This window comes from Macaca fascicularis, chromosome 18 (genome assembly GCF_037993035.2).
Source record: "Macaca fascicularis isolate 582-1 chromosome 18, T2T-MFA8v1.1".
Taxonomy (NCBI): Eukaryota; Metazoa; Chordata; class Mammalia; order Primates; family Cercopithecidae; genus Macaca; species Macaca fascicularis.
In genome coordinates, this window is record NC_088392.1 from 28,819,282 (window position 1) to 29,107,639 (window position 288,358).

Consider the following 288,358-nt stretch of genomic DNA (forward strand, 5'->3'; position numbering starts at 1 on the left):
TCTTTGTTATCAGAGGATATTTCCTTTGGCCCTATAGTCTTCTAAGGGTTCCGAAATATCTGCTCTCAGATTCCGCAGAAATATGGCTAGCAAAGAGATCCACGAAATACAGATGTAACTCTGTGAGATGAATTAACAGGACACTAAGCAGTTTCTCAGAAAGCTTCTTTTCAGATTTCCTCTGAGAATATTTCCTTTTTCACCATAGCCCTCTAAGGGCTTTCAAATATCTCTTTGCCAATTCCACAAGAACTGTCTTAGCGAAAGGCTTCTTGAGGAGAAAGCTGTAACTCTGTGAGATGATTTCATGGAACACAAAGAAGTTTCTCAGAAAGCTTCTTTCTCTTTGTTATCGGAGGATATTTCCTTTGGCCATATAGTCTTCTAAGGGATCCGAAATATCTGTTCTCAGATTCCACAGAAATAAGTCTAGCAAAGAGATCCACGAAATACAGATGTAACTCTGTGAGATGAATTTACAGAACAATAAGCAGTTTCTCAGAAAGCTTCTTTCCAGATTTCATCAGAGGATATTTCCTTTTTCACCATAGCCCTCTTTGGGCTTCCAAATATCACTTTGCCAATTCCACAAGAACTGTCTTAGCGAAAGGCTTCTTGAGGGGAATGCTGTAACTCGGTGAGATGATTTCGCAGAACACAAAGAAGTTTCTCAGAAAGCCTCTTTCTCTTTGTTATCGGAGGATATTTCCTTTGGCCCTATAGTCTTCAAAGGGATACGAAATATCGGTTCTCAGATTCCACAGAAATAAGGCTAGCAAGGAGGTCCACGAAATACAGATGTAACTCTGTGAGATGAATTAACAGAACACTAAGCAGTTTCTCAGAAAGCTTCTTTCCAGATTTCATCTGAGGATATTTCCTTTTTCATCGTAGCCCTCTAGGTGCTTCCAAATATCACTTTGCCAATTCCACAAGAACTGTCTTAGCGAAAGGCTTCTTGAGGGAAAGCTGTAACTCTCAGATATGATTTCACAGAACACAAAGAAGTTTCTCAGAAAGCTTCTTTCTCTTTCTTATCGGAGGATATTCCTTTTGGCCTTAGAGTCTTCATAGGGATCCTAAATATCAGTTCTCAGATTCCACAGAAATAAGGCTAGCAAAGAGATCCACGAAATACAGATGTAACTGTGTGAGATGAATTAACAGAACACTAAGCAGTTTCTCAGAAAGCTACTTTCCAGATTTCATCAGAGGATATTTCCTTTTTCACCGTAGCCCTCTATGGGCTTCCAAATATCACTTTGTCAATTCCACAAGAACTATCTTAGCGAAAGGCTTCTTGAGGGGAAAGCTGTAACTCTGTGAGATGATTTCACAGAACACAAAGAAGTTTCTCAGAAAGCTTCTTTCTCTTTGTTATCGGAGGATATTTCCTTTGGCCCTATAGTCTTCAAAAGGAAAGGAAATATCTGTTCTCAAATTCCACAGAAATAAGGCTAGCAAAGAGATCCACGAAATACAAATGTAACTCTGGGAGATGAATTAACAGAACACTAAGCAGTTTCTCAGAAAGCTTATTTCCAGATTTCATCGGAGGATATTTCCTTTTTCACCATAGCCCTCTATGGGCTTCCAAATATCACTGCCAATTCCACAAGAACTGTCTTAGCGAAAGGCTTCTTGAGGAGAAAGCTGTAACTCTGTGAGTAGAATTCACAGGACACAAAGAAGTTTCTCAGAAAGCTTCTTTCTCTTTGTTATCGGAGGATATTTCCTTTGGCCGTCTAGTCTTCTAAGGGATCTGAAATATCTATTCTCAGATTCCACAGAAATAAGTTTAGCAAAGAGATCCACGAAATACAGATGTAACTCTGTGAGATGAATTAACAGAACACAAAGAAGTTTCTCAGAAAGCTTCTTTCTCTTTGTTATCGGACGATATTTCATTAGGCCCTATAGTCTAAGGAATCCGAAATATCTATTCTCAGATTCCACAGAAATATGGCTAGCAAAGATATAAAGGAAATACAGATGTAACTCTGTGAGATGAACTAACAGAACACTAAGCAGTTTCTCTGAAAGCTTCATTCCAGATTTCATCTGAGGATATTTCCTTTTTCACCATAGACCTCTAGGGGTTCCAAATATCACTTTGCCAATTCCACAAGAACTGTCTTAGTGAAAGGCTTCTTGAGGGGAAAGCTGTAACTCTGTGAGATGATTTCACAGAACACAAAGAAGTTTCTCAGAAACCTTCTTTGTCTTTGTTATCGGAGGATATTTCCTTTGGCCGTATAGTCTTCTAAGGGATGCGAAATATCTGTTCTCAGATTCCACAGAAATAAGGCTAGCAAAGAGATCCACGAAATACAGATGTAACTCTGTGAGATGAATTAACAGAACACTAAGCAGTTTCTCAGAAAGCTTCTTTCCAGATTTCATCTGAGGATATTTCCTTTTTCACCATAGCCCTCTATGGGCTTCCAAATATCACTTTGCCAATTCCAGAAGAACTGTCTTAGCGAAAGGCTTCTTGAAGGGTAAGCTGTAACTCTGTGAGATGATTTCACAGAACACAAAGAAGTTTCTCAGAAAGCTTCTTTCTCTTTCTTATCGGAGGATATTTCCTTTGGCACTATAGTCTTATAAGGGATCAGAAATATCTGTTCTCAGATTCCACAGAAATATGGCTAGCAAAGAGATCCACGAAATACAGATGTAACACTGTGAGATGAATTAACAGAACACTAAGCAGTTTCTCAGAAAGCTTCTCTCCAGATTTCATCTGAGGATATTTACTTTTTCACCATAGCCCTCTAGGCGCTTCCAAATATCACTTTGCCAATTCCAGAAGAACTGTCTTAGCGAAAGGCTTCTTGAGGGGAAAGCTGTAACTCTGAGAGATGATTTCACAGAACACAAAGAAGTTTCTCAGAAAGCTTCTTTCTCTTTGTTATCGGAGGATATTTCCTTTGGCCCTATAGTCTTCTAAGGGATGCGAAATATCTGTTCTCAGATTCCACAGAAATAAGGCTAGCAAAGAGATCCACGAAATACAGATGTAACTCTGTGAGATGAATTAACAGAACACTAAGCAGTTTCTCAGAAAGCTTCTTTCCAGATTTCATCTGAGGATATTTCCTTTTTCACCATAGCCCTCTATGGGTTTCCAAATATCACTTTGCCAATTCCAGAAGAACTGTCTTAGCGAAAGGCTACTTGAGGGGTAAGCTGTAACTCTGTGAGATGATTTCACAGAACACAAAGAAGTTTCTCAGAAAGCTTCTTTCTCTTTCTTATCGGAGGATATTTCCTTTGGCCCTATAGTCTTATAAGGGATCGGAAATATCTGTTCTCAGATTCCACAGAAATATGGCTAGCAAAGAGATCCACCAAATAGAGATGTAACTCTGTGAGATGAATTAACAGAACACTAATCAGTTTCTCAGAAAGATTCTTTCCAGTTTTCATCTGAGGATATTTCCTTTTTCACCATAGCCTTCTAAGGGCTTCCAAATATCACTTTGCCAATTCCACAAGAACTATCTTAGCGAAAGGCTTCTTCAGGGGAAAGCTGTAACTCTGTGAAATGAATTCACAGGACACAAAGAAGTTTCTCAGAAAGCTTCTTTCTCTTTGTTATCGGAGGATATTTCCGTTTACCCTATAGTCTTCAAAGGGATCCAATATATCTGTTCTCAGACTCTACAGAAATAAGGCTAGCAAAGAGATCCACGAAATACAGATGTAACTCTGTGAGATGAATTAAGAGAACACTAAGCAGTTTCTCAGAAAGCTTCCTTCCAGATTTCATTTGAGGATATTTCCTTTTTCACCATGGCCCTCTATGGGCTTCAAAATATCACTTTGCCAATTCCACAAGAACTGTCTTAGCGAAAGGCTTCTTGAGGGGAAAGCTGTAACTCTGTGAGATGAATTCACAGGACACAAAGAAGTTTCTCAGAAAGCTTCTTTCTCTTTGTTATCAAAGGATATTTCCTTTGGTCCTATAGTGTTCTAAGGGTTCCGAAATATCTGTTCTCAGATTCTACAGAAATAAGGCTAGCAAAGAGATCCAAGAAATACAAATGTAACTCTGTGAGATGAATTAACAGAACACTAAGAAGTTTCTCAGAAAGCTTCTTTCCAGATTTCATCTGAGGATATTTCCTTTTTCACCGTAGCCCTCTATGGGCTACCAAATATCACTTTGCCTATTCCACAAGAACTGTCTTAGGGAAAGGCTTCTTGAGGGGAAAGCTGTAACTCTGTGAGATGATTTCACAGAACGCAAAGAAGTTTCTCAGAAAGCTTCTTTCTCTTTGTTATCGGAGGATATTTTCTTTGGCCCTATAGTCTTCAAAGGGATCCGAAATATCTGTTCTCAGATTCCAGAGAAATAAGGCTAGCAAAGAGATCCATGAAATACAGATGTAACTCTGTGAGATGAATTAACAGAACACTAAGCAGTTTCTCAGAAAGCTTCTTTCCGGATTTCATCTAAGGATATTTCCGTTTTCAACGTAGCCCTCTATGGGCTTCCAAATATCACTTTTCCAATTCCACAAGAACTTTCTTAGCGAAAGGCTTCTTGAGGGGAAAGCTGTAACTCTGTGAGATGATTTCACAGAACACAAAGAAGTTTCTCAGAAAGCTTCTTTCTCTTTGTTATCGGAGTTTATTTCCTTTGGCCCTAGAGTCTTCTAAGGGATCCGAAATATCTGTTCTCAGATTCCACAGAAATAAGGCTAACAAAGAGATCTACGAAATACAGATGTAACTCTGTGAGGTCAATTAACAGAACACTAAGCACTTTCTCAGAAAGCTTCTTTCCAGATTTCATCTGAGGATATTTTCTTTTTCACCATAGCCCTGTATTGGCTTCCAAATATCACTTTGCCAAGTCCACAAGAACTGTCTTAGTGAAAGGCTTCTTGAGGGGAAAGCTGTAACTCCGTGAGATGATTTCACAGAACACAAAGAAGTTTCTCAGAAAGCTTCTTTCTCTTTGTTATCAGAGGATATTTCCTTTGGCCCTATAGTCTTCTAAGGGTTCCGAAATATCTGCTCTCAGATTCCGCAGAAATATGGCTAGCAAAGAGATCCACGAAATACAGATGTAACTCTGTGAGATGAATTAACAGGACACTAAGCAGTTTCTCAGAAAGCTTCTTTTCAGATTTCCTCTGAGAATATTTCCTTTTTCACCATAGCCCTCTAAGGGCTTTTAAATATCTCTTTGCCAATTCCACAAGAACTGTCTTAGCGAAAGGCTTCTTGATGGGAATGCTGTAACTCGGTGAGATGATTTCGCAGAACACAAAGAAGTTTCTCAGAAAGCCTCTTTCTCTTTGTTATCGGAGGATATTTCCTTTGGCCCTATAGTCTTCAAAGGGATACGAAATATCGGTTCTCAGATTCCACAGAAATAAGGCTAGCAAGGAGGTCCACGAAATACAGATGTAACTCTGTGAGATGAATTAACAGAACACTAAGCAGTTTCTCAGAAAGCTTCTTTCCAGATTTCATCTGAGGATATTTCCTTTTTCACCGTAGCCCTCTAGGTGCTTCCAAATATCACTTTGCCAATTCCACAAGAACTGTCTTAGCGAAAGGCTTCTTGAGGGGAAAGCTGTAACTCTCAGATATGATTTCACAGAACACAAAGAAGTTTCTCAGAAAGCTTCTTTCTCTTTGTTATCGGAGGATATTTCCTTTGGCCCTAGAGTCTTCAAAGGGATCCGAAATATCTGTTCTCAGATTCCACAGAAATAAGGCTAGCAAAGAGATCCACGAAAAACAGATGTAACTCTGGGAGACGAATTAACAGAACACTAAGCAGTTTCTCAGAAAGCTTCTTTCCATATTTCATCTGACGATATTTCCTTATTCACCATAGCCCTCTATGGGCTTCCAAATATCACTTTGCCAATTCCACAAGAACTGTCTTAGCGAAAGGCTTCTTCAGGAGAAAGCTGTAACTCTGTGAAATGATTTCACAGAACACAAAGAAGTTTCTCAGAAAGCTTCTTTCTCTTTGTTATCGCAGGATATTTCCTTTGACACTATAGTCTTCTAAGGGATCCGAAATATCTGTTCTCAGATTCCACAGAAATAAGGCTAGCAAAGAGGTCCACGAAATTCAGATGTAACGCTATGAGATGAATTAACAGAACACTAAGCAATTTCTCAGAAAGCTTCTTTCCAGATTTCATCTGAGGATATTTCCTTTTTCACCGTAGCCCACAATGGGCTTCCAAATATCAATTTGCCATTTCCACAAGAACTTTCTTAGCGAAAGGTTTCTTGAGGGGAAAGCTGTAACTCGGTGAGTTGATTTCACAGAACACAAAGAAGTTTCTCAGAAAGCTTCTTTCCCTTTGTTATCCTAGGATATTTCCTTTGGCCCTATAGTCTTCAAAGGGATCCGCAATGTGTGTTCTCAGATTCCACAGAAATAAGGCTAGCAAAGAGATTAACGAAATACAGATATAACTCTATGAGACGAATTAACAGAACACTAAGCAGTTTCTCAGAAAGCTATTTTCCAGATTTCATCTGAGGATATTTCCTTTTTCACCGTAGACGTCAGTGGGCTTCCAAATATCACGTTGCCAATTCAACAAGAACTGTCTTTGCGAAAGGCTTCTTGAGGGGAAAGCTCTAATTCTGTGAGATGATTTCACAGAACACAAAGAAGTTTCTCAGAAAGCTTCTTTCTCTTTGTTATCGGAGGATATTACCTTTGGCCCTATAGTCTTCAAAGGGATCCGAAATATCTGTTCTCAGATTCCACAGAAATAAGAGGGGCAAAGAGATCCACGAAATAAAGACGTAACTCTGTGAGATGAACTAACAGAACACTAAGCAGTTTCTCAGAAAGCTTCTTTCCAGATTTCATCTCAGGATATTTCCTTTTTCACCATAGCCCTCTATGCGCTTCCAAATATCACTTTGCCAGTTCCACAAGAACTGTCTTAGCGAAAGGCTTCTTGAGGGGAAAGCTGTATCTCTGTGAGATGATTTCACAGTACACAAAGATGTTTATCAGAAAGCTTCTTTCTCTTTGTTATCGGAGCATATTTCCTTTGTCCGTATAGTCTTCAAGGGGATCCGAAATATCTGTTCTCAGATTCCACAGATATAAGGCTGGCAAAGAGATCCACGAAATAAAGATGTAACTCTGTGAGATGAAATAACAGAACACTAAGCGGTTTCTCAGAAGGCTTCTTTCCAGATTTCATCTGAGGATATTTCCTTTTTCACCATAGCCCTCTATGGGCTTCCAAATATCACTTTGCCAATTCCACAAGAACTGTCTTAGCGAAAGGCTTCTTGAGGGGAAAGCTGTAACTCTGTGAAAAGATTTCAAAGAACACAGAGAAGTTTCTCAGAATGCTTCTTTCTCTTTGTTATCGGAGGATATTTCCTTAGGCCCTATAGTCTTCAAAGGGATCCGAAATATCTGTTCTCAGATTCCACAGAAATAGGGCTAGCAAAGAGATCCACGAAATACAGATGTAACTCTCTGAGTGGAAGTCACGCATCACAGAGCAGTTTCTCAGAAATCTTCTTCCCAGATTTTGTCTGAGGATATTTCCTTTTTCACCGTAGCCCTCTATGGGCTTCCAAATATCACTTTGCCAATTCCACAAGAACTGTCTTAGCGAAAGGCTTCTTGAGGGGAAAGCTGTAACTCTGTGAGATGATTTCGAAGAACACAAAGATGTTTCTCAGAAAGCTTCTTTCTCTTTGTTATCGGAGGATTTTTACTTTGGCCCTATAGTCTTCAAAGGGATCCGAAATATCTGTTCTCAGAATCCACAGAAATAAGGCTAACAAAGAGATCCTCGAAATACAGATGTAACTCTGTGAGTGGAATTCACGCATCACAGAGCAGTTTCTCAGAAAGCTTGTTTCCAGATTTCATCTGAGGATATTTCCCTTTTCCCCATAGCCCTCTATGGGCTTCCAAATATCTCTTTGCCAATTCCACAAGAACTTTCTTGGCGAAAGGCTTCTTGAGGGGAAAGCTGTAACTCTGTGAGATGATTTCACAGAACACAAAGAAGTTTCTCAGAAAGCTTCTTTCTCTTTGTTATCGGAGGATATTCCCTTTGGCCCTGTAGTCTTCTAAGTGATCCGAAATATCGGTTCTCAGATTCCACAGAAATAAGGCTAGCAAAGAGATCCACGAAATGCAGATGTAACTCTGTGAGATGAATTAACAGAGCACTAAGCAGTTTCTCAGAAAGCTTCTTTCCAGATTTCATCTGAGGATATTTCCTTTTTCACCATAGCCCTGTATGGGCTTCCAAATATCACTTTGCCAATTCCACAAGAACTGTCTTAGCGAAAGGCTTCTTGAGGGGAAAGCTGTAACTCTGTGAGGTGATTTCAGAGAACACAAAGAAATTTCTCAGAAAGCTTCTTTCTCTTTGTTATCGGAGGATATTCCTTGGGCCCTATAGTCTTCTAAGGGATCCGAAATATCTGTTCTCAGATTCCACAGAAATAAGGCTAGCAAAGAGATCCCCGAAATACAGATGTAACTCTGTGAGTCTACGTCACACATCACAGAGCAGTTTCTCAGAAAGCTTCTTTCCATATTTCATCTGAGGATATTTCCTTTTTCACCATAGCCCTGTAAGGTCTTCCAAGTATCACTTTGCCAATTCCACAAGAACTGTCTTAGCGAAAGACTTCTTGAGGGGAAAGCTGTAACTCTCTCAGATGATTTCACAGAACACTAAGAAGTTTCTCAGAAAGCTTCTTTCTCTTTGTTATCGGAGGATATTTCCTTCGGCCCGATAGACTTCAAAGGGATCTGAAATATGGGTTCTCAGATTCCAGAGAAAAAAGGCTAGCAAAGAGATCCACGAAATACAGATGTAACTCTGTGAGATGAATTACCAGAACACCAAGCAGTTTCTCAGAAAGCCTATTTCCAAATTTCATCTGACGATATTTCCTTTTTCATCATAGCCCTCTATGGACTTCCAAAAACCACTTTGCCAATTCCACAAGAACTGTCTTAGCGAAAGGCTTCTTGAGGTGAAAGCTGTAACTCTGTGAGATGATTTCACAGAACACAAAGAAGTTTCTCAGAAAGCTTCTTTCTCTTTGTTATCAGAGGATATTTCTTTTGGCCCTATAGTCTTCAAAGGGATCCGAAATATCTGTTCTCAGATTCCACAGAAATAAGGCTAGCAAAGAGATCCACGAAATACAGAGGTAACTCTGTGAGATGAATTAACAGAACACTAAGCAGTTTCTCAGAAAGCTTCTTTCCAGATTTCATCTGAGGATATTTCCTTTTTCACCATAGCCCTCTATGGGCTTCCAAATATCACTTTGCCAATTTGACAAGAACTGTCTTGGCGAAAGGTTTCTTGAGGGGAAAGCTGTAACTCTGTGAGATGATTTCACAGAACAAAAAGAAGTTTCTCAGAAAGCTTCTTTCTCTTTCTTATCGGAGGATACTTTCTTAAGTCCTATACTCTTCAAAGGAATGCGAAATATCAGTTCTCAGATTCCACAGAAATAAGGCTAGCAAAGAGATCCACGAAATACAGATGTAACTCCGTGAGTGGAAGTCACACATCACAGAGTAGTTTCTCAGAAAGCTTCCTTCCAGATTTCATATGAGGATATTTCCTTTTTCACCATAGCCCTCTATGGGCTTCCAAATATCACTTTACCAATTCCACAAGAACCGTCTTAACGAAAGGCTTCTTGAGGGGAAAGCTGTAACTGTGTGAGATGATTTCACAGAATACAAAGAAGTTTCTCAGAAAGCTTCTTTCTCTTTGTTATCGGAGGATATTTCCTTTGGCCCTATAGTCTTCAAAGGGATCCGAAATATCTGTTCTCAGATTCCACAGAAATAAGGCTAGCAAAGAGATCCATGAATTACAGATCTAACTCTGTGAGTCTAAGTCACACATCACGGAGCAGTTTCTCAGAAAGCTTCTTTCCAGATTTCATCTGAGTATATTTCCCTTTACACCATAGCCATCTATGGGCTTCCAAATATCACTTTACCAATTCCACAAGAACCGTCTTAACGAAAGGCTTCTTGAGGGGAAAGCTGTAACTGTGTGAGATGATTTCACAGAATACAAAGAAGTTTCTCAAAAAGCTTCTTTCTCTTTGTTATCGGAGGATATTTCCTTTGGCCCTATAGTCTTCAAAGGGATGCGAAATATCTCTTCTCAGATTCCACAGAAATGAGGCTACCAAAGAGATCCATGAATTACAGATCTAACTCTGTGAGTCTAAGTCACACATCACAGAGCAGTTTCTCACAAAGCTTCTTTCCAGATTTCATCTGAGTATATTTCCTTTTACACCATAGCCATCTATGGGCTTCCAAATATCACTTTGCCAATTCCACAAGAACTGTCTTAGCACAAGGCTACTTGAGGGGAAAGCTGTGACTCTGTGAGATGATTTCACAGAACACAAAGAAGTTTCTCAAAAAGCTTCTTTCTCTTTGTTATCGGAGGATATTTCCTTGGACCCTATAGTCTTCAAAGCTATCCGAAATATCTGTTCTCAGATTCCACAGAAATAAGGCTAGCAAAGATATCCACGAAATACCGTTGTAAATCTGTGAGATGATTTAACAGACACTAAGCAGTTTCTCAGAAAGCTTCTTTCCAGATTTCATCTGAGGAAACGGCCTGTTTCACCTTAGCCCTCTATGGGCTTCCAAATATCAGTTTGCCAATTCCACAAGATCAGTCTTAGCGAAAGGCTTCTTGAGGGGAAAGCTGTAACTCTGTGAGATGATTTCACAGAACACAAAGAAGTTCCTCTGAAAGCATCTTTTTCTTTGTTATCGGAGGATATTTCCTTTGGCCCTAGAGTTTTCAAAGGGATCCGAAATATCTGTTCTCAGATTCCACAGAAATAAGGCTAGCAAAGGGATCCATGAAATACAGATGTAACTCTGGGAGTGGAAGTCGCACATCACAGAGCAGTTTCTCTGAAATCTTCTTTCCAGATTTCATCTGAGGATATTTCCTTTTTCACCGTAGCCCTCTAAGGGCTTCCAAATATCACTTTTCGAATTCCACAAGAACTGTCTTAGCGAAAGGATTCTTGAGGGGAAAGCTGTAACTCTGTGAGATGATTTTACAGAACACAAAGATGTTTCCCAGAAAGCTTCTTTCTCTTTCTTATCGGAGGATATTTCCTTTGGCCCTATACTCTTCAAAGGGATCCGAAATAGCTGTTCTCAGATTCCACAGAAATAAGGCTAGCAAAGAGATCCATGAAATAGAGATGTAACTCTGTGAGATGAATTAACAGAACACTAAGCAGTTTCTCAGAATGCTTCCTTCCAGATTTCATCTGAGGATATTTCCTTTTTCAACATGGCCCTCTATGGGCTTCCAAATATCACTTTGCTAATTCCACAATAATTGTCTTAGCGAAAGGCTTCTTGAGAGGAAAGCTGTAACACTGTGAGATGATTTCACAGAACACAAAGAAGTTTCTCAGAAAGCTTCTTTTTCTTTGTTATCGGAGGATCTTTCCTTTGGCCCTATAGTCTTCAAAGGGATCCGAAATATCTGTTCTCAGATTCCACAGAAATAAGGCTAGCAAAGAGATCCACGAAATACAGATGTAACTCTGTGAGTGGAAGTCACAGATCACAGAACAGTTTCTCAGGAAGATTCTTTCCAGATTTCATCTGAAGATATTTCCTTTTTCACTGTATACATATATGGGCTTCCAAATATCACTTTGCCCATTCCCCAATAACTGTCTAAACGAAAGGCTTCTTGAGGGGAAAGCTGTAACTCTGTGAGATGATTTCACAGAACACAAAGAAGTTTCTCAGAAAGCTTCTGTCTCTTTGTTATTGGAGGATATTTCCTTTGGCCCTGTAGTCTTCAGAGGGATCCGAAATATCTGGTCTCAGATTCCACAGAAATAAGGCTAGCAAAGAGATCCACGAAATACAGATGTAACTCTGTGAGATGAATTAACAGAACAGTAAGCAGTTTCTCAGAAAGCTTCCTTTCAGATTTCATCTGCGGATATTTCCTTTTTCACCGTAACCCTATATGGGCTTCCAAATATCACTTTGCTAATTCCACAAAAACTGTCTTAGCCAAAGGCTTCTTGAGGGGAAAGCTGTAACTCTGTGAGATGATTTCACAGAACACAAAGAAGTTTCTCAGAAAGCTTCTATCTCTTTGTTATCGGAGGATATTTCCTTAGGCCCTATACACTTCAAAGGGATGCGAAATATCTGTTCTCAGATTCCACAGAAATAAGGCTAGCAAAGAAATCCACGAAATACACATGCAATTCCGTGAGTGGAAGTCACCCATCACAGAGCAGTTTCTCAGAAAGCTTCTTTCCAGATTTCATCTGAGGATATTTCCTTTCTCACCATAGCCCTCTATGGGCTTCTAAATATCACTTTGCCTTTTCCACAAGTACTGTCTTAGCAAAAGGCTTCTTGAGGGGAAAGCTGTAACTCTGTTAGATGATTTCACAGAACACAAAGAAGTTTCTCAGAAAGCTTCTTTCTCATTCTTATCGGACGATATTTTCTTAGGCCCTATACTCTTCAAAGGAATGCGAAATATCTGTTCTCAGACTCCACAGAAAAAAGGCTAGCAAAGAGATCCACGAAATACACATGTAACTACGTGAGTGGAAGTCACACATCACAGAGTAGTTTCTCAGAAAGTTTCTTTCCAGATTTCATATGAGGATATTTCCTTTTTCACCATAGCCCTCTATTGGCTTCCAAATATCACTTTACCAATTCCACAAGAACCGTCTTAACGAAAGGCTTCTTGAGGCTAAAGCTGTAACTGTGTGAGATGATTTCACAGAATACAAAGAAGTTTCTCACAAAGCTTCTTTCTCTTTGTTATCAGAGGATATTTCCTTTGGCCCTATAGTCTTCAAAGGGATGCGAAATATCTGTTCTCAGATTCCACAGAAATAAGGCTAGCAAAGAGATCCATGAATTACAGATCTAACCATGTGAGTCTAAGTCACACATCACAGAGCAGTTTCTCAGAAAGCTTCTTTCCAGATTTCATCTGAGTATATTTCCTTTTACAACATAGCCGTCTACGGGCTTCCAAATATCACTTTGCCAATTCCACAAGAACTGTCTTAGCACAAGGCTACTTGAGGGGAAAGCTGTAACTCTGGGAGATGATTTCACAGAACACAAAGAAGTTACTCAAAAAGCATCTTTCTCTTTGTTATCGGAGGATATTTCCTTTGACCCTATAGTCTTCAAAGGGATCCGAAATATCTGTTCTCAGATTCCACAGACATAAGGCTAGCAAAGATATCCACGAAATACAGTTGTAAATCTGTGAGATGAATTAACAGACACTAAGCAGTTTCTCAGAAAGCTTCTTTCCAGAATTCATCTGAGGAAACGTCCTGTTTCACCTTAGCCCTCTATGGGCTTCCAAATATCACTTTGCCAATTCCACAAGATCTGTCTTAGCGAAAGGCTTCTTGAGGGGAAAGCTGTAACTCTGTGAGATGATTTCACGGAACACAAAGAAGTTCCTCTGAAAGCATCTTTTTCTTTGTTATCGGAGGATATTTCCTAAGGCCCTATAGTTTTCAAAGGGATCCGAAATATCTGTTCTCAGATTCCACAGAAATAAGGCTAGCAAAGAGATCCATGAAATACAGATGTAACTCTGGGAGTGGAAGTCGCACATCACGGAGCAGATTCTCAGAAAGCTTCTTTCCAGATTTCATCTGAGGATGTTTCCTTTTTCACCGTAGCCCTCTAAGAGCTTCCAAATATCACTTTTCGAATTCCACAAGAACTGTCTTATCGAAAGGCTTCTTGAGGGGAAAGCTGTAACTCTGTGAGATGATTTTACAGAACACAAAGATGTTTCCCAGAAAGCTTCTTTCTCTTTCTTATCAGAGGATATTTCCTTTGGCCCTATACTCTTCAAAGAATTGCGAAATATCAGTTCTCAGATTCCACAGAAATAAGGCTAGCAAAGAGATCCACGAAATACAGATGTAACTCCGTGAGTGGAAGTCACACATCACAGAGTAGTTTCTCAGAAATCTTCTTTCCAGATTTCATATGAGGATATTTCCTTTTTCACCATAGCCCTCTATGGGCTTCCAAATATCACTTTACCAATTCCACAAGAACCGTCTTAACGAAAGACTTCTTGAGGGGAAAGCTGTAACTGTGTGAGATGATTTCACAGAATACAAAGAAGTTTCTCACAAAGCTTCTTTCTCTTTGTTATCGGAGGATATTTCCTTTGGCCCTATAGTCTTCAAAGGGATGCGAAATATCTGTTCTCAGATTCCACAGAAATAAGGCTAGCAAAGAGATCCATGAATTACAGATCTAACTCTGTGAGTCTATGTCACACATCACGGAGCAGTTTCTCAGAAAGCTTCTTTCCAGATTTCATCTGAGTATATTTCCTTTTACACCATAGCCATCTATGGGCTTCCAAATATCACTTAACCAATTCCACAAGAACCGTCTTAACGAAAGGCTTCTTGAGGGGAAAGCTGTAACTGTGTGAGATGATTTCACAGAATACAAAGAAGTTTCTCACAAAGCTTCTTTCTCTTTGTTATCGGAGGATATTTCCTTTGGCCCTATAGTCTTCAAAGGGATGCGAAATATCTCTTCTCAGATTCCACAGAAATGAGGCTAGCAAAGAGATCCATGAATTACAGATCTAACTCTGTGAGTCTAAGTCACACATCACAGAGCAGTTTCTCAGAAAGCTTCTTTCCAGATTTCATCTGAGTATATTTCCTTTTACACCATAGCCATCTATGGGCTTCCAAATATCACTTTGCCAATTCCACAAGAACTGTCTTAGCACAAGGCTACTTGTGGGGAAAGCTGTAACTCTGTGAGATGATTTCACAGAACACAAAGAAGTTTCTCAAAAAGCTTCTTTCTCTTTGTTATCGGAGGATATTTCCTTGGACCCTATAGTCTTCAAAGCTATCCGAAATATGTGTTCTCAGATTCCACAGAAATAAGGCTAGCAAAGAGATCCAGTAAATACAGATGTAACTCCGTGAGACGAAATAACAGAACACTAAGCAGTTTCTCAGAAAGCTTCTTTCCAGATTTCATCTGAGGATATTTCCTTTTTCACCATAGCCCTCTATGGGCTTCCAAATATCACTTTGCCAATTCCACAAGAACTGTCTTGGCGAAAGGCTTCTGGAGGGGAAAGCTGTAACTCTGTGAGATGATTTCACAGAACACAAAGAAGTTTCTCAGAAAGCTTCTTTCTCTTTGTTACCGGAGGATATTTCCTTTGGCCCTATAGTCTTCAAAGGGATCAGAAATATCTGTTCTCAGATTCCACAGAAATAAGGCTAGCAAAGAGATCCACGAAATACAGATGTAACTCTGTGAGATGAATTAACAGAACTCTAAGAAGTTTCTCAGAAAGCTTCTTTCCATATTACATCTGAGGATATTTCCTTTTTCACCACAGGCCTCTATGGGGTTCCAAATATCGCTTTGCCAATTCCACAAGAACTGACGTAGCGAAAGGCTTCTTGAGGGGAAAGGTGTAACTCTGTGAGATGATTTCACAGAACACTAAGAAGTTTCTCAGAAAGCTTCTTTCTCTTTGTTATCGGAGGATATTCCCTTTGGCCCTGTAGTCTTCTAAGGGATCCGAAATATCTGTTCTCAGATTCCACAGAAATAAGGCTAGCAAAGAGATCCACGAAATACAGATGTAACTCTGTGAGATGAATTAACACAGCACTAAGCAGTTTCTCAGAAAGCTTCTTTCCCGATTTCATCTGAGGATATTTCCTTTTTCACCATAGTCCTCTATGGGCTTCCAAATATCACTTTGCCAATTCCACAAGAAGTGTCTTAGCGAAAGGCTTCTTGAGGGGAAAGCTGTAACTCTGTGAGTTGATTTCAGAGAACACAAAGAAATTTCTCAGAAAGCTTCTTTCTCTTTGTTATCGGAGGAGATTTCCTTTGGCCCTATAGTCTTCTAAGGGATCCGAAATATCTGTTCTCAGATTCCACAGAAATAAGGCTAGCAAAGAGATCCCCGATATACAGATGTAACTCTGTGAGTCTAAGTCACACATCACAGAGCAGTTTCTCAGAAAGCTTCTTTCCAGATTTCATCTGAGGATATTTCCTTTTTCACCATAGCCCTCTATGGACTTCTAAATATCACTTTGCCAATTCCACAAGAACTGTCTCAGCGAAAGGCTTCTTGAGGGGAATGCTGTAACTCTCTGAGATGATTTTACAGAACACAAAGAAGTTTCTCAGAAAGCTTCTTCCTCTTTGTTATCGGAGGATATTTCCTTTGGCCCTATAGTCTTCAAAGGGATCCGAAATATCTGTTCTCAGATTCCACAGAAATAAGGCTGGCAAAGAGATCCACGAAATACAGATGTAACTCTGTGAGACGAAATAACAGAACAGGAAGCAGTCTCTCAGAAAGCTTCTTTCCAGATTTCATCTGAGGATATTTCCTTTTTCACCATAGCCCTGTAAGGGCTTCCAAGTATCACTTTGCCAATTCCACAAGAACTGTCTTAGCGAAAGACTTCTTGAGGGGAAAGCTGTAACTCTCTCAGATGATTTCACAGAACACTAAGAAGTTTCTCAGAAAGCTTCTTTCTCTTTGTTATCGGAGGATATTTCCTTCGGCCCGATAGACTTCAAAGGGATCTGAAATATGGGTTCTCAGATTCCAGAGAAAAAAGGCTAGCAAAGAGATCCACGAAATACAGATGTAACTCTGTGAGATGAATTACCAGAACACCAAGCAGTTTCTCAGAAAGCCTATTTCCAAATTTCATCTGACGATATTTCCTTTTTCATCATAGCCCTCTATGGACTTCCAAAAACCACTTTGCCAATTCCACAAGAACTGTCCTAGCGAAAGGCTTCTTGAGGTGAAAGCTGTAACTCTGTGAGATGATTTCACAGAACACAAAGAAGTTTCTCAGAAAGCTTCTTTCTCTTTGTTATCGGAAGATATTTCCTTTGGCCCTATAGTCTTCAAAGGGATGCGAAATATCTGTTCTCAGATTCCACAGAAATAAGGCTAGCAAAGAGATCCATGAATTACAGATCTAACTCTGTGAGTCTAAGTCACACATCACAGAGCAGTTTCTCAGAAAGCTTCTTTCCAGATTTCATCTGAGTATATTTCCTTTTACACCATAGCCATCTATGGGCTTCCAAATATCACTTTACCAATTCCACAAGAACCGTCTTAACGAAAGGCTTCTTGAGGGGAAAGCTGTAACTGTGTGAGATGATTTCACAGAATACAAAGAAGTTTCTCACAAAGCTTCTTTCTCTTTGTTATCGGAGGATATTTCCTTTGGCCCTATAGTCTTCAAAGGGATGCGAAATATCTGTTCTCAGATTCCACAGAAATAAGGCTAGCAAAGAGATCCATGAATTACAGATCTAACTCTGTGAGTCTAAGTCACACATCACAGAGCAGTTTCTCAGAAAGCTTCTTTCCAGATTTCATCTAGTATATTTCCTTTTACACCATAGCCATCTATGGGCTTCCAAATATCACTTTGCCAATTCCACAAGATCTGTCTTATCACAAGGCTACTTGAGGGGAAAGCTGTAACTCTGTGAGATGATTTCACAGAACACAAAGAAGTTTCTCAAAAAGCTTCTTTCTCTTTGTTATCGGAGGATATTTCCTTGGACCCTATAGTCTTCAAAGCTATCCGAAATATCTGTTCTCAGATTCCACAGAAATAAGGCTAGCAAAGATATCCACGAAATACCGTTGTAAATCTGTGAGATGATTTAACAGACACTAAGCAGTTTCTCAGAAAGCTTCTTTCCAGATTTCATCTGAGGAAACGTCCTGTTTCACCTTAGCCCTCTATGGGCTTCCAAATATCACTTTGCCAATTCCACAAGATCTGTCTTAGCGAAAGGCTTCTTGAGGGGAAAGCTGTAACTCTGTGAGATGATTTCACAGAACACAAAGAGGTTCCTCTGAAAGCATCTTTTTCTTAGTTATCGGAGGATATTTCCTTTGGCCCTCTAGTCTTCAAAGGCATCCGAATTATCTGTTCTCAGATTCCACAGAAATAAGGCTAGCAAAGAGATCCACGAAATACAGATGTAACTCTGTGAGATGAATTAACAGAACAGTAAGCAGTTTCTCAGAAAGCTTCCTTCCAGATTTCATCTGAGGATATTTCCTTTTTCACCGTAACCCTATATGGGCTTCCAAATATCACTTTGCTAATTCCACAAAAATTGTCTTAGCCAAAGGCTTCTTGAGGGGAAAGCTGTAACTCTTTGAGATGATTTCACAGAATTCAAAGAAGTTTCTCAGTAAGCTTCTATCTCTTTGTTATCGGAGGATATTTCCTTAGGCCCTATACACTTCAAAGGGATGCGAAATATCTGTTCTCAGATTCCACAGAATTAAGGCTAGCAAAGAAATCCACGAAATACAGATGCAATTCCGTGTGTGGAAGTCACCCATCACAGAGCAGTTTCTCAGAAAGCTTCTTTCCAGATTTCATCTGAGGATGTTTCCTTTTTCACCGTAGCCCTCTAAGAGCTTCCAAATATCACTTTTCGAATTCCACAAGAACTGTCTTAGGGAAAGGCTTCTTGAGGGGAAAGCTGTAACTCTGTGAGATGATTTTACAGAACACAAAGATGTTTCCCGGAAAGTTTCTTTCTCTTTCTTATCAGAGGATATTTCCTTTGGCCCTATACTCTTCAAAGGGATCCGAAATAGCTGTTCTCAGATTCCACAGAAATAAGGCTAGCAAAGAGATCCACCAAATACAGATGAAACTCTCTGAGATGAATTAACAGAATACTAAGCAGTTTGTCAGAAAGCTTCTTTCCAGATTTCATCTGAGGATAATTCCTCTTTCACCATAGCCCCCTAAGGGCTTCCAAATATCACTTTGACAATTCCACAAGAACTCTCTTAGCGAAAGTCTTCTTGAGGAGAAAGCTATAACTCTGTCAGATGATTTCACAGAACACATAGAAGTTTCGCAGAAAGCTTCTTTCTCTTTGTTCTCGGAGGATATTTCCTTTGTCCCTATAGTCTTCAAAGTAATCCCAAATATCTGTTCTCAGATTCCACAAAATAAGGCTAGGAAAGAGATCCACGAAATACAGGTGTAACTCTGTGAGTGGGAGTCACAGATCACAGAGCAGTTTCTCAGGAAGCTTCTTTCCGGATTTCATCTGAAGATATTTCCTTTTTCACTGTAGACCTTTATGGTCTTCCAAATATCACTTTGCCCATTCCACAAGAACTGTTTAAATGAAAGGCTTCTTGAGGGGAAAGTTGTAACTCTGTGAGATGATTTCACAGACACAAAGAAGTTTCTCAGAAAGATTCTTTCTCTTTGTTATCGGAGGATATTTCCTTTGGCCCTATAGTCTTCAAAGGGATCCGAAATATCTGTTCTCATATTTCACAGAAATAAGGCGTGCAAAGCATACCACGAAATACAGATGTAACTCTTTGAGTGGAAGTCACACATCACAGAGCAGTTTCCAGAAAACTTCTTTCCAGATTTCATCTGAGGATATTTCCTTTTTCACCATAGCCATCTATGGGCTTCCAAACATCACTTTGCCAATTCCACAAGAACTGTCTTAGCGAAAGGCTTCTTGAGGGGAAAGCTGTAACTCTGTGAGATGATTTCACAGAACACAAAGAAGTTTCTCAGAAAGCTTCTTTCTTTTTGTTATCAGAGGAGATTTCCTTTGGCCCTATAGTCTTCAAAGGGATCCGAAATATCTGTTCTCATATTCCACAGAAATAAGGCTAGCAAAGAGATCCACGAAATACAGATGTAACTCTGTGAAATGAAATAACAGAACACTAAGCAGTTTCTCAGAAATATACTTTCCAGATTTCATCTGAGGATATTTCCTTTTTCACCATAGCCCTCTAAGGGCTTCCAAATATCACTTTGCCAATTCCAAAAGAACTGTCTTAGCGAAAGGCTTCTTGAGGGGAAAGTTGTAACTCTGTGAGATGATTTCACAGAACACAAAGAAGTTTCTCAGAAAGCTTCTTTCTCTTTGTTATCGGAGGATATTTCCTTTGGCCCTAGAGTCTTCAAAGGTATCCGAAATATCTGTTCTCAGATTCCACAGAAATAAGGCTAGCAAAGAGATCCACGAAATACAGATGTAACTCTGTGAGATGAATTAACAGAACACTAAGCAGTTTCTCAGAAAGCTACTTTCCAGATTTCATCTGAGGATATTTCCTTTTTCACCATAGCCCTCTATGGGCTTCCAAATACCACTTTTCCAATTCCCCTGGAACTGTCTTAGCGAAAGGCTTCTTCAGGGGAAAGCTGTAACTGTGTGAGATGATTTCACAGAACACAAAGAAGGTTCTCTGAAAGTTTCTTTCTCTTTGTTATCGGAGGATATATCCTTTGGCCCTATAGTCTTCAAAGGATTCGAAATATCTATTCTCAGATTCCACAGAAATAAGGCGAGAAAGTGATCCACGAAACACAGATGTAACTCTGTGAGTGGAAATCACACTTCACAGAGCAGTTTCTCAGAAATATTCTTTCCAGATTTCATCTGAGGATATTTCCTTTTTCACCTTAGCCCTCTCTGGGCTTCCAAATATCACTTTGCCAATTCCATAAGAACTGTCTTAGTGAAAGGTTTCTTGAGGGTAAAGCTGTAACTCTTTCAGATGATTTCGTAGAACACAAAGAAGTTTCTCAGAAAGCTTCTTTCTCTTTATTATCGGAGGATATTTCCTTTGGCCCTATAGTCTTCAACGGGATCCGAAATATCGGTTCTCAGCTCCTTCAGAAATAAGGCTAGCAAAGAGATCCACGAAATACAGATGTAACTCTGTGAGATGAATTAACAGTACACTAAGCAGTTTCTCAGAAAGCTTTTTTCCAGATTTCATCTGAGGATATTTCCTTTTTTACCATAGCACTCTATGGGCTTCCAAATATCACTTTTCCAATTCCACAAGAACTGTCTACGCGAAAGGCATCTTGAGGGGAAAGCTGCAACTCTCTGAGATGATTTCACAGAACACAAAGAAATTTCTCAGAAAGTTCTTTCTCTATGTTATCGGAGGATATTTCCTTTTGCCCTACTGTATTCAAAAGGATCCGAAATATCTGTTCTCAGATTCCAAAGAAATAAGGCTAGCAAAGAGATCCAGGAAAAACAGATGTAACTCTGTGAGTGGAAGACACACATCACAGAGTAGTTTCTCAGAAAGCTTCTCTCCAGATTTCGTCTGAGGATATTTCCCTTTTCACCGTAACCCTCTATGGCTCCCAAATATCACTTTACCAATTCCAAAAGAACTGTCTTAGCGAAAGGCTTCTTGAGGGGAAAGCTGTAACTCTGTGAGATGATTTCACAGAACACAAAGAAGTTTCTCAGAAAGCTTCTTTCTCTTTGTTATCGGAGGATATTTCCTTCGGCCCTATAGTCTTCCAAGGGATCCGAAATACCTGTTCTCATATTCCACAGAAATAAGGTTAGCAAACAGATGCACGAAATACAAATGTAAATCTGTGAGATGAATTAACAGAACTCGAAGCAGTTTCTCAGAAAGCTTCTTTCCAGATTTCATCTGAGGATATTTCCTTTTCACAGAAACCCTCTATGGGCATGGAAATATCACTTTGCCAGTTCCACAAAAAGAGGCTTAGCGAAAGTTTTCTTAAGGGGAAAGCTGTAACTCTGTGAGATGATTTCACAGAACACCAAGAAGTTTCTCAGAAACCTTCTTTCTCTTTGTTATCGGAGGATATTTCCTTTGGCCCTATAGTCTTCAAAGGGATCCGAAATATCTGTTCTCAGATTCCACAGTCACACATCACAAAAGCACACAAAACAGAAGCAGTTTCTCAGAAAGCTTCTTTCCAGATTTCATGAGAATATTTCCTTTTTCACCGTAGCCCTCTATGGGCTTCGAAATATCACTTTGCCAATTCCACACCAACAGGCTTAGCGAACGGCTTCTTGAGGCGAAAGGTGTAACTCTGTGAGATGAATTAACAGAACACGAAGCAGTTTCTCAGAAAGCTTCTTTCTCTTTGTTATCGGAGGATATTCTTTTGGCCCTAGAGTCTTCAAAGGGATCCGAAATATAAGTTCTCAGATTCCACAGAAATAAGGTTAGCAAACAGTGCCACGAAATACAGATGTAACTCTGTGAGTGGAAGTCACACATCACAAAGAAGTTTCTCAGAAAGCTTCTTCCTGTTATTCTTGAAGGATAATTTCTTTTTCGCCATAGCCCTCCATGGGCTTCCAAATATCACTTTGCCAATTCCACAAGAAGAGGCTTAGCAAACGTCTTCTTGAGGGGAATGCTGTAACTCTGTGAGATGAATTAACAGAACACTAAACACTTTCTCAGAAAGCTTCTTTCTCTTTGTTATTAGAGGATATTTCCTATGGCCGTAGGGTCTTCAACGGGGTCCGAAATATGAGTTATCAGATACCACAGAAATAAGGCTAGCAAACAGATCCACGAAATACAGATGTAAATCTGTGAGTGGAAGTCACCCATCACAAAGCTGTTAATCAGAAATTTTCTTTCAAGGTTTTCTCGGAGGATATTTTCTTTTTCACCATAGCCCTCTATCGGCTTCCAAATGTCACTTTGCCAATTCCACAAGAAGAGGCTTAGCGAACTGCTTCTTAAGGGAAAGCTGTAACTCTGTGAGATGAATTAACAGAACACTAAGCAGTTTCTCAGAAAGCTTCTTTCTCTCTGTTATCGGAGGATATTTCCTTTGGCCCTAGCGTCTTCAAAGGGATCCGAAATATGAGTTCTCAGATTCCACAGAAATAAGGCTAGCAAACAGAGCCACGAAATACAGATATAACTCTGTGAGTGGAAGTCACACGTCACCAAGCAGTTTCTCAGAAACCTTCTTTCCAGTTTTTCTGGGAGGATATTTTGTTTTTCACCATAGCCCTCTGTGGGCTTCCATATATCACTTTGCCAATTCCAGAAGAACAGTCTTAGCGAACGGCTTCTTGAGGGGAAAGCTGTAACTCTGTGAGATGAATTAAGAGAACACGAAGCAGTTTCTCAGAAAACTTCTTTCCAGATTTCATCTGAGGATATTTACTTCTCACAGAAGCCATTTATGGGCATCGAAATATCACTTTGCCAATTCCACAAGAACAGGCTTAGCGAACAGCTTCTTAAGGGAAAGCTGTAACTCTGTGAGATGAATTAACAGAACACTAAGCAGTTTCTCAGAAAGATTCTTTCTCCTTGTTATCGGAGGATATATCCTTGGGCCCTAGAGTCTTCAAAGGGATCCGGAATATCAGTTCTCAGATTCCACAGAAAAAAGGCTAGCAAACAGAGCCACGAAACACAGATGTAACTCTGTGGGTGGAAGTCAGACATCACAAAGCAGTTTCTCAGAAAGCTTCTTTCCAGTTTTTCTGGGAGGATATTTTGTTTTTCACCAGAGCCCTCCGTGGGCTTCCAAACATCACTTTGTCAATTCCACAAGAACAAGCTTAGTGAACGTCTTCTTGAGGGGAAAGCTGTAACTCTGTGAGATGAATTAACAGAACACTAAGCAGCTTCTCAGAAAGCTTCTTTCCAGATTTCATTTGAGGATATTTCCTTCTTCACCGTAGCCCTCTACGGGCATCGAAATATCACTTTGCCAATTCCACAAGAACAGGCTTAGCAAAAGGCTTCTTGAGGGGATAGCTGTAAGTCTGTGAGATGATTTCACAGAACACAAAGAAGTTTCTCAGAAAGCTTCTTTCTCTTTGTTATCGGAGGATATTTCCTTTCGCCCTAGAGTCTTCAAAGGGATCAGAAATATGAGTTCTCAGATTCCACAGAAATAAGGCTAGCAAAGAGATCCACGAAACACAGATGTAACTCTGTGAGTGGAAGTAACACTTCACAAAGCAGTTTCCCAGAAAGCTTCTTTCCAGTTTTTCTCGGAGGATATTTTCTTTTTCACCATACCCCTCTATAGGCTTCCAAATATCACTTTGCCAATTCCACAAGAACAAGCTTAGCGAATGGCTTCTTCAGGGGAAAGCTGTAACTCTGTGAGATGAATTAACAGAACACGAAGCAGTTTCTCAGAAAGCTTCTTTCTCTTTGTTATCGGAGGATATTTCCTTTGGCCCTAGAGTCTTCACAGGGATCCGAAATATGAGTTCTCAGATTCCACAGAAATAAGGCTAGCAAACAGATCCACGAAATAAAGATGTAACCCTGTGAGTGGAAGTCACACATCACAAAGCAGTTTCTCGGAGAGCTTCTTTCCAGTTTTTCTCGGAGGATATTTTCTTTTTCACCATAGGCCTCCATAGGCTTCCAAATATCATTTTGCCAATTCCACAAGAACATGCTTAGCGAATGGCTTCTTGAGGGGAAAGCTGTAACTCTGTGAGATGAATTAACAGAACACTAAGCAGCTTCTCAGAAAGCTTCTTTCCAGATTTCAACTGGGGATATTTACTTCTTCACCGTAGCCCTCTACGGGCATCGAAATATCACTTTGCCAATTCCACAAGAACAGGCTTAGCGAAAGGCTTCTTGAGGGGAGAGCTGGAATTCTGTGAGATGATTTCACAGAACACAAAGAAGTTTCTCAGTAAGCTTCTTTCTCTTTGATATCAGAGGATATTTCCTTTGGCCCTAGAGTCCACAAAGGGATCCGAAATATGAGTTCTCAGATTCCACAGAAATAAGGCTACCAAACAGATGCAAAAATACAGATGTTACTCTGTGAGTGGAAGTCACACATCACAAAGAAGTTTCTCAGAGAGCTTCTTTCCAGTTTTTCTCGGAGGATAATTTCTTTTTCCCCATAGCCCTCCATGGGCTTCCAAATATCACTTTGCCAATTTCACAAGAAGAGGATTAGCCAACGTCTTTTTGAGGGGAAAGCTGTAACGCTGTGAGATGAATTAACAGAACAAAAAACAGTTTCTCAGAAAGCTTCTTTCTCTTTGTTATCAGAGGATATTTCCTATGGCCGTAGGGTCTTCAAAGGGATCAGATTATGAGTTCTCAGATTCCACAGAAATAAGGCTAGCAAACAGATCCACGAAATACAGATGTAAATCGGTGAGTGGAAGTCACCCATCACAAAGCTGTTAATCAGAAATTTTTTTTCCAAGATTTCTCGGAGGATATATCACTTTGCCAATTCCACAAGAAGAGGCTTAGCCAACGTCTTTTTGAGGGGAAAGCTGTAACTCTGTGAGATGAATTAACGGAACACTAAGCAGTTTCTCAGAAACCTTCTTTCCAGATTTCATCTGAGGATATTTCCTTTTTCACCGTAGCCTTCTATGGGCATCTAAATATCACTTTGCCAATTCCACAAGAACAGGTTTAGCGAAAGGCTTCTTGAGGGGGAAGCTGTAAGTCTGTGATATGACAACACAGAACACAAAGAAGTTTCTCAGAAAGCTTCTTTCTCTTTGTTATCGCAGGATATTTCCTTTGGCCCTAGATTCTACAAAGGGTTCCGAAATATGACTTCTCAGATTGCAAAGAAATAAGGCTAGCAAAAGGATCCACGAAAAACAGATGTAACTCTTTGAGTGGAAGTCACACATATCAAAGCAGTTTCTCAGAAAGCTTCTTTCCAGTTTTTCTCGGAGGATATTTTCTTTTTCACCATAGCCCTATATGGGCTTCCAAATATCACTTTGCCAATTCCACAAGAACAGGCTTAGCGAATGGCTTCTTGAGGGGAAAGCTGTAACTCTATGAGATGAATTAACAGAACACTAAGTAGTCTCTCAGAAAGGTTCTTTCCATATTTCATCTGAGGATATTTCCTTTTTCAACGTAGCCCTCTATGGGTTACAAATATCACTTTGCCAATTCCACAAGAACAGGCTTAGTGAAAGGCTTCTTGAGGTCAAAGCTGTAACTCTGTGAGATGATTTCACAGAACACGAAGAAGTTTCTCAGACAGCCTCTTTCTGTTTTTTATCGGAGGATATTTCCTTTGGCCCTATAGTCTTCAAAGGGATCCGAAATATCAGTTCTCAGATTCCACAGAAATAAGGCTAGCAAACGGATTCACGAAATAGAGATGTAACTCTGTGAGTGGAAGTCACTCATCACAAGGCACTTTCTCAGAAAGCTTCTTTCCAGTTTTTTTCGGAGGATATTTTCTTTTTCAGCATAGCCCTCTATGGGCTTCCAAATATCCCTTTGTGAATTCCACAAAAAGAGGCTTAGCGAACGACTTCTTGTGGGGAGAGCTGTAACTTTCTGAGATGAACTAACAGAACACTAAGCAGTTTCTCAGAAAGTTTCTTCCCAGATTTCATCTGAGGATATTGCCTTTTTCACCATAGCCCTCTTTTGGCTTCCAAATACCACTTTGCCTATTCCACAAGAACAAGCTTAGCGAACGGCTTCTTGAGGGGAAAGCTGTAACTCTGTGAGATGAATTAACAGAACACGAAGCAGTTTCTCAGAAAGCTTCTTTCTCTTTGTTATCGGACGATATTTCCTTTGGCCCTAGAGTCTTCAATGGGATCCGAATTATGAGTTCTCAGATTCCACAGAAATAAGATTAGCAAACAGATCCACGAAATACAGATGTAACTCTGTGGGTGGAAGTCACACTTCACAAAGCAGTTTCACAGAAACCTTCTTTCCAGTTTTTCTAGGAGGATATTTTCTTATTCACCATAGCCCTCTATGGGCTTCCAAATATCACTTTGCCAATTCCACAAAAACAGGCTTATCGAATGCCTTCTTAAGGGGAAAGCTGTAACTCTGTCAGATGAATTGACGGAACACGAAGCAGTTTCTCAGAAAGATTCTTTCTCTTTGTTATCGGAGGATATTTCCATTGGCCGTAGAGTCTTCAAAGGGATCCGAAATATGAGTTCTCAGATTCCACAGAAATAAGGTAAGCAAACAGATCCACGAAATACAGATGTAAATCTGTGAGTGGAAGTCACACATCACAAAGCAGTTTCTCAGAAAGCTTCTTTCTAGTTTTTCTCGGAGGATATTATCTTTTTCACCATAGCCCTCTATGGGCTTCCAAATATCACTTTGCCAATTCCACAAGAACAGGCTTAGCGAATGGCTTCCTGAGGGGAAAGCCGTAACTCTGTGAGATGAATTAACAGAACACTAAGCAGCTGCTCAGAAAGCTTCTTTCCAGATTTCATCTGAGGATATTTCCTTCTTCACCGTAGCCCTCTACGGGCATCGAAATACCATCTGCCAATTCCACAAGAACAGGTTTTGCGAAAGGCTTCTTGGGGGCAAAGCTGTAACTCTGTGAGACGATTTCACAGAACAGAAAGAAGTTTCTCACAAAACTTCTTTCTCCTTGTTATCGGAGGATATTTCCTTTGGCCCCATAATCTTCAAAGGGATCCGAATTATCAGTTCTCAGATTCCACAGAAATAAGTCTAGTAAACAGATCCACGAAATACAGATGTAACTCTGTAAATTGAAGTCACACATCACAGAGCAATTTGTCAGAAAGCTTCTTTCCAGTTGTCCTCGGAAGATACTTTCTTTTTCACCACAGCCTTCTATGGGCTTCCAAATATCACTTTGCAAATTCCACAAGAACAGGCTTAGCCAACGCCTTCTTGAGCGGAAGGCTGTAACTCTGTGGGATGAACTAACAGAACACTAAGCAGTTTCTCAGAAAGCTTCTTCCCAGATTTCATCTGAGGATATTTCCTTTTTCACCGTAGCCCTCTATGGGCATCGAAATATCACTTTCCCAATTCCACAAGAACAGGCGTAGCGAAAGGATTTTTGAGGCGAAAGATGTAACTCTGTGAGATGATTTCACAGTACACAAAGAAGTTTCTCATAAATCTTCTTCCTCTTTGTTATCGGAGGATATTTCCTTTGGCTCTAAAGTCTACAAAGGGATCTGAAATATGAGTACTCAGATTCCACAGAAATAAGGCTAGCAAAGAGATCCACCAAATACAGATGTCAATCTGTGAGTGGAAGCAACACTTCACAAAGCAGTTTCACAGAAAGCTTCTTTCCAGTTTTTCTCGGAGGATATTTTCTTTTTAACCATAGCCCTCTATAGGCTTCGAAATATCACTTTGCTAATTCCACAAGAACAGGCTTAGCGAACGGCTTCTTGAGCAGAAAGCTGTAACTCTGTGAGATAAATTATCAGAACAGTAAGCAGTTTCTCAGAAAGCTTCTTTCCAGATTTCATCTTAGGATATTTCCTTTTTCACCATATCCCTCTATGGGCATCGAAATATCACTTTGCCAATTCCACAAGAACAGGCTTAGCGAAAGGCTTCTTGAGGGGAAAGCTGTAACTCTGTGAGATGATTTCACAGAACACAAAGAGGTTTCTCAGAAAGCTTCTTTCTCTTTGTTATCGGAGGATATTTACTTTGGCCCTATAGTCTTCAAAGGGATCCGAGATATCAGTTCTCAGATTCCACAGAAAGAAGGCTAGCAAACAGATCCACGAAATACAGATGTAACTTTGTGAATGGAAGTCACACATCACAAAGCAGTTTCTCAGAAAGCTTCTTTCCAGTTTTTTTCGGAGGATATTTTCTTTTTCACCATAGCCCTCTATGGGATTCCAAATATCCCTTTCCAATTCCACACGAACTGGCTTAACGAACGGTTTCTTGAGGGGAAAGCTAAAACTTTGTGAGATGAATTAACAGAACACTAAGCAGTTTCTCAGTAATCTTCCCTCCAGATTTCATCTGAGGATATTTCCTTTTTCACCATAGCCCTCTACGGGCATCGAAATATCACTTTGCCAATTCCACAAGAACAGGCTTAGCGAAAGGCTTCTTGAGGGCAAAGCTGTAACTCCGTGAGACGATTTCACAGAACACAAAGGAGTTTCTCAGAGAGCTTCTTTCTCCTTGTTATCAGAGGATATTTCCTTTGGCCCTGTAGTCTAGAAAGGGATCCGAATTATCAGTTCTCACATTCCACAGAAATAAGTCCAGCAAACAGATCCACGAAATACAGATGTAACTCTGTGAGTGGAAGTCACACATCGCAGAGCAATTTGTCAGAAAGCTTCTTTCCAGTTTTCCTCGGAGGATACTTGCTTTTTCACCATAGCCCTCTATGGGCTTCCAAATATCACTTTTCCAATTCCACAAGAACAGGCTTAGCGAAAGGCTTCTTGAGGGGATAATTGTAAGTCTGTGAGATGATTTCACAGAACACAAAGAAGTTTCTCAGAAATCTTCTTCCTCTTTGTAATCGGAGGATATTTCCTTTGGCCCTAGAGTCTACAAAGGGATCTGAAATATGAGTATTCAGATTCCACAGAAATAAGGCTAGCAAAGAGATCCACCAAATACAGATGTCAATCTGTGAGTGGAAGTAACACTTCACAAAGCAGTTTCACAGAAAGCTTCTTTCCAGTTTTTCTCGGAGGATATTTTCTTTTTCACCATAGCCCTCTATAGGCTTCGAAATATCACTTTGCCAATTCCATAAGAACAAGATTAGCGAATGGCTTCTTGAGGGGAAAGCTGTAACTCTGTGAGATGAATTAACGGAACACTAAGCAGTTTCTCAGAAACCTTCTTTCCAGATTTCATCTCAGGATATTTCCTTTTTCACCGTAGCCTTCTATGGGCATCTAAATATCACTTTGCCAATTCCACAGGAACAGGTTTAGCTAAAGGCTTCTTGAGGGGGAAGCTGTAAGTCTGTGATATGACTACACAGAACACAAGGAAGTTTCTCAGAAAGCTTCTTTCTCTTTGTTATCGGAGGATATTTCCTTAGGCCCTAGATTCTACAAAGGGTTCCGAAATATGACTTCTCAGATTCCAAAGAAATAAGACTAGCAAAAGCATCCACGAAATACAGATGTAACTCTGTGAGTGGAAGTCACACATCACAAAGCAGTTTCTCAGAAAGCTTCTTTCCAGTTTTTCTCAGAGGATATTTTCTTTTTCACCACAGCCCTATATGGGCTTCCAAATATCACTTTGCCAATTCCACAAGAACTGTCTTAGCGAAAGGCTTCTTGAGGGGAAAACTGTAACTCTGTGACATGATTTCACAGAACACCAAGAAGTTTCTAAGAAAGCTTCTTTCTCTTTGTTATTGGAGGATATTTCCTTTGGCCCTATAGTCTTCAAAGGGATCCGAAATATCAGTTCTCAGATTCCACAGAAATAAGGCTAGCAAACGGATTCACGAAATAGAGATGTAACTCTGTGAGTGGAAGTCACACATCACAAGGCACTTTCTCAGAAAGCTTCTTTCCAGTTTTTCTCGGAGGATATTTTCTTTTTCAGCATAGCCCTCTATGGGCTTCCAAATATCCCTTTGTGAATTCCACAAAAAGATTCTTAGCGAACGACTTCTTGTGGGGAAAGCTGTAACTCTCTGAGATCAACTAACAGAACACTAAGCAGTTTCTCAGAAAGCTTCTTTCTGATTTCATCTGAGGATATTTCCTTTTTCTCCGTAGCCCTCCACGGCTTCCAAATATCACTAGGCCAATTCCACAAGAACAGGCTTAGCAAACGGCTCCTTGAGGGGAAAGGTGTAACTCTGTGAGATGAATTAACAGAACGAAGCAGTTTCTTAGAAAGCTTCTGCCTCTTTGTTATCGGAGGATATTTCCTTTGGCCCCAGAGTTTTCAAAGGGATCCGAAATATGAGTTCTCAGATTCCACAGAAATAAGACTAGCAAACATATTCAAGAAATACAGATGTAATTCTGTGAGTGGAAGTCACACGTCACAAAGCAGATTCTCAGAAAGCTTCTTTCCAGTTTTTCTCGGAGGATATTTTCTTTTTCACGATAGCCCTTTATGGGCTTCAAAATATCACTTTGCCAATTCCACAAGAACAGGCTTAGCGAACGGCTTCTTCAGGGTTAAGCTGTAACTCTGTCAGATGAAAAAACAGCCCACTAAGCAGTTTCTCAAAAAGCTTCTACCCAGATTTCATCTGAGGATATTGCCTTTTTCACCATAGCCCTCTATGGGCTTCCAAATACCACTTTGCCTATTCCACAAGAACAAGCTTAGCGAAAGACTTCTTGAGGGGAAAGCTGTAACTCTGTGAGATAAATTAACAGAACACGAAGCAGTTTCTCAAAAAACTTCTTTCTCTTTGTTATCGGACGATATTTCCTTTGCCCCTAGAGTCTTCAATGAGATCCGAAATATGAGTTCTCAGATTCCATAGAAATAAGATTAGCAAACAGATCCACGAAATACAGATGTAACTCTGTGATTGGAAGTCACACTTCACAAAGCAGTTTCACAGAAAGCTTCTTTCTAGTTTTTCTCGGAGGATATTATCTTTTTCCCCATAGCCCTCCATGGGCTTCCAAATATCACTTTGCCAATTCCACAAGAACAGGCTTATTGAATGGCTTCCTGAGGGGAAAGCTGTAACTCTGTGAGATGAATTAACAGAACACTAAGCAGCTGCTCAGAAAGCTTCTTTCCCGATTTCATCTGAGGATATTTCCTTCTTCACCGTAGCCCTCTACGGGCATCGAAATATCATTTTGCCAATTCCACAAGAAGAGGTTTTGCGAAAGGCTTCTTGAGGGGATAGCTGTAAATCTGTGAGATGATTTCACCGAACGCAAAGAAGTTGCTCAGAAAGCTTCTTTCTCTTTGTTATCGGAGGATATTTCCTTTGGCCCTAGAGTCTCCAAAGGGATCCGAAATATGAGTTCTCAGACTCCACAGAAATAAGGCTACTAAAGTAATCAAAGAAATACACATGTTACTCTGTGTGTGGAAGTAACATTTCACAAAGCTGTTTCACAGAAAGCTTCTTTCCAGTTTTTCTCAGAGGATATTTTCTTTTTCACCTTAGCCCTCTTTGGGATTCCAAATATCACTTTGCCAATTCCAAAAGAACAGGCTTAGTGAACGGCTTCTTGAGGGGAAAGCTGTAAGTATGTGAGATGAATTAACAGAACACTAAGCAGTTTCTCAGAAAGCTTCTTTCCAGATTTCATCTGCGGATAATTCCTTTTTCACCGTAGCCTGCTATGGGCAACGAAATATCAGTTTGCCAATTCCACAAGAACAGGTTTAGCGAAAGGCTTCTTGAAGGGGAAGCTGTAAGTCTGTGATATGACTACACAGAACACAAAGAAGTTTCTCAGAAAGCTTCTTTCTCTTTGTTATAGGAGGATATTTCCTTTCGCCCTAGATTCTTCCAAGGGTTCCGAAATATGAGTTCTCAGATACCAAAGAAATAAGCCTAGCAAAAGGATCCACGAAATACAGATGTAACTCTGTGAGTGGAATTCACACATCACAAAGCAGTTTCTCAGAAAGCTTCTTTCCAGTTTTTCTCGGAGGATATTTTCTTTTTCACCATAGCCCTCTATGGGCTTCCAAATATCACTTTGCCAATTACACAAGAACAGGGTTAGCGAATGGGTTCTTGAGGGGAAAGTTGTAACTCTTTGAGATGATTTCACAGAACACAAAGAAGTTTATCAGAAAGCTTCTTTCTCTTTGTTATCGGAGGATATTTCCTTGGTCAATATAGTCTTCAAAGGGATCCGAAATATCAGTTCTCAGATTCCACAGAAATAAGGCTAGCAAAGAGATCCACGAAATACAGATGCAACTCTGTGAGTAGAAGTCACACATCACAAAGTAGTTTCTCAGAAAGCTTCTTTCCAGTTTTTCTCGGAGGATATTTTCTTTTTCACCTTAGTCCTCTATGGGCTTCCAAATATCACTTTGCCAATTCCACAAGAACAGTCTTAGCGAACGGCTTCTTGATGGGAAAGCTGTATCTGTGTGAGATAAATTAACAGAACAGGAAGCAGTTTCTGGGAAAGCTTCTTTCCCGATTTCATCTTAGGATATTTCCTTTTCCTCCGTAGCCCTCTATGGGCATCGAAATATCACTTTGCCAATTCCACAAGAACAGGCTTAGCGAAGGGCATCTTGAGGGCAAAGCTGTAACTCCGTGAGACGATTTCACAGAACACAAAGAAGTTACTCAGAAAGCTTCTTTCTCCTTGTTATCGGAGGATATTTCCTTTGGCACTGTAGTCTAGAAAGGGATTCGAATTATCAGTTCTCAGATTCCACAGAAATAAGTCCAGCAAACAGATCCACGAAATACAGATGTAACTCTGTGAGTGGAAGTCACACATCACAGAGCAATTTGTCAGAAAGCTTCTTTCCAGTTTTCCTCGGAGGATACTTTCTTTTTCACCATAGCCCTCTATGGGCTTCCAAATATCACTTTTCCAATTCCACAAGAACAGGCTTAGCGAACGGCTTCTTGACGGGAAAGCTGTAACTCCGTGAGATGAATTAACAGAACACTAAGCAGTTTCTCAGAAAGCTTCTATCCACATTTCATCTGAGGATATTTCCTTTTTCACCATATCCCTGTATGGGCATCGAAATATCACTTCGCCAATTCCACAAGAACAGGCTTAGCGAAAGGCTTTTTGAGGAGAAAGCTGTAACTCTGTGAGAAGATTTCACCGTACACAAAGAAGTTTCTCAGAAAGCTTCTTTCTCTTTATTATCGGAGGATATTTCCTTTGGCCCTATAGTCTTCAAAGGGATCTGAAATATCAGTTCTGAGATTCCACAGAAATAAGGCTGGCAAACAGATCCACGAAATACAGACGTAACTCTGTGAGTGGAAGTCACACATCACAAAGCAGTTTCTCAGAAAGGTTCTCTCTAGTTTTTCTTGAGATTATTTACTTTTTCACCTTAGCCCTCTATGGGCTTCCAAATATCACTTTGCCAATTCCGCAAGAACAGGCTTAGCGAACGGCTTCTTGAGGGGAAAGCTGTGACTCTGTGAGATAAATTAACAGAACAATAAGCAGTTTCTCAGAAAGCTTCTTTCCAGATTTCATCTGAGGATATTTCCTTTTTCACCATAGCCATCTATGGGCATCGAAATACCACTTTGCCAATTCCACAAGAACAGGCTTATCGAAAGGCTTCTTGAGGGGAAAGCTGTAACTCTGTTAGATGAATTAACAGAACACTAAGCAGTTTCTCAGAGAGCTTCTTTCCATGTTCATCTGAGGATATTTCCTTTTTCACCGTAGCCCTCTATGGGAATCGAAATATCACTTTGCCAATTCCAGAAGAACAGGCTTAGCGAAAGGCTTCATGAGGGGAAAGCTGTATCTCTGTGAGATGAATTAATGGAACACGAAGTAATTTCTCAGAAAGCTTATTTCTATTTGTTATCAGAGGATATTGGCCCTAGAGTCTTCAAAGGGATCCGAAATATGAATTCTTAGATACCACAGAAATAAGGCTAGCAAACAGATCCATGAAATACAGATGTAACTCTGAGTGGAAGTCACACATCACAAAGTACATTCTCAGAAAGCTTCCTTCCAGTTTTTCTCGGAGGATATTTCCTTTTTCACCATAGCCCTGTATGGGCTCCCAAATATCACTTTGCCAATTCCACAAGAACAGGCTTAGAGAACGGCTTCTTGAAGGGAAAGCTGTAACTCTGCGAGATGAATTAACAGAACACTAAGCAGTTTCTCAGAAGGCTTCTTTCCAGATTTCATCTGCGGATATTTCCTTTTTCACCGTAGCCCTCTATGGGCATCGAAATATCACTTTGCCAATTCCACAAGAACAGGCTTAGCGATAGGCTTCTTGAGGGGAAACCTGTAACTCTGTGAGATGATTTCACAGAACACAAAGAAGTTGCTCAGAAAGCTTCTTTCTCTTTGTTATCGACGGATATTTCCTTTGGCCGTATAGTCTTCAAAGGGTTCCGAAATATGAGTTCTCAGATTCCTCAGAAATAAGGCTAGCATACAGATCCACGAAATACAGATGTTACTCTGTGAGTGGAAGTCACACATCACAAAGCAGTTTCTCAGAAATCTTCTTTCCAGTTTTTCTCGGAGGATATTTTCTTTTTCACCATAGCCCTCCATGGGCTTCCAAATATCACTTTGCCAATTACACAAGAACAGGCTTAGCGAACGGCTTATTGAAGGGAAACCTGTAATCCTGTGAGACGAATTAACAGAACACTAAGCAGTTTCTCAAAAAGCTTCTTTCCAGATTTCATCTGAGGATATTTCCTTTTTCACCGTAGCCCTCTATGGGCTTCCAAATATCACTTTGCCAATTCCACAAGAACTGTCCTAGTGAAAGGCTGCTTGAGGGGAAAGCTGTAACTCAGAGAGATGATTTCACAGAACACAAAGAAGTTTCTCGAAACCTTCTTTCTCTTCATTATCGGATGATATTTCCTTTGGCCCTATAGTCTTCAAAGGGATCCGAAATATCTGTTCTCAGATTCCACAGAAATAAGGCTAGCAAAGACATCCACTAAATACAGATGTAACTCTGTGAGATGAATTAACAGAACACTAAGCAGTTTCTCAGAAAGCTTCTTTCCAGATTTCATCTGAGGATATTTCCTTTTTCACCTTAGCCCACTATGCGCTTCCAAATATCACTTTGACAATTCCACAAGAACTGTCTTGGCGAAAGACTTCTTGAGGGGAAAGCTGTAACTCTGTGAGATGATTTCACAGAACACAAAGAAGTTTCTGAGAAAGCTTCTTTCTCTTTCTTTTCGGAGGATATTTCCTTTGGCCCTATAGTCTTCAAAGGGATCCGAAATCTCTGTTCTCATATTCCACAGAAATAAGGCTAGCAAAGAGATCCACGAAATACAGATATAACTCTGTGAGATGAATTAACAGAACACTAAGCAGTTTCTCAGAAAGCTTCTTTCCAGATTTCATCTGAGGATATTTCCTTTTTCACCATAGCCCTCTATGGGCTTCCAAATATCACTTTGCCAATTCCACTAGAACTGTCTTAGCGAAAGGGTTCTTGAGGGGAAAGTTGTAACTCTGTGAGATGATTTCACAGAACACAAATAAGTTTCTCAGACAGATTCTTTCTCTTTTTTATCAGAGGATATTTCCTTTGGCCCTAAAGTCTTCTAAGGTATCCGAAATATCTGCTCGCAGATTTCACAGAAATAAGGCTAGCAAAGAGATCCACGAAATACAGATGTAACTCTGTGAGACGAATTATCAGAACGCTAAGCAGTTTCTCAGAAAGCTTCTTTCCAGATTTCATCTGTAGATATTTCCTTTTTCAACATAGCCTTCTATGCGCTTCCAAATATCACTTTGCCAATTCCACAAGAACTGTCTTAGCGAAAGTCTTCTTGAGGGGAAAGCTGTACCTCGGTGAGGTGATTTCAAAGAACACAAAGATGTTTCTCAGAAAGCTTCTTTCTCTTTGTTATCGGAGTTTATTTCCTTTGGCCCTATAATCTTCAAAGGGATCCGAAATATCTGTTCTCATATTCCGCAGAAATAAGGCGTGCAAAGAGATCCACGAAATACAGATGTAACTCTGTGAGATGAATTAACGGAACACTAAGCAGTTTCTCAGAAAGCTTCTTTCCAAATTTCATCTGAGGATATTTCCTTTTTCACCATAGCCCTCTATGGGCTTCCAAATATCACTTTGGCAATTCCACAAGAACTCTCTTAGTGAAAGGCTTCTTGAGGGGAAAGCTGTAACTCTGTGAGATGATTTCACAGAACACAAGGAAGTTTCTCAGAAAGCTTCTTTCTCTTTGTTATCGGAGGATATTACCTTTGGCCCTATAGTCTTCAAAGGAATCCGAAATCTCTGTTCTCAGATTCCACAGAAATAAGGCTAGCAAAGAGATCCACGAAATACAGATGTAACTCTGTGAGATGAATTAACAGAACACTAGGCAGTTTCTCAGAAAGCTTATTTCCGTTTTCATCTGAGGATATTTCCTTTTTCACCATAGCCCTCTATGCGCTTCCAAATATCACTTTGCCAATTCCACTAGAACTGACTTAGCGAAAGGCTTCTTGAGGGGAAAGCTGTAACTCTGTGAGATGATTAACAGAGAACACTAATAAGTTTCTCAGAAAGCTTCTTTCTCTTTGTTATCGGAGGATATTTCCTTTGGCCCTATAGTCTTCTAAGGTATCCGAAATATCTGTTCGCAGATTTCACAGATATAAGGCTAGCAAAGAGATCCACGAAATACAGATGTAACTCTGTGAGATGAATTAACAGAACACTAAGCAGTTTCTCAGAAAGCATCTTTCCAGATTTCATCTGAGGATATTTCCTTTTTCACCATAGCCCTCTATGGGCTTCCAAATATCACTTTGCCAATTCCACAAGAACTGTCTTAGCGAAAGTCTTCTTGACGGGAAATCTGTAACTCTGTGAGATGATCTCAAAGAACACAAAGAAGTTTCTCAGAAAGCTTCTTTCTTTTTGTTATCAGAGATTATTTCCTTTGGCCCTAGAGTCTTCAAAGGGATCCGAAATATCTGTTCTGAGATTCCACAGATATAAGACTAGCAAACAGATCCACGAAATACAGATGTAACTCTGTGAGATGAATTAACAGAACACTAAGCAGTTTCTCAGAAAGCTTCTTTCCAGATTTCATCTGAGGATATTTCCTTTTTCACCATAGCCCTCTATGGGCTTCCAAATATCACTTTGCCAATTCCACAAGAACTGTCTTAGCGAAAGGCTTCTTGAGGGGAAAGCTGTAAATCTGTGAGATGATTTCACAGAACACAAAGAAGTTTCTCAGAAAGCTTCTTTCTCTTTGTTATCTGAGATTATTTCCTTTGGCCCTATACTCTTCAAAGGGATCCGAAATATCTGTTCTCAGATTCCACAGAAATGAGGCTAGCAAAGTGATCCACGAAATACAGATGTAACTCTGTGAGATGAATTAACAGAACACTAAGCAGTTTCTCAGAAAGCTTCTTTCCAAATTTCATCTGAGGATATTTCCTTTTTCAACATAGCCCTTTATGGGTTTCCAAATATCACCTTGCCAATTCCACAAGAACTGTCTTAGCGAAAGGCTTCTTGAGGGGAAAGCTGTAATTCTGTGAGATGATTTCACAGAACACCAAGAAGTTTCTCACAAACCTTCTTTCTGTTTGTTATCAGAGGATATTTCCTTTGGCCCTATAGTCTTCTAAGGGATCCGAAATATCTGTTCTCAGATTCCACAGAAATAAGGCTAGCAAAGAGATCCACGAAATACAGATGTAACTCTGGGAGATGAAATAACAGAACACTAAGCAGTTTCTAGAAAGCTACTTTCCAGATTTCCTCTGAAGATATATCCTATTTCACCATAGCCCTCTATGGGCTTCCAAATATCACTTTGCCAATTCCACAAGAACTGTCTTAGAGAAAGTCTTCTTGAGGGGAAAGCAGTAACTCTGTGAGATGATTTCACACAACACAAAGAAGTTTCTCAGAAAGCTTCTTTCTCTTTGTTATCGGAGGAAATTTCCTTTGGCCCTTTAGTCTTCTAAGGGAACCGAAATATCTGTTCTCAGATTCCACAGAAATAAGGGTAAAAAAGAGATCCACGAAATACAGATATAACTCTGTGAGATGAATTAACAGAACACTAAGCAGTTTCTCTGAAAGCTTCTTTCCAGATTTCATCTCAGGATATTTCCTTTTTCACCATAGCCCTCTATGGGCTTCCAAATATCACTTTGCCAATTCCACTAGAACTGTCTTAGCGAAAGGCTTCTTGAGGGGAAAGCTGTAACTCTGTGAGATTATTTCACAGAACACAAAGAAGTTTCTCACAAACCTCCTCTCTCTTTGTTATCGGAGGATATTTCCTTTGGCCCTATAGTCTTCTAAGGGATCCGAAATATCTGTTCTCAGATTCCACAGAAATAAGACTAGCAAAGAGATCCACCAAATACAGATGTAACTCTGTGAGATGAATTAACAGAACACTAAGCAGTTTCTCAGAAAGCTTCTTTCCAAATTTCATCTGAGGATATTTCCTTTTTCACCATAGCCCTCTATGGGCTTCCAAATATCACTTTGCCAATTCCACAAGAACTGTCTTAGCGAAAGGCTTCTTGAGGGGAAAGCTGTAAATCTGTGAGATGATTTCACAGAACCCAAGAAGTTTCTCAGAAAGCTTCTTTCTCTTTGTTATCGGAGATTATTTCCTTTGGCCCTATAGTCTTCAAAGGGATCCGAAATATCTGTTCTCAGATTCCACAGAAATAAGGCTAGCAAAGTCATCCACGAAATACAGATGTAACTCTGTGAGATGAATTAACAGAACACTAAGCAGTTTCTCAGAAAGCTTCTTTCCAGATTTCATCTGAGGATATTTCCTTTTTCACCATAGCCCTCTATGGGCTTCCAAATATCACTTTGCCAATTCCACAAGAACTGTCTTAGCGAAAGTCTTCTTGAGGGGAAAGCTGTAACTCTGTGAGATGATTTCACAGAACACAAACAAGTTTCTCAGAAAGCTTCTTTCTCTTTGTTATCGGAGGATATTTCCTTTGGCCCTATAGTCTTCTAAGGGATCCGAAATATCTGTTCTCAGAATCCACAGAAATAAGGCTAGCAAGGAGATCCACGAAATACAGATGTAACTCTGTGAGATGAATTAACAGAACACTAAGCAGTTTCTAGAAAGGTACTTTCCAGATTTCGCTGAAGATATTTCCTATTTCACCATAGCCCTCTATGGGCTTCCAAATATCACTTTGCCAATTCCACAAGAACTGTCTTAGCGAAAGTCTTCTTGAGGGGAAAGCTGTAACTCTGTGAGATGATTTCACACAACACAAAGAAGTTTCTCAGAAAGCTTCTTTCTCTTTGTTATCGGAGGAGATTTCCTTTGGCCCTATAGTCTTCTAAGGGATCCGAAATACCTGTTCTCAGATTCCACAGAAATAAGGCTAAAAAAGTGATCCACGAAATACAGATATAACTCTGTGAGATGAATTAACAGAACACTAAGCAGTTTCTCTGAAAGCTTCTTTCCAGATTTCATCTCAGGATATTTCCTTTTTCACCGTAGCCCTCTATGGGCTTCCAAATATCACTTTGCCAATTCCACTAGAGCTTTCTTAGCGAAAGGCTTCTTGAGGGGAAAGCTGTAACTCTGTGAGATGATTTCACAGAACCCAAAGAAGTTTCTCAGAAAGCTTCTTTCTCTTTGTTATCGGAGGATATTTCCATTGGCCCTGGAGTCTTCAAAGGGATCCGAAATATGAGTTCTCAGATTCCACAGAAATAAGGCTAGCAAACAGATCCACGAAATACAGATGTAAATCTTTGAGTGGAAGTCACACATCACAAAGCAGTTTCTCAGAAAGCTTCTTTCTCTTTGTTATCGGAGGATATTTCCTTTGGACCTAGAGTCTCCAAAGAGATCCGAAATATGAGTTCTCAGACTCCACAGAAATAAGGCTACTAAAGAGATCCACGAAATACAGATGTAACTCTGTGTGTGGAAGTAACATTTCACAAAGCAGATTCACAGAAAGCTTCCTTCCAGTTTTTCTCGGAGGATATTTTCTTTTTCACCATAGCCCTCTATGGGATTCCAAATATCACTTTGCCAATTCCACAAGAACTGTCTTAGCGAAAGGCTTCTAGAGGGGAAAGCTGTAACTCTGTGACATGATTTCACAGAAAACAAAGAAGTTTCTCAGAAAGCTTCTTTCTCTTTATTATCGGAGGATATTTCCTTTGGCCCTATAGTGTTCTAAGGGATCCGAAATATCTGTTCTCAGATTACACAGAAATAAGTCTAGCAAAGAGATCCAGGAAATACAGATGTAACTCTGTGAGATGAATTAACAGAACATTAAGCAGTTTGTCAGAAAGGTTCTTTCCAGATTCCATCTGAGGATATTTCCTTTTTCACCATAGCCCTCTATGGGCTTCCAAATATCACTTTGCCAATTCCACAAGAACTGTCTTAGCGAAAGGCTTCTTGAGGGGAAAGCTGTAACTCTGTGAGATGATTTCACAGAACACAAAGAAGTTTCTCAGAAAGCTTCTTTCTCTTTGTTATCGGAGGATATTTCCTTTGCCCCTATAGTCTTGAAAGGGATCCGAAATATCTGTTTTCAGATTCCACAGAAATAAGGCTATCAAAGAGATCCACCAAATACAGATGTAACTCTGTGAGATGAATTAACAGAACACAAAGCAGTTTCTCAGAAAGCTTCTTTCCAGATTTCATCTGAGAATATTTCCCATTTCACCATAGCCCTCTATGCGCTTCCAAATATCACTTTGCCAAATCCACAAGAACTGTCTTAGCGAAAGGCGTCTTGAGGGGAAAGCTTTAACTCTGTGAGATGATTTCACAGAACACAAAGAAGTTTCTCAGAAAGCTTCTTTCTCTTTTATATCGGAGGATATTTCCTTTGGCCCTGTAGTCTTCAAAGGGATCCGAATTATCTGTTCTCAGATTCCACAGAAATAAGGCTGGCAAAGAGATCCACGAAATACAGATATATCTCGGGGAGATGAAGTAACAGAACACTAAGCAGTTTCTAGAAAGCTACTTTCCAGATTTCCTCTGAGAATATTTTCTTTTTCACCATAGCCCTTTATGGGCTTCCAAATATCACTTTTCCAATTCCACAAGAACTGTCTTAGCGAAAGGCTTCTTGAGGGGAAAGCTGTAACTCTGTGAGATGATTTCACAGAACAGAGAGAAGTTTCTCACAAACCTCCTTTCTCTTTGTTATCGGAGGATATTTCCTTTGGCCCTATAGTCTTCTAAGGGATCCGAAATATCTGTTCTCAGATTCCACAGAAATAAGGCTAGCAAAGAGATACCCGAAATACAGTTGTAACTCTGTGAGATGAATTAACAGAACACTAAGCAGTTTCTCAGAAAGCTTATTTCTAAATTTCATCTGACGATATTTCCTTTTTCACCGTAGCCCTCTATGGGTTTCCAAATATCACTTTGCCAATTCCACAAGAACTGTCTTAGCGAAAGGCTTCTTGAGGGGAAAGCTGTAACTCTGTGAGATGATTTCACAGAAAACAAAGAAGTTTCTCAGAAAGCTTCTTTCTCTTTGTTATCGGAGGATATTTCCTTTGGCCCTATAGTGTTCTAAGGGATCCGAAATATCTGTTCTCAGATTCCACAGAAATAAGGCTAGCAAAGAGATCCACGAAATACAGATGTAACTCTGTGAGATGAATTAAGAGAACATTAAGCAGTTTCTCAGAAAGCTTCTTTCCAGATTCCATCTGAGGATATTTCCTTTTTCACCATAGCCCTCTATGGGCTTCCAAATATCACTTTGCCAATTCCACAAGAACTGTCTTAGCGAAAGGCTTCTTGAGGGGAAAGCTGTAACTCTGTGAGATGATTTCACAGAACACAAAGAAGTTTCTCAGAAAGCTTCTTTCTCTTTGTTATCGGAGGATATTTCCTTTGGCCCTATAGTCTTCAAAGGGATCCGAAATATCAGTTCTCAAATTCCAGAGAAATAAGGCTAGCAAAGAGATCCACGAAATACAGATGCAACTCTGTGAGTGGAAGTCACACATCACAAAGCTGTTTCTCAGAAAGCTTCTTTCCAGTTTTTCTCGGAGGATATTTTCTTTTTCACCTTAGTCCTCTATGGGCTTCCAAATATCACTTTGCCAATTCCACAAGAACAGGCTTAGCGAACGGCTTCTTGAGGGGAAAGCTGTATCTCTGTGAGATAAATTAACAAAACTGGAAGCAGTTTCTCAGAAAGCTTCTTTCCAGATTTCATCTTAGGATATTTCCTTTTTCACCATATCCCTCTATGGGCATCGAAATATAACTTTGCCAATTCCACAAGTACAGGCTTAGCGAAAGGCTTCTTGAGGGGAAAGCTGTAACTCTGTGAGGTGATTTCACAGAACACAAAGAAGTTTCTCAGAAAGCTTCTTTCTCTTTGTTATCGGAGGATATTTCTTTGGCCCTATATTCTTCAAAGGGATCCGAAAGATGAGTTCTCAGATTCCACAGAAATAAGACTAGCAAACATATTCACGAAATACAGATGTAATTCTGTGAGTGGAAGTCACACATCACAAAGCAGATTCTCAGAAAGCTTCTTTCCAGTTTTTCTCGCAGGATATTTTCTTTTTCACCATAGTCCTTTATGGGCTTCAAAATATCACTTTGCCAATTCCACAAGAACAGGCTTAGCAAACGGTTTCTTCAGGGGAAAGCTGTAACTCTGTGAGATGAAATAACAGCCCACTAAGCAGTTTCTCAGAAAGCTTCTTCCCAGATTTCATCTGAGGATATTGCCTTTTTCACCATAGCCCTCTATGGCCTTCCAAATACCACTTTGCCTATTCCACAAGAACAAGCTTAGCGAACGGCTTCTTGAGGGGAAAGCTGTAACTCTGTGAGATGAATTAACAGAACACTAAGCAGTTTCTCAGAAAGCTTCTTTCTCTTTGTTATTGGATGATATTTCCTTTGGCCTTAGAGTCTTCAATGGGATCCGAAATATGAGTTCTCAGATTCCATAGAAATAAGATTAGCAAACAGATCCACGAAATACAGATGTAACTCTGTGAGTGGAAGTCACACTTCACAAAGCAGTTTCACAGATACCTTCTTTCCAGTTTTTCTAGTAGGATATTTTCTTATTCACCATAGTCCTCTATGGGCTTCAAAATATCACTTTGCCAATTCCACAAGAACAGGCTTAGCGAATGCCTTCTTAAGGGGAAAGCTGTAACTCTGTCAGATGAATTGACGGAACATGAAGCAGTTTCTCAGAAAGCTTCTTTCTCTTTGTTATCGGAGGATGTTTCCATTGTCCCTGGAGTCTTCAAAGGGATCCGAAATATGAGTTCTCAGATTCCACAGAAATAAGGCTAGCAAACAGATCCACGAAATACAGATGTAAATCTGTGAGTGGAAGTCACACATCACAAAGAGGTTTCTCAGAAAGCTTCTTTCTAGTTTTTCTCGGAGGATATTTTCTTTTTCACCATAGCCCTCTATGGGCTTCCAAATATCACTTTGCCAATTCCACAAGAACAGGCTTAGCGAATGGCTTCCTGAGGGGAAAGCTGTAACTCTGTGAGATGATTTAACAGAACACAAAGCAGCTGCTCAGAAAGCTTCTTTCCAGATTTCATCTGAGGATATTTCCTTCTTCACCGTAGCCCTCTACGGGCATCGAAATATCATTTTGCCAATTCCACAGGAACAGGTTTTGCGAAAGGCTTCTTGAGGGGATAGCTGTAAATCTGTGAGATGATTTCACAGAACACAAAGAAGTTTCTCAGAAAGCTTCTTTCTCTTTGTTATCGGAGGATATTTCCTTTGGCCCTAGAGTCTCCAAAGGGATCCGAAATATCAGTTCTCAGACTCCACAGAAATAAGGCTACTAAAGAGATCCACGAAATACAGATGTAACTCTGTGTGTGGAAGTAACATTTCACAAAGCAGTTTCACAGAAAGTTTCTTTCCAGTTTTTCTCGGAGGATATTTTCTTTTTCACCATAGCCCTCTATGGGATTCCAAATATCAATTTGCAAATTCCACAAGAACAGGCTTAGCGAACGGCTTCTTGAGTGGAAAGCTGTATCTCTGTGAGATAAATTAACAGAACAGGAAGAGCTTCTCAGAAAGCTTCTTTCCAGATTTCATCTTAGGATATTTCCTTTTTCACCGTAACCCTCTATGGGCATCGAAATATCACTTTGCCAATTCCACAAGAACAGGCTTAGAGAAAGGCTTCTTGAGGGGAAAGCAGTAACTCTGTGAGGTGATTTCACAGAACACAAAGAAGTTTCTCAGAAAGCTTCTTTCTCTTTGTTATCGGAGGATATTTCCTTTGGCCCTATAGTCTTCAAAGGGATCCGAGATATCAGTTCTCAGATTCGACAGAAATAAGGCTAGCAAACAGATCCACGAAATACAGATGTAACTCTGTGAGTGGAAGTCACACATCACAAAGCAGTTCCTCAGAAAGCTTCTTTCCAGTTTTTTTCGGAAGATATTTTCTTTTTCACCATAGCCCTGTAATTGATTCCAAATATCACTTTCCAATTCCACACGAACTGGCTTAGCGAACGGTTTCCTGAGGGGAAAGCTAAAACTTTGTGAGATGAGTTAACAGAACACTAAGCAGTTTCTCAGTAAGCTTCCTTCTAGATTTCATCTGAGGATATTTCCTTTTTCTCCATAGCCCTCTACGGGCATCGAAATATCACTTTACCAATTCCACAAGAACAGGCTTAGCGAAAGGCTTCTTGAGGGGATAGTTGTAAGTCTGTGACATGATTTCACAGAAAACAAGGAAGTTTCTCAGAAATCTTCTTCCTCTTTGTTATCGGATGTTATTTCCTTTGGCCCTAGAGTCTACAAAGGGATCCGAAATATGAGTTCTCAGATTCCACAGAAATAAGGCTAGCAAAGAGATCCACCAAATACAGATGTCACTCTGTGAGTGGAAGTAACACTTCACAAAGCAGTTTCACAGAAAGCTTCTTTCCAGTTTTTCTCGGAGCATATTTTCTTTTTCACCATAGCCCTCTATAGGCTTCGAAATATCACTTTGCCAATTCCACAAGAACAGGCTTAGCGAATGGCTTCTTGATTGGAAAGTTGTAACTCTGTGAGATGAATTAACGGAACACTCAGCAGTTTCTCAGAAACCTTCTTTCCAGATTTCATCTGAGGATATTTCCTTTTTCACCGTAGCCTTCTATGGGCATCGAAATATCAGTTTGCCAATTCCACAAGAACAGGTTTAGCGAAAGACTTCTTAAGGGGGAAGCTGTAAGTCTGTGATATGACTACACAGAACACAAAGAAGTTTCTCAGAAAGCTTCTTTCTCTTTGTTATCGGAGGATATTTCCTTTCGCCCTACATTCTTCAAAGGGTTCCGAAATACGAGTTCTCAGATACCAAAGAAATAAGCCTAGCAAAAGGATCCACGAAATACAGATGTAACTCTGTGAGTGGAAGTCACACATCACAAAGGAGTTTCTCAGAAAGCTTCTTTCCAGTTTTTCTCTGAGGATATTGTCTTTTTCACCATAGCCCTCTGTGGGCTTGCAAATATCACTTTGCCAATTCCACAAGAACAGGCTTAGCGAATGGGTTCTTGAGGGGAAAGCTGTAACTCTGTGAGATGATTTCACAGAACACAAAGCAGTTTCTCAGAAATCTTCTTTCTCTTTGTTATCGGAGGATATTTCCTTTGGCCCTATTGTCTTCAAAGGGATCCGAAATATCAGTTCTCAGATTCCACAGAAATAAGGCTAGCCAAGAGATCCACGAAATACAGATGCAACTCTGTGAGTGGAAGTCACAAATCACAAAGCTGTTTCTCAGAAAGCTTCTTTCCAGTTTTTCTCGGAGGATATTTTCTTTTTCACCTTAGCCCTCTATGGGCTTCCAAATATCACTTTGCCAATTCCACAAGAACAGGCTTAGCGCACGGCTTCTTGAGGGGAAAGCTGTATCTCTCTGAGATAAATTAACAGAACAGGAAGCAGTTTCTCAGAAAGCTTCTTTCCACATTTCATCTTAGGATATTTCCTTTTTCACCATAGCCCTCTATGGGCTTCCAAATATCACTTTGCCAACTCCACAAGAACTGTCTTATCGAAAGGCTTCTTGAGGGGAAAGCTGTAACTCTGTGAGAAGATTTCACAGAACACAAAGAAGTTTCTCAGAAAGCTTCTTTCTCTTTGTTATCGGAGGATATTTCCTTTGGCCCTATAGTCTTCTAAGGGATGCGAAATATCTGTTCTCAGATTCCACAGAAATAAGGCTAAAAAAGAGATCCACGAATTACAGATATAACTCTGTGAGATGAATTAACAGAACACTAAGCAGTTTCTCTGAAAGCTTCTTTCCAGATTTCATCACAGGATATTTCCTTTTTCACCATAGCCCTCTATGCGCTTCCAAATATCACTTTGCCAATTCCACTAGAACTGTCTTAGCGGAAGGCTTCTTGAGGGGAAAGCTGTAACTCTGTGAGATGATTTCAAAGAACACAAAGAAGTTTCTCAGAAAGCTTCTTTCTCTTTGTTATCGGAGGATATTTCCTTTGGCCCTATAGTGTTCTAAGGGATCTGAAATATCTGTTCTCAGATTCCACAGAAATAAGGCTAGCAAAGAGATCCACGAAATACAGATGTAACTCTGTGAGATGAATTAACAGAACATTAAGCAGTTTGTCAGAAAGCTTCTTTCCAGATTCCATCTGAGGATATTTCCTTTTTCACCATAGCCCTCTATGGGCTTCCAAATATCACTTTGCCAATTCCACAAGAACTGTCTTAGCGAAAGGCTTCTTGAGAGGAAAGCTGTAACTCTGTGAGATGAATTGACGGAACATGAAGCAGTTTCTCAGAAAGCTTCTTTCTCTTTGTTATCGGAGGATATTTCCTTTGGCCCTATAGTCTTCAAGGGTATCCGAAATATCAGTTCTCAGATTCCACAGAAATACGGCTAGCAAAGAGATCCACGAACTACAGATGCAACTCTGTGAATGGAAGTCACACATCACAAAGCAGTTCCTCAGAAAGCTTCTTTCCAGTTTTTCTCGGAGGATATTTTCTTTTTCACCTTAGTCTTCTATGACCTTCCAAATATCACTTTGCCAATTCCACAAGAACAGGCTTAGCGAACGGCTTCTTGAGTGGAAAGCTGTATCTCTGTGAGATAAATTAACAGAACAGGAAGAGCTTCTCAGAAACCTTCTTTCCAGATTTCATCTTAGGATATTTCCTTTTTCACCGTAACCCTCTATGGGCATCGAAATATCACTTTGCCAATTCCACAAGAACAGGCTTAGAGAAAGGCTTCTTGAGGGGAAAGCAGTAACTCTGTGAGGTGATTTCACAGAACACAAAGAAGTTTCTCAGAAAGCTTCTTTCTCTTTGTTATCGGAGGATATTTCCTTTGGCCCTATAGTCTTCAAAGCGATCCGAGATATCAGTTCTCAGATTCCACAGAAATAAGGCTAGCAAACAGATCCACGAAATACAGATGTAACTCTGTGAGTGGAAGTCACACATCACAAAGCAGTTCCTCAGAAAGCTTCTTTCCAGTTTTTTTCGGAGGATATTTTCTTTTTCACCATAGCCCTGTAATTGATTCCAAATATCACTTTCCAATTCCACACGAACCGGCTTAGCGAACGGTTTCTTGAGGGGAAAGCTAAAACTTTGTGAGATGAGTTAACAGAACACTAAGCAGTTTCTCAGTAAGCTTCCTTCCAGATTTCATCTGAGGATATTTCCTTTTTCTCCATAGCCCTCTACGGGCATCGAAATATCACTTTGCCAATTCCACAAGAACAGGCTTAGCGAAAGGCTTCTTGAGGGGATAGTTGTAAGTCTGTGACATGATTTCACAGAAAACAAAGAAGTTTCTCAGAAATCTTCTTCCTCTTTGTTATCGGAGGTTATTTCCTTTGGCACTAGAGTCTACAAAGGGATCCGAAATATGAGTTCTCAGATTCCACAGAAATAAGGCTAGCAAAGAGATCCACCAAATACAGATGTCACTCTCTGAGTGGAAGTAACACTTCACAAAGCAGTTTCACAGAAAGCTTCTTTCCAGTTTTTCTCGGAGGATATTTTCTTTTTCACCATAGCCCTCTATAGGCTTCGAAATATCACTTTGCCAATTCCACAAGAACAGGCTTAGCGAATGGCTTCTTGATTGGAAAGTTGTAACTCTGTGAGATGAATTAACAGAACACGAAGCAGTTTCTCAGAAAGCTTCTTTCCAGATTTCATCTTAGGATATTTCCTTTTTCACCATAGCCCTCTAAGGGCATCGAAATATCACTTTGCCAATTCCACAAGAACAGGCTTAGCGAAAGGTTTCTTAAGGGGAAAGCTGTAACTCTGTGAGGTGATTTCACAGAACACAAAGAAGTTTCTCAGAAAGATTCTTTCTCTTTGTTATTGGAGGATATTTCCTTTGGCCCTATAGTCTTCAAATGGATCCGAAGTATCAGTTCTCAGATGCCACAGAAAGAAGGCTAGCAAAGAGATCCACCAAATACATTTGTAACTCTGTGAGTGGAAGTCACACATCACAAAGCAGTTTCTCAGAAAGCTTCTTTCCAGTTTTTTTCGGAGGATATTTTCTTTTTCACCATAGCCCTCTATGGGATTCCAAATATCACTTTCCAATTCCACACGAACTGGCTTAGCGAACGGTTTCTTGAGGGGAAATCTAAAACTTTGTGAGATGAATTAACAGAACACTAAGCAGTTTCTCAGTAAGCTTCCTTCCAGATTTCATCTGAGGATATTTCCTTTTTCTCCATAGCCCTCTACGGGCATCGAAATATCACTTTGCCAATTCCACAAGAACAGGCTTAGCAAAGGGCATCTTTAGGGCAAAGCTGTATTTCCGTGAGACGATTTCACAGAACACAAAGAAGTTTCTCAGAAAGCTTCTTTCGCCTTGTTATCGGAGGATATTTCCTTTGGCCCTGTAGTCTTCAAAGGGATCCGAATTATCAGTTCTCAGATTCCACAGAAATAAGTCCAGCAAACAGATCCACGAAATACAGATGTAACTCTGTGAGTGGAAGTCAAACATAACAGAGCAATTTGTCAGAAAGCTTCTTTCCAGTTTTCCTCGGAGGAGACTTTCTTTCTCACCATAGCCCTCTATGGGCTTCCAAATATCACTTTGCCAATTCCACAAGAACAGGCTTAGCGAATGGCTTCTTGAAGGGAAAGTTGTAACTCTGTGAGATGAATTAACAGAACACGAAGCAGTTTCTAAGAAAGCTTCTTTCTCTTTGTTTTCGGAGGATATTTCCTTCGGCCCTAGAGTCTACAAAGGGATCCGAAATATGAGTTCTCAGATTCCACAGAAATAAGGCGAACAAACAGATCCACGAAATAAAGATGTAACTCTGTGAGTGGAAGTCACAAATCACAAAGCAGTTTCTCAGAGAGCTACTTTCCAGTTTTTCTCGGAGGATATTTTCTTTTTCAGCATAGACCTCCATAGGCTTCCAAATATCACTTTGCCAATTCCTCATGAACAGGCTTAGCGAATGGCTTCCTGAGGGGTAAGCTGTAACTCTGTGAGATGAATTAACGGAACACTAAGCAGTTTCTCAGTAACCTTCTTTCCAGATTTCATCTGAGGATATTTCCTTTTTCACCGTAGCCTTCTGTGGGCATCTAAATATCACTTTGCCAATTCCACAAGAACAGGTTTAGTGAAAGGCTTCTTGAGGGGGAAGTTGTAAGTCTGTGATATGACTACACAGAACACAAGGAAGTTTCTCAGAAAGCTTCTTTCTCTTTGTTATCAGAGGATATTTCCTTTGGCCCTAGATTCTTCAAAGCGTTCCGAAATATGACTTCTCAGATTCCAAAGAAATAAGGCGAACAAAAGGATCCACGAAATACAGATGTAACTCTGTGAGTGGAAGTCACACATATCAAAGCAGTTTCTCAGAAAGCTTCTTTCCAGTTTTTCTCGGAGGATATTTTCTTTTTCACCATAGCCCTATATGGGCTTCCAAATATCACTTTGCCAATTCCACAAGAACAGGCTTAGCGAAAGGCTTCTTGAGGGCAAAGCTGTAACTCTGTGAGATGATATCACAGAAGACGAAGAAGTTTCTCAGAGAGCTTCTTTCTGTTTTTTCTCGGAGGATATTTCCTTTGGCCCTATAATCTTCAAAGGGATCCGAATTATCAGTTCTCAGATTCCACAGAAATAAGTCTAGCAAACAGAACCACGAAATACAGATGTAACGCTGTAAATTGAAGTCACACATCACAGAGCAATTTGTCAGAAAGCTTCTTTCCAGTTGTCCTTGGAGGATACTTTCTTTTTCACCATAGCCCTCTATGGGCTTCCAAATATCACTTTGCGAATTCCACAAGAACAGCCTTCGAACGCCTTCTTGAGCGGAAAGCTGTAACTCTGTGTGTTGAATTAACACAACAGTAAGCAGTTTCTCAGAAAGCTTCTTTGCAGATTTCATCTGAGGATATTTCTTTTTCACCGTAGCCCTCTATGGGCATCGAAATATCACCTTCCCAATTCCACAAGAACAGGCTTAGCGAAAGGCTTTTTGAAGTGAAAGCTGTAACTCTTTGAGATGATTTCACAGTACACAAAGAAGTTTCTCAGAAAGCTTCTTTCTCTTTGTTATCGAAGGATATTTCCTTTGGCCCTATAGTCTTCAAAGGGATCCGAAATATCAGTTCTCAGATTCCACAGAAATAAGGCTAGCAAAGAGATCCATGAAATACAGATGCAACTCTTTGAGTGGAAGTCACAAATCACAAAGCAGTTTCTCAGAGAGCTACTTTCCAGTTTTTCTCGGAGGATATTTTCTTTTTCACCATAGACCTCCATAGGCTTCCAAATATCACTTTGCCTATTCCACAAGAACAGGCTTAGCGAAAGGCTTCTTGAGGGGATAGCTGTAAGTCTGTGAGATGATTTCACAGAACACAAAGAAGTTTCTCAGAAATCTTCTTCCTCTTTGTTATCGGTGGATATTTCCTTTGGCCCTAGATTCTACAAAGGGATCCGAAATATGAGTTCTCAGATTCCACAGAAATAAGGTTAGCAAAGTTATCCACCAAATAGAGATGTAACTCTGTGAGTGGAAGTAACACTTCACAAAACAGTTTCACAGAAAGCTTCTTTCCAGTTTTTCTCGGAGGATATTTTCTTTTTCACCATAGCCCTCTATAGGCTTCGAAATATCACTTTGCCAATTCCACAAGAACAGGCTTAACGAATGGCTTCTTGAGGGGAAAGCTGTAAATCTGTGAGATGAACTAACAGAACACTAAGCAGTTTCTCAGAAAGCTTGTTTCTGATTTCATCTGAGGATATTTCCTTTTTCTCCGTAGCCCTCTATGGGCTTCCAAATATCACTATGCTGATTCCACAAGAACAGGCTTAGCAAAAGGCTTCTTGAGGGGGAAGATGTAAGTCTGTGATATGACTACACAGAACACAAAGAAGTTTCTCAGAAGGCTTCTTTCTCTTTGTTATCGGAGGATATTTCCTTTGGCCTCAGAGTTTTCAAAGGGATCCGAAATATGAGTTCTCAGATTCAACAGAAATAAGACTAGCAAACAGATTCACGAAATACAGATGTAATTCTGTGAGTGGAAGTGACACATCACAAAGCAGATTCTCAGAAAGCTTCTTTCCAGTTTTTCTCGGAGGATATTTTCTTTTTCACCTTAGCCCTCTATGGGTTTCCAAATATCACTTTGCCAATTCCACAAGAACAGGCTTAGCGAATGCCTTCTTAAGGGGAAAGCTGTTGGCCGGGCGCAGTGGCTCAAGCCTGTAATCCCAGCACTTTGGGAGGCCGAGGCGGGCGGATCACAAGGTCAGGAGATCGAGACCACAGTGAAACCCCGTCTCTACTAAAAATACAAAAAATTAGCCGGGCGCGGTGGCGGGCGCCTGTAGTCCCAGCTACTCAGGAGGCTGAGGCAGGAGAATGGCGGGAACCCGGGAGGCGGAGCTTGCAGTGAGCCAGATCGCGCCACTGCACTCCAGCCTGGGCAACAGCGTGAGACTCCGTCTCAAAAAAAAAAAAAAAAAAAAAAAAAAGGGGAAAGCTGTAACGCTGTGAGATGAATTGATGGAACACGAAGCAGTTTCTCAGAAAGCTTCTTTCTCTTTGTTATCGGAGGATATTTCCATTGGCCCTATAGTCTTCAAAGGGATCCGAAATATGAGTTCTCAGATTCCACAGAAATAAGGCTAGCAAACAGATCCAAGAAATACAGATGTAAACCTGTGAGTGGAAGTGACTCATCACAAAGCAGTTTCTCAGAAAGCTTCTTTCTAGTTTTTCTCGGAGGATATTTTCTTTTTCACCATAGACCTCTATGGGCTTCCAAATATCACTTTGCCAATTCCACAAGAACAGGCTTAGCGAATGGCTTCCTGAGGGGAAAGCTGTAACTCTGTGAGATGAATTAACAGAACACTAAGCAGCTGCTCAGAAAGCTTCTTTCCAGATTTCACCTGAGGATATTTCCTTCATCAACATAGCCCTCTACAGGCATCGAAATATCATTTTTCCAATTCCACAAGAACAAGCTTAGCGAAAGGCTTTTTGAGGCGAAAGCTGTAACTCTTTGAGATGATTTCACAGTACACAAAGAAGTTTCTCAGAAAGCTTCTTTCTCTTTGTTATCGGAGGATATTTCCTTTGGCCCTAGAGTCTCCAAAGGGATCCGAAATATGAGTTCTCAGACTCCACAGAAATAAGGCTACTGAACAGATCCACGAAATACAGATGTAACTCTGTGTGTGGAAGTAACATTTCACAAAGCAGTTTCACAGAAAGTTTCTTTCCAGTTTTTTTCGGAGGATATTTTCTTTTTCACCATAGCCCTCTATGGGATTCCAAATATCTCTTTGCCAATTCCACAACAACAGGCTAAGCGAACGGCTTCTTGAGGGGAAAGCTGTAAGTCTGTGAGATGAATTAACTGAACACTAAGCAGTTTCTCAGAAAGCTTCTTTCCAGATTTCATCTTAGGATATTTCCTTTTTCACCGTAGCCTTCTATGGGCATCGAAATATCAGTTTGCCAATTACACAAGAACAGGTTTAGCGAAAGGCTTCTTGAAGGGGAAGCTGTAAGTCTGTGATATGACTACAGATAACACAAAGAAGTTTCTCAGAAAGCTTCTTTCTCTTTGTTATAGGAGGATATTTCCTTTCGCCCTAGATTCTTCAAAGGGTTCCGAAATATGAGTTCTCAGATACCAAAGAAATAAGCCTAGCAAAAGAATCCACGAAATACAGATGTAACTCTGTGAGTGGAAGTCACAAATCACAAAGCAGTTTCTCAGAAAGCTTCTATCCAGTTTTTCTCGGAGGATATTTTCTTTTTCACCATAGCCCTCTAAGGGCTTCCAAATATCACTTTGCCAATTCCAATAGAACTGTCTTAGCGTAAGGCCTCCTGAGGCGAAAGCTGTAACTCTGTGAGATGATTTCACAGAACACAAAGAAGTTTCTCTGAAAGCTTCTTTCTCTTTGTTATCGGAGGATATTAGCTTTGGCCCTATACTCTTCTAAGGGATCTGAAATATCTGTTCTCAGATTCCACAGAAATAAGGCTAGCAAAGAGATCCACGAAATACAGATGTAACTGTGTGAGATGAATTAACAGAACACTAAGCAGTTTCTCAGAAAGCTACTTTCCAGATTTCATCTGAGGTTAAGTCCTTTTTCACCATAGCCCTCTATGCGCCTCCAAATATCACTTTGCCAATTCCACAAGAACTGTCTTAGCGAAAGGCTTCTTAAGGGGAAAGCTGTAACTCTGTGAGATGATTTCACAAAACACAAAGAAGTTTCTCAGAAGGCTTCTTTCTCTTTTTTATCGGAGGATATTTCCTTTGGCCCCATAGCCTTCAAAGGGTCCGAAATATCTGTCCTCAGATTCCACAGAAATAAGGCTAGCAAAGAGATCCACGAAATACAGATGTAACTCTGTGAGATGAATTAACAGAACACTAAGCAGTTTCTCAGAAAGCTTCTTTCCAGATTTCATCTGAGGACGTTTCGTTTTTCACCATAGCCTTCAATGCGCTTCCAAATGTCACTTTGCCAATTCTACAAGAAATGTCTTAGCGAAAGGCTTCTTGAGGGGAAAGCTGTAACACTGTGAGGTGATTTCAAAGAAAAAAAAAAGTTTCACAGAAAGCTTCTTTCTCTTTTTTATCGGAGTTTATTTCCTTTGGCCCTATAATCTTCAAAGTGATCCGAAATATCTGTTCTCAGATTCCACAGAAATAAGGCTAGCAAAGAGATTCACGAAATACAGATGTAACTCTTTGAGATGAATTAACGGAACACTAAGCAGTTTCTCAAAAAGCTTTTTTCCAGATTTCATATGAGGATATTTCCTTTTTCACCATAGCCCTCTATGGGCTTCCAAATACGACTTTGCCAATTCCACAAGAACTGTCTTAGCGAAAGGCTTCTTGAGGGGAAAGCTGTAACTCTGTGTGATGATTTCACACAACACAAAGAAGTTTCTCAGAAAGCTTCTTTCTCTTTGTTATCGGAGGATATTTCCTTTGGCCCTATAGTCTTCTAAGGGATCCGAAATATCTGTTCTCAGATTACAGAGAAATAAGGCTAGCAAAGAGATCCACGAAATACAGATGTAACTGTGTGAGATGAATTAACAGAACACTAAGCAGTTTCTCAGAAAGCTTTTTCCAGATTTCATCTGTGGACATTTCGTTTTTCACCATAGCCTTCTATGCGCTTCCAAATGTCACTTTGCAAATTCCACAGGAAATGTCTTAGCGAAAGGCTTCTTGAGGGGAAAGCTGTAACTCTGTGAGGTGATTTCCAAGAAAACAAAGAAGTTTCTCAGAAAGCTTCTTTCTCTTTGTTATCGGAGTTTATTTCCTTTGGCCCTATAATCTTCAAAGTGATCCGAAATATCTGTTCTCAGATTCCACAGAAATAAGGCTAGCAAAGAGATCCCCGAAATACAGATGTAACTCTGTGAGATGAATTAACACAACACCAAGCAGTTTCTCAGAAACCTTCTTTCCAGATTTCATCTGAGGATATTTCCTTTTTCACCATAGCCCTCTATTGGCTTCCAAATATCAATTTGCCAATTACACAAGAACTGTCTTAGCGAAAGGCTTCTTGACGGGTAAGCTGTAACTCTGTGAGATGATTTCACAGAACACAAAGAAGTTTCTCACAAACCTTCTTTCTGTTTGTTATCGGAGGATATTTCCTTTGGCCCTATAGTCTTCTAAGGGATCCGAAATATCTGTTCTCAGATTCCACAGAAATAAGGCTAGCAAAGAGATCCACGAAATACACATGTAACTCTGTGAGATTAATTAACAGAATTCTAAGCAGTTTCTCAGAAAACTTCTTTCCAGATTTCATCTGAGGATATTTCCTTTTTCACCATAGCCCTCTATGCACCTCCAAATATCACTTTGCCATTTCATCAAGAACTGTCTTAGCGAAAGGCTTCTTGAGGGGAAAGCTGTAACTCTGTGAGATGATTTCAAAGAACACAAAGAAGTTTCTCAGAAACCGTCTTTCTCTTTGTTATCGGAGGATATTTCCTTGGGCCCTATAGTCTTCTAAGGGATCCGAAATATCTGTTCTCAGATTCCACAGAAATAAAGCTAGCAAAGAGATCCACGAAATACAGATGTAACTCTGTGAGATGAATTAACAGAACACTAAGCAGTTTCTCAGAAAGCTTTTTTCCAGATTTCATCTGAGGATATTTCCTTTTTCACCGTACCCCTCTATGGGCTTCCAAATATCACTTTGCCAATTCCACAAGAAGTGTCTTTGCGAAAGGCTTCTTGAGGGGTAAGCTGTAACTCTCTCAGATGATTTCACAGAAAACAAAGAAGTTTCTCAGAAAGCATCTTTCTCTTTGTTATCGGAGGATATTTCCTTTGGCCCTATAGTCTTCAAAGGGATCCGAAATATCTGTTCTCAGATTCCACAGAAATAAGGCTAGCAAAGAGATCCACGAAATACAGATGTAACTCTGTGAGATGAATTAACAGAAAACTAAGCAGTTTCTCAGAAAGCTTCTTTCCAGATTTCATCTGAGGATATTTCCTTTTTCACCATAGCACTCGAGGCGCTTCCAAATATCACTTTGCCAATTCCACTAGAACTGTCTTAGCGAAAGGTTTCTTGAGGGGAAAGCTGTAACTCTGTGAGATGATTTCACAGAACACAAAGAAGTTGCTCAGAAAGCTTCTTTCTCTTTTTTATCGGAGGATATTTCCTTTGGCCCTATAGTCTTCACAGGGATCCGAAATATCTGTTCTCAGATTCCACAGAAATAAGGCTAGCAAAGAGATCCACGAAATACAGATGTAACTCTGTGAGATGAACTAACAAAACCCTAAGCAGTTTCTCAGAAAGCTTCTTTCCGGATTTCATCTGAGGATATTTCCTTTTTCTCCATAGCCCTCTATGCGCTTCCAAATATCACTTTGCCAATTCCACAAGAACTGTCTTAGCGCAAGGCTTCTTGAGGGGAAAGCTGTAACTCTCTGAGATGATTTCACAGAACACAAAGAAGTTTCTCAGAAAGCTTCTTTCTCTTTGTTATCGGAGGATATTTCCTTTGGCCCTATAGTCTTCTAAGGGATCCGAAAGATCTGTTCTCAGATTCCACAGAAATAAGCCTAGCAAAGAGATCCATGAAACACAGATGTAACTCTGTGAGATGAATTAACAGAACACTAAGCAGTTTCTCAGAAAGCTTCTTTCCAGATTTCATCTTAGGATATTTCCTTTTTCACCATAGCCCTCTATGTGCTTCGAAATATCACTTTGCCAATTCCACTAGAACTGTCTTAGCGAAAGACTTCTTTAGGGGAAAGCTGTAACTCTCTCAGATGATTTCACAGAACACAAAGAAGTTTCTCAGAAAGCTTCTTTCTCTTTGTTAGCGGAGGATATTTCCTTTGGCCCTATAGTGTTCTTAGAGATCTGAAATATCTGTTCTCAGATTCCACAGAAATAAAGCTAGCAAAGAGATCCACGAAATACAGATGTAACTCTGTGAGATGAATTAACAGATCATTAAGCAGTTTCTTAGAAAGCTTCTTTCCGGATTTCATCAAAGGATATTTCCTTTTTCACCATAGCCCTCCATGGGCTTCCAAATATCACATTGCCAAATCCACAAGAACTGTCTTAGCGAAAGGCTTCTTGATGGGAAAGCTGTAACTCTGTGAGATGATTTCGCAGAACACAAAGAAGTTTCTCAGAAAGCTTCTTTCTCTTTGTTATCGGAGGATATTTCCTTTGGCCCTATAGTCTTCCAAGGGATCCGAAAGATCTGTTCTCAGATTCCACAGAAATAAGGCTAGCAAAGAGATCCTCGAAATACAGATGTAACTTTGTGAGATGAACTAACAAAACCCTAAGAAGTTTCTCTGAAAGCTTCTTTCCCGATTGCATCTGAGGATATTTCCTTTTTCACCATAGCCCTCTATGGGCTTCCAAATATCACTTTGCCAATTCCACAAGAACTGTCTTAGCGAAAGGCTTCTTGAGGGGAAAGCTGTAACTCGGTGAGGTGATTTCAAAGAACACAAGGAAGTTTCTCAGAAAGCTTCTTTCTCTTTATTATCGGAGTTTTTATACTTTGGACCTAAAATCTTCAAAGGGATCGGAAATATCTGTTCTCAGATTCCACAGAAATAAGGCAACAAAGAGATCCACGAAATACAGATGTAACTCTATGAGATTAATTAACAGAACACTAAGGAGTTTCTCAGAAAGCTACTTTCCAGATTTCATCTGAGGATATTTCCTTTTTCACCATAGCCGACTATGGACTTCCAAATATCACTTTGCCAATTCCACAAGAAGTGTCTTAGCGAAAGGCTTCTTGAGGGGAAAGCTGTAACTTTCTCGGATGATTTCACAGAACACAAAGAAGTTTCTCAGAAAGCATCGTTCTCTTTGTTATTGGAGGATATTTCCTTTGGGCCTATAGTCTTTAAAGGGATCCGAAATATCTGTTCTCAGATTCCACAGAAATAAGGCTAGCAAAGAGATCCACGAAATACAGATGTAACTCTGTGAGATGAATTAACAGAACACTAAGCAGTTTCTCAGAAAGCTTCTTTCCCGATTTCATCTGAGGATATTTCCTTTTTCAATATAGCCCTCGATGCGCTTCCAAATATCACTTTGCCAATTCCACTAGACCTGTCTTAGCGAAAGGCTTCTTTAGGGGAAAGCAGTAACTCTGTGAGATGATTTCACAGAACACAAAGAAGTTTTACAGAAAGCTTCCTTATCTTTGTTATCGGAGGATATTTCCTTTGGCCCTGTAGTCTTCTAAGGGATGCGAAATATCTGTTCTCAGATTCCACAGAAATAAGGTTAGCAAAGAGATCCACCAAATACAGATGTAACTCTGTGAGATGTATTAACAGAACACTAAGCAGTTTCTCAGATAGCTTCTTTCCAGATTTCATTTGAGGATATTTCCTTTTTCACCATAGCCCTCCATGTGCTTAGAAATATCACTTTGCCAATTCCACACAAACGTCTTAGCGAAAGGCTTCTTGAGGGGAAAGCTGTAACTCTGTGAGATGTTTTCACAGAACACAAAGAAGTTTCTCAAAAAGCTTCTTTCTCTTTGTTATCGGAGGATATTTCCTTTGGCCCTATAGTCTTCAAAGGGATTCGAAATATCTGTTCTCAGATTCCACAGAAATAAGGCTAGCAAAGAGATCCACCAAATACAGATGTAACTCTGTGAGATGAATTAACAGAACACTAAGCAGTTTCTCAGAAAGCTTCTTTCCAGATTTCATCTGAGGATATTTCCTTTTTCACCATAGCCTTCTATGCGCTTCCATATATCACTTTGCCAATTCCACAAGAACTGTCTTAGCGAAAGGCTTCTTGAGGGGAAAGCTGTAACTCGGTGAGGTGATTTCAAAGAACACAAGGAAGTTTCTCAGAAAGCTTCTTTCTTTTTGTTATCGGAGGATATTTCCTTTGGCCCTATAGTCTTCTAAGGGATCCGAAATATCTGTTCTCAAATTCCACAGAAATAAGGCTAGCAAAGAGATCTACGAAATACAGATGTAACTCTGGGAGATGATTTAGGAGAACACTAAGCAGTTTCTAGAAAGCTACTTTCCAGATTTCATCTGAGGATATTTCCTTTTTCACCATAGTCCTCAATGGGCTTCCAAATATCACTTTGCCAATTCCACAAGAACTGTCTTAGCGAAAGGCTTCTTGAGGGGAAAGCTGTAACTCGGTGAGGTGATTTCAAAGAACACAAGGAAGTTTCTCAGAAAGCTTCTTTCTCTTTGTTATCGGAGTTTTTATACTTTGGCCCTAAAATCTTCAAAGGGATCCGAAATATCTGTTCTCAGATTCCACAGAAATAAGGCAACAAAGAGATCCACGAAATACAGATGTAACTCTATGAGATTAATTAACAGAACACTAAGGAGTTTCTCAGAAAGCTACTTTCCAGATTTCATCTGAGGATATTTCCTTTTATACCATAGCCCTCTATGGGCTTCCAAATATCACTTTGCCAATTTCACAAGAAGTGTCTTAGCAAAAGGCTTCTTGAGGGGAAAGCTGTAACTCTCTCAGATGATTTCACAGAACACAAAGAAGTTTCTCAGAAAGCATCTTTCTCTTTGTTATCGGAGGATATTTCCTTTGGCCCTATGGTCTTTAAAGGGATGCGAAATATCTGTTCTCAGATTCCACAGAAAAAAGGCTAGCAAAGAGATCCACGAAATACAGATGTAACTCTCTGAGATGAATTAATAGAACACTAAGCAGTTTCTCAGAAAGCTTCTTTCAAGATTTCATCTGAGAATATTTCCTTTTTCACAATAGCCCTATACGGGCTTCCAAATATCACTTTGCCTATTCCACAAAAAAGGTCTTAGCAAAAGGCTTCTTGAGGGGAAAGCTGTAATTCTGTGAGATGATTTCACAGAACACAAAGAAGTTTCTCAGAAAGCTTCTTTCTCTTTGTTATCGGAGGATATTTCCTTTGGCCCTATAGTCTTCAAAGGATCCGAAATAACTGTTCTCAGATTCCACAGAAATAAGGCTAGTAAAGAGATCCACCAAATACAGAAGTAACTCTGTGAGATGAATTAACAGAACACTAAGCAGTTTCTCAGAAAATGTCTTTGCAGATTTCATCTGAGGATATTTCCTTTTTCACCATAGCCCTCAATGGGCTTCCAAATACAACTTGGCCTATTCCCCAAGAACTGTCTTAGCGAAAGGCTTCTTCAGGGGAATGCTGTATCTGTGTGAGACGATTTCACAGAACACAGAGAAGTTTCTCAGAAAGCTTCTTTCTCTTTGTTATCGGAGGATATTTCCGTTGGCCCTATAGTCTTCTAAGGGATCTGAAATATCTGTTCTCAGATACCACAGAAATAAGGCTAGCAAAGAGATCCACGAAATACAGACGTACTCTGTGAGATGAATTAACAGAACACTAAGCAGTTTCTCAGAAAGCTTCTTTCCAGATTTCATCTGAGGATATTTCCTTTTTCACCATAGCCCTCTATGGGCTTCCAAATATCACTTTGCCAATTCCACAAGAACTGTCTTAACGAAAGGCTTCTGTGGGGAATGCTGTACCTCTGTGGGATGGTTTCACAGCACACAAAGAAGTTTCTCAGAAAGCTTCTTTCTCTTTGTTATCGGAGTTTATTTCCTTTGACCCTATAGTCTTCAAAGGGATCCGAAATATCTCTTCTCAGTTTCCGCAGAAATAAGGCTAGCAAAGAGATCCAAGAAATACGCATGTAACACTGGGAGATGAATTAACAGAACACTAAGCAGTTTCTCAGAAAGCTTCTTTCCAGATTTCACCTGAGTATATTTGCTTTTCACCATAGCCCTCTATGCGCTTCTAAATATCACTTTGCCAATTCCACAAGAACTGTGTTAGCGAAAGGCTTCTTGAAGGGAAAGCTGTAACTCTGTGAGATGATTTCACAGAACACAAAGAAGTTTCTCAGAAAGCCTCTTTCTCTTTGTTATCGGAGGATATTTCCTTTGGCCCTATAGTGTTCAACGGGATCCGAAATATCTGTTCTCAGATTCCACAGAAATAAGGCTAGCAAAGAGATCCACGAAATATAGATGTAACTCTGTGAGATGAATTAACAGAACACTAAGCAGTTTCTCAGAAAGCTTCTTTCCAGATTTCATCTGAGGATATTTCCTTTTTCACCATAGCCCTCTAAGGGCTTCCAAATATCACTTTGCCAATTCCACAAGAACTGTCTTAGCGAAAGGCTTCTTGAGGGGAAAGCTGTAACTCTGTGATATGATTTCACAGAAAACAAAGAAGTTTCTCAGAAAGCTTCTTTCTCTTTGTTATCGGAGATTATTTCCTTTTGCCCTATAGTCTTCAAAGGGATCCGAAATATCTGTTCTCAGATTCCACAGAAATAAGGCTAGCAAAGAGATCCACGAAATACTGATGTAACTCTGTGAGATGAATTAACAGAACACTAAGCAGTTTCTCAGAAAGCTTCTTTCCAGATTTCATCTGAGGATATTTTCTATTTCACCGTATCCCTCTATGGGCTTCCAAATATCACTTTGCCTATTCCATAAGAAAGGTCTTAGCGAAAGGCTTCTTCAGGGGAAAGCTGTATGTCTGTGAGATGATTTCACAAAACACAACGGAGTTTCTCAGAAAGCTTCTTTCTCTTTGTTATCGGAGGATATTTCCTTTGGCCCAATAGTCTTCTAAGGGATCAAAAATATCTGTTCTCAGATTGCACAGAAATAAGGCTAGGAAAGAGATCCACGAAATACGGATGTACTCTGGGAGAAGAATTAACAAAACACTAAGCAGTTTCTCAGGAAGCTTCTTTCCAGATTTCATCTGAGGATATTTCCTTTTTCACCATAGCCCTCTATTGGATTCCAAATATCACTTTTCCAATTACACAAGAACTGTCTTAACGAAAGGCTTCTGAGAGGAAAGCTGTAACTCTGTGAGATGATTTCACAGAACACAAAGTAGTTTCTCAGAAAGCTTCTTTCTCTTTGTTATCGGAGTTTATTTCCTTTGGCACTATAGTCTTCAAAGGGATCCGAAATATCTGTTCTCACATTCCACAGAAATAAGGCTAGCAAAGAGATCCACGAAATACATATGTAACTCTGTGAGATGAATTAACAGAACACTAAGCAGTTTCTCAGAAAGCTTCTTTCCATATTTCATCTGAGGATATTTCCTTTTTCACCATAGCCTTCTATGCTCTTCCCAATATCACTTTGCCAATTCCATAAGAACTGTCTTTGCGAAAGACTTTTTGAGGGGAAAGCTGTAACTCTGTGAGGTGATTTCACAGAACACAAAGAAGTTTCTCAGAAAGCTTTTTTCTTTTTTTTATCTTAGTTTATTTCCTTTAGCCCTATAATCTTCAAAGGGATCCGGAATATCAATTCTCAGATTCCGCAGAAATAAGTCCAGAAAAGAGATTCACGAAATACAGATATAACTCTGTGAGATGAAAAACAGAACACTAAGCAGTTTCTCAGAAAGCTTCTTTCCAGATTTCATCTGAGGATATTTGCTTTTTCACCATAGCCCTCTATGCGCTTCCAAATATCACTTTGCCAATTCCACAAGAACTGTGTTAGCGAAAGGCTTCTTGAGGGGAAAGCTGTAACTCTGTGAGATGATTTCTCAGAACACAAAGAAGATTCTCAGAAAGCTTCTTTCTCTTTGTTATCGGAGGATATTTCCTTTGGCCCTATATTCTTCTCAGGGATCCGAAATATCTGTTCTCAGATTCCACAGAAATAAGGCTAGCAAAGAAATCAACCAAATACAGCTGTAACTCCGCGAGATCAATTAACAGAAGACTAAGCAGTTTCTCAGAAAGCTACTTTCCAGATTTCATCTGAGGATATTTCCTTTTTCACCATAGCCCTCTATGGGCTTCCAAATATCACTTTGCCAATTCACAACAATTGTCTTAGCGAAAGGCTGCTTGAGGGGAAGGCTGTAACTTTGTGAGATGATTTCACAGAACACAAAGAAGTTTCTCAGAAAGCTTCTTTCTCTTTGTTATCGGAGTATATTTCCTTTGGACCTATAATCTTCAATGGGATCCGAAATATCTGTTCTCAGATTCCACAGAAATAAGGCTAGCAAAGACATCCACGAAATACAGATGTAACTCTGGGAGATGAATTAACAGAACACTAAGCAGTTTCTCAGAAAGCTTCATTACAGATTTCATCTGAGGACATTTCCTTTTTCACCGAAGCCTTCTATGCGCTTCCAAATATCACTTTGAAAATTCCACAAGAACTGTCTTAGCGAAAGGCTTCTTGAGGGGAAAGCTGTAAATCTCTGAGGTGATTTCAAAGAACACAAAAAAGTTTCTCAGAAACCTTCTTTCTCTTTGTTATCGGAGTTTATTTCCTTTGGCCGTATAATCTTCAAAGGGATCTGAAATATCGGTTCTCAGATTCCACAGAAATAAGGCTAGCAAAGAGATCCAAGAAATACAGATGTAACTCTGTGATATGAATTAACAGAACACTAAGCAGTTTCTCAGAAAGCTATTTTCCAGATTTCATCCTTGGATATTTCCTTTTTCACCATAGCCCTCTAAGGGCTTCCAAATATCACTTTGCCAATTCCACAAGAACTGTCTTAGCGAAAGGCTTACTGAGGGGAAAGCTGTAACTCTGTGAGATGATTTCACAAAACACAAAGAAGTTTCTCAGAAAGCTTCTTTCTCTTTGTTATCGGAGGATATTTCCTTTGGCCCTATAGTCCTCAAAGGGATCCGAAATAGCTGTTCTCAGATTCCACAGAAATAAGGCTAGCAAAGAGATCCAAGAAATACAGATGTAACTCTGTGAGATGAATTAACAGAACACTAAGCAGTTTCTCAGAAAGCTTCTTTCCAGATTTCATCTGAGGATATTTCCTTTTTCACCATAGCCCTCTATGGGCTTCCAAATATCACTTTGCCAATTCCGCAAGCACTGTCTTAGCGAAAGGCTTCTTGAGGGGAAAGCTGTAACTCTGTGAGATGATTTCACAGAACAAAAAGAAGTTTCTCAGAAACTTTCTTTCTCTTTGTTATCGGAGGATATTTCCTTTGGCCCTATAGTCTTCAAGGGGATCTGAAATATCTGTTCTCAGATTCCACAGAAATAAGGCTAGCAAATAGATCCACGAAATACAGATGTAACTCTGTGAGATGAATTAACAGAACACTAAGCAGTTTCTCAGAAAGCTTCTTTCCAGATTTCATCTGAGGATAAGTCCTTTTTCACCATAGCCCTCTATGGGCTTCCAAATATCACTTTGCCAATTCCACAAGAACTGTCTTAGCGAAAGGCTTCTTGAGGGGAAAGCTGTAACTCTGTGAGATGATTCCACAGAACACAAAGAAGTTTTTCAGAATGCTTCTTTCTCTTTCTTATCGGAGGATATTTCCTTTGGCCCTATAGTCTTCTAAGGGATGCAAAATATCTGTTCTCAGATTCCACCGAAATAAGGGTAGGAAAGAGATCCATGAAATACAGATGTAACTCTGTGAGATGAATTAACAGAACACTAAGCAGTTTCTCAGAAAGCTTCTTTCCAGATTTCATCTGAAGATATTTCCTTTTTCACCATAGCCCTCTATGGGCTTCCAAATATCACTTTGCCAATTCCACAAAAACGTCTTAGCGAAAGGCTTCTTGAGGGGAAAGCTGTAACTCTGTGAGATGATTTCACAGAACACAAAGAAGTTTCTCAGAAAGCTTCTTTCTCTTTGTTATCGGAGGATATTTCCGTTGGCCCTATAGTCTTCTAAGGGATCCGAAATATCTCTTCTCAGAATCCACAGAAATAAGGCAAGCAAAGAGATCCACGAAATACAGATGTAATTCAGTGAGATGAATTAACAGAACACTAAGCAGTTTCTCAGAAAGCTTCTTTCCAGATTTCATCTAAGGATATTTCCTTTCTCACCATCGCCCTCTATGGGCTTCCAAATATCACTTTGCCAATTCCACAAGAACAGTCTTAGCGATAGGCTTCTTGAGGGGAAAGCTGTAACTCTCTGAGATGATTTCACAGAACACAAGGAAGTTTCTCAGAATGCTTCTTTCTCTTTGTTATCGGAGGATATTTCCTATGTCCCTATAGTCTTCAAAGGGATCTGAAATATCTGTTCTGAGATTCCACAGAAATAAGGCTAGCAAAGAGATCCACGAAATACAGATGTAACTCTGTGAGATGAACTAACAAAACCCTAAGCAGTTTCTCAGAAAGCTTCTTTCCAGATTTCATCTGAGGATCATTCCTTTTTCACCATAGCCCTCTATGGGCTTCCAAATATCACTTTGCCAATTCCACAAGAACTACCTTAGCGAAAGATTTCTGGAGGTGAAAGCTGTAACTCTGTGAGATGATGTCACAGAACACAAAGAAGATTCTCAGAAAGCTTCTTTCTCTTTGTTATCGGAGGATATTTCCGTTGGCCCTATAGTCTTCAAAGGGATGCGAAATATCTGTTCTCAGATTCCACAGAAATAAGATTAGCAAAGAGATCCAAAAAATACAGATGTAACTCTGTGAGATGAATTAACAGAACACTAAGCAGTTTCTCAGAGAGCTTCTTTCCAGATTTCATCTGAGGATATTTCCTTTTTCACCATAGCCCTCTATGGGCTTCCAAATATCACTTTGCCAATTGCACAAGAACTGTCTTAGCGAAAGGCTTCTTGATGGGAAAGCTGTAACTCTGTGAGATGATGTCTCAGAACACAACGAAGTTTCTCAGAAAGCTTCTTTCTCTTTGTTATTGGTGGAGATTTCCTTTGGCCCTATAGTCTTCAAATGGATCCGAAATATCTGTTCTCAGATTCCACAGAAATAAGGCTAGCAAAGAGATCCACGAAATACAGATGTAACTCTGTGAGATGAATTAACCGAACACTAATCAGTTTCTCAGAAAGCTTCTTTCCAAATTTCATCTGAGGATATTTCCTTTTTCACCCTAGCCTTCTATGCGCTTCCAAATATCACTTTGCCAATTCCACAAGAACTGTCTTAGCGAAAGGCTTCTTGAGGGGAAAGCTGTAACTCTGTGAGATGATTTCAAAGAACACAAAGAAGTTTCTCAGAAAGCTTCTTTCTATTTGTTATCGGAGGAGATTTCCTTTGGCCCTATAGTCTTCTAAGTGATCCGAAATATCTGTTCTCAGATTGAACAGAAATAAGGCTAGCAAGAGATCCCCGAAATACAGATGTAACTCTGTGAAATGAATCAACAGAACACTAAGCAGTTTCTCAGAAAGCATCTTTCCAGATTTCATCTGAGGATATTTCCTTTTTCACCTTAGCCTTCTATGGGCTTCCAAATATCACTTTGCCAATTCCACAAGAACTGTCATAGCGAAAGGCTTCTTGAGGGGAATGCTGTAACTCTCTGAGATGATTTCACAGAACACAAAGAAGTTTCTCAGAAAGCTTCTTTCACTTTGTTATCGGAGGATATTTCCTTTGGCCCTATAGCCTTCAAAGGGATCTGAAATATCTGTTCTCAGTCTCCACATAAATAACGCTAGCAAAGAGATCCACGAAATACAGATGTAACTCTGTGAGAGGAATTAACAGAACACTAAGCAGTTTCTAAGAAACCTTCTTTCCAGATTTCATCTGAGGATATTTCCTTTTTCACCATAGCCCTCTAAGGGCTTCCAAATATCACTTTGCCAATTCCACAAGAACTGTCTTAACGAAAGGCTTCTTGAGGGGAAAGCTGTAACTCTGTGAGATGATTTCACAGAACACAAAGAAGTTTCTCAGAAACCTTCTTTCTCTTTGTTATCGGAGGATATTTCCTTTGGCCCTATAGTCTTCAAGGGGATCTGAAATATCTGTTCTCAGATTCCACAGAAATAAGGCTAGCAAAGAGATCCACGAAATACAGATGTAACTCTGTGAGATGAATTAACAGAACACTAAGCAGTTTCTCAGAAAGCTTCTTTCCATATTTCATCTGAGGATATTCCCTTTTTCACCATAGCCTTCTATGCTCTTCCCAATATCACTTTGCCAATTCCATAAGAACTGTCTTTGCGAAAGACTTTTTGAGGGGAAAGCTGTAACTCTGTGAGGTGATTTCACAGAACACAAAGAAGTTTCTCAGAAAGCTTTTTTCTTTTTTTTATCTTAGTTTATTTCCTTTAGCCCTATAATCTTCAAAGGGATCCGGAATATCAATTCTCAGATTCCGCAGAAATAAGTCCAGAAAAGAGATTCACGAAATACAGATATAACTCTGTGAGATGAAAAACAGAACACTAAGCAGTTTCTCAGAAAGCTTCTTTCCAGATTTCATCTGAGGATATTTGCTTTTTCACCATAGCCCTCTATGCGCTTCCAAATATCACTTTGCCAATTCCACAAGAACTGTGTTAGCGAAAGGCTTCTTGAGGGGAAAGCTGTAACTCTGTGAGATGATTTCTCAGAACACAAAGAAGATTCTCAGAAAGCTTCTTTCTCTTTGTTATCGGAGGATATTTCCTTTGGCCCCATATTCTTCTCAGGGATCCGAAATATCTGTTCTCAGATTCCACAGAAATAAGGCTAGCAAAGAAATCAACCAAATACAGCTGTAACTCCGCGAGATCAATTAACAGAAGACTAAGCAGTTTCTCAGAAAGCTACTTTCCAGATTTCATCTGAGGATATTTCCTTTTTCACCATAGCCCTCTATGGGCTTCCAAATATCACTTTGCCAATTCACAACAATTGTCTTAGCGAAAGGCTGCTTGAGGGGAAGGCTGTAACTTTGTGAGATGATTTCACAGAACACAAAGAAGTTTCTCAGAAAGCTTCTTTCTCTTTGTTATCGGAGTATATTTCCTTTGGACCTATAATCTTCAATGGGATCCGAAATATCTGTTCTCAGATTCCACAGAAATAAGGCTAGCAAAGACATCCACGAAATACAGATGTAACTCTGGGAGATGAATTAACAGAACACTAAGCAGTTTCTCAGAAAGCTTCATTACAGATTTCATCTGAGGACATTTCCTTTTTCACCGAAGCCTTCTATGCGCTTCCAAATATCACTTTGCCAATTCCACAAGAACTGTCTTAGCGAAAGGCTTCTTGAGGGGAAAGCTGTAAATCTCTGAGGTGATTTCAAAGAACACAAAAAAGTTTCTCAGAAACCTTCTTTCTCTTTGTTATCGGAGTTTATTTCCTTTGGCCGTATAATCTTCAAAGGGATCTGAAATATCGGTTCTCAGATTCCACAGAAATAAGGCTAGCAAAGAGATCCAAGAAATACAGATGTAACTCTGTGATATGAATTAACAGAACACTAAGCAGTTTCTCAGAAAGCTATTTTCCAGATTTCATCCTTGGATATTTCCTTTTTCACCATAGCCCTCTAAGGGCTTCCAAATATCACTTTGCCAATTCCACAAGAACTGTCTTAGCGAAAGGCTTACTGAGGGGAAAGCTGTAACTCTGTGAGATGATTTCACAAAACACAAAGAAGTTTCTCAGAAAGCTTCTTTCTCTTTGTTATCGGAGGATATTTCCTTTGGCCCTATAGTCCTCAAAGGGATCCGAAATAGCTGTTCTCAGATTCCACAGAAATAAGGCTAGCAAAGAGATCCAAGAAATACAGATGTAACTCTGTGAGATGAATTAACAGAACACTAAGCAGTTTCTCAGAAAGCTTCTTTCCAGATTTCATCTGAGGATATTTCCTTTTTCACCATAGCCCTCTATGGGCTTCCAAATATCACTTTGCCAATTCCGCAAGCACTGTCTTAGCGAAAGGCTTCTTGAGGGGAAAGCTGTAACTCTGTGAGATGATTTCACAGAACAAAAAGAAGTTTCTCAGAAACTTTCTTTCTCTTTGTTATCGGAGGATATTTCCTTTGGCCCTATAGTCTTCAAGGGGATCTGAAATATCTGTTCTCAGATTCCACAGAAATAAGGCTAGCAAATAGATCCACGAAATACAGATGTAACTCTGTGAGATGAATTAACAGAACACTAAGCAGTTTCTCAGAAAGCTTCTTTCCAGATTTCATCTGAGATTAAGTCCTTTTTCACCATAGCCCTCTATGGGCTTCCAAATATCACTTTGCCAATTCCACAAGAACTGTCTTAGCGAAAGGCTTCTTGAGGGGAAAGCTGTAACTCTGTGAGATGATTCCACAGAACACAAAGAAGTTTTTCAGAATGCTTCTTTCTCTTTCTTATCGGAGGATATTTCCTTTGGCCCTATAGTCTTCTAAGGGATGCAAAATATCTGTTCTCAGATTCCACCGAAATAAGGGTAGGAAAGAGATCCATGAAATACAGATGTAACTCTGTGAGATGAATTAACAGAACACTAAGCAGTTTCTCAGAAAGCTTCTTTCCAGATTTCATCTGAAGATATTTCCTTTTTCACCATAGCCCTCTATGGGCTTCCAAATATCACTTTGCCAATTCCACAAAAACGTCTTAGCGAAAGGCTTCTTGAGGGGAAAGCTGTAACTCTGTGAGATGATTTCACAGAACACAAAGAAGTTTCTCAGAAAGCTTCTTTCTCTTTGTTATCGGAGGATATTTCCGTTGGCCCTATAGTCTTCTAAGGGATCCGAAATATCTCTTCTCAGAATCCACAGAAATAAGGCAAGCAAAGAGATCCACGAAATACAGATGTAATTCAGTGAGATGAATTAACAGAACACTAAGCAGTTTCTCAGAAAGCTTCTTTCCAGATTTCATCTAAGGATATTTCCTTTCTCACCATCGCCCTCTATGGGCTTCCAAATATCACTTTGCCAATTCCACAAGAACAGTCTTAGCGATAGGCTTCTTGAGGGGAAAGCTGTAACTCTCTGAGATGATTTCACAGAACACAAGGAAGTTTCTCAGAATGCTTCTTTCTCTTTGTTATCGGAGGATATTTCCTATGTCCCTATAGTCTTCAAAGGGATCTGAAATATCTGTTCTGAGATTCCACAGAAATAAGGCTAGCAAAGAGATCCACGAAATACAGATGTAACTCTGTGAGATGAACTAACAAAACCCTAAGCAGTTTCTCAGAAAGCTTCTTTCCAGATTTCATCTGAGGATCATTCCTTTTTCACCATAGCCCTCTATGGGCTTCCAAATATCACTTTGCCAATTCCACAAGAACTACCTTAGCGAAAGATTTCTGGAGGTGAAAGCTGTAACTCTGTGAGATGATGTCACAGAACACAAAGAAGATTCTCAGAAAGCTTCTTTCTCTTTGTTATCGGAGGATATTTCCGTTGGCCCTATAGTCTTCAAAGGGATGCGAAATATCTGTTCTCAGATTCCACAGCAATAAGATTAGCAAAGAGATCCAAAAAATACAGATGTAACTCTGTGAGATGAATTAACAGAACACTAAGCAGTTTCTCAGAGAGCTTCTTTCCAGATTTCATCTGAGGATATTTCCTTTTTCACCATAGCCCTCTATGGGCTTCCAAATATCACTTTGCCAATTGCACAAGAACTGTCTTAGCGAAAGGCTTCTTGATGGGAAAGCTGTAACTCTGTGAGATGATGTCTCAGAACACAACGAAGTTTCTCAGAAAGCTTCTTTCTCTTTGTTATTGGTGGAGATTTCCTTTGGCCCTATAGTCTTCAAATGGATCCGAAATATCTGTTCTCAGATTCCACAGAAATAAGGCTAGCAAAGAGATCCACGAAATACAGATGTAACTCTGTGAGATGAATTAACCGAACACTAATCAGTTTCTCAGAAAGCTTCTTTCCAAATTTCATCTGAGGATATTTCCTTTTTCACCCTAGCCTTCTATGCGCTTCCAAATATCACTTTGCCAATTCCACAAGAACTGTCTTAGCGAAAGGCTTCTTGAGGGGAAAGCTGTAACTCTGTGAGATGATTTCAAAGAACACAAAGAAGTTTCTCAGAAAGCTTCTTTCTATTTGTTATCGGAGGAGATTTCCTTTGGCCCTATAGTCTTCTAAGTGATCCGAAATATCTGTTCTCAGATTGAACAGAAATAAGGCTAGCAAGAGATCCCCGAAATACAGATGTAACTCTGTGAAATGAATCAACAGAACACTAAGCAGTTTCTCAGAAAGCATCTTTCCAGATTTCATCTGAGGATATTTCCTTTTTCACCTTAGCCTTCTATGGGCTTCCAAATATCACTTTGCCAATTCCACAAGAACTGTCATAGCGAAAGGCTTCTTGAGGGGAATGCTGTAACTCTCTGAGATGATTTCACAGAACACAAAGAAGTTTCTCAGAAAGCTTCTTTCACTTTGTTATCGGAGGATATTTCCTTTGGCCCTATAGCCTTCAAAGGGATCTGAAATATCTGTTCTCAGTCTCCACATAAATAACGCTAGCAAAGAGATCCACGAAATACAGATGTAACTCTGTGAGAGGAATTAACAGAACACTAAGCAGTTTCTAAGAAACCTTCTTTCCAGATTTCATCTGAGGATATTTCCTTTTTCACCATAGCCCTCTAAGGGCTTCCAAATATCACTTTGCCAATTCCACAAGAACTGTCTTAACGAAAGGCTTCTTGAGGGGAAAGCTGTAACTCTGTGAGATGATTTCACAGAACACAAAGAAGTTTCTCAGAAACCTTCTTTCTCTTTGTTATCGGAGGATATTTCCTTTGGCCCTATAGTCTTCAAGGGGATCTGAAATATCTGTTCTCAGATTCCACAGAAATAAGGCTAGCAAAGAGATCCACGAAATACAGATGTAACTCTGTGAGATGAATTAACAGAACACTAAGCAGTTTCTCAGAAAGCTTCTTTCCAGATTTCATCTGAGGATAAGTCCTTTTTCACCATAGCCCTCTATGGGCTTCCAAATATCACTTTGCCAATTCCACAAGAACTGTCTTAGCGAAAGGCTTTTTGAGGGGAAAGCTGTAACTCTGTGAGATGATTCCACAGAACACAAAGAAGTTTTTCAGAATGCTTCTTTCTCTTTCTTATCGGAGGATATTTCCTTTGGCCCTATAGTCTTCTAAGGGATGCAAAATATCTGTTCTCAGATTCCACCGAAATAAGGGTAGGAAAGAGATCCATGAAATACAGATGTAACTCTGTGAGATGAATTAACAGAACACTAAGCAGTTTCTCAGAAAGCTTCTTTCCAGATTTCATCTGAGGATATTTCCTTTTTCACCATAGCCCTCTATGGGCTTCCAAATATCACTTTGCCAATTCCACAAAAACGTCTTAGCGAAAGGCTTCTTGAGGGGAAAGCTGTAACTCTGTGAGATGATTTCACAGAACACAAAGAAGTTTCTCAGAAAGCTTCTTTCTCTTTGTTATCGGAGGATATTTCCTTTGGCCCTATAGTCTTCTAAGGGATCCGAAATATCTCTTCTCAGAATCCACAGAAATAAGGCAAGCAAAGAGATCCACGAAATACAGATGTAATTCAGTGAGATGAATTAACAGAACACTAAGCAGTTTCTCAGAAAGCTTCTTTCCAGATTTCATCTAAGGATATTTCCTTTCTCACCATCGCCCTCTATGGGCTTCCAAATATCACTTTGCCAATTCCACAAGAACAGTCTTAGCGATAGGCTTCTTGAGGGGAAAGCTGTAACTCTCTGAGATGATTTCACAGAACACAAGGAAGTTTCTCAGAATGCTTCTTTCTCTTTGTTATCGGAGGATATTTCCTATGTCCCTATAGTCTTCAAAGGGATCTGAAATATCTGTTCTGAGATTCCACAGAAATAAGGCTAGCAAAGAGATCCACGAAATACAGATGTAACTCTGTGAGATGAACTAACAAAACCCTAAGCAGTTTCTCAGAAAGCTTCTTTCCAGATTTCATCTGAGGATAATTCCGTTTTCACCATAGCCCTCTATGGGCTTCCAAATATCACTTTGCCAATTCCACAAGAACTACCTTAGCGAAAGATTTCTGGAGGTGAAAGCTGTAACTCTGTGAGATGATGTCACAGAACACAAAGAAGATTCTCAGAAAGCTTTTTTCTCTTTGTTATCGGAGGATATTTCCGTTGGCCCTATAGTCTTCAAAGGGATGCGAAATATCTGTTCTCAGATTCCACAGAAATAAGATTAGCAAAGAGATCCAAAAAATACAGATGTAACTCTGTGAGATGAATTAACAGAACACTAAGCAGTTTCTCAGAGAGCTTCTTTCCAGATTTCATCTGAGGATATTTCCTTTTTCACCATAGCCCTCTATGGGCTTCCAAATATCACTTTGCCAATTGCACAAGAACTGTCTTAGCGAAAGGCTTCTTGATGGGAAAGCTGTAACTCTGTGAGATGATGTCTCAGAACACAACGAAGTTTCTCAGAAAGCTTCTTTCTCTTTGTTATTGGTGGAGATTTCCTTTGGCCCTATAGTCTTCAAATGGATCCGAAATATCTGATCTCAGATTCCACAGAAATAAGGCTAGCAAAGAGATCCACGAAATACAGATGTAACTCTGTGAGATGAATTAACCGAACACTAATCAGTTTCTCAGAAAGCTTCTTTCCAAATTTCATCTGAGGATATTTCCTTTTTCACCCTAGCCTTCTATGCGCTTCCAAATATCACTTTGCCAATTCCACAAGAACTGTCTTAGCGAAAGGCTTCTTGAGGGGAAAGCTGTAACTCTGTGAGATGATTTCAAAGAACACAAAGAAGTTTCTCAGAAAGCTTCTTTCTATTTGTTATCGGAGGAGATTTCCTTTGGCCCTATAGTCTTCTAAGTGATCCGAAATATCTGTTCTCAGATTGAACAGAAATAAGGCTAGCAAGAGATCCCCGAAATACAGATGTAACTCTGTGAGATGAATCAACAGAACACTAAGCAGTTTCTCAGAAAGCATCTTTCCAGATTTCATCTGAGGATATTTCCTTTTTCACCTTAGCCTTCTATGGGCTTCCAAATATCACTTTGCCAATTCCACAAGAACTGTCATAGCGAAAGGCTTCTTGAGGGGAATGCTGTAACTCTCTGAGATGATTTCACAGAACACAAAGAAGTTTCTCAGAAAGCTTCTTTCACTTTGTTATCGGAGGATATTTCCTTTGGCCCTATAGCCTTCAAAGGGATCTCAAATATCTGTTCTCAGTCTCCACATAAATAACGCTAGCAAAGAGATCCACGAAATACAGATGTAACTCTGTGAGAGGAATTAACAGAACACTAAGCAGTTTCTAAGAAACCTTCTTTCCAGATTTCATCTGAGGATATTTCCTTTTTCACCATAGCCCTCTAAGGGCTTCCAAATATCACTTTGCCAATTCCACAAGAACTGTCTTAACGAAAGGCTTCTTGAGGGGAAAGCTGTAACTCTGTGAGATGATTTCACAGAACACAAAGAAGTTTCTCAGAAAGCTTCTTTCTCTTTGTTATCGGAGGATATTTCATTTGGCCGTATAGTCTTCTAAGGGATCCGAAATATCTGTTCTCAGATTCCACAGAAATAAGGCTAGCAAGGAGATCCACGAAATACAGATGTAACTCTGTGAGATGAATTAACAGAAAACTAAGCAGTTTCTCAGGAAGCTTCTTTCCAGATTTCTTCTGAGGATATTTCCTTTTTCACCATAGCCCTCTATGGGCTTCCAAATATCACTTTGCCAATTCCACAAGAACTGTCTTAGCGAAAGGCTTCTTGAGGGGAAAGCTGTAACTCTGTGAGGTGATTTCACAGAACTCAAAGAAATTTCTCAGAAAGCTTCTTTCTCTTTGTTATCGGAGGATATTCCTTTGGCCCTATAGTCTTCAAAGGGATCCGAAATATCTGTTCTCAGATTCCACAGAAATAAGCCTAGGAAAGAGATCCACGAAATACAGATGTAACTCTGTGAGATGAATTAACAGAACACTAAGCAGTTTCTCAGAAAGCTTCTTTCCAGATTTCATCAGAGGATATTTCCTTTTTCACCATTACCCTCTATGGGCTCCCAAATATCACTTTGCCAATTCCACAAGAACTGTCTTAGCGAATGGCTTCTTGAGGGGAAAACTGTAACTCTGGGAAATGATTTCACAGAATACAAAGAAGTTTCTCAGAAAGCTTCTTTCTCTTTGTTATCGGAGGATATTTCCTTTGGCCCTATAGACTTCAAGGGGATCCGAAATATCTGTTCTCAGATTCCACAGAAATAAGGCTAGCAAAGAGATTCACCAAATACAGATGGAACTCTGTGAGATGAATTAACAGAACACTGAGCAGTTTCTCAGAAAGCTTCTTTCCAGATTTCATCTGAGGATATTTCATTTTTCACCATAGCCCTCTATGCGCTTCCAAATATCACTTTGCCAATTCCACAAGAACTGTCTTAGCGAAAGGCTTCTTGAGGGGAAAGCTGTGACACTGTGACATGATTTCAAAGAACCCAAAGAAGATTCTTAGAAAGTTTCTTTCTATTTGTTATCGGAGGATATTTCCTTTGGCTCTAGAGTCTTCAAAGGGATCCGAAATATCTGTTCTCAGATTCCACAGAAATAAGGCTAGCAAAGAGATCCACGAAATACAGATGTAACTCTGTGAGATGAATTAACAGAACACTAAGCAGTTTGTCAAAAAGCTTCTTTCCAGATTACATCTGAGGACATTTCCTTTTTCACCATAACTCTCTATGGGCTCCCAAATATCAGTTTGCCACTTCCACAAGAACTGTCTTAGCGAAAGGCTTCTTGAGGGGAAAGCTGTAACTCTGTTAGATGATTTCACAGAACACAAAGAAGTTTCTCAGAAAGCTTCTTTCTCTTTGTTATCGGAAGATATTTCCTTTGGCCCTATACTCTTCAAGGGGATCCGAATTATCTGTTCTCAGATTCCAGAGAAATAAGGCTAACAAAGAGATCCACGAAATACAGATGTAACTCTGTGAGATGAATTAACAGAAGACTAAGCAGTTTCTCAGAAAGCTTCTTTCCAGATTTCATCTGAGGATATTTCCTTTTTCACGTTAGACCTCTATGCGCTTCCAAATATCACTTTGCCAATTCCACAAGAACTGTCTTAGCGAAAGGCTTCTTTAAGGGAAAGCTGTGACTCTGTGACATGATTTCAAAGAACACAAAGAAGTTTCTCAGAAATTTTTTTTCTATTTGTTATCGGGGGATATTTCCTTTGGCTCTAGAGTTTTCAAAGGGATCCAAAATATCTGTTCTCAGATTCCACAGAAATAAGGCTAGCAAAGAGATGCACGAAATACAGATGTAACTCTGTGAGATGAATTAACAGAACACTAAGCAGATTGTCAGAAAGCTTCTTTACAGATTTCATCTGAGGATATTTCCTTTTTCACCATAGCCCTCTATGGGCTTCCAAAAATCACCTTGCCAATTCCACAAGAACTGTCTTAGCGAAAGGCTTGTTGAGGGGAAAGCTGTAACTCTGTGAGATGATTTCACAGAACACAAAGAAGTTTCTCAGAAATCTTCTTTCTCTTTGTTATCGGAGGATATTTCCTTCGGCCCTATAGTCTTCAAAATGATCCGGAATATCTGTTCTCAGATTCCACAGAAATAAGACTGGCAAAGAGATCCACCAAATACAGATGTAACCCTGTGAGATGAATTAACAGAACACTAAGCAGTGTCTCAGAAAGCTTCTTTCCAGATTTCATCTGAGGATATTTCCTTTTTCACCATAGCCCTCTATGGGCTTCCAAATATCACTTTGCCAATTCCACAAGAACTGTCTTAGCGAAAGGCTTCTTAAGGGGAAAGCTGTAACTCTGTGAGATGATTTCACAGAACACAAAGAAGTTTCTCAGAAATTTTCTTTCTATTTTTTCTCGGAGGATATTTCCTTTGGCTCTAGAGTTTTCAAAGGGATCCGAAATATCTGTTCTCAGATTCCACAGAAATAAGGCTAGCAAAGAGATCCACGAAATACAGATGTAACTCTGTGAGATGAATTAACAGAACACTAAGCAGTTTGTCAAAAAGCTTCTTTCCATATTTCATCTGAGGATATTTCCTTTTCCACCTTAGCCCTCTATGGGCTTCCAAATATCACTTTGCCAATTCCCAAGAACTGTCTTAGCGAAAGGCTTCTTGAGGTGAACGCTGTAACTCTGTGAGATGATTTCACAGAACACAAAGAAGTTTCTCATAAAGCTTCTTTCTCTTTGTTATCGGAGGATATTTCCTTTGGCCCTATAGTCTTCTAAGGGATCCGAAATATCTGTTCTCAGATTCCACAGAAATAAGGCTAGGAAAGAGATCCAGGAAATGCAGATGTAACTCTGTGAGATGAATTAACAGAACAATAAGCAGTTTCTCAGAAAGCTTCTTTCCAGATTTCATCTGAGGATATTTCCCCTTTCAGCATAGCCCACTATGGTTTTCCAATTATCAGTTTGGCAATTCCACAAGAACTGTCTTAGCGAAAGGCTTCTTGAGGGGAATGCTGGAACTCTGTGAGATGATTTCAAAGAACACAAAGAAGTTTCTCAGAAAGCTTCTTTCTCTTTGTTATCGGAGGATATTTCCTTTGGCCCTATAGTCTTCAAAGGGATTCGAAATATCTGTTCTCAGATTCCACAGAAATAAGGCTAGCAAAGAGATCCACGAAATACAGATGTAACTCTGTGAGATGAATGAACAGAACACTAAGCAGTTTCTCAGAAAGTTTCTTTCCAGATTTCATCTAAGGATATTTGCTTTTTCACCATTACCCTCTATGGGCTCCCAAATATCACTTTGCGAATACCACAAGAGCTGTCTTAGCCCAAGGCTTCTTCAGAGGAAAGCTGTAACTCTGGGAGATGATTTCACAGAACACAAAGAAGTTTCTCAGAAAGCTTCTTTCTCTTTGTTATCGGAGGATATTTCCTTTGGCCCTACAGCCTTCAAAGGGATCCGAAATATCTGTTCTCAGACTCCACAGAAATAACGCTAGCAAAGGGATCCACGAAATACAGATGTAACTCTCTGAGATGAATTAACAGAACACTAAGCAGTTTCTACGAAAGCTTCTATCCAGATTTCATCTGAGGATATTTCCTTTTTCAGCATAGCCCTCTATGGGCTTCCAAATATCACTTTGCCAATTCCACAAGAACTGTCTTATCGAAAGGCTTCTTGAGGGGAAAGCTGTAACTCTGTGAGGTGATTTCCAAGAACACGAAAAAGTTTCTCAGAAAGCTTCTTTCTCTTTGTTATCGGAGGATATTTCCTTCGGCCCTATAGTCTTCAAACGGATCCGAAATACCTGTTCTCAGATTCCACAGAAATAAAGCTAGCAAATAGATCCACGAAATACAGATGTAACCCTTTGAGATGAATTAACAGAACACTAAGCAGTTTCTCAGAAATGTTCTTTCCAGATTTCATCTGAGGATATTTCCTTTTTCACCATAGCCCTCTATGGGCTTCCAAATATCACTTTGCCAATTCCACAAGAACTGTCTTAGCGATCGGCTTCTTGAGGGGAAATCTATAACTCTGTGAGATGATTTCACAGAACAAAAGGAAGTTTCTCAGAAAGCTTCATTTCTTTCTTATCGGAGGATATTTCCTTTGGCCCTATAGTCTTCAAAGGGATCCGAAATATCTGTTCTTAGAATCCACAGAAATAAGGCTAGCAAAAAGATCCAGGAAATACAGATGTAACTCTGTGAGATGACTTAACGGAACACTAAGTAGTTTCTCAGAAAGTTTCTGTCCAGATTTCATCTGAGGATATTTCCTTTTTCACCATAGCCCTCCAGGCGCTTCCAAATATCACTTTGCCAATTCCACAAGAACTGTCTTAGCGAGAGGCTTTTTGAGGGGCAAGATGTAACTCCTTGAAATAATTTCACAGAACACAAAGAATTTTCTCAGAAAGCTTCTTTCTCTTTGTTATCGGAGGATATTTACTTTGGCCGTATAGTCTTCAAAGGGATCCGAAATATCTGTTCTCAGATTCCACAGAAATAAGGCTAGCAAAGAGATCCAGGAAATACAGATGTAAATCGGTGAGATGAATTTACAGAACACTAAGCAGTTTCTCGAAAAGGTTCTTTCCAGATTTCATCTCAGGATATTTCCTTTTTCACCATAGCCCTCTATGCGCTTCGAAATATCACCTTTCCAATTCCACAAGAACTGTCTTAGCGAAAGACTTCCTGAGGGGAAAGCTGTAACTCTGTGAAATGATTTCACAGAACACAAAGAAGTTCCTCAGAAAGCTTCTTTGTTTTTGTTATCGGAGGATATTTCCTTTGGCCTTATAGTCTTCTAAGGGATTCGAAATATCTGTTCTCAGATTCCACAAAAATAAGGCTAGCAAAGAGATCCACGCAATACAGATGTAACTCTGTGAGATGAATTAACAGAACACTAAGCAGTTTCTCAGAAAGCTTCTTTCCAGATTTCATCTGAGGATATTTCCTTTTTCACCGTAGCCCTCTATGTGCTTCCAAATATCACTTTTCCAATTCCACAAGAACTGTCTTAGTGAAAGGCTTCTTGAGGGGAAAGCTGTAACTCTGTGAGATGATTTCACAGAACACAAAGAAGTTTCTCAGAAAGCTTCTTTCTCTTTGTTATCGGAGCATATTTCCTTTGGCCCTATTGTCTTCAAAGGGATCCGAATTATCTCTTCTCAGATTCCACAGAAATAAGGCTGGCAAACAGATCCACGAAATACAGATGTAACTCTGTGAGATGAATTAACAGAACACTAAGCAGTTTCTCAGAAAGCTTCTTTCCAGATTTCATCTGAGGATATTTCCTTTTTCACCATAGCCCTCAATGCGCTTCCAAATATCACTTAGCCAATTCCACAAGAACTGTCTTAGAGAACGGCTTCTTGAGGGGAAAGCTGTGACTCTGTGACATGATTTCAAAGAACAAAAAGAAGATTCTCAGAAAGTTTCTTTCTATTTGTTATCGGAGGATATTTCCTTTGGCTCTAGAGTTTTCAAAGGGATCCGAAATATCTGTTCTCAGATTCCACAGAAATAAGGCTAGCAAAGAGATCCACCAAATACAGATGTAACTCTGTGAGATGAATTAACAGAACACTAAGCAGTTTGTCAGAAAGATTCTTTCCAGATTTCATCTGAGGATATTTCCTTTTTCACCCTAGCCCTCTATGGGCTTCCGAATATCACTTTTCCAATTTCACAAGAACTGTCTTAGCAAATGGCTTCTTGTGGGGAAAGATTTAACTCTGTGAGATGATTTCAAAGAACACAAAGACGTTTCTCAGAAAGCTTCTTTCTCTTTGTTATCGGAGGATATTTCCTTTGGCCCTATAGTCTTCAAAGGGATGAGAAATATCTCTTCTCAGATTCCACAGAAATAAGGCTACCAAAGAGATCCACGAAACACTGATGTAACTCTTTGAGATGAATTAACAGAACACTAAGCAGTTTCTCAGAAAGCTTCTTTCCAGATTTCATCTGAGGATATTTCCTTTTTCACCATAGCCCTCTATGGGCTTCCATATATCACTTTGCCAATTCCAAAAGAACTGTCTTAGCGAAAGGCTTCTTGAGATGAAAGCTGTAACTCTGTGAGATGATTTCACAGAACACAAAGAACTTTCTCAGAAAGCTTCTTTCTCTTTGTTATAGGAGGATATTTCCTTTGGCCCTATAGTCTTCAAAGGGATCCGAAATATCTGTTCTCAGATTCCACAGAAATAAGGCTAGCAAAGAGATCCACGAAATACAGATGTAACTCTGTGATATGAATTCACAGAACACTAAGCAGTTTCTCAGAAAGCTTCTTTCCTGATTTCATCTGAGGATATTTCCTTTTTCACCATTGCCCTCTATGGGCTTCCAAATATCACTTTGCCAATTCCACAAGAACTGTCTTAGCGAAAGGCTTCTTGAGGGTAAAGCTGTGACACTGTGATATGATTTCAAAGAACACAAAGAAGATTCTCAGAAAGTTTCTTTCTATTTGTTATCGGAGGATATTTCCTTTGGCTCTAGAGTTTTCAAAGGGATCCCAAATATCTGTTCTCAGATTCCACAGAAATAAGGCTAGCAAAGAGATCCACGAAACACAGATAACTGTGTGAGATGAATTAACAGAACACTAAGCAGTTTCTAAGAAAGTTTCTTTCCAGATTTCATGTGAGGATATTTCCCCTTTCAGCATAGCCCTCTATGGGCTTCCAAATATCACTTTGCCAATTCCACAAGAACTGTCTTAGCGAAAGGCTTCTTGAGGGTAAAGCTGTGACACTGTGATATGATTTCAAAGAACACAAAGAAGATTCTCAGAAAGTTTCTTTCTATTTGTTATCGGAGGATATTTCCTTTGGCTCTAGAGTTTTCAAAGGGATCCGAAATATCTGTTCTCAGATTCCACAGAAATAAGGCTAGCAAAGAGATCCACGAAATACAGAAGTAACTCTGTGAGATGAATTGACAGAACTCTAAGCAGTTTGTCAAAAAGCTTCTTTCCATATTTCATCTGAGGATATTTCCTTTTTCACCATAGCCCTCTATGGGCTTCCAAATATCACTTTGACAATTCCACAAGAACTGTCTTAGCGAAAGGCTTCTTGAGGGGAAAGCTGTAACTCTGTGAGATGATTTCACAGAACACAACGAAGTTTCTCAGAAAGCCTCATTCTCTTTGTTATCGGAGGATATTTCCTTTGGCCCTATAATCTTCAAAGGGATCCGAAATATCTGTTCTTAGAATCCACAGAAATAAAGCTAGCAAATAGATCCACGAAATACAGAGGTAACCCTTTGAGATGAATTAACAGAACACTAAGCAGTTTCTCAGAAATCTTCTTTCCAGATTTCATCTGAGGATATTTCCTTTTTCACCATAGCCCTCTATGGGCTTCCAAATATCACTTTGCCAATTCCAGAAGAACTGTCTTAGCGAACGGCTTCTTGAGGGGAAATCTATAACTCTGTGAGATGATTTCACAGAACAGAACGAAGTTTCTCAGAAAGCCTCATTCTCTTTGTTATTGGAGGATATTTCCTTTGGCCCTATAATCTTCAAAGGGATCCGAAATATCTGTTCTTAGAATCCACAGAAATAAGGCTAGCAAAAAGATCCAGGAAATACAGATGTAAATCTGTGAGATGAATTAACAGAACACTAAGCAGTTTCTCAGAAAGTTTCATTCCAGATTTCATCTGAGGATATTTCCTTTTTCACGAGAGCCCTCCAGGCGCTTAAAAATATCACTTTGCCAATTCCAGAGGAACTGTCTTAGCGAAAGGCTTTTTGAGGGGCAAGCTGTAACTCTTTGAGATGATTTCACAGAACACAAAGAATTTTCTCAGAAAGCTTCTTTCTCTTTGTTATTGGAGTTTATTTCCTTTGGCGCTATAGTCTTCAAAGGGATCCGAAATATCTCTTCTCAGATTCCACAGAAATAAGGCTAGCAAAAAGATCCAGGAAATACAGATGTAAATCGGTGAGATGAATTTACAGAACACTAAGCAGTTTCTCGGAAAGCTCCTTTCCAGATTTCATCTGAGGATATTTCCTTTTTCACCATAGCCCTCTATGCGCTTCCAAATATCACCTTGCCAATTCCACAAGAACTGTCTTAGCGAAAGACTTCTTGAGGGGAAAGCTGTAACTCTGTGAGAAGATATCAAAGAACACAAAGAAGTTTCTCAGAAAGCTTCTTTCTCTTTGTTGTCGGAGTTTATTTCCTTTGGCGCTATAGTCTTCAAAGGGATCCGAAATATCTGTTCTCAGATACCACAGAAATAAGGCTAGCATAGAGATCTACGAAATACAGATGTAACTCTGTGAGATGAATTAACAGAACACTAAGCCGTTTCTCAGAAAGCTTCTTTCCAGATTTCATCTGAGGATATTTCCTTTTTCACCATAGCCCTCTATGGACTTCCAAATATCACTTTGCCAATTCCACAAAAACTGTCTTAGCGAAAGACTTCCTGAGGGGAAAGCTGTAACTCTGTGAGATGATTTCACAGAACACAAAGAAGTTCCTCAGAAAGCTTCTTTGTCTTTGTTATCGGAGGATATTTCCTTTGGCCCTATAGTCTTCAAAGGGATCCGAAATATCTGTTCTCAGATTCCACAAAAATAAGGCTAGCAAAGAGATCCACGCAATACAGATGTAACTCTGTGAGATGAATTAACAGAACACTAAGCAGTTTCTCAGAAAGCTTCTTTCCAGATTTCATCTGAGGATATTTCCTTTTTCACCGTAGCCCTCTATGGGCTTCCAAATATCACTTTGCCAATTCCACAAGAACTGTCTTAGTGAAAGGCTTCTTGAGGGGAAAGCTGTAACTCGGTGAGATGATTTCACACAACACAAAGAAGTTTCTCAGAAAGAGTCTTTCTCTTTGTTATCGGAGGATATTTCCTTTGGCCCTATAGTCTTCAAAGGGATTCGAATTATCTGTTCTCAGATTCCACAGAAATAAGGCTAGCAAAGACGTCCACGAAATACATATGTAACTCTATGAGATGAATTAACAGAACACTAGGCAGTTTTTCAGAAAGCTTCTTTCCAGATTAGATCTGAGGATATTTCCTTTTTCACCATAGCCCTCTATGGGCTTCCAAATATCACTTTGCCAATTCCACAAAAACTGTCTTAGAGAAAGGCTTCTTGAGGGGAAAGCTGTGACTCTGTGACATGATTTCGAAGAACACAAAGAAGATTCTCAGAAAGTTTCTTTCTATTTGTTATCGTAGGATATTTCCTTTGGCTCTAGAGTTTTCAAAGGGATCCGAAATATCTGTTCTCAGATTCCACAGAAATAAGGCTAGCAAAGAGATCCACCAAATACAGATGTAACTCTGTGAGATGAATTAACAGAACACTAAGAAGTTTGTCAGAAAGCTTCTTTCCAGATTTCATCTGAGGATATTTCCTTTTTCACCACAGCCCTCTATGGGTTTCCAAATATCACTTTGCCAATTCCCAAGAACTGTCTTAGCGAAAGGCTTCTTGAGGTGAACACTGTAACTCTGTGAGATGATTTCTCAGAACACAAAGAAGTTTCTCAGAAAGCTTCTTTCTCTTTGTTATCGGAGGATATTTCCTTTGGCCCTATAGACTTCTAAGGGATCCGAAATATCCGTTCTCAGATTCCACAGATATAAGGCTAGCAAAGAGATACACGAAATAGAGATGTAACTCTGTGAGGTGAATTAACAGAACACTAAGCAGTTTCTCAGGAAGCTTCTTTCCAGATTTCATCTGAGGATATTTCCTTTTTCACCCTAGCCCTCTATGGGCTTCCGAATATCACTTTGACAATTCCACAAGAACTGTCTTAGCGAAAGGCTTCTTGTGGGGAAAGCTTTACCTCTGTGAGATGATTTCACAGAACACAAAGAAGTTTCTCAGAAAGCTTCTTTCTCTTTGTTATCGGAGGATATTTCCTTTGGCCCTATAGTCTTCTAAGGGATCCGAAATATCTGTTCTCAGATTCCACAGAAATAAGGCTAGCAAAGAGAACCATGAAATACAGATGTAACTCTGTGAGATGAATTAACAGAACACTAAGCAGTTTCTCAGAAAGCTTCTTTCCAGATTTAATCTGAGAATATTTCCTTTTTCACCATAGCCCTCTAGGCGCTTCCAAATATCACTTTGCCAATTCCACCAGAACTGTCTTAGCGAAAGGCTTCTTGAGGAGAAAGTTGTAACTCTGTGAAATGGTTTCACAGAACACGAAGAAGTTTCTCAGAAAGATTCTTTCTCTTTGTTATCTGAGGATATTTCCTTTGTCACCATAGACCTCTATAGGCCTCCAAATTTCACTTTGCCAATTCCACAAGAACTGTCTTAGCGAAAGGCTTCTTGAGGGGAAAGTTGTAACTCTCGAAATGGTTTCACAGAACACAAGTAAGTTTCTCAGAAAGCTTCTTTCTCTTTTTTATCAGAGGATATTTCCTTAGGCCCTATAGTCTTCCAAGGGATCCGAAATATCTGTTCTCAGATTCCACAGAAATAAGGCTAGCAAAGAGATCCCCGAAATACATATGTAACTCTGTGAGATGAATTAACAGAACACTAAGCAGTTTCTAAGAAAGCTTCTTTCCAGATTTCATCTGAGGATATTTCCTTTTTCACCTTAGCCTTCTATGGGCTTCCAAATATCACCTTGCCAATTCCACAAGAACTGTCTTAGTGAAAAGCTTCTTGAGGGGAAAGCTGTAACTCTGTGAGATGATTTCACAGAACACAAAGAAGTTTCTCAGAAAGCTTCCTTCTCTTTGTTATCGGAGGATATTTCCTTTGGTCCTATAGTCTTCAAAGGGATCCGAAATATCTGTTCTCAGATTCCACAGAAATAAGGCTAGCAAAGAGATCCACGAAATACAGATGTAACTCTGTGAGATGAATTAACAGAACACTAAGCAGTTTCTCAGAAAGCTTCTTTCCAGATTTCATCTGAAGATATTTCCTTTTTCATCGTAGCCCTCTATGGGCTTCCAAATATCACTTAGCCAATTCCACAGGAACTTTCTTAGCGAAAGGCTTGTTGAGGGGAAAGCTGTAACTCTTTGAGGTGATTTCACAGAACACAAAGAAGTTTCTCAAAAGCTTATTTCTCTTTGTTATCGGAGGCTATTTCCTTTGGCCCTATAGTCTTCAAGGGGATCCGAAATATCTGTTCTCAGATTCCACAGAAATAAGGCTAGCAAAAAGACCCACGAAATACAGATGTAACTCTGTGAGATGAATTAACAGAACACTAAGCAGTTTCTCAGAAAGCTTCTTTCCAGATTTCATCTGAGGATATTTCCTTTTTCACCGTAGCGCTCTATGGGCTTCCAAATAACACTTTGACCATTCCACAAGAACTGCCTTAGCAAAAGGCTTCTTGAGGGGAAAGCTGTAACTCTGTGAGATGATTTCACAGAACACAAAGAAGTTTCTCAGAAAGCATCTTTCTCTTTGTTATCGGAGGATATTTCATTAGGCCGTATAGTCTTCAAAGGGATCCGAAATATCTGTTCTCAGATTACACAGAAATAAGGCTAGCAAAGAGATCCGCGAAATACAGATGTAACTCTGTGAGATGAATTAAGAGAACAGTAAGCAGTTTCTCAGAAAGCTTCTTTCCAGATTTCATCTGAGGATACTTCCTATTTCACCGTAAACCCCTATGCGCTTCCAAATATCACTTTGCCAAATCCACAAGAACTGTCTTAGCGAAAGGCTTCTTGAGGGGAAAGCTGTGACTCTGTGACATGATTTCAAAGAACACAAAGAAGTTTCTCAGAAAACTTCTTTCTCTTTGTTATCGGAGGACATTTCCTTTCGCTCTAGAGTTTTCAAAGGGATCCGAAATATCTGTTCTCATATTCCACAGAAATAAGGCTAGCAAAGAGATCCACGAAATACAGATGTAACTCTTTGAGTTGAGTTAACAGAACACTAAGCAGTTTGTCAGAAAGCTTCTTTCCAGATTTCATCTGAGGATACTTCCTTTTTCACCGTAGCCCTCTAGGGGCTTCCAAATATCACTTTGCCAATTCCACAAGAACTGTCTTATCGAAAGGCTTCTTGAGGGGAAAGCTGTAACTCTGTGAGATGATTTCACAGAACACAAAGAAGTTTCTCAGAAAGCTTCTTTCTCTTTGTTATCGGAGATTATTTCCTTTTGCCCTATAGTCTTCAAAGGGATACGAAATATCTGTTCTCAGATTCAGCATAAATAAGGCTAGCAAAGAGATCCACGAAATACAGATGTAACTCTGTGAGATGAATTAACAGAACACTAAGCAGTTTCTCAGAAAGCTTCTTTCTAGATTTCATCTAAGGATATTTCCTTTTTTAACAAAGCCCTCTAGGGGCTTCATTTATCACTTTGCCAATTCCACAAGAGTTGTCTTAGCGAAAGGCTTCTTGAGGGGAAAGCTGTAACTCTGTGAGATGATTTCACAGAACACAGAGAAGTTTCTCAGAAAGTTTCTTACTCTTTGTATTCGGAGGATATTTCCTTTGACCCTATACTCTTCTAAGGCATCCGAAATATCTGTTCTCAGATTCCACAGAAATAAGGCTAGCAAAGAGATCCACGAAATACAGATGTAACTCTGTGAGATGAATTAACAGAACACTAATCAGTTTCTCAGAAAGCTTCTTTCCAGATTTCATCTGAGGATATTTCCTTTTTCACCATAGCCCTCTATGGGCTTGCAAATATCACTTTGCCAATTCCACAAGAACTGTCTTACCGAACGGCTTCTTGAGGGGAAAGCTGTAACTCTGTGTGGTGACTTCAAAGAACTCGAAGAAGTTTCTCAGAAGCTTCTAGCTCTTTCTTTTCGGAGGATATTTCCTTTGGCCCTATAGTCTTCAAAGGGATCCAAAATATCTGTTTTCAGATTCCACAGAAATAAGGCTAGCAAAGAGATCCACGAAATACAGATGTACTCTGTGAGATGAATTAAAAAAACACTGAGCAGTTTCTCGGAAAGCTTCTTTCCAGATTTCATCTGAGGATATTCCCTTTTTCACCATAGACCTCTACGGGCTTCCAAATATCACTTTGCCAATTCCACAAGAACTGTCTTATCAAAATGTTTCTGAGGGGAAAGCTGTAACTCTGTGAGATGATTTCACAGAACACAAAGAATTTTCTCAGAAAGCTTCTTTCTCTTTGTTATCGGAGTTAATTTCCTTTGGCCCTATAGTCTTCAAAGGGATCCGAAATATCTGTTCTCAGATTCCACAGAAATAAGGCTAGCAAAGAGATCCAGGAAATACAGATGTACCCCTGTGAGATGAATTAACAGAACACTAAGCAGTTTCTCAGAAAGCTTCCTTCCAGATTTCATCTGAGGATATTTCCTTTTTCACCATAGCCCTCTATGGGCTTCCAAATATCGCTTTGGCAATTCCAGAAGAACTGTCTTAGCGTAAGGCTTCTTGAGGGGAAAGCTGTAACTCTTTGAGATGATTTCATAGAACACAAAGAAGTTCCTCAGAAAGCTTCTTTCTCTTTGTTATCGGAGGATATTTCCTTTGGCCCTATAGTCTTCTACGGGATCCGAAATATCTGTTCTCAGGTACCACAGAAATAAGGCTAAAAAAGAGATCCACGAAATACAGATATAACTCTGTGAGAAGAATTAACAGAACACTAAGCAGTTTCTCTGAAAGCTTCTTTCCGGACTTCATCTCAGGATATTTCCTTTTTCACCATAGCCCTCTATGGCCTTCAAAATATCACTTTGCCAATTCCACTAGAACTGTCTTAGCGAAAGGCTTCTTGAGGGGAAAGCGGTAACTCTGTGAGATTATTTCACAGAACACAAAGAAGTTTCTCGCAAACATCCTTTCTCTTTGTTATCGGAGGATATTTCCTTTGGCCCTATAGTCTTCTAAGGGATCCGAAATATCTGTTCTCAGATTCCACAGAAAAAACGCTAGCAAACAGATCCACGAAATACAGATGCAACTCTGTGAGATGAATTATCAGAACACTATGCAGTTTCTCAGAAAGCTTCTTTCCAGATTTAATCTGAGGATATTTCCTTTTTCACCCTAGCCTGCTATGCGCTTCCAAATATCACTTTGCCAATTCCAAAAGAACTGTCTTAGCGAATGGCTTCTTGAGGGGAAAGCTGTAACTCGGTGAGATGATTTCACAGAACACAAAGAAGTTTCTCACAAAGCTTCTTTCTCTTTGTTATCGGAGGATATTTCCTTTGGCCCTATAGTCTTCTAAGGGAAACACAATATCTGTTCTCAGATTCCACAGAAATAAGGCTAGCAAAGAGATCCACGAACCACAGATGTAACTCTGTGAGATGTATTAACAGAACACTAAGCAGTTTCTCAGAAAACTTCTTTCCAGATTTCATCTGAGGATATTTCCTTTTTCACTATAGCCCTCTATGGGCTTTAAAATATCACTTTGCCAATTCCACAAGAACTGTCTTAGCGAAAGGCTTCTTGAGGGGAAAGCTGTAACTCTGTGAGATGATTTCACGGAACACAGAGAAGTTTCTCACAAACCTTCTTTCTCCTTGTTATCGGAGGATATTTCCTTTGGCCCTATAGTCTTCGAAGGGATGCCCAATATCTGTTCTCAGATTCCACAGAAATAAGGCTAGCAAAGAGATCCACGAAATACATATGTATCTCTGGGAGATGAATTAACCGAACACTAAGCAGTTTCTAGAAATCTACTTTCCAGATTTCATCTGAGGATATTTCCTTTTTCACCATAGCCCTCTATGCCCTTCCAAATATCACTTTGCCAATTCCACAAGAACTGTCTTAGCGAAAGGCTTCTTGAGGGGAAAGCTGTAACTCTGTGAGAAGATTTCACAGAACACAAAGAAGTTTCTCAGAAATCTTCTTTCTCTTTGTTATTGGAGGATATTTCCTTTGGCCCTATAGTCTTCAAAGGGATCCGAAATATCTGTTCTCAGATTCCACAGAAATAAGGCTAACAAAGAGATCCACGAAATACAGATATTACTCTGTGAGATGAGTTAACAGAACACTTAGCAGTTTCTCTGAAAGCTTATTTCCAGGTTTCATCTGAGGATATTTCCTTTTTCACCATAGCCCTCTTTGGGCTTCCAAATATCACTTTGCCAATTCCACTAGAACTGTCTTAGCGAAAGGCTTCTTGAGGGGAAAGCTGTAACTCTGTGAGATGATTTCACAGAGCACAAAGAAGTTTCTCAGAATGCTTCTTTCTCTTTGTTATCGGAGAATATCTCCTTTGGTGCTCTAGTCTTCTAAGGGATCCGAAATATCTGTTCTCAGATTCCACAGAAATAAGGCTAGCAAAGAGACCCACGAAGTAGAGATGTATGTCTGTGATATGAATTAACAGAACACTAAGCAGTTTCTCAGAAAGCTTCTTTGCAGATTTCATCTGAGAATATTTCCTTTTTCACCATAGCCCTCTATGGGCTTCCAAATATCACTTTGCCAATTCCACTAGAACTGTCTTAGCGAAAGGCTTCTTGAGGGGAAAGCTGTAACTCTGTGAGATGATTTCAGAGAACACAAAGAAGTTTCTCAGAAAGCTTCTTTCTCTTTGTTATCGGAGGATATTCCCTTTGGCCCTATAGTCTTCTACGGGATCCGAAATATCTGTTCCCAGATTCCAAAGAAATAAGGCTAGCAAAGAGATCCACGAAATACAGATGTAACTCTGTGAGATGAATTAACAGAACACTAAGCAGTTTCTCAGAAAGCTTCTTTCCAGATTTCATCTGAGGATATTTCCTTTTTCACCCTTGCCTTCCATGTGCTTCCAAATATCACTTTGCCAATTTCATAAGAACTCTCTTAGTGAAAGGCTTCTTGAGGGGAAAGCTGTAACTCGGTGAGGTGATTTCGAAGAACACAAGGAAGTTTCTTAGAAAGCTTCTTTTTCTTTGTTACCGGAGTTTATATCCTTTGGCCCTATAATCTTCAAAGGGATCTGAAATATCTGTTCTCAGATTCCACAGAAATAAGGCAACAAAGAGATCCACGAAATACAGATGTAACTCTGTGAGGTGAATTAACCGAACACTAAGGAGGCTCTCAGAAAGCTACTTTCCAGATTTCATCTGAGGATATTTCCTTTTTCACCATAGCCCTCTATGGGCTTCCAAATATCACTTTGCCAATTTCACAAGAACTGTCTTAGCGAAACGCTTCTTCAGCGGAAAGCTGTAACTCTCTTAGATGATTTCACAGAACACAAAGAAGTTTCTCAGCAAGCTTCTTTCTCTTTGTTATCGGAGGATATTTCCTTTGGCCCTATAGTCTTCTAAGGGATCCGAAATATCTGTTCTCAGATTCCACAGAAATAAGGCTAGCAAAGACATCCACCAAATACAGATGTAACTCTGTGAGATGAATTAACAGATCACTAAGCAGTTTCTAGAAAACTTCTTTCCAGATTTCATCTGAGGATATTTCTTTGTTCACCATAGCACTCTATGGGCTGCCAAATATCACTTTGCCAATTCCACAAGAACTGTCTTAGCGAAAGGCTTCTTGAGGGGAAAGCTGTAACTCTGTTAGATGATTTCACAGAACACAAAGAAGTTTCTCACAAACCTTCTTTCTGTTTCTTATCGGAGGATATTTCCTTTGGCTCTATAGTCTTCAAAGGGATCCGAAATATCTGTTCTCAGATTCCACAGAAATAAGGCTAGCAAAGAGATCCACGAAATACAGATGTAACTCTGTGAGATGAACTAACAAAACCCTAGGCAGTTTCTCAGAATGCTATTTTCCAGATTTCATCTGAGGATATTTACTTTTTCACCATAGCCCTCTATGGGATTCCAAATACCACTTTTCCAATTCCACAAGAACTGTCTTAGCGAAAGTCTTCTTGAGGGGAAAGCTGTAACTCTCTTAGATGATTTCACAGAACACAAATAAGTTTCTCAGAAAGCTTCTTTCTCTTTGTTATCGGAGGATATTTCTTTTGCCCCTATAGGATTCTAAGGGATCCGAAATATCTGTTCTCAGATTCCGCAGAAATAAGGCTAAAAAAGAGATCCACGAAATACAGATATAACTCTGTGAGATGAATTAACAGAACACTAAGCAGTTTCTCTGAAAGCTTCTTTCCAGATTTCATCTCAGGATATTTCCTTTTTCACCAAAGCCCTCTATGGGCTTCCAAATATCACTTTGCCAATTCCACTACAACTGTTTTAGCGAAAGGCTTCTTGAGGGGAAAGCTGTAACTCTGTGAGATTATTTCACAGAACTCAAAGAAGTTTCTCACAAACCTCCTTTCTCTTTGTTATCGGAGGATATTTCCTTTGGCCATATTGTCTTCTAAGGGATCCGAAATATCTGTTCTGAGATTCCACAGAAATAAGGCTAGCAAAGAGATCCACCAAATACAGATGTAACTCTATGAGATGAATTAACAGAACACTAAGCAGTTTCTCAGAAAGCTTCTTTCCAAATTTCATCTGAGGATATTTCCTTTTTCACCATAGCCCTCTATGGGTTTCCAAATATCACTTTGCCAATTTCACAAGAACTGTCTTAGCGAAAGGCTTTTTGAGGGGAAAGCTGTAACTCTGTGAGATGATTTCACAGAACACAAAGAAGTTTCTCAGAAAGCTTCTTTCTCTTGGTTATCGGAGGATATTTCCTTTGGCCCTATAGTCTTCTAAGGGATCCGAAATATCTGTTCTCAGGTTCCTCAGAAACAAGTCTAAAAAAGAGATCCACCAAATACAGATGTAACTCTGTGAGATGAACTAACAGAACACTAAGCAGTTTCTCAGAAAGCTTCTTTGCAGATTTCATCTGAGGATATTTCCTTTTTCTCCATAGCCCTCTATGGGCTTCCAAATATCACTTTGCCAATTCCACAAGAACTGTCTTAACGAAAGGCTTCTTGAATGGAAAGCTGTAACTCTGTGAGATGATTTCACAGAACACAAGGAAGTTTCCTAGAAAGCTTCTTTCTCTTTTTTATCGGAGGATATTTCCTTTGGCCCTATAGTCTTCCAAGGGATCCGAAATATCTGTTCTCAGATTCCACAGAAATAAGGCAAGCAAAGAGATCCACCAAATACAGATGTAACTCTGTGAGATGAATTAACAGAACACCAAGCAGTTTCTCAGAAAGCTTCTTTCCAGATTTCATCTGAGGATATTTCCTTTTTCACCATAGTCCTCTAAGGGTTTCCAAATATCACTTTTCCAATTCCACAAGAACTGTCTTAGCGAAAGTCTTCTTGAGGGGAAAGCTGTAACTCTGTGAGATGATTTCAGAGAACACAAATAAGTTTCTCAGAAAGCTTCTTTCTCTTTGTTATAAGAGGATATTTCCTTTGGCCCTATTGTCTTCTAATTGATCCGAAATATCTGTTCTCAGATTCCACAGAAATAAGGCTAAAAAAGAGATCCACGAAATACAGATATAACTCTGTGAGATGAATTAACAGAACACTAAGCAGTTTCTCTGAAAGCTTCTTTCCAGATTCCATCTCAATATATTTCCTTTTTCACCATAGCCCTCTATGGGCTTCCAAATATCACTTTGCCAATTCCACTACAACTGTCTTAGCGAAAGGCTTTTTGAGGGGAAAGCTGTAACTCTGTGAGATTAAATCACAGAACACAAAGAAGTTTCTCAGAAACCTCCTTTCTCATTGTTATCGGAGGATATTTCCTTTGGCCCTATTGACTTCTAAGGGATCCGAAATATCTGTTCTCAGATTCCACAGAAATAAGGCTAGCAAAGAGATCCACCAAATACAGATGTAACTCTGTGAGATGAATTAACAGAACACTAAGCAGTTTCTCAGAAAGCTTCTTTCCAAATTTCATCTGAGGATATTTCCTTTTTCACCATAGCCCTCTATGGGTTTCCAAATATCACTTTGCCAATTCCATAATAACTGTCTTAGCGAAAGGCTTTTTCAGGGGAAAGCTGTAACTTTGTGAGATGATTTCACAGAACACAAAGAAGTTTCTCACAACCCTTCTTTCTCCTTGTTATCGGAGGATATTTCCTTTGCCCTTTAGTCTTCTAAGGGATCCGAATTATCTGTTCTCAGATTCCACAGAAATAAGGCTAGCAAAGATATCCACCAAATACAGATGTAACTCTGTGAGATGAATTAACAGAACACTAAGCAGTTTCTCAGAAAGCTTCTTTGCAGATTTCATCTGAGGATATTTCCTTTTTCTCCATAGCCCTCTATGGGCTTCCAAATATCACTTTGCCAATTCCACTAGAACTGTCTTAGCGAAAGGCTTCTTGAGGGGAAAGCTGTAACTTTGTGAGAAGATTTCGCAGAACACAAAGAAGTTTCTCAGAAAGCTTCTTTCTCTTTGTTATCGGAGGATATTTACTTTGGCCCTATAGTCGTCTATGGGATCCGAAATATCTGTTCTCAGATTCCACAGAAATAAGGCTAGCAAAGAGATCCACGAAATACAGATGTAACACTGTGAGATGAATTAACAGAACACTAAGCAGTTTCTCAGAAAGCTTCTTTCCAGATTTCATCTGAGGATATTTCCTTTTTCACCATAGCCCTCTATGGGCTTCCAAATATCACTTTGCCAATTCCACAAGAACTGTCTTAGCGAAAGGCTTCTGGAGGGGAAAGCTGTAACTCTGTGAGATGATTTCACAGAACCCAAAGAAGTTTCTAAGAAACCTTCTTTCTCTTTGTTATCAGGGATTATTTCCTTTGGCCCTATAATCTTCAAATGGATCCGAAATATCTGTTCTCAGATTCCCCAGAAATAAGGCTAGCAAAGTGTTCCACGAAATACAGATGTAACTCTGTGAGATGAATTAACAGAACACTAAGCAGTTTCTCAGAAAGCTACTTTCCAGATTTCATCTGAGGATATTTCCTTTCTCACCTTAGCCCTCTATGGGCTTCCAAATATCACTTTGCCAATTCCACAAGAACTGTCTTAGCGAAAGGCTTCTTGAGGTGAAAGCTGTAACTCTGTGAGAAGATTTCACAGAACACAAAGAAGTTTCTCAGAAAGCTTCTTTCTCTTTGTTATCGGAGGATATTTCCTGTGGCCCTAGAGTCTACAAAGGGATCCGAAATATGGGTTCTCAGATTCCACAGAAATAAGGCTACCAAAGATATCCTCCAAATACAGATATCACTCTGTGAGTGGAAGTAACACTTCACAAAGCAGTTTCACAGAAAGCTTCTTTCCAGTTTTTCTCGGAGGATATTTTCTTTTTCACCATAGTCCTCTATAGGCTTCGAAATATCACTTTGCCTTTTCCACAAGAACAGGCTTAGCTAATGGCTTCTTGAGGGGAAAGCTGTAACTCTGTGAGATGAATTAACGGAACACTAAGGAGTTTCTCAGAAACCTTCTTTCCAGATTTCATCTGAGGATATTTCCTTTTTCACCGTAGCCTTCTATGGGCATCTGTTTATCACTTTGCCAATTCCACAAGAACAGGTTTATCGAAAGGCTTCTTGAGGGGGAAGCTGTAAGTCTGTGATATGACTACACAGAACACAAGGAAGTTTCTCAGAAAGCTTCTTTCTCTTTGTTATCGGAGGATATTTCCTTTGGCCCAGATTCTACAAAGGGTTCAGAAATATGACTTCTCAGATTCCAAAGAAAAAAGGCTAGCAAAAGGATCCACGAAATACAGATGTAACTCTGTGAGTGGAAGTCACACATATCAAAGCAGTTTCTCAGAAAGCTTCTTTCCAGTTTTTCTCGTAGGATATTTTCTTTTTCACCACAGCCCTAAATGGGCTTCCAAATATCACTCTGCCAATTCCACAAGAACAGGCTTAGCGAATGGCTTCTTGAGGGGAAAGCTGTAACTCTGTGAGATGAATTAACAGAACACTAAGCAGTTTCTCAGAAAGGTTCTTTCCATATTTCATCTGAGGATATTTCCTTTTTCAAAGTAGCCCTCTATGGGCTTCCAAATATCACTTTGCCAATTCCTCAAGAACAGGCTTAGTGAAAGGCTTCTTGAGGGCAAAGCTGTAACTCTGTGAGATGATTTCACAGAACACGAAGAAGTTTCTCAGAGAGCTTCTTTCTGTTTTTTATCAGAGGATATTTCCTTTGGCCCTATAGTCTTCAAAGGGATCCGAAATATCAGTTCTCAGATTCCACAGAAATAAGGCTAGCAAACGGATTCACGAAATAGAGATGTAACTCTGTGAGTGGAAGTCACACATCACAAGGCAGTTTCTCAGAAAGCTTCTTTCCAGTTTTTCTCGGAGGATATTTTCTTTTTCACCATAGCCCTTTATGGGCTTCAAAATATCACTTTGCCAATTCCACAAGAACTGGCTTAGCGGACGGCTTTTTCAGGGGAAAGCTATATCTCTGTGAGATGAAATAACAGCCACCTAAGCAGTTTCTCAGAAAGCTTCTTCCCAGATTTCATCTGAGGATATTGCCTTTTTCACCATAGCCCTCTATGGGCTTCCAAATACCACTGTGCCTATTCCACAAGAACAAGCTTAGCGAACGGCTTCTTGAGGGGAAAGCTGTAACTCTGTCAGATGAATTGACGGAACACGAAGCAGTTTCTCAGAAAGCTTCTTTCTCTTTGTTATCGGAGGATATTTCCATTGGCCCTAGAGTCTTCAAAGGGATCCGAAATATGAGTTCTCAGATTCCACAGAAATAAGGCTAGCAAACAGATCCACGAAATACAGATGTAAATCTGTGAGTGGAAGTCACACATCACAAAGCAGTTTCTCAGAAAGCTTCTTTCTAGTTTTTCTCAGAGGATATTTTCTTTTTCACCATAGCCCTCTATTGGCTTCCAAATATCACTTTGCCAATTCCACAAGAACAGGCTTAGCGAATGGCTTCCTGAGGGGAAAGCTGTAACTCTGTGAGATGATTTAACAGAACACTAAGCAGCTGCTCAGAAAGCTTCTTTCTAGATTTCATCTGACGATATTTCCTTCTTCACCGTAGCCCTCTACGGGCATCGAAATATCATTTTGCGAATTCCACAAGAACAGGTTTTGCCAAAGGCTTCTTGAGGGGATAGCTGTAAATCTGTGAGATGATTTCACAGAACACAAAGAAGTTTCTCAGAAAGCTTCTTTCTCTTTGTTATCGGAGGATATTTCCTTTGGCCCTAGAGTCTCCAAAGGGATCCGAAATATGAGTTCTCAGACTCCACAGAAATAAGGCTACGAAAGAGATCCACGAAATACAGATGTAACTCTGTGTGTGGAAGTAACATTTCACAAAGCAGTTTCACAGAAAGCTTCTTTCCAGTTTTTCTCGGAGGATATTTTCTTTTTCACCATAGCCCTCTATGGGATTCCAAATATCACTTTGCCAATTCCACAAGAACAGGCTTAGCGAACGGCTTCTTGAGGGGAAAGCTGTAAGTCTGTGAGATGAATTAACAGAACACTAAGCAGTTTCTCAGAAAGCTTCTTTCCAGATTTCATCTGCGAATATTTCCTTTTTAACCGTAGCCTTCTATGGGCATCGAAATATCAGTTTGCCAATTCCACAAGAACAGGTTTAGCGAAAGGCTTCTTGAAGGGGAAGCTGTAAGTCTGTGATATGACTACACAGAACACAAAGAAGTTTCTCAGAAAGCTTCTTTCTCTTTGTTATCGGAGGATATTTCCTTTCGCCCTAGATTCTTCAAAGGGTTCCGAAATACGAGTTCTCAGATACCAAAGAAATAAGCCTAGCAAAATGATCCACGAAATACAGATGTAACTCTGTGAGTGGAAGTGACACATCACAAAGCAGTTTCTCAGAAAGATTCTTTCCAGTTTTTCTCGGAGGATATTTTCTTTTTCACCATAGCCCTCTGTGGGCTTCCAAATATCACTTTGCCAATTCCACAAGAACAGGCTTAGCGAATGGGTTCTTGAGTGGAAAGCTGTAACTCTGTGAGCTGATTTCACAGAACACAAAGAAGTTTCTCAGAAATCTTCTTTCTCTTTGTTATCGGAGGATATTTCCTTTGGCACTATAGTCTTCAAAGGTATCCGAAACATCAGTTCTCAGACTCCACAGAAATAAGGCTAGCCAAGAGATCCACGAAATACAGATGCAACTCTGTGAGTGGAAGTCACACATCACAAAGCTGTTTCTCAGAAAGCTTCTTTCCAGTTTTTCTCGGAGGATATTTTCTTTTTCACCTTAGTCCTCTATGGGCTTCCAAATATCACTTTGCCAATTCCACAAGAACAGGCTTAGCGAACGGCTTCTTGAGGGGGAAAGCTGTATCTCTGTGAGATAAATTAAGAGAACAGGAAGAAGCTTCTCAGAAAGCTTCTTTCCAGATTTCATCATAGGATATTTCCTTTTTCACCATATCCCTCTATGGGCATCGAAATAACACTTTGCCAATTCCACAAGAACAGGCTTAGCGAAAGGCTTCTTAAGGGGAAAGCTGTAACTCTGTGAGGTGATTTCAGCGAACACAGAGAGGTTTCTCAGAAAGCTTCTGCCTCTTTGTTATCGGAGGATATTTCCTTTGGCCCCAGAGTTTTCAAAGGGATCCGAAATATGAGTTCTCAGATTCCACAGAAATAAGACTAGCAAACAGATTCACGAAATACAGATGTAATTCTGTGAGTGGAAGTCACACATCACAAAGCAGTTCCTCAGAAAGCTTCTTTCCAGTTTTTCTCAGAGGATATTTTCTTTTTCACCATAGCCCTCTATGGGCTTCCAAATAACACTTTGCCAATTCCACAAGAACAGGCTTAGCGAACGGCTTCTTCAGGGGAAAGCTGTAACTCTGTGAGATGAAATAACAGCCCACTAAGCAGTTTCTCAGAAAGCTTCTTCCCAGATTTCATCAGAGGATATCGCCTTTTTCACCATAGCCCTCTATGGGCTTCCAAATACCACTGTGCCTATTCCAAAAGAACAAGCTTAGCGAAAGGCTTCTTGAGGGGAAAGCTGTAACTCTGTGAGATGAATTAACAGAACACGAAGCAGTTTCTCAGAAAGCTTCTTTCTCTTTGTTATCGGACGATATTTCCTTTGGCCCTAGAGTCTTCAATGGGATCCGAAATATGAGTTCTCAGATTCCACAGAAATAAGATTAGCAAACAGATCCACGAAATACAGATGTAACTCTGTGAGTGGAAGTCACACTTCACAAAGCAGTTTCACAGAAACCTTCTTTCCATTTTTTCTAGGAGGATATTTTCTTATTCACCATAGCCCTCTATGGGCTTCCAAATATCACTTTGCCAATTCCACAAGAACAGGTTTAGCGAATGCCTTCTTAACAGGAAAACTGTAACTCTGTCAGATGAATTGACGGAACACGAAGCAGTTTCTCAGAAAGCTTCTTTCTCTTTGTTATCGGAGGATATTTCCATTGGCCCTAGAGTCTTCAAAGGGATCCGAAATATGAGTTCTCAGATTCCACAGAAATAAGGCTAGCAAACAGATCCACGAAATACAGATGTAAATCTGTGAGTGGAAGTCACACATCACAAAGCAGTTTCTCAGAAAGCTTCTTTCTAGTTTTTCTCGGAGGTTATTATCTTTTTCACAATAGCCCTCTATGGGCTTCCAAATATCACTTTGCCAATTCCACAAGAACAAGCTTAGCGAATGGCTTCCTGAGGGGAAAGCTGTAACTCTGTGATATGAATTAACAGAACACTAAGCAGCTGCTCATAAAGCTTCTTTCCAGATTTCATCTGAGGATATTTCCTTCTTCACCGTAGCCCTCTACGGGCATCGAAATATCATTTTGCCAATTCCACAAGAACAGGTTTTACCAAAGGCTTCTTGAGGGGATAGCTGTAAGTCTGTGAGATGATTTCACAGAACACAAAGAAGTTTCTCAGAAAGCTTCTTTCTCTTTGTTATCGGAGGATATTTCCTTTGGCCCTAGAGTCTCCAAAGGGATCCGAAATATGAGTTCTCAGACTCCACAGAAATAAGGCTACTAAAGAGATCCACGAAATACAGATGTAACTCTGTGTGTGGAAGTAACATTTCACAAAGCAGTTTCACAGAAAGCTTCTTTCCAGTTTTTCTCGGAGGATATTTTCTTTTTCACCATAGCCCTCTATGGGATTCCAAATATCACTTTGCCAATTCCACAAGAACAGTCTTAGCGAACGGCTTCTTGAAGGGAAAGCTGTAACTCTGTGAGATGAATTAACAGAACACTAAGCAGTTTCTCAGAAAGCTTCTTTCCAGATTTCATCTGCGGATAATTCCTTTTTCACCGTAGCCTTCTATGGGCATCGAAATATCAGTTTGCCAATTCCACAAGAACAGGTTTAGCGAAAGGCTTCTTGAAGGGGAAGCTGTAAGTCTGTGATATGACTACACAGAACACAAAGAAGTTTCTCAGAAAGCTTCTTTCTCTTTGTTATAGGAGGATATTTCCTTTCGCCCTAGATTCTTCAAAGGGTTCCGAAATATGAGTTCTCAGATACCAAAGAAATAAGCCTAGCAAAAGGATCCACGAAATACAGATGTAACTCTGTGAGTGGAATTCACAATTCACAAAGCAGTTTCTCAGAAAGATTCTTTCCAGTTTTTCTCGGAGGATATTTTCTTTTTCACCATAGCCCTCTATGGGCTTCCAAATATCACTTTGCCAATTCCACAAGAACAGGCTTAGTGAATGGGTTCTTGAGCGGAAAGCTGTAACACTGTGGGATGAATTAACACAACAGTAAGCAGTTTCTCAGAAAGCTTCTTCCGAGATTTCATCTGAGGATATTTGCTTTTTCACCGTAGCCCTCTATGGGCATCGAAATATCACTTTCCCAATTCCAAAAGAACAGGCGTAGTGAAAGGCTTTTTGAGGCGAAAGCTGTATCTCTTCGAGATGATTTCACAGTACACAAAGAAGTTTCTCAGAAAGCTTCTTTCTCTTTGTTATCGGAGGATATTTCCTTTGGCCCTATAGTCTTCAAAGGGATCCGAAATATCAGTTCTCAGATTCCACAGAAATAAGGCTAGCAAAGAGATCCACGAAATACAGATGCAACTCTGTGAGTGGAAGTCACACATCACAAAGTAGTTTCTCAGAAAGCTTCTTTCCAGTTTTTCTCGGAGGATATTTTCTTTTTCACCTTAGTCCTCTATGGGCTTCCAAATATCACTTTGCCAATTCCACAAGAACAGGCTTAACGAACGGCTTCTTCAGGGGAAAGCTGTAACTCTGTGAGAGGAAATAACAGCCCACTAAGCAGTTTCTCAGAAAGCTTCTTTCTCCTTGTTATCAGAGGATGTTTCCTTTGGCCCTGTAGTCTAGAAAGGGATCCGAATTATCAGTTCTCAGATTCCACAGAAATAAGTCCAGGAAACAGATCCACGAAATACAGATGTAACTCTGTGAGTGAAAGTCACACATCACAGAGCAATTTGTCAGAAAACTTCTTTCTAGTTTTCCTCGGAGGATACTTTCTTTTTCACCATAGCCCGCTATGGGATTCCAAATATCACTTTTCCAATTCCACAAGAACAGGCTTAACGAAAGGTTTCTTGAGGGGATAATTGTAAGTCTGTGAGATGATTTCACAGAACACAAAGAAGTTTCTCAGAAATCTTCTTCCTCTTTGTTATCGGAGGATATTTCCTTTGGCCCTAGAGTCTACAAAGGGATCTGAAATATGAGTACTCAGATTACACAGAAATAAGGCTAGCAAAGAGATCCACCAAATACAGATGTCAATCTGTGAGTGGAAGTAACACTTCACAAAGCAGTTTCACAGAAAGCTTCTTTCCAGTTTTTCTCGGAGGATATTTTCTTTTTCACCATAGCGCTCTATAGGCTTCGAAATATCACTTTGCCAATTCCACAAGAACAGGCTTAGAGAACGCCTTCTTGGGCGGAAAGCTGTAACTCTGTGGGATGAATTAACACAACAGTAAGCAGTTTCTCAGAAAACTTCTTTCCAGATTTCATCTGAGGATATTTCCTTTTTCTCCGTAGCCCTCTATGGGCATCGAAATATCACTTTGCCAATTCCACAAGAACAGGCTTAGCGAAGGGCATCTTGAGGGCAAAGCTGTAACTCCGTGAGACGATTTCACAGAACACAAAGAAGTTTCTCAGAAAGCTTCTTTCTCCTTGTTATCGGAGGATATTTCCTTTGGCCCTGTAGTCTAGAAAGGGATCCGAATTATCAGTTCTCAGATTCCACTGAAATAAGTTCAGCAAACAGATCCACGAAATACAGATGTAACTCTGTAAGTGGAAGTCACACATCACAGAGCAATTTGTCAGAAAGCTTCTTTCCAGTTTTCCTCGGGGGATACTTTCTTTTTCACCATAGCCCTCTATGGGCTTCCAAATATCACTTTTCCAATTCCACAAGAACAGGCTTAGCGAATGGCTTCTTGACGGGAAAGCTGTAACTCCGTGAAATGAATTAACAGAACACTAAGCAGTTTCTCAGAAAGCTTCTTTCCACATTTCATCTGAGGATATTTCCTTTTTCACCGTAGCCCTCTATGGTCATCGAAATATCACTTCGCCAATTCCATAAGAACAGGCTTAGCGAAAGGCTTTTTGAGGAGAAAGCTGTAACTCTGTGATATGATTTCACCGTACACAAAGAAGTTTCTCAGAAAGCTTCTTTCTCTTTATTATCGGAGGATATTTCCTTTGGCCCTATAGTCTTCAAAGGGATCTGAAATATCAGTTCTGAGATTCCACAGAAATAAGGCTAGCAAACTGATCCACCAAATACAGATGTAACTCTGTGAGTGGAAGTCACACATCACAAAGCAGTTTCTCAGAAAGCTTCTTTCTAGTTTTTCTCGAGATTATTTACTTTTTCACCTTAGCCCTCTATGGGCTTCCAAATATCACTTTGCCAATTCCGCAAGAACAGGCTTTGCAAACGGCTTCTTGAGGGGAGAGCTGTAACCCTGTGAGATGAATTAGCAGAACACCAAGCAGTTTCTAAGAAAGCTTCTTTCCAGATTTCATCTGAGGATACTTCCTTTTTCACCGGAGCCCTCTATGGGCTTCCAAATATCACTTTGCCAATTCCACAAGAACAGGCATAGCGAAAGGCTTCCAGAGGGCAATCCTGAAACTTTGTGAGATGATTTCACAGAACTCAAAGAAGTTTCTCAGAAAACTTCTTTCTCTTTGTTATCGGAGGATAATTCCTTTGGCCCTCTAGTCTTCTAAGGGATCCGAAATAGTTGTTCTCAGATTCCACAGAAATAAGGCTAGCAAAGAGATCCACGAAATACAGATGTATCTCTGTGAGATGAATTAACAGAACACTAAGCAGTTTCTCAGAAAGCTTCTTTCCAGATTCCTTCTGAGGATATTTCCTTTTTCACCGTTGCCCTCTATGGGCATCGAAATAACACTCTGCCAATTCCAGAAGAACAGGCGTAGCGAATGGCTTCTTGAGGGGAAAGCTATAACTCTGTGAGATAAATTAACAGAACATGAAGAAGTTTCTCAGAAAGCATCTTTCTTTTTGTTATCGGCCGATGTTTCCTTTGGCCCTAGTGTCTTCAATGGAATCCCAAATATCAGTTCTCAGATTCCACAGAAATAAGGCTAGCAAAGAGATCCTCGAAACACAGATGTAACTCTGTGAGTGGAAGTCACTCATTACCAAGCAATTTCTAAGGAAGCTTCTTTCCATTTTTTCCCTCAGGATATTTTCCTTTTCACCATAGCCCTCTATGGGCTTCCAAATATCACATTGCCAATTCCACAAGAACAGGCTTAGTGAAAGGCTTCTAGAGGGGAAAACTGTAACTCTGTGACATGATTTCACACAACACAAAGAATTTTCTCAGAAAGCTTCTTTCTCTTTGTTTCGGAGGATATTTCCTTTGGCCCTATAGTCTTCAAAGGGATCCGAAATACCAGTTCTCAGATTCCACAGAAATAAGGCTAGGAAACAGAACCACGAACTACTGATGTAACTCTGTGACTGGAAGTCAAACATCACAAAGCAGCTCCTCAGAAACCTTCTTTCCAGGTTTTCTCAGAGGATATTTTGTTTTTCACCATAGCCCTCTATGGGCTTCCAAATATCACTTTGGCAATTCACAAGAACAGGCTTAGCGAACGGCCTCTTGGAGGGAAGGCTGTAACTCTGTGAGGTGAATTAACAGAACAGAAAGCAGTTTCTCAGAAAGCTTCTTTCCAGATTTCATCTGAGGATATTTCCTTTTTCACCATAGCCCTCTATGGGCTTCCACATATCACTTTGCCAATTCCACAGAACAGGTTTAGCGAAACGCTTCTTGAGGAGAAAGCTGTAACTCTGTGAGATGAATTAACAGAACACAAAGAAGTTTTTCAAAAAGCTTCTTTCTCTTTATTATTGGAGGATATTCCCTTTGGCCCTATAGTCTTCAAAGGGATCCGAAATATCTGTTCTCAGATTCCACAGAAATAAGGCTGGCAAAGAGATCCACGAAATACAGATGTATCTCTCTGAGTGGAATTCACATATCACAGAGCAGTTTCTCTAAAGCTTCTTTCCAGATTTCATCTGAGGATATTTCCTTTTTCACCATAGCCCTCTATGGGCTTCCAAATTTCACTTTGCCAATTCCAGAAGAACTGTCTTAGCGAAAGGCTTCTTTAGGGGAAAGCTGTAACTCTGTGAGATGATTTCACAGAACACAAAGAATTTCTCAGAAAGCTTCTCTCTCCTTGTTATCGGAGGATATTTCCTTTGGTCCTATAGTCTTCAAAGGGATCTGAAATATCTGTTCGCAGATTCCACAGAAATAAGGCTAGCAAAGAGATCCACGAAATACAGATGTAACTCTGTGAGTGGAAGTCACACATCACAGAGCAGTTTCTCAGAAGGCTTCTTTCTCATTGTTATCGGAGGATATTTCTTTTGGCCCTCTAGACTTCAAAGCTATCCGAAACATCTGTTCTCAGATTCCACAGAAATAAGGCTACCAAAGAGATCCACGAAATACAGATGTAACTCTGTGAGATGAATTGAGAGAACAGTAAGTAGTTTCTCAGAAAGCTTCTTTCCAGATTTCATCTGAGGATATTTCCTTTTTCACCATAGCCCTCTATGGGCTTCCAAATTTCACTTTGCCAATTCTACAAGAACTGTCTTAGCGAAAGGGTTCTTGAGGGGAAAGCTGTAACTCTGTGAGATGATTTCACAGAACACAAATAGGTTTCTCAGAAAGCTTCTTTCTCTTTGTTATCGGAGGATATTTCCTTTGGCCCTATAGTCTTCTAAGGGATCCGAAATATCTATTCTCAGAATCCACAGAAATAAGGCTAGCAAAGAGATCCACGAAATACAGAGGTAACACTGTGAGATGATTTAAGAGAACACTAAGCAGTTTCTCAGAAAGCTTCTTTCCAGATTTCATCTGAGGATATTTCCTTTTTCACCATAGCCCTCTATGGGTTTCCAAATATCACTTTGCCAATTCCACAAGAACTTTCTTAGCGAAAGGCTTCTTGAGGGAAAAGCTGTAACTCTGTGAGATGATTTCACAGAACACAAAGAAGTTTCTCAGAAACCTTTCTCTTTGTTATCGGAGGATATTTCCTTTGGCCCTATAGTCTTCTACAAGATCCGAAATATCTGTTCTCATATTCCAGAGAAATAAGGCTAGCAAAGAGATCTACCAAATACAGATGTAACTCTGTGAGATCAATTAACAGAACACTAAGCAGTTTCTCAGAAAGCTTCTTTCCAGATTTCATCTGAGGATATTTCCTTTTTCAACATAGCCCTCTATGGGCTTCCAAATATCACTTTGCCATTTCCACAAGAACTGTCTTAGCGAAAGGCTTCTTGAGGGGATAGCTGTAACTCTTTGACATGATTTCACAGAATACAAAGAAGTTTCTCAAAATCTTCTTTCTGTATGTTATCGGAGGATATTTCTTTTGGCCCTATAGTCTTCAAAGGGATCCGAAATATCTTTTCTCAGATTCCACAGAAATAAGGCTAGCAAAGAGATCCACGAAATACAGATGTAACACTGTGAGATGAATTAACAGAACACTAAGCAGTTTCTCAGATAGCTTGTTTCCAGATTTCATCTGAGGATATTTCCTTTTTCACCATAGCCTTCTAGGCGCTTCCAAATATCACTTTGCCAATTCCACAAGTAACTGTCTTAGCGAAAGACTTCTTGAGGGGAAAGCTCTAACTCTGTGAGGTGATTTCAAAGAACACAAAGAAGTTTCTCAGAAAGCTTCTTTCTCTTTGTTTTCGGAGCTTATTTCCTTTGGCCCTATATTCTTCAAAGGGATCCGAAATATTTATTCTCAGATTCCACAGAAATACGGCTAGCAAAGAGATCCACGAAATACAGATGTAACTCTGTGAGGTGAATTAACCGAACACTAAGGAGTTTCTCAGAGAGCTACTTTTCAGATTTCATCTGAGGATATTTCCTTTTTCACAATATCCCTCTATGGGCTTCAAAATATCACTTTGCCAATTCACAAGAACAGTCTTAGCGAAACGCTTCTTGAGTGGAAAGCTGTAACTTTGTGAGGTGATATCAAAGACCACAAAGGAGTTTCTCACAAAGCTTCTTTCTCTTCGTTATCGGAGTTTATTTCCTTTGGCCCTATAATCTTCAAAGGGATCCGAAATATCTGTTCTCAATTCCACAAAAATAAGGCTAGCAAAGAGATCCACCAAATACAGATGTAACTCTGTGAGATGAATTAACAGAACACTAAGGAGTTTCTCAGAAAGCTACTTTCCAGATTTCATCTGAGGATATTTCCTTTTTCACCTTAGCCCTCTATGTGTTTCCAAATATCACTTTGCCAATTCCACAAGAACTGTCACAGCGAAAGGCTTCTTGAGGGGAAAGCTGTAACTCTGTGCCATGATTTCACAGAACACAAAGAAGTTAATCAGGAAGCTTCTTTCTCTTTGTTATCGGAGTTTATTTCCTTTTGCCCTATAATCTTAAAAGGGATCCGAAATATCTGTTCTCAGATTAAACAGAAATAAGGCTAGCAAAGAGATCCACGAAATAGAGATGTAACTCTATGAGATGAATTAACAGAACACTAAGCAGTTTCTCAGAAAGCTTCTTTCCACTTTTCATCTGAGGATATTTCCTTATTCACCATAGCCCTCTATGGGTTTCCAAATATCACTTTGCCAATTCCACAAGAACTGTCTTAGCGAAAGGCTTCTTGAGGGGAAAGTTGTAACTCTGTGTGATGATTTCACAGAACACAAAGAAATTTCTCAGAAAGCTTCTTTCTCTTTGTTATCGGAGGATATTTCCTTTGGCCCTATAGTCTTCAAGGGATCTGAAATATCTGTTCTCAGATTCCACAGAAATAAGTCTAGCAAAGAGATTCACGAAATACAGATGTAACTCTGTGAGATGAATTAACAGAATACTAAGCAGTTTCTCAGAAAGCTTCTTTCCAGATTTCATCTGAGGTTATTTCCTTTTTCACCATAGCCCTCTATGCCCTTCGAAATATCACTTTGCAAATTCCACAAGAACTGTCTTAGCGAAAGGCTTCTTTAGGGGAAAGCTGTAACTCTGTGAGATGAATTCAAAGAACACAAAGAAGTTTCTCAGAAAGCTTCTTTCTCTTTTTTTATCAGAGAATATTTCCTTTGGCCCTATAGTCATCTAAGGGATCCGAAATATCTGTTCTCAGATTCCACAGAAATAAGGCTAGCAAAGAGATCCACCAAATACAGATGTAACTCAGAGAGATGAATTAACAGAACACTAAGGAGTTTCTCAGAAAGCTACTTTCCAGATTTCATCTGAGAATATTTCCTTTTTCACCTTAGCCCTCTATGGGCTTCCAAATATCATTTTGCCAATTCCACAAGAACTGTCTTAGCGAAAGGTTTCTTGAGGGGAAAGCTATAACTCTGTGCCATGATTTCACAGAACACAATGAAGTTAATCAGAAAGCTTCTTTCTCTTTGTTATCGGAGTTTATTTCCTTTGGCCCTATAATCTTCAAAGGGATCTGAAATATCTGTTCTCAGATTCCAAAGAAATAAGGCTAGCAAAGAGATCCAAGAAATTCAGATGTAACTCTCTGAGATGAATTAACAGAACACTGAGGAGTTTCTCAGAAAGCTACTTTCCAGATTTCATCGGTGGATATTTCCTTTTTCACCATAGCCCTCTAAGGGCTTCCCAATATCACTTTGCCAATTCCACAAGAAGTTTCTTAGCCAAAGGCTTCTTGAGGGGAAAGCTGTAACTCTGTGAGATGATTTCACAGAACACAAAGAAGTTTCTCAGAAAGCTTCTTTCTCTTTGTTATTGGAGGATATTTCCTTTGGCCCTATAGTCTTCTAAGGGATCCGAAATATCTGTTCGCAGATTCCACAGAAATAAGGCTAGCAAAGAGATCCACGAAATACAGATGTAACTCTGTGAGATGCATTAACAGAACATTAAGCAGTTTCTCAGAAAGCTGCTTTCCAGATTTCATCTGAGGATATCTCCTTTTTCCCCATAGCCCTCTAGGGGCTTCCAAATATCACTTTGAAAATTCCACATGAACTGTCTTAGCGAAAGGCTTCTTGAGGGGAAAGCTGTAACTCTGTGAGGTGATTTCACAGAACACAAAGAAGTTTCTCAGAAAGCTTCTTTCTCTTCGTTATCGGAGGATAATTCCTTTGGCCCTATAGTCTTCTAAGGGATCCGAAATATTTGTTCTCAGAATCCACAGAAATAAGGCTAGCAAAGAGATCCACGAAATACAGATGTAACTCTGTGAGATGAATTAACAGACCACTAAGCAGTTTCTCAGAAAGCTTCTTTCCACATTTCATCTGAGGATACTTCCTTTTTCACCCTAGTCTTCTATGGTCTTCCAAATATCACTTTGCCAATTCCACAAGAACTGTCTTAGCGAAAGGCTTCTTGAGGGGAAAGCTGTAACTCTGTGAGGTGATTTCACAGAACACAAAGAAGTTTCTCAGAAACCTTCTTTCTCTTTGTTATCGGAGGATATTTCCTTTGGCCCTATAGTCTTAAAAGGGATCCGAAATATAGTTCTCAGATTCCACAGAAATAAGGCTAGCAAAGAGATCCACCAAATACAGATGTAACTCTGTGAGATGAATTAAGAGAACATTAGGCAGTTTCTCATAAAGCTTCTTTCCGGATTTCATCTAAGGATATTTCCTTTTTCACCATAGCCCTCTATGGGCTTCCAAACATCACTTTGCCAATTCCACAAGAACTGTCTTAGCAAAAGGCTTTTTGAGGGGAAAGCTGTAACTCTGTGAGAGTATTTCACAGAACACAAAGAAGTTTCTCAGAAAGCTTCTTTCTCTTTTTTATCGGAGGATATTTCCTTTGGCCCTATAGTCTTCTAAGGGATCCGAAATATCTGTTCTCAGATTCCACAGAAATAAGGCTCGCAAAGAGATCCACGATATACAGATGTAACTCTGTGAGATGAATTAACAGAATCCTAAACAGTTTCTCAGAAAGCTTCTTTCCAGACTTCATCTGAGGATATTTCCTTTTTCACCATAGCCCTCTATGGGCTTCCAAATATCACTTTGCCAATTCCACAAGAACTGTCTTAGCGAAAGGCTTAATGAGGGGAAAGCTGTAACTCTGTGAGATGATGTCACAGAACACAAAGAAGTTTCTCAGAAACCTTCTTTCTCTTTGTTATCGGAGGATATTTCCTTTGGTCCTATAGTCTTCAAAGGGATCCGAAATATCTGTTCTCAGATTCCACAGAAATAAGACTAGCAAAGCGATCCACCAAATACAGTTGTAACTCTGTGAGATGAATTAACAGAACACTAACAAGTTCTCAGAAAGCTTCTTTCCAGATTTCATCTGAGGATATTTCCTTTTTCACCATAGCCCTCTAGGGGCTTCCAAATATCACTTTGCCTATTCCAGAAGAACTGTCTTAGCGAAAGGCTTCTACAGGGGAAAGCTGTATCTCTGTGAGCTGATTTCACAGAACACAAAGAAGTTTCTCAGAACGCTTCTGTCTCTTTGTTATCGGAGGATATTTCTTTTGGCACTATAGTCTTCAAAGGGATCCGAAATATCTGCTCTCAGATTCCACAGAAATAAAGCTAGCGAACAGATCCACGAAATACAGATGTAACTCTGAGAGATGAATTAACAGAACACTAAGCAGTTTCTCAGAAAGCTTCTTTCCAGATTTCATCAGAGGATATTTCCTTTTTCACCATAGGCCTCTATGCGCTTCCAAATATCAGTTTGCCAATTCCACAAAAACTGTCTTAGCAAAAGGCTTCTTGAGGGGAAAGCTGTAACTCTGTGAAATGATTTCACAGAACACAAAGAAGTTTCTCAGAAAGCTTCGTTCTCTTTGTGATTGGAGGATATTTCCTTTGGCCCTATAGTCTTCTAAGGGTTCCGAAATATCTGTTCTCAGATTCCACAGAAATAAGGCTAGCAAAGAGATCCACGAAATACAGATGTAACTCTGTGAGATGAACTATCAAAACCCTAAGCAGTTTCTCAGAAAGCTTCTTTCCAGATTTCATCTGAGGAGATTTCCTTTTTCATCGTAGCTCTCTATGGGCTTCCAAATATCACTTTGCCAATTCCACAAGAACTGTCTTAGCGAAAGGCTTCTTGAGGGGAAAGCTGTAACTCTGTGAGATGATTTCACAGAACACAAAGAAGTTTCTCAGAAAGCTTCTTTCTCTTTTTTATCTGAGGATATTTCCTTTGGCCCTATAGTCTTCAAAGGTATCCGAAATATCTGTTCTCAGATTCCACAGAAATAAGGCTCGCAAAGAGATCCACGATATACAGATGTAACTCTGTGAGATGAATTAACAGAATCCTAAACAGTTTCTCAGAAAGCTTCTTTCCAGACTTCATCTGAGGATATTTCCTTTTTCACCATAGCCCTCTATGGGCTTCCAAATATCACTTTGCCAACTCCACAAGAACTGTCTTAGCGAAAGGCTTAATGAGGGGAAAGCTGTAAGTCTGTGAGATGATGTCACAGAACACAAAGAAGTTTCTCAGAAACCTTCTTTCTCTTTGTTATCGGAGGATATTTCCTTTGGTCCTATAGTCTTCAAAGGGATCCGAAATATCTGTTCTCAGATTCCACAGAAATAAGACTAGCAAAGTGATCCACCAAATACAGTTGTAACTCTGTGAGATGAATTAACAGAACACTAAGCAGTTTCTCAGAAAGCTTCTTTCCAGATTTCATCTGAGGATATTTCCTTTTTCACCATAGCCCTCTATGGGCTTCCAAATATCACTTGGCCAATTCCACAAGAACTGTCTTAGCGAAAGGCTTCTTGAGGGGAAAGCTGTAACTCTGTGAGATGATTTCACAGAACACAAAGAAGTTTCTCACAAACCTTCTTTCTCTATGTTATCGGATGATATTTCCTTTGGCACTATAGTCTTCTAAGCGATCCGAAATATCTGTTCGCAGATTCCACAGAAATAAGGCTAGCAAAGAGATCCACGAAATACAGATGTAACTCTGTGAGATGAATTATCAGAACACTAAGCAGTTATTCAGAAATCTTCTTTCCAGATTTCATGTGAGGATATTTCGCTTTTCACCATAGCCCTCTATGGGCTTCCAAATATCACTCGGCCAATTCCACAAGAACTGTCTTAGCAAAAGGCTTCTTGAGGGGAAAGCTGTAACTCTGTGAGATGATTTCACAGAACAAAAAGAAGTTTCTCACAAACCTTCTTTCTCTTTGTTATCGGAGGATATTTCCTTTGGCCCTCTGTTCTTCTAACGGATCCGAAATATCTGTTCTCACATTCCACAGAAATAAGGCTAGCAAAGAGATCCACCAAATATAGATGTAACTCTGTGAGATCAATGAACAGAACACTTAGGAGTTTCTCAGAAAGCTTTTTTCCAGATTTCATCTAAGGATAATTCCTTTTTCACCATAGCCCTCTACGGGTTTCCAAATATCACTTTGACAATTCCACAAGAACTGTCTTAGCGAAAGGCTTCTTGAGGGGAAAGCTGTAACTCTGTGAGATGATTTCACAGAACACAAAGAAGTTTCTCAGAAAGCTTCTTTCTCTTTGTTATCAGAGGATATTTCCTTTGGCCCTGTAGTTTTCAAAGGGATCCGAAATATCTCTTCTCAGATTCCACAGAAATAAGGGTCGCAAAGAGTTCCACCAAATACAGATGTAACTCTGTGAGATGAATTAAAAGAACACTAAGCAGTTTCTCAGAAAGCTTCTTTCCAGAATTCATCTGAGGATATTTCCTTTTTCAACATAGCCCTCTATGCGCTTCCAAATATCACTTTGCCAATTCCACAAGAACTGTCTTAGCGAAAGGCTTCTTCGGGGGAAAGCTGTATCTCTGTGAGATGATTTCACAGAACACAAAGAAGTTTCTCAGAATGCTTCTTTCTCTTTGTTATCGGAGGATATTTCCTTTATCCCTATAGTCTTCTAAGGGATCCGAAATATCTGTTCTCAGATTCCACAAAAATAAGGCTACTAAAGAGATCCACGAAATACAGATGTAACTCTGTGAGATGAATTAACAGAACACTAAGCAGTTTCTCAGAAAGCTTCTTTCCAGATTTCATCTAAGGATATTTCCTTTTTCACCATAGCCCTCTATGGCCTTCCAAATATCACTTTGCCAATTCCACAAGAACTGTCTTAGCGAAAGGCTTCTGAGGGGAAAGATGTAACTCTATGAGATGATTTCATAGAAGAAAAAGAAGTTTCTCAGAAGCCTTCTTTCTCTTTGTTATCGGAAGATATTTCCTTTGGCCCTGTAGTCTTCAAAGGGATCCGACATATCTGTTCTCATATTCCACAGAAATAAGGTTAGCAAAGAGATCCACCAAATACAGATGTAACTCTGTGAGGTGAATTAAGAAAACACTAAGCAGTTTCTCAGAAAGCTTCTTTCCAGATTTCATCTGAGGATATTTCCTCTTTCACCAAATCCCTCTATGGGCTTCCAAATATCACTTTGCCAATTCCACAAGAACTGTCTAAGCGAAAGGCTTCTCTAGGGGAAAGCTGTATCTCTGTGAGATGATTTCACAGAACACAAAGAAGTTTCTCAGAAAGCTTCTTTCTCTTTGTTATCGGAGGATATTTCCTTTGGCCCTATAGTCTTCAAAGGGATCCGAAATATCTGTTCTGAGATTCCACAGAAATAACGCTAGCAAAGAGATTACGAAATACAGATGTAACTCTGTGAGATGAATTAACAGAACACTAAGCAGTTTCTCAGAAAGCTACTTTCCAGATTTCATCTGAGGATATTTCCTTTTTCACTAAAGCCCTCTATGGGCTTCCAAATATCACTTTGCCAATTCCACTAGAACTGTCTTAGCGAAAGTCTTCTTGAAGGGAAAGCTGTAACTCTGTGAGATGATTTCACAGAACACAAAGAAGTTTCTCAGAAAGCTTCGTTCTCTTTGTGATTGGAGGATATTTCCTTTGGCCCTATAGTCTTATAAGGGATCCGAATATCTGTTCTCAGATTCCACAGAAATAAGGCTAGCAAAGAGATCCACGAAATACAGATGTAACTCTGTGAGATGAATTAACAGAACACTAAGCAGTTTCTCAGAAAGCTACTTTCCAGATTTCATCTGAGGATATTTCCTTTTTCACCATAGCCCTCTATGGGCATCCAAATATCACTCTGCCAATTCCACAAGAACTGTCTTAGGGAAAGGCTTCTTGAGGGGAAAGCTGTAACTCTGTGAGATGATTTCACAGAACACAAAGAAGTTTCTCAGAATGCTTCTTTCCCTTTTTTATCGGAGGATATTTCCTTTGGCCCTGTAGACTTCAAAGGGATCCGGAATATCTGTTCTCAGATTCCACAGAAATAAGGCTAGCAAAGAGATCCACGAAATACAGATGTAACACTGTGAGATGAATTAACAGAACACTAAGCACGTTCTCAGAAAGCTTCTTTCCAGATTTCATCTGAGGATATTTCCTTTTTCACCATAGCCCTCTATGCGCTTCCAAATATCACTTTGCCAATTCCACAAGAACTGTCTTAGCGAAAGGCTTCTTGAGGGGAAATCTGTAACTCTGTGAGATGGTTTCCAAGAACACAAAGAAGTTTCTCAGAAAGCTTCTTTCTTTTTGTTATCGGAGATTATTTCCTTTGGCCCTAGAGTCTTCAAAGGGATCCGAAATATCTGATCTCAGATTCCACAGAAATAAGACTAGCAAAGAGATCCACGAAATACAGATGTAACTCTGTGAGATGAATTAAGAGAACACTAAGCAGTTTCTCAGAAAGCTTCTTTCCAGATTTCATCTGAGGATATTTCCTTTTTCACCATAGCCCTCTTAGGGCTTCCACATATCACTTTGCCAATTCCACAAGAACTTTCTTAGCGAAAGGGTTCTTGAGGGGAAAGCTGTAACTCTGTGAGATGATTTCACAGAACACAAAGAAGTTTCTCAGAATGCTTCTTTCCCTTTTTTATCGGAGGATATTTCCTTTGGCACTATAGACTTCAAAGGGATCCGAAATATCTGTTCTCAGATTCCACAGAAATAAGGCTAGCAAATAGATCCACGAAATACAGATGTAACTCTGTGAGGTGAATTAACAGAACACTAAGCAGTTTCTCAGAAAACTTCTTTCCAGATTTCATCAGAGGATATTTCCTCTTTCACCATAGCCCTCTAAGGGCTTCCAAATATCACTTTGCCAATTCCACAAGAACTGTCTTAGCGAAAGCCTTCTTGAGGGGAAAGCTGTAATTCTGTGAGATGATTTCACAGACCACAAGGAAGTTTCTCAGAAAGCTTCTTTCTCTTTGTTATCGGAGGATATTTCCTTTGGCCCTATAGTCTTCAAAGGGATCCGAAATATCTGTTCTGAGATTCCACAGAAATAAGGCTAGCAAAGAGATCCACGAAATACAGATGTAACTCTGTGAGATGAAATAACAGAACACTAAGCAGTTTCTCAGAAAGCTACTTTCCAGATTTCATCTGAGGATATTTCCTTTTTCACCATAGCCCTCTAAGGGCTTCCAAATATCACTTTGCCAACTCCACAAATCTGTCTTAGAGAAAGGCTTCTTGAGGGGAAAGCTGTAACTCTGCGAGATGATTTCACAGAACACAAAGAAGTTTCTTAGAAAGCTTCTTTCTCTTTGTTATCGGAGGATATTTCCTTTGGCTCTATAGTCTTCAAAGGTATCCGAAATATCTGTTCTCAGATTCCACAGAAATAAGGCTAGCAAAGAGATCCACGACAAACAGATGTAACTCTGTGAGATGAATTAACAGAACACTAAGCAGTTTCTCAGAATGCTACTTTCCAGATTTCATCTGAGGATATTTCCTTTTTCACCATAGCCCTCTATGGGCTTCCAATTTTCACTTTGCCAATTCCACAAGAACTGTCTTAGCGAAAGTCTTCTTGAGGGGAAAGCTGTAACTCTGTGAGATGATTTCACAGAACACAAAGAAGTTTCTCAGAAACCTTCTTTCTCTTTGTTATCGGAGTATATTTCCTTTGGCTCTATAGTCTTCAAATGGATCCGAAATATCTGTTCTCAGATTCCACAGAAATAAGGCTGGCAAAGAGATCCACGAAATACAGATGTAACTCTGTGAGATGAATTAACAGAACACTAAACAGTTTCTCAGAAAGCTAATTTGCAGATTTCATCTGAGGATATTTCCTTTTTCTCCATAGCCCTCTATGGGCTTCCAAATATCACTTTGCCAATTCCACAAGAACTGTCTTAGGGAAAGGCTTCTTGAGGGGAATGAAGTACCTCTGTGAGATGATTTCAGAGAACACAAAGAAGTTTCTCAGAAAGCTTCTTTCTCTGTGTTATCGGAGAATATTTCCTTGGACCCTATGGTCTTTTAAGGGATCTGAAATATCTGTTCTCAGATTCCACATAAATAAGGCTAGCAAAGAGATCCACGAAATAGAGATGTAACTCTTTGAGATGAATTAACAGAACACTAAGCAGTTTCTCAGAAAGCTTCTTTCCAGATTTCATCAGAGGATATTTCTTCTTTCACCATAGCCCTCTATGGGCTTCCAAATATCACTTTGACAATTCCACAAGAACTGTCTAAGCGAAAGGCTTCTTGAGGGGAAAGCTGTAACTCTGTGAGATGATTTCACAGAACACAAAGAAGTTTCTCAGAAAGCTTCTTTCTCTGTGTTATCGGAGGATATTTCCTTGGGCCCTAAAGTCTTCTAAGGGATCCGAAATATCTGTTCTCAGATTCCACAGAAATATGGCTAGCAAAGAGATCCACGAAATAGAGATGTAACCCTTTGAGAGGAATTAACAGAATACTAAGCAGTTTCTCAGAAATCTTCTTTCCAGATTTCATCAGAGGATATTTCCTCTTTCACCATAGCCCTCTATGGGCTTCCAAATATCACTCTGTCAATTCCACAAGAACTGTCTTTGCGAAAAGCTTCTCTAGGGGAAAGGTGTATCTCTGTGAGACGATTTCACAGAACACAAAGAAGTTTCTCAGAAAGCTTCTTTCTCTTTGTTATCGGAGGATATTTCCTTTGGCCCTATAGTCTTCAAAGGGATCTGAAATATCTGTTCTCAGATTCCCCAGAAATAAGGCTAGCAAAGAGATCCACGAAATACAGATGTAACTCTGTGAGATGAATTAACAGAAAACTAAGCAGTTTCTCAGAAAGCTTTTTTCCAGATTTCATCTGAGGATATTTCCTTTTTCACCATAGCCTTTTATGCGCTTCCTAATATCACTTTGCCAATTCCATAAGAACTGTCTTAGCGAAAGACTTCTTCAGGGGAAAGCTGTAACTCTGTGAGGTGATTTCACAGAACACAAAGAAGATTCTCAGAATACTTCTTTCCCTTTTTTATCGGTTGATATTTCCTATGGCCCTATAGTCTTCAAAGGGATCCGAAATATCTGTTCTCAGATTCCACAGAAATAAAGCTAGCAAAGAGATCCACGAAATACAGATGTAACTCTGTGAGATGAATTAACAGAACACTAAGCAGTTTCTCAGAACGCTTCTTTCCAGATTTCATCAGAGGATATTTCCTCTTTAACCATAGCCCTCTATGGGCTTCCAAATATCACTTTGCCAATTCCGCAAGAACTGTCTAAGCGAAAGGCTTCTTGAGGGGAAAGCTGTAACTCTGTGAGGTGATACCACAGAACACAAAGAAGTTTCTCAGAAAGCTTCTTTCTCTTTGTTTTCGGAGTTTATTTCCTTTGGCCCTATAATCCTCAAAGGTATCCGGAATATCTGTTCTCAGATTCCACAGAAATAAGGCTAGCAAAGAGATCCACGAAATACAGATGAAACTCTGTGAGATAAATTAACAGAACACTAAGCAGGTTCTCAGAAAGCTTCTTTCCAGATTTCATCTGAGGATATTTCCTTTTTCACCATAGCCCTCTATGCGCTTCCAAATATCACTTTGCCAATTCCCCAAGAACTGTCTTAGCGAAAGGCTTCTTGAGGGGAAATCTGTAACTCTGTGAGATGGTTTCAAAGAACACAAAGAAGTTTCTCAGAAAGCTTCTTTCTTTTTGTTATCGGAGATTATTTCCTTTGGCCCTAGAGTCTTCAAAGGGATCCGAAATATCTGTTCTCAGATTCCACAGAAATAAGACTAGCAAAGAGATCCACGAAATACAGATGTAACTCTGTGAGATGAATTAACAGAACACTAAGCAGTTTCTCAGAAAGCTTCTTTCCAGATTTCATCTGAGGATATTTCCTTTTTCACCATAGCCCTCTTAGGGCTTCCAAATATCACTTTGCCAATTCCACAAGAACTGTCTTAGCGAAAGGGTTCTTGAGGGGAAAGCTGTAACTCTGTGAGATGATTTCACAGAACACAAAGAAGTTTCTAAGAAAGATTCTTTCTCTTTGTTATCGGAAGATATTTCCTTTGTCCTATAGTCTTCAAAGGTATCCGAAATATCTGTTCTCAGATTCCACAGAAATAAGGCTAGCAAAGAGATCCACGAAATACAGATGTAACACTGTGAGATGAATTAACAGAACACTAAGCAGTTTCTCAGAATGCTACTTTCCATATTTCATCTGAGGATATTTCCTTTTTCCCCATAGTCCTCTATGGGCTTCCAAATATCACTTTGCCAATTCCACAAGAACTGTCTTAGTGAAAGTCTTCTTGAGGGGAAAGCTGTAACTCTGTGAGATGATTTCCCAGAACACAAAGAAGTTTCTCAGACCGCTTCTTTCTCTTTGTTATCGGAGGATATTTCCTTTGGCCCTATAGTCTAATAAGGGATCCGAAATATCTGTTCGCAGATTCCACAGAAATAATTCTAGCAAAGAGATCCACGAAATACAGATGTAACTCTGTGAGATGAATTAACAGAACACTAAGCAGTTTCTCAGAAATCTTCTTTCCAGATTTCATCTGAGGATATTTCCTTTTTCACCATAGCCCTCTATGGGCTTCCAAATATCACTTTGCCAATTCCACAAAAACGTCTTAGCGAAAGGCTTCTTGAGGGGAAAGCTGTAACTCTGTGAGATGATTTCACAGAACACAAAGAAGTTTCTCAGAGAGCTTCTATCTCTTTGTTATCGGAGGATATTTCCTTTGGCCCTATAGTCTTCTAAGGGATCCAAAATATCTGTTCTCACATTCCACAGAAATAAGGCTAGCAAAGAGATCCACGAAATACAGATGTAACTCTGTGAGATGAATTATCAGAACACTAAGCAGTTATTCAGAAAGCTTCTTTCCAGATTTCATCTGAGGATATTTCCTTTTTCACCATAGCCCTCTATGGGCTTCCAAATATCACTTGGCCAATTCCACAAGAACTGTCTTAGCGAAAGACTTCTTGAGGGGAAAGCTGTAACTCTGTGAGATGATTTCACAGAACACAAAGAAGTTTCTCAGAAAGCTTCTTCCTCTTTGTTATCGGAGGATATTTCCTTTGGCCCTATAGACTTCAAAGGGATCCGAAATATCTGTTCTCAGATTCCACAGAAATAAGGCTAGCAAATAGATGCACGAGATACAGATGTAACTCTGTGAGGTGAATTAACAGAACACTAAGCAGTTTTTCAGAAATCTTCTTTCCCGATTTCATCAGAGGATATTTCCTCTTTCACCATAGCCCTCTAAGGGCTTCCAAATATCACTTTGCCAATTCCACAAGAACTGTCTTAGCGAAAGGCTTCTTGAGGGGAAAGCTGTAATTCTGTGAGATGATTTCACAGAACACAAAGAAGTTTCTCACAAAGCTCCTTTCTCTTTGTTATCGGAGGATATTTCCTTTATCCCTATAGTCTTCAAAGGGATCCGAAATATCTGTTCTGAGATTCCACAGAAATAAGGCTAGCAAAGAGATTATGAAATACAGATGTAACTCTGTGAGATGAATTAACAGAACACTAAGCAGTTTCTCAGAAAGCTACTTTTCAGATTTCATCTGAGGATAATTCCTTTTTCACTATAGCCCTCTATGGGCTTCCAAATATCACTTTGCCAATTCCACTAGAACTGTCTTAGCGAAAGTCTTCTTGAGGGGAAAGCTGTAACTCTGTGTGATAATTTCACAGAACACAAAGAAGTTTCTCAGAAAACTTCGTTCTCTTTGTGATTGGAGGATATTTCCTTTGGCCCTATAGTCTTATAAGGGATCCGAAATATCTGTTCTCAGATTCCACAGAAATAAGGCTAGCAAAGAGATCCACGAAATACAGATGTAACTCTGTGAGATGAATTAACAGAACACTAAGCAGTTTCTCAGAAAGCTACTTTCCAGATTTCATCTGAGGATATTTCCTTTTTCACCATAGCCCTCTATGGGCATCCAAATATCACTCTGCCAATCCACAAGAACTGTCTTAGGGAAAGGCTTCTTGAGGGGAAAGCTGTAACTCTGTGAGATGATTTCACAGAACACAAAAAAGTTTCTCAGAATGCTTCTTTCCCTTTTTTATCGGAGGATATTTCCTTTGGCCCTGTAGACTTCAAAGGGATCCGGAATATCTGTTCTCAGATTCCACAGAAATAAGGCTAGCAAAGAGATCCACGAAATACAGATGAAACTCTGTGAGATGAATTAAGAGAACACTAAGCACTTTCTCAGAAAACTTCTTTCCAGATTTCATCTGAGGATATTTCCTTTTTCACCATAGCCCTCTATGCGCTTCCAAATATCACTTTGCCAATTCCACAAGAACTGTCTTAGCGAAAGGCTTCTTGAGGGGAAATCTGTAACACTGTGAGATGGTTTCAAAGAACACAAAGAAGTTTCTCTGAAAGCTTCTTTCTTTTTGTTATCGGAGATTATTTCCTTTGGCCCTAGAGTCTTCAAAGGGATCCGAAATATCAGATCTCAGATTCCACAGAAATAAGACTAGCAAAGAGATCCACGAAATACAGATGTAACTCTGTGAGATGAATTAAGAGAACACTAGGCAGTTTCTCAGAAAGCTTCTTTCCAGATTTCATCTGAGGATATTTCCTTTTTCACCATAGCCCTCTTAGGGCTTCCAAATATCACTTTGCCAATTCCACAAGAACTGTCTTAGCGAAAGGGTTCTTGAGGGGAAAGCTGTAACTCTGTGAGATGATTTCACAGAACACAAAGAAGTTTCTCAGAATGCTTCTTTCCCTTTTTTATCGGAGGATATTTCCTTTGGCCCTATAGACTTCAAAGGGATCCGAAATATCTGTTCTCAGATTCCACAGAAATAAGGCTAGCAAATAGATCCACGAAATACAGATGTAACTCTGTGAGGTGAATTAACAGAACACTAAGCAGATTCTCAGAAAGCTTCTTTCCAGAATTCATCTGAGGATATTTCCTTTTTCAACATAGCCCTCTATGCGCTTCCAAATATCACTTTGCCAATTCCACAAGAACTGTCTTAGCGAAAGGCTTCTTCGGGGGAAAGCTGTATCTCTGTGAGATGATTTCACAGAACACAAAGAAGTTTCTCAGAATGCTTCTTTCTCTTTGTTATCGGAGGATATTTCCTTTATCCCTATAGTCTTCTAAGGGATCCGAAATATCTGTTCTCAGATTCCACAAAAATAAGGCTACTAAAGAGATCCACGAAATACAGATGTAACTCTGTGAGATGAATTAACAGAACACTAAGCAGTTTCTCAGAAAGCTTCTTTCCAGATTTCATCTAAGGATATTTCCTTTTTCACCATAGCCCTCTATGGCCTTCCTAATATCACTTTGCCAATTCCACAAGAACTGTCTTAGCGAAAGGCTTCTGAGGGGAAAGATGTAACTCTATGAGATGATTTCATAGAAGAAAAAGAAGTTTCTCAGAAGCCTTCTTTCTCTTTGTTATCGGAAGATATTTCCTTTGGCCCTGTAGTCTTCAAAGGGATCCGACATATCTGTTCTCATATTCCACAGAAATAAGGTTAGCAAAGAGATCCACCAAATACAGATGTAACTCTGTGAGGTGAATTAAGAAAACACTAAGCAGTTTCTCAGAAAGCTTCTTTCCAGATTTCATCTGAGGATATTTCCTCTTTCACCAAATCCCTCTATGGGCTTCCAAATATCACTTTGCCAATTCCACAAGAACTGTCTAAGCGAAAGGCTTCTCTAGGGGAAAGCTGTATCTCTGTGAGATGATTTCACAGAACACAAAGAAGTTTCTCAGAAAGCTTCTTTCTCTTTGTTATCGGAGGATATTTCCTTTGGCCCTATAGTCTTCAAAGGGATCCGAAATATCTGTTCTGAGATTCCACAGAAATAACGCTAGCAAAGAGATTACGAAATACAGATGTAACTCTGTGAGATGAATTAACAGAACACTAAGCAGTTTCTCAGAAAGCTACTTTCCAGATTTCATCTGAGGATATTTCCTTTTTCACTAAAGCCCTCTATGGGCTTCCAAATATCACTTTGCCAATTCCACTAGAACTGCCTTAGCGAAAGTCTTCTTGAAGGGAAAGCTGTAACTCTGTGAGATGATTTCACAGAACACAAAGAAGTTTCTCAGAAAGCTTCGTTCTCTTTGTGATTGGAGGATATTTCCTTTGGCCCTATAGTCTTATAAGGGATCCGAAATATCTGTTCTCAGATTCCACAGAAATAAGGCTAGCAAAGAGATCCACGAAATACAGATGTAACTCTGTGAGATGAATTAACAGAACACTAAGCAGTTTCTCAGAAAGCTACTTTCCAGATTTCATTTGAGGATATTTCCTTTTTCACCATAGCCCTCTATGGGCATCCAAATATCACTCTGCCAATTCCACAAGAACTGTCTTAGGGAAAGGCTTCTTGAGGGGAAAGCTGTAACTCTGTGAGATGATTTCACAGAACACAAAGAAGTTTCTCAGAATGCTTCTTTCCCTTTTTTATCGGAGGATATTTCCTTTGGCCCTGTAGACTTCAAAGGGATCCGGAATATCTGTTCTCAGATTCCACAGAAATAAGGCTAGCAAAGAGATCCACGAAATACAGATGTAACACTGTGAGATGAATTAACAGAACACTAAGCACGTTCTCAGAAAGCTTCTTTCCAGATTTCATCTGAGGATATTTCCTTTTTCACCATAGCCCTCTATGCGCTTCCAAATATCACTTTGCCAATTCCACAAGAACTGTCTTAGCGAAAGGCTTCTTGAGGGGAAATCTGTAACTCTGTGAGATGGTTTCCAAGAACACAAAGAAGTTTCTCAGAAAGCTTCTTTCTTTTTGTTATCGGAGATTATTTCCTTTCGCCCTAGAGTCTTCAAAGGGATCCGAAATATCTGATCTCAGATTCCACAGAAATAAGACTAGCAAAGAGATCCACGAAATACAGATGTAACTCTGTGAGATGAATTAAGAGAACACTAAGCAGTTTCTCAGAAAGCTTCTTTCCAGATTTCATCTGAGGATATTTCCTTTTTCACCATAGCCCTCTTAGGGCTTCCACATATCACTTTGCAATTCCACAAGAACTGTCTTAGCGAAAGGGTTCTTGAGGGGAAAGCTGTAACTCTGTGAGATGATTTCACAGAACACAAAGAAGTTTCTCAGAATGCTTCTTTCCCTTTTTTATCGGAGGATATTTCCTTTGGCCCTATAGACTTCAAAGGGATCCGAAATATCTGTTCTCAGATTCCACAGAAATAAGGCTAGCAAATAGATCCACGAAATACAGATGTAACTCTGTGAGGTGAATTAACAGAACACTAAGCAGTTTCTCAGAAAACTTCTTTCCAGATTTCATCAGAGGATATTTCCTCTTTCACCATAGCCCTCTAAGGGCTTCCAAATATCACTTTGCCAATTCCACAAGAACTGTCTTAGCGAAAGCCTTCTTGAGGGGAAAGCTGTAATTCTGTGAGATGATTTCACAGACCACAAGGAAGTTTCTCAGAAAGCTTCTTTCTCTTTGTTATCGGAGGATATTTCCTTTGGCCCTATAGTCTTCAAAGGGATCCGAAATATCTGTTCTGAGATTCCACAGAAATAAGGCTAGCAAAGAGATCCACGAAATACAGATGTAACTCTGTGAGATGAAATAACAGAACACTAAGCAGTTTCTCAGAAAGCTACTTTCCAGATTTCATCTGAGGATATTTCCTTTTTCACCATAGCCCTCTAAGGGCTTCCAAATATCACTTTGCCAACTCCACAAATCTGTCTTAGAGAAAGGCTTCTTGAGGGGAATGAAGTACCTCTGTGAGATGATTTCAGAGAACACAAAGAAGTTTCTCAGAAAGCTTCTTTCTCTGTGTTATCGGAGAATATTTCCTTGGACCCTATGGTCTTTTAAGGGATCTGAAATATCTGTTCTCAGATTCCACATAAATAAGGCTAGCAAAGAGATCCACGAAATAGAGATGTAACTCTTTGAGATGAATTAACAGAACACTAAGCAGTTTCTCAGAAAGCTTCTTTCCAGATTTCATCAGAGGATATTTCTTCTTTCACCATAGCCCTCTATGGGCTTCCAAATATCACTTTGACAATTCCACAAGAACTGTCTAAGCGAAAGGCTTCTTGAGGGGAAAGCTGTAACTCTGTGAGATGATTTCACAGAACACAAAGAAGTTTCTCAGAAAGCTTCTTTCTCTGTGTTATCGGAGGATATTTCCTTGGGCCCTAAAGTCTTCTAAGGGATCCGAAATATCTGTTCTCAGATTCCACAGAAATATGGCTAGCAAAGAGATCCACGAAATAGAGATGTAACCCTTTGAGAGGAATTAACAGAATACTAAGCAGTTTCTCAGAAAGCTTCTTTCCAGATTTCATCAGAGGATATTTCCTCTTTCACCATAGCCCTCTATGGGCTTCCAAATATCACTCTGTCAATTCCACAAGAACTGTCTTTGCGAAAAGCTTCTCTAGGGGAAAGGTGTATCTCTGTGAGACGATTTCACAGAACACAAAGAAGTTTCTCAGAAAGCTTCTTTCTCTTTGTTATCGGAGGATATTTCCTTTGGCCCTATAGTCTTCAAAGGGATCTGAAATATCTGTTCTCAGATTCCCCAGAAATAAGGCTAGCAAAGAGATCCACGAAATACAGATGTAACTCTGTGAGATGAATTAACAGAAAACTAAGCAGTTTCTCAGAAAGCTTTTTTCCAGATTTCATCTGAGGATATTTCCTTTTTCACCATAGCCTTTTATGCGCTTCCTAATATCACTTTGCCAATTCCATAAGAACTGTCTTAGCGAAAGACTTCTTCAGGGGAAAGCTGTAACTCTGTGAGGTGATTTCACAGAACACAAAGAAGATTCTCAGAATACTTCTTTCCCTTTTTTATCGGTTGATATTTCCTATGGCCCTATAGTCTTCAAAGGGATCCGAAATATCTGTTCTCAGATTCCACAGAAATAAAGCTAGCAAAGAGATCCACGAAATACAGATGTAACTCTGTGAGATGAATTAACAGAACACTAAGCAGTTTCTCAGAACGCTTCTTTCCAGATTTCATCAGAGGATATTTCCTCTTTAACCATAGCCCTCTATGGGCTTCCAAATATCACTTTGCCAATTCCGCAAGAACTGTCTAAGCGAAAGGCTTCTTGAGGGGAAAGCTGTAACTCTGTGAGATGATACCACAGAACACAAAGAAGTTTCTCAGAAAGCTTCTTTCTCTTTGTTATCGGAGTTTATTTCCTTTGGCCCTATAATCCTCAAAGATATCCGGAATATCTGTTCTCAGATTCCACAGAAATAAGGCTAGCAAAGAGATCCACGAAATACAGATGAAACTCTGTGAGATAAATTAACAGAACACTAAGCAGGTTCTCAGAAAGCTTCTTTCCAGATTTCATCTGAGGATATTTCCTTTTTCACCATAGCCCTCTATGCGCTTCCAAATATCACTTTGCCAATTCCCCAAGAACTGTCTTAGCGAAAGGCTTCTTGAGGGGAAATCTGTAACTCTGTGAGATGGTTTCAAAGAACACAAAGAAGTTTCTCAGAAAGCTTCTTTCTTTTTGTTATCGGAGATTATTTCCTTTGGCCCTAGAGTCTTCAAAGGGATCCGAAATATCTGTTCTCAGATTCCACAGAAATAAGACTAGCAAAGAGATCCACGAAATACAGATGTAACTCTGTGAGATGAATTAACAGAACACTAAGCAGTTTCTCAGAAAGCTTCTTTCCAGATTTCATCTGAGGATATTTCCTTTTTCACCATAGCCCTCTTAGGGCTTCCAAATATCACTTTGCCAATTCCACAAGAACTGTCTTAGCGAAAGGGTTCTTGAGGGGAAAGCTGTAACTCTGTGAGATGATTTCACAGAACACAAAGAAGTTTCTAAGAAAGATTCTTTCTCTTTGTTATCGGAAGATATTTCCTTTGTCCTATAGTCTTCAAAGGTATCCGAAATATCTGTTCTCAGATTCCACAGAAATAAGGCTAGCAAAGAGATCCACGAAATACAGATGTAACACTGTGAGATGAATTAACAGAACACTAAGCAGTTTCTCAGAATGCTACTTTCCATATTTCATCTGAGGATATTTCCTTTTTCCCCATAGTCCTCTATGGGCTTCCAAATATCACTTTGCCAATTCCACAAGAACTGTCTTAGTGAAAGTCTTCTTGAGGGGAAAGCTGTAACTCTGTGAGATGATTTCCCAGAACACAAAGAAGTTTCTCAGACCGCTTCTTTCTCTTTGTTATCGGAGGATATTTCCTTTGGCCCTATAGTCTAATAAGGGATCCGAAATATCTGTTCGCAGATTCCACAGAAATAATTCTAGCAAAGAGATCCACGAAATACAGATGTAACTCTGTGAGATGAATTAACAGAACACTAAGCAGTTTCTCAGAAATCTTCTTTCCAGATTTCATCTGAGGATATTTCCTTTTTCACCATAGCCCTCTATGGGCTTCCAAATATCACTTTGCCAATTCCACAAAAACGTCTTAGCGAAAGGCTTCTTGAGGGGAAAGCTGTAACTCTGTGAGATGATTTCACAGAACACAAAGAAGTTTCTCAGAGAGCTTCTATCTCTTTGTTATCGGAGGATATTTCCTTTGGCCCTATAGTCTTCTAAGGGATCCAAAATATCTGTTCTCACATTCCACAGAAATAAGGCTAGCAAAGAGATCCACGAAATACAGATGTAACTCTGTGAGATGAATTATCAGAACACTAAGCAGTTATTCAGAAAGCTTCTTTCCAGATTTCATCTGAGGATATTTCCTTTTTCACCATAGCCCTCTATGGGCTTCCAAATATCACTTGGCCAATTCCACAAGAACTGTCTTAGCGAAAGACTTCTTGAGGGGAAAGCTGTAACTCTGTGAGATGATTTCACAGAACACAAAGAAGTTTCTCAGAAAGCTTCTTCCTCTTTGTTATCGGAGGATATTTCCTTTGGCCCTATAGACTTCAAAGGGATCCGAAATATCTGTTCTCAGATTCCACAGAAATAAGGCTAGCAAATAGATCCACGAGATACAGATGTAACTCTGTGAGGTGAATTAACAGAACACTAAGCAGTTTTTCAGAAATCTTCTTTCCCGATTTCATCAGAGGATATTTCCTCTTTCACCATAGCCCTCTAAGGGCTTCCAAATATCACTTTGCCAATTCCACAAGAACTGTCTTAGCGAAAGGCTTCTTGAGGGGAAAGCTGTAATTCTGTGAGATGATTTCACAGAACACAAAGAAGTTTCTCACAAAGCTCCTTTCTCTTTGTTATCGGAGGATATTTCCTTTATCCCTATAGTCTTCAAAGGGATCCGAAATATCTGTTCTGAGATTCCACAGAAATAAGGCTAGCAAAGAGATTATGAAATACAGATGTAACTCTGTGAGATGAATTAACAGAACACTAAGCAGTTTCTCAGAAAGCTACTTTTCAGATTTCATCTGAGGATAATTCCTTTTTCACTATAGCCCTCTATGGGCTTCCAAATATCACTTTGCCAATTCCACTAGAACTGTCTTAGCGAAAGTCTTCTTGAGGGGAAAGCTGTAACTCTGTGTGATAATTTCACAGAACACAAAGAAGTTTCTCAGAAAACTTCGTTCTCTTTGTGATTGGAGGATATTTCCTTTGGCCCTATAGTCTTATAAGGGATCCGAAATATCTGTTCTCAGATTCCACAGAAATAAGGCTAGCAAAGAGATCCACGAAATACAGATGTAACTCTGTGAGATGAATTAACAGAACACTAAGCAGTTTCTCAGAAAGCTACTTTCCAGATTTCATCTGAGGATATTTCCTTTTTCACCATAGCCCTCTATGGGCATCCAAATATCACTCTGCCAATCCACAAGAACTGTCTTAGGGAAAGGCTTCTTGAGGGGAAAGCTGTAACTCTGTGAGATGATTTCACAGAACACAAAAAAGTTTCTCAGAATGCTTCTTTCCCTTTTTTATCGGAGGATATTTCCTTTGGCCCTGTAGACTTCAAAGGGATCCGGAATATCTGTTCTCAGATTCCACAGAAATAAGGCTAGCAAAGAGATCCACGAAATACAGATGAAACTCTGTGAGATGAATTAAGAGAACACTAAGCACTTTCTCAGAAAACTTCTTTCCAGATTTCATCTGAGGATATTTCCTTTTTCACCATAGCCCTCTATGCGCTTCCAAATATCACTTTGCCAATTCCACAAGAACTGTCTTAGCGAAAGGCTTCTTGAGGGGAAATCTGTAACACTGTGAGATGGTTTCAAAGAACACAAAGAAGTTTCTCAGAAAGCTTCTTTCTTTTTGTTATCGGAGATTATTTCCTTTGGCCCTAGAGTCTTCAAAGGGATCCGAAATATCAGATCTCAGATTCCACAGAAATAAGACTAGCAAAGAGATCCACGAAATACAGATGTAACTCTGTGAGATGAATTAAGAGAACACTAGGCAGTTTCTCAGAAAGCTTCTTTCCAGATTTCATCTGAGGATATTTCCTTTTTCACCATAGCCCTCTTAGGGCTTCCAAATATCACTTTGCCAATTCCACAAGAACTGTCTTAGCGAAAGGGTTCTTGAGGGGAAAGCTGTAACTCTGTGAGATGATTTCACAGAACACAAAGAAGTTTCTCAGAATGCTTCTTTCCCTTTTTTATCGGAGGATATTTCCTTTGGCCCTATAGACTTCAAAGGGATCCGAAATATCTGTTCTCAGATTCCACAGAAATAAGGCTAGCAAATAGATCCACGAAATACAGATGTAACTCTGTGAGGTGAATTAACAGAACACTAAGCAGATTCTCAGAAAGCTTCTTTCCAGATTTCATCAGAGGATATTTCCTCTTTCACCATAGCCCTCTAAGGGCTTCCAAATATCACTTTGCCAATTCCACAAGAACTGTCTTAGCGAAACCCTTCTTGAGGGGAAAGTTGTAATTCTGTGAGATGATTTCACAGAACACAAGGACGTTTCTCAGAAAGCTTCTTTCTCTTTGTTATCGGAGGATATTTCCTTTGCCCTATAGTCTTCAAAGGGATCCGAAATATCTGTTCTGAGATTCCACAGAAATAAGGCTAGCAAAGAGATCCACGAAATACAGATGTAACTCTGTGAGATGATATAACAGAACACTAAGCAGTTTCTCAGAAAGCTACTTTCCAGATTTCATCTGAGGATATTTCCTTTTTCACCATAGCCCTCTAAGGGCTTCCAAATATCACTTTGCCAATTCCACAAATCTGTCTTAGAGAAAGGCTTCTTGAGGGGAAAGCTGTAACTCTGCGAGATGATTTCACAGAACACAAAGAAGTTTCTTAGAAAGCTTCTTTCTCTTTGTTATCGGAGGATATTTCCTTTGGCTCTATAGCCTTCAAAGGTATCCGAAATATCTGTTCTCAGATTCCACAGAAATAAGGCTAGCAAAGAGATCCACGACATACAGATGTAACTCTGTGAGATGAATTAACAGAACACTAAGCAGTTTCTCAGAATGCTACTTTCCAGATTTCATCTGAGGATATTTCCTTTTTCACCATAGCCCTCTATGGGCTTCCAATTTTCACTTTGCCAATTCCACAAGAACTGTCTTAGCGAAAGTCTTCTTGAGGGGAAAGCTGTAACTCTGTGAGATGATTTCACAGAACACAAAGAAGTTTCTCAGAAACCTTCTTTCTCTTTGTTATCGGAGTATATTTCCTTTGGCTCTATAGTCTTCAAAGGGATCCGAAATATCTGTTCTCAGATTCCACAGAAATAAGGCTAGCAAAGAGATCCACGAAATACAGATGTAACTCTGTGAGATGAATTAACAGAACACTAAACAGTTTCTCAGAAAGCTAATTTGCAGATTTCATCTGAGGATATTTCCTTTTTCTCCATAGCCCTCTATGGGCTTCCAAATATCACTTTGCCAATTCCACAAGAACTGTCTTAGGGAAAGGCTTCTTGAGGGGAATGAAGTACCTCTGTGAGATGATTTCAGAGAACACAAAGAAGTTTCTCAGAAAGCTTCTTTCTCTGTGTTATCGGAGGATATTTCCTTGGACCCTATGGTCTTCTAAGGGATCTGAAATATCTGTTCTCAGATTCCACATAAATAAGGCTAGCAAAGAGATCCACGAAATAGAGATGTAACTCTTTGAGATGAATTAACAGAACACTAAGCAGTTTCTCAGAAAGCTTCTTTCCAGATTTCATCAGAGGATATTTCTTCTTTCACCATAGCCCTCTATGGGCTTCCAAATATCACTTTGACAATTCCACAAGAACTGACTAAGCGAAAGGCTTCTTGAGGGGAAAGCTGTAACTCTGTGAGATGATTTCACAGAACACAAAGAAGTTTCTCAGAAAGCTTCTTTCTCTGTGTTATCGGAGGATATTTCCTTGCGCCCTACAGTCTTCTAAGGGATCCGAAATATCTGTTCTCAGATTCCACAGAAATATGGCTAGCAAAGAGATCCACGAAATAGAGATGTAACTCTTTGAGAGGAATTAACAGAATACTAAGCAGTTTCTCAGAAAGCTTCTTTCCAGATTTCATCAGAGGATATTTCCTCTTTCACCATAGCCCTCTATGGGCTTCCAAATATCACTCTGTCAATTCCACAAGAACTGTCTTTGCGAAAAGCTTCTCTAGGGGAAAGGTGTATCTCTGTGAGATGAATTAACAGAACACTAAACAGTTTCTCAGAAAGCTAATTTGCAGATTTCATCTGAGGATATTTCCTTTTTCTCCATAGCCCTCTATGGGCTTCCAAATATCACTTTGCCAATTCCACAAGAACTGTCTTAGGGAAAGGCTTCTTGAGGGGAATGAAGTACCTCTGTGAGATGATTTCACAGAACACAAAGAAGTTTCTAAGAAAGCTTCTTTCTCTTTGTTATCGGAAGATATTTCCTTTGTCCTATAGTCTTCAAAGGTATCCGAAATATCTGTTCTGAGATTCCACAGAAATAAGGCTAGCAAAGAGATCCACGAAATACAGATGTAACTCTGTGAGATGAATTAACAGAACACTAAGCAGTTTCTCAGAATGCTACTTTCCATATTTCATCTGAGGATATTTCCTTTTTCCCCATAGTCCTCTATGGGCTTCCAAATATCACTTTGCCAATTCCACAAGAACTGTCTTAGTGAAAGTCTTCTTGAGGGGAAAGCTGTAACTCTGTGAGATGATTTCCCAGAACACAAAGAAGTTTCTCAGACCGCTTCTTTCTCTTTGTTATCGGAGGATATTTCCTTTGGCCCTATAGTCTAATAAGGGATCCGAAATATCTGTTCTCAGATTCCACAGAAATAATTCTAGCAAAGAGATCCACGAAATACAGATGTAACTCTGTGAGATGAATTAACAGAACACTAAGCAGTTTCTCAGAAATCTTCTTTCCAGATTTCATCTGAGGATATTTCCTTTTTCACCATAGCCCACTATGGGCTTCCAAATATCACTTTGCCAATTCCAAAAAAAGGTCTTAGCGAAAGGCTTCTTGAGGGGAAAGCTGTAACTCTGTGAGATGATTTCACAGAACACAAAGAAGTTTCTCAGAGAGCTTCTATCTCTTTGTTATCGGAGGATATTTCCTTTGGCCCTATAGTCTTCTAAGGGATCCAAAATATCTGTTCTCACATTCCACAGAAATAAGGCTAGCAAAGAGATCCACGAAATACAGATGTAACTCTGTGAGATGAATTATCAGAACACTAAGCAGTTATTCAGAAAGCTTCTTTCCAGATTTCATCTGAGGATATTTCCTTTTTCACCATAGCCCTCTATGGGCTTCCAAATATCACTTGGCCAATTCCACAAGAACTGTCTTAGCGAAAGACTTCTTGAGGGGAAAGCTGTAACTCTGTGAGATGATTTCACAGAACACAAGGAAGTTTCTCAGAAAGCTTCTTCCTCTTTGTTATCGGAGGATATTTCCTTTGGCCCTATAGACTTCAAAGGGATCCGAAATATCTGTTCTCAGATTCCACAGAAATAAGGCTAGCAAATAGATCCACGAGATACAGATGTAACTCTGTGAGGTGAATTAACAGAACACTAAGCAGTTTTTCAGAAAGCTTCTTTCCCGATTTCATCAGAGGATATTTCCTCTTTCACCATAGCCCTCTAAGGGCTTCCAAATATCACTTTGCCAATTCCACAAGAACTGTCTTAGCGAAAGGCTTCTTGAGGGGAAAGCTGTAATTCTGTGAGATGATTTCACAGAACACAAAGAAGTTTCTCACAAAGCTTCTTTCTCTTTGTTATCGGAGGATATTTCCTTTGGCCCTATAGTCTTCAAAGGGATCCGAAATATCTGTTCTGAGATTCCACAGAAATAAGGCTAGCAAAGAGATTACGAAATACAGATGTAACTCTGTGAGATGAATTAACAGAACACTAAGCAGTTTCTCAGAAAGCTACTTTCCAGATTTCATCTGAGGATAATTCCTTTTTCACTATATCCCTCTATGGGCTTCCAAATATCACTTTGCCAATTCCACTAGAACTGTCTTAGCGAAAGTCTTCTTGAGGGGAAAGCTGTAACTCTGTGAGATAATTTCACAGAACACAAAGAAGTTTCTCAGAAAGCTTCGTTCTCTTTGTGATTGGAGGATATTTCCTTTGGCCCTATAGTCTTATAAGGGATCCGAAATATCTGTTCTCAGATTCCACAGAAATAAGGCTAGCAAAGAGATCCACGAAATACAGATGTAACTCTGTGAGATGAATTAACAGAACACTAAGCAGTTTCTCAGAAAGCTACTTTCCAGATTTCATCTGAGGATATTTCCTTTTTCACCATAGCCCTCTATGGGCATCCAAATATCACTCTGCCAATTCCACAAGAACTGTCTTAGGGAAAGGCTTCTTGAGGGGAAAGCTGTAACTCTGTGAGATGATTTCACAGAACACAAAAAAGTTTCTCAGAATGCTTCTTTCCCTTTTTTATCGGAGGATATTTCCTTTGGCCCTGTAGACTTCAAAGGGATCCGGAATATCTGTTCTCAGATTCCACAGAAATAAGGCTAGCAAAGAGATCCACGAAATACAGATGAAACTCTGTGAGATGAATTAAGAGAACACTAAGCACTTTCTCAGAAAGCTTCTTTCCAGATTTCATCTGAGGATATTTCCTTTTTCACCATAGCCCTCTATGCGCTTCCAAATATCACTTTGCCAATTCCACAAGAACTGTCTTAGCGAAAGGCTTCTTGAGGGGAAATCTGTAACTCTGTGAGATGGTTTCAAAGAACACAAAGAAGTTTCTCAGAAAGCTTCTTTCTTTTTGTTATCGGAGATTATTTCCTTTGGCCCTATAGTCTTCAAAGGGATCCGAAATATCTGATCTCAGATTCCACAGAAATAAGACTAGCAAAGAGATCCACGAAATACAGATGTAACTCTGTGAGATGAATTAAGAGAACACTAGGCAGTTTCTCAGAACGCTTCTTTCCAGATTTCATCAGAGGATATTTCCTCTTTCACCATAGCCCTCTAAGGGCTTCCAAATATCACTGTGCCAATTCCACAAGAACTGTCTAAGCGAAAGGCTTCTTGAGGGGAAAGCTGTAACTCTGTGAGGTGATATCACAGAACACAAAGAAGTTTCTCAGAAAGCTTCTTTCTCTTTGTTATCGGAATTTATTTCCTTTGGCCCTATAATCTTCAAAGGGATCCGGAATATCTGTTCTCAGATTCCACAGAAATAAGGCTAGCAATGAGATACACGAAATACAGATGAAACTCTGTGAGATGAATTAACAGAGCACTAAGCAGGTTCTTAGAAAGCTTCTTTCCAGATTTCATCTGAGGATATTTCCTTTTTCACCATAGCCCTCTATGCGCTTCCATGTATCACATTGCCAATTGCACAAGAACTATCTTAGCGATAGGCTTCTTGAGAAGAAAGCTGTAACTCTGTGAGATGATTTCACAGAACACAAAGAAGTGTCTCAGAAAGCCACTTTCTCTTTGTTAACGGAGTATATTTCCTTTGGCCCTACAGTCTTCTAAGGGATCCGAAATATCTGTTCTCAAATTCCACAGAAATAAGGCTAGCAAAGAGATCCACGAAACATAGATGTATCTCTGTGAGATGAATTAACAGAACACTAAGCAGTTTCTCAGAAAGCTTCTTTCCAGATTTCATCTGAGGATATTTAATTTTTCACCATAGCCCTCTATGGGCTTCCAAATATCACTTTGCCAATTCCACAAGAACTGTCTTAGCGAAAGGCTTCTTGAGAGGAAAGCTGTAACTCTGTGAGATGATTTCACAGACCACAAAGAAGTTTCTCTGAAAGCTTCTTTCTCTTTGTTATCTCAGGATATTTCCTTGGCCCTATAGTCTTCTAAGGGATCCGAAATATCTGTTCTCAGATTGCACAGAAATAAGGCTAGCAAAGAGATCCACGTAATACAATTGTAATTCTGTGAGATGAATTAACAGAACACTAAGCAGTTTCTCTGAAAGCTTCTTTCCAGATTTCATCTGAGGATATTTCCTTTTTCACCATAGCCCTCTATGGGCTTCCAAATATCACTTTGCCAATTCCACAAGAACTGTCTTAGCGAAAGGGTTCTTGAGGGGAAAGCTGTAACTCTGTGAGATGATTTCACAGTACACAAAGAAGTTTCTCAAAAAGCTTCGTTCTCTTTGTGATCGGAGGATATTTCCTTTGGACCTATAGTCTTCTAAGGGATCCAAAATATCTGTTCTCAGATTCCACAGAAATAAGGCTAGCAAAGAGATCCACGAAATACAATTGTAATTCTGTGAGATGAATTAACAGAACACTAAACAGTTTCTCAGAAAGCTAATTTGCAGATTTCATCTGAGGATATTTCCTTTTTCTCCATAGCCCTCTATGGGCTTCCAAATATCACTTTGCCAATTCCACAAGAACTGTCTTAGGGAAAGGCTTCTTGAGGGGAATGAAGTACCTCTGTGAGATGATTTCAGAGAACACAAAGAAGTTTCTCAGAAAGCTTCTTTCTCTGTGTTATCGGAGGATATTTCCTTGGACCCTATGGTCTTCTAAGGGATCTGAAATATCTGTTCTCAGATTCCACATAAATAAGGCTAGCAAAGAGATCCACGAAATAGAGATGTAACTCTTTGAGATGAATTAACAGAACACTAAGCAGTTTCTCAGAAAGCTTCTTTCCAGATTTCATCAGAGGATATTTCTTCTTTCACCATTGCCCTCTATGGGCTTCCAAATATCACTTTGACAATTCCACAAGAACTGACTAAGCGAAAGGCTTCTTGAGGGGAAAGCTGTAACTCTGTGAGATGATTTCACAGAACACAAAGAAGTTTCTCAGAAAGCTTCTTTCTCTGTGTTATCGGAGGATATTTCCTTGCGCCCTACAGTCTTCTAAGGGATCCGAAATATCTGTTCTCAGATTCCACAGAAATATGGCTAGCAAAGAGATCCACGAAATAGAGATGTAACTCTTTGAGAGGAATTAACAGAATACTAAGCAGTTTCTCAGAAAGCTTCTTTCCAGATTTCATCAGAGGATATTTCCTCTTTCACCATAGCCCTCTATGGGCTTCCAAATATCACTCTGTCAATTCCACAAGAACTGTCTTTGCGAAAAGCTTCTCTAGGGGAAAGGTGTATCTCTGTGAGATGAATTAACAGAACACTAAACAGTTTCTCAGAAAGCTAATTTGCAGATTTCATCTGAGGATATTTCCTTTTTCTCCATAGCCCTCTATGGGCTTCCAAATATCACTTTGCCAATTCCACAAGAACTGTCTTAGGGAAAGGCTTCTTGAGGGGAATGAAGTACCTCTGTGAGATGATTTCACAGAACACAAAGAAGTTTCTAAGAAAGCTTCTTTCTCTTTGTTATCGGAAGATATTTCCTTTGTCCTATAGTCTTCAAAGGTATCCGAAATATCTGTTCTGAGATTCCACAGAAATAAGGCTAGCAAAGAGATCCACGAAATACAGATGTAACTCTGTGAGATGAATTAACAGAACACTAAGCAGTTTCTCAGAATGCTACTTTCCATATTTCATCTGAGGATATTTCCTTTTTCCCCATAGTCCTCTATGGGCTTCCAAATATCACTTTGCCAATTCCACAAGAACTGTCTTAGTGAAAGTCTTCTTGAGGGGAAAGCTGTAACTCTGTGAGATGATTTCCCAGAACACAAAGAAGTTTCTCAGACCGCTTCTTTCTCTTTGTTATCGGAGGATATTTCCTTTGGCCCTATAGTCTAATAAGGGATCCGAAATATCTGTTCTCAGATTCCACAGAAATAATTCTAGCAAAGAGATCCACGAAATACAGATGTAACTCTGTGAGATGAATTAACAGAACACTAAGCAGTTTCTCAGAAATCTTCTTTCCAGATTTCATCTGAGGATATTTCCTTTTTCACCATAGCCCTCTATGGGCTTCCAAATATCACTTTGCCAATTCCAAAAAAAGGTCTTAGCGAAAGGCTTCTTGAGGGGAAAGCTGTAACTCTGTGAGATGATTTCACAGAACACAAAGAAGTTTCTCAGAGAGCTTCTATCTCTTTGTTATCGGAGGATATTTCCTTTGGCCCTATAGTCTTCTAAGGGATCCAAAATATCTGTTCTCACATTCCACAGAAATAAGGCTAGCAAAGAGATCCACGAAATACAGATGTAACTCTGTGAGATGAATTATCAGAACCCTAAGCAGTTATTCAGAAAGCTTCTTTCCAGATTTCATCTGAGGATATTTCCTTTTTCACCATAGCCCTCTATGGGCTTCCAAATATCACTTGGCCAATTCCACAAGAACTGTCTTAGCGAAAGACTTCTTGAGGGGAAAGCTGTAACTCTGTGAGATGATTTCACAGAACACAAGGAAGTTTCTCAGAAAGCTTCTTCCTCTTTGTTATCGGAGGATATTTCCTTTGGCCCTATAGACTTCAAAGGGATCCGAAATATCTGTTCTCAGATTCCACAGAAATAAGGCTAGCAAATAGATCCACGAGATACAGATGTAACTCTGTGAGGTGAATTAACAGAACACTAAGCAGTTTTTCAGAAAGCTTCTTTCCCGATTTCATCAGAGCATATTTCCTCTTTCACCATAGCCCTCTAAGGGCTTCCAAATATCACTTTGCCAATTCCACAAGAACTGTCTTAGCGAAAGGCTTCTTGAGGGGAAAGCTGTAATTCTGTGAGATGATTTCACAGAACACAAAGAAGTTTCTCACAAAGCTTCTTTCTCTTTGTTATCGGAGGATATTTCCTTTGGCCCTATAGTCTTCAAAGGGATCCGAAATATCTGTTCTGAGATTCCACAGAAATAAGGCTAGCAAAGAGATTACGAAATACAGATGTAACTCTGTGAGATGAATTAACAGAACACTAAGCAGTTTCTCAGAAAGCTACTTTCCAGATTTCATCTGAGGATAATTCCTTTTTCACTATATCCCTCTATGGGCTTCCAAATATCACTTTGCCAATTCCACTAGAACTGTCTTAGCGAAAGTCTTCTTGAGGGGAAAGCTGTAACTCTGTGAGATAATTTCACAGAACACAAAGAAGTTTCTCAGAAAGCTTCGTTCTCTTTGTGATTGGAGGATATTTCCTTTGGCCCTATAGTCTTATAAGGGATCCGAAATATCTGTTCTCAGATTCCACAGAAATAAGGCTAGCAAAGAGATCCACGAAATACAGATGTAACTCTGTGAGATGAATTAACAGAACACTAAGCAGTTTCTCAGAAAGCTACTTTCCAGATTTCATCTGAGGATATTTCCTTTTTCACCATAGCCCTCTATGGGCATCCAAATATCACTCTGCCAATTCCACAAGAACTGTCTTAGGGAAAGGCTTCTTGAGGGGAAAGCTGTAACTCTGTGAGATGATTTCACAGAACACAAAAAAGTTTCTCAGAATGCTTCTTTCCCTTTTTTATCGGAGGATATTTACTTTGGCCCTGTAGACTTCAAAGGGATCCGGAATATCTGTTCTCAGATTCCACAGAAATAAGGCTAGCAAAGAGATCCACGAAATACAGATGAAACTCTGTGAGATGAATTAAGAGAACACTAAGCACTTTCTCAGAAAGCTTCTTTCCAGATTTCATCTGAGGATATTTCCTTTTTCACCATAGCCCTCTATGCGCTTCCAAATATCACTTTGCCAATTCCACAAGAACTGTCTTAGCGAAAGGCTTCTTGAGGGGAAATCTGTAACTCTGTGAGATGGTTTCAAAGAACACAAAGAAGTTTCTCAGAAAGCTTCTTTCTTTTTGTTATCGGAGATTATTTCCTTTGGCCCTATAGTCTTCAAAGGGATCCGAAATATCTGATCTCAGATTCCACAGAAATAAGACTAGCAAAGAGATCCACGAAATACAGATGTAACTCTGTGAGATGAATTAAGAGAACACTAGGCAGTTTCTCAGAACGCTTCTTTCCAGATTTCATCAGAGGATATTTCCTCTTTCACCATAGCCCTCTAAGGGCTTCCAAATATCACTGTGCCAATTCCACAAGAACTGTCTAAGCGAAAGGCTTCTTGAGGGGAAAGCTGTAACTCTGTGAGGTGATATCACAGAACACAAAGAAGTTTCTCAGAAAGCTTCTTTCTCTTTGTTATCGGAATTTATTTCCTTTGGCCCTATAATCTTCAAAGGGATCCGGAATATCTGTTCTCAGATTCCACAGAAATAAGGCTAGCAATGAGATACACGAAATACAGATGAAACTCTGTGAGATGAATTAACAGAGCACTAAGCAGGTTCTTAGAAAGCTTCTTTCCAGATTTCATCTGAGGATATTTCCTTTTTCACCATAGCCCTCTATGCGCTTCCATGTATCACATTGCCAATTGCACAAGAACTATCTTAGCGATAGGCTTCTTGAGAAGAAAGCTGTAACTCTGTGAGATGATTTCACAGAACACAAAGAAGTGTCTCAGAAAGCCACTTTCTCTTTGTTAACGGAGGATATTTCCTTTGGCCCTACAGTCTTCTAAGGGATCCGAAATATCTGTTCTCAAATTCCACAGAAATAAGGCTAGCAAAGAGATCCACGAAACATAGATGTATCTCTGTGAGATGAATTAACAGAACACTAAGCAGTTTCTCAGAAAGCTTCTTTCCAGATTTCATCTGAGGATATTTCCTTTTTCACCATAGCCCTCTATGGGCTTCCAAATATCACTTTGCCAATTCCACAAGAACTGTCTTAGCGAAAGGCTTCTTGAGAGGAAAGCTGTAACTCTGTGAGATGATTTCACAGACCACAAAGAAGTTTCTCTGAAAGCTTCTTTCTCTTTGTTATCTCAGGATATTTCCTTGGCCCTATAGTCTTCTAAGGGATCCGAAATATCTGTTCTCAGATTGCACAGAAATAAGGCTAGCAAAGAGATCCACGTAATACAATTGTAATTCTGTGAGATGAATTAACAGAACACTAAGCAGTTTCTCAGAAAGCTTCTTTCCAGATTTCATCTGAGGATATTTCCTTTTTCACCATAACCCTCTATGGGCTTCCAAATATCATTTTGCCAATTCCACAAGAACTGTCTTAGCGAAAGGCTTCTTGAGGGGAAATCTGTAACTCTGTGAGATGATTTCAAAGAACACAAAGAAGTTTCTCTGAAAGCTTCCTTCTTTTTGTTATCGGAGATTATTTCCTTTGGCCCTAGAGTCTTCAAAGGGATCGGAAATATCTGTTCTCAGATTAAACAGAAATAAGACTAGCAAAGAGATCCACGAAATACAGATGTAACTCTGTGAGATGAATTAAGAGAACACTAAGCAGTTTCTCAGAAAGCTTCTTTCTAGATTTCATCTGACGATATTTCCTTTTTCACCATAGCCCTCTAAGGGCTTCCAAATATCACTTTGCCAATTCCACAAGAACTGTCTTAGCGAGAGGCTTCTTGAGGGGAAAGCTCTAACTCTGTGAGATGATTTCACAGAACACAAAGAAGTTTCTAAGATAGCTTCTTTCTCTTTGTTATCGGAAGATAATTCCTTTGGCCCTATAGTCTTCTAAGGGATCCGAAATATCTGTTCTCAGATTCCACAGAAATAAGGCTAGCAAATAGATCCACGAAATACAGATGTAACTCTGTGAGATGAATTAACAAAACACTAAGCAGTTTCTCTGAAAGCTTCTTTCCAGATTTCATCTGAGGATATTTCCTTTTTCACCGTAGCCCTCTATGGGCTTCCAAATATCACTTTGCCAATTCCACAAGAACTGTCTTAGCGAAAGGGTTCTTGAGGGGAAAGCTGTAACTCTGTGAGATGATTTCACAGTACACAAAGAAGTTTCTCAAAAAGCTTCGTTCTCTTTGTGATCGGAGGATATTTCCTTTGGACCTATAGTCTTCTAAGGGATCCAAAATATCTGTTCTCAGATTCCACAGAAATAAGGCTAGCAAAGAGATCCACCAAATACAGATGTAACTCTGTGAGATGAATTAACAGAACACTAATCAGTTTCTCAGAAAGCTACTTTCCAGATTTCATCTGAGGATATTTCCTTTTTCACCATAGCCCTCTATGGGCTTCCAAATATCACTTTGCCAATTCCACAAGAACTCTCTTAGCGAAAGGCTTCTTGAGGGGAAAGCTGTAACTCTGTTAGATGATTTCACAGAACACAAAGAAGTTTCTCAGAATGCTTCTTTCCCTTTTTTATCGGAAGATATTTCCTTCGGCCCTATAGACTTCAAAGGGATCCGAAATATCTATTCTCAGATTCCACAGAAATAAGGCTAGCAAGGATATCCACGAAATACAGATGTAACTCTGTGAGATGAATTAACAGAACACTAAGCAGTTTCTCAGAAAGCTTCTTTCCAGATTTCATCAGAGGATATTTCCTCTTTCACCATAGCCCTCTATGGGCTTCCAAATATCACTTTGCCAATTCCACAAGAACTGTCTAAGCGAAAGGCTTCTTGAGGGGAATGCTGTAATTCTGTGAGGTGATTTCACAGAACACAAAGAAGTTTCTCAGAAAGCTTCTTTCTCTTTGTTATCGGAGGCTATTTCCTTTGGCCCTATAATCTTCAAAGGGATCCGAAATATCTGTTCTCAGATTCCACAGAAATAAGGCTAGCAAAGAGATCCACGAAATACAGATGTAACTCTGTGAGATGAATTGAAAGAACACTAAGCAGTTTCTCAGAAAGCTACTTTCCAGATTTCATCTGAGGATATTTCGATTTTCACCATAGCCCTCTAAGGGCTTCCAAATATCCTTTTGACAATTCCACAAGAACCGTCTTAGCGAAAGGCTTCTTGAGGGGAAAGCTGTAACTCTGTGAGATGATTTCACAGAACACAAAGAAGTTTCTCACAAAGCTTCTTTCTCTTTGTTATCGGAGGATAATTTCTTTGGCCCTATAGTCTTCAAAAGGATCCGAAATATCTGTTCTGAGATTCCACAGAAATAAGGCTAGCAAAGAGATCCACGAAATACAGATGTATCTCTATGAGATGAAATAACAGAACACTAAGCAGTTTCTCAGAAAGCTACTTTCCAGATTTCATCTGAGGATACTTCCTTTTTCAACATAGCCCTCTAAGGGCTTCCAAATATCACTTTGCCAATTTCACAAATCTGTCTTAGCGAAAGGCTTCTTGAGTGGAAAGCTGTAATTCTGTGAGATGATTTCACAGAACACAAAGAAGTTTCTCACAAAGCTTCTTTCTCTTTGTTATCAGAGGATATTTCCTTTGGCCCTATAGTCTTCAAAGGTTTCCGAAATATCTATTCTGAGATTCCACAGAAATAAGGCTAGCAAAGAGATTACGAAATACAGATGTAACTCTGTGAGATGAATTAACAGAACACTAAGCAGTTTCTCAGAAAGCTACTTTCCAGATTTCATCTGAGGATATTTCCTTTTTCACTATAGCCCTCTATGGGCTTCCAAATATCACTTTGCCAATTCCACTAGAACTGTCTTAGCGAAAGTCTTCTTGAGTGGAAAGCTGTAACTCTGTGAGATGATTTCACAGAACACAAAGAAGTTTCTCAGAGCTTCTTTCTCTTTGTTATCGGAGGATATTTCATTTGGCTCTATAGTCTTCAAAGGGATCCGAAATATCTGTTCTCAGATTCCAGAGAAATAAGGCTAGCAAAGAGATCCACGAAATACAGATGTAACTCAGTGAGATGAATTAACAGAACACTAAGCAGTTTCTCAGAAAGCTTCTTTCCAGATTTCATATGAGGATATTTCCTTTTTCACCATAGCCCTCTATGGACTTCCAAATATCACTTTGCCAATTCCACGAGAACTGTCTTAGCGAAAGGGTTCTTGACGGGAAAGCTGTAACTCTGTGAGATGATTTCACAGACCACAAAGAAGTTTCTCTGAAAGCTTCTTTCTCTTTGTTATCTCAGGATATTTCCTTGGCCCTATAGTCTTCTAAGGGATCCGAAATATCTGTTCTCAGATTCCACAGAAATAAGGCTAGCAAAGAGATCCACGTAATACAAATGTAACTCTGTGAGATGAATTAACAGAACACTAAGCAGTTTCTCAGAAAGCTTCTTTCCAGATTTCATCTGAGGATATTTCCTTTTTCACCATAGCCCTCTATGTGCTTCCAAATATCACTTTGCCAATTCCACAAGAACTGTCTTAGCGAAAGGCTTCTTGAGGGGAAATCTGTAACTCTGTGAGATGATTTCAAAGAACACAAAGAAGTTTCTCTGAAAGCTTCTTTCTTTTTGTTATCGGAGATTATTTCCTTTGGCCCTAGAGTCTTCAAAGGGATCCGAAATATCTGTTCTCAGATTCCACAGAAATAAGACTAGCAAAGAGATCCACGAAATACAGAAGTAACTCTGTGAGATGAATTAAGAGAACACTAAGCAGTTTCTCTGAAAGCTTCTTTCCAGATTTCATCTGGGGATATTTCCTTTTTCATCATAGCCCTCTAAGGGCTTCCAAATATCACTTTGCCTATTCCACAAGAACTGTCTTAGCGAAAGGCTTTTTGAGGGGAAAGCTGTAACTCTGTGAGATGATTTCACAGAACACAAAGAAGTTTCTAAGATAGCTTCTTTCTCTTTGTTATCGGAAGATAATTCCTTTGGCCCTATAGTCTTCTAAGGGATCCGAAATATCTGTTCTCAGATTCCACAGAAATATGGCTAGCAAATAGATCCACGAAATACAGATGTAACTTTGTGAGATGAATTAACAAAACACTAAGCAGTTTCTCTGAAAGCTTCTTTCCAGATTTCATCTGAGGATATTTCCTTTTTCACCATAGCCCTCTATGGGCTTCCAAATATCACTTTGCCAATTCCACAAGAACTGTCTTAGCGAAAGGGTTCTTGAGGGGAAAGCTGTAACTCTGTGAGATGATTTCACAAAACACAAAGAAGTTTCTCAAAAAGCTTCGTTCTCTTTGTGATCGGAGGATATTTCCTTTGGACCTATAGTCTTCTAAGGGATCCAAAATATCTGTTCTCAGATTCCACAGAAATAAGGCTAGCAAAGAGATCCACGAAATACAGATGTAACTCTGTGAGATGAATTAACAGAACACTAAGCAGTTTCTCAGAAAGCTACTTTCCAGATTTCATCTGAGGATATTTCCATTTTCACCATAGCCCTCTAAGGGCTTCCAAATATCCTTTTGCCAATTCCACAAGAACCGTCTTAGCGAAAGGCTTCTTGAGGGGAAAGCTGTAACTCTGTGAGATGATTTCACAGAACACAAAGAAGTTTCTCACAAAGTTTCTTTCTCTTTGTTATCGGAGGATAATTCCTTTGGCCCTATAGTCTTCAAAAGGATCCGAAATATCTGTTCTGAGATTCCACAGAAATAAGGCTAGCAATGAGATCCACGAAATACAGATGTAACTCTGTGAGTTGAATTAACGGAACACTAAGCAGTTTCTCAGAAAGCTTCTTTCCAGATTTCATCAGAGGATATTTCCTTTTTCACCATAGCCCTCTATGGGCTTCCAAATATCACTTTTGCAATTCCACAAGAACTGTCTTAGTGAAAGTCTTCTTGAGGGGAAAGCTGTAACTCTGTGAGATGATTTCACAGAACACAAAGAAGTTTCTCAGAAACTTTCTTTCTCTTTGTTATCAGAGGATATTTCCTTTGGCTCTATAGTCTTCAAAGGGATCCGAAATATCTGTTCTCAGATTCCACAGAAATAAGGCTAGCCAAGAGATCCACGAAATACAGATGTAACTCTGTGAGATGAATTAACAGAACACTAAGCAGTTTCTCAGAAAGCTACTTTGCAGATTTTATCTGAGGATATTTCCTTTTTCACCATAGCCCTCTATGGGCTTCCAAATATCACTTTGCCAATTCCACAAGAACTGTCTTAGCGAAAGGGTTCTTGAGGGGAAAGCTGTAACTCTGTGAGATGATTTCAGAGAACACAAAGATGTTTCTAAGAAAGCTTGTTTCTCTTTGTTATCGGAAGATATTTCCTTTGGACCTATAGTCTTCTAAGGGATGCGAAATATCTGTTCTCAGATTCCACAGAAATAAGGCTAGCAAAGAGATCCACGAAATACAGATGTAACTCTGTGAGATGAATTAACAGAACACTAAGCAGTTTATCAGAAAGCTTCTTTCCAGATTTCACCTGAGGATATTTCCTTTTTCACCATAGCCCTCTAAGGGCTTCCAAATATCACTTTGCCAATTCCACAAATGTGTCTTAGCGAAAGGCTTCTTGAGGGGAAAGCTGTAATTCAGTGAGATGATTTCACAGAACACAAAGAAGTTTCTCACAAAGCTTCTTTCTCTTTGTTATCAGAGGATATTTCCTTTGGCCCTATAGTCTTCAAAGGTATCCGAAATATCTGTTCTGAGATTCCACAGAAATAAGGCTAGCAAAGAGATTACGAAATACAGATGTAACTCTGTGAGATGAATTAACAGAACACTAAGCAGTTTCTCAGAAAGCTACTTTCCAGATTTCCTCTGAGGATATTTCCTTTTTCACTATAGCCCTCTATGGGCTTCCAAATATCACTTTACGAATTCCACTAGAACTGTCTTAGCGAAAGTCTTCTTGAGGGGGAAGCTGTAACTCTGTGAGATGATTTCACAGAACACAAAGAAGTTTCTCAGAGCTTCTTTCTCTTTGTTATCGGAGGATATTTCCTTTGGCTCTATAGCCTTCAAAGGGATCCGAAATATCTGTTCTCAGATTCCAGAGAAATAGGCTAGCAAAGAGATCCACGAAATACAGATGTAACTCAGTGAGATGAATTAACAGAACACTAAGCAGTTTCTCAGAAAGCTTCTTTCCAGATTTCATCTGAGGATATTTCCTTTTTCACCATAGCCCTCTATGGACTTCCAAATATCACTTTTCCAATTCCACAAGAACTGTCTTAGCGAAAGGGTTCTTGACGGGAAAGCTGTAACTCTCTGAGATGATTTCACAAAACACAAAGAAGTTTCTCAGAAAGCTTCGTTCTCTTTGTGATCGGAGGATATTTCCTTTGGCCCTATAGTCTTCTAAGGAATCTGAAATATCTGTTCTCAGATTCCACAGAAATAAGGCTAGCAAAGAGATCCACGAAATACAGATGTAACTCTGTGAGATGAATTAACAGAACACTAAGCAGTTTCTCAGAAAGCTACTTTCCAGATTTCATCTGAGGATATTTCCTTTTTCACCATAACCCTCTATGGGCATCAAAATATCACTTTGCCAATTCCACAAGAACTGTCTTAGCGAAAGGCTTCTTGAGGGGAAAGCTGTAACTCTGTGAGATGATTTCACAGAACACAAAGAAGTTTCTCAGAATGCTTCTTTCCCTTTTTTATTGGAGGATATTTCCTTTGGCCCTATAGACTTCAAAAGGGATCCGAAATATCTGTTCTGAGATTCCACAGAAATAATGCTAGCAAAGAGATCCACGAAATAGAGATGTAACTCTGTGAGATGAAATAAGAGAACACTAAGCAGTTTCTCAGAAAGTTACTTTCCAGATTTCATCTGAGGATATTTCCTTTTTCACCATAGCCCTCTAAGGGCTTCCAAATATCACTTTGCCAATTCCACAAATCTGTCTTAGCGAAAGGCTTCTTGAGGGGAAAGCTGTAACTCTGTGAGATGATTTCACAGAACACAAAGAAGTTTCTCAGAAAGCTTCTTTCTCTTTGTGATCGGAGGATATTTCCTTTGGCCCTATAGTCTTCTAAGGAATCTGAAATATCTGTTCTCAGATTCCACAGAAATAAGGCTAGCAAAGAGATCCACGAAATACAGATGTAACTCTGTGAGATGAATTAACAGAACACTAAGCAGTTTCTCAGAAAGCTACTTTCCAGATTTCATCTGAGGATATTTCCTTTTTCACCATAACCCTCTATGGGCATCCAAATATCACTTTGCCAATTCCACAAGAACTGTCTTAGCGAAAGGCTTCTTGAGGGGAAAGCTGTAACTCTGTGAGATGATTTCACAGAACACAAAGAAGTTTCTCAGAATGCTTCTTTCCCTTTTTTATTGGAGGATATTTCCTTTGGCCCTATAGACTTCAAAAGGGATCCGAAATATCTGTTCTGAGATTCCACAGAAATAATGCTAGCAAAGAGATCCACGAAATAGAGATGTAACTCTGTGAGATGAAATAACAGAACACTAAGCAGTTTCTCAGAAAGTTACTTTCCAGATTTCATCTGAGGATATTTCCTTTTTCACCATAGCCCTCTAAGGGCTTCCAAATATCACTTTGCCAATTCCACAAATCTGTCTTAGCGAAAGGCTTCTTGAGGGGAAAGCTGTAACTCTGTGAGATGATTTCACAGAACACAAAGAAGTTTCTCAGAAAGCTTCTTTCTCTTTGTTATCGGAGGATATTTCCTTTGGCCCTAGAGTCTTCAAAGGTATCCGAAATATCTGTTCTCAGATTCCACAGAAATAAGGCTAGCAAAGAGATTACGAAATACAGATGTAACTCTGTGAGAAGAATTAAGAGAACACTAAGCAGTTTCTCAGAAAGCTACTTTCCAGATTTCATCTGAGGATATTTCCTTTTTCACCATAGACCTCTATGGGCTTCCAAATATCACTTTGCCAATTCCACTAGAACTGTCATAACGAAAGTCTTCTTGAGGGGAAAACTGTAACTTTGTGAGATGATTTCACAGAACACAAAGAAGTTTCTCAGAAAGCTTCTTTCTCTTTGTTATCGGAGAATATTTCTTTTGGCTCTATAGTCTTCAAAGGGATCCGAAATATCTGTTCTCAGATTCCACAGAAATAAGGCTAGCAAAGAGGTCCTCGAAATACAGATGTAACTCTGTGAGATGAATTAACAGAACACTAAGCAGTTTCTCAGAAAGCTACTTTCCATATTTCATCTGAGGATATTTCCTTTTTCACCATAGCCCTCTATGGGCTTCCAAATATCACTTTGCCAATTCCACAAGAATTGTCATAGTGAAATGCTTCTTGACGGGAAAGCTGTAACTCTGTGAGATGATTTCACAGAACACAAAGAAGTTTCTCAGAAAGCTTCGTTCTCTTTGTGATCGGAGGATATTTCCTTTGGCCCTATAGTCTTCTAAGGGATCCGAAATATCTGTTCTCAGATTCCACAGAAATAAGGCTAGCAAAGACATCCATGAAATACAGATGTAACTCTGCGAGATGAATTAACAGAACACTAAGCAGTTTCTCAGAAAGCTTCTTTCCAGATTTCATCTGAGGATATTTCCTTTTTCACCATAGCCCTCTATGGGCTTCCAAATATCACTTTGCCAATTCCACAAGAACTGTCTTAGCGAAAGGGTTCTTGAGGGGAAAGCTGTAACTCTGTGAGATGATTTCACAGAACACAAAGAAGTTTCTCCGAAAGCTTCGTTCTCTTTGTGATCGGAGGATATTTCCTTTGGCCCTATAGTCTTCTAAGTGATCCGAAATATCTGTTCTCAGATTCCACAGAAATAAGGCTAGCAAAGAGATCCACGAAATACAGATGTAACTCTGTGAGATGAATTAACAGAACACTAAGCAGTTTCTCAGAAAGCTGCTTTCCAGATTTCATCTGAGGATATTTCCTTTTTCACCATAGCCCTCTATGGGCATCCAAATATTACTTAGCCAATTCCACAAGAACTGTCTTAGCGAAAGGCTTCTCTAGGGGAAAGCTGTATCTCTGTGAGACGATTTCACAGAACACAAAGAAGTTTCTCAGAAAGCTTCTTTCTCTTTGTTATCGGAGGATATTTCCTTTGGCCCTATAGTCTTCAAAGGGATCCGGAATATCTGTTCTCAGATTCTACAGAAATAAGGCTAGCAAAGAGATCCACGAAATACAGATGTAACTCTGTGAGATGAATTAACAGAACACTAAGCAGTTTCTCAGAAAGCTTCTTTCCAGATTTCATCTGAGGATATTTCCTTTTTCACCATAGCCTTTTATGCGCTTCCTAATATCACTTTGCCAATTCCATAAGAACTGTCTTAGCGAAAGACTTCTTAAGAGGAAAGCTGTAACTCTGTGAGGTGATTTCACAGAACACAAAGAAGTTTCTCAGAAAGCTTCTTTCTCTTTGTTATCGGAGTTTATTTCCTTTGGCCCTATAATCTTCAAAGGGATGCGGAATATCTGTTCTCAGATTCCACAGAAATAAGGCCAGCAAGAGATCCACGAAATACAGATGTAACTCTGTGAGATGAATTAACAGAACACTAAGCAGTTTCTCAGAAAGCTTCTTTCCCGATTTCATCTGAGGATATTTCCTTTTTCAATATAGCCCTCTATGCGCTTCCAAATATCACTTTGCCAATTCCACAAGAACTGTCTTAGGGAAAGGCTTCATGAGGGGAAAGCTGTAACTTTGTGAGATGATTTAACAGAACCCAAAGAAGTTCTGCATAAAGCTTCTTTCTCTTTGTTATCGGAGGATATTTCCTTTGGCCCTATATTCTTCTAAGGGATCCGAAATATCTGTTCTCAGATTCCACAGAAATAAGGCTAGCAAAGAGATCCACGAAACACAGATGTAACTCTGTGAGATGAAATAACAGAACACTACGTAGTTTCTCAGAAAGCTTCTTTCCAGATTTCATCTGAGGATATTTACTTTTTCACGATAGCCCTCTATGCGCTTCCAAATATCACTTTGCCAATTCCACAAGAACTGTCTTAGCGAAAGGCTTCTTGAGGGGAAAGCTGTAACTCTGTGAGATGATTTCACAGAACACAAAGAAGTTTCTCAGAAAGCTTCTTTGTCTTTGTTATCGGAGTTTATTTCCTTTGGCCCTTTAATATTCAACAGGTTCCGAAATATCTGTTCTCAGATTCCACAGAAATAAGGCTAGCAAAGAGATCCACGAAATACAGATGTAACTCTGTGAGATGAATTAACAGAACACTAAGCAGTTTCTCAGAAAGCTACTTTCCAGATTTCATCTGAGGATATTTCCTTTTTCAATATAGCCCTCTATGCGCTTCCAAATATCACTTTGCCAATTCCACAAGAACTGTCTTAGCGAAAGGCTTCTTGAGGGGAAAGCTGTAACTCTGTGAGATGATTTCTCAGAACACAAAGAAGTTTCTCAGAAAGCTTCTTTCTCTTTGTAATCGGAGGATATTTCCTTTGGCCCTATAGTCTTCAAAGGGATCCGAAATATCTGTTCTGAGATTCCACAGAAATAAGGCTAGCAAAGAGATCCACGAAATACAGATGTAACTCTGTTAGATGAATTAACAGAACACTAAGCAGTTTCTGAGAAAGCTACTTTCCAGATTTCATCTGAGGATATTTCCTTTTTCACCATAGCCCTGTAAGGGCTTCCAAATATCACTTTGCCAATTCCACAAGAGCTGTCTTAGCGAAAGGCTTCTTGAGGGGAAAGCTGTAACTCTGTGAGATGATTTCACAGAACACAAAGAAGTTTCTCAGAAAGCTTCATTCTCTTTTTTATCGGAGGATATTTCCTTTGGCCCTATAGTCTTCAAAGGTATCCGAAATATCTGTTCTCAGATTCCACAGAAATAAGGCTAGCAAAGGGATTATGAAATACAGATGTAACTCTATGAGATGAATTAACAGAACTCTAAGCAGTTTCTCAGAAAGCTTCCTTCCAGATTTCATCTGAGTATATTTCCTTTTCCACCGTAGCCCTCTATGGGCTTCCAAATATCACTTTGCCAATTCCACTAGAACTGTCTTAGCAAAAGGCTTCTTGGGGGGAAAGCTGTAACTCTGTGAGATGATTTCATAGAACACAAAGAAGTTTCCCAGAATGCTTCCTTCCCTTTTTTATCGGAGGATATTTCCTTTGGCCCTATAGTCTTCTGAGGGATCCGAAATATCTGTTCTCAGATTCCACAGAAATAAGGCTAGCAAGGAGATCCACGAAATACAGATGTAACTCTGTGAGATGAATTAACAGAACACTAAGCAGTTTCTCAGAAAACTTCTTTCCAGATTTCATCAGAGGATATTTCCTCTTACACCATATCCCTCTATGGGCTTCCAAATATCACTTTGCCAATTCGACAAGAACGGTCTTAGAGAAAGACTTCTTGAGGGGAAAGCTGTAACTCTGTGAGGTGATTTCACAGAACACAAAGAAGTTTCTCAGAAATCTTCTTTGTCTTTGTTATCGGAGTTTATTTCCTTAGGCCCTATAATCTTCAAAGGGTTCCGAAATATCTGTTCTCAGATTCCACAGAAATAAGGCTGGCAAAGACATCCACGAAATACAGATGTAACTCTGTGAGATGAATTAACAGAACACTAAGCAGTTTCTCAGAATGCAACTTTCCAGATTTCATCTGAGGATATTTCCTTTTTCTCCATAGACCTCTATGGGCTTCCAAATATCACTTTGCCAATTCCACAAGAACTGTCATAGGGAAAGGCTTCTTGAGGGGAAAGAAGTACCTCTGTGAGATGATTTCACAGAACACAAAGAAGTTTCTCAGAAAGCTTCTTTCTCTTTGTTATCGGAGGATATTTCCTTTGGCCCTATAGTCTTCAAAGGTATCCGAAATATCTGTGCTTGGATTCCACAGAAATAAGGCTAGCAAAGAGATCCACGAAATACAGATGTAACTCTGTGAGATGAATTAACAGAACACTAAGCAGTTTCTCAGAATGCTACTTTCCAGATTTCATCTGATGATATTTCCTTTTTCACCGTAGCCCTCTAAGGGCTTCCAAATATCACTTTGCCAATTCCACAAGAACTGTCTTAGCGAAAGTCTTCTTGAGGGGAAAGCTGTAACTCTGTGAGATGATTTCACAGAACACAAAGAAATTTCTCAGAAACCTTCTTTCTCTTTGTTATCGGAGGATATTTCCTTTGGCTCTATATTCTTCAAAGGGATCCGAAATATCTGTTCTCAGATTCCACAGAAATAAGGCTAGCAAAGAGATCCACGAAATACAGATGTAACTCTGTGAGATGAATTAAGAGAACACTAAGCAGTTTCTCAGAAAGCTACTTTGCAGATTTCATCTGAGGATATTTCCTTTTTCACCATAGCCCTCTATGGGCTTCCAAATATCACTTTGCCAAATCCACAAGAACTGTCTTAGGGAAAGTCTTCTTGAGGGGAAAGCTGTAACTCTGTGAGATGTTTACACAGAACACAAAGAAGTGTCTCAGAAAGCTTCTTTCTCTGTGTTATCGGAGGATATTTCCTTGGACCCTATGGCCTTCTAAGGGATCCGAAATATCTGTTCTCAGATTCCACAGAAATAAGGCTAGCAAAGAGTTCCACGAAATAGAGATGTAAGTCTTTGAGATGAATTAACAGAATTCTAAGCAGTTTCTGAGAAACTTCTATCCAGATTTCATCAGAGGATATTTCCTCTTTCACCATAGCCCTCTACGGGCTTCCAAATATCACTCTGTCAATTCCACAAGAACTGTCTTAGCGAAAGGCTTCTCTAGGGGAAAGGTGTATCTCTGTGAGACCATTTCACAGAACACAAAGAAGTTTCTCAGAAAGCTTCTTTCTCTTTGTTATCGGAGGATATTTCCTTTGGCCCTATAGTCTTCTAAGGGATCCGAAATATCTGTTCTCAGATTCCACAGAAATAAGGCTAGCAAAGAGATCCACGAAATACAGATGTAACTCTGTGAGATGAATTAACAGAACACTAAGCAGTTTCTCAGAAAGCTTCTTTCCAGATTTCATCTGAGGATATTTCCTTTTTCACCATAGCCTTTTATGCGCTTCCTAATATTACTTTGCCAATTCCATCAGAACTGTCTTAGCGAAAGACTTCTTGAGGGGAAAGCTGTAACTCTGTGAGGTGATTTCACAGAACACAAAGAAGTTTCTCAGAAAGCTTCTTTCTCTTTGTTATCGGAGGATATTTCCTTTGGCCCTATAGTCTTCTAAGGGATCCCAAATATCTGTTCTCAGATTCCACAGAAATAAGGCTAGCAAAGAGATCCACGAAATACAGATGTAACTCTGTGAGATGAATTAACAGAACACTAAGCAGTTTCTCAGAAATCTTCTTTCCAGATTTCATCTCAGGATATTTCCTTTTTCACCATAGATCTCTATGCGCTTCCAAATATCACTTTGTCAATTCCACAAGAACTGTCTTAGCGAATGGCTTCTTGAGGGGAAAGCTGTAACTCTGTGAGATGATTTCAAAGAACACAAAGAAGTTTCTCAGAACGCTTCTTTCTTTTTGTTATCCGTGATTATTTTCTTTGGCCCTAGAGTCTTCAAAGGGATCCGAAATATCTGTTCTCAGATTCCACAGAAATAAGGCTAGCAAGGAGATCCACGAAATGCACATGTAACTCTGTGAGATGAATTAACAGAACACTAAGCAGTTTCTCAGAAAGCTTCTTTCCAGATTTCATCTGAGGTTATTTCCTTTTTCAACATAGCCCTCTATGGGCTTCCAAATATCACTTTGCCAATTACACAAGAACTGTCTTAGCGAAAGACTTCTTGAGGGGAAAGCTGTAACTCTGTGAGATGATTTCACAGAACACAAAGAAGATTCTCAGAATACTTCTTTCCCTGTTTTATCGTTGGATATTTCCTTTGGCCCTATAGACTTCGAAGGGATCCGAAATATCTGTTCTCAGATTCCACAGAAATAAGGCTAGCAAAGAGATCCACGAAACACAGATGTAACTCTGTGAGGTGAATTAACAGAACACTAAGCAGTTTCTCAGAACGCTTCTTTCCAGATTTCATCAGAGGATATTTCCTTTTTCACCATAGCCCTCTATGGGCATCCAAATATTACTAAGCCAATTCCACAAGAACTGTATTAGCGAAAGGCTTCTCTAGGGGAATGCTGTATCTGTGTGAGACGATTTCACAGAACACAAAGAAGTTTCTCAGAAAGCTTCTTTCTCTTTGTTATCGGAGGATATTTCCTTTGGCCCTATAGTCTTCAAAGGGATCCGAAATATCTGTTCTCAGATTCCACAGAAGTAAGGCTAGCAAAGAGGTCCACGAAATACAGATGTAACTCTGTGAGATGAATTAACAGAACACTAAGCAGTTTCTCAGAAAGCTTCTTTCCAGATTTCATCTCAGGATATTTCCTTTTTCACCAAAGCCCTCTATACGCTTCGAAATATCACTTTGCCAATTCCACAAGAACTGTCTTAGCGAAAGGCTTCTTGAGGGGAAAGCTGTAACTCTGTGAGATGATTTCAAAGAACACAAAGAAGTTTCCCAGAAACCTTCTTTCTTTTTGTTATCCGGATTATTTCCTTTGCTCCTAGAGTCTTCAAAGGGATCCGAAATATCTGTTCTCAGATTCCACAGAAATAAGGCTAGCAAAGAGATCCACGAAATACACATGTAACTCTGTGAGATGAATTAAGAGAACACTAAGCAGTTTCTCAGAGCGCTTCTTTCCAGATTTCATCTGAGGATATTTCCTTTTTCACCATAGCCCTCTATGGGCTTCCAAATATCACCTTGCCAATTCCACAAGAACGGTTTAGCGAAAGGCTTCTTGAGGGGAAAGCTGTAACTCTGTGAGATGATTTCACAGAACACAAAGAAGTTTCTCAGAAAGCTTCTTTCTCTTTGTTATCGGAGGATATTTCCTTTGGCCCTATAGTCTTCAAAGGGATACGAAATATCTGTTCTCAGATTCCACATAAATAAGGCTAGCAAAGAGATCCACGAAATACAGATGTAACTCTGTGAGTGGAAGTCACACATCACAGAGCAGTTTCTCAGAATGCTTCTTTCCAGATTTCATCTGAGGATATTTCCTTTTTCACCGTAGCCCTCTATGGGCTTCCAAATATCACTTTGCCAATTCCACAAGAAGTGTCTTAGCGAAAGGCTTCTTGAGGGGAAAGCTGTAACTCTGTGAGTTGATTTCACCGAATACAAAGAAGTTTTTCAGAAAGCTTCTTTCTCTTTGTTATCGGAGGATATTTCCTTTGGCCCTATAGTCTTCAAAGGGATCCGAAATATCTGTTCACAGATTGCACAGAAATAAGGCTAGCAAAGAGATCCACGAAATACACATGTAACTCTGTGAGGTGAATTAAAAGAACAATAAGCAGTTTCTCAGAAAGCTTCTTTCCAGATTTCATCTGAGGATATTTCCTTTTTCACCATAGCCCTCTATGGGCTTCCAAATATCACTTTGCCAATTTCTCAAGAACTGTCTTAGCGAAAGGCTTCTTGAGGGGAAAGCTGTAACTCTGTGAGAAGATTTCACAGAACACAAAGAAGTTTCTCAGAAAGCTTCTTTCTCTTTGTTATCGGAGGATATTTCCTTTGGCCCTATAGTTTTCAAAGGGATCCGAAATATCTGTTCTCAGGTTCCACAGAAATAAGGCTAGCAAAGAGATCCACGAAATACAGATTTAACTCTGTGAGTGGAAGTCAAACATCACAGAGTAGTTTCTCAGAAAGCTTCTTTCCAGAATTCATCTGAGGATATTTCCTTTTTCACCAAAGTCCTCTATGGGCTTCCAAATATCACTTTGCCAATTCCGCAAGAACTGTCTTAGCGAAAGGCTTCTTGAGGTGAAAGCTGTAACTCTGTGAGATGATTTCACAGAACACAAAGAAGTTTCTCAGAAAGCTTCTTTCTCTTTGTTATCGGAGGATATTTCCTTTGGCCCTATAGTCTTCAAAGGGATCCGAAATATCTGTTCTCAGATTCCACAGTAATAAGGCTAGCAAAGAGATCCACGAAATACAGATGTAACTCTGTGAGATGAATTAACAGAACACTAAGCAGTTTCTCAAAAAGCTTTTTTCCAGATTTCATCTGAGGATATTTCCTTTTTCACAAGAGCCCTCTATGGGCTTCCAAATATCACTTTGCCAATTCCACAAGAACGGTTTAGCGAAAGGCTTCTTTAGGGGAAAGCTGTAACTCTGTGAGATGATTTCACAGAACACAAAGAAGTTTCTCAGAAACCTTCTTTCTCTTTGTTATCGGAGGATATTTCCTCTGGCCCTATAGTCTTCAAAGGGATCCGAAATATCTGTTCTCAGATTCCACAGAAATAAGGCTAGCAAAGAGATCCACGAAATACAGATGCAACTCTGTGAGATGAATTAACAGAAAGCTAATCAGTTTCTCAGAAACCTTCTTTCCAGATTTCATCTGAGGATATTTCCTTTTTCACCATAGCCCTCTATGGGCTTCCAAATATCACATTGCCATTTCCAAAAGAACTGTCTTACCGAAAGACTCCTTGAGGGGAAAGCTGTAACTCTGTGAGATGATTTCACAGAACACAAAGAAGTTTCTCAGAAAGCTTCTTTCTCTTTGTTATCGGAGGATATTTCCTTTGGCCCATTATTCTTCAAAGGGATCCGAAATATCTGTTCTCAGATTCCACAGAAATAAGGCTAGCAAAGAGTTCCACGAAATACACATGTAACTCTGTGAGGTGAATTAAAAGTACAATAAGCAGTATCTCAGAAAGCTTCTTTACAGATTTCATCTGAGGATATTTCCTTTATCACCATAGCCCTCTAGGGGTTCCAAATATCACTTTGCCAATTCCACAAGAACTGTCTTACCGAAAGGCTTCTTGAGGGGAAAGCTGTAACTCTGTGAGATGATTTCACATAACACAAAGAAGTTTCTCAGAAAGCTTCTTTCTCTTTGTTATCGGAGGATATTTCCTTTGGCCCTATAGTCTTCAAAGGGATCCGAAATATCTGTTCTCAGATTCCACAGAAATAAGGCTAGCAAAGAGATCCACGAGATACAGATGTAACTCTGTGAGTGGAAGTCACACATCACAGAGCAGTTTCTCAGAAAGCTTCTTTCCAGATTTCATCTGAGGATATCTCCTTTGTCACCATAGCCCTCTATGGGCTTCCAAATATCACTTTGCCAATTCCACAAGAACTGTCTTACCGAATGGCTTCTTGAGGGGAAAGCAGTAAATCTGTGAGATGATTTCACAGAACACAAAGAAGTTTCTCAGAAAGCTTCTTTCTCTTTGTTATCGGAGGATATTTTCTTTGGCCCTATAGTCTTCATAGGGATACGAAATATCTGTTCTCAGATTCCACAGAAATAAGGCTAGCAAAGAGATCCACGAAACACAGATGTAACTCTGTGAGATGAATTAACAGAACACTAAGTAGTTTCTCAGAAAGCTTCTTTCCAGATTTCATCTGAGCATATTTCCTTTTTCACCTTAGCCCTCTATGGGCTTCCAAATATCACTTTGCCAATTCCACAAGAACTGTCTTAGCGAAAGGCTTCTTGAGGGGAAAGCTGTAACTCTGTGAGATGATTTCAAAGAACACAAAGAAGTTTCTCAGAAAGCTTCTTTCTTTTTGTTATCGGAGATTATTTCCTTTGGCCCTATAGTCTTCAAAGGGATCCGAAATATCTGTTCTCAGATTCTACAGAAATAAGGCTAGCAAAGAGATCCACGAAATACAGATGTAATTCTGTGAGTGGAAGTCACACATCACAGAGCAGTTTCTCAGAAAACTTCTTTCCAGATTTCATCTGAGGATATTTTCTTTTACACCATATCCCTCTATGGGCTTCCAAATATCACTTTGCCAATTCCACAAGAACTGTCTTAGCGAAAGCTTCTTGAAGGGAAAGCTGTAAATCTGTGAGATGATTTCACAGAACACAAAGAAGTTTCTCAGAAAGCTTCTTTCTCTTTGTTATCGGAGGATATTTCCTTTGGCCCTATAGTCTTCAAAGGGATCCGAAATATCTGTTCTCAGATTCCACAGTAATAAGGCTAGCAAAGAGATCCACGAAATACAGATGTAACTCTGTGAGATGAATTTACAGAACACTAAGCAGTTTCTCAAAAAGCTTTTTTCCAGATTTCATCTGAGGATATTTCCTTTTTCACAAGAGCCCTCTATGGGCTTCCAAATATCACTTTGCCAATTCCACAAGAACGGTTTAGCGAAAGGCTTCTTTAGGTGAAAGCTGTAACTCTGTGAGATGATTTCACAGAACACAAAGAAGTTTCTCAGAAAGCTTCTTTCTCTTTGTTATCGAAGGATATTTCCTCTGGCCCTATAGTCTTCAAAGGGATCCGAAATATCTGTTCTCAGATTCCACAGAAATAAGGCTAGCAAAGAGATCCACGAAATACAGATGCAACTCTGTGAGATGAATTAACAGAAAGCTAATCAGTTTCTCAGAAACCTTCTTTCCAGATTTCATCTGAGGATATTTCCTTTTTCACCATAGCCCTCTATGGGCTTCCAAATATCACTTTGCCATTTCCAAAAGAACTGTCTTACCGAAAGACTTCTTGAGGGGAAAGCTGTAACTCTGTGAGATGATTTCACAGAACACAAAGAAGTTTCTCAGAAAGCTTCTTTCTCTTTGTTATCGAAGGATATTTCCTTTGGCCCTATATTCTTCAAAGGGATCCGAAATATCTGTTCTCAGATTCCACAGAAATAAGGCTAGCAAAGAGTTCCACGAAATACACATGTAACTCTGTGAGGTGAATTAAAAGTACAATAAGCAGTATCTCAGAAAGCTTCTTTACAGATTTCATCTGAGGATATTTCCTTTATCACCATAGCCCTCTAGGGGTTCCAAATATCACTTTGCCAATTCCACAAGAACTGTCTTACCGAAAGGCTTCTTGAGGGGAAAGCTGTAACTCTGTGAGATGATTTCACAGAACACAAAGAAGTTTCTCAGAAAGCTTCTTTCTCTTTGTTATCGGAGGATATTTCCTTTGGCCCTATAGTCTTCAAAGGGATACGAAATATCTGTTCTCAGATTCCACAGAAATAAGGCTAGCAAAGAGATCCACGAAATACAGATGTAACTCTGTGAGTGGAAGTCACACATCACAGAGCAGTTTCTCAGAATGCTTCTTTCCAGATTTCATCTGAGGATATTTCCTTTTTCACCGTAGCCCTCTATGGGCTTCCAAATATCACTTTGCCAATTCCACAAGAAGTGTCTTAGCGAAAGGCTTCTTGAGGGGAAAGCTGTAACTCTGTGAGTTGATTTCACCGAATACAAAGAAGTTTTTCAGAAAGCTTCTTTCTCTTTGTTATCGGAGGATATTTCCTTTGGCCCTATACTCTTCAAAGGGATCCGAAATATCTGTTCTCAGATTGCACAGAAATAAGGCTAGCAAAGAGATCCACGAAATACACATGTAACTCTGTGAGGTGAATTAAAAGAACAATAAGCAGTTTCTCAGAAAGCTTCTTTCCAGATTTCATCTGAGGATATTTCCTTTTTCACCATAGCCCTCTATGGGCTTCCAAATATCACTTTGCCAATTTCTCAAGAACTGTCTTAGCGAAAGGCTTCTTGAGGGGAAAGCTGTAACTCTGTGAGAAGATTTCACAGAACACAAAGAAGTTTCTCAGAAAGCTTCTTTCTCTTTGTTATCGGAGGATATTTATTTTGGCCCTATAGTTTTCAAAGGGATCCGAAATATCTGTTCTCAGGTTCCACAGAAATAAGGCTAGCAAAGAGATCCACGAAATACAGATTTAACTCTGTGAGTGGAAGTCAAACATCACAGAGCAGTTTCTCAGAAAGCTTCTTTCCAGAATTCATCTGAGGATATTTCCTTTTTCACCAAAGTCCTCTATGGGCTTCCAAATATCACTTTGCCAATTCAGCAAGAACTGTCTTAGCGAAAGGCTTCTTGAGGTGAAAGCTGTAACTCTGTGAGTTGATTTCACAGAACACAAAGAAGTTTCTACGAAAGCTTCTTTCTCTTTATTATCGGAGGATATTTCCTTTGGCCCTAGAGTCTTCAAAGGGATCCGAAATATCTGTTCTCAGATTCCACAGAAATAAGGCTAGCAAAGAGATCCACGAGATACAGATGTAACTCTGTGAGTGGAAGTCACACATCACAGAGCAGTTTCTCAGAAAGCTTCTTTCCAGATTTCAACTGAGGATATCTCCTTTGTCACCATAGCCCTCTATGGGCTTCCAAATATCACTTTGCCAATTCCACAAGAACTGTCTTACCGAATGGCTTCTTGAGGGGAAAGCAGTAAATCTGTGAGATGATTTCACAGAACACAAAGAAGTTTCTCAGAAAGCTTCTTTCTCTTTGTTATCGGAGGATATTTTCTTTGGCCCTATAGTCTTCATAGGGATACGAAATATCTGTTCTCAGATTCCACAGAAAAAAGGCTAGCAAAGAGATCCACGAAACACAGATGTAACTCTGTGAGATGAATTAACAGAACACTAAGTGGTTTCTCATAAAGCTACTTTCCAGATTTCATCTGAGCATATTTCCTTTTTCACCATAGCCCTCTATGGGCTTCCAAACATCACTTTGCCAATTCCACAAGAACTGTCTTAGCGAAAGGCTTATTGAGGGGAAAGCTGTAACTCTGTGAGATGATTTCAAAGAACACAAAGAAGTTTCTCAGAAAGCTTCTTTCTTTTTGTTATCGGAGATTATTTCCTCTGGCCCTAGAGTCTTCAAGGGATCCGAAATATCTGTTCTCAGATTCCACAGAAATAAGACTAGCAAAGAGATCCACGAAATACACACGTAACTCTGTGAGATGAATTAACAGAACACTAAGCAGTTTCTCAGAAAGCTTCTTTCCAGATTTCATCTGAGGATATTTCCTTTTTCAACATAGCCCTCTATGGGCTTCCAAATATCACTTGGCCAATTCCACAAAAACTGTCTTAGCGAAAGGCTTCTTGAGAAGAAAGCTGTAACTCTGTGAGATGATTTCACAGAACACAAAGAAGTTTCTCAGAAAGCCACTTTCTCTTTGTTATCGGAGGATATTTCCTTTGGCCCTACAGTCTTCTAAGGGATCCGAAATATCTATTCTCAGATTCCACAGAAATAAGGCTAGCAAAGAGATCCACGAAACATAGATGTAACTCTGTGAGATGAATTAACAGAACACTAAACAGTTTCTCAGAAAGCTTCTTTCCAGATTTCATCTGAGGATATTTCCTTTTTCACCATAGCCCTCTATGGACTTCCAAATATCACTTTGCCAAGTCCACAAGAACTGTCTTAGCGAAAGGCTTCTTAAGGGGAAAGCTGTAATCCTGTGAGATGATTTCACAGAACACAAAGAAGTTTCTCATAAAGCTTCTTTCTCTTTGTTATCGGAGGATATTTCCTTTGGCCCTATAGTCTTCTAAGGGATCCCAAATATCTGTTCTCAGATTCCACAGAAATAAGGCTAGCAAAGAGATCCACGAAATAGAGATGTAACTCTGTGAGATGAATTAACAGAACACTAAGCAGTTTCTCAGAACGCTTCTTTCCAGATTTCATCAGAGGATATTTCCTCTTTAACCATAGCCCTCTATTGGCTTCCAAATATCACTTTGCCAATTCAGCAAGAACTGTCTAAGCGAAAGGCTTCTTGAGGGGAAAGCTGTAACTCTGTGAGGTGATACCACAGAACACAAAGAAGTTTCTCAGAAAGCTTCTTTCTCTTTGTTATCGGAGTTTATTTACTTTGGCCCTATAATCTTCAAAGGGATCCGGAATATCTGTTCTCAGATTCCACAGAAATAAAGCTAGCAAAGAGATCCACGAAATACAGATGAAACTCTGTGAGATGAATTAACAGAACACTAAGCAGGTTCTCAGAAAGCTTCTTTCCAGACTTCATCTGAGGATATTTCCTTTTACACCATAGCCCTCTAGGCGCTTCCAAATATCACTTTGCCAATTCCACAAGAACTGTCTTAGCGAATGGCTTCTTGAGGGGAAATCTGTAACTCTGTGAGATGGTTTCAAAGAACACAAAGAAGTCTCTCAGAACGCTTCTTTCTTTTTGTTATCGGAGATTATTTCCTTTGGGCCTAGAGTCTTCAAAGGGATCCGAAATATCTGTTCTCAGATTCCACAGAAATAAGGCCAGCAAGAGATCCACGAAATACAGATGTAACTCTGTGAGATGAATTAACAGAACACTAAGCAGTTTCTCAGAAAGCTTCTTTCCCGATTTCATCTGAGGATATTTCCTTTTTCAATATAGCCCTCTATGCGCTTCCAAATATCACTTTGCCAATTCCACAAGAACTGTCTTAGGGAAAGGCTTCATGAGGGGAAAGCTGTAACTTTGTGAGATGATTTAACAGAACCCAAAGAAGTTCTGCATAAAGCTTCTTTCTCTTTGTTATCGGAGGATATTTCCTTTGGCCCTATATTCTTCTAAGGGATCCGAAATATCTGTTCTCAGATTCCACAGAAATAAGGCTAGCAAAGAGATCCACGAAACACAGATGTAACTCTGTGAGATGAAATAACAGAACACTACGTAGTTTCTCAGAAAGCTTCTTTCCAGATTTCATCTGAGGATATTTACTTTTTCACGATAGCCCTCTATGCGCTTCCAAATATCACTTTGCCAATTCCACAAGAACTGTCTTAGCGAAAGGCTTCTTGAGGGGAAAGCTGTAACTCTGTGAGATGATTTCACAGAACACAAAGAAGTTTCTCAGAAAGCTTCTTTGTCTTTGTTATCGGAGTTTATTTCCTTTGGCCCTTTAATATTCAACAGGTTCCGAAATATCTGTTCTCAGATTCCACAGAAATAAGGCTAGCAAAGAGATCCACGAAATACAGATGTAACTCTGTGAGATGAATTAACAGAACACTAAGCAGTTTCTCAGAAAGCTACTTTCCAGATTTCATCTGAGGATATTTCCTTTTTCTCCATAGCCCTCTATGGGCTTCCAAATATCACTTTGCCAATTCCACAAGAACTGTCTTAGCGAAAGGCTTCTTGAGGGGAAAGAAGTACCTCTGTGAGATGATTTCACAGAACACAAAGAAGTTTCTCAGAAAGCTTCTTTCTCTGTATTATCGGAGGATATTTCCCTGGACCCTATGGTCTTCTAAGGGATCTGAAATATCTTTTCTCAGATTCCACAGAAATAAGGCTAGCAAAGAGATCCACGAAGTAGAGCTGTAACTCTTTGAGATGAATTAACAGAACACTAAGCAGTTTCTCAGAAAGCTTCTTTCCAGATTTCATCAGAGGATATTTCCTCTTTCACCATAGCCCTCTATGGGCTTCCAAATATCACTTTGAGAATTCCACAAGAACTGTCTAAGCGAAAGGCTTCTTAAGGGGAAAGCTGTAACTCTGTGAGATGTTTTCACAGATCACAAAGAAGTTTCTCAGAAAGCTTCTTTCTCTTTGTTATCCGAGGATATTTCCTTTGGCCCTAGAGTCTTCAAAGGGATCCGAAATATCTGCTCTCAGATTCCACAGAAATAAGGCTGGCAATGAGATCCACGAAATACAGATGTAACTCTGTGAGATGCATTAACAGAACACTAAGCAGTTTCTCAGAAAGCTACTTTCCAGATTTCATCTGAGGATATTTCCTTTTTCAATATAGCCCTCTATGCGCTTCCAAATATCACTTTGCCAATTCCACAAGAACTGTCTTAGCGAAAGGCTTCTTGAGGGGAAAGCTGTAACTCTGTGAGATGATTTCTCAGAACACAAAGAAGTTTCTCAGAAAGCTTCTTTCTCTTTGTTATCGGAGGATATTTCCTTTGGCCCTATAGTCTTCAAAGGGATCCGAAATATCTGTTCTGAGATTCCACAGAAATAAGGCTAGCAAAGAGATCCACGAAATACAGATGTAACTCTGTTAGATGAATTAACAGAACACTAAGCAGTTTCTGAGAAAGCTACTTTCCAGATTTCATCTGAGGATATTTCCTTTTTCACCATAGCCCTGTAAGGGCTTCCAAATATCACTTTGCCAATTCCACAAGAGCTGTCTTAGCGAAAGGCTTCTTGAGGGGAAAGCTGTAACTCTGTGAGATGATTTCACAGAACACAAAGAAGTTTCTCAGAAAGCTTCATTCTCTTTTTTATCGGAGGATATTTCCTTTGGCCCTATAGTCTTCAAAGGTATCCGAAATATCTGTTCTCAGATTCCACAGAAATAAGGCTAGCAAAGGGATTATGAAATACAGATGTAACTCTATGAGATGAATTAACAGAACTCTAAGCAGTTTCTCAGAAAGCTTCCTTCCAGATTTCATCTGAGTATATTTCCTTTTCCACCGTAGCCCTCTATGGGCTTCCAAATATCACTTTGCCAATCCACTAGAACTGTCTTAGCAAAAGGCTTCTTGGGGGGAAAGCTGTAACTCTGTGAGATGATTTCATAGAACACAAAGAAGTTTCCCAGAATGCTTCCTTCCCTTTTTTATCGGAGGATATTTCCTTTGGCCCTATAGTCTTCTGAGGGATCCGAAATATCTGTTCTCAGATTCCACAGAAATAAGGCTAGCAAGGAGATCCACAAAATACAGATGTAACTCTGTGAGATGAATTAACAGAACACTAAGCAGTTTCTCAGAAAACTTCTTTCCAGATTTCATCAGAGGATATTTCCTCTTACACCATATCCCTCTATGGGCTTCCAAATATCACTTTGCCAATTCGACAAGAACGGTCTTAGAGAAAGACTTCTTGAGGGGAAAGCTGTAACTCTGTGAGGTGATTTCACAGAACACAAAGAAGTTTCTCAGAAATCTTCTTTGTCTTTGTTATCGGAGTTTATTTCCTTAGGCCCTATAATCTTCAAAGGGTTCCGAAATATCTGTTCTCAGATTCCACAGAAATAAGGCTGGCAAAGACATCCACGAAATACAGATGTAACTCTGTGAGATGAATTAACAGAACACTAAGCAGTTTCTCAGAATGCAACTTTCCAGATTTCATCTGAGGATATTTCCTTTTTCTCCATAGACCTCTATGGGCTTCCAAATATCACTTTGCCAATTCCACAAGAACTGTCATAGGGAAAGGCTTCTTGAGGGGAAAGAAGTACCTCTGTGAGATGATTTCACAGAACACAAAGAAGTTTCTCAGAAAACTTCTTTCTCTTTGTTATCGGAGGATATTTCCTTTGGCCCTATAGTCTTCAAAGGTATCCGAAATATCTGTGCTTGGATTCCACAGAAATAAGGCTAGCAAAGAGATCCACGAAATACAGATGTAACTCTGTGAGATGAATTAACAGAACACTAAGCAGTTTCTCAGAATGCTACTTTCCAGATTTCATCTGATGATATTTCCTTTTTCACCGTAGCCCTCTAAGGGCTTCCAAATATCACTTTGCCAATTCCACAAGAACTGTCTTAGCGAAAGTCTTCTTGAGGGGAAAGCTGTAACTCTGTGAGATGATTTCACAGAACACAAAGAAATTTCTCAGAAACCTTCTTTCTCTTTGTTATCGGAGGATATTTCCTTTGGCTCTATATTCTTCAAAGGGATCCGAAATATCTGTTCTCAGATTCCACAGAAATAAGGCTAGCAAAGAGATCCACGAAATACAGATGTAACTCTGTGAGATGAATTAAGAGAACACTAAGCAGTTTCTCAGAAAGCTACTTTGCAGATTTCATCTGAGGATATTTCCTTTTTCACCATAGCCCTCTATGGGCTTCCAAATATCACTTTGCCAAATCCACAAGAACTGTCTTAGGGAAAGTCTTCTTGAGGGGAAAGCTGTAACTCTGTGAGATGTTTACACAGAACACAAAGAAGTGTCTCAGAAAGCTTCTTTCTCTGTGTTATCGGAGGATATTTCCTTGGACCCTATGGCCTTCTAAGGGATCCGAAATATCTGTTCTCAGATTCCACAGAAATAAGGCTAGCAAAGAGTTCCACGAAATAGAGATGTAACTCTTTGAGATGAATTAACAGAATTCTAAGCAGTTTCTGAGAAACTTCTATCCAGATTTCATCAGAGGATATTTCCTCTTTCACCATAGCCCTCTACGGGCTTCCAAATATCACTCTGTCAATTCCACAAGAACTGTCTTAGCGAAAGGCTTCTCTAGGGGAAAGGTGTATCTCTGTGAGACCATTTCACAGAACACAAAGAAGTTTCTCAGAAAGCTTCTTTCTCTTTGTTATCGGAGGATATTTCCTTTGGCCCTATAGTCTTCTAAGGGATCCGAAATATCTGTTCTCAGATTCCACAGAAATAAGGCTAGCAAAGAGATCCACGAAATACAGATGTAACTCTGTGAGATGAATTAACAGAACACTAAGCAGTTTCTCAGAAAGCTTCTTTCCAGATTTCATCTGAGGATATTTCCTTTTTCACCATAGCCTTTTATGCGCTTCCTAATATCACTTTGCCAATTCCATCAGAACTGTCTTAGCGAAAGACTTCTTGAGGGGAAAGCTGTAACTCTGTGAGGTGATTTCACAGAACACAAAGAAGTTTCTCAGAAAGCTTCTTTCTCTTTGTTATCGGAGGATATTTCCTTTGGCCCTATAGTCTTCTAAGGGATCCCAAATATCTGTTCTCAGATTCCACAGAAATAAGGCTAGCAAAGAGATCCACGAAATACAGATGTAACTCTGTGAGATGAATTAACAGAACACTAAGCAGTTTCTCAGAAATCTTCTTTCCAGATTTCATCTCAGGATATTTCCTTTTTCACCATAGATCTCTATGCGCTTCCAAATATCACTTTGTCAATTCCACAAGAACTGTCTTAGCGAATGGCTTCTTGAGGGGAAAGCTGTAACTCTGTGAGATGATTTCAAAGAACACAAAGAAGTTTCTCAGAACGCTTCTTTCTTTTTGTTATCCGTGATTATTTTCTTTGGCCCTAGAGTCTTCAAAGGGATCCGAAATATCTGTTCTCAGATTCCACAGAAATAAGGCTAGCAAGGAGATCCACGAAATGCACATGTAACTCTGTGAGATGAATTAACAGAACACTAAGCAGTTTCTCAGAAAGCTTCTTTCCAGATTTCATCTGAGGTTATTTCCTTTTTCAACATAGCCCTCTATGGGCTTCCAAATATCACTTTGCCAATTACACAAGAACTGTCTTAGCGAAAGACTTCTTGAGGGGAAAGCTGTAACTCTGTGAGATGATTTCACAGAACACAAAGAAGATTCTCAGAATACTTCTTTCCCTGTTTTATCGTTGGATATTTCCTTTGGCCCTATAGACTTCGAAGGGATCCGAAATATCTGTTCTCAGATTCCACAGAAATAAGGCTAGCAAAGAGATCCACGAAACACAGATGTAACTCTGTGAGGTGAATTAACAGAACACTAAGCAGTTTCTCAGAACGCTTCTTTCCAGATTTCATCAGAGGATATTTCCTTTTTCACCATAGCCCTCTATGGGCATCCAAATATTACTAAGCCAATTCCACAAGAACTGTATTAGCGAAAGGCTTCTCTAGGGGAATGCTGTATCTGTGTGAGACGATTTCACAGAACACAAAGAAGTTTCTCAGAAAGCTTCTTTCTCTTTGTTATCGGAGGATATTTCCTTTGGCCCTATAGTCTTCAAAGGGATCCGAAATATCTGTTCTCAGATTCAACAGAAATAAGGCTAGCAAAGAGATCCACGAAATACAGATGTAACTCTGTGAGATGAATTAACAGAACACTAAGCAGTTTCTCAGAAAGCTTCTTTCCAGATTTCATCTCAGGATATTTCCTTTTTCACCAAAGCCCTCTATACGCTTCGAAATATCACTTTGCCAATTCCACAAGAACTGTCTTAGCGAAAGGCTTCTTGAGGGGAAAGCTGTAACTCTGTGAGATGATTTCAAAGAACACAAAGAAGTTTCTCAGAAACCTTCTTTCTTTTTGTTATCCGGATTATTTCCTTTGCTCCTAGAGTCTTCAAAGGGATCCGAAATATCTGTTCTCAGATTCCACAGAAATAAGGCTAGCAAAGAGATCCACGAAATACACATGTAACTCTGTGAGATGAATTAAGAGAACACTAAGCAGTTTCTCAGAGCGCTTCTTTCCAGATTTCATCTGAGGATATTTCCTTTTTCACCATAGCCCTCTATGGGCTTCCAAATATCACCTTGCCAATTCCACAAGAACGGTTTAGCGAAAGGCTTCTTGAGGGGAAAGCTGTAACTCTGTGAGATGATTTCACAGAACACAAAGAAGTTTCTCAGAAAGCTTCTTTCTCTTTGTTATCGGAGGATATTTCCTTTGGCCCTATAGTCTTCAAAGGGATACGAAATATCTGTTCTCAGATTCCACATAAATAAGGCTAGCAAAGAGATCCACGAAATACAGATGTAACTCTGTGAGTGGAAGTCACACATCACAGAGCAGTTTCTCAGAATGCTTCTTTCCAGATTTCATCTGAGGATATTTCCTTTTTCACCGTAGCCCTCTATGGGCTTCCAAATATCACTTTGCCAATTCCACAAGAAGTGTCTTAGCGAAAGGCTTCTTGAGGGGAAAGCTGTAACTCTGTGAGTTGATTTCACCGAATACAAAGAAGTTTTTCAGAAAGCTTCTTTCTCTTTGTTATCGGAGGATATTTCCTTTGGCCCTATAGTCTTCAAAGGGATCCGAAATATCTGTTCACAGATTGCACAGAAATAAGGCTAGCAAAGAGATCCACGAAATACACATGTAACTCTGTGAGGTGAATTAAAAGAACAATAAGCAGTTTCTCAGAAAGCTTCTTTCCAGATTTCATCTGAGGATATTTCCTTTTTCACCATAGCCCTCTATGGGCTTCCAAATATCACTTTGCCAATTTCTCAAGAACTGTCTTAGCGAAAGGCTTCTTGAGGGGAAAGCTGTAACTCTGTGAGAAGATTTCACAGAACACAAAGAAGTTTCTCAGAAAGCTTCTTTCTCTTTGTTATCGGAGGATATTTCCTTTGGCCCTATAGTTTTCAAAGGGATCCGAAATATCTGTTCTCAGGTTCCACAGAAATAAGGCTAGCAAAGAGATCCACGAAATACAGATTTAACTCTGTGAGTGGAAGTCAAACATCACAGAGTAGTTTCTCAGAAAGCTTCTTTCCAGAATTCATCTGAGGATATTTCCTTTTTCACCAAAGTCCTCTATGGGCTTCCAAATATCACTTTGCCAATTCCGCAAGAACTGTCTTAGCGAAAGGGTTCTTGAGGTGAAAGCTGTAACTCTGTGAGATGATTTCACAGAACACAAAGAAGTTTCTCAGAAAGCTTCTTTCTCTTTGTTATCGGAGGATATTTCCTTTGGCCCTATAGTCTTCAAAGGGATCCGAAATATCTGTTCTCAGATTCCACAGTAATAAGGCTAGCAAAGAGATCCACGAAATACAGATGTAACTCTGTGAGATGAATTAACAGAACACTAAGCAGTTTCTCAAAAAGCTTTTTTCCAGATTTCATCTGAGGATATTTCCTTTTTCACAAGAGCCCTCTATGGGCTTCCAAATATCACTTTGCCAATTCCACAAGAACGGTTTAGCGAAAGGCTTCTTTAGGGGAAAGCTGTAACTCTGTGAGATGATTTCACAGAACACAAAGAAGTTTCTCAGAAACCTTCTTTCTCTTTGTTATCGGAGGATATTTCCTCTGGCCCTATAGTCTTCAAAGGGATCCGAAATATCTGTTCTCAGATTCCACAGAAATAAGGCTAGCAAAGAGATCCACGAAATACAGATGCAACTCTGTGAGATGAATTAACAGAAAGCTAATCAGTTTCTCAGAAACCTTCTTTCCAGATTTCATCTGAGGATATTTCCTTTTTCACCATAGCCCTCTATGGGCTTCCAAATATCACATTGCCATTTCCAAAAGAACTGTCTTACCGAAAGACTCCTTGAGGGGAAAGCTGTAACTCTGTGAGATGATTTCACAGAACACAAAGAAGTTTCTCAGAAAGCTTCTTTCTCTTTGTTATCGGAGGATATTTCCTTTGGCCCATTATTCTTCAAAGGGATCCGAAATATCTGTTCTCAGATTCCACAGAAATAAGGCTAGCAAAGAGTTCCACGAAATACACATGTAACTCTGTGAGGTGAATTAAAAGTACAATAAGCAGTATCTCAGAAAGCTTCTTTACAGATTTCATCTGAGGATATTTCCTTTATCACCATAGCCCTCTAGGGGTTCCAAATATCACTTTGCCAATTCCACAAGAACTGTCTTACCGAAAGGCTTCTTGAGGGGAAAGCTGTAACTCTGTGAGATGATTTCACATAACACAAAGAAGTTTCTCAGAAAGCTTCTTTCTCTTTGTTATCGGAGGATATTTCCTTTGGCCCTATAGTCTTCAAAGGGATCCGAAATATCTGTTCTCAGATTCCACAGAAATAAGGCTAGCAAAGAGATCCACGAGATACAGATGTAACTCTGTGAGTGGAAGTCACACATCACAGAGCAGTTTCTCAGAAAGCTTCTTTCCAGATTTCATCTGAGGATATCTCCTTTGTCACCATAGCCCTCTATGGGCTTCCAAATATCACTTTGCCAATTCCACAAGAACTGTCTTACCGAATGGCTTCTTGAGGGGAAAGCAGTAAATCTGTGAGATGATTTCACAGAACACAAAGAAGTTTCTCAGAAAGTTTCTTTCTCTTTGTTATCGGAGGATATTTTCTTTGGCCCTATAGTCTTCATAGGGATACGAAATATCTGTTCTCAGATTCCACAGAAATAAGGCTAGCAAAGAGATCCACGAAACACAGATGTAACTCTGTGAGATGAATTAACAGAACACTAAGTAGTTTCTCAGAAAGCTTCTTTCCAGATTTCATCTGAGCATATTTCCTTTTTCACCTTAGCCCTCTATGGGCTTCCAAATATCACTTTGCCAATTCCACAAGAACTGTCTTAGCGAAAGGCTTCTTGAGGGGAAAGCTGTAACTCTGTGAGATGATTTCAAAGAACACAAAGAAGTTTCTCAGAAAGCTTCTTTCTTTTTGTTATCGGAGATTATTTCCTTTGGCCCTATAGTCTTCAAAGGGATCCGAAATATCTGTTCTCAGATTCTACAGAAATAAGGCTAGCAAAGAGATCCACGAAATACAGATGTAATTCTGTGAGTGGAAGTCACACATCACAGAGCAGTTTCTCAGAAAACTTCTTTCCAGATTTCATCTGAGGATATTTTCTTTTACACCATATCCCTCTATGGGCTTCCAAATATCACTTTGCCAATTCCACAAGAACTGTCTTAGCGAAAGCTTCTTGAAGGGAAAGCTGTAAATCTGTGAGATGATTTCACAGAACACAAAGAAGTTTCTCAGAAAGCTTCTTTCTCTTTGTTATCGGAGGATATTTCCTTTGGCCCTATAGTCTTCAAAGGGATCCGAAATATCTGTTCTCAGATTCCACAGTAATAAGGCTAGCAAAGAGATCCACGAAATACAGATGTAACTCTGTGAGATGAATTTACAGAACACTAAGCAGTTTCTCAAAAAGCTTTTTTCCAGATTTCATCTGAGGATATTTCCTTTTTCACAAGAGCCCTCTATGGGCTTCCAAATATCACTTTGCCAATTCCACAAGAACGGTTTAGCGAAAGGCTTCTTTAGGTGAAAGCTGTAACTCTGTGAGATGATTTCACAGAACACAAAGAAGTTTCTCAGAAAGCTTCTTTCTCTTTGTTATCGAAGGATATTTCCTCTGGCCCTATAGTCTTCAAAGGGATCCGAAATATCTGTTCTCAGATTCCACAGAAATAAGGCTAGCAAAGAGATCCACGAAATACAGATGCAACTCTGTGAGATGAATTAACAGAAAGCTAATCAGTTTCTCAGAAACCTTCTTTCCAGATTTCATCTGAGGATATTTCCTTTTTCACCATAGCCCTCTATGGGCTTCCAAATATCACTTTGCCATTTCCAAAAGAACTGTCTTACCGAAAGACTTCTTGAGGGGAAAGCTGTAACTCTGTGAGATGATTTCACAGAACACAAAGAAGTTTCTCAGAAAGCTTCTTTCTCTTTGTTATCGAAGGATATTTCCTTTGGCCCTATATTCTTCAAAGGGATCCGAAATATCTGTTCTCAGATTCCACAGAAATAAGGCTAGCAAAGAGTTCCACGAAATACACATGTAACTCTGTGAGGTGAATTAAAAGTACAATAAGCAGTATCTCAGAAAGCTTCTTTACAGATTTCATCTGAGGATATTTCCTTTATCACCATAGCCCTCTAGGGGTTCCAAATATCACTTTGCCAATTCCACAAGAACTGTCTTACCGAAAGGCTTCTTGAGGGGAAAGCTGTAACTCTGTGAGATGATTTCACAGAACACAAAGAAGTTTCTCAGAAAGCTTCTTTCTCTTTGTTATCGGAGGATATTTCCTTTGGCCCTATATTCTTCAAAGGGATACGAAATATCTGTTCTCAGATTCCACAGAAATAAGGCTAGCAAAGAGATCCACGAAATACAGATGTAACTCTGTGAGTGGAAGTCACACATCACAGAGCAGTTTCTCAGAATGCTTCTTTCCAGATTTCATCTGAGGATATTTCCTTTTTCACCGTAGCCCTCTATGGGCTTCCAAATATCACTTTGCCAATTCCACAAGAAGTGTCTTAGCGAAAGGCTTCTTGAGGGGAAAGCTGTAACTCTGTGAGTTGATTTCACCGAATACAAAGAAGTTTTTCAGAAAGCTTCTTTCTCTTTGTTATCGGAGGATATTTCCTTTGGCCCTATACTCTTCAAAGGGATCCGAAATATCTGTTCTCAGATTGCACAGAAATAAGGCTAGCAAAGAGATCCACGAAATACACATGTAACTCTGTGAGGTGAATTAAAAGAACAATAAGCAGTTTCTCAGAAAGCTTCTTTCCAGATTTCATCTGAGGATATTTCCTTTTTCACCATAGCCCTCTATGGGCTTCCAAATATCACTTTGCCAATTTCTCAAGAACTGTCTTAGCGAAAGGCTTCTTGAGGGGAAAGCTGTAACTCTGTGAGAAGATTTCACAGAACACAAAGAAGTTTCTCAGAAAGCTTCTTTCTCTTTGTTATCGGAGGATATTTATTTTGGCCCTATAGTTTTCAAAGGGATCCGAAATATCTGTTCTCAGGTTCCACAGAAATAAGGCTAGCAAAGAGATCCACGAAATACAGATTTAACTCTGTGAGTGGAAGTCAAACATCACAGAGCAGTTTCTCAGAAAGCTTCTTTCCAGAATTCATCTGAGGATATTTCCTTTTTCACCAAAGTCCTCTATGGGCTTCCAAATATCACTTTGCCAATTCAGCAAGAACTGTCTTAGCGAAAGGCTTCTTGAGGTGAAAGCTGTAACTCTGTGAGTTGATTTCACAGAACACAAAGAAGTTTCTACGAAAGCTTCTTTCTCTTTATTATCGGAGGATATTTCCTTTGGCCCTAGAGTCTTCAAAGGGATCCGAAATATCTGTTCTCAGATTCCACAGAAATAAGGCTAGCAAAGAGATCCACGAGATACAGATGTAACTCTGTGAGTGGAAGTCACACATCACAGAGCAGTTTCTCAGAAAGCTTCTTTCCAGATTTCAACTGAGGATATCTCCTTTGTCACCATAGCCCTCTATGGGCTTCCAAATATCACTTTGCCAATTCCACAAGAACTGTCTTACCGAATGGCTTCTTGAGGGGAAAGCAGTAAATCTGTGAGATGATTTCACAGAACACAAAGAAGTTTCTCAGAAAGCTTCTTTCTCTTTGTTATCGGAGGATATTTTCTTTGGCCCTATAGTCTTCATAGGGATACGAAATATCTGTTCTCAGATTCCACAGAAAAAAGGCTAGCAAAGAGATCCACGAAACACAGATGTAACTCTGTGAGATGAATTAACAGAACACTAAGTGGTTTCTCATAAAGCTACTTTCCAGATTTCATCTGAGCATATTTCCTTTTTCACCATAGCCCTCTATGGGCTTCCAAACATCACTTTGCCAATTCCACAAGAACTGTCTTAGCGAAAGGCTTATTGAGGGGAAAGCTGTAACTCTGTGAGATGATTTCAAAGAACACAAAGAAGTTTCTCAGAAAGCTTCTTTCTTTTTGTTATCGGAGATTATTTCCTCTGGCCCAAGAGTCTTCAAGGGATCCGAAATATCTGTTCTCAGATTCCACAGAAATAAGACTAGCAAAGAGATCCACGAAATACACACGTAACTCTGTGAGATGAATTAACAGAACACTAAGCAGTTTCTCAGAAAGCTTCTTTCCAGATTTCATCTGAGGATATTTCCTTTTTCAACATAGCCCTCTATGGGCTTCCAAATATCACTTGGCCAATTCCACAAAAACTGTCTTAGCGAAAGGCTTCTTGAGAAGAAAGCTGTAACTCTGTGAGATGATTTCACAGAACACAAAGAAGTTTCTCAGAAAGCCACTTTCTCTTTGTTATCGGAGGATATTTCCTTTGGCCCTACAGTCTTCTAAGGGATCCGAAATATCTATTCTCAGATTCCACAGAAATAAGGCTAGCAAAGAGATCCACGAAACATAGATGTAACTCTGTGAGATGAATTAACAGAACACTAAACAGTTTCTCAGAAAGCTTCTTTCCAGATTTCATCTGAGGATATTTCCTTTTTCACCATAGCCCTCTATGGACTTCCAAATATCACTTTGCCAAGTCCACAAGAACTGTCTTAGCGAAAGGCTTCTTAAGGGGAAAGCTGTAATCCTGTGAGATGATTTCACAGAACACAAAGAAGTTTCTCATAAAGCTTCTTTCTCTTTGTTATCGGAGGATATTTCCTTTGGCCCTATAGTCTTCTAAGGGATCCCAAATATCTGTTCTCAGATTCCACAGAAATAAGGCTAGCAAAGAGATCCACGAAATAGAGATGTAACTCTGTGAGATGAATTAACAGAACACTAAGCAGTTTCTCAGAACGCTTCTTTCCAGATTTCATCAGAGGATATTTCCTCTTTAACCATAGCCCTCTATTGGCTTCCAAATATCACTTTGCCAATTCAGCAAGAACTGTCTAAGCGAAAGGCTTCTTGAGGGGAAAGCTGTAACTCTGTGAGGTGATACCACAGAACACAAAGAAGTTTCTCAGAAAGCTTCTTTCTCTTTGTTATCGGAGTTTATTTACTTTGGCCCTATAATCTTCAAAGGGATCCGGAATATCTGTTCTCAGATTCCACAGAAATAAAGCTAGCAAAGAGATCCACGAAATACAGATGAAACTCTGTGAGATGAATTAACAGAACACTAAGCAGGTTCTCAGAAAGCTTCTTTCCAGACTTCATCTGAGGATATTTCCTTTTACACCATAGCCCTCTAGGCGCTTCCAAATATCACTTTGCCAATTCCACAAGAACTGTCTTAGCGAATGGCTTCTTGAGGGGAAATCTGTAACTCTGTGAGATGGTTTCAAAGAACACAAAGAAGTCTCTCAGAACGCTTCTTTCTTTTTGTTATCGGAGATTATTTCCTTTGGGCCTAGAGTCTTCAAAGGGATCCGAAATATCTGTTCTCAGATTCCACAGAAATAAGACTAGCAAAGAGATCCACGAAATACAGATGTAACTCTGTGAGATGAATTAACAGAACACTAAGCAGTTTCTCAGAAAGGTACTTTCCAGATTTCATCTGAGGATATTTCCTTTTTCACAATAGCCCTCTATGGGCATCCAAATATTACTTTGCCAATTCCACAAGAACTGTCTTAGCGAAAGGCTTCTCTAGGGGAAAGCTGTATCTCTGTGAGACGATTTCACAGTACACAAAGAAGTTTCTCAGAAAGCATCTTTCTCTTTGTTATCGGAGCATATTTCCTTTGGCCATATAGTCTTCAAAGGGATCCGAAATATCTGTTCTCAGATTCTACAGAAATAAGGCTAGCAAAGAGATCCACGAAATACAGATGTAATTCTGTGAGTGGAAGTCACACATCACAGAGCAGTTTCTCAGAAAACTTCTTTCCAGATTTCATCTGAGGATATTTTCTTTTACACCATATCCCTCTATGGGCTTCCAAATATCACTTTGCCAATTCCACAAGAACTGTCTTAGCGAAAGCTTCTTGAAGGGAAAGCTGTAAATCCGTGAGATGATTTCACAGAACACAAAGAAGTTTCTCAGAAAGCTTCTTTCTCTTTGTTATCGGAGGATATTTCCTTTGGCCCTATAGTCTTCAAAGGGATCCGAAATATCTGTTCTCAGATTCCACAGAAATAAGGCTAGCAAAGAGATCCACGAAATACAGATGAAACTCTGTGAGATGAATTAACAGAACACTAAGCAGTTTCTCAGAAAGTTTCTTTCCAGATTTCATCTGAGGATATTTCCTTTTTCACCATAGCCCTCTATGGGCTTCCAAATATCACTTTGCCAATTCCAAAAGAACTGTTTAGCGAAAGGCTTCTTTAGGGGAAAGCTGTAACTCTGTGAGATGATTTCACAGAACACAAAGAAGTTTCTCAGAAAGCTTCTTTCTCTTTGTTATCGGAGGATATTTCCTCTGGCCCTATAGTCTTCAAAGGGATCCAAAATATCTGTTCTCAGATTCCACAGAAATAAGGCTAGCAAAGAGATCCACGAAATACAGATGCAACTCTGTGAGATGAATTAACAGAAAACTAAGCAGTTTCTCAGAAACCTTCTTTCCAGATTTCATCTGAGGATATTTCCTTTTTCACCATAGCCCTCTATGGGCTTCCAAATATCACTTTGCCATTTCCAAAAGAACTGTCTTACCGAGAGGCTTCTTGAGGGGAAAGCTGTAACTCTGTGAGATGATTTCACAGAACACAAAGAAGTTTCTCAGAAAGCTTCTTTCTCTTTGTTATCAGAGGATATTTCCTTTGGCCCTATAGTCTTCAAAGGGATACGAAATATCTGTTCTCAGATTCCACAGAAATAAGGCTAGCAAAGAGAGCCACGAAATACAGATGTAACTCTGTGAGTGGAAGTCACACATCACAGAGCAGTTTCTCAGAATGCTTCTTTCCAGATTTCATTTGAGGATATTTCCTTTTTCACCATAGCCCTCTATGGGCTTCCAAATATCACTTTGCCAATTCCACAACAAGTGTCTTAGCGAAAGGCTTCTTGAGGGGAAAGCTGTAACTCTGTGAGTTGATTTCACAGAATACAATGAAGTTTTTCAGAAAGCTTCTTTCTCTTTGTTATCGGAGGATATTTCCTTTGGCCCTATAGTCTTCAAAGGGATCCGAAATGTCTTTTTTCAGATTCCACAGAAATAAGGCTAGCAAAGAGATCCACGAAACATAGATGTAACTCTGTGAGATGAATTAACAGAACACTAAACACTTTCTCAGAAAGCTTCTTTCCAGATTTCATCTGAGGATATTTCCTTTTTCACCATAGCCCTCTATGGACTTCCAAATATCCCTTTGCCAATTCCACAAGAACTGTCTTACCGAAAGGCTTCTTGAGGGGAAAGCTGTAACTCTGTGAGATGATTTCACAGACCACAAAGAAGTTTCTGTAAAAGCTTCTTTCTCTTTGTTATCTGAGAATATTTCCTTTGGCCCTATAGTCTTCTAAGGGATCCGAAATATCTGTTCTCAGATTCCACAGAAATAAGGCTAGCAAAGAGATCCACGTAATAGAGATGTAACTCTATGAGATGAATTAAGAGAACACTAAGCAGTTTCTCAGAAAGCTACTTTCCAGATTTCATCTGAGGATAATTCCTTTTTCACCATAGCCCTCTATGGGCATCCAAATATCACTTTGCCAATTCCACAAGAACGGTCTTAGCGAAAGGCTTCTTGAGGGGAAAGATGTAACTCTGTTAGATGATTTCACAGAACACAAAGAAGTTTCTCAGAATGCTTCTTTCCCTTTTTGTTCGGAGGATATTTCCTTTGGCCCTATAGACTTCAAAGGGATCTGAAATATCTGTTTTCAGATTCCACAGAAATAAGGCTAGCAAAGAGATCCACGAAATACAGATGTAACTCTGTGAGATGAATTAACAGAACACTAAGCAGTTTCTCAGAAAGCTTCTTTCCAGATTTCATCAGAGGATATTTCCTCTTTCACCATAGCCCTCTATGGACTTCCAAATATCACTTTGCCAATTCCACAAGAACTGTCTAAGCGAAAGGCTTCTTGAGGGGAATACTGTAATTCTGTGAGGTGATTTCAAAGAACACAAAGAAGTTTCCCAAAAGCTTCTTTCTCTTTGTTATCGGAGATTATTTCCTTTGGCCCTATAATCTTCAAAGGTATCCGAAATATCTGTTCTCAGATTCCACAGAAATAAGGCTAGCAAAGAGATCCATGAAATACAGATGTATCTCTGTGAGATGAAATAACAGAACACTAAGCAGTTTCTCAGAAAACTACTTTCCAGATTTCATCTGAGGATATTACCTTTTTCAACATAGCCCTCTAAGGGCTTCCAAATATCACTTTGCCAATTCCACAAATCTGTCTTATCGAAAGGCTTCTTGAGGGGAAAGCTGTAACTCCGTGAGACGTTTTCACAGAACACAAAGAAGTTTCTCAGAAAGCTTCTTTCTCTTTGTTATCGGAGGATAATTCCTTTGGCCCTATTGTCTTCAAAGGTATTCGAAATATCTGTTCTGAGATTCCACAGAAATAAGGCTAGCAAAGAGATTACGAAATACAGATGTAACTCTGTGAGATGAATTAACAGAACACTAAGCAGTTTCTCAGAAAGCTACTTTCCAGATTTCATCTGAGGATATTTCCTTTTTCACTATAGCCTTCGATGGGCTTCCAAATATCACTTTGCCAATTCCACTAGAACGGTCTTAGCGAAAGTCTTCTTGAGGGGAAAGCTGTAATTCTGTGAGATGATTTCACAGAACACAAAGAAGTTTCTCAGAAAGCTTCTTTCTCTTTGTTATCGGAGGATATTTCCTTTGGCTCTATAGTCTTAAAAGGGATCCGAAATATCTTTTCTCAGATTCCAGAGAAATAAGGCTAGCAAAGAGATCCACGAAATACAGATGTAACTCAGTGAGATGAATTAACAGAACACTAAGCAGTTTCTCAGAAAGCTTCTTTCCAGATTTCATCTGAGGATATTTCCTTTTTCACCGTAGCCTTCTATGGGCTTCCAAATATCACTTTGCCAATTCCACAAGAAGTGTCTTAGCGAAAGGGTTCTTGAGGGGAAAGCTGTAACTCTGTGAGATGATTTCACAGAACACAAAGAAGTTTCTCAGAAAGCTTCGTTCTCTTTGTGATCGGAGGATATTTCCTTTGGCCTTATAGTCTTCTAAGGGATCTGAAATATCTGTTCTCAGATTCCACAGAAATAAGGTTAGCAAAGAGATCCACGAAATACAGATGTAACTCTGTGAGATGAATTAACAGAACACTAAGCAGTTTCTCAGAAAGCTACTTTCCAGATTTCATCTAAGGATATTTCCTTTTTCACCATAGCCCTCTATGGGCATCCAAATATCACTTTGTCAATTCCACAAGAACTGTTTTAGCGAAACGCTTCTTGAGGGGAAAGCTGGAACTCTGTGAGATGATTTCACAGAACACAAAGAATTTTCTCAGAATGCTTCTTTTCCTTTTTTATCGGAGGATATCTCCTTTGGCCCTATAGACTTCAAAGGGATCCGAAATATCTGTTTTCAGATTCCACAGAAATAAGGCTAGCAAGGAGATCCACGAAATACAGATGTAACTCTGAGAGGTGAATTAACAGAACACTAAGCAGTTTCTCAGAAAGCTTCTTTCCAGATTTCATCAGAGGATATTTACTCTTTCACCATAGCCCTCTAGGGGCTTCCAAATATCACTTTGCCAATTCCACAAGAACTCGCTAAGCGAAAGGCTTCTTGAGGGGAAAGCTGTAATTCTGTGAGGTGATTTCACAGAACACAAAGAAGTTTCTCAGAAAGCTTCTTTCTCTTTGTTATCGGAGTTTATTTCCTTTGGCCCTATAATCTTCAAAGGGATCCGAAGTATCTGTTCTGAGATTCCACAGAAACAAGGCTAGCAAAGAGATCCACGAAATACAGATGTAACTCTGTGAGATGAATTAACAGAACACTAAGCAGTTTCTCAGAAAGCTACTTTCCAGATTTCATCTGAGGATACTTCCATTCACACCATAGCCCTCTATGTGCTTCCAAATATCAGTTTGCCAATTCCACAAGAACTCTCTTCGCGAAAGGCTTCTTGAGGGGAAAGCTGTAACTCTGTGAGATGATTTCACAGAACACAAAGAAGTTTCTCACAAAGCTTCTTTCTCTTTGTTATCGGAGGATATTTCCTTTGGCCCTATAGTCTTCAAAAGGGATCCGAAATATCTGTTCTGAGATTCCACGGAAATAAGGCTAGCAAAGAGATCCACGAAATAGAGATGTAACTCGGTGAGATGAAATAACAGAACACTAAGCAGTTTCTCAGAAAGCTACTCCCCAGGTTTCATCTGAGGATATTTCCTTTTTCACCATAGCCCTCTAAGGGCTTCCAAATATCACTTTGCCAATTCCACAAATCTGTCTTAGCGAAAGGCTTCTTGAGGGGAAAGCTGTAACTCTGTGAGATGATTTCACTGAACACAAAGAAGTTTCTCAGAAAGCTTCTTTCTCTTTCTTATCGGAGGATATTTCCTTTGGCCCTATAGTCTTCAAAGGTATCCGAAATATCTGTTCTCAGATTCCACAGAAATAAGTCTAGCAAAGAGATTACGAAATACAGATGTAACTCTGTGAGATGAATTAACAGAACACTAAGCAGTTTCTCAGAAAGCTACTTTCCAGATATCATCTGAGGATATTTCCTTTTTCACAATAGCCCTCTATGGGCTTCCAAATATCACTTTGCCAATTCCACAAGAACTGTCTTAGCGAAAGGGTTCTTGAGGGGAAAGAAGTAACTCTGTGAGATGATTCCACAAAACACAAAGAAGTTTTTCAGAAAGCTTCTTTCTCTGTGTTATCGGAGGATGTTTCCTTGGGCCCAAGAGTCTTCTAAGGGATCCGAAATATCTGTTCTCAGATTCCACAGAAATAAGGCTAGCAAAGAGATACACCAAATACAGATGTAACTCTGTGAGATGAATTAACAGAACACTAAGCAGTTTCTCAGAAAGCTTCTTTCCGTATTTCATCTGAGGATACTTCCTTTTTGACCATAGCCCTCTATAGGGTTCCAAATATCACTTTGCCAATTCCACAAAAATTGTCTTAGTGAAAGGCTTCTTGAGGGGAAAGCTGTAACTCTGTGAGATGATTTCACAGAACACAAAGAAGTTTCTCAGAAAGCTTCTTTCTCTTTGTTATCGGAGGATATTTCCTTTGGCCCTATAGACTTCAGAGGGATCCGAAATATATGTTCTCAGATTCCACAGAAATAAGGCTAGCAAAGAGGTCCACGAAATACAGATGTAACTCTGTGAGATGAATTAACAGAACACTGAGCAGTGTCTCAGAACGCTTCTTTCCAGATTTCATCAGAGGATATTTCCTCTTTCACCATAGCCCTCTATGGGCTTCCAAATATCACTTTGCCAATTCCACAAGAACTGTCTAAGCGAAAGGCTTCTTGAGGGGAAAGCTGTAGCTCTGTGAGGTGATACCACAGAACACAAAGAAGTTTCTCAGAAAGCTTCTTTCTCTTTGTTATCGGAGTTTATTTCCTTTGGACCTATAATCTTCAAAGGGATCCGGAATAATTGTTCTGAGATTCCACAGAAATAAGGCTAGCAAAGAGATCCACGAAATACACATGAAACTCTGTGAGATGAATTAACAGAACAGGTTCTCAGAAATCTTCTTTCCAAATTTCAACTGAGGATATTTCCTTTTTCACCATAGCCCTTGATGGGCTTCCAAATATCACTTTGCCAATTCCACAAGAATTGTCATAGTGAAATGCTTCTTGACGGGAAAGCTGTAACTCTGTGAGATGATTTCACAGAACACAAAGAAGTTTCTCAGAAAGCTTCGTTCTCTTTTTTATCGGAGGATATTTTCTTTGGCCCTATAATCTTCAAAAGGATACGAAATATCTGTTCTCAGATTCCACAGAAATAAGGCTAGCAAAGAGATCCACGAAATACAGATGTAACTCTGTGAGTGGAAGTCACACATCACAGAGCAGTTTCTCAGAATGCTTCTTTCCAGATTTCATCTGAGGATATTTCCTTTTTCACCGTAGCCCTCTATGGGCTTCCAAATATCACTTTGCCAATTCCACAAGAAGTGTCTTAGCGAAAGGCTTCTTGAGGGGAAAGCTGTAACTCTGTGAGTTGATTTCACAGAATACAAAGAAGTTTCTCAGAAAGCTTCTTTCTCTTTGTTATCGGAGGATATTTCCTTTGGCCCTATAGTCTTCAAAGGGATCCGAAGTATCTGTTCTCAGATTGCACAGAAACAAGGCTAGCAAAGAGATCCACGAAATACACATGTAACTCTGTGAGGTGAATTAAAAGAACAATAAGCACTTTCTCTGAAAGCTTCTTTCCAGATTTCATCTGAGGATATTTCCTTTTTCACCATACAAATCTATGGGCTTCCAAATATCACTTTGCCAATCCCACAAGAACTGTCTTAGCGAAAGACTTCTTGAGTGGAAAGCTGTAACTCTGTGAGATGATTTCACAGAACACAAAGAAGTTTCTCAGAAAGCTTCTTTCTCTTTGTTATCGGAGGATATTTTCTTTGGCCCTATAGTCTTCATAGGGATACGAAATATCTGTTCTCAGATTCCACAGAAATAAGGCTAGCAAAGAGATCCACGAAACACAGATGTAACTCTATGAGATGAATTAACAGAACACTAAGTAGTTTCTCAGAAAGCTTCTTTCCAGATTTCATCTGAGGATATTTCCTTTTTCACCATAGCCCTCTATGGGCTTCCAAATATCACTTTGCCAATTCCACAAGAACTGTCTTAGCGAAAGGCTTATTGAGGGGAAAGCTGTAACTCTGTGAGATGATTTCAAAGAACACAAAGAAGTTTCTCAGAAAGCTTCTTTCTTTTTGTTATCGGAGATTATTTCCTTTGGCCCTAGAGTCTTCAAAGGGATCCGAAATATCTGTTCTCAGATTCCACAGAAATAAGACTAGCAAAGAGATCCACGAAATACACACGTAACTCTGTGAGATGAATTAACAGAACACTAAGCAGTTTCTCAGAAAGCTTCTTTCCAGATTTCATCTGAGGATATTTCCTTTTTCACCATAGCCCTCTATGGGCTTCCAAATATCACTTGGCCAATTCCACAAGAACTGTCTCAGCGAAAGGCTTCTTGAGAAGAAGGCTGTATCTCTGTGAGATGATTTCACAGAACACAAAGAAGTTTCTCAGAAAGCCACTTTCTCTTTGTTATCGGAGGATATTTCCTTTGGCCCTATAGTCTTCTAAGGGATCCCAAATATCTGTTCTCAGATTCCACAGAAATAAGGCTAGCAAAGAGATCCACGAAATACAGATGTAACTCTGTGAGATGAATTAACAGAACACTAAGCAGTTTCTCAGAAAGCTTCTTTCCAGATTTCATCTCAGGATATTTCCTTTTTCACAATAGCCCTCTATGCACTTCCAAATATCACTTTGCCAATTCCACAAGAACTATCTTAGCGAAAGGCTTCTTGAGGGGAAAGCTGTAACTCTGTGAGATGATTTCAAAGAACACAAAGAAGTTTCTCAGAAACCTTCTTTCTTTTTGTTATCCGAGATTATTTCCTTTGCCCCTAGAGTCTTCAAAGGCATCCGAAATATCTGTTCTCAGATTCCAGAGAAATAAGGCTAGCAAAGAGATCCACGAAATACACATGTAACTCTGTGAGATGAATTAAGAGAACAGTAAGCAGTTTCTCAGAAAGCTTCTTTCCAGATTTCATCTGAGGATATTTCCTTTTTCACCATAGCCCTCTATGGGCATCCAAATATCACCTTGCCAATTCCACAAGAACTGTCTTAGCGAAAGCCTTCTTGAGGGGAAAGCTGTAACTCTGTGAGATGATTTCACAGAACACAAAGAAGATTCTCAGAATACTTCTTTCCCTTTTTTATCGGTGGATATTTCCTTTGGCCCTATAGTCTTCAAAGGGATCCGAAATATCTGTTCTCAGATTCCACAGAAATAAGGCTAGCAAAGAGATCCACGAAATAGAGATGTAACTCTGTGAGATGAATTAACAGAACACTAAGCAGTTTCTCAGAACGCTTCTTTCCAGATTTCATCAGAGGATATTTCCTCTTTAACCATAGCCCTCTATGGGCTTCCAAATATCACTTTGCCAATTCAGCAAGAACTGTCTAAGCGAAAGGCTTCTTGAGGGGAAAGCTGTAACTCTGTGAGGTGATACCACAGAACACAAAGAAGTTTCTCAGAAAGCTTCTTTCTCTTTGTTATCGGAGTTTATTTACTTTGGCCCTATAATCTTCAAAGGGATCCGGAATATCTGTTCTCAGATTCCACAGAAATAAAGCTAGCAAAGAGATCCACGAAATACGGATGAAACTCTGTGAGATGAATTAACAGAACACTAAGCAGGTTCTCAGAAAGCTTCTTTCCAGATTTCATCTGAGGATATTTCCTTTTTCACCATAGCCCTCTAGGCGCTTCCAAATATCACTTTGCCAATTCCACAAGAACTGTCTTAGCGAATGGCTTCTTGAGGGGAAATCTGTAACTCTGTGAGATGGTTTCAAAGAACACAAAGAAGTTTCTCAGAACGCTTCTTTCTTTTTGTTATCGGAGATTATTTCCTTTGGCCCTAGAGTCTTCAAAGGGATCCGAAATATCTGTTCTCAGATTCCACAGAAATAAGACTAGCAAAGAGATCCACGAAATACAGATGTAACTCTGTGAGATGAATTAACAGAACACTAAGCAGTTTCTCAGAAAGCTTCTTTCCAGATTTCATCTGAGGATATTTCCTTTTTCACCATAGCCCTCTATGGGCTTTCTAATATCACTTTTCCAATTCCAAAAGAACTGTCTTAGCGAAAGGGTTCTTGAGGGGAAAGCTGTAACTCTGTGAGATGATTTCACAGAACACAAAGAAGTTTCTCAGAAAGCTTCGTTCTCTTTGTGATCGGAGGATATTTCCTTTGGCCCTATAGTCTTCTAAGGGATCCGAAATATCTGTTCTCAGATTCCACAGAAATAAGGCTAGCAAAGAGATCCACGAAATACAGATGTAACTCTGTGAGATGAATTAACAGAACACTAAGCAGTTTCTCAGAAAGCTACTTTCCAGATTTCATCTGAGGATATTTCCTTTTTCACCATAGCCCTCTATGGGCATCCAAATATTACTTTGCCAATTCCACAAGAACTGTCTTAGCGAAAGGCTTCTCTAGGGGAAAGCTGTATCTCTGTGAGACGATTTCACAGAACATAAAAAAGTTTCTCAGAAAGCATCTTTCTCTTTGTTATCGGAGCATATTTCCTTTGGCCCTAGAGTCTTCAAAGGGATCCGAAATATCTGTTCTCAGATTCTACAGAAATAAGGCTAGCAAAGAGATCCACGAAATACAGATGTAATTCTGTGAGTGGAAGTCACACATCACAGAGCAGTTTCTCAGAAAACTTCTTTCCAGATTTCATCTGAGGATATTTTCTTTTACACCATATCCCTCTATGGGCTTCCAAATATCACTTTGCCAATTCCACAAGAACTGTCTTAGCGAAAGCTTCTTGAAGGGAAAGCTGTAAATCTGTGAGATGATTTCACAGAACACAAAGAAGTTTCTCAGAAAGCTTCTTTCTCTTTCTTATCGGAGGATATTTCCTTTGGCCCTATAGTCTTCAAAGGGATCCGAAATATCTGTTCTCAGATTCCACAGAAATAAGGCTAGCAAGGAGATCCACGAAATACAGATGTAACTCTGTGAGATGAATTAACAGAACACTAAGCAGTTTCTCAGAAAGCTTCTTTCCAGATTTCATCTGAGGATATTTCCTTTTTCACCATAGCCCTCTATGGGCTTCCAAATATCACTTTGCCAATTCCAAAAGAACTGTTTAGCGAAAGGCTTCTTTAGGGGAAAGCTGTAACTCTGTGAGATGATTTCACAGAACACAAAGAAGTTTCTCAGAAAGCTTCTTTCTCTTTGTTATCGGAGGATATTTCCTCTGGCCCTATAGTCTTTAAAGGGATCCAGAATATCTGTTCTCAGATTCCACAGAAATAAGGCGAGCAAAGAGATCCACGAAATACAGATGCAACTCTGTGAGATGAATTAACAGAAAACTAAGCAGTTTCTCAGAAACCTTCTTTCCAGATTTCATCTGAGGATATTTCCTTTTTCACCATAGCCCTCTATGGGCTTCCAAATATCACTTTGCCAATTCCACAAATCAGTCTTATCGAAAGGCTTCTTGAGGGGAAAGCTGTAACTCCGTGAGACGATTTCACAGAACACAAAGAAGTTTCTCAGAAAGCTTCTTTCTCTTTGTTATCGGAGGATAATTCCTTTGGCCCTATAGTCTTCAAAGGTATTCGAAATATCTGTTCTGAGATTCCACAGAAATAAGGCTAGCAAAGAGATTACGAAATACAGATGTAACTCTGTGAGATGAATTAACAGAACACTAAGCAGTTTCTCAGAAAGCTACTTTCCAGATTTCATCTGAGGATATTTCCTTTTTCACTATAGCCCTCGATGGGCTTCCAAATATCACTTTGCCAATTCCACTAGAACTGTCTTAGCGAAAGTCTTCTTGAGGGGAAAGCTGTAATTCTGTGAGATGATTTCACAGAACACAAAGAAGTTTCTCAGAAAGCTTCTTTCTCTTTGTTATCGGAGGATATTTCCTTTGGCTCTATAGTCTTAAAAGGGATCCGAAATATCTTTTCTCAGATTCCAGAGAAATAAGGCTAGCAAAGAGATCCACGAAATACAGATGTAACTCAGTGAGATGAATTAACAGAACACTAAGCAGTTTCTCAGAAAGCTTCTTTCCAGATTTCATCTGAGGATATTTCCTTTTTCACCGTAGCCCTCTATGGGCTTCCAAATATCACTTTGCCAATTCCACAAGAAGTGTCTTAGCGAAAGGGTTCTTGATGGGAAAGCTGTAACTCTGTGAGATGATTTCACAGAACACAAAGAAGTTTCTCAGAAAGCTTCGTTGTCTTTGTGATCGGAGGAATTTCCTTTGGCCTTATAGTCTTCTAAGGGATCTGAAATATCTGTTCTCAGATTCCACAGAAATAAGGCTAGCAAAGAGATCCACGAAATACAGATGTAACTCTGTGAGATGAATTAACAGAACACTAAGCAGTTTCTCAGAAAGCTACTTTCCAGATTTCATCTGAGGATATTTCCTTTTTCACCATAGCCCTCTATGGGCATCCAAATATCACTTTGTCAATTCCACAAGAACTGTCTTAGCGAAACGCTTCTTGAGGGGAAAGCTGGAACTCTGTGAGATGATTTCACAGAACACAAAGAATTTTCTCAGAATGCTTCTTTCACTTTTTTATCGGAGGATATCTCCTTTGGCCCTATAGACTTCAAAGGGATCCGAAATATCTGTTCTCAGATTCCACAGAAATAAGGCTAGCAAGGAGATCCACGAAATACAGATGTAACTCTGAGAGGTGAATTAACAGTACACTAAGTAGTTTCTCAGAAAGCTTCTTTCCAGATTTCATCAGAGGATATTTACTCTTTCACCATAGCCCTCTAGGGGCTTCCAAATATCACTTTGCCAATTCCACAAGAACTCGCTAAGCGAAAGGCTTCTTGAGGGGAAAGCTGTAATTCTGTGAGGTGATTTCAGAGAACACAAAGAAGTTTCTCAGAAAGCTTCTTTCTCTTTGTTATCGGAGTTTATTTCCTTTGGCCCTATAATCTTCAAAGGGATCCGAAGTATCTGTTCTGAGATTCCACAGAAACAAGGCTAGCAAAGAGATCCACGAAATACAGATGTAACTCTGTGAGATGAATTAACAGAACACTAAGCAGTTTCTCAGAAAGCTACTTTCCAGATTTCATCTGAGGATACTTCCATTCACACCATAGCCCTCTATGTGCTTCCAAATATCACTTTGCCAATTCCACAAGAACTGTCTTCGCGAAAGGCTTCTTGAGGGGAAAGCTGTAACTCTGTGAGATGATTTCACAGAACACAAAGAAGTTTCTCACAAAGCTTCTTTCTCTTTGTTATCGGAGGATACTTCCTTTGGCCCTATAGTCTTCAAAAGGGATCCGAAATATCTGTTCTGAGATTCCACGGAAATAAGGCTAGCAAAGAGATCCACGAAATAGAGATGTAACTCGGTGAGATGAAATAACAGAACACTAAGCAGTTTCTCAGAAAGCTACTCCCCAGGTTTCATCTGAGGATATTTCCTTTTTCACCATAGCCCTCTAAGGGCTTCCAAATATCACTTTGCCAATTCCACAAATCTGTCTTAGCGAAAGGCTTCTTGAGGGGAAAGCTGTAACTCTGTGAGATGATTTCACTGAACACAAAGAAGTTTCTCAGAAAGCTTCTTTCTCTTTGTTATCGGAGGATATTTCCTTTGGCCCTATAGTCTTCAAAGGTATCCGAAATATCTGTTCTCAGATTCCACAGAAATAAGTCTAGCAAAGAGATTACGAAATACAGATGTAACTCTGTGAGATGAATTAACAGAACACTAAGCAGTTTCTCAGAAAGCTACTTTCCAGATATCATCTGAGGATATTTCCTTTTTCACAATAGCCCTCTATGGGCTTCCAAATATCACTTTGCCAATTCCACAAGAACTGTCTTAGCGAAAGGGTTCTTGAGGGGAAAGAAGTAACTCTGTGAGATGATTCCACAAAACACAAAGAAGTTTCTCAGAAAGCTTCTTTCTCTGTGTTATCGGAGGATGTTTCCTTGGGCCCAAGAGTCTTCTAAGGGATCCGAAATATCTGTTCTCAGATTCCACAGAAATAAGGCTAGCAAAGAGATACACCAAATACAGATGTAACTCTGTGAGATGAATTAACAGAACACTAAGCAGTTTCTCAGAAAGCTTCTTTCCGTATTTCATCTGAGGATACTTCCTTTTTGACCATAGCCCTCTATAGGGTTCCAAATATCACTTTGCCAATTCCACAAAAATTGTCTTAGTGAAAGGCTTCTTGAGGGGAAAGCTGTAACTCTGTGAGATGATTTCACAGAACACAAAGAAGTTTCTCAGAAAGCTTCTTTCTCTTTGTTATCGGAGGATATTTCCTTTGGCCCTATAGACTTCAGAGGGATCCGAAATATATGTTCTCAGATTCCACAGAAATAAGGCTAGCAAAGAGGTCCACGAAATACAGATGTAACTCTGTGAGATGAATTAACAGAACACTGAGCAGTGTCTCAGAACGCTTCTTTCCAGATTTCATCAGAGGATATTTCCTCTTTCACCATAGCCCTCTATGGGCTTCCAAATATCACTTTGCCAATTCCACAAGAACTGTCTAAGCGAAAGGCTTCTTGAGGGGAAAGCTGTAGCTCTGTGAGGTGATACCACAGAACACAAAGAAGTTTCTCAGAAAGCTTCTTTCTCTTTGTTATCGGAGTTTATTTCCTTTGGACCTATAATCTTCAAAGGGATCCGGAATAATTGTTCTGAGATTCCACAGAAATAAGGCTAGCAAAGAGATCCACGAAATACACATGAAACTCTGTGAGATGAATTAACAGAACAGGTTCTCAGAAATCTTCTTTCCAAATTTCAACTGAGGATATTTCCTTTTTCACCATAGCCCTCGATGGGCTTCCAAATATCACTTTGCCAATTCCACAAGAATTGTCATAGTGAAATGCTTCTTGACGGGAAAGCTGTAACTCTGTGAGATGATTTCACAGAACACAAAGAAGTTTCTCAGAAAGCTTCGTTCTCTTTTTTATCGGAGGATATTTTCTTTGGCCCTATAATCTTCAAAAGGATACGAAATATCTGTTCTCAGATTCCACAGAAATAAGGCTAGCAAAGAGATCCACGAAATACAGATGTAACTCTGTGAGTGGAAGTCACACATCACAGAGCAGTTTCTCAGAATGCTTCTTTCCAGATTTCATCTGAGGATATTTCCTTTTTCACCGTAGCCCTCTATGGGCTTCCAAATATCACTTTGCCAATTCCACAAGAAGTGTCTTAGCGAAAGGCTTCTTGAGGGGAAAGCTGTAACTCTGTGAGTTGATTTCACAGAATACAAAGAAGTTTCTCAGAAAGCTTCTTTCTCTTTGTTATCGGAGGATATTTCCTTTGGCCCTATAGTCTTCAAAGGGATCCGAAGTATCTGTTCTCAGATTGCACAGAAACAAGGCTAGCAAAGAGATCCACGAAATACACATGTAACTCTGTGAGGTGAATTAAAAGAACAATAAGCACTTTCTCTGAAAGCTTCTTTCCAGATTTCATCTGAGGATATTTCCTTTTTCACCATACAAATCTATGGGCTTCCAAATATCACTTTGCCAATCCCACAAGAACTGTCTTAGCGAAAGACTTCTTGAGTGGAAAGCTGTAACTCTGTGAGATGATTTCACAGAACACAAAGAAGTTTCTCAGAAAGCTTCTTTCTCTTTGTTATCGGAGGATATTTTCTTTGGCCCTATAGTCTTCATAGGGATACGAAATATCTGTTCTCAGATTCCACAGAAATAAGGCTAGCAAAGAGATCCACGAAACACAGATGTAACTCTATGAGATGAATTAACAGAACACTAAGTAGTTTCTCAGAAAGCTTCTTTCCAGATTTCATCTGAGGATATTTCCTTTTTCACCATAGCCCTCTATGGGCTTCCAAATATCACTTTGCCAATTCCACAAGAACTGTCTTAGCGAAAGGCTTATTGAGGGGAAAGCTGTAACTCTGTGAGATGATTTCAAAGAACACAAAGAAGTTTCTCAGAAAGCTTCTTTCTTTTTGTTATCGGAGATTATTTCCTTTGGCCCTAGAGTCTTCAAAGGGATCCGAAATATCTGTTCTCAGATTCCACAGAAATAAGACTAGCAAAGAGATCCACGAAATACACACGTAACTCTGTGAGATGAATTAACAGAACACTAAGCAGTTTCTCAGAAAGCTTCTTTCCAGATTTCATCTGAGGATATTTCCTTTTTCAACATAGCCCTCTATGGGCTTCCAAATATCACTTGGCCAATTCCACAAGAACTGTCTCAGCGAAAGGCTTCTTGAGAAGAAAGCTGTATCTCTGTGAGATGATTTCACAGAACACAAAGAAGTTTCTCAGAAAGCCACTTTCTCTTTGTTATCGGAGGATATTTCCTTTGGCCCTATAGTCTTCTAAGGGATCCCAAATATCTGTTCTCAGATTCCACAGAAATAAGGCTAGCAAAGAGATCCACGAAATACAGATGTAACTCTGTGAGATGAATTAACAGAACACTAAGCAGTTTCTCAGAAAGCTTCTTTCCAGATTTCATCTCAGGATATTTCCTTTTTCACAATAGCCCTCTATGCACTTCCAAATATCACTTTGCCAATTCCACAAGAACTATCTTAGCGAAAGGCTTCTTGAGGGGAAAGCTGTAACTCTGTGAGATGATTTCAAAGAACACAAAGAAGTTTCTCAGAAACCTTCTTTCTTTTTGTTATCCGAGATTATTTCCTTTGCCCCTAGAGTCTTCAAAGGCATCCGAAATATCTGTTCTCAGATTCCACAGAAATAAGGCTAGCAAAGAGATCCACGAAATACTCATGTAACTCTGTGAGATGAATTAAGAGAACAGTAAGCAGTTTCTCAGAAAGCTTCTTTCCAGATTTCATCTGAGGATATTTCCTTTTTCACCATAGCCCTCTATGGGCATCCAAATATCACCTTGCCAATTCCACAAGAACTGTCTTAGCGAAAGCCTTCTTGAGCGGAAAGCTGTAACTCTGTGAGATGATTTCACAGAACACAAAGAAGATTCTCAGAATACTTCTTTCCCTTTTTTATCGGTGGATATTTCCTTTGGCCCTATAGTCTTCAAAGGGATCCGAAATATCTGTTCTCAGATTCCACAGAAATAAGGCTAGCAAAGAGATCCACGAAATAGAGATGTAACTCTGTGAGATGAATTAACAGAACACTAAGCAGTTTCTAAGAACGCTTCTTTCCAGATTTCATCAGAGGATATTTCCTCTTTAACCATAGCCCTCTATGGGCTTCCAAATATCACTTTGCCAATTCAGCAAGAACTGTCTAAGCGAAAGGCTTCTTGAGGGGAAAGCTGTAACTCTGTGAGGTGATACCACAGAACACAAAGAAGTTTCTCAGAAAGCTTCTTTCTCTTTGTTATCGGAGTTTATTTACTTTGGCCCTATAATCTTCAAAGGGATCCGGAATATCTGTTCTCAGATTCCACAGAAATAAAGCCAGCAAAGAGATCCACGAAATACGGATGAAACTCTGTGAGATGAATTAACAGAACACTAAGCAGGTTCTCAGAAAGCTTCTTTCCAGATTTCATCTGAGGATATTTCCTTTTTCACCATAGCCCTCTAGGCGCTTCCAAATATCACTTTGCCAATTCCACAAGAACTGTCTTAGCGAATAGCTTTTTGAGGGGAAATCTGTAACTCTGTGAGATGGTTTCAAAGAACACAAAGAAGTTTCTCAGAACGCTTCTTTCTTTTTGTTATCGGAGATTATTTCCTTTGGCCCTAGAGTCTTCAAAGGGATCCGAAATATCTGTTCTCAGATTCCACAGAAATAAGACTAGCAAAGAGATCCACGAAATACAGATGTAACTCTGTGAGACGAATTAACAGAACACTAAGCAGTTTCTCAGAAAGCTTCTTTCCAGATTTCATCTGAGGATATTTCCTTTTTCACCATAGCCCTCTATGGGCTTTCTAATATCACTTTGCCAATTCCAAAAGAACTGTCTTAGCGAAAGGGTTCTTGAGGGGAAAGCTGTAACTCTGTGAGATGATTTCACAGAACACAAAGAAGTTTCTCAGAAAGCTTCGTTCTCTTTGTGATCGGAGGATATTTCCTTTGGCCCTATAGTCTTCTAAGGGATCAGAAATATCTGTTCTCAGATTCCACAGAAATAAGGCTAGCAAAGAGATCCACGAAATACAGATGTAACTCTGTGAGATGAATTAACAGAACACTAAGCAGTTTCTCAGAAAGCTACTTTCCAGATTTCATCTGAGGATATTTCCTTTTTCACCATAGCCCTCTATGGGCATCCAAATATTACTTTGCCAATTCCACAAGAACAGTCTTAGCGAAAGGCTTCTCTAGGGGAAAGCTGTATCTCTGTGAGACGATTTCACAGAACACAAAGAAGTTTCTCAGAAAGCATCTTTCTCTTTGTTATCGGAGCATATTTCCTTTGGCCATATAGTCTTCAAAGGGATCCGAAATATCTGTTCTCAGATTCTACAGAAATAAGGCTAGCAAAGAGATCCACGAAATACAGATGTAATTCTGTGAGTGGAAGTCACCCATCACAGAGCAGTTTCTCAGAAAACTTCTTTCCAGATTTCATCTGAGGATATTTTCTTTTACACCATACCCCTCTATGGGCTTCCAAATATCACTTTGCCAATTCCACAAGAACTGTCTTAGCGAAAGCTTCTTGAAGGGAAAGCTGTAAATCTGTGAGATGATTTCACAGAACACAAAGAAGTTTCTCAGAAAGCTTCTTTCTCTTTGTTATCGGAGGATATTTCCTTTGGCCCTATAGTCTTCAAAGGGATACGAAATATCTGTTCTCAGATTCCACAGAAATAAGGCTAGCAAAGAGATCCACGAAATACAGATGTAACTCTGTGAGTGGAAGTCACACATCACAGAGCAGTTTCTCAGAATGCTTCTTTCCAGATTTCATCTGAGGATATTTCCTTTTTCACCATAGCCCTCTATGGGCTTCCAAATATCACTTTGCCAATTCCACAAGAAGCGTCTTAGCGAAAGGCTTCTTGAGGGGAAAGCTGTAACTCTGTGAGTTGATTTCACAGAATACAAGTAAGTTTTTCAGAAAGCTTCTTTCTCTTTGTTATCGGAGGATATTTCCTTTGGCCCTATAGTCTTCAAAGGGATCCGAAATATCTGTTTTCAGATTCCACAGAAATAAGGCTAGCAAAGAGATCCACGAAACATAGATGTAACTCTGTGAGATGAATTAACAGAACACTAAACACTTTCTCAGAAAGCTTCTTTCCAGATTTCATCTGAGGATATTTCCTTTTTCACCATAGTCCTCTATGGACTTCCAAATATCACTTTGCCAATTCCACAAGAACTGTCTTACCGAAAGGCTTCTTGAGGGGAAAGCTGTAACTCTGTGAGATGATTTCACAGACCACAAAGAAGTTTCTGTAAAAGCTTCTTTCTCTTTGTTATCTGAGAATATTTCCTTTGGCCCTATAGTCTTCTAAGGGATCCGAAATATCTGTTCTCAGATTCCACAGAAATAAGGCTAGCAAAGAGATCCACGTAATAGAGATGTAACTCTGTGAGATGAATTAAGAGAACACTAAGCAGTTTCTCAGAAAGCTTCTTTCCAGATTTCATCTGAGGATAATTCCTTTTTCACCATAGCCCTCTATGGGCATCCAAATATCACTTTGCCAATTCCACAAGAACGGTCTTAGCGAAAGGCTTCTTGAGGGGAAAGATGTAACTCTGTTAGATGATTTCACAGAACACAAAGAAGTTTCTCAGAATGCTTCTTTCCCTTTTTTTTCGGAGGATATTTCCTTTGGCCCTATAGACTTCAAAGGGATCTGAAATATCTGTTTTCAGATTCCACAGAAATAAGGCTAGCAAAGAGATCCACGAAATACAGATGTAACTCTGTGAGATGAATTAACAGAACACTAAGCAGTTTCTCAGAAAGCTTCTTTCCAGATTTCATCAGAGGATATTTCCTCTTTCACCATAGCCCTCTATGGACTTCCAAATATCACTTTGCCAATTCCACAAGAACTGTCTAAGCGAAAGGCTTCTTGAGGGGAATACTGTAATTCTGTGAGGTGATTTCAAAGAACACAAAGAAGTTTCCCAAAAGCTTCTTTCTCTTTGTTATCGGAGTTTATTTCCTTTGGCCCTATAATCTTCAAAGGTATCCGAAATATCTGTTCTCAGATTCCACAGAAATAAGGCTAGCAAAGAGATCCACGAAATACAGATGTATCTCTGTGAGATGAAATAACAGAACACTAAGCAGTTTCTCAGAAAACTACTTTCCAGATTTCATCTGAGGATATTTCCTTTTTCAACATAGCCCTCTAAGGGCTTCCAAATATCACTTTGCCAATTCCACAAATCAGTCTTATCGAAAGGCTTCTTGAGGGGAAAGCTGTAACTCCGTGAGACGATTTCACAGAACACAAAGAAGTTTCTCAGAAAGCTTCTTTCTCTTTGTTATCGGAGGATAATTCCTTTGGCCCTATTGTCTTCAAAGGTATTCGAAATATCTGTTCTGAGATTCCACAGAAATAAGGCTAGCAAAGAGATTACGAAATACAGATGTAACTCTGTGAGATGAATTAACAGAACACTAAGCAGTTTCTCAGAAAGCTGCTTTCCAGATTTTATCTGAGGATATTTCCTTTTTCACTAGAGCCCTCGATGGGCTTCCAAATATCACTTTGCCAATTCCACTAGAACTGTCTTAGCGAAAGTCTTCTTGAGGGGAAAGCTGTAATTCTGTGAGATGATTTCACAGAACACAAAGAAGTTTCTCAGAAAGCTTCTTTCTCTTTGTTATCGGAGGATATTTCCTTTGGCTCTATAGTCTTAAAAGGGATCCGAAATATCTTTTCTCAGATTCCAGAGAAATAAGGCTAGCAAAGAGATCCACGAAATACAGAAGTAACTCAGTGAGATGAATTAACAGAACACTAAGCAGTTTCTCAGAAAGCTTCTTTCCAGATTTCATCTGAGGATATTTCCTTTTTCACCGTAGCCCTCTATGGGCTTCCAAATATCACTTTGCCAATTCCACAAGAAGTGTCTTAGCGAAAGGATTCTTGAGGGGAAAGCTGTAACTCTGTGAGATGATTTCACAGAACACAAAGAAGTTTCTCAGAAAGCTTCGTTGTCTTTGTGATCGGAGGATATTTCCTTTGGCCTTATAGTCTTCTAAGGGATCTGAAATATCTGTTCTCAGATTCCACAGAAATAAGGCTAGCAAAGAGATCCACGAAATACAGATGTAACTCTGTGAGATGAATTAACAGAACACTAAGCAGTTTCTCAGAAAGCTACTTTCCAGATTTCATCTGAGGATATTTCCTTTTTCACCATAGCCCTCTATGGGCATCCAAATATCACTTTGTCAATTCCACAAGAACTGTCTTAGCGAAACGCTTCTTGAGGGGAAAGCTGGAACTCTGTGAGATGATTTCACAGAACACAAAGAATTTTCTCAGAATGCTTCTTTCCCTTTTTTATCGGAGGATATCTCCTTTGGCCCTATAGACTTCAAAGGGATCCGAAATATCTGTTCTCAGATTCCACAGAAATAAGGCTAGCAAGGAGATCCACGAAATACAGATGTAACTCTGAGAGGTGAATTAACAGTACACTAAGTAGTTTCTCAGAAAGCTTCTTTCCAGATTTCATCAGAGGATATTTACTCTTTCACCATAGCCCTCTAGGGGCTTCCAAATATCACTTTGCCAATTCCACAAGAACTCGCTAAGCGAAAGGCTTCTTGAGGGGAAAGCTGTAATTCTGTGAGGTGATTTCAGAGAACACAAAGAAGTTTCTCAGAAAGCTTCTTTCTCTTTGTTATCGGAGTTTATTTCCTTTGGCCCTATAATCTTCAAAGGGATCCGAAGTATCTGTTCTGAGATTCCACAGAAACAAGGCTAGCAAAGAGATCCACGAAATACAGATGTAACTCTGTGAGATGAATTAACAGAACACTAAGCAGTTTCTCAGAAAGCTACTTTCCAGATTTCATCTGAGGATACTTCCATTCACACCATAGCCCACTATGTGCTTCCAAATATCACTTTGCCAATTCCACAAGAACTGTCTTCGCGAAAGGTTTCTTGAGGGGAAAGCTGTAACTCTGTGAGATGATTTCACAGAACACAAAGAAGTTTCTCACAAAGCTTCTTTCTCTTTGTTATCGGAGGATATTTCCTTTGGCCCTATAGTCTTCAAAAGGGATCCGAAATATCTGTTCTGAGATTCCACGGAAATAAGGCTAGCAAAGAGATCCACGAAATAGAGATTTAACTCGGTGAGATGAAATAACAGAACACTAAGCAGTTTCTCAGAAAGCTACTCCCCAGGTTTCATCTGAGGATATTTCCTTTTTCACCATAGCCCTCTAAGGGCTTCCAAATATCACTTTGCCAATTCCACAAATCTGTCTTAGCGAAAGGCTTCTTGAGGGGAAAGCTGTAACTCTGTGAGATGATTTCACTGAACACAAAGAAGTTTCTCAGAAAGCTTCTTTCTCTTTGTTATCGGAGGATATTTCCTTTGGCCCTATAGTCTTCAAAGGTATCCGAAATATCTGTTCTCAGATTCCACAGAAATAAGGCTAGCAAAGAGATCCACGTAATAGAGATGTAACTCTGTGAGATGAATTAACAGAACACTAAGCAGTTTCTCAGAAATCTTCTTTCCAGATTTCATCTGAGGATATTTCCTTTTTCACCATAGCCCTCTATGCGCTTCCAAATATCACTTTGCCAATTCCACAAGAACTGTCTGAGCGAAAGGCTTCTTGAGGGGAAATCTGTAGCTCTGTGAGATGATTTCAAACAACACAAAGAAGTTCCTCAGAAAGCTTCTTTCTTTTTGTTATCGGAGATTATTTCCTTTGGCCCTAGAGTCTTCAAAGGGATCCGAAATATGTGTTCACAGATTCCACAGAAATAAGACTAGCAAAGAGATCCACGAAATACAGATGTAACTCTGTGAGATGAATTAACAGAACACTAAGCAGTTTCTCAGAAAGCTTCTTTCCAGATTTCATCTGAGGATATTTCCTTTTTCACCATAGCCCTCTATGGGCTTTCTAATATCACTTTGCCAATTGCCCAAGAACTGTCTTAGCGAAAGTGTTCTTGAGGGGAAAGCTGTAACTCTGTGAGATGATTTCACAGAACACAAAGAAGTTTCTCAGAAAGCTTCGTTCTCTTTGTGATCGGAGGATATTTCCTTTGGCCCTATAGTCTTCTAAGGGATCCGAAATATCTGTTCTCAGATTCCACAGAAATAAGGCTAGCAAAGAGATCCACGAAATACAGATGTAACTCTGTGAGATGAATTAACAGAACACTAAGCAGTTTCTCAGAAAGCTACTTTCCAGATTTCATCTGAGGATATTTCCTTTTTCACCATAGCCCTCTATGGGCATCCAAATATTACTTTGCCAATTCCACAAGAACTGTCTTAGCGAAAGGCTTCTCTAGGGGAAAGCTGTATCTCTGTGAGACGATTTCACAGAACACAAAAAAGTTTCTCAGAAAGCATCTTTCTCTTTGTTATCGGAGCATATTTCCTTTGGCCCTAGAGTCTTCAAAGGGATCCGAAATATCTGTTCTCAGATTCTACAGAAATAAGGCTAGCAAAGAGATCCACGAAATACAGATGTAATTCTGTGAGTGGAAGTCACACATCACAGAGCAGTTTCTCAGAAAACTTCTTTCCAGATTTCATCTGAGGATATTTTCTTTTACACCATATCCCTCTATGGGCTTCCAAATATCACTTTGCCAATTCCACAAGAACTGTCTTAGCGAAAGCTTCTTGAAGGGAAAGCTGTAAATCTGTGAGATGATTTCACAGAACACAAAGAAGTTTCTCAGAAAGCTTCTTTCTCTTTCTTATCGGAGGATATTTCCTTTGGCCCCATAGTCTTCAAAGGGATCCGAAATATCTGTTCTCAGATTCCACAGAAATAAGGCTAGCAAGGAGATCCACGAAATACAGATGTAACTCTGTGAGATGAATTAACAGAACACTAAGCAGTTTCTCAGAAAGCTTCTTTCCAGATTTCATCTGAGGATATTTCCTTTTTCACCATAGCCCTCTATGGGCTTCCAAATATCACTTTGCCAATTCCAAAAGAACTGTTTAGCGAAAGGCTTCTTTAGGGGAAAGCTGTAACTCTGTGAGATGATTTCACAGAACACAAAGAAGTTTCTCAGAAAGCTTCTTTCTCTTTGTTATCGGAGGATATTTCCTCTGGCCCTATAGTCTTTAAAGGGATCCAGAATATCTGTTCTCAGATTCCACAGAAATAAGGCGAGCAAAGAGATCCACGAAATACAGATGCAACTCTGTGAGATGAATTAACAGAAAACTAAGCAGTTTCTCAGAAACCTTCTTTCCAGATTTCATCTGAGGATATTTCCTTTTTCACCATAGCCCTCTATGGGCTTCCAAATATCACTTTGCCATTTCCAAAAGAACTGTCTTACCGAAAGGCTTCTTGAGGGGAAAGCTGTAACTCTGTGAGATGATTTAACAGAACACAAAGAAGTTTCTCAGAAAGCTTCTTTCTCTTTGTTATCAGAGGATATTTCCTTTGGCCCTATAGTCTTCAAAGGGATACGAAATATCTGTTCTCAGATTCCACAGAAATAAGGCTAGCAAAGAGATCCACGAAATACAGATGTAACTCTGTGAGTGGAAGTCACACATCACAGAGCAGTTTCTCAGAATGCTTCTTTCCAGATTTCATCTGAGGATATTTCCTTTTTCACCATAGCCCTCTATGGGCTTCCAAATATCACTTTGCCAATTCCACAAGAAGTGTCTTAGCGAAAGGCTTCTTGAGGGGAAAGCTGTAACTCTGTGAGTTGATTTCACAGAATACAAAGAAGTTTTTCAGAAAGCTTCTTTCTCTTTGTTATCGGAGGATATTTACTTTGGCCCTATAGTCTTCAAAGGGATCCGAAATATCTGTTTTCAGATTCCACAGAAATAAGGCTAGCAAAGAGATCCACGAAACATAGATGTAACTCTGTGAGATGAATTAACAGAACACTAAACACTTTCTCAGAAAGCTTCTTTCCAGATTTCATCTGAGGATATTTCCTTTTTCACCATAGCCCTCTATGGACTTCCAAATATCACTTTGCCAATTCCACAAGAACTGTCTTACCGAAAGGCTTCTTGAGGGGAAAGCTGTAACTCTGTGAGATGATTTCACAGACCACAAAGAAGTTTCTGTAAAAGCTTCTTTCTCTTTGTTATCTGAGAATATTTCCTTTGGCCCTATAGTCTTCTAAGGGATCCGAAATATCTGTTCTCAGATTCCACAGAAATAAGGCTAGCAAAGAGATCCACGTAATAGAGATGTAACTCTATGAGATGAATTAAGAGAACACTAAGCAGTTTCTCAGAAAGCTACTTTCCAGATTTCATCTGAGGATAATTCCTTTTTCACCATAGCCCTCTATGGGCATCCAAATATCACTTTGCCAATTCCACAAGAACGGTCTTAGCGAAAGGCTTCTTGAGGGGAAAGATGTAACTCTGTTAGATGATTTCACAGAACACAAAGAAGTTTCTCAGAATGCTTCTTTCCCTTTTTTTTCGGAGGATATTTCCTTTGGCCCTATAGACTTCAAAGGGATCTGAAATATCTGTTTTCAGATTCCACAGAAATAAGGCTAGCAAAGAGATCCACGAAATACAGATGTAACTCTGTGAGATGAAAAACAGAACACTAAGCAGTTTCTCAGAAAGCTTCTTTCCAGATTTCATCAGAGGATATTTCCTCTTTCAGCATAGCCCTCATTGGACTTCCAAATATCACTTTGCCAATTCCACAAGAACTGTCTAAGCGAAAGGCTTCTTGAGGGGAATACTGTAATTCTGTGAGGTGATTTCAAAGAACACAAAGAAGTTTCCCAAAAGCTTCTTTCTGTTTGTTATCGGAGTTTATTTCCTTTGGCCCTATAATCTTCAAAGGTATCCGAAATATCTGTTCTCAGATTCCACAGAAATAAGGCTAGCAAAGAGATCCACGAAATACAGATGTATCTCTGTGAGATGAAATAACAGAACACTAAGCAGTTTCTCAGAAAACTACTTTCCAGATTTCATCTGAGGATATTTCCTTTTTCAACATAGCCCTCTAAGGGCTTCCAAATATCACTTTGCCAATTCCACAAATCAGTCTTATCGAAAGGCTTCTTGAGGGGAAAGCTGTAACTCCGTGAGACGATTTCACAGAACACAAAGAAGTTTCTCAGAAAGCTTCTTTCTCTTTGTTATCGGAGGATAATTCCTTTGGCCCTATAGTCTTCAAAGGTATTCGAAATATCTGTTCTGAGATTCCACAGAAATAAGGCTAGCAAAGAGATTACGAAATACAGATGTAACTCTGTGAGATGAATTAACAGAACACTAAGCAGTTTCTCAGAAAGCTACTTTCCAGATTTCATCTGAGGATATTTCCTTTTTCACTATAGCCCTCGATGGGCTTCCAAATATCACTTTGCCAATTCCACTAGAACTGTCTTAGCGAAAGTCTTCTTGAGGGGAAAGCTGTAATTCTGTGAGATGATTTCACAGAACACAAAGAAGTTTCTCAGAAAGCTTCTTTCTCTTTGTTATCGGAGGATATTTCCTTTGGCTCTATAGTCTTAAAAGGGATCCGAAATATCTTTTCTCAGATTCCAGAGAAATAAGGCTAGCAAAGAGATCCACGAAATACAGAAGTAACTCAGTGAGATGAATTAACAGAACACTAAGCAGTTTCTCAGAAAGCTTCTTTCCAGATTTCATCTGAGGATATTTCCTTTTTCACCGTAGCCCTCTATGGGCTTCCAAATATCACTTTGCCAATTCCACAAGAACTGTCTTAGCGAAAGGGTTCTTGAGGGGAAAGCTGTAACTCTGTGAGATGATTTCACAGAACACAAAGAAGTTTCTCAGAAAGCTTCGTTGTCTTTGTGATCGGAGGATATTTCCTTTGGCCTTATAGTCTTCTAAGGGATCTGAAATATCTGTTCTCAGATTCCACAGAAATAAGGCTAGCAAAGAGATCCACGAAATACAGATGTAACTCTGTGAGATGAATTAACAGAACACTAAGCAGTTTCTCAGAAAGCTACTTTCCAGATTTCATCTGAGGATATTTCCTTTTTCACCATAGCCCTCTATGGGCATCCAAATATCACTTTGTCAATTCCACAAGAACTGTCTTAGCGAAACGCTTCTTGAGGGGAAAGCTGGAACTCTGTGAGATGATTTCACAGAACACAAAGAATTTTCTCAGAATGCTTCTTTCCCTTTTTTATCGGAGGATATCTCCTTTGGCCCTATAGACTTCAAAGGGATCCGAAATATCTGTTCTCAGATTCCACAGAAATAAGGCTAGCAAGGAGATCCACGAAATACAGATGTAACTCTGAGAGGTGAATTAACAGTACACTAAGTAGTTTCTCAGAAAGCTTCTTTCCAGATTTCATCAGAGGATATTTACTCTTTCACCATAGCCCTCTAGGGGCTTCCAAATATCACTTTGCCAATTCCACAAGAACTCGCTAAGCGAAAGGCTTCTTGAGGGGAAAGCTGTAATTCTGTGAGGTGATTTCAGAGAACACAAAGAAGTTTCTCAGAAAGCTTCTTTCTCTTTGTTATCGGAGTTTATTTCCTTTGGCCCTATAATCTTCAAAGGGATCCGAAGTATCTGTTCTGAGATTCCACAGAAACAAGGCTAGCAAAGAGATCCACGAAATACAGATGTAACTCTGTGAGATGAATTAACAGAACACTAAGCAGTTTCTCAGAAAGCTACTTTCCAGATTTCATCTGAGGATACTTCCATTCACACCATAGCCCTCTATGTGCTTCCAAATATCACTTTGCCAATTCCACAAGAACTGTCTTCGCGAAAGGTTTCTTGAGGGGAAAGCTGTAACTCTGTGAGATGATTTCACAGAACACAAAGAAGTTTCTCACAAAGCTTCTTTCTCTTTGTTATCGGAGGATATTTCCTTTGGCCCTATAGTCTTCAAAAGGGATCCGAAATATCTGTTCTGAGATTCCACGGAAATAAGGCTAGCAAAGAGATCCACGAAATAGAGATTTAACTCGGTGAGATGAAATAACAGAACACTAAGCAGTTTCTCAGAAAGCTACTCCCCAGGTTTCATCTGAGGATATTTCCTTTTTCACCATAGCCCTCTATGGGCTTCCAAATATCACTTTGCCAATTCCACAAATCTGTCTTAGCGAAAGGCTTCTTGAGGGGAGAGCTGTAACTCTGTGAGATGATTTCACTGAACACAAAGAAGTTTCTCAGAAAGCTTCTTTCTCTTTGTTATCGGAGGATATTTCCTTTGGCCCTATAGTCTTCAAAGGTATCCGAAATATCTGTTCTCAGATTCCACAGAAATAAGGCTAGCAAAGAGATCCACGTAATAGAGATGTAACTCTGTGAGATGAATTAACAGAACACTAAGCAGTTTCTCAGAAATCTTCTTTCCAGATTTCATCTGAGGATATTTCCTTTTTCACCATAGCCCTCTATGCGCTTCCAAATATCACTTTGCCAATTCCACAAGAACTGTCTGAGCGAAAGGCTTCTTGAGGGGAAATCTGTAGCTCTGTGAGATGATTTCAAAGAACACAAAGAAGTTCCTCAGAAAGCTTCTTTCTTTTTGTTATCGGAGATTATTTCCTTTGGCCCTAGAGTCTTCAAAGGGATCCGAAATATGTGTTCACAGATTCCACAGAAATAAGACTAGCAAAGAGATCCACGAAATACAGATGTAACTCTGTGAGATGAATTAAGAGAACACTAAACAGTTTCTCAGAAAGCTTCTTTCCAGATTTCATCTGAGGATATTTCCTTTTTCACCATAGCCCTCTAAGGGCTTCCAAATATCACTTTGCCAATTCCACAAGAACTGTCTTAGCGAAAGGGTTCTTGAGGGGAAAGCTGTAACTCTGTGAGATGATTTCACAGAACACAAAGAAGTTTCTCAGAAAGCTTCGTTCTCTTTGTGATCGGAAGATATTTCCTTTGGCCCTATAGTCTTCTAAGGGATCCGAAATATCTGTTCTCAGATTCCACAGAAATAAGGCTAGCAAAGAGATCCACGAAATACAGATGTAACTCTGTGAGATGAATTAACAGAACACTAAGCAGTTTCTCAGAAAGCTACTTTCCAGATTTCATCTGAGGATATTTCCTTTTTCACCATAGCCCTCTATGGGCTTCCAAATATCACTTGGCCAATTCCACAAGAACTGTCTAAGCGAAAGGCTTCTTGAGGGGAATACTGTAATTCTGTGAGGTGATTTCAAAGAACACAAAGAAGTTTCCCAAAAGGTTCTTTCTCTTTGTTATCGGAGATTATTTCCTTTGGCCCTATAATCTTCAAAGGTATCCGAAATATCTGTTCTCAGATTCCACAGAAATAAGGCTAGCAAAGAGATCCACGAAATACAGATGTATCTCTGTGAGATGAAATAACAGAACACTAAGCAGTTTCTCAGAAAACTACTTTCCAGATTTCATCTGAGGATATTTCCTTTTTCAACATAGCCCTCTAAGGGCTTCCAAATATCACTTTGCCAATTCCACAAATCAGTCTTATCGAAAGGCTTCTTGAGGGGAAAGCTGTAACTCCGTGAGACGATTTCACAGAACACAAAGAAGTTTCTCAGAAAGCTTCTTTCTCTTTGTTATCGGAGGATAATTCCTTTGGCCCTATAGTCTTCAGAGGTATTCGAAATATCTGTTCTCAGATTCCACAGAAATAAGGCTAGCAAAGAGATCCACGAAATACAAATGTAACTCTGTGAGATGAATTAAGAGAACACTAAGCAGTTTCTCAGAAAGCTTCTTTCCAGATTTCATCTGAGGATATTTCCTTTTTCACCATAGCCCTCTATGGGCTTCCAAATATCACCTTGCCAATTCCACAAGAACTGTCTTAGCGAAAGACTTCTTGAGGGGAAAGCTGTAACTCTGTGAGATGATTTTACAGAACACAAAGAAGATTCTCAGAATACTTCTTTCCCTTTTTTATCGGTGGATATTTCCTTTGGCCCTATAGTCTTCAAAGGGATCCGAAATATCTGTTCTCAGATTCCACAGAAATAAGGCTAGCAAAGAGATCCACGAAATAGAGATGTAACTCTGTGAGATGAATTAACAGAACACTAAGCAGTTTCTCAGAACGCTTCTTTCCATATTTCATCAGAGGATATTTCCTCTTTAACCATAGCCCTCTATGGGCTTCCAAATATCACTTTGCCAATTCAGCAAGAACTGTCTAAGCGAAAGGCTTCTTGAGGGGAAAGCTGTAACTCTGTGAGGTGATACCACAGAACACAAAGAAGTTTCTCAGAAAGCTTCTTTCTCTTTGTTATCGGAGTTTATTTACTTTGGCCCTATACTCTTCAAAGAGATCCGGAATATCTGTTCTCAGATTCCACAGAAATAAGGCTAGCCAAGAGATCCACGAAATACAGATGAAACTCTGTGAGATGAATTAACAGAACACTAAGCAGGTTCTCAGAAAGCTTCTTTCCAGATTTCATCTGAGGATATTTCCTTTTTCACCATAGCCCTCTAGGCGCTTCCAAATATCACTTTGCAAATTCCACAAGAACTGTCTTAGCGAATGGCTTCTTGAGGGGAAATCTGTAACTCTGTGAGATGGTTTCAAAGAACACAAAGAAGTTTCTCAGAACGCTTCTTTCTTTTTGTTATCGGAGATTATTTCCTTTGGCCCTAGAGTCTTCAAAGGGATCCGAAATATCTGTTCTCAGATTCCACAGAAATAAGACTAGCAAAGAGATCCACGAAATACAGATGTAACTCTGTGAGATGAATTAAGAGAACACTAAGCAGTTTCTCAGAAAGCTTCTTTCCAGATTTCATCTGAGGATATTTCCTTTTTCACCATAGCCCTCTAAGGGCTTCCAAATATCACTTTGCCAATTCCACAAGAACTGTCTTAGCGAAAGGGTTCTTGAGGGGAAAGCTGTAACTCTGTGAGATGATTTCACAGAACACAAAGAAGTTTCTCAGAAAGCTTCGTTCTCTTTGTGATCGGAGGATATTTCCTTTGGCCCTATAGTCTTCTAAGGGATCCGAAATATCTGTTCTCAGATTCCACAGAAATAAGGCTAGCAAAGAGATCCACGAAATAGAGATGTAACTCTGTGAGATGAATTAACAGAACACTAAGCAGTTTCTCAGAAAGCTACTTTCCAGATTTCATCTGAGGATATTTCCTTTTTCACCATAGCCCTCTATGGGCTTCCAAATATCACTTGGCCAATTCCACAAGAACTGTCTAAGCGAAAGGCTTCTTGAGGGGAATACTGTAATTCTGTGAGGTGATTTCAAAGAAGACAAAGAAGTTTCCCAAAAGCTTCTTTCTCTTTGTTATCGGAGATTATTTCCTTTGGCCCTATAATCTTCAAAGGTATCCGAAATATCTGTTCTCAGATTCCACAGAAATAAGGCTAGCAAAGAGATCCACGAAATACAGATGTATCTCTGTGAGATGAAATAACAGAACACTAAGCAGTTTCTCAGAAAACTACTTTCCAGATTTCATCTGAGGATATTTCCTTTTTCAACATAGCCCTCTAAGGGCTTCCAAATATCACTTTGCCAATTCCACAAATCAGTCTTATCGAAAGGCTTCTTGAGGGGAAAGCTGTAACTCCGTGAGACGATTTCACAGAACACAAAGAAGTTTCTCAGAAAGCTTCTTTCTCTTTGTTATCGGAGGATAATTCCTTTGGCCCTATAGTCTTCAGAGGTATTCGAAATATCTGTTCTGAGATTCCACAGAAATAAGGCTAGCAAAGAGATTACGAAATACAGATGTAACTCTGTGAGATGAATTAACAGAACACTAAGCAGTTTCTCAGAAAGCTACTTTCCAGATTTTATCTGAGGATATTTCCTTTTTCACTATAGCCCTCGATGGGCTTCCAAATATCACTTTGCCAATTCCACTAGAACTGTCTTAGCGAAAGTCTTCTTGAGGGGAAAGCTGTAATTCTGTGAGATGATTTCACAGAACACAAAGAAGTTTCTCAGAAAGCTTCTTTCTCTTTGTTATCGGAGGATATTTCCTTTGGCTCTATAGTCTTAAAAGGGATCCGAAATATCTGTTCTCAGATTCCACAGAAATAAGGCTAGCAAAGAGATCCACGAAATACACATGTAACTCTGTGAGATGAATTAAGAGAACACTAAGCAGTTTCTCAGAAAGCTTCTTTCCAGATTTCATCTGAGGATATTTCCTTTTTCACCATAGCCCTCTATGGGATCCCAATATCACCTTGCCAATTCCACAAGAACTGTCTTAGCGAAAGACTTCTTGAGGGGAAAGCTGTAACTCTGTGAGATGATTTTACAGAACACAAAGAAGATTCTCAGAATACTTCTTTCCCTTTTTTATCGGTGGATATTTCCTTTGGCCCTATAGTCTTCAAAGGGATCCGAAATATCTGTTCTCAGATTCCACAGAAATAAGGCTAGCAAAGAGATCCACGAAATAGAGATGTAACTCTGTGAGATGAATTAACAGAACACTAAGCAGTTTCTCAGAACGCTTCTTTCCAGATTTCATCAGAGGATATTTCCTCTTTAACCATAGCCCTCTATGGGCTTCCAAATATCCCTTTGCCAATTCAGCAAGAACTGTCTAAGCGAAAGGCTTCTTGAGGGGAAAGCTGTAACTCTGTGAGGTGATACCACAGAACACAAAGAAGTTTCTCAGAAAGCTTCTTTCTCTTTGTTATCGGAGTTTATTTACTTTGGCCCTATAATCTTCAAAGGGATCCGGAATATCTGTTCTCAGATTCCACAGAAATAAAGCTAGCAAAGAGATCCACGAAATACAGATGAAACTCTGTGAGATGAATTAACAGAACACTAAGCAGGTTCTCAGAAAGCTTCTTTCCAGATTTCATCTGAGGATATTTCCTTTTTCACCATAGCCCTCTAGGCGCTTCCAAATATCACTTTGCCAATTCCACAAGAACTGTCTTAGCGAATGGCTTCTTGAGGGGAAATCTGTAACTCTGTGAGATGGTTTCAAAGAACACAAAGAAGTTTCTCAGAACGCTTCTTTCTTTTTGTTATCGGAGATTATTTCCTTTGGCCCTAGAGTCTTCAAAGGGATCCGAAATATCTGTTCTCAGATTCCACAGAAATAAGACTAGCAAAGAGATCCACGAAATACAGATGTAACTCTGTGAGATGAATTAAGAGAACACTAAGCAGTTTCTCAGAAAGCTTCTTTCCAGATTTCATCTGAGGATATTTCCTTTTTCACCATAGCCCTCTATGGGCTTTCTAATATCACTTTGCCAATTGCCCAAGAATTGTCTTAGCGAAAGTGTTCTTGAGGGGAAAGCTGTAACTCTGTGAGATGATTTCACAGAACACAAAGAAGTTTCTCAGAAAGCTTCGTTCTCTTTGTGATCGGAGGATATTTCCTTTGGCCCTATAGTCTTCTAAGGGATCCGAAATATCTGTTCTCAGATTCCACAGAAATAAGGCTAGCAAAGAGATCCACGAAATACAGATGTAACTCTGTGAGATGAATTAACAGAACACTAAGCAGTTTCTCAGAAAGCTACTTTCCAGATTTCATCTGAGGATATTTCCTTTTTCACCATAGCCCTCTATGGGCATCCAAATATTACTTTGCCAATTCCACAAGAACTGTCTTAGCGAAAGGCTTCTCTAGGGGAAAGCTGTATCTCTGTGAGACGATTTCACAGAACACAAAAAAGTTTCTCAGAAAGCATCTTTCTCTTTGTTATCGGAGCATATTTCCTTTGGCCCTAGAGTCTTCAAAGGGATCCGAAATATCTGTTCTCAGATTCTACAGAAATAAGGCTAGCAAAGAGATCCACGAAATACAGATGTAATTCTGTGAGTGGAAGTCACACATCACAGAGCAGTTTCTCAGAAAACTTCTTTGCAGATTTCATCTGAGGATATTTTCTTTTACACCATATCCCTCTATGGGCTTCCAAATATCACTTTGCCAATTCCACAAGAACTGTCTTAGCGAAAGCTTCTTGAAGGGAAAGCTGTAAATCTGTGAGATGATTTCACAGAACACAAAGAAGTTTCTCAGAAAGCTTCTTTCTCTTTCTTATCGGAGGATATTTCCTTTGGCCCTATAGTCTTCAAAGGGATCCGAAATATCTGTTCTCAGATTCCACAGAAATAAGGCTAGCAAGGAGATCCACGAAATACAGATGTAACTCTGTGAGATGAATTAACAGAACACTAAGCAGTTTCTCAGAAAGCTTCTTTCCAGATTTCATCTGAGGATATTTCCTTTTTCACCATAGCCCTCTATGGGCTTCCAAATATCACTTTGCCAATTCCAAAAGAACTGTTTAGCGAAAGGCTTCTTTAGGGGAAAGCTGTAACTCTGTGAGATGATTTCACAGAACACAAAGAAGTTTCTCAGAAAGCTTCTTTCTCTTTGTTATCGGAGGATATTTCCTCTGGCCCTATAGTCTTTAAAGGGATCCAGAATATCTGTTCTCAGATTCCACAGAAATAAGGCGAGCAAAGAGATCCACGAAATACAGATGCAACTCTGTGAGATGAATTAACAGAAAACTAAGCAGTTTCTCAGAAACCTTCTTTCCAGATTTCATCTGAGGATATTTCCTTTTTCACCATAGCCCTCTATGGGCTTCCAAATATCACTTTGCCATTTCCAAAAGAACTGTCTTACCGAAAGGCTTCTTGAGGGGAAAGCTGTAACTCTGTGAGATGATTTAACAGAACACAAAGAAGTTTCTCAGAAAGCTTCTTTCTCTTTGTTATCAGAGGATATTTCCTTTGGCCCTATAGTCTTCAAAGGGATACGAAATATCTGTTCTCAGATTCCACAGAAATAAGGCTAGCAAAGAGATCCACGAAATACAGATGTAACTCTGTGAGTGGAAGTCACACATCACAGAGCAGTTTCTCAGAATGCTTCTTTCCAGATTTCATCTGAGGATATTTCCTTTTTCACCATAGCCCTCTATGGGCTTCCAAATATCACTTTGCCAATTCCACAAGAAGTGTCTTAGCGAAAGGCTTCTTGAGGGGAAAGCTGTAACTCTGTGAGTTGATTTCACAGAATACAAAGAAGTTTTTCAGAAAGCTTCTTTCTCTTTGTTATCGGAGGATATTTACTTTGGCCCTATAGTCTTCAAAGGGATCCGAAATATCTGTTTTCAGATTCCACAGAAATAAGGCTAGCAAAGAGATCCACGAAACATAGATGTAACTCTGTGAGATGAATTAACAGAACACTAAACACTTTCTCAGAAAGCTTCTTTCCAGATTTCATCTGAGGATATTTCCTTTTTCACCATAGCCCTCTATGGACTTCCAAATATCACTTTGCCAATTCCACAAGAACTGTCTTACCGAAAGGCTTCTTGAGGGGAAAGCTGTAACTCTGTGAGATGATTTCACAGACCACAAAGAAGTTTCTGTAAAAGCTTCTTTCTCTTTGTTATCTGAGAATATTTCCTTTGGCCCTATAGTCTTCTAAGGGATCCGAAATATCTGTTCTCAGATTCCACAGAAATAAGGCTAGCAAAGAGATCCACGTAATAGAGATGTAACTCTATGAGATGAATTAAGAGAACACTAAGCAGTTTCTCAGAAAGCTACTTTCCAGATTTCATCTGAGGATAATTCCTTTTTCACCATAGCCCTCTATGGGCATCCAAATATCACTTTGCCAATTCCACAAGAACGGTCTTAGCGAAAGGCTTCTTGAGGGGAAAGATGTAACTCTGTTAGATGATTTCACAGAACACAAAGAAGTTTCTCAGAATGCTTCTTTCCCTTTTTTTTCGGAGGATATTTCCTTTGGCCCTATAGACTTCAAAGGGATCTGAAATATCTGTTTTCAGATTCCACAGAAATAAGGCTAGCAAAGAGATCCACGAAATACAGATGTAACTCTGTGAGGTGAATTAACAGAACACTAAGCAGTTTCTCAGAAAGCTTCTTTCCAGATTTCATCAGAGGATATTTCCTCTTTCACCATAGCCCTCTATGGACTTCCAAATATCACTTTGCCAATTCCACAAGAACTGTCTAAGCGAAAGGCTTCTTGAGGGGAATACTGTAATTCTGTGAGGTGATTTCAAAGAACACAAAGAAGTTTCCCAAAAGCTTCTTTCTGTTTGTTATCGGAGTTTATTTCCTTTGGCCCTATAATCTTCAAAGGTATCCGAAATATCTGTTCTCAGATTCCACAGAAATAAGGCTAGCAAAGAGATCCACGAAATACAGATGTATCTCTGTGAGATGAAATAACAGAACACTAAGCAGTTTCTCAGAAAACTACTTTCCAGATTTCATCTGAGGATATTTCCTTTTTCAACATAGCCCTCTAAGGGCTTCCAAATATCACTTTGCCAATTCCACAAATCAGTCTTATCGAAAGGCTTCTTGAGGGGAAAGCTGTAACTCCGTGAGACGATTTCACAGAACACAAAGAAGTTTCTCAGAAAGCTTCTTTCTCTTTGTTATCGGAGGATAATTCCTTTGGCCCTATAGTCTTCAAAGGTATTCGAAATATCTGTTCTGAGATTCCACAGAAATAAGGCTAGCAAAGAGATTACGAAATACAGATGTAACTCTGTGAGATGAATTAACAGAACACTAAGCAGTTTCTCAGAAAGCTACTTTCCAGATTTCATCTGAGGATATTTCCTTTTTCACTATAGCCCTCGATGGGCTTCCAAATATCACTTTGCCAATTCCACTAGAACTGTCTTAGCGAAAGTCTTCTTGAGGGGAAAGCTGTAATTCTGTGAGATGATTTCACAGAACACAAAGAAGTTTCTCAGAAAGCTTCTTTCTCTTTGTTATCAGAGGATATTTCCTTTGGCTCTATAGTCTTAAAAGGGATCCGAAATATCTTTTCTCAGATTCCAGAGAAATAAGGCTAGCAAAGAGATCCACGAAATACAGATGTAACTCAGTGAGATGAATTAACAGAACACTAAGCAGTTTCTCAGAAAGCTTCTTTCCAGATTTCATCTGAGGATATTTCCTTTTTCACCGTAGCCCTCTATGGGCTTCCAAATATCACTTTGCCAATTCCACAAGAAGTGTCTTAGCGAAAGGGTTCTTGAGGGGAAAGCTGTAACTCTGTGAGATGATTTCACAGAACACAAAGAAGTTTCTCAGAAAGCTTCGTTGTCTTTGTGATCGGAGGATATTTCCTTTGGCCTTATAGTCTTCTAAGGGATCTGAAATATCTGTTCTCAGATTCCACAGAAATAAGGCTAGCAAAGAGATCCACGAAATACAGATGTAACTCTGTGAGATGAATTAACAGAACACTAAGCAGTTTCTCAGAAAGCTACTTTCCAGATTTCATCTGAGGATATTTCCTTTTTCACCATAGCCCTCTATGGGCATCCAAATATCACTTTGTCAATTCCACAAGAACTGTCTTAGCGAAACGCTTCTTGAGGGGAAAGCTGGAACTCTGTGAGATGATTTCACAGAACACAAAGAATTTTCTCAGAATGCTTCTTTCCCTTTTTTATCGGAGGATATCTCCTTTGGCCCTATAGACTTCAAAGGGATCCGAAATATCTGTTCTCAGATTCCACAGAAATAAGGCTAGCAAGGAGATCCACGAAATACAGATGTAACTCTGAGAGGTGAATTAACAGTACACTAAGTAGTTTCTCAGAAAGCTTCTTTCCAGATTTCATCAGAGGATATTTACTCTTTCACCATAGCCCTCTAGGGGCTTCCAAATATCACTTTGCCAATTCCACAAGAACTCGCTAAGCGAAAGGCTTCTTGAGGGGAAAGCTGTAATTCTGTGAGGTGATTTCAGAGAACACAAAGAAGTTTCTCAGAAAGCTTCTTTCTCTTTGTTATCGGAGTTTATTTCCTTTGGCCCTATAATCTTCAAAGGGATCCGAAGTATCTGTTCTGAGATTCCACAGAAACAAGGCTAGCAAAGAGATCCACGAAATACAGATGTAACTCTGTGAGATGAATTAACAGAACACTAAGCAGTTTCTCAGAAAGCTACTTTCCAGATTTCATCTGAGGATACTTCCATTCACACCATAGCCCTCTATGTGCTTCCAAATATCACTTTGCCAATTCCACAAGAACTGTCTTAGCGAAAGTCTTCTTGAGGGGAAAGCTGTAATTCTGTGAGATGATTTCACAGAACACAAAGAAGTTTCTCAGAAAGCTTCTTTCTCTTTGTTATCGGAGGATATTTCCTTTGGCTCTATAGTCTTAAAAGGGATCCGAAATATCTGTTCTCAGATTCCACAGAAATAAGGCTAGCAAAGAGATCCACGAAATACACATGTAACTCTGTGAGATGAATTAAGAGAACACTAAGCAGTTTCTCAGAAAGCTTCTTTCCAGATTTCATCTGAGGATATTTCCTTTTTCACCATAGCCCTCTATGGGCTTCCAAATATCACCTTGCCAATTCCACAAGAACTGTCTTAGCGAAAGACTTCTTGAGGGGAAAGCTGTAACTCTGTGAGATGATTTTACAGAACACAAAGAAGATTCTCAGAATACTTCTTTCCCTTTTTTATCGGTGGATATTTCCTTTGGCCCTATAGTCTTCAAAGGGATCCGAAATATCTGTTCTCAGATTCCACAGAAATAAGGCTAGCAAAGAGATCCACGAAATAGAGATGTAACTCTGTGAGATGAATTAACAGAACACTAAGCAGTTTCTCAGAACGCTTCTTTCCATATTTCATCAGAGGATATTTCCTCTTTAACCATAGCCCTCTATGGGCTTCCAAATATCACTTTGCCAATTCAGCAAGAACTGTCTAAGCGAAAGGCTTCTTGAGGGGTAAGCTGTAACTCTGTGAGGTGATACCACAGAACACAAAGAAGTTTCTCAGAAAGCTTCTTTCTCTTTGTTATCGGAGTTTATTTACTTTGGCCCTATAATCTTCAAAGGGATCCGGAATATCCGTTCTCAGATTCCACAGAAATAAAGCTAGCAAAGAGATCCACGAAATACAGATGTAATTCTGTGAGTGGAAGTCACACATCACAGAGCAGTTTCTCAGAAAACTTCTTTCCAGATTTCATCTGAGGATATTTTCTTTTACAAAATATCCCTCTATGGGCTTCCAAATATCACTTTGCCAATTCCACAAGAACTGTCTTAGCGAAAGCTTCTTGAAGGGAAAGCTGTAAATCTGTGAGATGATTTCACAGAACACAAAGAAGTTTCTCAGAAAGCTTCTTTCTCTTTCTTATCGGAGGATATTTCCTTTGGCCCCATAGTCTTCAAAGGGATCCGAAATATCTGTTCTCAGATTCCACAGAAATAAGGCTAGCAAGGAGATCCACGAAATACAGATGTAACTCTGTGAGATGAATTAACAGAACACTAAGCAGTTTCTCAGAAAGCTTCTTTCCAGATTTCATCTGAGGATATTTCCTTTTTCACCATAGCCCTCTATGGGCTTCCAAATATCACTTTGCCAATTCCAAAAGAACTGTTTAGCGAAAGGCTTCTTTAGGGGAAAGCTGTAACTCTGTGAGATGATTTCACAGAACACAAAGAAGTTTCTCAGAAAGCTTCTTTCTCTTTGTTATCGGAGGATATTTCCTCTGGCCCTATAGTCTTTAAAGGGATCCAGAATATCTGTTCTCAGATTCCACAGAAATAAGGCGAGCAAAGAGATCCACGAAATACAGATGCAACTCTGTGAGATGAATTAACAGAAAACTAAGCAGTTTCTCAGAAACCTTCTTTCCAGATTTCATCTGAGGATATTTCCTTTTTCACCATAGCCCTCTATGGGCTTCCAAATATCACTTTGCCATTTCCAAAAGAACTGTCTTACCGAAAGGCTTCTTGAGGGGAAAGCTGTAACTCTGTGAGATGATTTAACAGAACACAAAGAAGTTTCTCAGAAAGCTTCTTTCTCTTTGTTATCAGAGGATATTTCCTTTGGCCCTATAGTCTTCAAAGGGATACGAAATATCTGTTCTCAGATTCCACAGAAATAAGGCTAGCAAAGAGATCCACGAAATACAGATGTAACTCTGTGAGTGGAAGTCACACATCACAGAGCAGTTTCTCAGAATGCTTCTTTCCAGATTTCATCTGAGGATATTTCCTTTTTCACCATAGCCCTCTATGGGCTTCCAAATATCACTTTGCCAATTCCACAAGAAGTGTCTTAGCGAAAGGCTTCTTGAGGGGAAAGCTGTAACTCTGTGAGTTGATTTCACAGAATACAAAGAAGTTTTTCAGAAAGCTTCTTTCTCTTTGTTATCGGAGGATATTTACTTTGGCCCTATAGTCTTCAAAGGGATCCGAAATATCTGTTTTCAGATTCCACAGAAATAAGGCTAGCAAAGAGATCCACGAAACATAGATGTAACTCTGTGAGATGAATTAACAGAACACTAAACACTTTCTCAGAAAGCTTCTTTCCAGATTTCATCTGAGGATATTTCCTTTTTCACCATAGCCCTCTATGGACTTCCAAATATCACTTTGCCAATTCCACAAGAACTGTCTTACCGAAAGGCTTCTTGAGGGGAAAGCTGTAACTCTGTGAGATGATTTCACAGACCACAAAGAAGTTTCTGTAAAAGCTTCTTTCTCTTTGTTATCTGAGAATATTTCCTTTGGCCCTATAGTCTTCTAAGGGATCCGAAATATCTGTTCTCAGATTCCACAGAAATAAGGCTAGCAAAGAGATCCACGTAATAGAGATGTAACTCTATGAGATGAATTAAGAGAACACTAAGCAGTTTCTCAGAAAGCTACTTTCCAGATTTCATCTGAGGATAATTCCTTTTTCACCATAGCCCTCTATGGGCATCCAAATATCACTTTGCCAATTCCACAAGAACGGTCTTAGCGAAAGGCTTCTTGAGGGGAAAGATGTAACTCTGTTAGATGATTTCACAGAACACAAAGAAGTTTCTCAGAATGCTTCTTTCCCTTTTTTTTCGGAGGATATTTCCTTTGGCCCTATAGACTTCAAAGGGATCTGAAATATCTGTTTTCAGATTCCACAGAAATAAGGCTAGCAAAGAGATCCACGAAATACAGATGTAACTCTGTGAGATGAAAAACAGAACACTAAGCAGTTTCTCAGAAAGCTTCTTTCCAGATTTCATCAGAGGATATTTCCTCTTTCAGCATAGCCCTCATTGGACTTCCAAATATCACTTTGCCAATTCCACAAGAACTGTCTAAGCGAAAGGCTTCTTGAGGGGAATACTGTAATTCTGTGAGGTGATTTCAAAGAACACAAAGAAGTTTCCCAAAAGCTTCTTTCTGTTTGTTATCGGAGTTTATTTCCTTTGGCCCTATAATCTTCAAAGGTATCCGAAATATCTGTTCTCAGATTCCACAGAAATAAGGCTAGCAAAGAGATCCACGAAATACAGATGTATCTCTGTGAGATGAAATAACAGAACACTAAGCAGTTTCTCAGAAAACTACTTTCCAGATTTCATCTGAGGATATTTCCTTTTTCAACATAGCCCTCTAAGGGCTTCCAAATATCACTTTGCCAATTCCACAAATCAGTCTTATCGAAAGGCTTCTTGAGGGGAAAGCTGTAACTCCGTGAGACGATTTCACAGAACACAAAGAAGTTTCTCAGAAAGCTTCTTTCTCTTTGTTATCGGAGGATAATTCCTTTGGCCCTATAGTCTTCAAAGGTATTCGAAATATCTGTTCTGAGATTCCACAGAAATAAGGCTAGCAAAGAGATTACGAAATACAGATGTAACTCTGTGAGATGAATTAACAGAACACTAAGCAGTTTCTCAGAAAGCTACTTTCCAGATTTCATCTGAGGATATTTCCTTTTTCACTATAGCCCTCGATGGGCTTCCAAATATCACTTTGCCAATTCCACTAGAACTGTCTTAGCGAAAGTCTTCTTGAGGGGAAAGCTGTAATTCTGTGAGATGATTTCACAGAACACAAAGAAGTTTCTCAGAAAGCTTCTTTCTCTTTGTTATCGGAGGATATTTCCTTTGGCTCTATAGTCTTAAAAGGGATCCGAAATATCTTTTCTCAGATTCCAGAGAAATAAGGCTAGCAAAGAGATCCACGAAATACAGAAGTAACTCAGTGAGATGAATTAACAGAACACTAAGCAGTTTCTCAGAAAGCTTCTTTCCAGATTTCATCTGAGGATATTTCCTTTTTCACCGTAGCCCTCTATGGGCTTCCAAATATCACTTTGCCAATTCCACAAGAACTGTCTTAGCGAAAGGGTTCTTGAGGGGAAAGCTGTAACTCTGTGAGATGATTTCACAGAACACAAAGAAGTTTCTCAGAAAGCTTCGTTGTCTTTGTGATCGGAGGATATTTCCTTTGGCCTTATAGTCTTCTAAGGGATCTGAAATATCTGTTCTCAGATTCCACAGAAATAAGGCTAGCAAAGAGATCCACGAAATACAGATGTAACTCTGTGAGATGAATTAACAGAACACTAAGCAGTTTCTCAGAAAGCTACTTTCCAGATTTCATCTGAGGATATTTCCTTTTTCACCATAGCCCTCTATGGGCATCCAAATATCACTTTGTCAATTCCACAAGAACTGTCTTAGCGAAACGCTTCTTGAGGGGAAAGCTGGAACTCTGTGAGATGATTTCACAGAACACAAAGAATTTTCTCAGAATGCTTCTTTCCCTTTTTTATCGGAGGATATCTCCTTTGGCCCTATAGACTTCAAAGGGATCCGAAATATCTGTTCTCAGATTCCACAGAAATAAGGCTAGCAAGGAGATCCACGAAATACAGATGTAACTCTGAGAGGTGAATTAACAGTACACTAAGTAGTTTCTCAGAAAGCTTCTTTCCAGATTTCATCAGAGGATATTTACTCTTTCACCATAGCCCTCTAGGGGCTTCCAAATATCACTTTGCCAATTCCACAAGAACTCGCTAAGCGAAAGGCTTCTTGAGGGGAAAGCTGTAATTCTGTGAGGTGATTTCAGAGAACACAAAGAAGTTTCTCAGAAAGCTTCTTTCTCTTTGTTATCGGAGTTTATTTCCTTTGGCCCTATAATCTTCAAAGGGATCCGAAGTATCTGTTCTGAGATTCCACAGAAACAAGGCTAGCAAAGAGATCCACGAAATACAGATGTAACTCTGTGAGATGAATTAACAGAACACTAAGCAGTTTCTCAGAAAGCTACTTTCCAGATTTCATCTGAGGATACTTCCATTCACACCATAGCCCTCTATGTGCTTCCAAATATCACTTTGCCAATTCCACAAGAACTGTCTTCGCGAAAGGTTTCTTGAGGGGAAAGCTGTAACTCTGTGAGATGATTTCACAGAACACAAAGAAGTTTCTCACAAAGCTTCTTTCTCTTTGTTATCGGAGGATATTTCCTTTGGCCCTATAGTCTTCAAAAGGGATCCGAAATATCTGTTCTGAGATTCCACGGAAATAAGGCTAGCAAAGAGATCCACGAAATAGAGATTTAACTCGGTGAGATGAAATAACAGAACACTAAGCAGTTTCTCAGAAAGCTACTCCCCAGGTTTCATCTGAGGATATTTCCTTTTTCACCATAGCCCTCTATGGGCTTCCAAATATCACTTTGCCAATTCCACAAATCTGTCTTAGCGAAAGGCTTCTTGAGGGGAGAGCTGTAACTCTGTGAGATGATTTCACTGAACACAAAGAAGTTTCTCAGAAAGCTTCTTTCTCTTTGTTATCGGAGGATATTTCCTTTGGCCCTATAGTCTTCAAAGGTATCCGAAATATCTGTTCTCAGATTCCACAGAAATAAGGCTAGCAAAGAGATCCACGTAATAGAGATGTAACTCTGTGAGATGAATTAACAGAACACTAAGCAGTTTCTCAGAAATCTTCTTTCCAGATTTCATCTGAGGATATTTCCTTTTTCACCATAGCCCTCTATGCGCTTCCAAATATCACTTTGCCAATTCCACAAGAACTGTCTGAGCGAAAGGCTTCTTGAGGGGAAATCTGTAGCTCTGTGAGATGATTTCAAAGAACACAAAGAAGTTCCTCAGAAAGCTTCTTTCTTTTTGTTATCGGAGATTATTTCCTTTGGCCCTAGAGTCTTCAAAGGGATCCGAAATATGTGTTCACAGATTCCACAGAAATAAGACTAGCAAAGAGATCCACGAAATACAGATGTAACTCTGTGAGATGAATTAAGAGAACACTAAACAGTTTCTCAGAAAGCTTCTTTCCAGATTTCATCTGAGGATATTTCCTTTTTCACCATAGCCCTCTAAGGGCTTCCAAATATCACTTTGCCAATTCCACAAGAACTGTCTTAGCGAAAGGGTTCTTGAGGGGAAAGCTGTAACTCTGTGAGATGATTTCACAGAACACAAAGAAGTTTCTCAGAAAGCTTCGTTCTCTTTGTGATCGGAAGATATTTCCTTTGGCCCTATAGTCTTCTAAGGGATCCGAAATATCTGTTCTCAGATTCCACAGAAATAAGGCTAGCAAAGAGATCCACGAAATACAGATGTAACTCTGTGAGATGAATTAACAGAACACTAAGCAGTTTCTCAGAAAGCTACTTTCCAGATTTCATCTGAGGATATTTCCTTTTTCACCATAGCCCTCTATGGGCTTCCAAATATCACTTGGCCAATTCCACAAGAACTGTCTAAGCGAAAGGCTTCTTGAGGGGAATACTGTAATTCTGTGAGGTGATTTCAAAGAACACAAAGAAGTTTCCCAAAAGGTTCTTTCTCTTTGTTATCGGAGATTATTTCCTTTGGCCCTATAATCTTCAAAGGTATCCGAAATATCTGTTCTCAGATTCCACAGAAATAAGGCTAGCAAAGAGATCCACGAAATACAGATGTATCTCTGTGAGATGAAATAACAGAACACTAAGCAGTTTCTCAGAAAACTACTTTCCAGATTTCATCTGAGGATATTTCCTTTTTCAACATAGCCCTCTAAGGGCTTCCAAATATCACTTTGCCAATTCCACAAATCAGTCTTATCGAAAGGCTTCTTGAGGGGAAAGCTGTAACTCCGTGAGACGATTTCACAGAACACAAAGAAGTTTCTCAGAAAGCTTCTTTCTCTTTGTTATCGGAGGATAATTCCTTTGGCCCTATAGTCTTCAGAGGTATTCGAAATATCTGTTCTCAGATTCCACAGAAATAAGGCTAGCAAAGAGATCCACGAAATACAAATGTAACTCTGTGAGATGAATTAAGAGAACACTAAGCAGTTTCTCAGAAAGCTTCTTTCCAGATTTCATCTGAGGATATTTCCTTTTTCACCATAGCCCTCTATGGGCTTCCAAATATCACCTTGCCAATTCCACAAGAACTGTCTTAGCGAAAGACTTCTTGAGGGGAAAGCTGTAACTCTGTGAGATGATTTTACAGAACACAAAGAAGATTCTCAGAATACTTCTTTCCCTTTTTTATCGGTGGATATTTCCTTTGGCCCTATAGTCTTCAAAGGGATCCGAAATATCTGTTCTCAGATTCCACAGAAATAAGGCTAGCAAAGAGATCCACGAAATAGAGATGTAACTCTGTGAGATGAATTAACAGAACACTAAGCAGTTTCTCAGAACGCTTCTTTCCATATTTCATCAGAGGATATTTCCTCTTTAACCATAGCCCTCTATGGGCTTCCAAATATCACTTTGCCAATTCAGCAAGAACTGTCTAAGCGAAAGGCTTCTTGAGGGGAAAGCTGTAACTCTGTGAGGTGATACCACAGAACACAAAGAAGTTTCTCAGAAAGCTTCTTTCTCTTTGTTATCGGAGTTTATTTACTTTGGCCCTATACTCTTCAAAGAGATCCGGAATATCTGTTCTCAGATTCCACAGAAATAAGGCTAGCCAAGAGATCCACGAAATACAGATGAAACTCTGTGAGATGAATTAACAGAACACTAAGCAGGTTCTCAGAAAGCTTCTTTCCAGATTTCATCTGAGGATATTTCCTTTTTCACCATAGCCCTCTAGGCGCTTCCAAATATCACTTTGCAAATTCCACAAGAACTGTCTTAGCGAATGGCTTCTTGAGGGGAAATCTGTAACTCTGTGAGATGGTTTCAAAGAACACAAAGAAGTTTCTCAGAACGCTTCTTTCTTTTTGTTATCGGAGATTATTTCCTTTGGCCCTAGAGTCTTCAAAGGGATCCGAAATATCTGTTCTCAGATTCCACAGAAATAAGACTAGCAAAGAGATCCACGAAATACAGATGTAACTCTGTGAGATGAATTAAGAGAACACTAAGCAGTTTCTCAGAAAGCTTCTTTCCAGATTTCATCTGAGGATATTTCCTTTTTCACCATAGCCCTCTAAGGGCTTCCAAATATCACTTTGCCAATTCCACAAGAACTGTCTTAGCGAAAGGGTTCTTGAGGGGAAAGCTGTAACTCTGTGAGATGATTTCACAGAACACAAAGAAGTTTCTCAGAAAGCTTCGTTCTCTTTGTGATCGGAGGATATTTCCTTTGGCCCTATAGTCTTCTAAGGGATCCGAAATATCTGTTCTCAGATTCCACAGAAATAAGGCTAGCAAAGAGATCCACGAAATAGAGATGTAACTCTGTGAGATGAATTAACAGAACACTAAGCAGTTTCTCAGAAAGCTACTTTCCAGATTTCATCTGAGGATATTTCCTTTTTCACCATAGCCCTCTATGGGCTTCCAAATATCACTTGGCCAATTCCACAAGAACTGTCTAAGCGAAAGGCTTCTTGAGGGGAATACTGTAATTCTGTGAGGTGATTTCAAAGAAGACAAAGAAGTTTCCCAAAAGCTTCTTTCTCTTTGTTATCGGAGATTATTTCCTTTGGCCCTATAATCTTCAAAGGTATCCGAAATATCTGTTCTCAGATTCCACAGAAATAAGGCTAGCAAAGAGATCCACGAAATACAGATGTATCTCTGTGAGATGAAATAACAGAACACTAAGCAGTTTCTCAGAAAACTACTTTCCAGATTTCATCTGAGGATATTTCCTTTTTCAACATAGCCCTCTAAGGGCTTCCAAATATCACTTTGCCAATTCCACAAATCAGTCTTATCGAAAGGCTTCTTGAGGGGAAAGCTGTAACTCCGTGAGACGATTTCACAGAACACAAAGAAGTTTCTCAGAAAGCTTCTTTCTCTTTGTTATCGGAGGATAATTCCTTTGGCCCTATAGTCTTCAGAGGTATTCGAAATATCTGTTCTGAGATTCCACAGAAATAAGGCTAGCAAAGAGATTACGAAATACAGATGTAACTCTGTGAGATGAATTAACAGAACACTAAGCAGTTTCTCAGAAAGCTACTTTCCAGATTTTATCTGAGGATATTTCCTTTTTCACTATAGCCCTCGATGGGCTTCCAAATATCACTTTGCCAATTCCACTAGAACTGTCTTAGCGAAAGTCTTCTTGAGGGGAAAGCTGTAATTCTGTGAGATGATTTCACAGAACACAAAGAAGTTTCTCAGAAAGCTTCTTTCTCTTTGTTATCGGAGGATATTTCCTTTGGCTCTATAGTCTTAAAAGGGATCCGAAATATCTGTTCTCAGATTCCACAGAAATAAGGCTAGCAAAGAGATCCACGAAATACACATGTAACTCTGTGAGATGAATTAAGAGAACACTAAGCAGTTTCTCAGAAAGCTTCTTTCCAGATTTCATCTGAGGATATTTCCTTTTTCACCATAGCCCTCTATGGGATCCCAATATCACCTTGCCAATTCCACAAGAACTGTCTTAGCGAAAGACTTCTTGAGGGGAAAGCTGTAACTCTGTGAGATGATTTTACAGAACACAAAGAAGATTCTCAGAATACTTCTTTCCCTTTTTTATCGGTGGATATTTCCTTTGGCCCTATAGTCTTCAAAGGGATCCGAAATATCTGTTCTCAGATTCCACAGAAATAAGGCTAGCAAAGAGATCCACGAAATAGAGATGTAACTCTGTGAGATGAATTAACAGAACACTAAGCAGTTTCTCAGAACGCTTCTTTCCAGATTTCATCAGAGGATATTTCCTCTTTAACCATAGCCCTCTATGGGCTTCCAAATATCCCTTTGCCAATTCAGCAAGAACTGTCTAAGCGAAAGGCTTCTTGAGGGGAAAGCTGTAACTCTGTGAGGTGATACCACAGAACACAAAGAAGTTTCTCAGAAAGCTTCTTTCTCTTTGTTATCGGAGTTTATTTACTTTGGCCCTATAATCTTCAAAGGGATCCGGAATATCTGTTCTCAGATTCCACAGAAATAAAGCTAGCAAAGAGATCCACGAAATACAGATGAAACTCTGTGAGATGAATTAACAGAACACTAAGCAGGTTCTCAGAAAGCTTCTTTCCAGATTTCATCTGAGGATATTTCCTTTTTCACCATAGCCCTCTAGGCGCTTCCAAATATCACTTTGCCAATTCCACAAGAACTGTCTTAGCGAATGGCTTCTTGAGGGGAAATCTGTAACTCTGTGAGATGGTTTCAAAGAACACAAAGAAGTTTCTCAGAACGCTTCTTTCTTTTTGTTATCGGAGATTATTTCCTTTGGCCCTAGAGTCTTCAAAGGGATCCGAAATATCTGTTCTCAGATTCCACAGAAATAAGACTAGCAAAGAGATCCACGAAATACAGATGTAACTCTGTGAGATGAATTAAGAGAACACTAAGCAGTTTCTCAGAAAGCTTCTTTCCAGATTTCATCTGAGGATATTTCCTTTTTCACCATAGCCCTCTATGGGCTTTCTAATATCACTTTGCCAATTGCCCAAGAATTGTCTTAGCGAAAGTGTTCTTGAGGGGAAAGCTGTAACTCTGTGAGATGATTTCACAGAACACAAAGAAGTTTCTCAGAAAGCTTCGTTCTCTTTGTGATCGGAGGATATTTCCTTTGGCCCTATAGTCTTCTAAGGGATCCGAAATATCTGTTCTCAGATTCCACAGAAATAAGGCTAGCAAAGAGATCCACGAAATACAGATGTAACTCTGTGAGATGAATTAACAGAACACTAAGCAGTTTCTCAGAAAGCTACTTTCCAGATTTCATCTGAGGATATTTCCTTTTTCACCATAGCCCTCTATGGGCATCCAAATATTACTTTGCCAATTCCACAAGAACTGTCTTAGCGAAAGGCTTCTCTAGGGGAAAGCTGTATCTCTGTGAGACGATTTCACAGAACACAAAAAAGTTTCTCAGAAAGCATCTTTCTCTTTGTTATCGGAGCATATTTCCTTTGGCCCTAGAGTCTTCAAAGGGATCCGAAATATCTGTTCTCAGATTCTACAGAAATAAGGCTAGCAAAGAGATCCACGAAATACAGATGTAATTCTGTGAGTGGAAGTCACACATCACAGAGCAGTTTCTCAGAAAACTTCTTTGCAGATTTCATCTGAGGATATTTTCTTTTACACCATATCCCTCTATGGGCTTCCAAATATCACTTTGCCAATTCCACAAGAACTGTCTTAGCGAAAGCTTCTTGAAGGGAAAGCTGTAAATCTGTGAGATGATTTCACAGAACACAAAGAAGTTTCTCAGAAAGCTTCTTTCTCTTTCTTATCGGAGGATATTTCCTTTGGCCCTATAGTCTTCAAAGGGATCCGAAATATCTGTTCTCAGATTCCACAGAAATAAGGCTAGCAAGGAGATCCACGAAATACAGATGTAACTCTGTGAGATGAATTAACAGAACACTAAGCAGTTTCTCAGAAAGCTTCTTTCCAGATTTCATCTGAGGATATTTCCTTTTTCACCATAGCCCTCTATGGGCTTCCAAATATCACTTTGCCAATTCCAAAAGAACTGTTTAGCGAAAGGCTTCTTTAGGGGAAAGCTGTAACTCTGTGAGATGATTTCACAGAACACAAAGAAGTTTCTCAGAAAGCTTCTTTCTCTTTGTTATCGGAGGATATTTCCTCTGGCCCTATAGTCTTTAAAGGGATCCAGAATATCTGTTCTCAGATTCCACAGAAATAAGGCGAGCAAAGAGATCCACGAAATACAGATGCAACTCTGTGAGATGAATTAACAGAAAACTAAGCAGTTTCTCAGAAACCTTCTTTCCAGATTTCATCTGAGGATATTTCCTTTTTCACCATAGCCCTCTATGGGCTTCCAAATATCACTTTGCCATTTCCAAAAGAACTGTCTTACCGAAAGGCTTCTTGAGGGGAAAGCTGTAACTCTGTGAGATGATTTAACAGAACACAAAGAAGTTTCTCAGAAAGCTTCTTTCTCTTTGTTATCAGAGGATATTTCCTTTGGCCCTATAGTCTTCAAAGGGATACGAAATATCTGTTCTCAGATTCCACAGAAATAAGGCTAGCAAAGAGATCCACGAAATACAGATGTAACTCTGTGAGTGGAAGTCACACATCACAGAGCAGTTTCTCAGAATGCTTCTTTCCAGATTTCATCTGAGGATATTTCCTTTTTCACCATAGCCCTCTATGGGCTTCCAAATATCACTTTGCCAATTCCACAAGAAGTGTCTTAGCGAAAGGCTTCTTGAGGGGAAAGCTGTAACTCTGTGAGTTGATTTCACAGAATACAAAGAAGTTTTTCAGAAAGCTTCTTTCTCTTTGTTATCGGAGGATATTTACTTTGGCCCTATAGTCTTCAAAGGGATCCGAAATATCTGTTTTCAGATTCCACAGAAATAAGGCTAGCAAAGAGATCCACGAAACATAGATGTAACTCTGTGAGATGAATTAACAGAACACTAAACACTTTCTCAGAAAGCTTCTTTCCAGATTTCATCTGAGGATATTTCCTTTTTCACCATAGCCCTCTATGGACTTCCAAATATCACTTTGCCAATTCCACAAGAACTGTCTTACCGAAAGGCTTCTTGAGGGGAAAGCTGTAACTCTGTGAGATGATTTCACAGACCACAAAGAAGTTTCTGTAAAAGCTTCTTTCTCTTTGTTATCTGAGAATATTTCCTTTGGCCCTATAGTCTTCTAAGGGATCCGAAATATCTGTTCTCAGATTCCACAGAAATAAGGCTAGCAAAGAGATCCACGTAATAGAGATGTAACTCTATGAGATGAATTAAGAGAACACTAAGCAGTTTCTCAGAAAGCTACTTTCCAGATTTCATCTGAGGATAATTCCTTTTTCACCATAGCCCTCTATGGGCATCCAAATATCACTTTGCCAATTCCACAAGAACGGTCTTAGCGAAAGGCTTCTTGAGGGGAAAGATGTAACTCTGTTAGATGATTTCACAGAACACAAAGAAGTTTCTCAGAATGCTTCTTTCCCTTTTTTTTCGGAGGATATTTCCTTTGGCCCTATAGACTTCAAAGGGATCTGAAATATCTGTTTTCAGATTCCACAGAAATAAGGCTAGCAAAGAGATCCACGAAATACAGATGTAACTCTGTGAGGTGAATTAACAGAACACTAAGCAGTTTCTCAGAAAGCTTCTTTCCAGATTTCATCAGAGGATATTTCCTCTTTCACCATAGCCCTCTATGGACTTCCAAATATCACTTTGCCAATTCCACAAGAACTGTCTAAGCGAAAGGCTTCTTGAGGGGAATACTGTAATTCTGTGAGGTGATTTCAAAGAACACAAAGAAGTTTCCCAAAAGCTTCTTTCTGTTTGTTATCGGAGTTTATTTCCTTTGGCCCTATAATCTTCAAAGGTATCCGAAATATCTGTTCTCAGATTCCACAGAAATAAGGCTAGCAAAGAGATCCACGAAATACAGATGTATCTCTGTGAGATGAAATAACAGAACACTAAGCAGTTTCTCAGAAAACTACTTTCCAGATTTCATCTGAGGATATTTCCTTTTTCAACATAGCCCTCTAAGGGCTTCCAAATATCACTTTGCCAATTCCACAAATCAGTCTTATCGAAAGGCTTCTTGAGGGGAAAGCTGTAACTCCGTGAGACGATTTCACAGAACACAAAGAAGTTTCTCAGAAAGCTTCTTTCTCTTTGTTATCGGAGGATAATTCCTTTGGCCCTATAGTCTTCAAAGGTATTCGAAATATCTGTTCTGAGATTCCACAGAAATAAGGCTAGCAAAGAGATTACGAAATACAGATGTAACTCTGTGAGATGAATTAACAGAACACTAAGCAGTTTCTCAGAAAGCTACTTTCCAGATTTCATCTGAGGATATTTCCTTTTTCACTATAGCCCTCGATGGGCTTCCAAATATCACTTTGCCAATTCCACTAGAACTGTCTTAGCGAAAGTCTTCTTGAGGGGAAAGCTGTAATTCTGTGAGATGATTTCACAGAACACAAAGAAGTTTCTCAGAAAGCTTCTTTCTCTTTGTTATCAGAGGATATTTCCTTTGGCTCTATAGTCTTAAAAGGGATCCGAAATATCTTTTCTCAGATTCCAGAGAAATAAGGCTAGCAAAGAGATCCACGAAATACAGATGTAACTCAGTGAGATGAATTAACAGAACACTAAGCAGTTTCTCAGAAAGCTTCTTTCCAGATTTCATCTGAGGATATTTCCTTTTTCACCGTAGCCCTCTATGGGCTTCCAAATATCACTTTGCCAATTCCACAAGAAGTGTCTTAGCGAAAGGGTTCTTGAGGGGAAAGCTGTAACTCTGTGAGATGATTTCACAGAACACAAAGAAGTTTCTCAGAAAGCTTCGTTGTCTTTGTGATCGGAGGATATTTCCTTTGGCCTTATAGTCTTCTAAGGGATCTGAAATATCTGTTCTCAGATTCCACAGAAATAAGGCTAGCAAAGAGATCCACGAAATACAGATGTAACTCTGTGAGATGAATTAACAGAACACTAAGCAGTTTCTCAGAAAGCTACTTTCCAGATTTCATCTGAGGATATTTCCTTTTTCACCATAGCCCTCTATGGGCATCCAAATATCACTTTGTCAATTCCACAAGAACTGTCTTAGCGAAACGCTTCTTGAGGGGAAAGCTGGAACTCTGTGAGATGATTTCACAGAACACAAAGAATTTTCTCAGAATGCTTCTTTCCCTTTTTTATCGGAGGATATCTCCTTTGGCCCTATAGACTTCAAAGGGATCCGAAATATCTGTTCTCAGATTCCACAGAAATAAGGCTAGCAAGGAGATCCACGAAATACAGATGTAACTCTGAGAGGTGAATTAACAGTACACTAAGTAGTTTCTCAGAAAGCTTCTTTCCAGATTTCATCAGAGGATATTTACTCTTTCACCATAGCCCTCTAGGGGCTTCCAAATATCACTTTGCCAATTCCACAAGAACTCGCTAAGCGAAAGGCTTCTTGAGGGGAAAGCTGTAATTCTGTGAGGTGATTTCAGAGAACACAAAGAAGTTTCTCAGAAAGCTTCTTTCTCTTTGTTATCGGAGTTTATTTCCTTTGGCCCTATAATCTTCAAAGGGATCCGAAGTATCTGTTCTGAGATTCCACAGAAACAAGGCTAGCAAAGAGATCCACGAAATACAGATGTAACTCTGTGAGATGAATTAACAGAACACTAAGCAGTTTCTCAGAAAGCTACTTTCCAGATTTCATCTGAGGATACTTCCATTCACACCATAGCCCTCTATGTGCTTCCAAATATCACTTTGCCAATTCCACAAGAACTGTCTTAGCGAAAGTCTTCTTGAGGGGAAAGCTGTAATTCTGTGAGATGATTTCACAGAACACAAAGAAGTTTCTCAGAAAGCTTCTTTCTCTTTGTTATCGGAGGATATTTCCTTTGGCTCTATAGTCTTAAAAGGGATCCGAAATATCTGTTCTCAGATTCCACAGAAATAAGGCTAGCAAAGAGATCCACGAAATACACATGTAACTCTGTGAGATGAATTAAGAGAACACTAAGCAGTTTCTCAGAAAGCTTCTTTCCAGATTTCATCTGAGGATATTTCCTTTTTCACCATAGCCCTCTATGGGCTTCCAAATATCACCTTGCCAATTCCACAAGAACTGTCTTAGCGAAAGACTTCTTGAGGGGAAAGCTGTAACTCTGTGAGATGATTTTACAGAACACAAAGAAGATTCTCAGAATACTTCTTTCCCTTTTTTATCGGTGGATATTTCCTTTGGCCCTATAGTCTTCAAAGGGATCCGAAATATCTGTTCTCAGATTCCACAGAAATAAGGCTAGCAAAGAGATCCACGAAATAGAGATGTAACTCTGTGAGATGAATTAACAGAACACTAAGCAGTTTCTCAGAACGCTTCTTTCCATATTTCATCAGAGGATATTTCCTCTTTAACCATAGCCCTCTATGGGCTTCCAAATATCACTTTGCCAATTCAGCAAGAACTGTCTAAGCGAAAGGCTTCTTGAGGGGTAAGCTGTAACTCTGTGAGGTGATACCACAGAACACAAAGAAGTTTCTCAGAAAGCTTCTTTCTCTTTGTTATCGGAGTTTATTTACTTTGGCCCTATAATCTTCAAAGGGATCCGGAATATCCGTTCTCAGATTCCACAGAAATAAAGCTAGCAAAGAGATCCACGAAATACAGATGTAATTCTGTGAGTGGAAGTCACACATCACAGAGCAGTTTCTCAGAAAACTTCTTTCCAGATTTCATCTGAGGATATTTTCTTTTACAAAATATCCCTCTATGGGCTTCCAAATATCACTTTGCCAATTCCACAAGAACTGTCTTAGCGAAAGCTTCTTGAAGGGAAAGCTGTAAATCTGTGAGATGATTTCACAGAACACAAAGAAGTTTCTCAGAAAGCTTCTTTCTCTTTCTTATCGGAGGATATTTCCTTTGGCCCCATAGTCTTCAAAGGGATCCGAAATATCTGTTCTCAGATTCCACAGAAATAAGGCTAGCAAGGAGATCCACGAAATACAGATGTAACTCTGTGAGATGAATTAACAGAACACTAAGCAGTTTCTCAGAAAGCTTCTTTCCAGATTTCATCTGAGGATATTTCCTTTTTCACCATAGCCCTCTATGGGCTTCCAAATATCACTTTGCCAATTCCAAAAGAACTGTTTAGCGAAAGGCTTCTTTAGGGGAAAGCTGTAACTCTGTGAGATGATTTCACAGAACACAAAGAAGTTTCTCAGAAAGCTTCTTTCTCTTTGTTATCGGAGGATATTTCCTCTGGCCCTATAGTCTTTAAAGGGATCCAGAATATCTGTTCTCAGATTCCACAGAAATAAGGCGAGCAAAGAGATCCACGAAATACAGATGCAACTCTGTGAGATGAATTAACAGAAAACTAAGCAGTTTCTCAGAAACCTTCTTTCCAGATTTCATCTGAGGATATTTCCTTTTTCACCATAGCCCTCTATGGGCTTCCAAATATCACTTTGCCATTTCCAAAAGAACTGTCTTACCGAAAGGCTTCTTGAGGGGAAAGCTGTAACTCTGTGAGATGATTTAACAGAACACAAAGAAGTTTCTCAGAAAGCTTCTTTCTCTTTGTTATCAGAGGATATTTCCTTTGGCCCTATAGTCTTCAAAGGGATACGAAATATCTGTTCTCAGATTCCACAGAAATAAGGCTAGCAAAGAGATCCACGAAATACAGATGTAACTCTGTGAGTGGAAGTCACACATCACAGAGCAGTTTCTCAGAATGCTTCTTTCCAGATTTCATCTGAGGATATTTCCTTTTTCACCATAGCCCTCTATGGGCTTCCAAATATCACTTTGCCAATTCCACAAGAAGTGTCTTAGCGAAAGGCTTCTTGAGGGGAAAGCTGTAACTCTGTGAGTTGATTTCACAGAATACAAAGAAGTTTTTCTGAAAGCTTCTTTCTCTTTGTTATCGGAGGATATTTACTTTGGCCCTATAGTCTTCAAAGGGATCCGAAATATCTGTTTTCAGATTCCACAGAAATAAGGCTAGCAAAGAGATCCACGAAACATAGATGTAACTCTGTGAGATGAATTAACAGAACACTAAACACTTTCTCAGAAAGCTTCTTTCCAGATTTCATCTGAGGATATTTCCTTTTTCACCATAGCCCTCTATGGACTTCCAAATATCACTTTGCCAATTCCACAAGAACTGTCTTACCGAAAGGCTTCTTGAGGGGAAAGCTGTAACTCTGTGAGATGATTTCACAGACCACAAAGAAGTTTCTGTAAAAGCTTCTTTCTCTTTGTTATCTGAGAATATTTCCTTTGGCCCTATAGTCTTCTAAGGGATCCGAAATATCTGTTCTCAGATTCCACAGAAATAAGGCTAGCAAAGAGATCCACGTAATAGAGATGTAACTCTATGAGATGAATTAAGAGAACACTAAGCAGTTTCTCAGAAAGCTACTTTCCAGATTTCATCTGAGGATAATTCCTTTTTCACCATAGCCCTCTATGGGCATCCAAATATCACTTTGCCAATTCCACAAGAACGGTCTTAGCGAAAGGCTTCTTGAGGGGAAAGATGTAACTCTGTTAGATGATTTCACAGAACACAAAGAAGTTTCTCAGAATGCTTCTTTCCCTTTTTTTTCGGAGGATATTTCCTTTGGCCCTATAGACTTCAAAGGGATCTGAAATATCTGTTTTCAGATTCCACAGAAATAAGGCTAGCAAAGAGATCCACGAAATACAGATGTAACTCTGTGAGATGAAAAACAGAACACTAAGCAGTTTCTCAGAAAGCTTCTTTCCAGATTTCATCAGAGGATATTTCCTTTTTCAGCATAGCCCTCATTGGACTTCCAAATATCACTTTGCCAATTCCACAAGAACTGTCTAAGCGAAAGGCTTCTTGAGGGGAATACTGTAATTCTGTGAGGTGATTTCAAAGAACACAAAGAAGTTTCCCAAAAGCTTCTTTCTGTTTGTTATCGGAGTTTATTTCCTTTGGCCCTATAATCTTCAAAGGTATCCGAAATATCTGTTCTCAGATTCCACAGAAATAAGGCTAGCAAAGAGATCCACGAAATACAGATGTATCTCTGTGAGATGAAATAACAGAACACTAAGCAGTTTCTCAGAAAACTACTTTCCAGATTTCATCTGAGGATATTTCCTTTTTCAACATAGCCCTCTAAGGGCTTCCAAATATCACTTTGCCAATTCCACAAATCAGTCTTATCGAAAGGCTTCTTGAGGGGAAAGCTGTAACTCCGTGAGACGATTTCACAGAACACAAAGAAGTTTCTCAGAAAGCTTCTTTCTCTTTGTTATCGGAGGATAATTCCTTTGGCCCTATAGTCTTCAAAGGTATTCGAAATATCTGTTCTGAGATTCCACAGAAATAAGGCTAGCAAAGAGATTACGAAATACAGATGTAACTCTGTGAGATGAATTAACAGAACACTAAGCAGTTTCTCAGAAAGCTACTTTCCAGATTTCATCTGAGGATATTTCCTTTTTCACTATAGCCCTCGATGGGCTTCCAAATATCACTTTGCCAATTCCACTAGAACTGTCTTAGCGAAAGTCTTCTTGAGGGGAAAGCTGTAATTCTGTGAGATGATTTCACAGAACACAAAGAAGTTTCTCAGAAAGCTTCTTTCTCTTTGTTATCGGAGGATATTTCCTTTGGCTCTATAGTCTTAAAAGGGATCCGAAATATCTTTTCTCAGATTCCAGAGAAATAAGGCTAGCAAAGAGATCCACGAAATACAGATGTAACTCAGTGAGATGAATTAACAGAACACTAAGCAGTTTCTCAGAAAGCTTCTTTCCAGATTTCATCTGAGGATATTTCCTTTTTCACCGTAGCCCTCTATGGGCTTCCAAATATCACTTTGCCAATTCCACAAGAAGTGTCTTAGCGAAAGGGTTCTTGAGGGGAAAGCTGTAACTCTGTGAGATGATTTCACAGAACACAAAGAAGTTTCTCAGAAAGCTTCGTTGTCTTTGTGATCGGAGGATATTTCCTTTGGCCTTATAGTCTTCTAAGGGATCTGAAATATCTGTTCTCAGATTCCACAGAAATAAGGCTAGCAAAGAGATCCACGAAATACAGATGTAACTCTGTGAGATGAATTAACAGAACACTAAGCAGTTTCTCAGAAAGCTACTTTCCAGATTTCATCTGAGGATATTTCCTTTTTCACCATAGCCCTCTATGGGCATCCAAATATCACTTTGTCAATTCCACAAGAACTGTCTTAGCGAAACGCTTCTTGAGGGGAAAGCTGGAACTCTGTGAGATGATTTCACAGAACACAAAGAATTTTCTCAGAATGCTTCTTTCCCTTTTTTATCGGAGGATATCTCCTTTGGCCCTATAGACTTCAAAGGGATCCGAAATATCTGTTCTCAGATTCCACAGAAATAAGGCTAGCAAGGAGATCCACGAAATACAGATGTAACTCTGAGAGGTGAATTAACAGTACACTAAGTAGTTTCTCAGAAAGCTTCTTTCCAGATTTCATCAGAGGATATTTACTCTTTCACCATAGCCCTCTAGGGGCTTCCAAATATCACTTTGCCAATTCCACAAGAACTCGCTAAGCGAAAGGCTTCTTGAGGGGAAAGCTGTAATTCTGTGAGGTGATTTCAGAGAACACAAAGAAGTTTCTCAGAAAGCTTCTTTCTCTTTGTTATCGGAGTTTATTTCCTTTGGCCCTATAATCTTCAAAGGGATCCGAAGTATCTGTTCTGAGATTCCACAGAAACAAGGCTAGCAAAGAGATCCACGAAATACAGATGTAACTCTGTGAGATGAATTAACAGAACACTAAGCAGTTTCTCAGAAAGCTACTTTCCAGATTTCATCTGAGGATACTTCCATTCACACCATAGCCCTCTATGTGCTTCCAAATATCACTTTGCCAATTCCACAAGAACTGTCTTCGCGAAAGGTTTCTTGAGGGGAAAGCTGTAACTCTGTGAGATGATTTCACAGAACACAAAGAAGTTTCTCACAAAGCTTCTTTCTCTTTGTTATCGGAGGATATTTCCTTTGGCCCTATAGTCTTCAAAAGGGATCCGAAATATCTGTTCTGAGATTCCACGGAAATAAGGCTAGCAAAGAGATCCACGAAATAGAGATTTAACTCGGTGAGATGAAATAACAGAACACTAAGCAGTTTCTCAGAAAGCTACTCCCCAGGTTTCATCTGAGGATATTTCCTTTTTCACCATAGCCCTCTAAGGGCTTCCAAATATCACTTTGCCAATTCCACAAATCTGTCTTAGCGAAAGGCTTCTTGAGGGGAAAGCTGTAACTCTGTGAGATGATTTCACTGAACACAAAGAAGTTTCTCAGAAAGCTTCTTTCTCTTTGTTATCGGAGGATATTTCCTTTGGCCCTATAGTCTTCAAAGGTATCCGAAATATCTGTTCTCAGATTCCACAGAAATAAGGCTAGCAAAGAGATCCACGTAATAGAGATGTAACTCTGTGAGATGAATTAACAGAACACTAAGCAGTTTCTCAGAAATCTTCTTTCCAGATTTCATCTGAGGATATTTCCTTTTTCACCATAGCCCTCTATGCGCTTCCAAATATCACTTTGCCAATTCCACAAGAACTGTCTGAGCGAAAGGCTTCTTGAGGGGAAATCTGTAGCTCTGTGAGATGATTTCAAAGAACACAAAGAAGTTCCTCAGAAAGCTTCTTTCTTTTTGTTATCGGAGATTATTTCCTTTGGCCCTAGAGTCTTCAAAGGGATCCGAAATATGTGTTCACAGATTCCACAGAAATAAGACTAGCAAAGAGATCCACGAAATACAGATGTAACTCTGTGAGATGAATTAAGAGAACACTAAACAGTTTCTCAGAAAGCTTCTTTCCAGATTTCATCTGAGGATATTTCCTTTTTCACCATAGCCCTCTAAGGGCTTCCAAATATCACTTTGCCAATTCCACAAGAACTGTCTTAGCGAAAGGGTTCTTGAGGGGAAAGCTGTAACTCTGTGAGATGATTTCACAGAACACAAAGAAGTTTCTCAGAAAGCTTCGTTCTCTTTGTGATCGGAGGATATTTCCTTTGGCCCTATAGTCTTCTAAGGGATCCGAAATATCTGTTCTCAGATTCCACAGAAATAAGGCTAGCAAAGAGATCCACGAAATACAGATGTAACTCTGTGAGATGAATTAACAGAACACTAAGCAGTTTCTCAGAAAGCTACTTTCCAGATTTCATCTGAGGATATTTCCTTTTTCACCATAGCCCTCTATGGGCTTCCAAATATCACTTGGCCAATTCCACAAGAACTGTCTAAGCGAAAGGCTTCTTGAGGGGAATACTGTAATTCTGTGAGGTGATTTCAAAGAACACAAAGAAGTTTCCCAAAAGGTTCTTTCTCTTTGTTATCGGAGATTATTTCCTTTGGCCCTATAATCTTCAAAGGTATCCGAAATATCTGTTCTCAGATTCCACAGAAATAAGGCTAGCAAAGAGATCCACGAAATACAGATGTATCTCTGTGAGATGAAATAACAGAACACTAAGCAGTTTCTCAGAAAACTACTTTCCAGATTTCATCTGAGGATATTTCCTTTTTCAACATAGCCCTCTAAGGGCTTCCAAATATCACTTTGCCAATTCCACAAATCAGTCTTATCGAAAGGCTTCTTGAGGGGAAAGCTGTAACTCCGTGAGACGATTTCACAGAACACAAAGAAGTTTCTCAGAAAGCTTCTTTCTCTTTGTTATCGGAGGATAATTCCTTTGGCCTTATAGTCTTCAGAGGTATTCGAAATATCTGTTCTCAGATTCCACAGAAATAAGGCTAGCAAAGAGATCCACGAAATACACATGTAACTCTGTGAGATGAATTAAGAGAACACTAAGCAGTTTCTCAGAAAGCTTCTTTCCAGATTTCATCTGAGGATATTTCCTTTTTCACCATAGCCCTCTATGGGCTTCCAAATATCACCTTGCCAATTCCACAAGAACTGTCTTAGCGAAAGACTTCTTGAGGGGAAAGCTGTAACTCTGTGAGATGATTTTACAGAACACAAAGGAGATTCTCAGAATACTTCTTTCCCTTTTTTATCGGTGGATATTTCCTTTGGCCCTATAGTCTTCAAAGGGATCCGAAATATCTGTTCTCAGATTCCACAGAAATAAGGCTAGCAAAGAGATCCACGAAATAGAGATGTAACTCTGTGAGATGAATTAACAGAACACTAAGCAGTTTCTCAGAACGCTTCTTTCCATATTTCATCAGAGGATATTTCCTCTTTAACCATAGCCCTCTATGGGCTTCCAAATATCACTTTGCCAATTCAGCAAGAACTGTCTAAGCGAAAGGCTTCTTGAGGGGAAAGCTGTAACTCTGTGAGGTGATACCACAGAACACAAAGAAGTTTCTCAGAAAGCTTCTTTCTCTTTGTTATCGGAGTTTATTTACTTTGGCCCTATAATCTTCAAAGGGATCCGGAATATCTGTTCTCAGATTCCACAGAAATAAAGCTAGCAAAGAGATCCACGAAATACAGATGAAACTCTGTGAGATGAATTAACAGAACACTAAGCAGGTTCTCAGAAAGCTTCTTTCCAGATTTCATCTGAGGATATTTCCTTTTTCACCATAGCCCTCTAGGCGCTTCCAAATATCACTTTGCCAATTCCACAAGAACTGTCTTAGCGAATGGCTTCTTGAGGGGAAATCTGTAACTCTGTGAGATGGTTTCAAAGAACACAAAGAAGTTTCTCAGAACGCTTCTTTCTTTTTGTTATCGGAGATTATTTCCTTTGGCCCTAGAGTCTTCAAAGGGATCCGAAATATCTGTTCTCAGATTCCACAGAAATAAGGCTAGCAAGGAGATCCACGAAATACAGATGTAACTCTGAGAGGTGAATTAACAGTACACTAAGTAGTTTCTCAGAAAGCTTCTTTCCAGATTTCATCAGAGGATATTTACTCTTTCACCATAGCCCTCTAGGGGCTTCCAAATATCACTTTGCCAATTCCACAAGAACTCGCTAAGCGAAAGGCTTCTTGAGGGGAAAGCTGTAATTCTGTGAGGTGATTTCAGAGAACACAAAGAAGTTTCTCAGAAAGCTTCTTTCTCTTTGTTATCGGAGTTTATTTCCTTTGGCCCTATAATCTTCAAAGGGATCCGAAGTATCTGTTCTGAGATTCCACAGAAACAAGGCTAGCAAAGAGATCCACGAAATACAGATGTAACTCTGTGAGATGAATTAACAGAACACTAAGCAGTTTCTCAGAAAGCTACTTTCCAGATTTCATCTGAGGATACTTCCATTCACACCATAGCCCTCTATGTGCTTCCAAATATCACTTTGCCAATTCCACAAGAACTGTCTTCGCGAAAGGCTTCTTGAGGGGAAAGCTGTAACTCTGTGAGATGATTTCACAGAACACAAAGAAGTTTCTCACAAAGCTTCTTTCTCTTTGTTATCGGAGGATACTTCCTTTGGCCCTATAGTCTTCAAAAGGGATCCGAAATATCTGTTCTGAGATTCCACGGAAATAAGGCTAGCAAAGAGATCCACGAAATAGAGATGTAACTCGGTGAGATGAAATAACAGAACACTAAGCAGTTTCTCAGAAAGCTACTCCCCAGGTTTCATCTGAGGATATTTCCTTTTTCACCATAGCCCTCTAAGGGCTTCCAAATATCACTTTGCCAATTCCACAAATCTGTCTTAGCGAAAGGCTTCTTGAGGGGAAAGCTGTAACTCTGTGAGATGATTTCACTGAACACAAAGAAGTTTCTCAGAAAGCTTCTTTCTCTTTGTTATCGGAGGATATTTCCTTTGGCCCTATAGTCTTCAAAGGTATCCGAAATATCTGTTCTCAGATTCCACAGAAATAAGTCTAGCAAAGAGATTACGAAATACAGATGTAACTCTGTGAGATGAATTAACAGAACACTAAGCAGTTTCTCAGAAAGCTACTTTCCAGATATCATCTGAGGATATTTCCTTTTTCACAATAGCCCTCTATGGGCTTCCAAATATCACTTTGCCAATTCCACAAGAACTGTCTTAGCGAAAGGGTTCTTGAGGGGAAAGAAGTAACTCTGTGAGATGATTCCACAAAACACAAAGAAGTTTCTCAGAAAGCTTCTTTCTCTGTGTTATCGGAGGATGTTTCCTTGGGCCCAAGAGTCTTCTAAGGGATCCGAAATATCTGTTCTCAGATTCCACAGAAATAAGGCTAGCAAAGAGATACACCAAATACAGATGTAACTCTGTGAGATGAATTAACAGTACACTAAGCAGTTTCTCAGAAAGCTTCTTTCCGTATTTCATCTGAGGATACTTCCTTTTTGACCATAGCCCTCTATAGGGTTCCAAATATCACTTTGCCAATTCCACAAAAATTGTCTTAGTGAAAGGCTTCTTGAGGGGAAAGCTGTAACTCTGTGAGATGATTTCACAGAACACAAAGAAGTTTCTCAGAAAGCTTCTTTCTCTTTGTTATCGGAGGATATTTCCTTTGGCCCTATAGACTTCAGAGGGATCCGAAATATATGTTCTCAGATTCCACAGAAATAAGGCTAGCAAAGAGGTCCACGAAATACAGATGTAACTCTGTGAGATGAATTAACAGAACACTGAGCAGTGTCTCAGAACGCTTCTTTCCAGATTTCATCAGAGGATATTTCCTCTTTCACCATAGCCCTCTATGGGCTTCCAAATATCACTTTGCCAATTCCACAAGAACTGTCTAAGCGAAAGGCTTCTTGAGGGGAAAGCTGTAGCTCTGTGAGGTGATACCACAGAACACAAAGAAGTTTCTCAGAAAGCTTCTTTCTCTTTGTTATCGGAGTTTATTTCCTTTGGACCTATAATCTTCAAAGGGATCCGGAATAATTGTTCTGAGATTCCACAGAAATAAGGCTAGCAAAGAGATCCACGAAATACACATGAAACTCTGTGAGATGAATTAACAGAACACTAAGCAGGTTCTCAGAAATCTTCTTTCCAAATTTCAACTGAGGATATTTCCTTTTTCACCATAGCCCTCGATGGGCTTCCAAATATCACTTTGCCAATTCCACAAGAATTGTCATAGTGAAATGCTTCTTGACGGGAAAGCTGTAACTCTGTGAGATGATTTCACAGAACACAAAGAAGTTTCTCAGAAAGCTTCGTTCTCTTTTTTATCGGAGGATATTTTCTTTGGCCCTATAATCTTCAAAAGGATACGAAATATCTGTTCTCAGATTCCACAGAAATAAGGCTAGCAAAGAGATCCACGAAATACAGATGTAACTCTGTGAGTGGAAGTCACACATCACAGAGCAGTTTCTCAGAATGCTTCTTTCCAGATTTCATCTGAGGATATTTCCTTTTTCACCGTAGCCCTCTATGGGCTTCCAAATATCACTTTGCCAATTCCACAAGAAGTGTCTTAGTGAAAGGCTTCTTGAGGGGAAAGCTGTAACTCTGTGAGTTGATTTCACAGAATACAAAGAAGTTTCTCAGAAAGCTTCTTTCTCTTTGTTATCGGAGGATATTTCCTTTGGCCCTATAGTCTTCAAAGGGATCCGAAGTATCTGTTCTCAGATTGCACAGAAACAAGGCTAGCAAAGAGATCCACGAAATACACATGTAACTCTGTGAGGTGAATTAAAAGAACAATAAGCACTTTCTCTGAAAGCTTCTTTCCAGATTTCATCTGAGGATATTTCCTTTTTCACCATACAAATCTATGGGCTTCCAAATATCACTTTGCCAATCCCACAAGAACTGTCTTAGCGAAAGACTTCTTGAGTGGAAAGCTGTAACTCTGTGAGATGATTTCACAGAACACAAAGAAGTTTCTCAGAAAGCTTCTTTCTCTTTGTTATCGGAGGATATTTTCTTTGGCCCTATAGTCTTCATAGGGAAACGAAATATCTGTTCTCAGATTCCACAGAAATAAGGCTAGCAAAGAGATCCACGAAACACAGATGTAACTCTATGAGATGAATTAACAGAACACTAAGTAGTTTCTCAGAAAGCTTCTTTCCAGATTTCATCTGAGGATATTTCCTTTTTCACCATAGCCCTCTATGGGCTTCCAAATATCACTTTGCCAATTCCACAAGAACTGTCTTAGCGAAAGGCTTATTGAGGGGAAAGCTGTAACTCTGTGAGATGATTTCAAAGAACACAAAGAAGTTTCTCAGAAAGCTTCTTTCTTTTTGTTATCGGAGATTATTTCCTTTGGCCCTAGAGTCTTCAAAGGGATCCGAAATATCTGTTCTCAGATTCCACAGAAATAAGACTAGCAAAGAGATCCACGAAATACACACGTAACTCTGTGAGATGAATTAACAGAACACTAAGCAGTTTCTCAGAAAGCTTCTTTCCAGATTTCATCTGAGGATATTTCCTTTTTCAACATAGCCCTCTATGGGCTTCCAAATATCACTTGACCAATTCCACAAGAACTGTCTCAGCGAAAGGCTTCTTGAGAAGAAAGCTGTATCTCTGTGAGATGATTTCACAGAACACAAAGAAGTTTCTCAGAAAGCCACTTTCTCTTTGTTATCGGAGGATATTTCCTTTGGCCCTATAGTCTTCTAAGGGATCCCAAATATCTGTTCTCAGATTCCACAGAAATAAGGCTAGCAAAGAGATCCACGAAATACAGATGTAACTCTGTGAGATGAATTAACAGAACACTAAGCAGTTTCTCAGAAAGCTTCTTTCCAGATTTCATCTCAGGATATTTCCTTTTTCACAATAGCCCTCTATGCACTTCCAAATATCACTTTGCCAATTCCACAAGAACTATCTTAGCGAAAGGCTTCTTGAGGGGAAAGCTGTAACTCTGTGAGATGATTTCAAAGAACACAAAGAAGTTTCTCAGAAACCTTCTTTCTTTTTGTTATCCGAGATTATTTCCTTTGCCCCTAGAGTCTTCAAAGGCATCCGAAATATCTGTTCTCAGATTCCACAGAAATAAGGCTAGCAAAGAGATCCACGAAATACACATGTAACTCTGTGAGATGAATTAAGAGAACAGTAAGCAGTTTCTCAGAAAGCTTCTTTCCAGATTTCATCTGAGGATATTTCCTTTTTCACCATAGCCCTCTATGGGCATCCAAATATCACCTTGCCAATTCCACAAGAACTGTCTTAGCGAAAGCCTTCTTGAGGGGAAAGCTGTAACTCTGTGAGATGATTTCACAGAACACAAAGAAGATTCTCAGAATACTTCTTTCCCTTTTTTATCGGTGGATATTTCCTTTGGCCCTATAGTCTTCAAAGGGATCCGAAATATCTGTTCTCAGATTCCACAGAAATAAGGCTAGCAAAGAGATCCACGAAATAGAGATGTAACTCTGTGAGATGAATTAACAGAACACTAAGCAGTTTCTCAGAACGCTTCTTTCCATATTTCATCAGAGGATATTTCCTCTTTAACCATAGCCCTCTATGGGCTTCCAAATATCACTTTGCCAATTCAGCAAGAACTGTCTAAGCGAAAGGCTTCTTGAGGGGAAAGCTGTAACTCTGTGAGGTGATACCACAGAACACAAAGAAGTTTCTCAGAAAGCTTCTTTCTCTTTGTTATCGGAGTTTATTTACTTTGGCCCTATAATCTTCAAAGGGATCCGGAATATCTGTTCTCAGATTCCACAGAAATAAAGCTAGCAAAGAGATCCACGAAATACGGATGAAACTCTGTGAGATGAATTAACAGAACACTAAGCAGGTTCTCAGAAAGCTTCTTTCCAGATTTCATCTGAGGATATTTCCTTTTTCACCATAGCCCTCTAGGCGCTTCCAAATATCACTTTGCCAATTCCACAAGAACTGTCTTAGCGAATAGCTTTTTGAGGGGAAATCTGTAACTCTGTGAGATGGTTTCAAAGAACACAAAGAAGTTTCTCAGAACGCTTCTTTCTTTTTGTTATCGGAGATTATTTCCTTTGGCCCTAGAGTCTTCAAAGGGATCCGAAATATCTGTTCTCAGATTCCACAGAAATAAGACTAGCAAAGAGATCCACGAAATACAGATGTAACTCTGTGAGACGAATTAACAGAACACTAAGCAGTTTCTCAGAAAGCTTCTTTCCAGATTTCATCTGAGGATATTTCCTTTTTCACCATAGCCCTCTATGGGCTTTCTAATATCACTTTGCCAATTCCAAAAGAACTGTCTTAGCGAAAGGGTTCTTGAGGGGAAAGCTGTAACTCTGTGAGATGATTTCACAGAACACAAAGAAGTTTCTCAGAAAGCTTCGTTCTCTTTGTGATCGGAGGATATTTCCTTTGGCCCTATAGTCTTCTAAGGGATCAGAAATATCTGTTCTCAGATTCCACAGAAATAAGGCTAGCAAAGAGATCCACGAAATACAGATGTAAGGCTGGGAGATGAATTAACAGAACACTAAGCAGTTTCTCAGAAAGCTACTTTCCAGATTTCATCTGAGGATATTTCCTTTTTCACCATAGCCCTCTATGGGCATCCAAATATTACTTTGCCAATTCCACAAGAACAGTCTTAGCGAAAGGCTTCTCTAGGGGAAAGCTGTATCTCTGTGAGACGATTTCACAGAACACAAAGAAGTTTCTCAGAAAGCATCTTTCTCTTTGTTATCGGAGCATATTTCCTTTGGCCATATAGTCTTCAAAGGGATCCGAAATATCTGTTCTCAGATTCTACAGAAATAAGGCTAGCAAAGAGATCCACGAAATACAGATGTAATTCTGTGAGTGGAAGTCACCCATCACAGAGCAGTTTCTCAGAAAACTTCTTTCCAGATTTCATCTGAGGATATTTTCTTTTACACCATACCCCTCTATGGGCTTCCAAATATCACTTTGCCAATTCCACAAGAACTGTCTTAGCGAAAGCTTCTTGAAGGGAAAGCTGTAAATCTGTGAGATGATTTCACAGAACACAAAGAAGTTTCTCAGAAAGCTTCTTTCTTTTTGTTATCGGAGGATATTTCCTTTGGCCCTATAGTCTTCAAAGGGATACGAAATATCTGTTCTCAGATTCCACAGAAATAAGGCTAGCAAAGAGATCCACGAAATACAGATGTAACTCTGTGAGTGGAAGTCACACATCACAGAGCAGTTTCTCAGAATGCTTCTTTCCAGATTTCATCTGAGGATATTTCCTTTTTCACCATAGCCCTCTATGGGCTTCCAAATATCACTTTGCCAATTCCACAAGAAGCGTCTTAGCGAAAGGCTTCTTGAGGGGAAAGCTGTAACTCTGTGAGTTGATTTCACAGAATACAAGTAAGTTTTTCAGAAAGCTTCTTTCTCTTTGTTATCGGAGGATATTTCCTTTGGCCCTATAGTCTTCAAAGGGATCCGAAATATCTGTTTTCAGATTCCACAGAAATAAGGCTAGCAAAGAGATCCACGAAACATAGATGTAACTCTGTGAGATGAATTAACAGAACACTAAACACTTTCTCAGAAAGCTTCTTTCCAGATTTCATCTGAGGATATTTCCTTTTTCACCATAGTCCTCTATGGACTTCCAAATATCACTTTGCCAATTCCACAAGAACTGTCTTACCGAAAGGCTTCTTGAGGGGAAAGCTGTAACTCTGTGAGATGATTTCACAGACCACAAAGAAGTTTCTGTAAAAGCTTCTTTCTCTTTGTTATCTGAGAATATTTCCTTTGGCCCTATAGTCTTCTAAGGGATCCGAAATATCTGTTCTCAGATTCCACAGAAATAAGGCTAGCAAAGAGATCCACGTAATAGAGATGTAACTCTGTGAGATGAATTAAGAGAACACTAAGCAGTTTCTCAGAAAGCTTCTTTCCAGATTTCATCTGAGGATAATTCCTTTTTCACCATAGCCCTCTATGGGCATCCAAATATCACTTTGCCAATTCCACAAGAACGGTCTTAGCGAAAGGCTTCTTGAGGGGAAAGATGTAACTCTGTTAGATGATTTCACAGAACACAAAGAAGTTTCTCAGAATGCTTCTTTCCCTTTTTTTTCGGAGGATATTTCCTTTGGCCCTATAGACTTCAAAGGGATCTGAAATATCTGTTTTCAGATTCCACAGAAATAAGGCTAGCAAAGAGATCCACGAAATACAGATGTAACTCTGTGAGATGAATTAACAGAACACTAAGCAGTTTCTCAGAAAGCTTCTTTCCAGATTTCATCAGAGGATATTTCCTCTTTCACCATAGCCCTCTATGGACTTCCAAATATCACTTTGCCAATTCCACAAGAACTGTCTAAGCGAAAGGCTTCTTGAGGGGAATACTGTAATTCCGTGAGGTGATTTCAAAGAACACAAAGAAGTTTCCCAAAAGCTTCTTTCTCTTTGTTATCGGAGTTTATTTCCTTTGGCCCTATAATCTTCAAAGGTATCCGAAATATCTGTTCTCAGATTCCATAGAAATAAGGCTAGCAAAGAGATCCACGAAATACAGATGTATCTCTGTGAGATGAAATAACAGAACACTAAGCAGTTTCTCAGAAAACTACTTTCCAGATTTCATCTGAGGATATTTCCTTTTTCAACATAGCCCTCTAAGGGCTTCCAAATATCACTTTGCCAATTCCACAAATCAGTCTTATCGAAAGGCTTCTTGAGGGGAAAGCTGTAACTCCGTGAGACGATTTCACAGAACACAAAGAAGTTTCTCAGAAAGCTTCTTTCTCTTTGTTATCGGAGGATAATTCCTTTGGCCCTATTGTCTTCAAAGGTATTCGAAATATCTGTTCTGAGATTCCACAGAAATAAGGCTAGCAAAGAGATTACGAAATACAGATGTAACTCTGTGAGATGAATTAACAGAACACTAAGCAGTTTCTCAGAAAGCTGCTTTCCAGATTTTATCTGAGGATATTTCCTTTTTCACTAGAGCCCTCGATGGGCTTCCAAATATCACTTTGCCAATTCCACTAGAACTGTCTTAGCGAAAGTCTTCTTGAGGGGAAAGCTGTAATTCTGTGAGATGATTTCACAGAACACAAAGAAGTTTCTCAGAAAGCTTCTTTCTCTTTGTTATCGGAGGATATTTCCTTTGGCTCTATAGTCTTAAAAGGGATCCGAAATATCTGTTCTCAGATTCCACAGAAATAAGGCTAGCAAAGAGATCCACGAAATACACATGTAACTCTGTGAGATGAATTAAGAGAACACTAAGCAGTTTCTCAGAAAGCTTCTTTCCAGATTTCATCTGAGGATATTTCCTTTTTCACCATAGCCCTCTATGGGCTTCCAAATATCACCTTGCCAATTCCACAAGAACTGTCTTAGCGAAAGACTTCTTGAGGGGAAAGCTGTAACTCTGTGAGATGATTTTACAGAACACAAAGAAGATTCTCAGAATACTTCTCCCCTTTTTTATCGGTGGATATTTCCTTTGGCCCTATAGTCTTCAAAGGGATCCGAAATATCTGTTCTCAGATTCCACAGAAATAAGGCTAGCAAAGAGATCCACGAAATAGAGATGTAACTCTGTGAGATGAATTAACAGAACACTAAGCAGTTTCTCAGAACGCTTCTTTCCATATTTCATCAGAGGATATTTCCTCTTTAACCATAGCACTCTATGGGCTTCCAAATATCACTTTGCCAATTCAGCAAGAACTGTCTAAGCGAAAGGCTTCTTGAGGGGAAAGCTGTAACTCTGTGAGGTGATACCACAGAACACAAAGAAGTTTCTCAGAAAGCTTCTTTCTCTTTGTTATCGGAGTTTATTTACTTTGGCCCTATAATCTTCAAAGGGATCCGGAATATCTGTTCTCAGATTCCACAGAAATAAAGCTAGCAAAGAGATCCACGAAATACAGATGAAACTCTGTGAGATGAATTAACAGAACACTAAGCAGGTTCTCAGAAAGCTTCTTTCCAGATTTCATCTGAGGATATTTACTTTTTCACCATAGCCCTCTAGGCGCTTCCAAATATCACTTTGCCAATTCCACAAGAACTGTCTTAGCGAATGGCTTCTTGAGGGGAAATCTGTAACTCTGTGAGATGGTTTCAAAGAACACAAAGAAGTTTCTCAGAACGCTTCTTTCTTTTTGTTATCGGAGATTATTTCCTTTGGCCCTAGAGTCTTCAAAGGGATCCGAAATATCTGTTCTCAGATTCCACAGAAATAAGACTAGCAAAGAGATCCACGAAATACAGATGTAACTCTGTGAGATGAATTAACAGAACACTAAGCAGTTTCTCAGAAAGCTTCTTTCCAGATTTCATCTGAGGATATTTCCTTTTTCACCATAGCCCTCTATGGGCTTTCTAATATCACTTTGCCAATTGCCCAAGAACTGTCTTAGCGAAAGTGTTCTTGAGGGGAAAGCTGTAACTCTGTGAGATGATTTCACAGAACACAAAGAAGTTTCTCAGAAAGCTTCGTTCTCTTTGTGATCGGAGGATATTTCCTTTGGCCCTATAGTCTTCTAATGGATCCGAAATATCTGTTCTCAGATTCCACAGAAATAAGGCTAGCAAAGAGATCCACGAAATACAGATGTAACTCTGTGAGATGAATTAACAGAACACTAAGCAGTTTCTCAGAAAGCTACTTTCCAGATTTCATCTGAGGATATTTCCTTTTTCACCATAGCCCTCTATGGGCATCCAAATATTACTTTGCCAATTCCACAAGAACTGTCTTAGCGAAAGGCTTCTCTAGGGGAAAGCTGTATCTCTGTGAGACGATTTCACGGAACACAAAAAAGTTTCTCAGAAAGCATCTTTCTCTTTGTTATCGGAGCATATTTCCTTTGGCCCTAGAGTCTTCAAAGGGATCCGAAATATCTGTTCTCAGATTCTACAGAAATAAGGCTAGCAAAGAGATCCACGAAATACAGATGTAATTCTGTGAGTGGAAGTCACACATCACAGAGCAGTTTCTCAGAAAACTTCTTTCCAGATTTCATCTGAGGATATTTTCTTTTACACCATATCCCTCTATGGGCTTCCAAATATCACTTTGCCAATTCCACAAGAACTGTCTTAGCGAAAGCTTCTTGAAGGGAAAGCTATAAATCTGTGAGATGATTTCACAGAACACAAAGAAGTTTCTCAGAAAGCTTCTTTCTCTTTCTTATCGGAGGATATTTCCTTTGGCCCCATAGTCTTCAAAGGGATCCGAAATATCTGTTCTCAGATTCCACAGAAATAAGGCTAGCAAGGAGATCCACGAAATACAGATGTAACTCTGTGAGATGAATTAACAGAACACTAAGCAGTTTCTCAGAAAGCTTCTTTCCAGATTTCATCTGAGGATATTTCCTTTTTCACCATAGCCCTCTATGGGCTTCCAAATATCACTTTGCCAATTCCAAAAGAACTGTTTAGCGAAAGGCTTCTTTAGGAGAAAGCTGTAACTCTGTGAGATGATTTCACAGAACACAAAGAAGTTTCTCAGAAAGCTTCTTTCTCTTTGTTATCGGAGGATATTTCCTCTGGCCCTATAGTCTTTAAAGGGATCCAGAATATCTGTTCTCAGATTCCACAGAAATAAGGCGAGCAAAGAGATCCACGAAATACAGATGCAACTCTGTGAGATGAATTAACAGAAAACTAAGCAGTTTCTCAGAAACCTTCTTTCCAGATTTCATCTGAGGATATTTCCTTTTTCACCATAGCCCTCTATGGGCTTCCAAATATCACTTTGCCATTTCCAAAAGAACTGTCTTACCGAAAGGCTTCTTGAGGGGAAAGCTGTAACTCTGTGAGATGATTTAACAGAACACAAAGAAGTTTCTCAGAAAGCTTCTTTCTCTTTGTTATCAGAGGATATTTCCTTTGGCCCTATAGTCTTCAAAGGGATACGAAATATCTGTTCTCAGATTCCACAGAAATAAGGCTAGCAAAGAGATCCACGAAATACAGATGTAACTCTGTGAGTGGAAGTCACACATCACAGAGCAGTTTCTCAGAATGCTTCTTTCCAGATTTCATCTGAGGATATTTCCTTTTTCACCATAGCCCTCAATGGGCTTCCAAATATCACTTTGCCAATTCCACAAGAAGTGTCTTAGCGAAAGGCTTCTTGAGGGGAAAGCTGTAACTCTGTGAGTTGATTTCACAGAATACAAAGAAGTTTTTCAGAAAGCTTCTTTCTCTTTGTTATCGGAGGATATTTACTTTGGCCCTATAGTCTTCAAAGGGATCCGAAATATCTGTTTTCAGATTCCACAGAAATAAGGCTAGCAAAGAGATCCACGAAACATAGATGTAACTCTGTGAGATGAATTAACAGAACACTAAACACTTTCTCAGAAAGCTTCTTTCCAGATTTCATCTGAGGATATTTCCTTTTTCACCATAGCCCTCTATGGACTTCCAAATATCACTTTGCCAATTCCACAAGAACTGTCTTACCGAAAGGCTTCTTGAGGGGAAAGCTGTAACTCTGTGAGATGATTTCACAGACCACAAAGAAGTTTCTGTAAAAGCTTCTTTCTCTTTGTTATCTGAGAATATTTCCTTTGGCCCTATAGTCTTCTAAGGGATCCGAAATATCTGTTCTCAGATTCCACAGAAATAAGGCTAGCAAAGAGATCCACGTAATAGAGATGTAACTCTATGAGATGAATTAAGAGAACACTAAGCAGTTTCTCAGAAAGCTACTTTCCAGATTTCATCTGAGGATAATTCCTTTTTCACCATAGCCCTCTATGGGCATCCAAATATCACTTTGCCAATTCCACAAGAACGGTCTTAGCGAAAGGCTTCTTGAGGGGAAAGATGTAACTCTGTTAGATGATTTCACAGAACACAAAGAAGTTTCTCAGAATGCTTCTTTCCCTTTTTTTTCGGAGGATATTTCCTTTGGCCCTATAGATTTCAAAGGGATCTGAAATATCTGTTTTCAGATTCCACAGAAATAAGGCTAGCAAAGAGATCCACGAAATACAGATGTAACTCTGTGAGATGAAAAACAGAACACTAAGCAGTTTCTCAGAAAGCTTCTTTCCAGATTTCATCAGAGGATATTTCCTCTTTCAGCATAGCCCTCATTGGACTTCCAAATATCACTTTGCCAATTCCACAAGAACTGTCTAAGCGAAAGGCTTCTTGAGGGGAATACTGTAATTCTGTGAGGTGATTTCAAAGAACACAAAGAAGTTTCCCAAAAGCTTCTTTCTGTTTGTTATCGGAGTTTATTTCCTTTGGCCCTATAATCTTCAAAGGTATCCGAAATATCTGTTCTCAGATTCCACAGAAATAAGGCTAGCAAAGAGATCCACGAAATACAGATGTATCTCTGTGAGATGAAATAACAGAACACTAAGCAGTTTCTCAGAAAACTACTTTCCAGATTTCATCTGAGGATATTTCCTTTTTCAACATAGCCCTCTAAGGGCTTCCAAATATCACTTTGCCAATTCCACAAATCAGTCTTATCGAAAGGCTTCTTGAGGGGAAAGCTGTAACTCCGTGAGACGATTTCACAGAACACAAAGAAGTTTCTCAGAAAGCTTCTTTCTCTTTGTTATCGGAGGATAATTCCTTTGGCCCTCTAGTCTTCAAAGGTATTCGAAATATCTGTTCTGAGATTCCACAGAAATAAGGCTAGCAAAGAGATTACGAAATACAGATGTAACTCTGTGAGATGAATTAACAGAACACTAAGCAGTTTCTCAGAAAGCTACTTTCCAGATTTCATCTGAGGATATTTCCTTTTTCACTATAGCCCTCGATGGGCTTCCAAATATCACTTTGCCAATTCCACTAGAACTGTCTTAGCGAAAGTCTTCTTGAGGGGAAAGCTGTAATTCTGTGAGATGATTTCACAGAACACAAAGAAGTTTCTCAGAAAGCTTCTTTCTCTTTGTTATCGGAGGATATTTCCTTTGGCTCTATAGTCTTAAAAGGGATCCGAAATATCTTTTCTCAGATTCCAGAGAAATAAGGCTAGCAAAGAGATCCACGAAATACAGAAGTAACTCAGTGAGATGAATTAACAGAACACTAAGCAGTTTCTCAGAAAGCTTCTTTCCAGATTTCATCTGAGGATATTTCCTTTTTCACCGTAGCCCTCTATGGGCTTCCAAATATCACTTTGCCAATTCCACAAGAACTGTCTTAGCGAAAGGGTTCTTGAGGGGAAAGCTGTAACTCTGTGAGATGATTTCACAGAACACAAAGAAGTTTCTCAGAAAGCTTCGTTGTCTTTGTGATCGGAGGATATTTCCTTTGGCCTTATAGTCTTCTAAGGGATCTGAAATATCTGTTCTCAGATTCCACAGAAATAAGGCTAGCAAAGAGATCCACGAAATACAGATGTAACTCTGTGAGATGAATTAACAGAACACTAAGCAGTTTCTCAGAAAGCTACTTTCCAGATTTCATCTGAGGATATTTCCTTTTTCACCATAGCCCTCTATGGGCATCCAAATATCACTTTGTCAATTCCACAAGAACTGTCTTAGCGAAACGCTTCTTGAGGGGAAAGCTGGAACTCTGTGAGATGATTTCACAGAACACAAAGAATTTTCTCAGAATGCTTCTTTCCCTTTTTTATCGGAGGATATCTCCTTTGGCCCTATAGACTTCAAAGGGATCCGAAATATCTGTTCTCAGATTCCACAGAAATAAGGCTAGCAAGGAGATCCACGAAATACAGATGTAACTCTGAGAGGTGAATTAACAGTACACTAAGTAGTTTCTCAGAAAGCTTCTTTCCAGATTTCATCAGAGGATATTTACTCTTTCACCATAGCCCTCTAGGGGCTTCCAAATATCACTTTGCCAATTCCACAAGAACTCGCTAAGTGAAAGGCTTCTTGAGGGGAAAGCTGTAATTCTGTGAGGTGATTTCAGAGAACACAAAGAAGTTTCTCAGAAAGCTTCTTTCTCTTTGTTATCGGAGTTTATTTCCTTTGGCCCTATAATCTTCAAAGGGATCCGAAGTATCTGTTCTGAGATTCCACAGAAACAAGGCTAGCAAAGAGATCCACGAAATACAGATGTAACTCTGTGAGATGAATTAACAGAACACTAAGCAGTTTCTCAGAAAGCTACTTTCCAGATTTCATCTGAGGATACTTCCATTCACACCATAGCCCTCTATGTGCTTCCAAATATCACTTTGCCAATTCCACAAGAACTGTCTTCGCGAAAGGTTTCTTGAGGGGAAAGCTGTAACTCTGTGAGATGATTTCACAGAACACAAAGAAGTTTCTCACAAAGCTTCTTTCTCTTTGTTATCGGAGGATATTTCCTTTGGCCCTATAGTCTTCAAAAGGGATCCGAAATATCTGTTCTGAGATTCCACGGAAATAAGGCTAGCAAAGAGATCCACGAAATAGAGATTTAACTCGGTGAGATGAAATAACAGAACACTAAGCAGTTTCTCAGAAAGCTACTCCCCAGGTTTCATCTGAGGATATTTCCTTTTTCACCATAGCCCTCTAAGGGCTTCCAAATATCACTTTGCCAATTCCACAAATCTGTCTTAGCGAAAGGCTTCTTGAGGGGAAAGCTGTAACTCTGTGAGATGATTTCACTGAACACAAAGAAGTTTCTCAGAAAGCTTCTTTCTCTTTGTTATCGGAGGATATTTCCTTTGGCCCTATAGTCTTCAAAGGTATCCGAAATATCTGTTCTCAGATTCCACAGAAATAAGGCTAGCAAAGAGATCCACGTAATAGAGATGTAACTCTGTGAGATGAATTAACAGAACACTAAGCAGTTTCTCAGAAATCTTCTTTCCAGATTTCATCTGAGGATATTTCCTTTTTCACCATAGCCCTCTATGCGCTTCCAAATATCACTTTGCCAATTCCACAAGAACTGTCTGAGCGAAAGGCTTCTTGAGGGGAAATCTGTAGCTCTGTGAGATGATTTCAAAGAACACAAAGAAGTTCCTCAGAAAGCTTCTTTCTTTTTGTTATCGGAGATTATTTCCTTTGGCCCTAGAGTCTTCAAAGGGATCCGAAATATGTGTTCACAGATTCCACAGAAATAAGACTAGCAAAGAGATCCACGAAATACAGATGTAACTCTGTGAGATGAATTAACAGAACACTAAGCAGTTTCTCAGAAAGCTTCTTTCCAGATTTCATCTGAGGATATTTCCTTTTTCACCATAGCCCTCTATGGGCTTTCTAATATCACTTTGCCAATTGCCCAAGAACTGTCTTAGCGAAAGTGTTCTTGAGGGGAAAGCTGTAACTCTGTGAGATGATTTCACAGAACACAAAGAAGTTTCTCAGAAAGCTTCGTTCTCTTTGTGATCGGAGGATATTTCCTTTGGCCCTATAGTCTTCTAAGGGATCCGAAATATCTGTTCTCAGATTCCACAGAAATAAGGCTAGCAAAGAGATCCACGAAATACAGATGTAACTCTGTGAGATGAATTAACAGAACACTAAGCAGTTTCTCAGAAAGCTACTTTCCAGATTTCATCTGAGGATATTTCCTTTTTCACCATAGCCCTCTATGGGCATCCAAATATTACTTTGCCAATTCCACAAGAACTGTCTTAGCGAAAGGCTTCTCTAGGGGAAAGCTGTATCTCTGTGAGACGATTTCACAGAACACAAAAAAGTTTCTCAGAAAGCATCTTTCTCTTTGTTATCGGAGCATATTTCCTTTGGCCCTAGAGTCTTCAAAGGGATCCGAAATATCTGTTCTCAGATTCTACAGAAATAAGGCTAGCAAAGAGATCCACGAAATACAGATGTAATTCTGTGAGTGGAAGTCACACATCACAGACCAGTTTCTCAGAAAACTTCTTTCCAGATTTCATCTGAGGATATTTTCTTTTACACCATATCCCTCTATGGGCTTCCAAATATCACTTTGCCAATTCCACAAGAACTGTCTTAGCGAAAGCTTCTTGAAGGGAAAGCTGTAAATCTGTGAGATGATTTCACAGAACACAAAGAAGTTTCTCAGAAAGCTTCTTTCTCTTTCTTATCGGAGGATATTTCCTTTGGCCCCATAGTCTTCAAAGGGATCCGAAATATCTGTTCTGAGATTCCACAGAAATAAGGCTAGCAAGGAGATCCACGAAATACAGATGTAACTCTGTGAGATGAATTAACAGAACACTAAGCAGTTTCTCAGAAAGCTTCTTTCCAGATTTCATCTGAGGATATTTCCTTTTTCACCATAGCCCTCTATGGGCTTCCAAATATCACTTTGCCAATTCCAAAAGAACTGTTTAGCGAAAGGCTTCTTTAGGGGAAAGCTGTAACTCTGTGAGATGATTTCACAGAACACAAAGAAGTTTCTTAGAAAGCTTCTTTCTCTTTGTTATCGGAGGATATTTCCTCTGGCCCTATAGTCTTTAAAGGGATCCAGAATATCTGTTCTCAGATTCCACAGAAATAAGGCGAGCAAAGAGATCCACGAAATACAGATGCAACTCTGTGAGATGAATTAACAGAAAACTAAGCAGTTTCTCAGAAACCTTCTTTCCAGATTTCATCTGAGGATATTTCCTTTTTCACCATAGCCCTCTATGGGCTTCCAAATATCACTTTGCCATTTCCAAAAGAACTGTCTTACCGAAAGGCTTCTTGAGGGGAAAGCTGTAACTCTGTGAGATGATTTAACAGAACACAAAGAAGTTTCTCAGAAAGCTTCTTTCTCTTTGTTATCAGAGGATATTTCCTTTGGCCCTATAGTCTTCAAAGGGATACGAAATATCTGTTCTCAGATTCCACAGAAATAAGGCTAGCAAAGAGATCCACGAAATACAGATGTAACTCTGTGAGTGGAAGTCACACATCACAGAGCAGTTTCTCAGAATGCTTCTTTCCAGATTTCATCTGAGGATATTTCCTTTTTCACCATAGCCCTCTATGGGCTTCCAAATATCACTTTGCCAATTCCACAAGAAGTGTCTTAGCGAAAGGCTTCTTGAGGGGAAAGCTGTAACTCTGTGAGTTGATTTCACAGAATACAAAGAAGTTTTTCAGAAAGCTTCTTTCTCTTTGTTATCGGAGGATATTTACTTTGGCCCTATAGTCTTCAAAGGGATCCGAAATATCTGTTTTCAGATTCCGCAGAAATAAGGCTAGCAAAGAGATCCACGAAACATAGATGTAACTCTGTGAGATGAATTAACAGAACACTAAACACTTTCTCAGAAAGCTTCTTTCCAGATTTCATCTGAGGATATTTCCTTTTTCACCATAGCCCTCTATGGACTTCCAAATATCACTTTGCCAATTCCACAAGAACTGTCTTACCGAAAGGCTTCTTGAGGGGAAAGCTGTAACTCTGTGAGATGATTTCACAGACCACAAAGAAGTTTCTGTAAAAGCTTCTTTCTCTTTGTTATCTGAGAATATTTCCTTTGGCCCTATAGTCTTCTAAGGGATCCGAAATATCTGTTCTCAGATTCCACAGAAATAAGGCTAGCAAAGAGATCCACGTAATAGAGATGTAACTCTATGAGATGAATTAAGAGAACACTAAGCAGTTTCTCAGAAAGCTACTTTCCAGATTTCATCTGAGGATAATTCCTTTTTCACCATAGCCCTCTATGGGCATCCAAATATCACTTTGCCAATTCCACAAGAACGGTCTTAGCGAAAGGCTTCTTGAGGGGAAAGATGTAACTCTGTTAGATGATTTCACAGAACACAAAGAAGTTTCTCAGAATGCTTCTTTCCCTTTTTTTTCGGAGGATATTTCCTTTGGCCCTATAGACTTCAAAGGGATCTGAAATATCTGTTTTCAGATTCCACAGAAATAAGGCTAGCAAAGAGATCCACGAAATACAGATGTAACTCTGTGAGATGAAAAACAGAACACTAAGCAGTTTCTCAGAAAGCTTCTTTCCAGATTTCATCAGAGGATATTTCCTCTTTCAGCATAGCCCTCATTGGACTTCCAAATATCACTTTGCCAATTCCACAAGAACTGTCTAAGCGAAAGGCTTCTTGAGGGGAATACTGTAATTCTGTGAGGTGATTTCAAAGAACACAAAGAAGTTTCCCAAAAGCTTCTTTCTGTTTGTTATCGGAGTTTATTTCCTTTGGCCCTATAATCTTCAAAGGTATCCGAAATATCTGTTCTCAGATTCCACAGAAATAAGGCTAGCAAAGAGATCCACGAAATACAGATGTATCTCTGTGAGATGAAATAACAGAACACTAAGCAGTTTCTCAGAAAACTACTTTCCAGATTTCATCTGAGGATATTTCCTTTTTCAACATAGCCCTCTAAGGGCTTCCAAATATCACTTTGCCAATTCCACAAATCAGTCTTATCGAAAGGCTTCTTGAGGGGAAAGCTGTAACTCCGTGAGACGATTTCACAGAACACAAAGAAGTTTCTCAGAAAGCTTCTTTCTCTTTGTTATCGGAGGATAATTCCTTTGGCCCTATAGTCTTCAAAGGTATTCGAAATATCTGTTCTGAGATTCCACAGAAATAAGGCTAGCAAAGAGATTACGAAATACAGATGTAACTCTGTGAGATGAATTAACAGAACACTAAGCAGTTTCTCAGAAAGCTACTTTCCAGATTTCATCTGAGGATATTTCCTTTTTCACTATAGCCCTCGATGGGCTTCCAAATATCACTTTGCCAATTCCACTAGAACTGTCTTAGCGAAAGTCTTCTTGAGGGGAAAGCTGTAATTCTGTGAGATGATTTCACAGAACACAAAGAAGTTTCTCAGAAAGCTTCTTTCTCTTTGTTATCGGAGGATATTTCCTTTGGCTCTATAGTCTTAAAAGGGATCCGAAATATCTTTTCTCAGATTCCAGAGAAATAAGGCTAGCAAAGAGATCCACGAAATACAGAAGTAACTCAGTGAGATGAATTAACAGAACACTAAGCAGTTTCTCAGAAAGCTTCTTTCCAGATTTCATCTGAGGATATTTCCTTTTTCACCGTAGCCCTCTATGGGCTTCCAAATATCACTTTGCCAATTCCACAAGAAGTGTCTTAGCGAAAGGGTTCTTGAGGGGAAAGCTGTAACTCTGTGAGATGATTTCACAGAACACAAAGAAGTTTCTCAGAAAGCTTCGTTGTCTTTGTGATCGGAGGATATTTCCTTTGGCCTTATAGTCTTCTAAGGGATCTGAAATATCTGTTCTCAGATTCCACAGAAATAAGGCTAGCAAAGAGATCCACGAAATACAGATGTAACTCTGTGAGATGAATTAACAGAACACTAAGCAGTTTCTCAGAAAGCTACTTTCCAGATTTCATCTGAGGATATTTCCTTTTTCACCATAGCCCTCTATGGGCATCCAAATATCACTTTGTCAATTCCACAAGAACTGTCTTAGCGAAACGCTTCTTGAGGGGAAAGCTGGAACTCTGTGAGATGATTTCACAGAACACAAAGAATTTTCTCAGAATGCTTCTTTCCCTTTTTTATCGGAGGATATCTCCTTTGGCCCTATAGACTTCAAAGGGATCCGAAATATCTGTTCTCAGATTCCACAGAAATAAGGCTAGCAAGGAGATCCACGAAATACAGATGTAACTCTGAGAGGTGAATTAACAGTACACTAAGTAGTTTCTCAGAAAGCTTCTTTCCAGATTTCATCAGAGGATATTTACTCTTTCACCATAGCCCTCTAGGGGCTTCCAAATATCACTTTGCCAATTCCACAAGAACTCGCTAAGCGAAAGGCTTCTTGAGGGGAAAGCTGTAATTCTGTGAGGTGATTTCAGAGAACACAAAGAAGTTTCTCAGAAAGCTTCTTTCTCTTTGTTATCGGAGTTTATTTCCTTTGGCCCTATAATCTTCAAAGGGATCCGAAGTATCTGTTCTGAGATTCCACAGAAACAAGGCTAGCAAAGAGATCCACGAAATACAGATGTAACTCTGTGAGATGAATTAACAGAACACTAAGCAGTTTCTCAGAAAGCTACTTTCCAGATTTCATCTGAGGATACTTCCATTCACACCATAGCCCTCTATGTGCTTCCAAATATCACTTTGCCAATTCCACAAGAACTGTCTTCGCGAAAGGTTTCTTGAGGGGAAAGCTGTAACTCTGTGAGATGATTTCACAGAACACAAAGAAGTTTCTCACAAAGCTTCTTTCTCTTTGTTATCGGAGGATATTTCCTTTGGCCCTATAGTCTTCAAAAGGGATCCGAAATATCTGTTCTGAGATTCCACGGAAATAAGGCTAGCAAAGAGATCCACGAAATAGAGATTTAACTCGGTGAGATGAAATAACAGAACACTAAGCAGTTTCTCAGAAAGCTACTCCCCAGGTTTCATCTGAGGATATTTCCTTTTTCACCATAGCCCTCTATGGGCTTCCAAATATCACTTTGCCAATTCCACAAATCTGTCTTAGCGAAAGGCTTCTTGAGGGGAAAGCTGTAACTCTGTGAGATGATTTCACTGAACACAAAGAAGTTTCTCAGAAAGCTTCTTTCTCTTTGTTATCGGAGGATATTTCCTTTGGCCCTATAGTCTTCAAAGGTATCCGAAATATCTGTTCTCAGATTCCACAGAAATAAGGCTAGCAAAGAGATCCACGTAATAGAGATGTAACTCTGTGAGATGAATTAACAGAACACTAAGCAGTTTCTCAGAAATCTTCTTTCCAGATTTCATCTGAGGATATTTCCTTTTTCACCATAGCCCTCTATGCGCTTCCAAATATCACTTTGCCAATTCCACAAGAACTGTCTGAGCGAAAGGCTTCTTGAGGGGAAATCTGTAGCTCTGTGAGATGATTTCAAAGAACACAAAGAAGTTCCTCAGAAAGCTTCTTTCTTTTTGTTATCGGAGATTATTTCCTTTGGCCCTAGAGTCTTCAAAGGGATCCGAAATATGTGTTCACAGATTACACAGAAATAAGACTAGCAAAGAGATCCACGAAATACAGATGTAACTCTGTGAGATGAATTAAGAGAACACTAAACAGTTTCTCAGAAAGCTTCTTTCCAGATTTCATCTGAGGATATTTCCTTTTTCACCATAGCCCTCTAAGGGCTTCCAAATATCACTTTGCCAATTCCACAAGAACTGTCTTAGCGAAAGGGTTCTTGAGGGGAAAGCTGTAACTCTGTGAGATGATTTCACAGAACACAAAGAAGTTTCTCAGAAAGCTTCGTTCTCTTTGTGATCGGAAGATATTTCCTTTGGCCCTATAGTCTTCTAAGGGATCCGAAATATCTGTTCTCAGATTCCACAGAAATAAGGCTAGCAAAGAGATCCACGAAATACAGATGTAACTCTGTGAGATGAATTAACAGAACACTAAGCAGTTTCTCAGAAAGCTACTTTCCAGATTTCATCTGAGGATATTTCCTTTTTCACCATAGCCCTCTATGGGCTTCCAAATATCACTTGGCCAATTCCACAAGAACTGTCTAAGCGAAAGGCTTCTTGAGGGGAATACTGTAATTCTGTGAGGTGATTTCAAAGAACACAAAGAAGTTTCCCAAAAGGTTCTTTCTCTTTGTTATCGGAGATTATTTCCTTTGGCCCTATAATCTTCAAAGGTATCCGAAATATCTGTTCTCAGATTCCACAGAAATAAGGCTAGCAAAGAGATCCACGAAATACAGATGTATCTCTGTGAGATGAAATAACAGAACACTAAGCAGTTTCTCAGAAAACTACTTTCCAGATTTCATCTGAGGATATTTCCTTTTTCAACATAGCCCTCTAAGGGCTTCCAAATATCACTTTGCCAATTCCACAAATCAGTCTTATCGAAAGGCTTCTTGAGGGGAAAGCTGTAACTCCGTGAGACGATTTCACAGAACACAAAGAAGTTTCTCAGAAAGCTTCTTTCTCTTTGTTATCGGAGGATAATTCCTTTGGCCCTATAGTCTTCAGAGGTATTCGAAATATCTGTTCTCAGATTCCACAGAAATAAGGCTAGCAAAGAGATCCACGAAATACACATGTAACTCTGTGAGATGAATTAAGAGAACACTAAGCAGTTTCTCAGAAAGCTTCTTTCCAGATTTCATCTGAGGATATTTCCTTTTTCACCATAGCCCTCTATGGGCTTCCAAATATCACCTTGCCAATTCCACAAGAACTGTCTTAGCGAAAGACTTCTTGAGGGGAAAGCTGTAACTCTGTGAGATGATTTTACAGAACACAAAGAAGATTCTCAGAATACTTCTTTCCCTTTTTTATCGGTGGATATTTCCTTTGGCCCTATAGTCTTCAAAGGGATCCGAAATATCTGTTCTCAGATTCCACAGAAATAAGGCTAGCAAAGAGATCCACGAAATAGAGATGTAACTCTGTGAGATGAATTAACAGAACACTAAGCAGTTTCTCAGAACGCTTCTTTCCATATTTCATCAGAGGATATTTCCTCTTTAACCATAGCCCTCTATGGGCTTCCAAATATCACTTTGCCAATTCAGCAAGAACTGTCTAAGCGAAAGGCTTCTTGAGGGGAAAGCTGTAACTCTGTGAGGTGATACCACAGAACACAAAGAAGTTTCTCAGAAAGCTTCTTTCTCTTTGTTATCGGAGTTTATTTACTTTGGCCCTATACTCTTCAAAGAGATCCGGAATATCTGTTCTCAGATTCCACAGAAATAAAGCTAGCAAAGAGATCCACGAAATACAGATGAAACTCTGTGAGATGAATTAACAGAACACTAAGCAGGTTCTCAGAAAGCTTCTTTCCAGATTTCATCTGAGGATATTTCCTTTTTCACCATAGCCCTCTAGGCGCTTCCAAATATCACTTTGCAAATTCCACAAGAACTGTCTTAGCGAATGGCTTCTTGAGGGGAAATCTGTAACTCTGTGAGATGGTTTCAAAGAACACAAAGAAGTTTCTCAGAACGCTTCTTTCTTTTTGTTATCGGAGATTATTTCCTTTGGCCCTAGAGTCTTCAAAGGGATCCGAAATATCTGTTCTCAGATTCCACAGAAATAAGACTAGCAAAGAGATCCACGAAATACAGATGTAACTCTGTGAGATGAATTAAGAGAACACTAAGCAGTTTCTCAGAAAGCTTCTTTCCAGATTTCATCTGAGGATATTTCCTTTTTCACCATAGCCCTCTAAGGGCTTCCAAATATCACTTTGCCAATTCCACAAGAACTGTCTTAGCGAAAGGGTTCTTGAGGGGAAAGCTGTAACTCTGTGAGATGATTTCACAGAACACAAAGAAGTTTCTCAGAAAGCTTCGTTCTCTTTGTGATCGGAGGATATTTCCTTTGGCCCTATAGTCTTCTAAGGGATCCGAAATATCTGTTCTCAGATTCCACAGAAATAAGGCTAGCAAAGAGATCCACGAAATAGAGATGTAACTCTGTGAGATGAATTAACAGAACACTAAGCAGTTTCTCAGAAAGCTACTTTCCAGATTTCATCTGAGGATATTTCCTTTTTCACCATAGCCCTCTATGGGCTTCCAAATATCACTTGGCCAATTCCACAAGAACTGTCTAAGCGAAAGGCTTCTTGAGGGGAATACTGTAATTCTGTGAGGTGATTTCAAAGAACACAAAGAAGTTTCCCAAAAGCTTCTTTCTCTTTGTTATCGGAGATTATTTCCTTTGGCCCTATAATCTTCAAAGGTATCCGAAATATCTGTTCTCAGATTCCACAGAAATAAGGCTAGCAAAGAGATCCACGAAATACAGATGTATCTCTGTGAGATGAAATAACAGAACACTAAGCAGTTTCTCAGAAAACTACTTTCCAGATTTCATCTGAGGATATTTCCTTTTTCAACATAGCCCTCTAAGGGCTTCCAAATATCACTTTGCCAATTCCACAAATCAGTCTTATCGAAAGGCTTCTTGAGGGGAAAGCTGTAACTCCGTGAGACGATTTCACAGAACACAAAGAAGTTTCTCAGAAAGCTTCTTTCTCTTTGTTATCGGAGGATAATTCCTTTGGCCCTATAGTCTTCAGAGGTATTCGAAATATCTGTTCTGAGATTCCACAGAAATAAGGCTAGCAAAGAGATTACGAAATACAGATGTAACTCTGTGAGATGAATTAACAGAACACTAAGCAGTTTCTCAGAAAGCTACTTTCCAGATTTTATCTGAGGATATTTCCTTTTTCACTATAGCCCTCGATGGGCTTCCAAATATCACTTTGCCAATTCCACTAGAACTGTCTTAGCGAAAGTCTTCTTGAGGGGAAAGCTGTAATTCTGTGAGATGATTTCACAGAACACAAAGAAGTTTCTCAGAAAGCTTCTTTCTCTTTGTTATCGGAGGATATTTCCTTTGGCTCTATAGTCTTAAAAGGGATCCGAAATATCTGTTCTCAGATTCCACAGAAATAAGGCTAGCAAAGAGATCCACGAAATACACATGTAACTCTGTGAGATGAATTAAGAGAACACTAAGCAGTTTCTCAGAAAGCTTCTTTCCAGATTTCATCTGAGGATATTTCCTTTTTCACCATAGCCCTCTATGGGCTTCCAAATATCACCTTGCCAATTCCACAAGAACTGTCTTAGCGAAAGACTTCTTGAGGGGAAAGCTGTAACTCTGTGAGATGATTTTACAGAACACAAAGAAGATTCTCAGAATAATTCTTTCCCTTTTTTATCGGTGGATATTTCCTTTGGCCCTATAGTCTTCAAAGGGATCCGAAATATCTGTTCTCAGATTCCACAGAAATAAGGCTAGCAAAGAGATCCACGAAATAGAGATGTAACTCTGTGAGATGAATTAACAGAACACTAAGCAGTTTCTCAGAACGCTTCTTTCCATATTTCATCAGAGGATATTTCCTCTTTAACCATAGCCCTCTATGGGCTTCCAAATATCACTTTGCCAATTCAGCAAGAACTGTCTAAGCGAAAGGCTTCTTGAGGGGAAAGCTGTAACTCTGTGAGGTGATACCACAGAACACAAAGAAGTTTCTCAGAAAGCTTCTTTCTCTTTGTTATCGGAGTTTATTTACTTTGGCCCTATAATCTTCAAAGGGATCCGGAATATCTGTTCTCAGATTCCACAGAAATAAAGCTAGCAAAGAGATCCACGAAATACAGATGAAACTCTGTGAGATGAATTAACAGAACACTAAGCAGGTTCTCAGAAAGCTTCTTTCCAGATTTCATCTGAGGATATTTCCTTTTTCACCATAGCCCTCTAGGCGCTTCCAAATATCACTTTGCCAATTCCGCAAGAACTGTCTTAGCGAATGGCTTCTTGAGGGGAAATCTGTAACTCTGTGAGATGGTTTCAAAGAACACAAAGAAGTTTCTCAGAACGCTTCTTTCTTTTTGTTATCGGAGATTATTTCCTTTGGCCCTAGAGTCTTCAAAGGGATCCGAAATATCTGTTCTCAGATTCCACAGAAATAAGACTAGCAAAGAGATCCACGAAATACAGATGTAACTCTGTGAGATGAATTAAGAGAACACTAAGCAGTTTCTCAGAAAGCTTCTTTCCAGATTTCATCTGAGGATATTTCCTTTTTCACCATAGCCCTCTATGGGCTTTCTAATATCACTTTGCCAATTGCCCAAGAACTGTCTTAGCGAAAGTGTTCTTGAGGGGAAAGCTGTAACTCTGTGAGATGATTTCACAGAACACAAAGAAGTTTCTCAGAAAGCTTCGTTCTCTTTGTGATCGGAGGATATTTCCTTTGGCCCTATAGTCTTCTAAGGGATCCGAAATATCTGTTCTCAGATTCCACAGAAATAAGGCTAGCAAAGAGATCCACGAAATACAGATGTAACTCTGTGAGATGAATTAACAGAACACTAAGCAGTTTCTCAGAAAGCTACTTTCCAGATTTCATCTGAGGATATTTCCTTTTTCACCATAGCCCTCTACGGGCATCCAAATATTACTTTGCCAATTCCACAAGAACTGTCTTAGCGAAAGGCTTCTCTAGGGGAAAGCTGTATCTCTGTGAGACGATTTCACAGAACACAAAAAAGTTTCTCAGAAAGCATCTTTCTCTTTGTTATCGGAGCATATTTCCTTTGGCCCTAGAGTCTTCAAAGGGATCCGAAATATCTGTTCTCAGATTCAACAGAAATAAGGCTAGCAAAGAGATCCACGAAATACAGATGTAATTCTGTGAGTGGAAGTCACACATCACAGAGCAGTTTCTCAGAAAACTTCTTTCCAGATTTCATCTGAGGATATTTTCTTTTACACCATATCCCTCTATGGGCTTCCAAATATCACTTTGCCAATTCCACAAGAACTGTCTTAGCGAAAGCTTCTTGAAGGGAAAGCTGTAAATCTGTGAGATGATTTCACAGAACACAAAGAAGTTTCTCAGAAAGCTTCTTTCTCTTTCTTATCGGAGGATATTTCCTTTGGCCCTATAGTCTTCAAAGGGATCCGAAATATCTGTTCTCAGATTCCACAGAAATAAGGCTAGCAAGGAGATCCACGAAATACAGATGTAACTCTGTGAGATGAATTAACAGAACACTAAGCAGTTTCTCAGAAAGCTTCTTTCCAGATTTCATCTGAGGATATTTCCTTTTTCACCATAGCCCTCTATGGGCTTCCAAATATCACTTTGCCAATTCCAAAAGAACTGTTTAGCGAAAGGCTTCTTTAGGGGAAAGCTGTAACTCTGTGAGATGATTTCACAGAACACAAAGAAGTTTCTCAGAAAGCTTCTTTCTCTTTGTTATCGGAGGATATTTCCTCTGGCCGTATAGTCTTTAAAGGGATCCAGAATATCTGTTCTCAGATTCCACAGAAATAAGGCGAGCAAAGAGATCCACGAAATACAGATGCAACTCTGTGAGATGAACTAACAGAAAACTAAGCAGTTTCTCAGAAACCTTCTTTCCAGATTTCATCTGAGGATATTTCCTTTTTCACCATAGCCCTCTATGGGCTTCCAAATATCACTTTGCCATTTCCAAAAGAACTGTCTTACCGAAAGGCTTCTTGAGGGGAAAGCTGTAACTCTGTGAGATGATTTAACAGAACACAAAGAAGTTTCTCAGAAAGCTTCTTTCTCTTTGTTATCAGAGGATATTTCCTTTGGCCCTATAGTCTTCAAAGGGATACGAAATATCTGTTCTCAGATTCCACAGAAATAAGGCTAGCAAAGAGATCCACGAAATACAGATGTAACTCTGTGAGTGGAAGTCACACATCACAGAGCAGTTTCTCAGAATGCTTCTTTCCAGATTTCATCTGAGGATATTTCCTTTTTCACCATAGCCCTCTATGGGCTTCCAAATATCACTTTGCCAATTCCACAAGAAGTGTCTTAGCGAAAGGCTTCTTGAGGGGAAAGCTGTAACTCTGTGAGTTGATTTCACAGAATACAAAGAAGTTTTTCAGAAAGCTTCTTTCTCTTTGTTATCGGAGGATATTTACTTTGGCCCTATAGTCTTCAAAGGGATCCGAAATATCTGTTTTCAGATTCCACAGAAATAAGGCTAGCAAAGAGATCCACGAAACATAGATGTAACTCTGTGAGATGAATTAACAGAACACTAAACACTTTCTCAGAAAGCTTCTTTCCAGATTTCATCTGAGGATATTTCCTTTTTCACCATAGCCCTCTATGGACTTCCAAATATCACTTTGCCAATTCCACAAGAACTGTCTTACCGAAAGGCTTCTTGAGGGGAAAGCTGTAACTCTGTGAGATGATTTCACAGACCACAAAGAAGTTTCTGTAAAAGCTTCTTTCTCTTTGTTATCTGAGAATATTTCCTTTGGCCCTATAGTCTTCTAAGGGATCCGAAATATCTGTTCTCAGATTCCACAGAAATAAGGCTAGCAAAGAGATCCACGTAATAGAGATGTAACTCTATGAGATGAATTAAGAGAACACTAAGCAGTTTCTCAGAAAGCTACTTTCCAGATTTCATCTGAGGATAATTCCTTTTTCACCATAGCCCTCTATGGGCATCCAAATATCACTTTGCCAATTCCACAAGAACGGTCTTAGCGAAAGGCTTCTTGAGGGGAAAGATGTAACTCTGTTAGATGATTTCACAGAACACAAAGAAGTTTCTCAGAATGCTTCTTTCCCTTTTTTTTCGGAGGATATTTCCTTTGGCCCTATAGACTTCAAAGGGATCTGAAATATCTGTTTTCAGATTCCACAGAAATAAGGCTAGCAAAGAGATCCACGAAATACAGATGTAACTCTGTGAGGTGAATTAACAGAACACTAAGCAGTTTCTCAGAAAGCTTCTTTCCAGATTTCATCAGAGGATATTTCCTCTTTCACCATAGCCCTCTATGGACTTCCAAATATCACTTTGCCAATTCCACAAGAACTGTCTAAGCGAAAGGCTTCTTGAGGGGAATACTGTAATTCTGTGAGGTGATTTCAAAGAACACAAAGAAGTTTCCCAAAAGCTTCTTTCTGTTTGTTATCGGAGTTTATTTCCTTTGGCCCTATAATCTTCAAAGGTATCCGAAATATCTGTTCTCAGATTCCACAGAAATAAGGCTAGCAAAGAGATCCACGAAATACAGATGTATCTCTGTGAGATGAAATAACAGAACACTAAGCAGTTTCTCAGAAAACTACTTTCCAGATTTCATCTGAGGATATTTCCTTTTTCAACATAGCCCTCTAAGGGCTTCCAAATATCACTTTGCCAATTCCACAAATCAGTCTTATCGAAAGGCTTCTTGAGGGGAAAGCTGTAACTCCGTGAGACGATTTCACAGAACACAAAGAAGTTTCTCAGAAAGCTTCTTTCTCTTTGTTATCGGAGGATAATTCCTTTGGCCCTATAGTCTTCAAAGGTATTCGAAATATCTGTTCTGAGATTCCACAGAAATAAGGCTAGCAAAGAGATTACGAAATACAGATGTAACTCTGTGAGATGAATTAACAGAACACTAAGCAGTTTCTCAGAAAGCTACTTTCCAGATTTCATCTGAGGATATTTCCTTTTTCACTATAGCCCTCGATGGGCTTCCAAATATCACTTTGCCAATTCCACTAGAACTGTCTTAGCGAAAGTCTTCTTGAGGGGAAAGCTGTAATTCTGTGAGATGATTTCACAGAACACAAAGAAGATTCTCAGAAAGCTTCTTTCTCTTTGTTATCGGAGGATATTTCCTTTGGCTCTATAGTCTTAAAAGGGATCCGAAATATCTTTTCTCAGATTCCAGAGAAATAAGGCTAGCAAAGAGATCCACGAAATACAGATGTAACTCAGTGAGATGAATTAACAGAACACTAAGCAGTTTCTCAGAAAGCTTCTTTCCAGATTTCATCTGAGGATATTTCCTTTTTCACCGTAGCCCTCTATGGGCTTCCAAATATCACTTTGCCAATTCCACAAGAAGTGTCTTAGCGAAAGGGTTCTTGAGGGGAAAGCTGTAACTCTGTGAGATGATTTCACAGAACACAAAGAAGTTTCTCAGAAAGCTTCGTTGTCTTTGTGATCGGAGGATATTTCCTTTGGCCTTATAGTCTTCTAAGGGATCTGAAATATCTGTTCTCAGATTCCACAGAAATAAGGCTAGCAAAGAGATCCACGAAATACAGATGTAACTCTGTGAGATGAATTAACAGAACACTAAGCAGTTTCTCAGAAAGCTACTTTCCAGATTTCATCTGAGGATATTTCCTTTTTCACCATAGCCCTCTATGGGCATCCAAATATCACTTTGTCAATTCCACAAGAACTGTCTTAGCGAAACGCTTCTTGAGGGGAAAGCTGGAACTCTGTGAGATGATTTCACAGAACACAAAGAATTTTCTCAGAATGCTTCTTTCCCTTTTTTATCGGAGGATATCTCCTTTGGCCCTATAGACTTCAAAGGGATCCGAAATATCTGTTCTCAGATTCCACAGAAATAAGGCTAGCAAGGAGATCCACGAAATACAGATGTAACTCTGAGAGGTGAATTAACAGTACACTAAGTAGTTTCTCAGAAAGCTTCTTTCCAGATTTCATCAGAGGATATTTACTCTTTCACCATAGCCCTCTAGGGGCTTCCAAATATCACTTTGCCAATTCCACAAGAACTCGCTAAGCGAAAGGCTTCTTGAGGGGAAAGCTGTAATTCTGTGAGGTGATTTCAGAGAACACAAAGAAGTTTCTCAGAAAGCTTCTTTCTCTTTGTTATCGGAGTTTATTTCCTTTGGCCCTATAATCTTCAAAGGGATCCGAAGTATCTGTTCTGAGATTCCACAGAAACAAGGCTAGCAAAGAGATCCACGAAATACAGATGTAACTCTGTGAGATGAATTAACAGAACACTAAGCAGTTTCTCAGAAAGCTACTTTCCAGATTTCATCTGAGGATACTTCCATTCACACCATAGCCCTCTATGTGCTTCCAAATATCACTTTGCCAATTCCACAAGAACTGTCTTCGCGAAAGGTTTCTTGAGGGGAAAGCTGTAACTCTGTGAGATGATTTCACAGAACACAAAGAAGTTTCTCACAAAGCTTCTTTCTCTTTGTTATCGGAGGATATTTCCTTTGGCCCTATAGTCTTCAAAAGGGATCCGAAATATCTGTTCTGAGATTCCACGGAAATAAGGCTAGCAAAGAGATCCACGAAATAGAGATTTAACTCGGTGAGATGAAATAACAGAACACTAAGCAGTTTCTCAGAAAGCTACTCCCCAGGTTTCATCTGAGGATATTTCCTTTTTCACCATAGCCCTCTAAGGGCTTCCAAATATCACTTTGCCAATTCCACAAATCTGTCTTAGCGAAAGGCTTCTTGAGGGGAAAGCTGTAACTCTGTGAGATGATTTCACTGAACACAAAGAAGTTTCTCAGAAAGCTTCTTTCTCTTTGTTATCGGAGGATATTTCCTTTGGCCCTATAGTCTTCAAAGGTATCCGAAATATCTGTTCTCAGATTCCACAGAAATAAGGCTAGCAAAGAGATCCACGTAATAGAGATGTAACTCTGTGAGATGAATTAACAGAACACTAAGCAGTTTCTCAGAAATCTTCTTTCCAGATTTCATCTGAGGATATTTCCTTTTTCACCATAGCCCTCTATGCGCTTCCAAATATCACTTTGCCAATTCCACAAGAACTGTCTGAGCGAAAGGCTTCTTGAGGGGAAATCTGTAGCTCTGTGAGATGATTTCAAAGAACACAAAGAAGTTCCTCAGAAAGCTTCTTTCTTTTTGTTATCGGAGATTATTTCCTTTGGCCCTATAGTCTTCAAAGGGATCCGAAATATGTGTTCACAGATTCCACAGAAATAAGACTAGCAAAGAGATCCACGAAATACAGATGTAACTCTGTGAGATGAATTAAGAGAACACTAAACAGTTTCTCAGAAAGCTTCTTTCCAGATTTCATCTGAGGATATTTCCTTTTTCACCATAGCCCTCTAAGGGCTTCCAAATATCACTTTGCCAATTCCACAAGAACTGTCTTAGCGAAAGGGTTCTTGAGGGGAAAGCTGTAACTCTGTGAGATGATTTCACAGAACACAAAGAAGTTTCTCAGAAAGCTTCGTTCTCTTTGTGATCGGAGGATATTTCCTTTGGCCCTATAGTCTTCTAAGGGATCCGAAATATCTGTTCTCAGATTCCACAGAAATAAGGCTAGCAAAGAGATCCACGAAATACAGATGTAACTCTGTGAGATGAATTAACAGAAAACTAAGCAGTTTCTCAGAAAGCTACTTTCCAGATTTCATCTGAGGATATTTCCTTTTTCACCATAGCCCTCTATGGGCTTCCAAATATCACTTGGCCAATTCCACAAGAACTGTCTTAGCGAAAGGCTTCTTGAGGGGAAAGCTGTAACTCTGTGAGATGATTTCACAGAACACAAAGAAGATTCTCAGAATGCTTCTTTCCCTTTTTTATCGGAGGATATTTCCTTTGGCCCTATAGTCTTCAAAGGGATCCGAAATATCTGTTCTCAGATTTCACAGAAATAAGGCTAGCAAAGAGATCCACGAAATACAGATGTAACTCTGTGAGATGATATAACAGAACACTAAGCAGTTTCTCAGAACGCTTCTTTCCAGATTTCATCAGAGGATATTTCCTCTTTCACCATAGCCCTCTATGGGCTTCCAAATATCACTGTGCCAATTCCACAAGAACTGTCTAAGCGAAAGGCTTCTTGAGGGGAAAGCTGTAACTCTGTGAGGTGATACCACAGAACACAAAGAAGTTTCTCAGAAAGCTTCTTTCTCTTTGTTATCGGAATTTATTTCCTTTGGCCCTATAATCTTCAAAGGGATCCGGAATATCTGTTCTCAGATTCCACAGAAATAAGGCTAGCAATGAGATCCACGAAATACAGATGAAACTCTGTGAGATGAATTAACAGAGCACTAAGCAGGTTCTCAGAACGCTTCTTTCCAGATTTCATCTGAGGATATTTACTTTTTCACCATTGCCCTCTATGCGCTTCCATATATCACTTTCCCAATTACACAAGAACTGTCTCAGCGAAAGGCTTCTTGAGAAGAAAGCTGTAACTCTGTGAGATGATTTCACAGAACACAAAGAAGTTTCCCAGAAAGCCACTTTCTCTTTGTTATCGGAGGATATTTCCTTTAGCCCTACAGTCTTCTAAGGGATCCGAAATATCTGTTCTCAGATTCCACAGAAAAAAGGCTAGCAAAGAGATCCACGAAACATAGATGTAACTCTGTGAGATGAATTAACAGAACACTAAGCAGTTTCTCAGAAAGCTTCTTTCCAGAATTCATCTGAGGATATTTCCTTTTTCACCATAGCAACCTATGGACTTCCAAATATCACTTTGCCAATTCCACAAGAACTGTCTTAGCTAAAGGCTTCTCTAGAGGAAAGCTGCATCTCTGTGAGACGATTTCACAGAACACAAAGAAGTTTCTCAGAAAGCTTCTTTCTCTTTGTTATCGGAGGATATTTCCTTTGACCCTAGAGTCTTCAAATGGATCCGAAATATCTGTTCTCAGATTCCACAGAAATAAGTCTAGCAAAGAGATCCACGAAATACAGATGTAACTCTGTGAGATCAATTAACAGAACACTAAGCAGTTTCTCAGAAAGCTTCTTTCCAGATTTCATCTGAGGATATTTCCTTTTTCACCATAGCCTTTTATGCGCTTCCTAATATCACTTTGCCAATTCCATAAGAACTGTCTTAGCGAAAGACTTCTTGTGGGGAAAGCTGAAACTCTGTGAAGTGATTTCAGAGAACACAAAGAAGTTTCTCAGAAAGCTTCTTTCTCTTTGTTATCGGAGTTTATTTCCTTTGGCCCTATAATCTTCAAAGGGATCCGGAATATCTGTTCTCAGATTCCACAGAAATAAGGCTAGCAAAGAGATCCACGAAATACAGATGTAACTCTGTGAGACGCATTAACAGAAAACTAAGCAGTTTCTCAGAAAGCTACTTTCCAGATTTCATCTGAGAATATTTCCTTTTTCACCATAGCCCTCTATGGGCTTCCAAATATCACTTTTCCAATTCCACAAGAACTGTCTTAGCGAAAGGCTTCTTCAGGTGAAAGCTGTAACTCTGTGAGATGATTTCACAGAACACAAAGAAGTTTCTCAGAAAGCTTCTTTCTCTTTGTTATCGGTGGATATTTCCTTTGGCCCTATAGTCTTCAAAGGGATCCGAAATATCTGTTCTGAGATTCCACAGAAATAAGGCTAGCAAAGAGATCCACGAAATACAGATGTAACTCCGTTAGATGAATTAACAGAACACTAAGCAGTTTCTGAGAAAGCTACTTTCCAGATTTCATCTGAGGATATTTCCTTTTTCACCATAGCCCTCTAAGGGCTTCCAAATATCACTTTGCCAATTCCACAAGAGCTGTCTTAGCGAAAGGCTTCTTGAGGGGAAAGCTGTAACTCTGTGAGATGATTTCCCAGAACACAAAGAAGTTTCTCAGAAAGCTTCATTCTCTTCGTTATCGGAGGATATTTCCTTTGGCCCTATAGTCTTCAAAGGTATCCGAAATATCTGTTCTCAGATTCCACAGAAATAAGGCTAGCAAAGAGATCCACGAAATACAGATGTAACTCTGTGAGATGAATTAACAGAACACTAAGCAGTTTCTCAGAATGCTACTTTCCATATTTCATCTGAGAATATTTCCTTTTTCACCGTACCCCTCTATGGGCTTCCAAATATCACTTTGCCAATTCCACAAGAACTGTCTTAGCGAAAGTCTTCTTGAGGGGAAAGCTGTAACTCTGTGAGATGATTTCACAGAACACAAAGAAGTTTCTCAGAAAGCTTCATTCTCTTTGTTATCGGAGGATATTTCCTTTGGCCCTATAGTCTTCAAAGGTATCCGAAATATCTGTTCTCAGATTCCACAGAAGTAAGGCTAGCAAAGAGATCCACGAAATACAGATGTAACTCTGTGAGATGAATTAACAGAACACTAAGCAGTTTCTCAGAATGCTACTTTCCAGATTTCATCTGAGGATATTTCCTTTTTCACCATAGCCCTCTATGCGCTTCCATATATCACATTGCCAATTGCACAAGAACTGTCTTAGCGAAAGGCTTCTTGAGAAGAAAGCTGTAACTCTGTGAGATGATTTCACAGAACACAAAGAAGTGTCTCAGAAAGCCACTTTCTCTTTGTTAACAGAGGATATTTCCTTTGGCCCTACAGTCTTCTAAGGGATCCGAAATATCTGTTCTCAGATTCCACAGAAATAAGGCTAACAAGGAGATCCACGAAATACAGATGTAACTCTGTGAGATGAATTAACAGAACACTAAGCAGTTTCTCAGAAAACTTCTTTCCAGATTTCATCAGAGCATATTTCCTCTTACACCGTAGCCCTCTATGGGCTTCCAAATATCACTTTGCCAATTCCACAAGAACTGTCTTAGAGAAAGACTTCTTGGGGGGAAAGCTGTAACTCGGTGGGGTGATTTCACAGAACACAAAGAAGTTTCTCAGAAAGCTTCTTTGTCTTTGTTATCGGAGTTTATTTCCTTTGGCCCTATAATATTCAAAGGGTTCCGAAATATCTGTTCTCAGATTCCACAGAAATAAGGCTAGCAAAGAGATCCACGAAATACAGATGTAACTCTGTGAGATGAATTAACAGAACACTAAGCAGTTTCTCAGAAAGCTACTTTCCAGATTTCATCTGAGGATATTTCCTTTTTCTCCATAGCCCTTTATGGGCTTCCAAATATCACTTTGCCAATTCCACAAGAACTGTCTTAGCGAAAGGCTTCTTGAGGGGAAAGAAGTACCTCTGTGAGATGATTTCACAGAACACAAAGAAGTTTCTCAGAAAGCTTCTTTCTCTGTGTTATCGGAGGATATTTCCTTGGACCCTATGGTGTTCTAAGGGATCTAAAATATCTGTTCTCAGATTCCACAGAAATAAGGCTAGCAAAGAGATCCACGAAATACAGATGTAACTCTTTGAGATGAATTAACAGAACACTAAGCAGTTGCTCAGAAAGCTTCTTTCCAGATTTCATCAGAGGATATTTCCTTTTTCACCATAGCCCTCTATGGGCTTCCAAATATCACTTTGCCAATTGCACAAGAACTGTCTTAGCGAAAGACTTCTTGAGTTGAAAGCTGTACCTCTGTGAGATGATTTCACAGAACACTAAGAAGTTTTTCAGAAAGCCACTTTCTCTTTGTTATCGGAGGATATTTCCTTTGGCCCTACAGTTTTCTCAGGGATCCGAAATATCTATTCTCAGATTCCACAGAAATAAGGCTAGCAAAGAGATTACGAAATACAGATGTAACTCTGTGAGATGAATTAACAGAACACTAAGCAGTTTCTCAGAAAGCTTCTTTCCAGATTTCATCTGAGGATATTTCCTTTTTCACCAAAGACCTCTATGGGTTTCCAAATATCACTTTGCCAATTCCACAAGAATTGTCATAGTGAAATGCTTCTTGACGGGAAAGCTGTAACTCTGTGAGATGATTTCACAGAACACAAAGAAGTTTCTCAGAAAGCTTCTTTCTCTTTGTTATCGGAGGATATTTCCTTTGGTCCTAGAGTCTTCAAAGGGATCCGAAATATCTGCTCTCAGATTCCACAGAAATAAGGCTAGCAATGAGATCCACGAAATACAGGTGTAACTCTGTGAGTTGAATTAACGGAACACTAAGCAGTTTCTCAGAAAGCTTCTTTCCAGATTTCATCAGAGGATATTTCCTTTTTCACCATAGCCCTCTATGGGCTTCCAAATATCACTTTGCCAATTCCACAAGAACTGTCTTAGTGAAAGTCTTCTTGAGGGGAAAGCTGTAACTCTGTGAGATGATTTCACAGAACACAAAGAAGTTTCTCAGAAAGCTTCTTTCTCTTTGTTATCGGAGGATATTTCCTTTGGCCCTAGAGTCTTCAAAGGGATCCGAAATATCTGTTCTCAGATTCCACAGAAATAAGGCTAGCAAAGAGATCCACGAAATACAGATGTAACTCTGTGAGATCAATTAACAGAACACTAAGCAGTTTCTCAGAAAGCTACTTTGCAGATTTTATCTGAGGATATTTCCTTTTTCACCATAGCCCTCTATGGGCTTCCAAATATCACTTTGCCAATTCCACAAGAACTGTCTTAGCGAAAGGCTTCTTGAGGGGAAAGCTGTAACTCTGTGAGATGACTTCAGAGAACACAAAGAAGTTTCTCAGAAAGCTTCATTCTCTTTGTTATCGGAGGATATTTCCTTTGGCCCTATAGTCTTCAAAGGTATCCGAAATATCTGTTCCCAGATTCCACAGAAATAAGGCTAGCAAAGAGATCCACGAAATACAGATGTAACTCTGTGAGATGAATTAACAGAACACTAAGCAGTTTCTCAGAATGCTACTTTCCATATTTCATCTGAGGATACTTCCTTTTCACCATAGCCCTCTATGGGCTTCCAAATATCACTTTGCCAATTCCACAAGAACTGTCTTAGCGAAAGTCTTCTTGAGGGGAAAGCTGTAACTCTGTGAGATGATTTCACAGAACACAAAGAAGTTTCTCAGAAACCTTCTTTCTCTTTGTTATCGGAGGATATTTCCTTTGGCTCTATAGTCTTCAAAGGAATCCGAAATATCTGTTCTCAGATTCCACAGAAATAAGGCTAGCAAAGAGATCCACGAAATACAGATGTAACTCTGTGAGATGAATTAACAGAACACTAAGCAGTTTCTCAGAAAGCTACTTTGCAGATTTCATCTGAGGATATTTCCTTTTTCACCATAGCCCTCTATGGGCTTCCAAATATCACTTTGCCAATTCCACAAGAACTGTCTTAGGGAAAGTCTTCTTGAGGGGAAAGCTGTAACTCTTTGAGATGATTTCACAGAACACAAAGAAGTTTCACAGAAAGCTTCTTTCTCTGTGTTATCGGAGGATATTTCCTTGGACCCTAGGGTCTTCTAAGGGATCCGAAATATCTGTTCTCAGATTCCGCAGAAATAAGGGTAGCAAAGAGATCCACGAAATAGAGATGTAACTCTTTGAGATGAATTAACAGAATACTAAGCAGTTTCTCAGAACGCTTCTTTCCAGATTTCATCAGAGGATATTTCCTCTTTCACCATAGCCCTCTATGGGCTTCCAAATATCACTCTGTTAATTCCACAAGAACTGTCTTAGCGAAAAGCTTCTCTAGGGGAAAGGTGTATCTCTGTGAGACGATTTCACAGAACACAAAGAAGTTTCTCAGAAAGCTTGTTTCTCTTTGTTATCGGAGGATATTTCCTTTGGCCCTAAAGTCTTCAAAGGGATCCGAAATATCTGTTCTCAGATTCCACAGAAATAAGGCTAGCAAAGAGATCCACGAAATACAGATGTAACTCTGTGAAATGAATTAACAGAACACTAAGCAGTTTCTCAGAAAGCTTCTTTCCAGATTTCATCTCAGGATATTTCCTTTTTCACCATAGCCTTTTATGCGCTTCCTAATATCACTTTGCCAATTCCAAAAGAACTGTCTTAGCGAAAGAATTCTTGAGGGGAAAGCTGTAACTCTGTGAGGTGATTTCACAGAACACAAAGAAGATTCTCAGAATACTACTTTCCCTTTTTTATAGCTGGATATTTCCTTTGGCCATATATTCTTCAAAGGGATCCGAAATATCTGTTCTCAGATTCCACAGAAATAAGGCTAGCAAAGAGATCCACGAAATACAGATGTAACTCTGTGAGATGAATTAACAGAACACTAAGCAGTTTCTCAGAACGCTTCTTTCCAGATTTCATCAGAGGATATTTCCTCTTTAACCACAGCCCTCTATGGGCTTCCAAATATCACCTTGCCAATTCCGCAAGAACTGTCTAAGCGAAAGGCTTCTTGAGGGGAAAGCTGTAACTCTGTGAGGTGATACCACAGAACACAAAGAAGTTTTTCAGAAAGCTTCTTTCTCTTTGTTATCGGAGTTTATTTCCTTTGGCCCTATAATCTTCAAAGGGATCCGGAATATCTGTTCTCAGATTCCACAGAAATAAGGCTAGCAAAGAGATCCACGAAATACAGATGAAACTCTGTGAGATGAATTAACAGAACACTAAGCAGGTTCTCAGAAAGCTTCTTTCCAGATTTCATCTGAGGATATTTCCTTTTTCACCATAGGCCTCTAAGGGCTTCCAAATATCACTTTGCCAATTCCACAAGAACTGTCTTAGCGAAAGGGTTCTTGAGGGGAAAGCTGTAACTCTGTGAGATGATTTCACAGAACACAAAGAAGTTTCTGGGAAAGCTTCTTTCTCTTTGTTATCGGAAGATATTTCCTTTGGACCTATATTCTTCTAAGGGATGCGAAATATCTGTTCTCAGATTCCACAGAAATAAGGCTAGCAAAGAGATCCACGAAATACAGATGTAACTCTGTGAGATGAATTAACAGAAAACTAAGCAGTTTATCAGAAAGCTTCTTTCCAGATTTCATCTGAGGATATTTCCTTTTTCACCATAGCCCTCTTTGGGCTTCCAAATATCACTTTGCCAATTCCACAAGAACTGTCTTAGCGAAAGGGTTCTTGAGGGGAAAGCTGTAACTCTGTGGGATGATTTCACAGTACACAAAGAAGTTTCTCAGAAAGCTTCGTTCTCTTTGTGATCGGAGGATATTTCCTTTGGCCCTATAGTCTTCAAAGGTATCCGAAATATCTGTTCTCAGATTCCACAGAAATAAAGCTAGCAAAGAGATACACGAAATACAGATGTAACTCTGTGAGACGAATTAACAGAACACTAAGCAGTTTCTCAGAAAGCTTCTTTCCAAATTGCATCTGAGGATATTTCCTTTTTCACCATAGCCTTTTATGCGCTTCCTAATATCACTTTGCCAATTCCATAAGAACTGTCTTAGCGAAAGACTTCTTAAGGGGAAAGCTGTAACTCTGTGAGGTGATTTCACAGAACACAAAGAAGTTTCTCAGAAAGCTTCTTTCTCTTTGTTATCGGAGTTTATTTCCTTTGGCCCTATAATCTTCAAAGGGATCCGGAATATCTGTTCTCAGATTCCACAGAAATAAGGCTAGCAAGAAATCCACGAAATACAGATGTAACTCTGTGAGATGAATTAACAGAACACTAAGCAGTTTCTCAGAAAGCTTCTTTCCCGATTTCATCTGAGGATATTTCCTTTTTCAACATAGCCCTCTATGCGCTTCCAAATGTCACTTTCCAATTCCACAAGAACTGTCTTAGGGAAGGGCTTCATGAGGGGAAAGCTGAAACTTTGTGAGATGATTTAACAGAACACAAAGAAGTTTCTCATGAAGCTTCTTTCTCTTTGTTATCGGAGGATATTTCCTTTGGCCCTATAGTCTTCTAAGGGATCCGAAATATCTGTTCTCAGATTCCACAGAAAAAGGCTAGCAAAGAGATCCACGAAATACAGATGTAACTCTGTGAAATGAATTAACAGAACACTAAGTAGTTTCTCAGAAAGCTTCTTTCCAGATTTCATCTGAGGATATTTCCTTTTTCACCATAGCCCTCTATGCGCTTCCAAATATCACTTTGCCTATTCCACAAGAACTGTCTTAGCGAAAGGCTTAATGAGGGGAAAGCTGTAACTCTGTGAGATGATTTCAAAGAACACAAAGAAGTTTCTCAGAAAGCTTCTTTCTTTTTGTTATCGGAGATTATTTCCTTTGGCCCTAGAGTCTTCAAAGGGATCCGAAATATCTTTTCTCAGATTCCACAGAAATAAGACTAGCAAAGAGATCCACGAAATACACATGTAACTCTGTGAGATTAATTAACAGAACACTCAGCAGTTTCTCAGAAAGCTTCTTTCCAGATTTCATCTGAGGATATTGCCTTTTTCAACATAGCCCTCTATGGGCTTCCCAATATCACTTGGCCAATTCCACAAGAACTGTCTTAGCGAAAGGCTTCTTGAGGGGAAAGCTGTAACTCTGTGAGATGATTTCACAGAACACAAAGAAGATTCTCAGCATGCTTCTTTCCCTTTTTTATCGGAGGATATTTCCTTTGGCCCTATAGTCTTCAAAGGGATCCGAAATATCTGTTCTCAGATTTCACAGAAATAAGGCTAGGAAAGAGATCCCCGAAATACAGATGTAACTCTGTGAGATGAAATAACAGAACACTAAGCAGTTTCTCAGAACGCTTCTTTCCAGATTTCATCAGAGGATATTTCCTCTTTCACCATAGCCCTCTATGGGCTTCCAAATATCACTGTGCCAATTCCACAAGAACTGTCTAAGCGAAAGGCTTCTTGAGGGGAAAGCTGTAACTCTGTGAGGTGATACCACAGAACACAAAGAAGTTTCTCAGAGAGCTTCTTTCTCTTTGTTATCGGAATTTATTTCCTTTGGCCCTATAATCTTCAAAGGGATCCGGAATATCTGTTCTCAGATTCCACAGAAATAAGGCTAGCAATGAGATCCACGAAATACAGATGAAACTCTGTGAGATGAATTAACAGAGCACTAAGCAGGTTCTTAGAAAGCTTCTTTCCAGATTTCATCTGAGGATATTTCCTTTTTCACCATAGCCCTCTATGCGCTTCCATATATCACATTGCCAATTGCACAAGAACTGTCTTAGCGAAAGGCTTCTTGAGAAGAAAGCTGTAACTCTGTGAGATGATTTCACAGAACACAAAGAAGTGTATCAGAAAGCCACTTTCTCTTTGTTAACGGAGGATATTTCCTTTGGCCCTACAGTCTTCTAAGGGATCCGAAATATCTGTTCTCAGATTCCACAGAAAAAGGCTAGCAAAGAGATCCACGAAATACAGATGTAACTCTGTGAAATGAATTAACAGAACACTAAGTAGTTTCTCAGAAAGCTTCTTTCCAGATTTCATCTGAGGATATTTCCTTTTTCACCATCGACCTCTATGCGCTTCCAAATATCACTTTGCCTATTCCACAAGAACTGTCTTAGCGAAAGGCTTATTGAGGGGAAAGCTGTAACTCTGTGAGATGATTTCAAAGAACACAAAGAAGTTTCTCAGAAAGCTTCTTTCTTTTTGTTATCGGAGATTATTTCCTTTGGCCCTAGAGTCTTCAAAGGGATCCGAAATATCTGTTCTCAGATTCCACAGAAATAAGGCTAGCAAAGAGATTACGAAATACAGATGTAACTCTGTGAGATGAATTAACAGAACACTAAGCAGTTTCTCAGAAAGCTTCTTTCCAGATTTCATCTGAGGATATTTCCTTTTTCACCATAGCCCTCTATGGACTTCCAAATATCACTTTTCCAATTCCACAAGAACTGTCTTAGCGAAAGGGTTCTTGACGGGAAAGCTGTAACTCAGTGAGATGATTTCACAGAACACAAAGAAGTTTCTCAGAAAGCTTCGTTCTCTTTGTGATCGGAGGATATTTCCTTTGGCCCTATAGTCTTCTAAGGAATCTGAAATATCTGTTCTCAGATTCCACAGAAATAAGGCTAGCAAAGAGATCCACGAAATACAGATGTAATTCTGTGAGATGAATTAACAGAACACTAAGCAGTTTCTCAGAAAGCTACTTTCCAGATTTCATCTGAGGATATTTCCTTTTTCACCATAACCCTCTATGGGCATCCAAATATCACTTTGCCAATTCCACAAGAACTGTCTTAGCGAAAGGCTTCTTGAGGGGAAAGCTGTAACTCTGTGAGATGATTTCACAGAACACAAAGAAGTTTCTCAGAATGCTTCTTTCCCTTTTTTATTGGAGGATATTTCCTTTGGCCCTATAGACTTCAAAAGGGATCCGAAATATCTCTTCTGAGATTCCACAGAAATAATGCTAGCAAAGAGATCCACGAAATAGAGATGTAACTCTGTGAGATGAAATAACAGAACACTAAGCAGTTTCTCAGAAAGTTACTTTCCAGATTTCATCTGAGGATATTTCCTTTTTCACCATAGCCCTCTAAGGGCTTCCAAATATCACTTTGCCAATTCCACAAATCTGTCTTAGCGAAAGGCTTCTTGAGGGGAAAGCTGTAACTCTGTGGATGATTTCACAGAACACAAAGTAGTTTCTCAGAAAGCTTCTTTCTCTTTGTTATCGGAGGATATTTCCTTTGGCCCAATAATCTTCAAAGGTATCCGAAATATCTCTTCTCAGATTCCACAGAAATAAGGCTAGCAAAGAGATTACGAAATACAGATGTAACTCTGTGAGAAGAATTAAGAGAACACTAAGCAGTTTCTCAGAAAGCTACTTTCCAGATTTCATCTGAGGATATTTCCTTTTTCACCATAACCCTCTATGGGCATCCAAATATCACTTTGCCAATTCCACAAGAACTGTCTTAGCGAAAGGCTTCTTGAGGGGAAAGCTGTAACTCTGTGAGATGATTTCACAGAACAAAAGAAGTTTCTCAGAATGCTTCTTTCCCTTTTTTATTGGAGGATATTTCCTTTGGCCCTATAGACTTCAAAAGGGATCCGAAATATCTGTTCTGAGATTCCACAGAAATAATGCTAGCAAAGAGATCCACGAAATAGAGATGTAACTCTGTGAGATGAAATAACAGAACACTAAGCAGTTTCTCAGAAAGTTACTTTCCAGATTTCATCTGAGGATATTTCCTTTTTCACCATTGCCCTCTAAGGGCTTCCAAATATCACATTGCCAATTCCACAAATCTGTCTTAGCGAAAGGCTTCTTGAGGGGAAAGCTGTAACTCTGTGAGATGATTTCACAGAACACAAAGAAGTTTCTCAGAAAGCTTCTTTCTCTTTGTTATCGGAGGATATTTCCTTTAGCCCAATAGTCTTCAAAGGTATCCGAAATATCTGTTCTCAGATTCCACAGAAATAAGGCTAGCAAAGAGATTACGAAATACAGATGTAACTCTGTGAGAAGAATTAAGAGAACACTAAGCAGTTTCTCAGAAAGCTACTTTCCAGATTTCATCTGAGGATATTTCCTTTTTCACCATAGACCTCTATGGGCTTCCAAATATCACTTTGCCAATTCCACTAGAACTGTCATAACGAAAGTCTTCTAGAGGGGAAAACTGTAACTCTGTGAGATGATTTCACAGAACACAAAGAAGTTTCTCAGAAAGCTTCTTTCTCTTTGTTATCGGAGGATATTTCTTTTGGCTCTACAGTCTTCAAAGGGATCCGAAATATCTGTTCTCAGATACCACAGAAATAAGGCTAGCAAAGAGGTCCTCGAAATACAGATGTAACTCTGTGAGATGAATTAACAGAACACTAAGCAGTTTCTCAGAAAGCTACTTTCCATATTTCATCTGAGGATATTTCCTTTTTCACCATAGTCCTCTATGGGCTTCCAAATATCACTTTGCCAATTCCACAAGAACTGTCTTAGCGACAGGCTTCTTGAGGGGAAAGAAGTAACTCTGTGAGATGATTTCACAGAACACAAAGAAGTTTCTCAGAAAGCTTTTTTCTCTGTGTTATCGGAGGATATTTCCTTGGGCCCTAGAGTCTTCTAAGGGATCCGAAATATCTGTTCTCATATTCCACAGAAATAAGGCTAGCAAAGAGATCCACGAAATACAGATGTAACTCTGTGAGATGAATTAACAGAACACTAAGCAGTTTCTCAGAATGCTACTTTCCAGATTTCATCTGAGGATATTTCCATTTTCACCGTAGCCCTCTATGGGCTTCCAAACATCACTTTGCCAATTCCACAAGAACTGTCTTAGCGAAAGTCGTCTTGAGGTGAAAGCTGTAACTCTGTGAGATGATTTCACAGAACACAAAGAAGTTTCTCAGAAACCTCCTTTCTCTTTGTTATCGGAGTTTATTTCCTTTGGCCCTCTAATCTTCAATGGGATCCGGAATATCTGTTCTTAGATTCCACAGAAATAAGGCCAGCAAGAGATCCACGAAATACAGATGTAACTCTGTGAGATGAATTAACAGAACACTAAGCAGTTTCTCAGAAAGCTTCTTTCCCGATTTCATCTGAGGATATATCCTTTTTCAACATAGCCCTCTATGCGATTCCAAATATCACTTTGCCAATTCCACAAGAACTGTCTTAGGGAAAGGCTTCATGAGGGGAATGCTGTAACTTTGTGAGATGATTTAACAGAACCCAAAGAAGTTTTGCATAAAGCTTCTTTCTCTTCGTTATCGGAGGATATTTCCTTTGGCCCTATATTCTTCAAAGGGATCCGAAATATCTGTTCTCAGATTCCACAGAAATAAGGCTAGCAAAGAGATCCACGAAACACAGATGTAACTCTGTGAGATGAATTAAGAGAACACTAAGTAGTTTCTCAGAAAGCTTCTTTCCAGGTTTCATCTGAGGATATTTCCTTTTTCACCATAGCCCTCTATGGGCTTCCAAATATCACTTTGCCAATTCCACAAGAACTGTCTGAGCGAAAGGCTTATTGAGGGGAAAGCTGTAACTCTGTGAGATGATTTCAAAGAACACAAAGAAGTTTCTCAGAAAGCTTCTTTCTCTTTGTTATCGGAGATTATTTCCTTTGCCCCCAGAGTCTTCAAAGGGATCCGAAATATCTGTTCTCAGATTCCACAGAAATAAGACTAGCAAAGAGATCCACGAAATACACATGTAACTCTGTGAGATGAATTAACAGAACACTAAGCAGTTTCTCAAAAAGCTTCTTTTAAGATTTCATCTGAGGATATTTCCTTTTTCAACATAGCCCTCTATGGGCTTCCAAATATCACTTGGCCAATTCCACAAGAACTGTCTTAGCGAAAGGCTTCTTGAGGGGAAAGCTGTAACTCTGTGAGATGATTTCACAGAACACAAAGAAGATTCTCAGAATGCTTCTTTCCCTTTTTTAACGGAGGATATTTCCTTTGGCCCTATAGTCTTCAAAGGGATCCGAAATATCTGTTCTCAGATTTCACAGAAATAAGGCTAGCCAAGAGATCCACGAAATACAGATGTAACTCTGTGAGATGAAATAACAGAACACTAAGCAGTTTCTCAGAACGCTTCTTTCCAGATTTCATCAGAGGATAATTCCTCTTTCACCATAGCCCTCTATGGGCTTCCAAATATCACTGTGCCAATTCCACAAGAACTGTCTAAGCGAAAGGCTTCTTGAGGGGAAAGCTGTAACTCTGTGAGGTGATACCACAGAACACAAAGAAGTTTCTCAGAAAGCTTCTTTCTCTTTGTTATCGGAATTTATTTCCTTTGGCCCTATAATCTTCAAAGGGATCCGGAATATCTGTTCTCAGATTCCACAGAAATAAGGCTAGCAATGAGATCCACGAAATACAGATGAAACTCTGTGAGATGAATTAACAGAGCACTAAGCAGGTTCTCAGAAAGCTTCTTTCCAGATTTCATCTGAGGATATTTACTTTTTCACCATAGCCCTCTATGCGCTTCCATATATCACTTTGGCAACTGCACAAGAACTGTCTTAGCGAAAGGCTTCTTGAGAAGAAAGCTGTAACTCTGTGAGATGATTTCACAGAACACAAAGAAGTTTCCCAGAAAGCCACGTTCTCTTTGTTATCGGAGGATATTTCCTTTGGCCCTACAGTCTTCTAAGGGATCCGAAATATCTGTTCTCAGATTCCACAGAAAAAAGGCTAGCAAAGAGATCCACGAAACATAGATGTAACTCTGTGAGATGAATTAACAGAACACTAAGCAGTTTCTCAGAAAGCTTCTTTCCAGATTTCATCTGAGGATATTTCCTTTTTCACCATAGCCCCCTATGGACTTCCAAATATCACTTTGCCAATTCCACAAGAGCTGTCTTAGCGAAAGGCTTCTTGAGGGGAAAGCTGTAACTCTGTGAGATGATTTCACAGACCACAAAGAAGTTTCTCTGAAAGCTTCTCTCTCTTTGTTATCTGAGGATATTTCCTTTGGCCCTATAGTCTTCTAAGGGATCCGAAATATCTGTTCTCAGATTCCACAGAAATAAGGCTAGCAAAGAGATCCACGTAATACAGATGTAACTCTGTGAGATGAATTAACAGAACACTAAGCAGTTTCTCAGAAATCTTCTTTCCAGATTTCATCTGAGGATATTTCCTTTTTCACCATAGCCCTCTATGCGCTTCCAAATATCACTTTGCCAATTCCACAAGAACTGTCTTAGCGAAAGGCTTCTTGAGGGGCAATCTGTAACTCTGTGAGATGATTTCAAAGAACACAAAGAAGTTCCTCAGAAACCTTCTTTCTTTTTGTTATCGGAGATTATTTCCTTTGACCCTAGAGTCTTCAAAGGGATCCGAAATATCTGTTCACAGATTCCACAGAAATAAGACTAGCAAAGAGATCCACGAAATACAGATGTAACTCTGTGAGATGAATTAAGAGAACACTAAACAGTTTCTCAGAAAGCTTCTTTCCAGATTTCATCTGAGGATATTTCCTTTTTCACCATAGCCCTCTAAGGGCTTCCAAATATCACTTTGCCAATTCCACAAGAACTGTCTTAGCGAAAGGGTTCTTGAGGGGAAAGCTGTAATTCTGTGAGATGATTTCACAGAACACAAAGAAGTTTCTCAGAAAGCTTCCTTCTCTTTGTTATCGGAGGATATTTACTTTGGCCCTATAGTCTTCTAGGGGATCCGAAGTATCTGTTCTCAGATTCCACAGAAATAAGGCTAGCAAAGAGATACACCAAATACAGATGTAACTCTGTGAGATGAATTAACACACACTAAGCAGTTTCTCAGAAAGCTTCTTTCCAGATTTCATCTGTGGATATTTCCTTTTTCACCATAGCCCTCTATGGGCTTCCAAATATCACTTTGCCAATTCCACAAGAACTGTCTTAGTGAAAGGCTTCTTGAGGGGAAAGCTGTAACTCTGTGAGATGATTTCACAGAACACAAAGAAGTTTCTCAGAAGGCTTCTTTCCCTTTTTCATCGGAGGATATTTCCTTTGGCCCTATAGTCTTCAAAGGGATCCGAAATATCTGTTCTCAGATTCCACAGAAATAAGGCTAGCAAGGAGATCCACGAAATACAGATGTAACTCTGTGAGATGAATTAACAGAACACTAAGCAGTTTCTCAGAAAACTTCTTTCCAGATTTCATCAGAGGATATTTCCTCTTACACCATAGCCCTCTAAGGGCTTCCAAATATCATTTTGCCAATTCCACAAGAACTGTCTTAGAGAAAGTCTTCTTGAGGGGAAAGCTGTAACTCTGTGTGGTGATTTCACAGAACACAAAGAAGTTTCTCAGAAAGCTTCATTGTCTCTGTTATCGGAGTTTATTTCCTTTGGCCCTATAATATTAAAAGGGTTCCGAAATATCTGTTCTCAGATTCCACAGAAATAAGGCTAGCAAAGAGATCCACGAAATACAGATGTAACTCTGTGAGACGCATTAACAGAAAACTAAGCAGTTTCTCAGGAAGCTACTTTCCAGATTTCATCTGAGAATATTTCCTTTTTCACCATAGCCCTCTATGGGCTTCCAAATATCACTTTGCCAATTCCACAAGAACTGTCTTAGCGAAAGGCTTCTTCACGTGAAAGTTGTAACTCTGTGAGACGATTTCACAGAACACAAAGAAGTTTCTCAGAAAGCTTCTTTCTCTTTGTTATCGGTGGATATTTCCTTTGGTCCTATAGTCTTCAAAGGGATCCGAAATATCTGTTCTGAGATTCCACAGAAATAAGGCTAGCAAAGAGATCCACGAAATACAGATGTAACTCCGTTAGATGAATTAACAGAACACTAAACAGTTTCTGAGAAAGCTACTTTCCAGATTTCATCTGAGGATATTTCCTTTTTCACCATAGCCCTCTAAGGGCTTCCAAATATCACTTTGCCAATTCCACAAGAGCTGTCTTAGCGAAAGGCTTCTTGAGGGGAAAGCTGTAACTCTGTGAGATGATTTCCCAGAACACAAAGAAGTTTCTCAGAAAGCTTCATTCTCTTCGTTATCGGAAATATTTCCTTTGGCCCTATAGTCTTCAAAGGTATCCGAAATATCTGTTCTCAGATTCCACAGAAATAAGGCTAGCAAAGAGATCCACGAAATACAGATGTAACTCTGTGAGATGAATTAACAGAACACTAAGCAGTTTCTCAGAATGCTACTTTCCATATTTCATCTGAGGATATTTCCTTTTTCACCGTAGCCCTCTATGGGCTTCCAAATATCACTTTGCCAATTCCACAAGAACTGTCTTAGCGAAAGTCTTCTTGAGGGGAAAGCTGTAACTCTGTGAGATGATTTCACAGAACACAAAGAAGTTTCTCAGAAAGCTTCTTTCTCTTTGTTATCGGAGGATATTTCCTTTGGCCCTATAGTCTTCAAAGGTATCCGAAATATCTGTTCTCAGATTCCACAGAAATAAGGCTAGCAAAGAGATTACGAAATACAGATGTAACTCTGTGAGATGAATTAACAGAACACTAAGCAGTTTCTCAGAAAGCTACTTTCCAGATTTCATCTGAGGATATTTCCTTTTTCACCATAGCCCTCTATGGGCTTCCAAATATCACTTTGCCAATTCCACTAGAACTGTCTTAGCGAAAGTCTTCTTGAGCGGAAAGCTGTAACTCTGTGAGATGATTTCACAGAACACAAAGAAGTTTCTCAGAAAGCTTCTTTCTCTTTGTTATCGGAGGATATTTCCTTTGGCTCTATAGTCTTCAAAGGGATCTGAAATATCTGTTCTCAGATTCCACAGAAATAAGGCTAGCAAAGAGATCCACGAAATACAGATGTAACTCTGTGAGATGAATTAACAGAACACTAAGCAGTATCTCAGAAGGCTACTTTCCAGTTTTCATCCGAGGATATTTCCTTTTTCACCATAGCCCTCTATGGGCTTCCAAATATCACTTTTCCAATTCCACAAGAACTGTCTTTGCGAAAGGCTTCTTGAAGGGAAAGAAGTAACTCTGTGAGATGATTTCACAGAACACATAGAAGTTTCTCAGAAAGCTTCTTTCTCTGTGTTATCGGAGGATATTTCCTTGGGCCCTAGAGTCTTCGAAGGGATCCGAAATATCTGCTCTCATATTCCACAGAAATAAGGCTAGCAAAGAGATCCACGAAATACACATGTAACTCTGTGAGATGAATTAACAGAACACTAAGCAGTTTCTCAGAAAGCTTCTTTCCATATTTCATCTGAGGATATTTCCTATTTCACCATAGCCCTCTTTGGGCTTCCAAATATCACTTTGCCAATTCCACCAAAATTGTCTTAGCGAAAGGCTTCTGGAGGGGAAAGCTGTAACTCTGTGAGATGATTTCACAGAACACAAAGAAGTTTCTCAGAAAGCTTCTTTCTGTTTTTTATCGGAGGATATTTCCTTTGGCCCTATAGACTTCAAAGGGATCCGAAATATCTGTTCTCAGATTCCACAGAAATAAGGCTAGCAAAGAGATCCACGAAATAGAGATGTAACTTTGTGAGATGAATTAACAGAACTCTAAGGAGATTCTCAGAAAGCTACTTTCCAGATTTCATCTGAGGATATTTCCTTTTTCACCATAGCCCCCTATGGACTTCCAAATATCACTTTGCCAATTCCACAAGAACTGTCTTAGCGAAAGGCTTCTTGAGGGGAAAGCTGTCACTCTGTGAGATGATTTCACAGACCACAAAGAAGTTTCTCTGAAAGCTTCTTTCTCTTTGTTATCTGAGGATATTTCCTTTGGCCCTATAGTCTTCTAAGGGATCCGAAATATCTGTTCTCAGATTCCACAGAAATAAGGGTAGCAAAGAGATCCACGAAATACAGATGTAACTATGTGAGATGACTTAACAGAACATTAAGCTGTTTCTCAGGAAGCTTCTTTAAAGATTTTATCTGAGGATATTTTCTTTTTCACCATAGCCCTCTATGCGCTTCCATATATCACTTTGCCAATTCCACAAGAACTGTCTTAGGGAAAGGGTTCATGTGGGGAAAGGTGTAAATCTGTGTGATGATTTCACAGAACACAAAGAAGTTTCTCATAAAGCTTCTTTCTCTTTGTTATCGGAGGATGTTTCCTTTATCCCTATAGTCTTCTAAGGGATCCAAAAAATCTATTCTTAGATTCCACAGAAATAAGGCTAGCAAAGAGATCCACGAAATACAGATGTAACTTTATGAGATGAATTAACAGAACTCTAAGCAGTTTCTCAGAAAGCTTCCTTCTAGATTTCATCTGAGTATATTTCCTTTTCCACCATAGCCCTCTATGGGCTTCCAAATATCACTTTGCCAATTCCACAAGAACTGTCTTAGCAAAAGGCTTCTTGGAGGGAAAGCTGTAACTCTGTGAGAAGATTTCATAGAACACAAAGAAGTTTCTCAGAATGCTTCCTTCCCTTTTTTATCGGAGGATATTTCCTTTGGCCCTATAGTCTTCTAAGGGATCCGAAATATCTGTTCTCAGATTCCACAGAAATAAGGCTAGCAAGGAGATCCACGAAATACAGATGTAATTCTGTGAGATGAATTAACAGAACACTAAGCAGTTTCTCAGAAAACTTCTTTCCAGATTTCATCAGAGGATATTTCCTCTTACACCATAACCCTCTATGGGCTTCCAAATATCACTTTGCCAATTCGACAAGAACGGTCTTAGAAAAAGACTTCTTGAGGGGAAAGCTGTAACTCTGTGAGGTGATTTCACAGAACACAAAGAAGTTTCTCAGAAATCTTCTTTGTCTTTGTTATCGGAGTTTATTTCCTTAGGCCCTATAATCTTCAAAAGGTTCCGAAATATCTGTTCTCAGATTCCACAGAAATAAGGCTGGCAAAGACATCCACGAAATACAGATGTAACTCTGTGAGATGAATTAACAGAACACTAAGCAGTTTCTCAGAATGCTACTTTCCAGATTTCATCTGAGGATATTTCCTTTTTCACCATAGCCCTCTATGGGCTTCCAAATATCACTTTCCCAATTCCACAACAACTGTCTTAGCGAAAGTCTTCTTGAGGGGAAAGCTGTAACTCTGTGAGATGATTTCACAGAACACAAAGAAGTTCCTCAGAAACCTTCTTTCTCTTTGTTATCGGAGGATATTTCCTTTAGCTCTATAGTCTTCAAAGGGATCCGAAATATCTGTTCTGAGATTCCACAGAAAAAAGGCTAGCAAAGAGATCCACGAAATACTGATGTAACTCTGTGAGATGAATTAACAGAACACTAAGCAGTTTCTCAGAAAGATAATTTGCAGATTTCATCTGAGGATATTTCCTTTTTCTCCATAGACCTCTATGGGCTTCCAAATATCACTTTGCCAATTCCACAAGAACTGTCATAGGGAAAGGCTTCTTGAGGGGAAAGAAGTACCTCTGTGAGATGATTTCACAGAACACAAAGAAGTTTCTCAGAAAGCTTTTTTCTCTGTGTTATCGGAGGATATTTCCTTGGACCCTATGGTCTTCTAAGGGATCTGAAATATCTGTTCTCAGATTCCACAGTAATAAGGCTAGCAAAGAGATCCACGAAATAGAGATGTAACTCTTTGAGATGAATTAACAGAACACTAAGCAGTTTCTCAGAAAGCTTCTTTCCAGATTTCATCAGAGGATATTTCCTCCTTCACCATAGCCCTCTATGGGCTTCCAAATATCACTTTGACAATTCCACAAGAACTGTCTAAGCGAAAGGCTTCTTGAGGGGAAAGCTGTAACTCTGTGAGATGATTTCACAGAACACAAAGAAGTTTCTCAGAAAGCTTCTTTCTCTTTGTTATCGGAGGATATTTCCTTTGGCCCTAGAGTCTTCAAACGGATCCGAAATATCTGTTCTCAGATTCCACAGAAATAAGGCTGGCAATGAGATCCACGAAATACAGATGTAACTCTGTGAGGTGAATTAACAGAACACTAATCAGTTTCTCAGAAACTTATTTCCAGATTTCATCTGAGGATATTTCCTTTTTCACCGTAGCCCTCTATGGGCTTCCAAATATCACTTTGCCAATTCCACAAGAACTGTCTTAGCGAAAGTCTTCTTGAGGGGAAAGCTGTAACTCTTTGAGATGATTTCACACAACACAAAGAAGTTTCTCAGAAAGCTTCTTTCTGTTTGTTATCGGAGGATATTTCCTTTGGCCCTATAGTCTTCAAAGGTATCCGAAATATCTGTGCTTAGATTCCACAGAAATAAGGCTAGCAAAGAGATCCACGAAATACAGATGTAACTCTGTGAGATGAATTAACAGAACACTAAGCAGTTTCTCAGAATGCTACTTTCCAGATTTCATCTGAGGATATTTCCTTTTTCACCGTAGCCCTCTATGGGCTTCCAAATATCACTTTGCCAATTCCACAAGAACTGTCTTAGCGAAAGTCTTCTTGAGGGGAAAGCTGTAACTCTGTGAGATGATTTCACAGAACACAAAGAAATTTCTCAGAAACCTTCTTTCTCTTTGTTATCGGAGGATATTTCCTTTGGCTCTATATTCTTCAAAGGGATCCGAAATATCTGTTCTCAGATTCCACAGAAATAAGGCTTGCAAAGAGATCCACGAAATACAGATGTAACTCTGTGAGATGAATTAACAGAACACTAAGCAGTTTCTCAGAAAGCTACTTTGCAGATTTCATCTTAGGATATTTCCTTTTTCACAATAGCCCTCTATGGGCTTCCAAATATCACTTTGCCAAATCCACAAGAACTGTCTTAGGGAAAGTCTTCTTGAGGGGAAAGCTGTAACTCTGTGAGATGTTTACACAGAACACAAAGAAGTGTCTCAGAAAGCTTCTTTCTCTGTGTTATCGGAGGATATTTCCTTGGACCCTATGGTCTTCTAAGGGATCCGAAATATCTGTTCTCAGATTCCACAGAAATAAGGCTAGCAAAGAGTTC